Raw genomic sequence first — 202,458 nt, forward strand, 5'->3', positions numbered from 1 at the left:
TGAGGCACGCGTGCGCGCACACACATACACAACACACACACACACACACACGCACCTGGGTTGGAGGCAGGTTGGGGAGAGCCATGGAGGCAGCTGTGGGGAGCCTGGATCCACACACACACACACACACCCCTGGGCTGGAGGCAGGTTGGGGAGAGCCATGGAGGCAGCTGCAGGGAGCCTGGATCCCTCCGCCTGCCTTGAGCAGGGGATCCAGAAGAGGCAGGCAGGGAGCTGCTTTTGGCCCCACCACGGGCGGGAAAGGGGTGTGCTCTCCCCAGCCCTGCTCTGGCTTACGGCTTGGCTGGGGTTGGGACCTCAGGGCTGGCAGGGGCACCACTTTTGGGAAGGCTCCGGCACCCTTGCACTGAGCTAGAAGGATGTGTGAATGGCCTCCTCCAAATATGGTGATGCTCTGAGACTGGCTGGCAAAAGTCAAAACGAGCCCCAAAGCACCCTGTCAGAAACACCCTACTGTAGATGACCTCTCCTGACCTCATGATCAAGCGTCTCAAGACCCCTCCAGATCCATTTTTGCTCCCTGTGAATCCCATCCAGTCATACCCCTTTCCGCTGTGCGCCACTGCCTGTTGTCTGAGCTCCACTTAGCTGCCCTCAGAAGTAGGTGAGAATTTTTTTCTTCTCCAATACTCCCCTAGGTGGTGCTATAGCTCTAACCGTACCTTCTACAGGATGGGAAATAGCTCAGGGGCAGGTGAGGCACAGCCCTGCAGGTGGGAAGCCAGTTTTGTGGAGGGATGCACAGGAGACAGAGAAAGAAAGGGGAGGAGGTGGAGGAAACTTTTGACAAAGAACATTTGTACCATAAAAAGTAAAGACCAGGATGGAATTTAGGCCTCTTGTGCTTGGGTAGAGGAAGCATGTGCTTTTACAGACATTTTCAGCAGCTCTTTCACTGGGGAAATTTGTGCAGTTAAGAAAAAATATGAACGTTTCCTGAAAATACACAAACTTTAATGCCAGCTAAACCCTGGCAGCCTCCTCTGTTTAACCACAAGAGGGTGAGCTTGCAAAATCTCTGAATCTCTGGAAAAAAACAGGCCCTCAGGGTACATCTACACTGCAAAAAAAATAAAACAAACAAACAAACAATAAACGTGTGGCATGAAGTCTGACAGTCTGACTCTGGCTTGCACCTGTGGGGTTAAAAACAACAATATAAACATTCGAAATCAGGCTGGAGCCCAGGCTCTGAGACCCCACCCCTTTCAGTCTGAGCCAGAATGTCTACACTGCAGTTTTTAGTCCCACAAACCAAGCCCTGTGAGCCTGAGTCAGCTGACCCAAACCAGCCATGGCCATGCTGCAGGTCTTTTACTGCAGCGTAGACAAACCCTCAGATGCTGGATAGCAGATAAAGATGATGTTGTGACAGCCCCAGTCCAGCAAAACTCTCTGCAGCCCTTCAAGTAGCTGCATCTCCTGGGGAGTGAGAGGGAAAGTACACTCACCAGTGCTGACTCTCCAAGCATAGAAGGGGTACAATTCACAACTGCCATGCCTTCTGGGTTTAATGCTTTGTTGCAGCTGTACTATCCTTGGCACAAAAAGAGGGTGTAAGAGAATAAATATGGCTTTAAACTACCTTTCCCCATTTCTCAGGTTGGCCAGGGGCCTGCTTAGTTCCCTTTGTAATTAGAGCCTTCAGACTGCTCTACTTTACATTTGACTACCTAGAGCCATAAGGTCATGCCCCATTTTTCCTAAGCAGGCCCTCAACGCTTGTGGGCTTGTGGCTGCAAGGGGGTGTGACAGAGAGGCATTATGCCAGCTGTATGCTACCTAGAGATTTGCCCTACCTAGGGAAATTCTCCAGTGGCCAGGTCCGCTGGAGTGGTGTAAAAGGGTTGAAACACAAGAGAAAAGGTGGTCCCTTGTGCAGTCATTTACACCTTTGCAAAGTGAGCTACCATTCTGATTTGGTGGTGCTGTACACCTACTTTGCACGGGTGCGACTGATGCTATAAGATGCAAGGTGAAGGTGCTCAAGAATGAGGCCCACAATATGCAGCAGATATGGAAGAGATGATGGAATGTAGCACCCACAAGGAGATTCATGAATTGGGAAGTACTAAATGGGAAAAAAGGTAACACATAGAAAAGGGGCAGAGGGAAAAGGCAGAAATTCTCAAGTGAAATTTAGTGGCAGTCTAATCAAGTGTGGTTAGAGCAGGGGACAGGGAGTTAGGATGCCCATGTTCTATTCCCAGCTCTAATACTTGCTGTGTGACGCTGGTCAGCTTATGTCCCAGTGACCTGGTTTACCTAGCTGTAAAACAGAGATCATTCTTATTTCATCCCCAGGAGAGTTCTGAGGAATTATTGATGCTTATGAAGTACTTTGAGATCTTTGGAAGAATGGAAGCATGGTAATAAAAATTAATACTTGTACCCTCAAAGGGCTGGATCAGACATTAACCAAATAATCTTCACAACATCCCTGTGAGGTTGCTCTTATTATCCCCCCTTTACAGCTGAGGAAACTGTCATACAGAAGGGAAGAGAATGTCCCAGCATCACACATCAAGACCCAGGGTGAGAAATCAGCATTCCCTGAGGTCCATCACTGCGCGCACACCTCCAGACCATGCTCTCTATAGAAATGCAAAAATCTGCTATTACATGCTTTACCCCTATTCATCCTTGCCTTGCAGCTCCTTCCGGTTGGCACAAAAGTGCTACAGAGCAGGTGTCAGGGACCACCTAGAAATGCCAATTCTACCAGCACCATGCTGTCTTCACAACAGCCCGTGGGCTAAGGGGCATTCTGGGGCAAGGATGGACTGGAGGAAGCAGACTGGGGGCAGGAGTGTGTGGTGGGGCATTTTTACACCCCAAGAATTCTGTGCCCCTACAAAGCCGTATAGGGGCCATTGAAGCAGGGATACAAATTAGCACAGCCTGGCAAGCTGCCCTAACTTGCACTGTGGGCCACCCCAGCCCCTCCTGCCACTGAACAGGGAAGGAGTAAACTGCCTCTCCTCCGTGTTGGGGCTGGTGCTTGCACCAGTGCCAAGATGAATCCAGCTGTTTACGAGGGCTGCTCTGGGAAAAGCAGTATTTCAACAGTAAAAGTGCTAGCTCTGAGTTTGCTTTAAACACCACAGAGCTGCTGGCCCATAAAATTAAACTGCCATCTGTATTCCAAGCGCAATGAGACAGGGTTCTGGAACATTACCTATGAAGGCATTATTGAAATATAAGCATTTGTCATTACCGTTGCCTTGTGGTCCCTCCCCGTCGTATACAGGATGAAAGGTTTGTAAAATGCTTAGAGGCCATTAGTGAAATCATTGTGGTCCTTCACCCAGCATTTCCCAAGCAGGAGAGGGGGAAAATATATGATGCGAAAGCAGAACATTCCACTGCTGCTTCAAAGACATTTCCTGCATTGTATTGACGTTTCTATAGAGCTTTTCATAAGCAGCATCTCAGAGGATTTTACAGGTCCTTTAGTGGGCCTCGTGGGTCAGTTTGTGCTCTCAGAGGCACACATCTGATTCCCACTACCTTTGTTGGAAATTACACGGACGTTTCCAAGGACTGAATTTAACCACCTAGTTACAAGTAAAAGAAAATACAGAACGTTCTTTCTCCTTGCTAGCTCACATGCATCTGTGACCAGGTGCATCACAACAGGTTAAGCTGCAACTGTTATAGAGTGGAGCAGTTTAACCACAATATTTAAGGTTAATCACTACCTTTATCTTGAGGCCTTCCACAGCTGTTGGTAAAGTCATCAGGGAGTGCATATCTCAAAAGAACATCAGCACAATTATTTGCTCAGGAATTCAGAAAGTATTCTCAACAAAGGCCCTGTGAAGGCTGAAATACTGGATTACTAGTTTTCCTTCCCATAAAGAAGTTTCTGATACTTTGCCTATGTAAGGCCTGGAAGGGTTCTTTTGGTGTTTTATTTTTGATTATTCCTGTGGCCATGCACAGACCCAGATTCTTGGAACTTCTATGATGTTATTTACCTGAAGAAATCTAATTATTCAAATCATGATATTACAGAATTCATAGGATTAACATTTTTTCATTTTACTACAGAAAACAAAGGCCAACTCATGCAGCAATGGCCAAATGTCCTGGCCAAATTCCACACCGGAGCCCATACCTACTTAAATTCTCTCTCTAGTTTCAATTGGCTAAATTATTTTTTACCTTCCCACATAACCCCTTCTTCCTCCCATGCACACAACACACATTTTTCCATTATAGACATGTGCTTTTAATCATGCTCACTGATCTGCTTGGTACTCAACAGAATTCTGGATCTTAGAGGTAAAAAAGCTAAAAGAATAATGGAGACCCTCTAGGCACAGTATTTGTCTTTGTCTAAATCCCTGAATCAGAAAACTGAGTTAGTGAGCCAAGTATTTCTTCAATATAATAACTGTAAAGTATCTAAAATGGCACAACCATTGTATTTAGGGCTCTTAATAGTCTATTGTGAATTCTAGTTTATGCCCTAGAGGCACTGACAGAGCTTCGGAGGAAGAATGGCAGCAGTTGTGTTTTGCAAATTCTTTTGTTAAGAAAATTGAGCCTCTCAAAGATCAGATGCTGTTTCAGATCAAAGTCTTGAGAGTCCAACCTGAGGGCATTGTTATGGCCTTCTGGTTTTCCTTTCAGTACATTTAAGGCAGAGATGGCAGTCTTGGAGACAGATGGGCCATATCCTGCTCATACACATCACACCATGAATCCTGACTAAGGGCTTGGCTACACTGGTGCTTTACAGCGCTGCAACTTTCACGCTCAGGGGTGTGAAAAAACACCCCCGAGCGCTGCAAGATCCAGCGCTATAAAGCGTCATTGGGTATGTCTACATCTAAAATTTTGCAGCGCTGGTTGTTACAGCTGTATTAGTACAGCTGTATAGGGCCAGCGCTGCAGAGTGGCCACACTTACAGCAACCAGCGCTGCAAGTGGTGTTAGATGTGGCCATACTGCAGCGCTGTTGGGCGGCTTCAAGGGGGGTTCGGGGAACGCGAGAGCAAACCGGGGAAGGAGACCAGCTTCGCCGCGGTTTGCTCTCGCGTTCCCCGAGCCCCCCTGCAAACCGCAGGGAAGGAGACCTGCTTGCACGGAGGTTCGGGGAACGCGAGAGCAAACCGGGGAAGGAGACCAGCTTTGCCGCGGTTTGCTCTCGCGTTCCCCGAACCCCCCTGCAAACCGCAGGGAAGGAGACCTGCTTGCACGGAGGTTCGGGGAACGCGAGAGCAAACCGGGGAAGGAGACCAGCTTTGCCGCGGTTTGCTCTCGCGTTCCCCGAACCACCCTGCAAACCGCAGGAAGGAGACCTGCTTGTTCGGGGAACGCGAGAGCAAACCGGGGAAGGAGACCAGCTTCGCCGCGGTTTGCTCTCGCGTTCCCCGAACCATCCTGCAAACCGCAGGGAAGGAGACCTGCTTGCACGGAGGTTCGGGGAACGCGAGAGCAAACCGGGGAAGGAGACCAGCTTTGCCGCGGTTTGCTCTCACGTTCCCCGAACCACCCTGCAAACCGCAGGGAAGGAGACCTGCTTGCTCGGGGTTCGGGGAACGCGAGAGCAAACCGGGGAAGGAGACCAGCTTGATTACCAGAGGCTTCCTCAGGTATGCTGGGATACCTGCTTATTCCACGGAGGTCAAGAAAAGCGCTGGTAAGTGTCTACACTTGATTACCAGCGCTGGATCACCAGCGCTGGATCCTCTACACCCGAGACAAAACGGGAGTACGGCCAGCGCTGCAAACAGGGAGTTGCAGCGCTGGTGATGCCCTGCAGATGTGTACACCTCCTAAGTTGCAGCGCTGTAACCCCCTCACCAGCGCTGCAACTTTGTGATGTAGACAAGCCCATTGTAATCAGTGCTGCAGTGCTGGGAGTGAGCTACACCCGTAGAGGATGTGGTTTATGTGCAGCGCTGGGAGAGCTCTGCACTGGCGCTCCAACCACACTCACACGTCAAAGCGCTGCCGCTTCAAGTGTAGCCATACCCTGACTCTGGTGAGTCACTGAAGTAACTGAGAGCAGAATCTGATCCTGTTGTATAGAGACCATCCCCATGTGGTCCCAACCAGAAGAGACCTATCTCTCTAGGGGTGAAGGGCAGTTCTCTCTCCAGATCTACTCTTTCCCAGGCCCACTGACGAAGAGACCCATTGCACCTCCCTCCCTTAGGCCTTGCTCAGCTTTGTCACCCCTGCTCCCCTGGGGCAGCCAGATCTGTGGGTTCAGTCCTTCCACCCCATCAGAAGGTGCAGCTCCTAGCATTCCCAGCTGGGAAGGAGCCACTGCAATCCCTCAGAGCTAGGATCCTAGTAGGAAACACCCCTTCTCCCCTGCTCCTCCACTCCCTCTCTCTTGAGTGTGGGTGCAGCAGACGGCTGCTAGCTCCACCCCTTTCCCTGACTAGCCCCACCCCACTTGGAGGCACCTCCCCTCAGTGTAATAGGCATCTCCTTTCTAGGTAGCCTCGCCCCGGGGTGGGTGTGACTCCCTGAAGGACCGCCCCCTCCCGTATTAACCCGCCCCCCAGTGGGTGTGACTCCCCAGAGCCCCGCTCCCCTCATGGCGATGGGGGGAGGTGGGGCTTAGTGCGCCTGCGCGGCAGGTGGGGACGTAGGGGCTGGTTGTTGTCGGGCTCGGTGCGCCGAGCGCGGACTCGGGCTTTGCCTGAGAAGCGGGGGGCGGGTCAGCGCCTCCTGGAGCCCCGGCCCGGGGTGGGGCCCGGAGCCGGACATGGCGCGGTAGCCGTCAGCGGGAGCGGCCGGGCGGACGGGGCAGCCCCCGCGGCACCGAGCGGATCCCCCCAGGGGTGGGGGGGCTGCGAGTCTGAGGGGGCTCCTGACGCGAGGGGGGAGGGGCTGCGAGCTCCCGACGGAGTCCGAAGCGCGCGGGGAGGAGAGCGGCCGCCCCGGGGGGCTCCCGCCGCGCGCCCAGCCCGGTGCCCCGCGGCTGGGGCCACTGGCTGCCGCCCGCGCTCCGTAGCAGCGGGCACAGAGCGGGGCTCTCCGCCCGGGGGGAGGGGGCGCCGCTTCGAGCCGCGCCAGCCCTGCGCTGACCCCCGAGGCCGGGCTGTGAGTCCAGTGTCGGGGGGGTTCGTCGGTAGCTCACTGGGGCCCCCTGCAGTGCCGCTGGCCCGTGGATGGACAGCCTGGGGCGCGAGGGCTTCCCTGCCGCCTCCCGTGCCGAGAGTCCGCGGGCCGGGGATAAACGCGCTGGGCTGGGGGAGGCGCCTTGGCCTGTGAAGACACTTGACATCTGTGCTGGCTCGACCTGGCTGAAGATGATGCTCGCGAAGCGGACTTGCCAGTGTTGGAAGCGTCTCTCTTCCTTGCCAGTCTTGGTCCTGGTTAACTGTTGTGTCTTGCTGGCGAGCGCGGATAACACCAGCCAGGCGTATTACACAGCCCTCATCAACGTGACTGTGCTGAACCCCGACCGAGTCAGCCCTACCTTACTCAGGATCGATCGTGGACGCTACGGGCAGGATTCCCCCAAAGTGGAGGTCAAAGGCCTGCTGCTGGCCCCAGTGCCTATCAACGGAGGTAGATATCCTTGACCACTTCCTTTCCTTTATGGTGAATGGAGGGGCTGTGCCTTGAAAGTGTCCCAGATCTTTTTATGGGTTTTGGATGGTATGCTTGATTATTGAGGAAGATTGTGTTGGGTAGCACACACAAAATAAACCCAGCTACGAACAAAATAAACTTGGCCGATGCTGTCTTGTGCTGTGGTGACTAGTAAACAATCTAATCTGATCTCAAGAGTAAATCATTCACTTGCTATCTGGTAACTGCTCTGTCAACAAGATATCTCTGTGTGTCAGGCTTGCAGATTTTCATTGTTATCTCTGGCAAAGAAGAGGAGGGAGGACTTTCCCTTGCTAGAATATTCATAATCTGTTTCTGAGTGTGTTAGTACTGAGCAATTGTACAGGGTTCAGCAAGTGTTAGTCATGTCGAGACTCATGCATTCTTTCTGAATTAATGGCAGTGTTTAGATATTAGGTATTTTTGATACATAACTTTGTTTAATGCACTATCTCCAATGTCAAAATTGCTAAACTGTCCCTTTTCAGAACTTCCATACTAGATATTTATCAGGAGAATTTGATGTGTCTAACTGCATGAAACTACTTGATAGCATAGTCAGTTATACATTTTACCTTATTTCTATGTATTTGCAGTTACAGGATGGTTGAAGTCACTAAGCTTGCATCCTGGTGTGTGTCAGACACGCACAATATGCTTGCATCTGATACAAGCAATACACCACATATGTGGCTCTGTAATTACGCCTTACCCAGATTTCCTCTCTTATTAATCTGTGCACTGTTTTTGTAACTAGTATGATATTAGCATTTTAAATAAAATGTGAATATAATAGCTTTAACTTTTTTGTTGGTTGCATTCTGATAAATAAAATGTGAGATTCTTCGAGAGATTATTAACCTATTCATGTTGTTCTTTTAATGATACTAATCTTGTCAGGGCTGGAATTAAAGCCATTAACTAGGAGTACTTAAGCAAGTCAAAATAGTAAAAATTTTAAATGGTATTTCTTGAATTAAATAATGTATCACGGGGTATGCAGGCTGCTACCTTTCTTGGATAATGAGCTTACTTGATGGATCATAGCTGGCTCCTAGCATGTCTTCTGGATGCTGTACTTCTGCAGAGAGAGAGGAGAATATAAAATAAATCAATCTTCTACTGCTTGTAATGTAAACCCAGAAACTAATATCTGGTATTTTGGGGTGGGAGGGGCAAAGTGTACATTTTTTAAAGAATTGAAAACATCTTTTGAATTGTCATAATTACCTGTCACAAATCCTAACATCACAATATTATGTTTTGATGTTGAAGGCCACTTATAGGATTTGCCTTGACTAGGCAAAAATATGAGTGGAATTTTTGTCTGTTTTTTGGGATATGGTAATATGTTAAAACTCTAGTGTAGTGTCAAGGCAAGTTGTATTTTAGCACATGCTTGCTGGTCTAGTTGAAGCCCTGAGCTTAACCAGAGTTTTTAGAAGTGTTACTTAGACCATGCTAGAATAACACATTCTGAAAAACACATTTTTTTTATCATAATCAAATAAAACCATAGAATGATTGTTCCCTAAGGGCACTTGGGAGGGATGGATTTGGAATTCAAATAAAGGCCCTCCAGTGGCAGTTGACCTTATTTTTTTTGAGTCTCTATTCTCTCCCACTTCCCCCCTCCTTCCTGACCCCCCGAAAACTTGACATGAAATGAAGATGCTGTCTTGGTGAAGTGGAAGGAGATGCAAAACAATGTCTTATAGATGATAGGTATCTCTTTAACATATATTGTTTTTAGTATATGAAAGAGTCTAACATCTGGATTTCCTTTACCGCAAAGTGCTGCATTTTTTATCAATAAGAATTATTGATGAAACAATCCTTAAGTTTATTTTAGCAGTCTTTTCCTTTCTATTCTGATAGTCATCTCCAAAGAGTTAGTGGAAGTATTTGTCAAAGGATGATGGTATTTTCACTGGAATAACAAGAGAAAAGCTAAATAAACCCTTAGCAAGTCCATAAACAGCCTTAAAAGTATAACACAACAAATAATTTCAGCTAGGCAACATGGTGAATCATGAAATTGCAGATCTGAATTATTGTGGTTTTGACATGCTGTAATCACTAATGTTTGATATGTCATCGCTTGCTGAACAAGTTCAGTTCTGTCCTTCAGCTTGTCAAGAGAAGCCTGTAAAGGTAGACCTAACTGTCTTCCACTCTTCCTTTAATCCCTTTTATGAAGTGCTTTGTACTGCTCTGTTTAAAACCTTGCATATTTTGCTTTATTTGTGCAAAGACAATTTTCCCACAGGTAAAAATAATAGTATCACACAATTCATTTAGTGTAGAGAATATTGAAATATTTATTTCACAAGCTATAACTAACATACTTGTTTGCACACTTATAAATAGTCTTAAGGGTTTTCTGTTGGTTGTATTGCTGTATTTGATAAGTGAGCCTTAATACCTTCCTGCTACTAGCAGTTGCCCTAATACCTTTATCATTGTCTGTTTAACTTGCTGCAAGAGTTTTAGAAGATAATAACTCTTAAACCAGAATAACTAGTGCAGTCCTTTGCTGTACATCGACTCTTTACCTGTCACTTAGGCTGAGCAGAAAAGACCTTGTATTGTGATATTATATATGCAGATTTACTGATAGTGAAGTTAGGGCTTGGTAGCAGCCCACTCAATCACTATCTTGCATGGAATTTTCGTGAACCTGGGTGCTCAGCATAATGACTCTGCTTATGCATATACTGAGAGCATCCATGTTTTGAGGACCTGAAATACCCTTCTTTGTGTGCAAATGTTACTTCAGTGCACTGTACTCTCGTTCATTGCATATAGAGAAGTAAATTACTTTCACACATTAGTGGCATTAGGACCAATCCTGAAGATGCTTAACTGCCATAATGGGACAACTCTTGGTACTAGGTAGTTTTCATGACGTGGCTCTTCGTTTGCTCAATATTTTTATATGCTATTAAAACAAATTTTTAAGATACTGTAGTCCCCTGCAATTATGTGGTGGTTTTCCCAGATGTTAAAGATGTGATTGCATCATGCTACAGTTTTTTTACACTTGTGCATTTTTCCCTTCTCTCCTGTCCACATATGTAGCTGAAATACTTCCGGTTTATTACTCTGTCCTGTTAGTATGCACATTAAGACAATTTGATTTCTCTATGCCTTGCTAAAACTTGTGTGAACTCAATATCAGGTTTCAAAAGCTGTATTCCACCCAAAGAAACTGTACTTGATTAGATGGTAATTCGCAAAAGTGATTCTGTGAATATAAATTGCTAGTGTAACTTGAATGGTATGGCTATGGCACAGTTACCCTAAAATGGAAATATAGCATAAATAAATGTATACCTTTTACAAGTATGATAATATAAAGGCTGAATAGCTCATCTATTCTTGTGTTCTCCACTTACATATGTTTTGGTTCCTTTTCTCATTACCCCAAAAACTATAGGTTTTTTTTTAATTATTCAAAACCAAGTACTTAATTTTTATCCTGAGAATATGTAATTTCTAAATATAGAGATGATCATAAAATAAGTACTAATGGGGAAACGACAGATTACTTTGACATCAGTACTGAATAATTATGATGAAAGAATTTTTTTATAGGTCTGTTACCAGCTTCTCTAGGACTATAGGTACAGTTGGTAGTTACCATTTTTAAAGATTATTCTGTCACTTTAAATGAGCAAAATTAACTCCTTATTTCAATATCGGTAAGACTCTGACAATATAGTTTTCTAAGGGATCTTTTTGTAATGATCCCAGTGATCATTACTGTGTTTAGAGTGGATTCTTATTGCTTGCTCTACCTTTGAAATTTTCTCTGGAAGATGTTTTTTAAAAAGGAACTAGTATTTTATGGAGTATATATTTTTTCCAAAGTGAAAAATCTTGAATTGGGAACTTGTAGTGATCAGTATTTAACCCATGATCACTTGTGTATGTGTACAATCCAGGGATTTAAAACAGACTTATAAAATCAACCAAGGTAATTAAACCATAGGAATTTGGCTATTGTAACTTGTTTTTCCCAGAGATGCTTAGCATCAGTGTTAGAAATGGTGTACTCCCATCCTGTAATTTCCTTGGCTTAATATGTGAACACCTTGAAACCTCTTGTTTTTCAGCCATTTTCTGTTGGAGGCAGATGGGTGAGACTTTTCTGAATACTTGTTCCTTCTTTGTGTGAAAAAGAAACTATTGAGCAAAATAAGGCATGTCCTTCTCTAGGGGCTGAATATGCTATTTTTGCAAATCCCAGTCAACCACATACTGTTGCATAGTACTGTTTTATTATTTTTTATTATGACAGCACCTATGGAGCCTGTTTGGGCTGCGCTATACTAGGAGTGTGCAAATAAAACATAATGCCTGCCCCAGATTATTCACAATCTTGAGATTTAGACAATATGTGACTGGTGACTAAACCAACAAACAGGAGCAGGGAGAGCATTGTGAGGAAAGGGTTGTGGCAGAGATGGGTGTGGATGCATATAGCCTATATCATGTCGGACAATAGGGATTAGGAGATATAGCTAGACTAAAACTGTACTGGGGTTTACAGTTGTAATTAAATTTTTCTATTGAGCCACCAAGAAAAAAAAACAGATTAATTCTCATTTCAAAGTGCCTTTCCTAATCAATTTAGTTAATTCCAAAACACTACCTTTTGTAGCTAAAATGCTCTTTTATATAAACTCTGATAGTTTTTTAAAACTGTTGACTATGTCAGATTTTGTACAAGCACTGCTTTTTAAAAGACTATCACACACATGACAGAACCAATACTGCCTCTTTAAAATAGGAGGAAGTAAGGTGACTGCTGCTTTTTTACCATTAATTCTTCCAGCTGGAGTTCTATCCTCTCAATTCTAATGCATAAGTCTTTTGCTGCACAAACCTGCATGTTTGAATGTTACTTAAATTAGACAACTTTTGGAAGAGCTGCCAGGCATTGATGGCCCCGTGGCACAGCTTGTTTTGAACTTGCTCATGTTAACAAATCCATATTTCTGTAGCCCTGCAAATAGCGGGTATCCGCGGAGGTCCACTTCCAGGGATGAGGATATCTGTAGGCCATTTATGAGGATACCAGCATGGATACGGTTCAAATTTTGTATCTATCACAGCCCTGCATGGAAAGAGTGGGTGAGCAGCTGTGAGGAACCGTGGCGTGGATCCTCCACCTGCCCTGGGCGGAGGGCCTGACGGGCAGGGACAGGAGCCAGGGGTTGCTCGAGTCCCACACCCAGGGCAGGTGGAGGGTCCGCCATGGCTCCCCCCAGCTGTCTGTCAGCTCCTACTGTAGCTGGGCTGCGGCTCTGAGCCACCCCCTTCCCCGGCCGGAGCTGGGTCAGGGAGAGCCGCACTAGGAGCTGTGGGGAACCTGAGTATCTCCACCTGCCCTGAGTGAGCGGGCTAAGGGACAGGGATGCTGGGCAGGGAGTCGGGGGGCAAAGGCTGTGGGCTGCTCGGGCACCGTGCCCAGGGCAAGTGGAGGGTCCATTGTGGCTCCCAACAGCTGCCAGCACATCTCTCCCCGACCGGCTGCAGAGGCGGGGGGTGCCTCAGTTTCAATCCAGCCCCCAGTGTAGAGCCCTTCAAATCCACGAATATACACATCCGCAGATAATTTCTGCAGATTAGATGTGGATACACATTTGTGTATCCATGCAGGACTCTACATATTTCTTCAAAGCAGATCCTTTTTCTTCTAGGTTGTTCAGTTTTCTACAGCTTTCATAAAAGTTCTTGCATTCCTAGTAGCAGCCCTCAGACAGCAAAAGACCCCTATCTCTCCCTGGACAACTTGTTAATGAGGGTCCCATTTACAGACAAAGCAACAATGGATACCCAGCATGCAACCTGGTTTCTGGAGTATTATGTCTTCATGTTGCATCTAAAGAGACAAATATTGATTGTGATTAAAAATTGAGACACCACCTACAGTATAAAGTGTTAGTGTCATAGGAGAGGCAAGGTAAGTTAAGGGCACTCACATGAGAAGTCTACAACTTCAGAGACCTCAGTCTCTGTCTCTCAAGAATGTCATGCATAGATATGCCAGTAAGGGCCTGAGTCTACATGAGGCTTCTTCAGAGGTTCTGTCTTTTCCATACACTCTGCTGTCTTGTTTAGTAATGAATCTCTCTCTCCCCAAACTGCTACCATGTTCATCTTCTGGTGATTGAAGGACAGACTTACAAAAGGATTCCTTGTACATGAGGAAGATGGAGCAGTCATAATGACCAGTGCCAATCTAGGAGAGTGGAGTACTCACTGAAGAACAAAGATCAGAGACCTGATCCCAGGAAGAGAAGAGGCACAATATAAACTGGCTAGAGGTCAGGGCCATCCAGTAAGGGTTCACAGCATAGATTCCTTCTGTGCATTTTCCATAGTCTTGTAATGACAGACCACATCTCTGTCATGGCCTATGTAGACAAAATGAAGTATTACCACATCTTCATCTTTCCAGAAAGACACAACTGTTGATGTCTTGGGCAGAGCAAACCTGTTACCAGTATGTGTCATACATAATAAGGGAAAGCTGAATACCACCACAGTGAGGCTGGGCACTGGGAAGAAAAACAAAGACCCACAACACCAAGGCAATGGACCTGTTAGCTTTTTCTTGCAACCACACAGTGTCTAGCTAGTGTCTAGCTTTTCCGGAGGAGGGTTCATGAACTTGGCCAGCAACCACTCCTCAAATGGTTAAGAGATTGGAAGGAGAACACACTTCCAGCACCACTACTTGTTGAGGAGAACTATTCAACATGGCAAGTAGATCTACCCATATTTCTACTACAAAGGGACCTGCCTGTTGTCACAAGGGCCAGTCTTGCACCGAGAGCTAGACAGGCTTGAACTAGCTGCCTGATGTGAGAAGAATTGACTGTAAGAGGATAATCTGATATGGTCATTGTGTTTGATCTCAAGGAAGACATCCAATATGGCTTATTTCATGATGTGGTCAAGCACTGGTTTAGGGATCTGTGACGCTCTGTACCCCAGAGCAACACCCTGGCACCTCCATATTCACCACTGTCAATATAATTGATATATTTTGTACAAAGTATGCCTTGTTAGGTATCATTTTAAGTCTTGATCTGTTTAATATACAATCCAACAGGATAGTAATGTGCTATCATTATATGTGAAGTTATGAAGTTTGCTCTGTGTGTGTTACTAAAATATGTTGTGACGTTGGAAACACCCACAACCAGTCTTTCAGATACAGAAATGGTGCAGCCAGACACTGATAATGGCCCATTAAGGGGAATCATTCACACGAGGAATAACCCAGGAACTGTATACAATGGAGACCTCTCAGAGAAAGCACATAGACAACTGCTTGACTCTTATCATAACAAAAGATCTTTCCAGCAAGCTGGAGGAACCTATAAAGGAGGGGAAGTGATATCATCATTTGGCCGTATTTCTTCTCCCCCCCCCCCCCTCCAAACTCAACGTCTGGAAACACGTCTGGAGGACAAACAGTGAACTGGGGAAGTGGTTCCAGGCTAGAAAGAAGAATCCCAGCCTGTGTATTAAGGAATTATACCATCAGGGTGAGACACTGTTTGATTTAAATCCTGTCTAGTTTATAGAACTCAGATTTACTTTTATTTCTTAGGTAGTCAACTTTGATCTGCATGCTTATTACTTATCACTTTAAATCTACATCTTTCTGTAGTTAATAAACCTATTTTTATATCTAAAATTGTGTTTTGCTTGAAGAGCTTGAGAAATCTGATCAAGAACAAAAACTGGTGCATGTCCATTGAGGGAGGGGCAGACTGGGCAGTAAACTTACATTGGTCAGGCTTCTGACCAGGGCAGGACAGTACAACTCTGAGGCCCTAAGCCGGGGAGCTGTGGGGAATCGGCTCGAGCCTCTGAATTGTTGGTTCATGAGTGGCTGGTGAAAGTATTCACGCAACTCAGCTGGGAGTGTCCTTGCGTGTGGATGGCTGTGTAAGTGCAGTACTTGGAGTGGTTTGCAGCTTGTTACAGCATCACAATGTGAGAGGGAGCCCAGGTTGGTGAGACAAAGGGCTCAGCAGTTCCCCAGTCCCAGATTGCACCTTAGGGATCCCATCATAGGATCAAGGCATCATTTCATCAGAATTAGCCAAGGTTAGGGGAACTTGAAGGTGCTGGCCATGTAATTGCCTTTTCACACATTTCTAATTCTGTAACCAGGACATTGAAATGTTGTCTGATCTTCCTTTTGAGAGGAGCTGTACTGTGACCTTGTGTGCATGTAAAAGTGTACATAATTGTAATATATCTGCTTTTAACTGGGTTCACATTGCTAATAAAAGACCATTATAACCGATGTAGACCTTAGACAATGAAAAGGAATATTTCTTATCTGTACTTACTGGAAAAGTCCTTTTGTACATATAGTAAGTTCAGACTGGCCATTCCTTGGTAGAGTATTTTCTGTTGTGAACTGGGATCAGAATTGATCTTTATGTTGAAGGAAGTTTTGTTTTTATTATGTTCTGCATAAGGAGACAGAAGTGCCCATAGTTACTTTCTTGAATTAAGTGTAATTTCCTTAATGAGGTAGTGAAGATTCTTATTTTTGGCTATGGAAATTGCTTATGGATAGTGATGCACCCCTTTGTGCCAGTGGCTGATGATCACTTCAGTCAATAGACTTGTTATATGCAGATTAATTGAAACAGAAGTTGAGATGTTTTGTGGCTAAACATTAGATCCCACTAGTTATTAAATGGTAGTTTGCTAAATTGGCTGTGCTATAATCTGTGAGAAGAATGTCCAAACTGCATCACCCAACAAGTTCACAGTACAGCAGAAAATGTAGGGAAGGGGATTTGGGCCAAATACTGACTGTGCCAGTCCTAAGATGGATCTATATGCTTGTAACAGATCACTTTGAGTTAGCCCACATAATTGCACTTGCATCTATAGTGAAAAGTACAAAAATAGCTTTCTGTTTATTGATACATTTTCTACAATAATGAAATGACATAAATGACTTCTGATCAGATCTCTTCATATGTAAGTGATTTGTATTAGCAATCATTTAAATTACTCTTAAATTGCTTTTCATTATGTCATGGAGACCATCCAGCTGATATATTCAAGTCCTAGGCTTGTGAAAAATATTGTACATTCCAAAGGCATCTGAATAATGAGCATAGATGACGGATGATAATGGACAACTATTGACAGTTAAACTTGCTGACTTAGTTCGGTTATCTGTCCCTTACAGTGCTGATTGATATGCTCAGTACTGGTGTATAGTAGATATTTTATAAATTCTATAAGGAGGAGTGATTCACTGTTAGACTTAGATCCTCTGGAGTGTATTAAAAAACATATTAAAACAAAAAACCCACTAAAAAGTACTGACTTTCCATTAGTGTTCCCTGTACACTGTGCAGTTGTCAGCAATAACAGACTTTATGGAACTTATGCTACGTACATAGGATGGTGAATTTAAAGATGTTATAATGAGTAGTGGTACTGTATCTCAAACAAGGATATACCTATAATAAAATTCTATTATTCTCATTTCTTAAATTTTTCAGACCCTGTCTTCTCATGATCAGTTTGAATACTATTCCTTAATATGTTTTGACTGCTACAGGAGACTGTGCACCTTAGTATAGTTTTTTTAATTTTTACCACTTGTAGTTTCTGGTTTTGGTCATTAAGTGTTTCCTACAGGATTGCTGTGCTACATTTTGTCCCCCTCCTCTTCTGTATTTTGGATATTCTTGTACCTCTAAGTTTCATGACTTCAAAATTAATTTTTTGCTAGAGATTATAACTTGTCTAATATTTGTAGGATATATATTGTCTAGGGCATAAGTAGTGTTTAAATAAATCAAGTTTCTGGTTAAACTACAAGTGGAATTTTTCTGCTGGTTTTAGGTCTTTTTCTTCAGGCTCCCTTTAATAGAGAATTTGGCTATAATCTTCCCACAGTTGCTTAGTAGGGGTTGGTAAAGGCTTTCACTCAGTCTACTGTCCTTACCAACACAGCTGGATCTGATGTGGATGATTATATCCTCTCTACTTGATCAGAGCTTTTGTCAGATTTATTACAACTGACATGCCTGAAGTACAGTCTCAGATATCTGACTTAGATGTTTCCAATATTGGCCAAAAAAACTTTTTTCAGGCTTGTTGCCTCTTCTGTAGGAAGGCCACCTAACTGAATCAGTAAGTTGCAGCAGTTTATTCCAAGCTTCTAGCGAGAAATGCTACAACAGCTTTTTGTAGTACTTAGTTGTCCCTCACATGGACTGCTGCATTTATTGTGCTGTCATACCTTAGGTTCTCAGTTCTGGGAACTTTTGTATTTTTCCCCCTGCTTCTCCAGATTTCTGTGTTGCTGAAGTACAAAGTCTAGAATAAAGCAACAAAGAGTCCTGTGGCACCTTATAGGCTAACAGATGTATTGGAGCATGAGCTTTCGTGGGTGAATACCCGCTTCGTCAGATGCATGGGACAGATCCAGACTAACACGGCTAGCACCCCTCTGATACATAAAGTCTAGAATGTCTCAGAAGCACTGGTTTGCACAATTGGGTTTCTGCTTCTAACGTGCTCTTTCTTTTTGGAAAAAGTAGAGCTATCTAGATTTCTTAAGGACACTGCATCAAGACCACGTAATATTGTTTGACATTAAATAAATCAGTACTGCCTTTTAGATGAATTCAAGACTTTGCTTATAGTTTGGCTCACTTGTGAATGAACACACAGCTGCCTGCCATTTCCTATTCATTGTGAAAATCGGGAAAAATCTAGAAAGAATCTTTTTGTTCTGTATGTGAATAGCAAACTGTTGTCTTTCACTGCTAGTGATCATAGCTAAACATAGTTTAAAAATCATAAGTGATACAAACATACTGAGACTACTGCATAATTTCCTTTTTATGAAACTGGGATATTTCTTAACTCCACCATAATGTCAGACCTTTTATTATTCTAGTTACTCCATTATTCTAGTTACTCCATTTTTAGCTCTTAATTTGTTTTATTTTGCCTTAAGTGCTCGAAGGCATCGGACCACTCTCTAAATTAGAGAGCTACTTTGAAAAGTAAAATTTTTTTATGTTGTATACGTGAAGTCATGACCTGTTAAGGGTCAGATTTTTGTCATGGATATTTTCAGTAAAAATCACGGACAGGTCATGGCAAAAAACAAAAATTCACGGAAGCCTGTGACCTGTTCATGATTTTTACTAAAACTATCCCTGGCAAAATGGAGAGGGGATAGGGTCCAGCATCCACAGTGGCTGGGAGCTTTGGGGTCCCCTCACTCCCCGCAGTGGCAGGGAGCTCTGGGGTCCCTGCCACGGCTGAGCTGCCGTGAGGGGTACCTCCCCTTTAGCTGGCCTGCCACAAGGGGTCCGCCTGCTGCAACTGGGCGACTGCAGGGAGCCCCATGTCAAGTGGGAGCTCCAGGGGATCTCCGCCATCTGCCACAGCTGGGCTGCTGCGGGGAGGGGTTTGCCACCTGCCGCGGCTGGGATGCTGCGGGGAGTCCTGCTGACCATAGCTAAGTGGGAGCTCTGGGGTCCCCCTGCTGCTAGGAGATGGTTGGGGTCTGCCAGCAGTGTCTGAGAGCTGCGGGGCTGCCTGCTGACAACTCCAGCCCCAGGGCAGAAAATGTCAGAGGTCTCCGGAACTCACGGATTCTGTGACTTCAGTGACCTCCATGAAATAATCGAACCTTATCTATTAAGCATACTAACAAACATACCTTTACTAGACTAGTACACTTGCATTTCTTACTGTAAAAAGACTTTGTGGTAGTTACAATGGATGATACATTTTTATGCTGCATCCCATTAAAACTTTCTGCAGCTGGAAGAGGATGATGATGGAAATGTGCACTAACCTTTGCTCTTATTTGAACATGTCATCAATATGACTAAATCTGTGTCCATTTCAGTTTTCATTCTGATTTGAGACCAAACATTACTGCATACTCCAGGTTTCCTTTTGCTCTTTAGGAAGTTTAACAAAGATAACCTTATCATTTAATATGAGTTAGTCATTCTAATTCTTTCAGTGTAGTACTTTAAAACAAAACTAAAATTTTGGGGGAATATTTTCTCTCGAGTCCCAGTAGTTCCTCTCATAGAATATCAGGGTTGGAAGGGACCTCAGGAGGTCATCTAGTCCAACCCCTTGCTCAAAGCAGGACCAATTCCCAACTAAATCATCCCAGCCAGGGCTTTGTCAAGCCTGACCTTAAAAACCTCCAAGGAAGGAGATTCCACCACCTCCCTAGGTAACCCATTCCAGTACTTCACCACTTTCTGAGTGAAAAAGTTTTTCCTAATATCCAACCTAAGCCTCCCCCACTGCAACTTGAGACCATTACTCCTTGTTCTGTCATCAGGTACCACTGAGAACAGTCTAGATCCCTCCTCTTTGGAACCCCCTTTCAGGTAGTTGAAAGCAGCTATCAAATCCCCCCTCATTCTTCTCTTCATAAAGCTTAGTCAGAAGCATCTAGTGTGTGAGAGAGATCCTTTTCTTTCTCTCTTACATAGCTCCGGTACTGGCAATAGATCCTGCATGAGTTACTCCTAGGGGAATTATGCACCAAAAAATATAAATTCTGCGCACAATATTTTAAAATAAATACCTGTCAACAAATTTGTAACAATAAAGACAACACAGATTCAGGAAATATTTTTTGACAAATAGATTCCTTATTAGGCATATTGATACAGAACTTTGAGTGATAATTCATTTAAACCAGGGGTTCTCAACCTTTTTCCTTCTGGAAACCCCCCCATGCTATAAAAACTCCGTGGCCCACCTGTGCCACAACTAGTTTTCTGCATGTGAAAGCTAGGGCCGGCGCTAAGGGTAGCAAGCAGGGCGATTGCCCGGGGGCCCACACCACGAGGGCACACCGCAAAGCTAAATTGCTAATATGTTGGCTGAATTTCCTTTCTGAATATTCTATAATTACTGAGGGAATAACAAAATACAGTGATCCCATCAAACCATTAATAAAGCGACATACAAATCAAATTTTATGACTTTTTTTTTCTTATCCTTATCTGAACAAAAGATAAAACTAGCCCTGAAGTGGTAACTAACAACAGATAGTATTTTCTATTGCTGTAGGCACTAGTTCTATTCCATTATAAAATAGTTTAAGGTTATAATACCTTTTTTTTATTATTTTTTGCTAAATTTGAGTGATATGTGAAGGGATAGTGATTTGACTTAATGTAAAAGATGTATGGCTACAATTTTCACACAGTTTCAAAATTCTGGAATGAGAGTCTAACTATAAAATTTCTTGTAGTAAGAAGACTTTTAGGCTTCCATTCTAGTTTCAGTGGGCCTGGCAGCACTGGGTGATCTTCACATCCTAGATAGTATAGTATCTAGTTACAATGGAATGCATTAAAAATGGAGCAATTGTCAAACTTTCTTACCTCATCTGTTTAATGTTAATCTTCTGATGTCTTTGTTTCCTGTCATAATTACTTTGTCTTGCCTCTTGCATATTGCCCATCTTTGCTCCCAATACTTCTTAGTCTTGATAATGATTGCAATGAAAAAAGTAATCTCATAATCTGATTAAACTATTATCCCAGGATAAAATTTGCATGCATTTGCTTTTAGAAGAAAATGCAAACTTAATAATATTGGATATAACTATTGCAGCTCAAAGCAGAAGCTAAGTTAAAAATAGGAAATTAGAGATAGTAAAATATCCTGTGAGTTCTCATTGTTAAGCCAAGGAGTTTGTGTGAAATTCTGGTTTTACACTGAGCTTCATCTTTGGATGTATGTATGCTATGCCACAGTTATTGGAATCTGATTTTGCTGAAGAAAAATATATATGCCTTTGGCCCTGGGAATTTGGATGTTTTTTTGCCCTGCTTATGATATTCTGTGTTTTTTCCAGTTCATAGACTACTGCTCTGAACAAGTGGGAAGTATTTATTAAATAGTAAACAGCTTTATCTAAATGTAGATAGTCAAGGTTGGTATGTCCAAAGCTTGACATACTTTTTTGTCCCTTTTGCAGAGTGCAATGTAATTTGAGGGATTTTTAAAACAAATACATGTGCTACTTCTGCTTTTGTAACTGGTTTGTTGTACTTTAAATAAAAACACACACAATACACAAAGTACTCTTATGACTATCATAACCTGATACAGTATCAGTGCTCCTAAAATACTTTTTTGTGACTCAGTGCCAGTGATTAATGGTTACCATAAATCTTAAAATAGAGGGGTTGTCTGTCAATGTAATGGAAGAAAACACCTGATTTTAAAGCAAGAGATTCCAGTTTCACACTTCTAGATTTCAGAGTTTTGTTGTATACAGAGTTCAGAAAAGAAATGAAAATCAGATTTAAGAATTCAGGTAAATAGCTTTTATAACAATGCCTGAAGTATTCTAATCTAACCTTGCAGAACCACCATGAAGATGCATATAACTTACTTAGCTAATTCTTACAATGTTGATGGGAAAACTTAATTTCCTGTCAAATTACTTGTCCCAGGCAAGTGATCAAACACTTTTTTTTTTTTTTTTGTAAAGATGTCCCTAATACAGGCTCGTCCACCCAAATGAAAGGAGGATGGATGGTAATCTTTAAAATTTCAGAAGAGATCTTTTAACCATTTGAAAGCCCCATTTGTCACATTCTCCTGCTCCTGGATAGAGTCACTTCACTGCATGTTAAACAATGGGGACCTTTGTCTGGCTTGTTGAAGGTTGTATTGCCCCTTAAATGGCAGCTAGAGTGTTACCTGCTGTGTGGAGACAACTTCATACCAGGTCAGCGTGGGGACGCTAGGTTACCAGAAGAGAAGAGAACTGTTTATGCCCACGTCTATGCAGTAAAAGCCTTCTTTTTCTCACCTGGACCAGGCTAAGCAGTGCCCACTTTCCCACTCACCGAAGTAATTGAAATGCCAGATTTCATCATGATCAGCTGTGAGCATTATGCTAGTCTCCCCTTTTCTTGGGGGTTAGGAAGGATCTTTTCCCTTACCATCAGATTGACCAAGACAAGGTGGATTTGCTTGCCTTCCCCATAGCAGGCTGAGGGCTTAATGGGGGACAAAGAACAAAAAGGACAGGAGTTAGACTGTGATTATGTACGCTTGAGATGGATGTCCAATACAAGTGCTTCATAGGGAATGGATATGGTGATCAGATAAAATGGATTGGGAAAGCAGCTCCCTGGGTATGTGTAGATGAGTATGGAATTACCTGCACTGAACAATTTTATCTGCCAGATTCTACTAGTCATGTAGAAATAAAGTTTCAGCATAATTAAAGCATATCCAGTGTCTGCTGTCCTTCCAGCATAGCCGGACAATGCTTATAAAGGCCTTCTGTTCGGATTCTTTGTTACATGTAGTAGGCTAGATGGTAGTGTAGTAAATATCACAAATAGACTTGTCCAGAAAATGCAGGTTGCCATGGAGAAGCACATTTTATTACCCTTTTAAAGGGCACAAAGTTATAGCATACTTGACTTAATTTTTTTTTATTAAGTGCTATCTGAAAGCTTTCGGAAGCCTTACTGCGTTTAAACAAAACCACTGTTTAAACCTTATTGGTAGCTAGTGATGTTTTTACTTTTTGGCAGTTGAAGGGCATAACATTGACTCTTTTTTAAATACTATAAATTGTTACCACTTTGCTCTCTTGTAAGTTACAATTTAATAATGCTACAGTTTCTTGAATGAAACAAGCATTAGTTTCTCTAAGAAGTAAGTTTCCAGCCATGTGCAAACAGAGCCATTTTTCACTGGTGTCAGCTGTTGTACCACAAATGATGTATTGTACCTTGTTTTTTGTCCCTTTTGTATGGTGGGTTGGTTTCTCAGTGTCCCAGGAGAAATTGTATGACACTTGCACTTTAACTATAGGCTGAGTGAGGGGTACTACAGGAAGGCTCTGACAGAGGTCTTGAAATTAAGTATAACTGATTTTTTTATTCTGACAGTATATTAATTCTTTAGTAGAAACCTGTTAACATGGTTAATTAGTTGCACCACAATGTTCTTAAGATAGACCAGTGACAATTATTAACACTAGTATGTACTTGACTGAACTGGTTTAAAATCTTGTTTTCACATCCTCCTTTGTTTAGCCATACTTCACACTGGAATGATATTTATAACTGCATTAAAAGGGAGAAAACCCTATGTGGCTGAGAAATAGATGCTTGGTAATGCCTATGGCACGTAAACCATATTTTAATGTTGTTTTTCCCCCTGAGTAAGTATTGATTCAAATATTAATTCATTGTGGAGTTACAAATATCATTGTGGTCATTAAATTAATTCTCAGACATATATATTCACAGCTCCTAATGAGTATGAGGTTTTAAAACTATTTTTGAAGGGGACTTTCCCTTTAAGCATGCAACTTGTTTTAGGCTTTGGTAGCCAGAGAGTAATAACTATCAAGTATAAGACAACTGAATTCTTTGGCAAATGTTTCTTTTTGTTTTCCTTCTAACTTTTTTGCCAGTTTGAACAAATCCCTGATGTATAAATTTCTCCTTTTTAGTGGTGGATCGTCTGGGCTGTGATCCTCGAACACGTTTCCATGTTCCTCCGAATACTAAGCAGTGGATTGCCTTGCTGCAACGAGGAAACTGTACATTTAGAGAGAAAATATTGCGAGCAGCTTCACATAATGCCACAGCTGTGGTCATTTACAACAATATATCCAGTGAGGAACCTGTCACTATGACTCATCAAGGTAAATAGTATGAAGTCTGTTTCTCTTTTGTCCGCTTTGCCCTCTGGATATTTTTCTGCCATATAAACTATTTTTAAAGCACTGTTGACCAGGCTTTGGAACTGTGCTCCGGCTTCGCTCCAGCTCCAGGCAAAAACCTGCAGCTCCATTGCTCTGGAGCTGCTCTGCGCTCCAGCTCTGGGCTCCGCTCCAAAGCCCTGTTGTTGACATAGATAGTATACAACTACTTCTTAAGTGTTTGTACCCTTGGTTCTTTGCAAATATGAGCAAGTACACAATATAGTGAAATACAATGAATACATCTGGAACTTTTTTTTTTTTAAACCTCCAGAGGAATACTCTTATCCACTGAGTAACTTCTTTTCTTTCCCTTTTTTGGGATCTTAGAGCTATCACTTTTGTTTCAAATCTTAGAGCTATTGCTTATTGGAGAGGCAGAAAACAAAACAGTGTATAACAGTGAAGAGCTGTAACTTTATACGAAACATCTGAGAGTGAAGAATTTTTATAGTAATGGGACTTATAGTGGAGTTTTGAAGGCTGGGGGTGTGCCCCTGTTTTTTGTTTTTTTGGCACAAGCATTCCTAGGTTGGTGTTGGGACCCCATACCACCATGAGATCATGCATATGGCCCACAGAAGCACTTCATCCTGGGCAGCTTCTGTTTTCCTTGCTGTGCTTCCCTGGCAAAACAGAATACACTGCTACCTGGTAAGCAATAGGAAGAAGACCCACTGATCCATATTAACATGTGGAATTGGGACAACATTGGCGAAATAGATACTGCACATCAAAAAGACAAGGTTCGGGTCAAAATAAAACGCATAGGTTTATTCATGCTGTATATCTCAGGTTGTCAGCATTGTTTGTGTAGCTATGTAACTTTATTAAAATACACCTCTGCCTCGATATAACGCTGTCCTCAGGGGCCAAAAAATCTTACTGCATTATAGGTGAAACTGTATTACATCAAACTTGCCTTGATCCACCGGAGTGCGCAGCCCCGCCCCTCCAGAGCGCTGCTTTACCTCATTATATCCAAATTTGTCTTATATTGGGTTGTGTTATATCAGGGTAGAGGTGTATTGTCCCATGTCCCATAGGGGTGCCACTTCAGATTTTGGGATGAGGAGGTAACTTCCAACCAGGGGTTGAATCACTTGGATTTTTTGAAAGAGAAAATGTCTATTTTGGAGCATTTGTTTTGATTAGTTCCTGTATTTTTAACAGTACATGTAGATTTATTACAACAAAATTAACAACATAGGGCAATAGGCAACTTTTAAAGCTAAGCTAAAACCTTTGCATGCAAACCCAATACCAAATAAAACCTAATTTTCAAGTCTCTAAAGCAAAGTTCAGAACACCCAAGAGAAATACAGTAAAATATTACTGATCCCACAGCCTTGATGTATAAATCTTTTAGCCTTTACACAAGTGGCAGTGCAGGCATACAGTATGATACATTACTATTACGAAGCAAACTTGGACAAATTGGTAAGGAGTACAAAAGAGTAGCACAGCCGTGTAGGGGCAAAATCAGAAAGACTAAGGCATAAAATGAGTTAAGTGTATCAGGGAACATAAAAGGTGGTAAGAAGGTCTTTAATACATTAAGAACAAGAGACAGACAAAGGAAGTATAGGTCCTCTACTTAGCAGGGAAGGAGAGCTAATAACTGGTGACATGAAGAAGGCCGTGGTGTTTAATGCCTATTTTGTTTCAGGTTCACTAGAAAGGTTAATGGTGACTAGATACTCAACTCAATTAATAGTAATAACAAGGGGGAAGGAATGCAAGGCAAAATAGGGAAAGAACAGATTTAAAGACTATTTAGATGTATGCACTTCAGCAGGACCTGATGAAATTCATTCTAGGGTACTTAAAGAACTAATTGAAGCAATCTTGCAACTGTTAGCCCTTTTTTTTGAGAACTCATTGAAGTTGGGTAAGGTCTCAAAGGACTGGAAAAGGGCAAACACAGTACCTATAGTTAAAAAGGGGAACAAAGAAAACCCAGGGAACAGTAGTCCGGTCAGCTTAACTTCAATACCTGGAAAGATAGTGGAACAGATTGTTAAACAATCAGTTTGTAAGCACTTAGAGGAAATAGGGTTATAAGGAATATCCAGTATGGATTTGCAAAAACAAATCATGTCAAACCAATCTAATTTACTACTTTGACAGGATTACTGGCCTACTGGATTTGCAGGGAAGGAACCAGTAGATGTAAGATATCAAAAGCAGTACTAAAAAATCAAGATGATTCTTGGGGTACCAAGTACTGTGAATCACGTCATTACCCCCTGCCTTCGTCATGAGGGAGTCTTGCCTATGCCTTGTTGGATGTCAGCTCCTTTACACCACCAGCCTTTCTCAGGCTCTCGCTCGGACTCTCTCCTCTAGGGGAGGCCAGCCCTGTTTTCATCTTGCAGGCTAACAATAGATGCGCCCCTCTCCCTAAGTCCTTTGAAGTGTTCCACTGAGATATCCAGCCCGTTAATTGGCAACGTACAGAAATTCCAGATCCTCTGCCCCTGGAGGAGCAGTGTGCCCCAGTTTTACTAGTTTACCTTAAACCACCACTCCTGTAAACCAGTGGTTCTCAGCAAGGGGTACGCAGAGGTCTTCCAGGGGGGTACATCAACTCATCTAGATATTTGCTTAGTTTTACCACAGGGTACATAAAATGCACTGGTGAAGTCAGTACAAACTAAAATTTCATACAGGCAATGACTTGTTTATGCTGCTCTGTATACTGAAATGCATGTACAGTATAAAATAAATCATCAGAATATAAATTATGTGGTAAAAATGAGAGAGTAAGCAATTTTTCAGTATAGTGCTGCAACACATCTGTATTTTTGACACTTTTGTAAGCAAATAGTTTTTAAGTGAGATGTACCTTGGAGATATGCAAGACAAATCAGACTCCTGAAAGGGGTGCTGTAGTTTGGAAAGATTGAGAACCACTGCTGTAAATCACACAGCACTGGTAAGCCCTTATAATAAAACAAAAGTAGATTTATTTAAGAAAGACTAAAGATTTAACTAGAAATGAGAGTGGTGGCAACAATGGTACAATACAAAACAAAATAAAATCATAAAATGCAAAACGCTGTCTACACTTAATAGTTACTTTCCCTATCTAATAAAGTACATCCCCTTCCCCTGCCCCATGGTCTGGCAGTTGCAGAACTGGCTGGCTTCACAAGAACCAGGATCTAGTTTTTCATGAGATCACAGTGTTCCTCCAGGTGTCTCCTGAGTGAAAGGATCCACAGGACCTCACTCCTCTGTTACATTGAAAATCATTTGATTCTATGCACTGGCAGAGTGAACCCCTGTCTTGTTGTAATGGTGTTTTTTGTTGTGGTTTTTTGTTTTTTTTTAACCATTAAGTTCAGTTGTTTGAAGTTGCTACTCATGGCTCTCCACTGAAAGTCTTAGTATTGCACAAAACGATACAACTGAGCCTTGCATTGTGTCACATCCCCTGGTGACTACTTTCTACTCCAAGTCCATAAAGCATACTTTCAATATAAATAGATTATTCCTTAAATATTACCCATGCATACAGCTTGAAACATTTATAAATCTTGAAAAGTTATGAGCTTTCTGTAGATATTTTACATGTTACTCCTTATAGCTAAATATCCTGTAAGATGTGTTTGGTGTAGTGAATTCTTTGCAAAGGAGCATATGTGTCATGGGGCAGCTCATTTGACCTAAATGGTACCCCTGATTCTCCAACTAGGCCCACAGACCAGTATCTTTCTAACTCATAATGGCAACTCTGAGTCCAGTTTGCCCTGTAGCCTCAATTGTTACCTTCTCCCTATCAACTCTTTCCAAAGAAAAGCCTTGACAAATATGTATAAAGAGACTAAATATGTAGGTCTAATAGCATGTACTGAAAATAGCCACATCCAGTCACTGAAACAAATTCCACAGCAGCCAGGGGACCCGTTGCATTTCCCACCTCAGAGTATCTCAGCTACTGTGGTATCTTGTGAGGAGAGGTAGTTTCTTGGGTACTTGGGAACCAAACCATTTGAGGCTTAGATACACAAATCTTGCACATAAAAACAGAGTCCATAAAGATTTACCTTGAATGTTTTGGTGCTTTTTGAAGGGTACCTATCCCCTTGTGGATTTCAGCAAACAATCCTCCCTTAGGTCAGTTTTTTTTGGCATGGTGAAAAATATTTCATCCAACTCATTCTTTCTTTCCATTTCATAGTTGAATATAGATTTAAACGTTTGAAATCTATGGAAATGCATGTATATGCACTTTCTCAATATACTTCTCCAACAAAGTACAAATCTTTTTTGATGGCCAGATATCAATTGTCACTCTCCAATCAATATTTTCTTCATATTAAATTAAAACAATTGACATCTTTTACAGCAAAAGCTGTTTGATTTTATATGCTCTGGTAGTATATTAAGTCTCTGACGTTCAGGTTTTAATGCTACACTGTCTCCCAGAGCCAACTAGCGAAAGAGGTATTGACCTCAGTGAGCTTGTATCCACTAACGAAAAACTGCTAAGCTTAGTTACAATAGGTGTTTTTGTTGTCTCTTCCATATCTATATCCCTCTGGTAATATGTTTTTATATATATATCTCCACATATCCTGGTAAATGACCTCTCTTGGGTAAATGAAGGACATCTTTCCCAGAGCAGTTTATATTAGAAAGGTTGGGACATTACTGGCAGGAAGGCAGCTTTATCAGTGGTTTTGCTTGCTGCTTTTATTCAAGCAGAACAAATAATATCTAATGCACAGAGAGAATATGTGGCAGGGGAAAATATTTAGTAGCTGTCTCTTTATAGTCAGTAATGGGAATAGGAAGGAAATGCAGGTAGAATAAAAGTAGTGTTAATATTATTATTTTTAAATGTGCTTGTGTTGTAGAAACTTAAATTTAAGTGTTACTAAATCACTGATTTATTCTCAAGTTCAGGTAAATCTTGAATTTTTTTTGTAATTTTAAATCTATGTAGAAGTGCTGTAATCTTAAATTTGAGATTAGCACAGCTTCTGTCCTTTTCATCTACTTTATCGTCTTCGCCTTGTTAGTTGGGAAGTTGGCTCTTCGTCTTGACAGGAACTCTTGAAGACCAAGTGTTTCTTCCAAGCTGACATCGACATTATTCATGTCGTCCTTCAGCAACTTGAAGCACGTTTTTCTGGGTCTCTGTCATGGTCTCTGTCCTGTGACTACTAGATCTTGTACTCTGACCACCACCTCCTACATATCATTGTCTCATATGACCCAGCCATCTCAGTTGATGCTCCCTCAGCTTTTTCATGATGAGGGCTACCTGCAGCATGGCTCTTACTGTTTTGCGTCTTAAAATAAAATTTATTTAAATGAGAACTAAAGCACCAAAATAAAATTACTAAATTCCATTGATTACTGATTCATTGTTGCCAAAGTTACGGAAATTTTTTCCTTAAGTCTTAACACTAAATCTAGCATTACATCTTTACATCCAATGTAGACTTTGGATTAAGCCTTTAAAGAAATCAGAACAAGCTCACTGCTTCATTGCACCCTTGGATAAGTAATGCCTTCCTTCTTGAGAGAGAGAATATCCATTCAGTGATATACGATTGACTCTTTTCATTATGCTTTTAGAATTAAGACTGTAGCTTTTTAGAGGATGAATCTTACACCCCACCCCATCCCTCCCAAACCAGGAAAGTGTAAATTACAGATAAAGGGGAAAATATATAAAAATCAGATTCTGTTCTCTGATAAAAGAATGATGGCTGATGGAGGAAAATTCATGTTTGTTTTGAAATGTGCTCAGAGAAGATGGGTGTGTTCTTGGTTACTGGTTCAAAGGCAAAACGGGCAGTGGATGACAATGACTTCAGGTCACTAATGGCTGTTGAGGGATCTCAGTCAAGTTCAGAGGTGACAGGTCTCTAAAGTTCATGCTGCCACTGTAGTTGCCATGGTAATGCTTGTTGGCAGGCACTTGGACATCAAGAAGGGGAATGGATATAGAAGGAGAACTATCCTCTCTCCAAAAAAGTGGTGATTTCAAGTCAGGATTCAGGGACATTGGTGCAACAATTAAGAGAAGCTTGAACCAGATCTGTTCTTGCTATACTATAGTTTATTATTCCACTCAGGCATCAAAATTTATTCTTAAAAGGATGTGCAAACATGTTGGTAGAAAGCTGCATAGGTCTTAAGCACTCCAATTTATCTTATTGTAGATCTGGAGTATCCAAAGCCAGTAGAATAATGGCAGATCAACAAGAAAAATAAGTTTGGGGGTTGCTAATGCCCATTAAACCCACTTGAGCATAAACAGTCCATTGACTCAGACCAAAACCTTCCCCCCTCACCCCCCCCCCCCCCCGGATCAGTGAGACTTCCACCCATGCATTCCCAAATTCAAAGTGAATTTTACTCTAGCCTGCCAGGCTTATGCAAAAATCAAACAAAAACCTAGTGGTTCAGATTGTGTCATCTTAAATTTAGCTCGCATCAATGTGTTTTACTTGAAGTTAGATAACATGATTTAAGGCCATGCGGTTGGTCTGACTTTCTTTATATATAATCGTGTGAGTCTTAAATGATGCAGGATGACAGTCAGAGATGTGGCTGGCTTTTCAGGCTGCCAGTGGAATATGAAGAATGGGATTGGCGTTAAGCAGTCTTCTCACTGTATCTCTTGGACGCACATAATCAAAATCTATCATGCAGTAGATGGAGTTGTCTGACCAGATAATGGGTCCCAAACAGGAGTGTGTTTGAAGCACACACCTTGGAGCATAAAGGAGCTATTGTCTCATTCTAAGACAAGCGAGAATGTCTGTTCCATAGTATTAAGGAGACTGGGAAAGCAATCTGGGACACTGCCAAAGTGCTTTTCATGTGCCGTGTATTTCAGCCAACACTGAAATACCTGTAGCCACTGGTAGAACTGGTTTGTTTTCAGAGGATGGAGAAATTACATCCTCTTACCGTTGTGAAAAGACCCAGGAGATGGTTAATAACCATAAGCAGTCTAATATTGTTTCTTATCCACAGACTAAACCTCCAGCAGTAGAGTGCCCCCCAGTTCCTTGGGTTTGTTTGTCACATGGTTTTGTAGCAATTTCAGATTCAGATAAGGTTGTTCTCTTGCCATTCCTATTGTAGACTTAGCTATATTTATTTGAGAGGACTCTTAGATTGAAGTTTCTCTGTGGGGATATATTGCCTACAAGAAAAAAAAATATCTCCAATAGGAATCCATTATTTTCTGGCTCCAAAATAATTTGGAGAAAATCGAACCCGCTATCCAGAAGTAGCAAAGATGGTGTTGGCTGCTAGCATCACCTCACTGTTATGGGATGAATTAAATTAAATATTTGGTTATCAAATTAAAAACATCTTGGTAAGAATCTGTTCTCATATGTCCTGCATTAAGCGAATATTTTGATTTATCAAGATTATAGATTTTTTTTAAAGCAAATTTTAGATGTAACAATAATTATAGGCCCCAAGGCTATAACTTTTGGACACTGTTCTATTGACAATTCTACCAAAAAAAAAAAAGCTTTAATATGAATATGAACTTTCTATGAAATAGGAAAAAATGTTTCACATAAAATAGTGAAGTTAGTTGATGAGGACAGAGGCATGAGTTTAATTGATAGTGATAACTGCCTTATTTAGCTTCCTTATTCTGCCGAATGACAAGGTTATCTTCCTCCTTGGTTCAAAACTAAAGATCTTAACACTTTGTACTACCCTATGTCTGAACACAGATCCAGTTTTTAGAGTTCATGGTACATTTAAAAAGTTTGTCTATTAATCTTGTCGTATCACTCTTCCTGCCCTTTGGCATTTCTTTAAAGACTGGTAAACTTTTTACGACACAGAAGTGGGGATTATTAAGAAACAGAATGCAAGTATTCATTGTGGTTTTATTTTTAAGATCTGTTTTTCTCCCCCGTGCCTTACTTTCTGTGTTCATTATATTCTACCCTGGCTAAGCTACATTAGGTCAGAATGTAGATTGTGATAAGCACAATACTGAAATCACTGTTAGAAGACATCCAGAAAATGCTGTTGAACTAGTAAATACTTAACACTTTAAACGTATAAAGCACTTTACAAATCTTATAACTAATCCTTGCATTGCTCCTGTTCGGCAGGTATGCAAGTATTATCTTTCTTTAACATATGTGGTTAAATGACTTGTCCAAGGCCACACATGCTCAATGGCAGTTCTAGGACTAGATCCCAGCTCTCCTGATTTGATCTTGTGCCATAAACTCAAGACACTCCACTTCTTGTCTGGTGAGCACTGGATTGGCTGGAAAATTCAACTATGTAAGCAAGGGATGTTGCTGTTAGTCACAGAGATGAAAGCTGAACAAGAAGTAATGCTAATGTAACAGAAAATGAAGAAGTGTGTGGGCTAGTGTGAGGAGACCCACTGATTATTCTCAATCTTTTGAAATGAGTTTTTGTAGTTGCTAGTGAACTGCAGAGAGCATATGAAGCAAATATTGAAGATGTTCCTTGCAGGGGTGGCCTGCTATTGTAACTTATCTCCAGATGTGTTCTACTGTGCTGAAGATAAAATTGTTTGTTTGAAATATTTGCTAATAACCTTTCAATTGAAGTCTTCTCTTGTGTTAGCTCATTTCTGTATCCGTAACCTTGTGGATCCAGACTACCATCTGTTTGCTCTAAATGCAAAATCTTAAGTGACCTCATACTCTCTTGTAATAACAGACTGTCATATCTGACTGGCACAAATTCTAGTCAGTCAGTGAACGGTGCCTTCACATTGCTGAGGTTATGGTTATAATTTTGTGTTTTTGAAATTGGGAGCTTATTTTCAGTATCTGTAGGAGATGGAGTTGTAACATTATAACTAAGTATAATGAGTATGTCATGGAGGTCACAGAAGTAACGAAATCCGTGACTTCTAGAGATCTCAGTGACATTGGAGTGCTGCAGCAGCCCAGCCCCCACCGGCAGCAGGGGGGCCACAGCTCCCTGACGCTGCATGCAGTGGGGCAGGGTGCAGGACCCTCCTCCCTCTCCATTTTGTCAGGGATATTTTTACTAAAAGTAAGGGACAGGTCACAGCTTCAATGAATTTTTGTTCATTGCCCGTGACCTGTCCATGACTTTTACTAAAAATGTCCATGACCAAATCGTAGCCTTAATTATAACTTTTCCATTAACTTGTGTGCAAAAGGAAGTATGGTTGCTCACATTTGAGTGCTTTCTTGTATAGGGGATTTCAGCCTTGATCAACAGAGATCGTAAAATGCCTAGAAATATAACCAGTAATCACTAGAAGTGAGATATGAACACAGGGTTTCCTCTTTTTCAACTCATGTAACTTGCTCTAGGATACGGGCTCTTTGATCGATAGCTTTCTCTCTCCCCTCCCTCCCATCATGTTGATGTATTTATATGCAGTAACTTAACTGCAGGAACCACCCCCAAAAAAGAATGGGGACACGCTTCAAAGCGATATTGTCCTAATCAACATATACAGAAGCAAAAATCAGGTCCCAGATGTCAAAATGCATGCCAAAAAGGTGACTTCCCTTTCAAATATTTTTAAGTAGACATGTCTGACATCTTATTATTCTATGTATAATTAACCCCATCTATACCATATCATACCAAATCAACATGAAAAATTCAACTCGGTGAATTTTAATTTGTTTGCCATTCTTGCAACACTTCTTAAAAATAAGGTATAAAATTCTTGTTGGATTGACTGCAACCTTAACTTTGGCATTGCTACTGTTCCTCTTTATCTAGGGAAGTGGAAGAGAGCTGTTTGTCCACTGAAGATAGACTGGTGAGCTGGACTGGTTAACCTACCATACTGTTGTATGATATAAATACCTAGATAATTAGAAACATAATATTGAATGTGGTGGTCAGCTTGAAGAATATCTGTTTCTATTGTAGGTTCCTTGCTCCTTGAAGGCATTATATAGAAATGTCCTGAGTACTAGTGTTTTTCCTCAGGACCACTGAATCCCAAAATATTTTGATTTGCATATCAATCAGTTAGGGCACACCACTTTTTTATTTAGTTTACTTTGTTGAGTTTTAAATAGGATTTAGTAGTGAGTAGATTTTTAGCATTGATCATTTTTCCATTTTCATTTGTAGCTGACCGAAATGCATTCATTCTTAATAAGCTATTCTGACATCATAATTTATATTTGCTCAGGGTTTTCTGTGTCATTAACATTTTTCATTCCCTGATTGTTAGCTTTGCTTACTTTCCAGCAGTAGAAACTACATTTTCAGTCCTAATGCAAGTTCATTCCAAATGTTTTTGCTATGAAATATCCAATAAAATTTGTGCAAACAAAGGTGGTAAATATAGATGCAAAATGGGGGGAGGGAAAAAGAAAGATCTGTCATGGTTTTTTTTTTCCCTCTGAATAAGAGAGCAAAGTGAGAGCTTCTGCTTCTCCCAAGGCCAACCAGCTATTCATCATTCATGATGGCTCATGTAGTGCCTTGTTTGTAAATAAACATGTAAACTAGATCTCCTGAACAATTTCTTTTAGATTTATTAACCTCTTTTCCTTTATCAGTTGCTTTAGTTAAGAAATGGGAAGTGTTCCTTTAACTTATACTTTTGTCATGGTAACCATGTTAACTCACTTGATAAACCATGGTGTGCTACAATGCAAAAGTTCTTTAAATATTTTTCTTAAAAGGTGACCACTAGCTAAGATGCAAATACTTAGAGGCAAGCTTTCAAATCAGTACATGGACATGACTCTTATTGATGAGAGCTACATGATAAAATGGCATTGTCCTCCTATGAAACTTCTCTTTTAGTTCCTTGTCCCCGGATGCATTTTCTTCTGAACACACCCGAGTTTGAGTTCCTTTTTATTCTGGAGGCAACCAGAGCTATCATTCAGACATGCTTGAAATGTTGATAGGGATGTTAGTGGTACTAGGGGAAACAAGCATGGAAAGGGGCTGTCAAAGCAGCTTTAGCTGTCTTCATATAAACATATATTAAAATCCACTTTGGAAGATCACAGGAAGTGAGTATATCTCCAGGGCTACAAAATTCCTAGGCAAAAGAGGTTTGAGCAACAGATAGGAAAAGAAATGCTTCCTCTAAGAACTCTCCTCCATCTTCTATAGAGCACTCTCAGCAATCTGTTTCAAACTTTTTTAAATGTATGTTCTTCTCAGAGAGACCTCATTCACTGTAAAAGTGATCTGCCTGACTTAAACTGGTTCTCAAAAAGGAATGCATCACTTGAAAGTCAGATGTTAACAGACTACTGTATATGTTTCAGAAAAAGAGCAATCACATAAGATGAATGCTGTGGTAAAGTCAAAATCAGAGGTTCTCAAACTTTCTGTATTGATGACCCCTTTCGAACACTGAACCTCTGGGTGCGACATCCCCCTTAAAAATTAAAAACACATTTTTGATATTTAACACTGTTAAATACTAAATATAAACCCTATTGCTTAAAATGAATTTACCTTTTCTCACTGCTTTTAAATTAAGACCAAAACACTGTGGGTGGCAGGGCCAGGACCCCTTGTGTACAGGGGTCGGGGCTCACAGCATCCTGCCTGGGACTTAACTATCTTGAGTAGTTTTGTATCATCTGCAAATTTTGCCACCTCACTGTTGATGCCTGACTGGAATAATAAACTATGGTATCCAGCTTATGATTTCATGAGCCTGTGAAATGCAGATGGTTAATTAATATTTCCTAAATGTTCTTAGAACGGCAGCCCTGAAAACACACCTTATGGGGTAAAACCCATTAGTCTGTACCCTTTTGACTGAGAATACTAAATGTGGTAGATGCCAACAAGTTTCTTCAACGATCTTATGGAAATGTAGGATTTTTTCCTTCTCTTTCAGGATGTTTTGCAGGAAGTAAACCCCTGTTTAAACAAAATTTAGCAATAGAATGTTTTTAAAAATAGTATGCACAATATATCTACTCTTCAATTGCACAAAAGGTAACTAAATGGGTACATCTGTCAGACCTAGACATTAGTGTCAAAGTATGACCAATCTACTAGAATTCTTTGAGGACGTCAATAAGCGTGCAGACAAAGGAGATCCAGTGGATATAGTGTATTCAAATTTTCAGAAAGCCTTTGGCAAGGTCCCTCACCAAAGGCTCTTAAGCAAAATAAGCAGTCATGGGATAAGAGGGAAAGTTCTCTCATGGATTGGTTTCTGGTTAAAAGATAGGAAACAAAAGGTAGGAAGAAATGGTCTGTTCTTAGAATGGAGAGGTAAATAGTGATGTCCCTCAGGGATCTATACTGGGCCCAGTCCTATTTAACATTCATAAATGATCTGGAAAAAGGGGTTAACGGTGAGGTGGCAAAATTTGCAGATGATACAAAACTACTCAAGATAGTTAAGTCCCAGGCAAGCCTTCATGCTTGTGCAAATAAGATTTACTTTGCATGTTTAAAGCATCTGTGATTGCTCTCTCTAAATCTGTAATACCCTTTCATATTACCTGAACAAATTCATTTTCTACCCCCTCAGCTCAACAGCTGTGTTTGTGCTGAGTGGTATAATGCTAGTTCAGAAATCTGTCCTTCACAATAAAGAATTGATCCTCCCACAGACAGTGCATAGTGTTTGTCATTATTTTCATATGTATTGAAATGCTTTCAGAAGTACTCACATGACCGTGTAAGTGTGGGATTTTTTGCTGTTGTAATGCAAGAATGGAGAAATCTGGCTTCTGTAAAGACTGTCCATCTCATTCCAAAGCTCACTGTTTCCTAGTATTGAAAACTTCATTATGACAATTACATCTGCTACTATATGTTGTCAGATGGCCACTAGTGTGGTGCTCTGCTCTTGTTCGATAAGTCAGCTGTGTGCGTGTGTTCCATCTGTAGGCTGCCCCAGCTCTGCGCAGATAGCTGACACAGCAGACCCCTGAGAGAACCCCCAATGACCACAGATTCTAATAAGGTATGAAGGCACCCAGCCAGGTTTATTGTCAAATGAAGCACAGTAATCGTTCCCCGCAGATTGTACAGGACATGCTACGAATATTTGCCCCCTAGGCCAGACAAAGAGACTGCCTCAGGGATGTATTCTTATACACAGGTACAAGTTACACATCGCTCCTGATGTATTGAGGTGCAATCCCCCTATGTAGTATGGTACAACTCTTCTACTCAGTAAGTTTCCACCTCTCACCTTGTACACGTTGGTTCGAACAAAACAACTCTATCCATCATATTACCCTTTTGACCCTGTCTTTAGGATGGGTCAGCTTGTTCCTTGTTGTCCGTGTGGAATGTGCAAGTATCCAAATGTTCTGATATCTAGTGTCCAGTAACTCTTAGGTATGTATCTTTTCGCAGCATCAGCCCTTTCCTTGCCAGCTTCTGTGAGCAGGGCCTGCCTCTGGCTCACAGCTTAACTTTGCTTTATGTTAGCAAAGTCTTCACCATTACGTCATGCCTTAGGCCTCATACCAGGTCTCGGATGTAAGGGTTTATGTTTCAGGGCCTCATTTTTCTACACTATATATGTTTTCCTACTCTGATAATTGAAATAAACTCTGCCCATTTTACAGTGGTATAAGTAGGGTGGGATCGGGAGGGAAGCTGTGTCAGGAGGTTTTCGGTGCAAATGCCCTGATGACAAATTGCCACCAGGTAGTTAGGGTGGCAAGTAATGGCCACTCTTTAAAACTGTACAATGCTTATTTCAAAGAACAAGACTGAATAGATGAATGTTCCCCTTTTAAAATCCATTGTAACACACACTAACTTTACAGCTTGTTTTTATTAAGTTACTGCCATAGAAGGACTGTTGTCAGCCTACTCTTTTTTTCAAATGGGTTTTGCAAGAGTCAGATACTCACAAAACATTTATGTGCCTCTCATCATGTCCTCACCAGACACCGACTTGTTCAATCAGATGCTTGTGGACACTCCGGGATGTTAGCTGAGAATTTGTCAGACAGTAGACGTCTACTAGCTCTCCTTTGGTGTCAGAACTCTAATGTTATTGCTAGCACTAACATAGGGACATAAAAATTGCAATACTGGATTAAATCTGACCCATGGTCTGTCTAATACAGTAGCCTGATTCCTGCAGTGGCCAATCCAATAAATTTTGGAAGAAGATTCAGTAGCCTTAGAAGAAAGTAAAAGTAGAAGGGAATAAACCTGAGACTGCTACTGGAGCAGTGGAATATATGAGAGAAAATGAGGATTCTTTTTTGAATAGCTGTCTCCCATTTTCTTAATCTTGTTTAGATTTAACTAGGAGTGAACACAGTCACTCTGTGATAATCCAAGGAGCTAGCAAAATATAAAATTTTGGTAGTTGACAAAACTTAATCTCACATAATTTAGTATGGGGGGGGGGAATTCTTGGTCTGAGTTCCACTATTTCTTCACTATCTTCCTTATCGCTTTTTCCTTCCTCCTCACCCCATTGCTTTCCAGTTCTTCCCTTTCTTTAGTTCCTTTTATCACCTTTTGATTTGTTTCCCCTCTATCAAATAATAATTAAAAATTGTGTAATGATATTCAGCAAAGCATTAACCCCATACATTTACAGCCAGGCCTGCTGACTTGTATTTAATATAGGAAAAGCTACACTAATAGGAAATATGAGAATCATTTAAATTAAATGTTAGCCTCTGTGAGTGTTGCATCCTAGATCTAGTGTCTGTCCTTAGTTCACAGCCTGTGGCTGATTTTAGTGAAAATCTAGTTGTCTTTTTCCTGGAGAATAGCTTTGTTCTTGGCTGACTGAAATGTTGGCTCTCATTAGCATTTTGGGATGTGACTTCACTGTTAATGCTGTCGTGGAAAATGACCACCACCGTGTTGAGTTGATCAGACAGCCTGAGGCTCCTTTATTGATTAATCAGAGAATACATGTGTACACACGGAGAGACGACAAGTCCCCTAGCAAGGGGCAAGTCGCTCTGCCTTACAGCAGTGATACCTGTGCTTTTAAAATTTAAAACCGCAAATTATCATATGAGCTTATACAACCGTCATTACCTTATTTGGCTAATACATGACATTTGCTAAAACATTAGTTGAAAACAATTGCTATTAATATAGCTAAAGTTGCAAGCCTGTTTCCTTTTACTTCCCCATACAAAGGTTTTGAAATTGTTAAGTCATTGACACCTGGTGTTTTTTCCTACTTGCAATAAAGCTATGGCGCGTTACTTAAGCTTTTTTTTTAGGAACCTGTGTTCAAAAACACATATTGTTTATACCTTTTGTTAAGTCATCATGAGTTATTGATGCTTGCACAAGCAGTTTAATGAACTATAATGAACTAAAAGCTATTAGTACATTCTGGCAGTGTTGGACTGGTTACTTCCCTTTTTCTTAAGTAACATTATTTAGAGTCTGTGTATAATAAAATCAGAGAGTTGGCCTCAGGGTGTTAGTAATGATGATTTTTTTTATTTTCTATATGTTAGTACGATTGAGGCCTATGGCCTTGATGTAATCATTAGCAGCTTAATCAAGACCTGGCTTTGGGCCCTGGGGTTTATTTTCCTTATCAATGCATACTCTTATTTCTATAGATACTTTCAAAATTTTATGTTCAGTATTTCAGAGGTTTTTCTTCCTCTCTTTTGTAAGATGTGAAGCATTTGATAGACTTTTTCTCCCCTTCTCCATGGGTATTTGGTTAATCGGCTTTGTTAGTGTTAGCATACTAAAGAACTTTCCATCTTACAATTTCCACCAATTAAACATACAGAAAACTTTCACTCATAGGTACACAATCTGTGTTCCTTTTTTTCCTTAGGTTTTTTTGGGGGGCTTTGTAGAGTCAGAAGCAGTAGAAGTGGTTTCTGTCTGTTTACTTTTGAATCCTTCCAGGTTAAAATTATATTGCAGTAGTGGCAAGGAATCCCAGTTATGGACCAGACCCCTTGTGCTAGGCATTGTACAAACACATGACCAAGACAGATGGTCTTTGCCCCAAAATTATGACAAAGTAAAGGCTTCTGCAGTTGATTGAGAAAGAAATGGGCTAAGCTACTGAGATCTTAGTCACTTGTGCTTTGCCGATGGCTCCATAAATAACTTTTGTATTGGAACACTGATTTGGCTATTGCTGGCTGATATTCTGATGCACTAGAGCAGTGGTCCCCAACCTTTTCATCTGGCGGGTGCCAGACAAAGGACCGTGGCGGTGGTGAAGCATCCGCTGAAATGCCACCAAATTTCTGCAGCATTTCGGCGGCGACGCCTCTCAATGACGCCGCTTGCTGCCGACAAGTGACGTCATCGAGAGGCATCACTGCCAAAATGCCGCAGAAATTCAGCGGCATTTCGGCAGATGCTCCACCGCAGGCCAGGATGCGGGCGCATTTAGATGCCCCCGCGGGTGCCATGGCACCCGCAGGCACAGTGTTGGGGACCCCTGCACTAAAGGGATTCAAGGATGGCAGTATGTAACTAATTGGGATTCATAGCAAGACAGGGTACTCGGGCCAGGGTTCCCAAATTGTGGTACATGAGTTTAATGTTCCATCAACTCTCTTCACAACAACTCTTTCAGAAGGTAGTTTATGAACCAATAAAATATGAGACCTGCTGTTCTAGGGAAAACACTGAGCATAAATAAATGGTCTGCTCTTGATCATCACGTGTCACCTATGAGCCATACTGTTCAGGGTTTCAGAAATGCTTAGTATATGCAGCACTGATGTGTTAACAGAGGTTTCCTCCGCCAAGGGACAGATGGCTCTTGTCTTGTACTCCTCTCAGCTGCAGGTACTGGGCCACTCCTGTACAGAGTAGGAAGCCAACTAATGCCCTGTTCATAGAATTATGGCGTTAAGGTGCTGACTGAGAATGGAGATACTGAAATAGAGGGTTTGGGCTTTCTGATCTCAATTTCTTCAACTCCTATCATCTAGTAAATATCACAGCAAATAGTTCCTACATTTTCATGTGAAACTGAAACACCCAATCTTCCTCAAGCATTGAGGGAATGCCTGTACATCAACAATCTACAGTGGATCTTCTGTGAATCTCTGGTGCTCTACTATTCAAATTAATTTTCTGTAACTTACGTTGGTTTCTGTTTGTTTAAAGCTTCAGATGAGTTATGTCTACTTTTCTTTAAAAATACTCCGTTCCGAATGAAATACTGGATTTTGCTTATTTTACACTTGCTCTTTTAAATGTGATGGTTTGATTACATTCCTTCCACCCTACTCATTTAAAATACTATAAACTGTTAAGCAATTAGGTCTTGTGGGTATATGGGGCGGTTTTTTGTTTTTGGTGGGGAACCTCTCTTGTTTGTTCTTGATGGGCTACGGAATTTGTTTTCAAGTAATTACCATGTATATCAATTCTGATGGTAGGGCTTTTCTTCTCTTCTGAAACTGGGGACAGGTACCATTCTGTCAACTATGCTTATGACACTGAGGAGCTCATTAGGACAATTTATTTGAGAGCTGTACATAGTGAGTCTAAGCATGAGCCATCATTACACTTCCCTGTTCAATGGCTGGTTTTCATAATAGGGAGTTCAGGGTTTAGGAGAGTTGTTAAATGTGTTCTCTGTGCTCCATTCTATAGAGAAACATTACATGTTCTCTCTTCCAACCAGAAAGCAGGAGGTAAAAAGATTGCACTTTTCTTATCTAAGGCAAGCCCTTCCTCCTTCATACTGGTATAAAAAAATGTTCCCCTGCTTTTCTCCTTTTCTACAAGAAGAAAGGGAGACAAAAAAGATATGGGTGAAGAGAAGCTGTTCAGAACATAAGAATGACCGTACTTGGTCAGACCAAAGGTCCATCCAGCCCAGTATCCTGTCTACCAACAGTGGCCAATGCCAGGTTCCCCGAGGGAGTGAACCTAACAGGTAATGATCAAGTGATCTCTCTCCTTCCATCCATCTCCACCCTCTGACAAACAGAGGCTAAGGACAGTATTCCTTACCCATCCTGGCTAATAGTCATTAATGCACGTACCTCTGTGAATTTATCTAGTTCTCTTTTAAACACATGGCTCTCTCCATCTGAGCCATGTATTCTCTCAATTTGTAGAGGTTCTTGACAGGTAAGTGTACTTCCCTCATGCTGTCCCTCTGGGCTCTCTAACATTCCTCCCTCCCCCCGCCTCTTCCATCCTTTACACAGCTTCCCAGACTGTTGTTGGGGACGCAATTTTGAGCCTCCTAATTTACTTGCTCTGACCCCCACCACCTTTTCTGCTGGGCTTTTTTCTTTATAGGAGCTCTGTTTCCTGCTCTTTCTTTAGCTGCTTCCACCACATCTAGGGGCTCTGTCTAATCTGAGCCAGCAGCTCTGATTGTACAGCTGACAGGCCCTGCATTCAATCCTCTGCTTTCTGCTGAATCTTGACATTTGTTCTCCCCCCCCTCCCCCCCCATCCAAACTTATTCCTTGCTTTCCCTTACTCCAGAGTGACCTGGCCAGAAACTTACTTTTGCTGCTTCACTAGTGGAGTCCCCGCCTTCCATAGCTCTCTGTCCTTCCTCTTGCAGTGGCTTACCTAGGGTCACCAAAGAAGTCAAACCATTTTAGGGGAACCCTGCATCTTTCAAAGCAGCTGCCACTCAACTCTGTGTACACTAACGCAATCTCTATCAGGACTAATTCCTTAGCAGTCAACAGAAACCTCATGGTACTGGATTCCCTAGGCTAGTCAGAGTGATCCTAAAACTATTTCCAAAGGGCACACAGAGAAAAGGACTTGGTACCTCGAGGCAGTCAAGGCCATTAAAGGGTAATTCTTTATTCCTTAGCTACTCCTTCAGATGGACCACACCAAGAATAATCCATCATTCCTAAAGATTCTCACCCCTCTTCTAAGGTCCCTTTTATGCAGATCACCAAACTGTTCCACACATTATGAAGTTTGAAAGGTCATGGCTGATTTCCTAGGCTTTCTACCTTATGCTGTAACATGGCAAAAAGATAAAGCAGATGATGAGAAAATTACTTATTGGTAATCTTGGTCTGTCTTTCTCTTCACTCCATGGCTTCTCCTGGTCTAGAAATATTCAGTCAGATTACAAAGAGACAGTGCTCTCTTTATGGGCGGTGGCGAATTGTGTAATTGTTTACCTCCTGGTTGCTTAATTGTGAAAATCACTGTAATGGGTTATTCTGGGAAGAGATTGGAGACAATGTTTTCATTAGTAGCCATGTGAGGTAGAACTTATGCACTAGCTACTGCAATAGCATTTTTTATTTGCATGGATAGAATTGTTTCATAGTTTTTGGTTCCTCTGTAGATAGAGATACAGGGGCAGAATTGTGGTTGTCCGAGTAACTTCAGTTACAAAATATGAAAATACACAATATTTGGGTTGATTAACTATGACCTTAAATTTGAATTTCTAGGCTTTCTGACCTTTATCTTTTGATAACTATAGTAGTCTACTAAAGGCTTTCCCATGAGGTAACAGAACAACAGCTTCATATCTAGATTTAGTTCTTTGACTGGAAACTTGTTGTTCATTTGAGCTGGGAGCTTGTCTACTTCAGTCATTTAATCTGATTCATTGACACTGCAGGGGGAGTTTACCATATTCTCTGTGTTAGTTAAATTTTACAGGGCTACAACTTGGTAATTAATTGCATGTACTTGTAGAAACCTATGCTGCTTCCCTCCTTCTTCAGATAGTTTATAGGCCCCCATCAGATTGCTGCCCCACTTGACACTGTGGTGCCTCCTGAGGGGGAAAACGGAGAATAACTTTTTCTCCCTTAATTACTTGGCTTCCTAAGAGATGTAATTATTCCTTAAAACACATTGCACTGTACATGGATGAGACCTATGAAGTTCTATAACAAAACAACAATCCTAATAAATGCCATTTATTTCCTGTAGAAGTGAAAATTTCTAGTGGGATTTCTGTGGAATGGTATTTAAGTTTCAGGAGAATAAATATCTGCCCTGGTCTCATGGCTGAAGTTTTCAGGGTATCATACATAGATAAGAAATGTACCTTTTTTACACTAGTTCAGTACACACACAGTTTAAAAAAACAGCACCCATTGACAATCTATAAATTGGTAGCATTCAAATACATGGTAGCACTGTGGAAACCTAATATCACAATTCAGAGATCTGTCTTCAGTACAAGCCATGAATGCTAAACAGCCACAAGGTGTTGAGGAGGGCTAGGTGCATCCTTTGAGACAAGTCATCAAACATCTGTGTAATAAAATTTTGGTGTGAACGGCGTGCCATGTAAATTGTAGATGTAAAGTGAGTGGATTTTTCTTTTATCTGTCTTTTTTGTAGGAACTGGAGACATTGTTGCTGTCATGATTACAGAGTCCAAGGTAAAGGAGATCCTAAATTACTTGGAAAAGAACATCTCTGTCCTGATGGCAATAGCAGTTGGAGCCCGTGTTCCTCCAAAGAATTTTAGTCGTGGCTCTCTAGTTTTTGTGTCAATATCATTCATCGTTTTGATGATAATTTCATCAGCATGGTTAATATTTTACTTCATCCAGAAGATCAGATACACAAATGCACGTGACAGGAACCAGGTGAGATGCCCCTTGCTTCTCTCTATTTTAGATGTTTTTATTTTTATATATTGCTGTAGTTAACTGTCAGATCATATATGAAGTAATTATACTATGCTATTAACAATGAACCCTGTATTCCGAAAGACTGTATACCAATGGAGGAAAATTTTATCTAGCGGATGCTTGCTATGATGAGTAACAGTCATAGAAAATCTCCATACAAATAACAGGAAGGAATACTATTTGATGCTATAAGTTATTCTAGTTAATTGTCGTAGCATGTTCTTTATTAATGGGGCACAGAGTGAAGTGTGATTGACTTTTTTTCAAATTATTAGTCTGAACAAGTAGATCCTGTGTTTTTAGATATCCATCACTCCTAGCCTGAGAAATTTAAAGTTAACTGCTCAAGTGCTGTGTGTAACAGGATATAATGAAAATCCTGAAGAAAGAATGTATCTCCTTATGATTGTTCTTTAGTTTTTTTGAATCTGCTCATTAATGTATATGGGGTTATTTAAAGTGAGAAATTCCTTCCTTAAGAACTCTAAACAAAAATGACCCAGTGTTATAAACTGTTGTGCAATGCAATAAAATATTTTCTGCTGTATCTTCAAGTAGTGTCCCTATGGGTGCTCTACTGTAGTTGTATCTGCGACCTGCACTGCTGATCGGAGAACTTTGGTAGCAGTGTCCATTCAGCCTGGGCAAGTGCTGCCCCCGCCCCACGAGGCAAACCAGCACTGTGCAGGCAAATCCGCCTCTGTTCCTTTTCAACTGCCCCTGGCTAGAGATGGAGCTTTAGCTATTTGTTAGTGGATCATTAATCTCTTTAGAATTGCTAATCTTTTAGCTTTTTTTTAAGCTTCTTTTCTTTCTTTACTCCATTTATCTTTTATTTGGCTGTTGCCCAAAACAAAAAAGACTTAATTTTTTCCTCAACCCCCTGTCTGGGGACCCCGCCTTGGACAGGGTATTTCCTGCTCTCCAGGCTTCAAGAAGTGTCTCAGGTGCAAGGAATCTATTCCAGTGACTGATGGACACTCTCAGGGCATCTGCTGCCTGGGAGAGGAGCACATCCTACAGAAGTGTGGCTTGTGCCAGCAACTGAAGCCCAGATCCAGAAAGGATGGAGAACTGAGGCTGAAACTCCTGCTCACAGAGGCAGCCCTTCAATCATCCGAGTACCCCAGATGCCTGAAAACCTCACCACAACTTTCTACTTCTAAGGGAGGTGAGCCCAAAGAGATGTCCAGGAGCCATTCACAGAAGGCCTCTAAGAAAAGGGCCATGAGTCCCCACAGTGACCCCTGATTGAGGCACAGACTATCTCTGGCTTGATTGTCTGTCTGTACTGACTGCACCAAAGCTTTCTAAATTCAGTACCCAGGGCTCTCATGGTACTGCCCCAACAGAGCATGTGGGGTTGCCTAAGAACACAATGGGCACAAGCAAGGAACCATCGATACTGTCTGGTGTGACAAACACAGAAAATCCAGCCTGGGGAAGGCTCCTGTGGTATGGACATAAACATCATACTGCCTGTAGCATGCCAGGCATGAACAGACTATACTACCAGGTCCACATTACTGACTCCTTTGGTGCAGGCATCTCAGTACCGACAACCACCACTGGTTACCGATGCCTTCGGCAATACCAGGCTTCTGCTGTGCGATGGACCTCTTGGTGTCGCATGTGCTGGATTCGCCTCCGGTCAGTACTGGGGGCCCGCTACTAAGTTCACCCAGAGCTCCTGACTCACTGACAACCTCATGTCATGCATTACCCTTCTCATCCACTGAGTCAGAAAGTGAGCAAGAGGACTTGATCTCCCATTGCTCCTCTCACCCTCCATATTGTGCCCAATTCCACCATGGACACAACCATACCATCCATCTGATCCACAGCCTCCCTTGTATGGACAGCCTTGGTACCAACCACCTGGCTCCTCCCTGACAGGCTCAAAGACATGTCTCCCATAGCTCTAGTGTGGCCTATCAGCAACTGAGGAAACATCCTTCTTCAGCTTCTGCATTGAGGGCATCTGAGCCCCTGAACTAACGAGGGAGGAACAAGAGGCTGAAGCCAAGGAGGAAGTTACCCCTCAGGCTAATTTCTCACTGTCATCACAGGTGAGATGATGGTGATCCCTCCACCATCGATGGCAGATGACTTTAAACTATTTCAGGACCTGGCCCAGCGGGTGGCAGAGGCACTACAGAAGGTGACCGAGTCACACCACAAACTATTGGACATCTTACATTCTTCTGCCTTGTCCAGAGTAGTCCTTCGTATTAATGAGGCACTCTTGGACCCTGCCAAAATCATATGGCAGACCCCCACATCCGTCCTACCAACATGTAAGCAGGCCAACAAAAAAATTTCCTTCCCAGCAAAAGACAGTTTCTCTTTTCCTACCCACCTCCCAATTCAAATATTGTGCATGTGGTTAACTCAGAAGGCCCCAGCACCATTTCATATCCAGCCCTACATTTGAGTCACCCTCTTGAAAGTGTGTGGCAATAGTAATGGTCTAATAATGTGGTCACAGTCCAAAAAGAGAATTAAAAATATTTGGCATGCTCTAAATAGGCCTCAGAATCATAGAAAGAAATATAGGACTGAAAGGGACCTAGAGAGATCGTTGTCTAGTCCCCTACACTGAGACAGAACCAAGTATACCTAGACCATCCCAGACAGTTGTTTGTCTAACCTGTTCCTAAAAGTTTCCAGTGATAGGGATTCAACAGTCTCCCTTTGCGTATGTCTACTTCACATTGTAAGCCCAGGGTTAGTGGGACTGGAATCCGCTGACCTGTGTTAGAAAACCCAGGACTTGAGCATCTATGCTAATTGTTAACCCTGTGTTCAGTGTTTTCTAACCCAGGCTCGAACCTGGGACTCTCGCATCCACACAGCAGCATGCAGGCCTGAGTCAAACCAACCATATTCCAGACTCCCAAACACTCTCCTGAAATGTGGCCATTCAAGCCCTTTGACCATGGTGCATAGTGTGAAACTTTACTGCCCATGCTGCATGTTTCAGGAAATTTGAACAGCCTGCCAGCACATACTGCTGAGCAATCACTTTGCAGTGTGTGCTTCCAGCTACCAGAGCGAGCAACATAGAGGAGGTGCCTCTTGAAGAATTTTCCTTGATTTGAGCTTTCACCCTTGTGTCATGAAACAGGCAGAGCTTCTGTGACGTGCTGGTGGATATTTCCACAGTGTTTTCTGACCCACTGAAGGCACTTGACATACCTTATGATGGAGGAGGAGGAGGAGGCGTACCGAGGCATGGTAGACCCAAACTGCCTGATGCTGTTCATGACACACTATAGCTGCTGATGCCCCCTTTGTAGACTAGCACTTCTGGAACAGGGCCACAAGCACAGACTGGTGGGATCACATCATCATGCACTTGGATGAAATGTGATCTAATCTAAGACACTAAAGGGTTAATTTTCATCAGATAGTCTCCATATATGCTTGAGCTCTTCTCGTGCACTAGGACCTGTGTATACCCAGGATGGATTTTTCTCCTCCAGTATGTGTACCTGCAGTTACACATGCTTAAGCAGAAAATGAGTTGAGGTTCAATTGAAAATCAAGACCCGATACTTCCCTAAGAGCACTAGCTAATTTCATCTGATTTCAGTGCATCTCATCAAGTTAGTGTGGTGGTCTAATACACATATGCTACATTTGACTGAAATAGAAGTTCCCAAGAAGTTCCTTGGTTCTAAGGATTGCTGGTCATCTGCTGAGCTATTGTAGGGTCATTTCAGGCCTGATAGTCACATAGCACACTCTCCTCATTTGCAACTGCTAAATAGCTTTTTTAAAAAATAGCAAAACAGTATTGCTTTTCTAATATTCTTCCCTGTAAGCAATTGCTGGTGATGCCACAGAGCTGTTATGAGATTGCAAATAGAGTGGTCAGTAATTCATGAGACACTGTAAGATGTTATCCTTCTTATGAAAAAGTTTTGAGACTATAGTTCTACTGGACTTAAAAGTACAGTATCTTTGTGTGGGAAGGCAGAGATGCAGCTGGCAAGAATTTTCTACATTAACCGCTACAGAGTGACTTGAAGAATGATGGCAATTGGTAAATTAAAAACAGAATTTACTGCCCCCTTCATTGAGAGATGCGATTATGTAGGCTCAGTGTCTGGCTTGACATTCTGAAAGCTGCCTGAGGACATTCAGACCGAGAAATGAGTCATTAAAGGTCCAATCCACTGGGGAGTTGAGTGCCTTCAGCTTTTACTAACTTCATTGGGCCCTGTACTCAGCACCTGACAGTGATTTTCTGTAGTTCCAAAAAGCTGATCCTGAAACAGACCATTATTTTTAAGAAAACGTAGCCCTTATTTACTATCCTAGTTAGTGGACTGAGAACTGATTAAACTTCTACAGAGTTCTCCTATATAGATTGTCAAAGTGCACTCCAAACACTAAGGAATTAATCCTGTAATGCTCCTGTGAGTTAAATAAATATCCCCATTTTCTAGATTAAGAAACTGAAGCACAGAGAGACTAAGTGATTTGCAGTAATTTCTTGTGTGACCTTCGGGAAAGCCTGAAGTAGTACACAAACATCCTGACTCTCCCAGTCCTATGCTTTAACCACTATATTGTGCTGTCTGTTAGGGCTTCCTAATAGTGATGGGGATTCTAAAGAACCAAGGAAAATATTGCAAACCTGACTGATGTCAATGCAGAGAAGGATTCTCATGTAGATTTCATGCCATTTAACGGTGCAGAATGCCTCTGACTCTTGGTACTACAAAACAACAACTTAGCCAGTCTTTGAACTTTATTGTGCTATCACTTTCTCTTTCACCAATATTTTGTCTATAGTTGTCTGTCTAAATATGGCTCCACTGTAAAAAAATTCTTTAGTCACTCATGACACTTACTCAGATATTAATTGGACTCTGAAAGTGACAGCTTTGTTAAATGGACATGGGTCTAATGGCCTAATTTTTCTTCATTCTCTTCCTGCTTCTGTTCCCATATACTGTGCCATTTCTTTTATGGGGAAGGATTAACAAGCCTCAACAAATCCTGGGTGCATTCTTCTCGACATTCTCTTATTCTCCAAGCTGAGGATAGAATTTGCAATCTCTGTAGGTCCTCAGTTTGTTCTGAAACTCAAATTTGTTGGCTATAATCACTGCTTAATTATTTTCAAGAGTCATTAAAGTCCATCTGTGGTAACTTGCTCTGTGATGCCCCTTTGGATATGTTCCGTTAAAAAAATGAGTACGTATGGCTCCTTTTGAAGCTCTAACAGCTCTGCTAAATGCTACTTGAACAGTGCCTAACGCATGCAAAGCTTTTTAAAGCTTCAAAAGTGAGGCTGTCTACACTACACATCTTTTAGGGACATGGTTGTGTCACTACAGCCGTGCCGCTATAAGGCGCACCGAGTAGCTGCTGTTTGTTGGCAGGAAAGAGCTCTCCTGCTGACACACATCTTCCACACCCGCCAAGTGGCGTTAGCATTGTCGGCAGGAGAGCTCAAAGCGCTATTCACACTGGCAGTTGTCGTCAACAAAACTTTTGTTTGCGGGGGGGGGGAGGGGTTGAGGTGTTTTTAACATCTCTGAACTTGCAAGTGTAGACAAGTCTGACTAAAGATTTCCTTCTCAGTTGTTCCCAGTAATAGTGGTTGGGGTGTGGTAGGTCCTATGCAGACCCTGCAAGTTTTCCTGGGATACATCATATTTAGGTGCCCACATTGTAACTGCTACTCATCATGGTCTCTTTGGATGTTAAAAGGTTAAATATAATTAGGACTCCTTGGATATTCCTTGAGTGACAAATTATTCCCCCTGCAACCCATATATTGCTGTAGGCGTCTTCCCAATGCAGATGCTTTAAAACAGCGGCTCTGTGAGGAAAGTGCTCTTATGACCTTTTTTACTTTATTTAGATTTTTTTTCAAAGGTCAGGAGAAACTTGATGAAATTTTTATGTGGTTTAAAAAGCGCAGCTTATTAAAGTTTAATAAGGAGGTGACAGCAGCTAGAACTGATGTATTGTAAAGGAGAAGCCAGAGCTTTTAGTGATGCAGTAACAGCTAATTTCCGAACGGTGCAGGTTTTAAGCTATTGTGTGTAGAAGCACGCTAGCCTTTCTACAGAAATCATTGAAAACAGATGCTGTGTTTCTTAAATAAAAAATCAGTAGAACTGTATGTTACAGGTGCCTTACCGTTAACCTCGTGCACTTCCACTAGGCCAAAATCATTAAACACTTTTTGTGGTTATTCAGTTTGCCAGTTAGTGATGTCTTTTTCCTTAAGTTAGTATCAGTCATAAGTCTAAAAGCAAAAATTCCATCTACCCACGGTACAAATAGCAAGACTGGGACACACAGGATATTGGTTCATCAGAGGGCTTGTCTACATTAGGAATTTTTGCATCAGTGTAAGTACATGAGTGAAAATCAAAAGTGTAGATACTCTGCACTGGTACTGTTTACACTGGTTTCAAACTGGAGTAAGTCCCACTAGTGCAGCACATCTATGCTGTTTGTTTTCACATTGGTATAAACCCTAAAGGATACAACCCCTGAAACTTAATGAGATCTCCAAACAGCTATTAGAGTTACAAGATAGTTAAATGATCAAGCTTGCTCTGTTAATTTTGTAGGTGTCCAAGTTAAATATTAACGTTTCCAAAAGAAAATAAACTCTTATACATACAATATAACTTTCAGCACAGGCACATATGTTATTGTCACACAGTTTGAAGATCCAATACACATCAGTGAGAGGTTGTCACTGCCTGCCCTGTAACCTTGGGTGCCTGAAATGCCCCACTGTTGTAGCTCACAACCTGGCACCAGCTGACAAGCCTTCAGGTCACATCCAAAGTGTCTGTGCACTAGACAGCCCTGTTTCAACAGCTTTGATCTACAGCCCCTCTCTGGCTTCCACCAATCTTGGTTACAACCGGCAAGGTGACTCCAACACACTCCAGAAATTTCCCAAAACTCTGTGCTCTGCAATGTCCAGCCCTTTCCTAGACAGTTCAGAGAAAAAATAAGGTTGCTTCTTCCTTTAAAGAGACAAAAGCACATCAATGTTTATTAACTTACCAGGGGTAAATACACCCTACCCAGAAAACACAGTACTGAGTTGGTTTATAGTAAAAATAAAACACATTTATTAACAGTATATAGGTTAAGTGATGCCAAGTAAAAGGAATAGGGTTAGAAAGGGAACACAAGTGAAACCACTCATCTAAAACTTCATCTAGTAAGGTACAGGCTTTGTTCAAGATGCTTTCTCCCACCATTCATTCTTCTTTCCAGCCCTAGCTGACTTTCCCTTTCAGGACCTTCTACAGAAGTACAAGATGCTGACTTCCTTTGTCTTCCTAAGTGAAAAATCTTTGTGTAGGCAGGTTTCTCACCATATTTAGTTTCCAAAGACTTCAAACCTTTCTGTGGTTGAAGGACCCATCTTTCTCAGCTAGCAAGAGCTCTGGCCTCTTGTCTGTCCAGTGATGGTTGCCAAATATGTCTTCTGCCCTTGCTGCTTTCCTCCAAAATGCAATGACTTTGTTTCAAGAATAGGATGGCCTCATGTTCTTCTCTTCCTGTGGACTTTCCATCCATCTGTATATAAATAGGGCTTCCATTGTTTTGATTTCACCATGCTTAATTTACATAGGAGTTAGGTACATAGCTGCTTTCTCTCCTTGTTGGGAGGGAACATGATTGGCCACAGATTTTAAAGCATAATATTTCCTCACTGTGTTAATACACCTCTGCCTCGATATAATACTGTCCTCAGGAGCCAAAAAATCTTTCTGCATTATATCGAACTTGCTTTGATCCACTGGAGTGCGCAGCCCTGCGCCCCCCCCCCTCCCGGAGCACTGCTTTACCGCATTATATCCGAATTTGTTATATCAGGTTGTGTTATATCAAGGTAGAGGTGTACATACATTTCGCAATATTAATCACCAGTGTCATTAGCTTTCAGAAAAGGCCTCACTCTGTACAATTCTATAATACAGTAATATTGTACACAATCAGTTGATTGTTATTTATTACTTGAGGTTCAGCCCTGCTTCTTTATAGACTGGTAACCCTTTGAAATTGATTCTTTTCAGGATCAACTCTCAAAGTTTCTTTTTCAAGCTCTGAGGAAGGTGACATGGAGTCTGGTGGTGAAGGAAACTCCATGCTCTTTCATCCCTAGCTGGTATTTGCTAAAATGCAAATCATTCTGTTTCCTGCAATCTACCCACTCCTTGTTAGCGTGATAACCCCGTTTATTGCTTTATATGTAAACGTACCTTCTTTGTCTCTGCCTCCTGACCAGGCTGGGTAGAGCAGCAAACACATTCCTTTGTCCAGAGCAGACCTATTTACCAATTCCCCTTGACATGCCTGGTTTAAACACATTCTAGTTACAATCCTAGTATATATCCATAACTCTTAATACACACTGTGTACGCATCTCATACAAGAATATTAATCAGTGAATTCATTTTCAAATGATACAAGGCATATTTTATACAAAGGTTACAGTAGTGTGTAAGGTGTGAATACAGGGGTGCTTAGTGTCACAGTAATACCATAACATATAATTACATACAAAAGTCTAGATTCAAAGAAAGTTATTTAGGACGCAAAGTTACATGCATAATGGGACTGGACAAAGGTTCCCAGGGCAATATTAATTCTGGCACTTCCTAACTTTTGAGTGCTTGACTCTGCAATCTTAATGTCCTTTTAATATAATTTTTTGGTGTATTGCCCAGTTAAAATAAATTCAGAACCATATGGATCTCCAACTCCAAACATGGGTCATAAAGTTGGCATTGGACCTTAAGGTTTATAGCACAAGCTCTACCACTTGAGCTGATCAAAGTCATAAGCTGTTATCCTCTATATTGACCAGTCATTAGAAGGAAGATTGGGACACACACTCTGCCAGTGGGCTTCATAGTTATTTGCTGATAGCAAAGTAATGTGGAGACCCAGGACTTCTGGGTTCATTTCCAGGTTCTGAAGGAGAGTGTGCTCTAGAGGAAAGACCCTTCTGCCCCTACCTCCCTGTGCCTCTGTCTGCAACACCCTTCCTCCTGCCTCTTCTGGGTCAATCCTCACCCCAGATCCTATCCCCACCATATCTGACCTCTCTGCATTCCAGTCAGGTTACTTTCTACTCCTCTTCCCTGCCTGGTTTCCAGCAAGGGGGAGCATTGAAAATGGGGGAGTTCTCTCTGTTCAGTGTCAGAGCAGCAGCCAGGAGAAACAGCTGCAGCAAAGTCCTGCTCAGACCCTACCCCTGAGAGGAGCATGCTCAGTACGTATTCAACAACTACTTTTGCTGTAAACAAGTCTCTCCTGAGCATGTGCAAACAGCAATTTTTCTAAGGTTTATAAACTGGCCAAATTTGGGTGGATTTTCACGGGAGTGGCTTAAGACACATCCCCAACACCAGTAGTAAAGGAAAGCTTGAAAATAAAATCTTTCCTTACAAGTTGTCCTTACAAGGGGTAACGGTAGAATGTTCACAGTAATTGTATGTGGGACTACAGAATTTTTAAACGAAAAAATAAAGTAACTTTTTTCCTCTCAATCCAATGTAAACCTCATCCTGTTTCTGTGGGGCGTTGTGGTTACTGAAACAAGGAAACGTGAGCTTTGTTCAGCTCAAAGTGACCTGGCCCTGAAATCTGTGAACTGACTGGCAACTTGCCATTCTTAATTGGCTTGGATCAGAGCATTGCAGTTGGAATCAGCACTTTAAGCATAGAAATGTCTGTTTCCAACTAACGCTGATGCCCATTAAAAACAACTTGATCCTTTGCAACCAAACAGGTTTGTCTTGGAATCAGTATTCATGTGAGCTTTATTCAAGTATAGTCTGTATTGACTGAATTTTGATTTTATGGCCATTAAATTATTTTCTGGCATGTGTAGATACTGGTTGGTTTTATGTTGTATTGAGATAAATATTCGGCTTGGGTGTGAGTTGTCTGCCTTTAGAGGTAATTTCAGGTTTATTCCCTACTCAAGGAAGCCCCAAATAGAAAACTTATGAAGAGAACAAGTGATGATATACAGCTCATTGAATAAAAAGTAATTAGAGCAGAGTACAGTGGGAATTAATGGAAGGGCATGAGCCTCTATTTATATCCCAGTGTATGTGTTTTAATGGCTTGTAGATGTGGCTTTAAAAAAACAGCTCAGACAGCCTATGAGACTTCGGCCATAGTAGATGATTACCTTGACTGCATGTACATGGTCTGCAGTTGAATTTTCTCTCCGATCTTATGTGCAGGTTATCTGATTGTCGTTGCTACATCCTCTGTACTTTGAATATTAGCCAATTATAGCAGAGTATTGTAGCATTAATATTTAGTCAAACTAAGTCATTTTAAAAGAAAAATTGTTAGACTCTAAGCATTAATCCCTGTGTTCTTTTCTCTGTAAATTTAATAGCGTCGTCTTGGAGATGCTGCGAAGAAAGCCATCAGCAAATTGACAACCAGGACAGTAAAGAAGGGTGATAAGGTATAGTAAGACTTCAGGAAAGTATACTTGAATCTCATGGCTTGTTTTGGTAGGAAAAACAATTCACTTATCTGATTTGTTTTTCTTTCTCCTCTCATCTTTGATGCTGGTTTACTTGTTGAGGAGTTCATCTTTTGCTACAGTATTTCAGTGCGACATCTAGAGCTTTTCTGTATACTGGAGCCTTTGCTCCCCTGAAGGATAATTTCTCTTGCTTAGGGACTAGTTGAGCTCCATCTGGTAACTCTGATTGTGAGTGCTGTTCTGTGCTAAGTGGTTGAGTATTTCTGCAGGCAGGAGTGCAGAAGGCTTTGTATTGAGCCTTCATGACATTTCATTTGCTATGCTCCTAATAACTCTGTATAAATTGTCATTACTAGAGAAAGCCAAGGTTAATGTTAGTTAAGTGGAACACTGTAAACTTGGAATGTTGCGTATATGTTTTGCAAAATAAAAATAGAGGGGCTAAGCAGAAGAGTTCTTGTGAGAATTCACTTTTATAAATTAGTCTCTTGGGTTAGGGGAGGGGTATTTCATTTGAGTTGAAATACCTGAGTTTGAAATCTTGAGCTGTATTTGGCTGTCAGAGAATAATTGATCATGAACTGTGAATTAAAAAGCTGCAAGTACTCATCAGTTCTTTATCAGTGCTGTAACATTTATTTATAGCCTTGCTCACTTTTCCCTTTCCTTTTGCAAAATGCACAGACCCGATTATAATTAAATGGTATTCTGATTATGGTTTTTCTTTTTAAAAAGAAAAACATTTCCCTTTGGTTCTTCCACTGACTCCCTCTCATCATCTTTCCTACCAATGCAACAGAAGTACAATAAGCCACCTGAATTTGCTTCTCTGAAGAGAAATATGAGAAAAATGCTTTTCCAAAGCCTTTGCTTTTTTGTTTCTAGGCAATTTTGTTACAAGAATCTTCTGCAGTAGATCTTTACTGATGTGTGTATATTTAGAACTTAATACTACAAGGGAAGATGCCGCTTTCTTCACAATATGGACACAAGATTAAGTGATATGGAGGTTGCAGAACAGGCAGTGGGGACGTGTATGTAGTTGAAAGGAATACAGGAATAAACCTGCCATTCATCAGTGCAGCCATCAGGGTTCTCTGCATGAAATATTGACTGCCTGTTTCCAACAGTGGAGTTGTTAATTTTGTCTTGCTGTGATTTTTGATGTCCTTGTCTCAGTACTTTGCTAGTGTTGAAAAGAATTGTATGATTTTTGGAAGAAAGCACAGCCTGTGTGTCTGTGTAGCCCACAGATTTTAGTGTATACTACCAATGCCATGGCTTTATCTACATGAAATCTGCCTTCCTCCAAAGGGAAACTTAAAATATGTGAAGTTATTTTTACCCCTTTAGAAACAGTAATCAGACTGTAACCTTTATAACAAAGTATAGCCAGCAAGTGATCCTGAGCTGCATGTCTGTATAGGAATGACATCAGTAATTCTTGGGTCTGAGGAGTAGGAAATACTGGACTTTCTGAAGTGTGAAATAAAGCAGTTTTTTAGCTCTGATTATAGGAAGAGATGAAAGAATTCTGCTTTATTATAATATAAATTATATTTTATGAAGTAATGATGATGTAGACTAGATCATAACTGAAATAAAGTCCTGTGGAAATATCATATTTTGAGTCAATATGAAAAGTACTATTTATACAAATGAATTGTAGCTGTCTTATTCTAGTTTAAATTTAAGATATACACAAATATTAGTTTTAAATGAGATGGTGACTTTGATATGCATGTGAAGTGTGTGTTGTATCTTCTTTGTGAGGCATATTTGAATTCATTTAATAACCTTTTCATCCTTTTCTGCCTCTTCCTGTTCATAGCCACAGGATCCTCACTGCCCTAGTAGAATTCCTGTTTACTAATCATGTCTACTTTGCCTTTAATTTAGTCTTAACTCGAGTTTTCATGCTCTTCATTTTAGGAAACAGACCCAGACTTTGATCATTGTGCTGTCTGTATCGAGTGTTACAAGCAGAATGATGTTGTCCGTATTCTGCCATGCAAGTAAGCTAGCAATTTCTCTTCCTTTGGTAATGGATTTTTTTCCTAAGAAATGTTTATGCTGATTCTTGTTTACATCCCTTTGTTTCATTTTATCTAGCATTTGCTCTTTCCTTTTATATGCCAACATAGGTGTGCATAATATTTTACACATACCTAGTTTAGGCAAGTCTCTTGTCCTAGGAGCATGCAGTCTAAATAAGGTTAATACAATACAATTAGGTGTGGAGGTGGGAGCTGGCAGAGTTATTGACAATGGAGACTATGCAAGAAGAAGAGGGTCTGGAGGAATGGCAGGTGATTGGCGTATGGGAAGTAGGAAGTAATTTTTTAAGGGATGTGAAGACCGTGAAAAAGGCACAAAATTGGGAAAGAGTGAGTGAGAGCTTTAAGGATTGAAGATTGGACAGATCCAGTACTTGCATTAATTATAGTAAACTAAAGTATAGATGCAAAATTCCACACAGTGGATACTGCAGCCTGGTATCCTGCTATGCCTGTGGGTCTCAACCAAAAATTATGCTGCCAGAATGTGTCAAAGGGTTAGATGGGAGACCTATGGGTTAGGGCGGGGGGGTTTCTGCCCACTGAGGTAAGGGGAGTTGGCAGGGGTTGCAGAGCCCACCCTGCATTCTGTGGTTCCAGTGCCATGAGGCTGGCTGGGCTTGGCTTGTCTGCTCCAGGTGTTGCAACATGATGTACAGGGTCACAGCACTGCTTAGATTTGGCCCAGCCACCTCTCCGTCATGATGATGAGGGACCAGACAGGCCAGATTTGACTGGCTCAGTGGCAGCATGCACCAGGTTACACCACCACTCTCACAAATTTGACCTGTCTGGCCTCCACCAAACATGAGCAGTACTGCAACCCCAGAGATCACAATTCCCAGAGCATGGAGCACTGTGGGACAGAAGCTGCAGGACCTGCCTTTATGGTACTCATGGTGTAAGTGATGAGAACCAGAGGTCTAAGCAATTCCACCTTGCTCAAGCATTTCCCAGTTACTAAAAATGCTGCCATCCCTCATCTCCACCTTAGTGTTGACATCAAGGACTATGTAAGAAAATCGTTTTGGCTATCCTGTACTGGCACTTAAAGTGTAGCAACCAAACTCTATCCTTGCGCTCTTGCCTTGGTCTTCCCATTTCTCCTCCATCCCAAAAATCTTGATTTAGAGCTATGTGACATTATATCTGTAGCAGATTTTCAGTTTAACTGCTTTTTTAGTGTGGTGAATATTTTTGGAAGAATTATCTAATAATCTGTGGTAGCTTTGACTGTTACCAAGGATATCTTTCCCTTTCATTTTATAACACATTTCTCTTCTCCTCTTCCCCCCTCCAAAAGAGAGATACTTACATTACTATGCATACATGCAGCCAAGATCCAGCAACTTGGCCTATGTTTGGTATATAAATAGCTATATGCATGATACACTAAGAAACAACTAAGTCACAGTGCTGGAACCAGGCATCAGTCCCATGTTCCTGAGAGGCATATTGCATATCATTATCAGTCTTCTAAATCCTCCTGCAAGCTGTTCTAGATAGCTGGAAATTTTTTCTTCTAACGCATAATGAATTTTTGCTATTATAAGATTAAAGAAACAATCTCAAATTATAATTTGTATATAGTAAATAAAAACATCTTTACCGTGGATGATTCTGTTAACACCTTTCTTTACTGGGGCAGGAAGACTTTATAAATCAATTCACTTTCCCTGTATTCTTCATTTACTTGCTTTTTTGTGTGTGTCTTGGACATTGAAAATCAATGAAATGTCTCATTTTTAGGTTTTCGGTGCTGCAGTGCTTAGGTAACAAACACTGCAGAGCCATGTTTGTTTAGAAACTATTTCCATTGAAATGTGGTGTTTAAAAAAACACCACTTGGGGGCATTTTTCTTGGTCTTTGATGTTGTAAAGGTTTGTTTTTACAAAATTTAATTTTTTTACCCAAATTTTAATTACACTAGTTTTTATTTATTCTTATGCAACAATATTCTGTGCTCAAGGACCCTACAAATTATTATTAGCTGCTGGATAGAGATTTCAGAGACTGTTTGATTCTCTGTAATTTCAGGGTATAGTTCAAGAACCTTCAGTTACATCACAGAAACACTAATTTTGGGTCCAGGTTAGAGAAGATTATCTAGAGACTCCAGACTCTCCCACTTCTTTCCCTCCTGTCATTAAAACTTTTATTTAGCTGTTCTTTGAGTGATTCATGCTCATCTTCACATGTATGCCATTATCCTAGAAAGTTTGTGTTCTAACAATTTTTCATGTGTAATTACCTTGATCTAAAGTCATCAAAGTTTGAGTACAAGTATTTTCAGATTTCTTTTATATCAGTTTGCAATAATTAGATTATGGCTTAATACTGAGAGCCAAACGGTGTCAGATGATCTGTCCATGAAATGTGTTCTCTTATTTCACTGTAGAAGCAGGGATTTTATTTGAGGTGTGCTTTTCTGAGACTTGTTTCTAGCTAGTCTTGAAAACCAACAGATTTCAACACATGGAATGTAAAGGGCATCTGAAGGGAATAAGGAGTACATCTAATTCTGAGAAGAACTTGGTTTTATTTATTGGGTTTCAAAATATAGGGTCTGTAAACTTAAACAAGTGTTAATGTGTTGAAATGAATATCAACCAATTTAGGCTTAACCCCTAACCTCTTAAATGGTGATAAATTGTCTATGAATTTCCTAAATCTGCTTTGATCCCAGATAGGGGCAGCTCCAGGTTTTTTGCCGCCCCAAGCACGGCAGTCAGGCAGCCTTCAGCGGCATCCCTGCGGGCGGTTCGCTGGGGACGCAGATTCAGCGGCATTTCTGCTGGTGATCTGCCAGTCTCGCGCCTTCAGCATACCTGCCGCCAAAGCCCAGGACCGGCAGACCTCCCACAGGCGTGCTGCCGAACCTGCCTGACTGCCACCCTCACAGCAACCAGCAGCTTGCCACCGCAGGCATGCACTTGCTTTGCTGATGCCTGGAGCCACCCCTGGTCCCAGAGAGAAATAAAAAGGTATCCACAGTATTATTCACCTTAAGCAACTAATGAATCAATAATGTATTTCATCTTGCTGCAGAAGGGATACAATGAATGAAGTGGATGGCAGTTGTTTGATACTGTGCAGGTTCAATTCCCAGAACTATTCCTGCTGACATTAACACTTAGAGCCCTAAGAAAAGTAAACTTGACTTAGTTGGAGGGAGCAGAACAAAGTAAAATAGATTGCTTTCCCTCAGCTTTGCTCTGCATCTCGAACTAAGTGCTTCCCAGTCTCCTTAGTCCTTCCCATCCCCAAACAATAAAGCAGGCATAGAGTATCATGCCCCAAAAGCCTGATAGAGCTTCTGCTGGCTCCATGCCCGTTCCTCCCAGATTGATCTCCTCTCATAATTCATGTTTTCCTACTTCTGGATCCCAGCCTAACTGTGTGTATCAAGGATTATAGTAGTAGACAGAAGAAAGGCCAGACAAGCTAAACTCTCTTTCACCAGTTTGGACTGCCTCTTTCAGGAGTCCCCAACTAGTTCTGCATCCCTGCCAGAATCCTACCCTCCTTTTCAGCAGAACACTGCACACGCATATACACGCTGAGTGAAACTCCCTCAAAATTGCTTCTAAAGTGTTAAAATAGCTACAGGTCAGCATAAAATCCTAGTGCACAGACAGAAGTAAATCATCGGTTACCATGTTGGCCTCTAAGGCACTAACAAAAAGATAACTCATGTTTATCAGATGGCAGAAGAAAAAATGATCATGGAAAAATTTATTTCTGAGCTTATAAGACAACATTTAACAATGGAGGGTAAAATATAATGTATTGTGGACATTTGGTAGTGACTCTTAATTAGAATCATATCAACTTCAACAAAATATTACTTTACTTCACCCATCATTGGTCCCCCTACAAATTTTTGTTGTCTTGCAACCCTAGCTTCTGTTTTTAAACTCTTTTCTTCTCTGGAGCTATATGAAAACCTTAAATCCACACAAATGATACTATGAAACTGCTGTCGAATACACAAAGCAATCTGAAAGAATGTTTCACTTCCTTTTTCATCTACAGTAATATAGATATAATAATAGATACAAAAATTAGACTGGTTTCAGAGTAGCAGCCGTGTTAGTCTGTATCCGCAAAAAGAACAGGAGGTGCACAAGTACTCCTGTTCTTTTTGCAAAAATTAGCTGAATGTTTCTAGTTTTTTTGCCTGGGAATATTTTGTATATAAATAGAGTATAAAATTGCCTGCTGATCAGCCAAACACAATTAGGATTCTCTGCAATTAAGTGGTTATCTTTGGAGGTCAGACTAAATGACCATAATGGTCCCTTCTCGCCTTATCTTTAAATCTTGCTTGTGCAGCTCTCAGATCACTTAAGTATCTTGACTCGCTCATTTTTAATTTTTTCCTGATGGAACATTGTTATAGTAAAAGATTGATCTCATATTAATCAGCTACATGTAGTAACAAAAAATTTTTACTGATCTCTGAAAAAAGAAAGCATTACAAAGAATGGTATGTCAGTGGCATAGTAATATTATTAGGGTGCAGTTTTGTTTGCATTTTCCCCCTCATATCACTAACAAGATGGCATATTCTTTACATAGTACGTTCAAAAATTGTATTAAATTACAAAAGCACTGAACAGAATTCTTTAGATAATAGGCTTTTCTAGACTTGTTTGATTTGAACAGGTAAGGAACTGGGTGTACTAATAAATACCTTTATAGGATCTTAATCTCTTCCTTTCCACTCTCTTCTCCCTGCCACTCCACCTTCTAATTTTCATACCATATTTGTCATTGGTAAGAAAGCAATAAAAGCAGTACAGTCAATAAGCCAGACATGAAGAAATGTCTTGCAAGAGAATGTTGAGAAAAATGGATAGAGCTGTATTTTGACCAAGAAATACCAAATGAAAGAGTTGGCCTCCGTCTTTTAAGGAAGCTGTAAGCATTGGACAGTGGGTTTCAGTGACACATGACACCAATGCAGTTTGCTTCTTATAGCCCATTGTGAATGTAGCATTTCCTTTTGCTAGCTGCTAGAATTGTGCTCTGCTGTTTAAAGTAGCAAGTTGGACCTAAATTCTGTGGCAAGACTCTAGGTTTCTGGTGCACATTGGTGTTGAGCTTTGTGGCAGATGAGGAGAATTTTACTGAATGTACTTTTTTTAATTAAATATGAAAATGACTAATATAAACAATATAGTATTACTTGTGCATATTGTAGTTAAAGCCATGGTCTCCTACACAACCACCTCCGTGCTCCAGGAGCTGAAATGTTTTCAATACTCAGAGCCTGTAAACATGGCTGTTGGAATTTTGCGCTAAGAGGACATAAGAGCCTCCATTTCTACCCAACCTCCCTCAACACAGAGTGACATCATTTTTAGACTTGTGAGCATTTATTTAACATTTTTCTATTGTATTATCTTATTATATAAGTTTTAAAAACAAGCAATGAAACAAATGCATCAAAAAGACACTAACAAAAGACAAATCTCTTAAATAACTTTTCCACTCTGATTCCTCTTCACTTTTACATCACAGCATTGAGGCAAGGAAAAAGAAGGGAGACCAGAGTGGGGATAGGGTGATGAGGAAGTAGCGAGTTGTTGGTGTAATGAGTGGTGTGGAAAAAAAGGAAGGAGAAGCTAAGGAGATGGCTTTAGAAGTGAGGAGAGAGGAGTTTGGGGAAATCAGATTGGAAAAGAAAATGAGAAAGGAAGACGGGAATTGAAAATAAGTCAGGAAGAGGGGAAGGAGGGAGACACCAGAGGCAGGGAAAGAGTGAACAGAGGGAGAGAGGGAACAGATACTGAGAAACAGAGCAAAAAGAGAGGAAGGAAAGGAAGAACAAAAGCAACACAGCAAATTTTTAAAATATATTATTATAAGGTTGAATGCCAAACAGATATAGTAAAATACAGCATACATCCGACGAACTGGGTATTCACCCACGAAAGCTCATGCTCCAATATGTCTGTTAGTCTATAAGGTGCCACAGGACTCTTTGCTGCTAAAATAAAGTACGTACACATTTTGGGCCAGCTTCTTAATTTTCCTTTGCGCTAGGTGATGCCAATGATAGAACAAGAAGCAATGGGCTTAAACTGCAGCAAGGGAGATTTAGGTTGGACATTGGGAAAAAGTTCCTAACTGTCAGGGTAGTTAAACACTGGAATAGATTGCCTAGGGAAGTTGTGGAATCTCCATCTCTGGAGATATTTAAGAGTAGGTTAGATAAATGTCTATTAGGGATGGTCTAGACAGTATTTGGTCCTGCCATGAGGGCAGGAGACCGGACTCGATGACCTCTCAAGGTCCCTTCCAGTCCTGGAGTCTATGAGTCTATGAGGTACAGGAATGGAGAGGGTGACAAAGATGACTAGCCATATCTGTGCCTGCCTTATTCTGGTGCTACTATAAATTGAGATGGTTTGTACCAACCATCTATGGACTGTTATGCTGGAGCAACATAATTTGGAGTATACTGCATTCCACCCAAGCTCCCTTTACTAGGGAATGGTAGGGAACCATTACACCAGCCAAAGAATCTCCCTATAATGAGGCTATTTTGTGGGGGATGTTTAGGCCTACTTCCTCTTTCTGGAATGGCATAAAGGGTATGTCTATACAGCCTGTGGCAGAAAGCCTCCCAGCCCAAGTCAACAGTACAATCCTTTGAAGTTACAGATCAGCCTGGAGCCCAGGGCTTCAAAGCCTGAACTCTAGCCCAAACAGCAGCTTCAAATGCTGTCCATACAGCTATTTTTAGAGTGCTAACCAGAGCCCCACTAGCCTGAATCTGTCAACCAAGGCTGTGAGGCTTGCTGCCCCTCAAAGAGATCACATTGTACAGTAGAATCCAGTCACTGTTTACATACCCACATGCAGAGGCTGACTTGCTCAGGCATTCTACAGAAAACAAAACTAATTAAAAGTCACTTGCTTGAAATTCTGCCAGCATTGGGGCGTCCTTTGCTGCCACAGAGCTGACTTCTGTGCCTCCTTTCCTGCAGCACCCTGCACAGTAGGAGGAACGGGACTGGAGCACACTGCACCCAGTTATCCCCTGCTGGTATAAGGTTTCTAGGAGACCATAGTAAGCTAATGTGAGTTAGAGCAGCTCCCTCAGAACTACTCAGGTTTGCCCCCTTTGGAATGCTCCGTATTGGACTAATTCACATGTATTTTGGGGGGAGGAAAAGGTCTCTAGTGTGGATACAAGGATTTCCTCTTTCAAGCTCAACTTTATAAATTACTCATACTTGTGCATTATCGTCTTATTAGTTTGTATCTGCTGTTCAACCCCTGGAAATACAGAAAAACCTGGACAGATCAAGAGCCCCCATATCAAGGCCAGTAGGATATTTAGGAGTGGGAGAAATAGCAGGCAAAAATATGTTGATTAAAATTAAAATTTCGGGGGGGGGGGGAGTTGTAAATTTTGGAAAACATTTACAAGGTTTCCCAGAGTTCAAGAGGTTTAAGAACCAATAGCAAAGAAGGAAAATATCAGAAAAGTTATTAGGTTTTAAATGCACAGAAACACCTGATCAGACTGCTAATATCCCTTTAAAATAATCTCATAATATTTACTAGGTACACACTGGAATCCATATCATTCAGTGCCTGATTTGATCTGAGTGGTTTTATAGCACTGAGCTCTGATTAGCTGATAACAGCATATTAAAGCTGTTTTCATACTTATGTGGAGTCTTGATGTCTGCTGTTTCACAAAATATTAGATTGTTGTAAATGCATGTCCCACTCTAAAATCTAGACTGTGGAGTTTTAAAAAGAAATACGAGTGACTAAAAGCATTAAAATGTGTAACACAACACAGTAACATAATTATATAGACCATGGGATTGCAAGCTAACTTCTGCCTCAGAGGACAGCTGAATAATCTTTTCTGTGCTCTCATGAGTGATACAAATAAAAAGTTAATAACTACTGACAGCAGAAATAAGGAAATAGGGAGTGGAGGGGAGTTTTTTATGTAGTTGCTCAGGAAGGATGAGCAGAGTACCTATCCCATTTTTCACACTTATGTTTGTCCCACATTCATTGCCTTAATAAAGATTCTAGAATGAAGGAAGGACATCAGCAAGCTGGTTAATGGAGATTCTTACATTTTCTTGATTAAACAATCCAGCATATTCAGCAGTACATTTGTAGCTTGATTAATACAGTTCTCTGTGCCAGATAGCCATGCCGTGCCATGCCATGCCATGTCAAACCAGCCCATGAATGCAGGAGAGTATAGTTCTGATGTCAAAAGTGGCTGTAAAAATATGATCATAGAAGATTAGGGTTGGAAGAGACCTCAGGAGATCAACTAGTTCAACCCCCTGCTCTAAGCAGGACCAACACCAACTAAATTATCCCAGCCAGGGCTTTGTCAAGCCGGGCCTTAAAAACCTCTAAGGATGATGTGATGCAGTAGGGAGCGGAGCAGATTGACCTGGGAATGTCATCTGGTTTTGCTGGGACTGTCTGCACTCTGGATGGGATAGCAGGGGATGATTTTACTTGAGTTACCCGAGCTTGTAACCGGAGCCAGGACGGGGTTGGTGCCAGGTGACACCTTTGCCCGGGAAACTGGACAAAGGGAGGGGAGGAGCTGGGGAAAGGGAGAGAGAGATGGGTAGAGGGGTTTTTTTTCTTTCAGTTTTGTGCTGGGTGGTGAAATGCAGGGAATCCCAAAGCTGGGGTCTAAGCTCCTTAACCCCCCCCCCCCCCCAAGAAAGATTTGACTGAGGGGTCCTGGTTGTACCTACTGTTAGGTAATAAAGCAAGTCCTCACTCACCTCTCCAACACCCGAGGTTGTGCGGAGTTGGAATATGGGCCCACAATTCTGTCAGAGACCAGACACAAATGCGTTGATCAACGGGCACACACTACCCCAAAAGCTTTAGAATAAGTGTGGCCCCTTTATTAGGGGTGGGCATCAATATTTATACACAGAAGTAAACAAAGTGATTAACAAAAGATAATGGTCATGCATAATCAATCAAGATTTTACAGGAAGAGCAAGTTTAACAAGTAAATGCATAGAGATAAGGCTAATGGCTACTTGAGGAAGGGGGTGTCATGAGTAGTTTGCAGGTCAGTGCTTTGTTCAAAAAAGGTTCAGAAAGGATTATGCAGAGACGGCCAGTCTGGGTGTTTTTTGGCTCCAAAGTTCACCAAAAGTTTAGACCCAACATTCCTCCATTTGTAGCTTTGAGATAACTATTAATCAAAAAGCTACACCCTATTTCAAGATCTCAAGGGCCGCTTGGCAATTTCAGCCTGGGCCAATTCGAAGAGAGTAAGGCTTTTAGCTGAAGTGGGAAAAGAATAAACTGACTTACATGAGTTTATGAGGGAGGGGACACACTGAATACAGCAACACAGTATTATAAGGACTACCATGGCCCCAACAACACCCACCAAGAGGTTTTTAACCCACCCAAATCCGGGCAGCCAATTCCATAAGGCTCCCCACCAATCATAAGGTGGCTGGCCAGAGGAGTAGTTTTTAGCCATTTCCCTTAGGTGTTTGGTACGTTGAAAAGTGTCAGAGTAGGTGTCATTTACAAAAACACAACATTCTTCATTTATGAGGGCGCAAGTTCCTCCCTGGGCTGCTAACATCATATCTAAAGCCATTCTGTTTTGCAAAGCCAACTGGCGCAGCTGGGACATTTCCCCGGCCTGGTTCTCAAATAGGGTTGCAGTTTCATTGGTCAAAGATTCTAATAGTCCCTGTAGACGGATGATAGCACCCTTCAAGCTAGTGTGACCAGCCCACCGCTGCCAGGACAAACCATCACGGAGATTAATATCTCTGTCAGTTTCACGGATGTTACGAACGTGGGGAAAATGAGGGGGGGTGAGGGAGATCCGAGAAGGCGGTGCTAGCCATGCCAAATAACATGACCCTGCCCAATCAGGGGAGAGGAAATAATAAGCCTTGGGCCCGCACACCCAGTATGTTCCATATAATGCGTTTTGGGTATTCCATTTCTCAAAGTAGGAGGTAACCCACCGCCCGTTGTACCACTGTTCCCCTGGTAACGCAGAGGGGTCGTTGTGTGAACTGCAGAGGCACAATTTGGTAGTGTTGTCCTCAAAGGGCAGTGTAGTACTGCTTGAGCAGTTGTAGAAGGCAATTGTGTATCCTTTAACAATTAGTTGGACACCCTCGAGCTCTGAGCAGGGCTTTTTAAAAACTGACTCTGAAAACCTGCCCCTCCATGAAAAAGTTGAAAAGGTTGGATCGGGGTGAGGGATCCACATATGGGATAAGTGGGATGCGCAAGGCTTGAAGCCAAGATTTTTACTAAAGGCGGTGCCATTAAAATATATGTTGCATTTACTTGTTCCCACAAAAGTTGACCCTTTTTCTTTAACAAAACACAGTGATCCTGTTTGATTGGTTACCCTGAGATATTTGTTAATTGGCACTTCTGTTTTGTCCCATGTAAGATTGGGTTGGACTGGATCTTTTATTCTAGTCGGTGGCATCCAAGTCATATTAGCAGTGGTTAGGGGAATGGGTGTGAAGGGGAGTCCCTGTGCTGCATTTACTGGAAATTGAGTACATACCCAGCAATCACTTCTATTTCCTAAAATACGAGTTTTAACCTCATGGGAATATCTAATAAAAGCATTATCTTCATAAGCAGAAAATAAACTGAAAAAGCATAAAAAACATACAGTTGTCAGAATAAAGGGTCCTCTCATTTTTTTCGAGTTAATTTAAGTCTAATGTCTGAGAGAGGTAAGCTGGTCCACTGGTCGAAGGCAGTGTCCTCAGTGGTGACAAGAGCTGCTGGTCCGTCACTGTGGTCCACTACGGCTGGCTTGACGTGGGAGTGGTGGATCCAAGATTTGCGTCCTTCCAGGAACACTGCAGTCTGGGTTGTCAAAAGAACCTGGTGGGGTCCAGTAAACCTTGGCTGGAGGGTGTCGTCACGAACGAACTTTTTGGCCCAGACGAAGTCCCCTGGTTGGAACGGGTGGATTTGTTCCTCCAGCGGCACGGTCTGGGAAAACTGCGAGGCTTTCCAAAGGGTACAGAGGCGAGCCTGTAGGGAGAGAAACTGACACGCAGTCATATGATCCCCTCCCAATAGTGAAACATCAGCACGTGGTAGCGCCCCGCCTTTGAAAGGGGGGTGTCCATAGAGCAGTTCAAAGGGGGATAATCCCAATGCGCGGGTTGGGCGAGTACGAAGGTGAAACAGGACCAAGGGAAGTACCTGAGGCCACTTTAATCCTGTTTCCTGACAGTATTTAGCCAATGTAAACTTAAGTTCCCTATTCATACGCTCAACTTTCCCGCTAGACTGGGGGTGGTAGGGTGTATGAAAGGAGTGTGAAATGCCCAGTCCTTGTTCTAAATGGCCAAGGACATGACCAGTAAAGTGAGGTCCGCGATCTGAGTCGAGCACAAGAGGGATGCCAAAACGGGGTACAATATTTCTAAGGAGAATCTTCGCCACTGTGGCAGCAGTACAATTAGCAGTAGGAAAAGCTTCGACCCAGGAAGTCAGAGGGCAAACCAAAACAAGGAGGTGCTTTTTTCCAAAAGCCTTTGGCATATCTGCAAAATCAATTTGAAGATGTTGAAATGGAGCAGCAGGCGGAGGTCTTCCACCCTTAATTTTGTTAAGAGGTGGAGCAGGTCCATTACGCTGACATGTGCTGCATGCTTTCACTATTGATAGGCAATAGGGTTGAATGCCTGGAGCATACCAAAAGCGAGCGATAGTGTCCACGAGGGCGTGCGTGCCGTAGTGACCCCCTTTATCATGGTGCCAGCGAACTGCCACAGGGTATGTGGAGCGAGGGAGGCAGGCTCGGCCATCTGGCATAAGCCAGGTCCCTTTGACCAGAGTGGCCCCGAGGCTTTCCCATGATTTTAGTTCAGCAGCGGGTACTGGTACGGGGTGCGGTGGAGTAAAGGAGGAGGTTGCAATAGCCAATGTGGGCATGGCTAAAGGTAAGGTGGCAGCCTTCTTGGCGGAGGCGTCAGCCAGGGCATTCCCACGGGTAACGGGGCTGCTATCTTTAGTATGGGCCCGGCAGTGAACTACAGCCAGGACGGAGGGTTTTTGGAGGGCGTCCAAAAGCTTGTGGATGAGGGGGAGGTGCTGAATGGGTTTACCGGCAGCTGTCTGGAAACCTCGAAACTTCCAGAGGTGGATATGACAATGCACAACTCCAAAAGCATATTTGCTATCAGTAAAAATGGTAACGGTCTTACCAGCGGCCAACTGGCAAGCTCGGGCCAGGGCATAGAGTTCAGCGGCTTGGGCTCCCCAGTTGCCTGGCAGTGAGGCGGCCTCTTGAATGTCCCATTCAGAGGTGACAGCATAACCAGTGAAACGCTTGCCATCAACATAGAAGGAGCTTCCGTCCGAGAAGAGGATGCAATCGGGGTTGTCCAGTGGCACGTCAAACAGGTTGTCTCTTATCTGTAAGATGCTGGAAACTACTTCCACACAGTCGTGCTGGTCCTGGGGGACTGGCAGGTCAGGAAGCAAGGTAGCTGGATTAAGGGGTCCACACCTTTCAAAAATTAGGTTAGTGTCTTCTAAGAGTTCGGCCTCTAGCTGTTGCTGACGATGGGCCGAAAAGACTTGGGTTGTGCCCCTACGCAGAAGGGCTGACAAGGCATGAGAGGTCCAAACCGTGGTAAAATGACCCAGGGTTAGGCTCTTTGCCTTTGTGATCAGCAGGGCAGCTGCTGCCAGAGTCCGGGTGCAGGATGGGGTTCCCTGAGCGACAGGGTCGATTTGCTGAGAGTAAAAAGCAAGCGGGAAATGGTGGGGGCCCGCTCAGCTGGGTAAGGACACCACTAGCAATTCCGCCCCTCTCGTGGACAAAAAGGTGAAAGGGTTTGCTGTAATTGGGGGGGCGGAGAGACATGGAGGAGGCCACACTGTCCTTGAGTAACTGAAAGGCTTGAATAGTGTCCGGGGACCACTGCAAAGGGTCAGGAGCAAGGTTAGCAGTGAGTCGGTGGAGCGGTTTGCTTAACTCCCCGCAGGACGGCAACCAGGGGCGACAGAAGCCAATTAATCCTAAGAAACCTCGAAGTTGTTTCTTGGTGTTCGGTAGAGGGCAGTTTTGAATAGTCTTTATGCGGGCTGGGTCCATCTGTCTTCCTTCTGGGGTTAACAGGAAGCCCAGATATCGGACCTTCTGTGAGACCCACTGAATCTTTTTAGGGTCTACCTTGTGGCCTCTGGTGTGTAGGTATAATAAAAGTGCCTTACCATCGATGCGGAGGGCAGCTTCTTCGCGATTACCTAATAGGATGTCATCTACGTATAGGACCAATGTGGATCCCTGCGGACTGGTGAAACCTTCCAAGTCGTGGCGGAGGCACTGGCTGAAAATCGTGGGGCTGTCTCTGTAGCCTTGAGGAAGTCGTTGCCAGACATAACTTTGTCCCTCCCAGGTGAAACCAAAGAGATACTGAGAGTCTGGGTGCACAGGAATGCTGAAAAAAGCTGATTTTAAGTCAATAACAGTGAACCACTCAGCATCCCAGGGGATTTGGCTGATGATAGTAGCTGGGTCAGGAACTACTGCATGAAGAGGGACCACATACTGATTAACAACTCGTAGATCCTGTACAAAGCGCCAACGAACAGGGTCTCCGTCCTTTTTAGGAGGCTTTTTGACAGGCAGTATAGGGGTGTTACAGGGAGTGCGCTGAGGGCGGACTAGCTTTTGTGCAATGAATCCCTCAATAATGGGGCGGATGCCCTCCCGGGCTTCCAGCGACAGGGGGTATTGAGGGACTGACGGGGGGGTTAAGGAAGGCTTTACCTGAATCCTTACGGGCTCTGCCGAAAGGAGCAGGCCAACATCAGTGTCAGAAATTCCCCAGAGGGTTGAAGGCAAGTCAGTGAGGTCAGGGGAGAGAGAGGGGGGTGTTTCCCAATTACCCTGAGTAGGGGCCGAATCTCCTAACACTGTCATCAATAATCCTACCCCTTCAGGAGTGCAGGTTAAAGTAGCCTCAAGCTTACAGAGTAAATCCCGGCCCATCAAAGGGATCGGACAAGCTGGGGAAAAAAGAAAACGGTGAGAAAAACATTTATCAGCATAAATAACATTCAAAGGCAAAGTGAGTCCCAGAGACTGTGGGTTGCCCTCCACCCCAGTCGCAGTTTTAACCTCAGAGGATAGCCAGGGAGAGGGGGCATGATTTAAAAGAGAGAAAGTAGCCCCAGTATCAATGAGGAAAGAGACAGGCAGTCCCTGGACTGAAAGGGTTAAACGAGGCTCTTCGCTGGGAGGAGAGAAAGTGAGAAAGGAGCCGGCTAAAGACATTAAGGAAATAAGACCATCACATTGTTTGCCTTCGCCCCCGGGGTACCGTCATTGAGGAGGCTGAGTTTGCTGCGGCTGCTGCTGTTTTCCATAGTTGATCCAGGCCTGGGGGATGGGCTGAGCTGGTGGTGCAGGGGTGTATTCCTCACTTGTGTAAGCATCTGCGGATGCAGCCAGACCTTCTGGGCGTCCCCAGGGGCATTCACGTTTAAAGTGACCAGGCTGTCCGCACTGAAAACAATTTCCTGATGGCTGGGGTCGCCAGGACCCTCTTCCCCGGGCACCCTGGAATCCCCTGCCACGGCCACGGCCTTTGCCTCGAACACCACCGTGAAAAGCTAAAGCCATCAGCTTATATTCTTCCTTTTTCTCTTTCTTTTTACTACTTTCCCTTTCTTTCTCCCAGGCAAAATCAGCTACTTCCAACACTGAAGTGACTGACTCACCTCCCCAACCAGGGCGAAACTTTAAGAAGTAATCCCTTACAGGGGGCACCGACTGATTCACAAAAAATGAAATAAGAGTAGGGTGGTCTGCTTCTCTCTCAGGATCCATCTGAGTGAACATTCGGGCCCCCTCCAATAGCCTCGACCAGAACTTTCTGGGCGGCTCATCAGATTCCTGCCGAATCTGCATGAACTTAGCCTGATTAGGCGAGCGGCGAGCCATTTCCTTGAGTCTCTCTAACAATCGCTCTCTATCTGTTCGCAGCTGAGTCAGCCTTAGCTGAGTCCAGTCTAGGGGATTCCAGCCAGCGGCCAGATCCCGCCTATCCATCCAAGTAACATTAGCTGCATTGCTATCTCCCCATGTCCTTTCTGCCATCCACAATCTACTACGTTCTTCTCCAGTCAAAACTCTACTTAACAACTGATCCACATCCGTATAAGTAGGATTATAACTTAAAAACAATCTTTCTAGAAGTTCTATGATCTTTCGGGGATTTTCCCCAAAAGACCCTGACAACTGTCCCCACTCTTTCAAATCCCATTCTAGCCATCCTTTATATTCCACAATACTAGCATGTTGCAATCGTCCATCATTGCTCATATAAGGTTGATCGTGCACCTGTAAAGGCATCTCTATAACCATACTTTTATTATTCGCAAGAGATTTGACAGAGACATCCTCTAGGCTATCCTCAGGGGGGGGGCATGCACCCTGCTGTACCTGCTTGGACCTAAGCCTAGTAACTACTCCTCCCGAGGTTGGCCCCTCCAATTCCTCCTCATCCTTCTGCACAAATTCCAATCTGGGATCCTGCAGATTCCCCTCTGCTACAAGGAGAGAGTTCCCCTGCGGAGGAATAGGGGCAGGTGCAGAGGGGACCAGCTGACGAGTCAAAACACGCCGTGGTCTACACCCTTCATCGAAATAACCTGGAGGGGGTTCACTCTCGGGAGAGTACCTGACTGCCATAATTTTTAAAGATTTCCACAGCTCTGCTGCTGTGTCCCAACAAAACCAGTAACATAACTGTCCCGGATGGTCTTTTTCGATCTGGCTCTTTACTCCTCTTAAGGCAGCCTGCTCGAAAGAGCCATACGAAGGCCACCTCATCTCCGAGTCGGCCAATACCGCGGTATACCCAGTCCAATTCCTTACACATAGTGTGTACAACTTCTTCCTAGACATTCCTGTCTGTACTGGGAGTTTCCCTTCATTCCATAACTTATTTACAATCCCCAACGGACTCTCAAGAGGCACGCTAGTCCCTTGACCCATGGTGTCTGACAGGAGCCCTCCAACTGGCGTTTACCCTGCTGTCCAATACACGACCCCTCAATATTGAATTGGCTAGGAGAAATCTCCTGTGGCGCCTTGCCAATTCATATATGAGTGGTCTGACCACTGGACAGAGGTACCGCACCAGAAGGAATCCCGGACGAGCCCCCAAATTGTTAGGTAATAAAGCAAGTCCTCACTCACCTCTCCAACACCCGAGGTTGTGCGGAGTTGGAATATGGGCCCACAATTCTGTCAGAGACCAGACACAAATGCGTTGATCAACGGGCACACACTACCCCAAAAGCTTTAGAATAAGTGTGGCCCCTTTATTAGGGGTGGGCATCAATATTTATACACAGAAGTAAACAAAGTGATTAACAAAAGATAATGGTCATGCATAATCAATCAAGATTTTACAGGAAGAGCAAGTTTAACAAGTAAATGCATAGAGATAAAGGCTAATGGCTACTTGAGGAAGGGGGTGTCATGAGTAGTTTGCAGGTCAGTGCTTTGTTCAAAAAAGGTTCAGAAAGGATTATGCAGAGACGGCCAGTCTGGGTGTTTTTTGGCTCCAAAGTTCACCAAAAGTTTAGACCCAACACTACAAGTTCTGCTTGGGACTGTGTTCCTGTTGTCTAATAAACCTTCTGTTTTACTGGCTGGCTGAGAGTCACGGTGAATCGCAGGAAGAGGGGTGCAGGGCCCTGATTTCCCCCACTCCGTGACGGATGGAGATTCCACCACCTCACTAGGTAACCCATTCCAGTGCTTCACCAACCTCCTAGTGAAATAGTGTTTCCTAATATCCAGCCGAGACCTCCCCCACTGCAACTTGAGACCATTGCTCCTTGTTCTGTCATCTGCCACCACTGAGAACAGCCAGCTCCATCCTCTTTGGAACCCCCCTTCAGATAGTTGAAGGCTGCTATCAAACCCCCCCCCCACCACTCTTCTCTTGTGCAGACTAAACAAGCCCGGTTCCCTCAGCCTCTCCTCTTAAGTCATGTGCCCAGCCCCTAATCATTTCTGTTGCCCTCCACTGGACTCTCCAATTTGTCCACATCCTTTCTGTAGTAACGGGACCAAAACTGGATGCAATACTCCATATGTGGCCTCACCAGTGCTGAATAGAAGGGAATAATTGCTTCCCTCTATCTGCTGGCAATGCTCCGACTAATGCAGCCCAATATGCCACTAGCCATCTTGGCAACAAGGGCACACTGCTGACTCATATCCAGCTTCTCATCCACTGTAATCCCCAGGTCCTTTTCTGCAGAATTGCTGCCTAGCCAGTCGGTCCCGAGCCTTTAGCAGTGGATGGGATTCTTCTGTCCTAAGTGAAGGACTCTGCACTTGCCCTTGTTGAACCTCACCAGATTTCTTTTGGCCCAATCCTTCAATTTGTCTAGTCACTCTGGATCCTATCCCTACCCTCCAGCGTATCTACCTCTCCCCCCAGCTTACTGGAGTTCCATATTTCTCTTCATTTTTAAATGGCTTCCATTCCAGTGGTGTATAAAATTATGTTGTTGTTTCTTTAGGGTGGCAATTTATTGCTTTTCGTCTCTTAAATTTCTTTTTAAAACTCTAATCTGGCTTTTAGAGTGAGACACTTTCACAATCTAATATTTTGGAAAATTGCAGATATCAGATGTACTCCTATTGCCAATAAAATTATTTTTTCCTAACTGCCACCTGTGCAAACTCAACCTTGATTATTAATGTCAAGCTGAAATCTTTCCTTGTGCATCATCACCAGTAGTAAAGGTTCTGCAGACCAGAGTAGACTCTTAATTACACCTGTACATCCCCACTCACCTTAGTTGGTTTGAACAAGTACTACTGATTAAACATAATTACATTGATGCACTTGAGTATTGCCACCAGCTTAATACCAGTGGACATAAAATTTTTATTGTACATGCACTGCTTTCCATTTTTACTAACAAACCTTTTCAGGAGCTGTTCTCCAGGAAGTCAACCTGGAGACTTAGTAACTTCCTGGCAACGTTTCCTCTGTTCTGCTTTTAATGTCTCATATGGTAGAGAAGGAAGAATGAGCAGTATTACTTTGATTTTTAGAACTCAGGGACACGTGCCATGCTCAGCATCTCAGGGGGCACAGAATAGAAGGCAGAAGTAAAGGCAGCTATACAGTGTCACTGCATTTCCCTGATTCTGAGCTGCTCTGATGGCCAGCTGTGGGTTGCTCGGTAGCCTGGAATAGATGGTGCACTTTACATTCTCTCAGATATGTCAGAACAAAGCTGTTTCTCAGCTAGCTATACCCACCTAGCCACACAGCCTACATCAAGAGGAGTTTTTCTTCTCATGTAGGACCATCACCTTCCTGAACGATGTTAGCTACATCAGTGGAGGATCTATTCCATCAACATAGCTGCATCTACATTGGAGATTTTGTTGGCATAACTGTTGGTTGAGGTGTGTGGTTTTTTTCACCCCTGACTGACGTAGTTTATGCCAATACAACTTTTCAGTGTAGACTAAGTATATTAGTGCATGGCTGTGTTGTATTAAGATAGATAATCTACTGATACCATTACCTTCCCTGACTACTCATTGTCAAAAATGTTCTACAGGTAAAGTGGCCTTTCTTGACCTGTCAGTCATCTTCCTTTCCTGAGTGTGGTGTTACTATCCTTGTATAGTCCTTTACTGTTGTTAAGTTTATATCAAAATCAGTGTTAATTACCTCTATATTAATCAATCTGTCTGAAAGCATGTCTTTGCATGCCACATGGGTGGCGATACAAATCTCTTGTCTAATTCAAATTAACATGCTGTGCAAGTAGAAGCTCATTGTGCTTTCTCATCTTGAGATTTGTTTTTACGATATAAGATGATTAACCTGTTTTTCCAGTTCTCACAAGGTGTGTATGATAGGGTAAAGCTTCTAAATGTTTCTCCTCCCTTTGACATATCTTTGCCAATTATAAAAGCCTGCAAAGAATTAATCCATAATAGGTTTGGTTTGCTTTTAATTGTAATATGGCAATTGATTTTTAGTTCAAACTTGACTTCTAATGGGACTGTGCTCTTGCCACTTAATTGAGAATAAGTCCTGGATGGAGCTTAGTGACATGGAAGGAGGAGGAGGAAAGCAGCTGCTGCAGAGAGGTGCTGCTGCTGCTCAGGGTTGTATTTCAGAGACCCAGCTGTATTTAGGGGAGTCTCTCCCCTATCCCAAGAATCCAGCATGGAGAAGCCACAAAGTGTCCCAGCAGCTACAACTGCATGGGGAGGGAGACAGCCAATGTAGTTCAACCAGGAAAGGGAAGACACTGATGCTGCTGCAAGTTGTCATCTTCTGAACCTGCAAGAGAAAGCTCCCTCAAGGTGTCAGTGTCAGCAGGTTGGCCAGTGCCCACACAAGCCATTTAAACTGATGGAAAGTAGAGAGGTGGCAGCTATCCCTCTTGACGAGCACAGAAGCAGTAAAAAGACTAGCCCTCTGCTTGGGAGAGGCAGCAGCAAAATCACCAAAGCTGATTACAGCACTATTATGTCAAGGTAGAGGAGATGGACACTCTCATTCCAGCTTCCACCATTATTAGTTATTCTCTGTTGTAATGTTTCTGGCCCTGTTTTGACTACTTAATAACCCAGCTAGCATATTTAACCAATTTTAATGGGGCAGGTCCCTATTTGAGATCGAGCCAGTGCCTAAATGCTGTTGCAAAGGTACTTTTATAAATTGTTATACATATCTCCTTTTAAAATGTTTAAAATTAAGGATTATCATCTGACACAGATACAGGACCTTAACTAGCACCATGTACTAAAAGAAAACATACATGTAAATTTTACCCTGCAGTTTGTACTGTGGTTACATCCAGAAGAACCGAACTTAATATGCAGAAAATAATCCTGCAATGATCCAATTGTGGGATTAGGATCTTCATTTGTATACCTGATATTTAGCTAAATGATGTATTACCAGTAATAAAAAATATATAAGTATTGCAAAAATCTGAAGTATACTTAAAAGGCATCACAGGTTATTTATTGCTACAGGTGGGTGTGTAAAGTTATTAGCACTGTTATTTGGTGGAATGCCTACATAGTCAGTATGTCACAGTTTTACATCCATTAAAGACAAAGTTGTGGATCTATATAGATTCTGTAATTCACATTATAAACTGATCCTGTTACTGAGGCTTCAGCAGGTGCCAAGGGTCTGCGTGTGCAGGCCCAAGTGCAGAGTCAGGGCTTTAAATCTTGTTTTTCCTAAGTGAATCATAATTAACTGATAGCAAAGGAAAGCAGAACTTTAGATTTCCTTGGTCCAGACAGCACAGAACACTAAGAAGGATGAATTCTGCAGTTAGGTCCATGATGTTATTTTCTTTGTCTCTTTTAGTTTGTGTTGCAAGCTTCTAAATTGTTTTATTGAAAGTTTCATTTCTGAAATCTCATCTGAGTGTGAGACTGTTCATGCTGTATACTGTGAAACTCTCTGTGCAGGTTTATAAATTGTGTGCGCCCGTGTATTCTTTTTTAGGCACGTTTTCCACAAAGCCTGTGTGGATCCTTGGCTTAGTGAACACTGTACCTGTCCTATGTGTAAACTGAACATTTTGAAGGCTCTGGGAATTGTAGTAAGTTGCATATTTGTGACCTTTATTACATAACTGATACGACAGTTCAAGTAACTTCTTCACACAAAGTATCTCATAATAAGAAATCCATCACAGCAGGCATGGTGGGTTGGCAAGAGCATATTGCCCAGCCATGTTGGAGCCCTTCTTCATGTGGTTTGAGTGTGACCTCTGATCTGTGTCTTTTCAGCCATAGGACCTCAAATGCATATAGAGAGGTTGAGTGCTCAGAGAATCCATTCTGCAAATACCAGCTGCTAGCTGATTAACAAAGAGACATTAGAGGATGGTCTCAAAGGAGATATTTGTCCCATTTTCCTGTCTGGGGAGAAATTCTGAGTGCACGGTGATTCTCAGACAGATTATGTCCTCCATATGAAGGGGAATGAAAAGCTTATGCCACATCTATAGTAACCATCAGGCCAAGCACAGCAAGGGAGAAATCAGGCCCACATTCCTAGCTGTGTCAAACTGCACAAACTTTCTAGAAATAACAGCAGATAACATACTGTGGGCAAGCTACTTTTGTAATTAACATACCTGAGTTGGTAAAGGAGGAATCAATGTAATTTGACATGCCTTGTCTAATACCTCTCACTATTGATGTAGAGTACAAAGAAATCAGCTTTTATGGCCCATGGTAACAAATTTCTTTACTGTTGTGTATAGGACACCAACATATTCAATTCCCTCTCCTGAATCATAATGATATTTTCTGATCTATGTACAGAAGGGTTTTTAGCCTTGTTGTTGTAGCCTTATTGGTCCCAGGATATTAGAGAGACAAGGTAGGTGAGGTAAGTCATAAGCTTTTGAGCCACACACAGTGACCTAAAGAGCCAAACATTTATTTTCACCAACAGAAGTTAGTTAAATAAGATATTACCTCACCCACCCTGTCTCTCTGATAGAGATAGTTTTGTACATATTCAGTGTCTTTTATTTAAAAAAAAAAAAAAAAACTTAAGCAAGGGAGACTTTTGCAGGTTGTCTGTGTATAGAATAATTAACATTTTAATATGGAAACAATGTTTTTCCAGCCAAGTGTGCCATGTACAGATAACGTAGCCTTTGATATGGAAAGGCTCACCAGAGGCCAGCCAGCCAATAGACGATCGGCACTTGGTGACTTTGCCAATGACAACTCACTCAGCCTGGAGCCCCTACGCACTTCTGGGATGTCACAGCTTCCACAGGACGGGGAAATAACTCCAAGGACAGGGGAGATCAACATTGCCGTAACAAGTAAGCATTATTTGTTTTTTATTATAGTTTCATGGTTTCCCTGTTGTGTGGTGTCTGTTTTGCTGTGATTCTGCACAGCAGGGCAACAGTGAAAGCTTTCCCTATAGAGATAAAGGTGACTTCTCTCAATGTAAGAAACTTACATGTTTTTTATTGAAACTGATAACTTCAGGGACTGTTGCAAATACTTCCTTTATTAATGGTAAATTCATTTAGAACTGCATACAATTATTAGGTGAACTTCAAGAAGAAAATTAATTTGGTAACCAATGTGGGAAGCATGGTTGGCAAAAAGGCACCTACTATTTTTACACAGCAAAAATATACTGCAAGACTATTATTTAACTGATTAGTAGTTACTAAGTTGGTTATAGGTATTATCATGGTTACTTAGACGCTTTCTCAATTAGTGTATTGCATTTGGAACCCCAAGGCCCAGGAGCAGAGATCTAAGGGATTAGCCCTAGTATTTGTCATGTCTGCCTTTATAACATACAATTTTTGTGTTTGATGTGAAGGTCTTGGAACCCAGCGTAATCTGGATGTTTTGTGGTGGTATGATATTGTAGGACAGTGTTAGCAAACTATTTGCAAGGCTCTCTTCAAAGGAAAAACGGGAGGAAATTCCACTGAGTAGATTCCACCTGGGGTTTCTGGTGTATAAAGAGAGACCCTGAGAATACAGTATGCATAGCATTGCATCATTTTCTTAATGTTTTAGGGTAATGATTTGATGTATGGATAAGTGTTTGTTTCCCACTGCATTACAGAACTCAAATCCATGCTGGAAGCAGTCGATTTTCTCATACTTTCTTCATTCATATCTATTCACTCAATCTCATAAACTCAAGGGATACTGCTTGTATTCTTACCTATGTTAATAGGCAGAGTTACTAAAAAAAAAGCTTCTAAATACAGTGCATTATGGAACATTTCTTACGATGCCACAACAAAGCAAACTTGTGATAGAAAACTTTCCTTTTTCCACTTTTCCCACTTTCCTCCAAATTTACCAATATCCATTAGTGTGCTAGCCTGAGAAAGGCAAATCCAAACTTCAAATCTAGTTCGTTCACAAAACCAAGTCATCACTTTGTCCAGCATCTGTCATTACTAATCCACCCCTTGTTTAGCTCTCCCAAACACAGACTAAACCTGGTAACAATTTTTAAAGTTCAAAGTGTTCCCGTCCAGGAGAGAGAAGTTTGCAGTTAAACCAGGCTAACTGCTCAACTTCCTTGAAGGCAGGTGTGTTGACTGTCTATTCCATCTTTGAAAGGCAGGTACTACAACAGGGAACACCATGGTAAAGAAAAGAGAAATATAAGCACAAGTTCATACTGATAGTGGTTATAAAATAAAGTTTCTTTAAAAAAGCTTTTCAGGTTTTAACTTTCTGTATAACACACGTCTCTGGCACACTCAAGTAAAGCCTAAAATACATCTCAGTAAACCAGAATATTTGTAATTAAACCTATTTGCAAATGCAGAACTTCTCAGGAGAAGAGAGAGCATATTGTCTGTTTAATAATGCCTTTGATATTGAATGCCTTTTTAAAAAGATCATAGCAAAATATTTCTTATTTTAAAGCATTTGTACATTTTTATAATTAATTGAAACTGAAATCTGTTTCTTTTCCAAATATCACATCCTTCCGTTATGTGGAAAAATTGTTAGAGTTGTGGCTTAGTGCCAGTTGCCAAGCACAAACTTTGTTTAAATAAAAATAGCACTAAAGTATTTGCTTTTAAAAAATAATTTAATTTTTTTATAAATATTTGTCTATATACACATGTATATGAAGTCACATTTTGGGCTACAAACCAACCCTGACAATATCCATATTAACCAGGAGGAGAAGAGAGCCTTCATTTACATTTTTCCTTGACTTGCATTTCACTTTACTTTGTTAAATGCTCCTTCTTTATTGCTAACCCTGGGGCTCAGCCAGGAGATATTGTTGTGCCAGGCTTCTTTTCCACACCTTCTCTCCACTTCTTCTTTGCTAGCCTTCTCCAACCAGTAACTCTGTGGCTAACTTCCTTCTGCTTTACTTCCTGGTGCCAGTCATGGCTTAGAACCCTGTCGCCTTCTGCCAGAGGCGTTTGAGGGAAATGTTCACATCGATTTGACATAAGCCTTCTCCCACGAGTGATTTCCTCCCTTTCCTTTATCAACAGAAGAATGGTTTATTATTGCCAGTTTTGGCCTCCTCAGCGCCCTCACACTCTGCTACATGATCATCAAAGCTACAGCTAGCTTGAATGCTGATGAGTAAGTAAATATTTAGATATGCGTCTATATATTTGTTTTTGGTGCTTGTGTCACAGGCAACACTGTGAAGAAGTGGTAGGAGGGGAAGAATGGGAGAAATGAGGAGGTTTTTTCAAAGTGTGAGTGCCTTCTCTGTGTAAAAGTCTTTACTAGAAATTGTTAATGCACATGTAGCTAGATTTGCCTAAAATAACTCCCCACAAAGGGGAAGTGCAAAAGAAAGAGTGGGGTATCATAGAGCCTGGTTAGACCCTGCAGTTTTTGAATTAGCATTTAATCAACTGATACATTTAAATAGTAAGATTATACCTTTAGTCCACCAGGCCGGACTCTGCCTGTTGGGGACCAGTAGTTGTTACCATCTGGTGGCTTTCTGGCAGCTTCAGTCTGTTTATTTCTCAGATTTCACCTCAGAAAGCACATTTTCACTGTTGGAACTCCTTTTCCCAGAGGAGGAAGGATATGAATGTTACATCACTAGAGGAGCTCCTTTCAGAGCAGTAATGGGAAGCTTGCACTGCTGCTTCTTGCTTTGTAGCTATCAAATTGCAGCTAGTTATCAGGGAGTTGGCAAAATTAGAGATGGTGACCTCCATACTTAAGACAGTCAGCGGCTGTGAAAAATAGCCAGAGGAACTGGCTAGGGAGTGAAGTTGTTAGGAGTTGTGTACATGTGCCTGTGAAAAGCAATTTCTACATTTCTTGGCACTGCCACATGCATTAGGAAGAGGCTAGAGAAAACTCAGTCAATGTACACTCAGAAGCAGAACTAGTTAAATTTCTGGCATTTCCCCTTCAGTTCCTCATCTTGTCTTCCTGTTGATGCTCTGTTGGTTGCGGTTCTTTCTTTTAGTAAGCAGCAGGAAGTATTGCGTTAAATTTCACACCAACTCTGCATCCAGCTACTGCATTCAGGGAATTTCTTCAGGAAAGTATTTAAGTGACACTGGCAAGGACTGCATCATTGTCATGTGAACTATCAGCAACAGTGGTAGAACTGAAAGCTTAGTCAGTATATTAAAAACACTATTTTTTTTAAAAGAAAGTGAAATAGACTAGTGAAAATGGAAAGAGTACAGAAAGAGAAGTGGTAAAAATTTGCCCCTTTCTCTCTTCACGGAACTTCAGTACCTGCTGCAGCCTCCCAACCTCCATTGCTTCCCCATTGGATTTCACTGGAGTCTAAGCAACCTCTGACTCTGCTGCTAAGTTAGGCTACCTGGTTTAGGCCTGCCCCCTGTGTATGCATTCAACTATTTTTTGATTGATTGCTTCACTGCTGCCTAATGTGCAAAGTATGTCAGGCAAAAAGTTTTCTCTTATGTTGGTCAATGTGCCAGATACGTCATGACTGTGTTGTGATTTCCATGAAATGCCACACTAGTATAGATGCAAGAAAGGAGGAAAAGCAGAAAAGCTTTTTACTTCCCAGTTCTCCCTATAAAAATGAATGTTGACAGTGTCCATGCAATCAGTGAACAGTAATTAAACATGAAGGTAGGGATTTCATTTTCCTTTTGGAAGATGAAACAAGCAGGAAGGAGAAGTAGTAGTAAACCAAGCAAGTGGAAGATGCTAAGCATTTTGTGATGGAATTCTCGGAGAGCATTTCTCAGTCAGTGAAACCCTTCCAGGGAACATTCTCTGCTGCTTGCTTCCTCTTTTGTCTCCCCCACTGTTCAAACAGATTGATTTAAGGCATTAGTTGCTGTGTTCCTGTGCATATACAAAAGATAAACAGCTCCAGACAACTATGACCATTTTTATGATAATAAGAAGGGAATAACGATAAGGGGCACTTCATTAAATGGCTGTTTTCACTTGGCCTTAAAACATCTCATGATATTCCCAGGCTGGGGGGAGACTTCCAGGAACTGGTCTGACTTCACAACTGCCTTGTCTGTTAATTATTTAGATAATAAGCAAATTTTGCTCTATATCACCAGAAATAACCTGAGACTGGCCTCCCAAAAGCAACTGCACAACCACATTGCATAGTCCAGAGGCTCCTGGCATTGGGCAGTAATTTCCCAGTGGTTTAGAAGCAAGACTCAAACCTACGGCAGTGTTGTGAGGAATTCTAGTAACAGATATTCTTCGCTCATTATAGTAAGCAATGATGTGGGAAACACAGACCGCATTCACCATTTTTAGCCCTGTATAATTTTCTCACTGACTTTTGACAGTTTTTAGTTAAACATTCAGTATTAACTTTAACTAATATAAATATTTTGTCCTCTTTCTTACCCCACAGAGCAGAATGGTATTGAAGAAACACTCTCTGACAGATTTGCCTTGGAGAGACACCTATTTTTTTGCATCATTTCTTGATCATGCAGCATACGCAGTTATATTTAGTACATTTATTTTTCATTAAAGTTTGCTAATGCCAAAGCTTTGTATTAAGAAAAAAAGAAGAAATAAACTTTAATTATGAAAAAATTTTCTGTAGTTGAATTTTATTTTCCATGAACCTTCTGCATTGAGTACTCTCTATCTCTAGTGTTTTGTGTGTGAGATATTATTGCACTGTGTTTATTGTCTAACCTCCTGTCACAAATGGCTTCATCTTTGCTAGATTTTTATGCTTCTCTTTTTACTCTGGGACAGAAATAAGCATGACACCCACCACTTGCATAGTGATTAATGACAGCATTCCTGGAAACTGCACTTTGTTATAGTTAGTCACATAACTGGTCCCAATGTTTGTAAATATCAGACTTTCTTCTTGACCTTTTTACACAGACGTTTTGAACTAAAATATTCTTTTGTGTTTCCTTGGGACACATTACCTGTGATCTCTTGTCTTCAGTCCAGTCCCCACAGAAAGTTTGCAGTTCTGTTTTCCTTCTTCATAATGCATTGGAAGATTAATCTTCCTTGTCATTCCCCCACCACCTCTTCCTACCTAATGCTGCATGAAGAGGTGGTTTTTCCCTCCTCTTTCTGTTGCTGACTCTCCTCACAGATCAGTGAGCTTACTGAATAATGGTGCTGGTTAATGTCACCTCATAGGTGATTATGCAAGATGGAAAGATTGATAATGATCTTTACTGTAATATGGTAACTCTGATTGTGTCCTTTCCTGCCATTCTTAGCTGGGGATTTTCATTTTCACACAGGCTTATTTATCCAACTAGACAGTAAGAAATAACCTAACATTCACTTCAAAAATGCATACAGTCTTTGGTATTGTCTGTACAGCTGCTGAGCTCTGATTCCCAGCCAAAGGCTAATGTCTGAGTTAATGAGATTGGATGGTGAAGTGGGCAGATCAGTTGAAGAGGGGGAAAAAAAGTTATAAGCTGATCAGAGTTAAAATCTGTTGTGGGTTTTCTCTGGTATCAAGATTTAACAGACATCCAAAATCTAACATTATAATTAAAATATACCAGTTATTTCCAGCTATCAAAGAGAACCATTTTATTAAACTATGATAGGATTTAGATTTTCAAATGTACTTGGAGTAGGGAATTTTTTTTAGGTATAGGCACTTTTGGAATTCAGGAAGGCAGCCAAAATCTGCATTAAAATACTTACTTAATTTGTAGCTGTCAAGGAGCCTTCAGCTGAGAAGGCAGCTTTTAGAAATGAAATGTATGTATGATAGTTTCAATAATGTTAATAGGGTTTTTTTAAGTGTCTTTGTGAAATTTTGTAAAAACATGAATGCAGTCAATGAAGAGAGCAGTGAATCTGTTTTGAAAAATCTGGGAAATCTTGTTGGATGGATTTGTGGAGGAAAAAACTCCTACTTGTGCTCCAGGATTGGCTCATTTTAGAATCAATGTTGTTGCCAAGATGGATGAATGATGTGCAGTATGATGTAAAGCACAGACTACACAGTAAGGGGATTACATTTTTCACCAACTTCCTAAAAGCATAAGGCAATTGAAATGGCTTTAAATCAAATAACACCTATACCTGCTGGGATCATGGTCTTAAACCTCTTTTCAAAGATACTGTGGAGAGCTACGTGGGGAAAACCTGTGTGGCTCTAGAAAGCAGATTCTTCTTTGAGTGCTTGTTCACATCAATTCCAATCAGGTATGCGCGTGCCGCATGCACCATCGTCGGAAACTTTTTCCCTTAGCAGCTCCCGTTGGGTTGGCTGGGGAGCCCCCTGGAGTTTCACCTTCATGGCACTCAGTGTATGACCCTGCTGACCCAACCCTTCCCCCCCTTCAATTCCTTCAGTTTCCTTCCGTTGAAACTGCATCTTGTTTGCCTTGCAAGTGCTCTCCTAGCTTAGTTATCTAGTTCTCTCTTTGTTTCTTGTATAGTAGTTGTCATTAGTGTAGTTTAGTATAGTCAGCATAGATGTTGGTGAGCAGGATTGTCCCTATCCCCTCACCCCTTCTTGGGCTCCGGGGCATGCTGCAAGCGCATGGCTTTAAGTCATGCAATGTATGCCACAAGCCCATGCCAAATAGCAACCCCCACGACTCTTACCTCAAGTGTCTGGGGAATGTATATCAGTCCGAGTGCTGCAAGATCAGCAAGGCTTTCAACCCCAGGACTAAAAAGAAGGGGTTTCCATTTAAAGCAGCTGCTCAGGGAAGCTGCACTCCATCCAGCGGCCCCGACCACCAAGGCCCAGGCTTGAGCATTGGTGCAGAGCGCTCCTGCATGGGTCCGTGAATTGGTGCCAAGGAAGGACACTAGTGCAAGAGATCCTCGGCACTAGCGATGCCTGGCGCTACTCTACTTCTCCGGTGCCCCACAAATGCAAAAGGGCTGACAGAGGGCAGCTCTCCTCAGAGAGCTACGGGACTGCCGGGAATACCTTGCTACACCAGAGGAAGGACCCAGCTCCCAGGCAACAAGAGTCCATGCCGTTGACTCTGGTGCCCCACAAGACACCATCGAATCCAGCTCACAGTGACTCTCCATCCGGGCAGTGCCAGATGGAGGTGTTGGAGCCAGCCTCCACTCCAGACACTTTTGAGGCCACAGGAAATCTCATTGAGATGACTATTAGAGACAAGCCTTCATACTGTCAAGATTGGTACTGTCCCAAGGCAAGCTCACCATGATGCAGAGCTCCCAGTCTCCGCATCACCACACCACCATTCCCTGGCACTGGCTTCACCGAGAACGTGCATGGCACCAGGGACATGGCGATCTATCTCCCTAGCAACGAGGGGTCAGCACTGTTCCATAATACCCTCACAGGACTGGCACCACACCTACGGCACCGGTCTCTGTCACGAGATAGCTGCACTGATTCATGACACCAGTCCCCTACCTCCTCTATGCAGCACTGGGCACCCGCACAGGCGTCTTCGACACTGCTGTGGTCATCGCCCTCGGGATCCTCGGAGTCTGATGTAGACTCATGCTGTTCACGGCACAGTCAGCATAGGCCTGGTAGGTGCTGAAGGGATGTGCAGGTGGCCTGGCAGCCATAGTGGCCACCCTCCACACGATGGCCCTTTTGGACCCCCTGGGCTTACCATCCAGCCCAGGGTACCCCTTCTAGAGTTTCTAGGTCTGTGACCTCAGGATGCCATTTTTTCCCGGTCACCTAAAGATAGACGTGCCCCTCAGGGAATGGAAGCTGCCCTCTCCAGACCGCCTTCTCAGACTACAGAGGTGTCGACGGTACCCGCCCGGGACTTACCCATAGCCCAGGAGACATCTGCCCCTGATGAGCTAGTAGAGGAGCCTAGTTCAGTCCAGGAGCAACTTGGGCAGCTAGAGGGCCATGAGGACCCTGTGCCTCCACTTGCCAAGTCATTGTCCTTGCCCAATGAGGAGATGGCAAGAGTGTCAGTTTCAGATCCCCCACCCATCAACCACAGGATGTGCCAAGACCTGCTCTGCTGTATTGCCTGCAACATGGGCCTGCAGGCGGAGGATCCAATGATAGATATTCTTGCGCCAGAAAGTCCTTCCTGGGTGGTATTACCACTGATAAAGACCATACAAAATAATAAAACCCTGTGGCAGACTCCCTCAGATCTGCCCACCACCAGGGGCATGGAGAGGAAATACTTTGTCCCATCTCAGGGATACGAGAACTTATTCTCTCACGCACACCTTTGCTCCCTGATGGTCTCAGCAGTGAATGAAAAGGAGCATTGGGGCAACAGGCAATGGCCCCCAAGGCTAAGGAGGCCAAATGCATGGCAGGAAAATCTATGCTGTAGGAGGCCTCCAGCTGAGGATAGCCAACCAGAAGGCTATCCTCAGCAGGTGTAACTTTAATTCTTGGGACTCTGTGTCCAAGGACAAGGAGTTGCTCCCCATAGAATCAAGGGTGGAATTTTCCATCATGGTTGAGGAAGGGAAGGCAGTAGCGAGGACCTCCCTCGACTTACCTGATTTCAGTGGCCCATACCATCTCCTCGGGGGTGGTCACGAGGAGAACTTCTAATCCTCTGGGTTACCTCTGGAAGTTCAGCAGACCTTGCAGGACCTTCCCTTCAAGGGCGCAGGAATGTTCTCAGACCAGACTGACTCTAGGCTGCACAACCTGAAAGACTTGACGGCAACTCTGAAGTCACTGGGGATGCACATGATGGCTACTCAGTGCAAGCATTTCAAAACTCATCCCCACCCAAGGCAGGACTCCTGCTGCCATAGCAACAGAAATAACTTGGGCGGGCTTTCAGCCCTGCCTTCAGGGCAGGGACAGGGCCCGACCAAGCCACCATTGGGCTCCAAACAAGGCTTTTGAAGGGACGCCCGAGGACAGTGTACCTGCCACTATCCCGGATTCTTCCCCCTGCTTCCTGAACCATCTGTCCCACTTCTATTGTGCTTGATCACAAATAACATCAGGCTGCTAGATGGCTTCACACGGTAGAAGTGGGATATTCTCTCCAGTTCTGCTCCTCCCTCCCTCCCCCCCCTTCCCTGTGCATCTCCAGGGACCCTTCTCACGAGCAACTCCTTATACAGGATGTGCAATCGCTCCTCACCCTAGGGGCAGTGGAGGAGGTTCCTCCACTTGCTATGGGGCAAGGGATTCTACTCCTGATACTTCCTTATCCCTGAGGCAAAGGGAGGAGGAGGGGTCTCAAACCCATTCTAGACCTGCGAAGACTCAACCAGTTCATGGTGAAGTTGAAGTTCCACGTGGTCTCCCTGAGCATGATCATTCTTCCTTGGATCCAGGAGACTGTTACGCTGCCCTCGACATGAAAGATACGTATTTCCACATAGCCATTCGTCCAGCCCACAGACATTTCCTGAGACTTGTGGTCGCCAACAAACACTATCAGTTCACAGTGCTCCCATTCAGTCTATTGACAGCCCCCTGAGTGTTCACCAAGTGCATGTCGGTTGTTGCAGCTTTTCTCTGCAAGAGGAAGGTACAGCTGGCTGCTGTGGGGGCACTCCAGGGAGCAGGTGGAGTCCCAGGTCTGGTCGGTCAGAGCCACCGTTGAGAGACTAGGACTCATCCTCAGTGTTAACAAGTTGATGCTGTCCCCGACCCAAAGAATATAATTCACTGGGGCAGTGCTGGGCTCTGTGTTTGCCAACCCCATGATAGGGCATTTCCTGAAGGGCTTGGAAATTGCACCAACTGTTTGTATCAGCTACAGACCAGATGAAAGGGCTTCCTGTCTCCTCACAATGCATTTCTTCCTGGATCATGGCCTGCATCTGTACCTGCTACGAGCTGGTCAAGGTCCCAGCCACAGCTATTACGGCCCACTCAACAAGAGCGCAAACCTTATCAGCCACCTTCCTGGCCCAGGTGCCTATCCAGGAGATCTGCAAACCAGTAATCTGGTCTTCCGTGCACATGTTTACCACTAACTATGCCATCACGCAGCATGCTAGAGAGGATGCAGCTTTCAGCAGATTGGTTCACCAGTCAGTGATTCCTTAACTCCGACCCCACCTCCGCGGGAGAGCTTGGGAGTCACCTGATTGGAACTGACGTGAACAAGCACTTGAAATAAAACCGGTTACTCACCTTCTCATAACTAACTGTTCTTCGAGATGTGTTCTCGTCCATTTCAATACCCACCCACCTTCCCCTCTGTCAGAGTAGCCAGCAAGAAGGAACTGAAGGGGGGTGGTCAGCAGGGTCATATATTGAGCACCACTCCAAGAGGCTCCCCAGACGACGCGATAGGAGCTGCTAAGGGAAAAAATTTCCAACAACCGTGCACACTGTGCACTCACACCTGATTGGAATGGACATGAACAACACGTCTCAAAGAACAACAGTTACAAGAAGGTGAGTAACCTTTTTCCCCAAAACAAGTCTGTTTCATGTCTCTTATACAGAGCAACAGCACAGTGGTGAGAAGTAACCTTTTAACTGTTAACAGGAGCAGTTTCTAGTTCCTGCCCCTCTGTTGGGAACTTTGACCACCCAGGGTCCAGTTTCCTCCACACTTTGCATTGTTTTTCTCTCTCTTAACAATTGCATCCATTAAAAAATAGAGAAACTAGCTGACAGATGTCAATCAGAAATTACAGGGGCCTCAACCCCAAGCTGAAACGAAAGATAAAAATATCTTACTATTATCCCCTCAAATGAACTTTACACCATCTTGTGAATGTCAACACATTTGTTTACTCTGAACAAACAGGAGAAGCAAATTCCAGAGTTGTTTGCCGCCTTTTCCGGTGTAAGTGTTTGGAGCAAGAGCACATCAGCTAATTTCATTGTTGGGACTGTGCACAGTTAAATAAAGAAGCAGGCCCTTCAACAGCCTTTTTTCCAAATGTTGCTGCAGCAACTGGGAGACATCATGCTGTAATACCGTACTGCTCAGATGGGAGCAACAACATGGTGTTAAACAGCATGCTTTGTGTAAAGGACCCTTTATGAAATAAGTTCACTATTTAGAGTGGTTTTTTCCTCCGCTATGCTAGATTTGGCTCTCATACTGCTTTACACCGTCCCAGTATCCAAATAGATTACACAGTGGAAACAGCCTAGGGAGTACCTGACCTTATCTCAGTGTCAAGAGAAAAGTCTCAGAAGGGATTGTAGAGTAGGCTCTTCAGAGCAGAGACTATGTATCCATGTGTGCTTGCAGAGCACCCAGCACAAGGAAGCACTGATTAGTATCTCCGAGTGCTACTGTAGTATAAATATTAAAAAGGGACTGCAGGGTAGCACTTGTTCTTTGTGCAACTAGTTTGTCAAAGCAACGCAGAGACTTTTCAATTGACTGTTTTGTACTGTACCCATTCCTGCAGCATACCCATAATGGTGGGGATATTTTAGACTTCAGGCTGAGGTTTATGTCCTAGCTTAATGTAATTAGGTTAGTAGAGTGGTTCAGTCTAATGAAATATAATGGCAAGTATGACTTGTATACGTGTTTTTGATCTGTTGAACCTGAAGTGTGTTTCTCCAGTTTGTTTTCCAAACTGAAAGTGCGGAAACCTCATTTCAGCCCATCTCCCTGATTTCATCAATAGCTGCAGAATAGGGGGAGCAAGCTCATAAGATTTCATTGGTGTGTGTCTGTAACTGTGCATGTTGCTGCTTGCTGCCAAGACATATTCATGCCTGACATGGTAATGGGTTTACAAAGAGTGTTTATGCCACGGTTGTAAACAAAGCTGGAAGTTTTCTGCATTGGGGGGAAGAAACACGTCTGTCAAGGTGCCGGTAATTCTTTTAAACCTTTAACACAACTAAGTATTCCTACAAACCAAAACAAGCCTGAGCTTTGCTTTTCAAGCTCTGGTATCCTTACAGTATGTAAACGTAGCTTGTCAAATTGAAGCCTCCAAAATAGCTTCTGACCGGAAGAAGATGCATTGCGGCATAGTGGACAGAGACCGGACTGGCACTCAGAAGACTGGGGTCCTACTTCTGGCTCTGCTACTAGCCTGCTGAGGGACCTGGGCAAGTCATTCACCTCTCTGTGCTTCTGTTCCCCATCTGGAAAATGGAGATAATGATACTGACCTCCTTTCTGTAAAGCACTTTCAGACCTACTGATGAAAGCACTATGTGAGAGCTGGGTGATGTAAGACTGTTTGAGTATCTCCTCTGATATGACTTAGTGCAGAGTCTCTCTTTTAAGCTCTCTTTATGTGTGTACTCTTTTGAACATTCCTTAGGCTCGTCTGTCCAGGTGGAATGCTGCATAGTGCTGTGTGAAAACACAGAGTTCAGTTCTGAGACAAGATTAACAATGACTGGTGTGCTGTTTTTGGGGGGGTTGTGAATGTGGTAAACTTCCAGCTTAAGGGACTAGTGAAAAGAGAAGGAAGGGAGCTCCCATCTAGTTGTGTGCATCTGGGGGAGAGAGTTTGCAATATCTGGTCTTTCAAAATAATGATATCCTTAGGGGCTGTATCTGGTGAACAAACAATCCCTCTAAGCAGGGAAGAATTTGAAAAATACTGTTTGGTGTAACTGATATTTGAATAGGAAGCATTAGAAAGAGAATGAATTATGAGTTCCAGGAGCGCTATTGAAGCTGAGCAGTCGGCTGTACCTGTATATAAACACACCACTTCTTTGGAGGAGGGCAGGTTAAATGTCTTATCAAGAAGCAAGGAAACACAGAAAGTAGCAAAGAATTTTAGAGATGCTGAATGCAGTGTCTGCTTTCAGTTTACTGGTAATTAAAAAAGAAATCTGTTAGGTGAAACGTTTATGGTCTTATGCCTGTTGAAAATTTCTCCATCAAATTTTGTATTGAAAAGGTTCGTTCTCTCTCTCTCTCTCTCGCAGACTGATTGCCTAGGGTGTCTGTTTCCTAATTCCTTTTTTGATTTGGTGCAATAAAAACAAATAGGAGCAGCATTCAGTCTTTAGAGTCCCTTTGTGTTGCTTCTGTGTTGCTTGTACAATATGTAACACTTCAGTGGGAGGAGAGAGGAAATGAAGCATTCATTACTCATTGCTCATTTCAGCAGCAGGGTAACATGGGATGCAGCATTCTCAAGATCTAAATGCACCTGATGCATAGTGACATTGGGCCAGGCACATAATGCAGGAGACTTCGGATATCAAATTTATCCCTAGTGGTTCCTAAGCAGGCATTTCATAGTGGAGTTCAGGTTTGTTTGGAGAGTGATCTCTTTGGGATTTGTCAGCCTATGCAGATCCATGTAAATAAATACATCTGTCTTTTTACTACAGCATTGCACAGTTCCAGGAAGCTTAAGTCTGGGATAGAATTCAAATCCACAAACTGAGCACTAATAATTCAATTATCATATTGACTGGTCTGTCCCTATTCCAGCACAGTGTGGGGGCCGTTTTGTGTGTGTTTATGGGTATATTCTTTATTGGCAGAGTCAGCAACTTGACCCTGTGGAATTTAACAGTTTTTCACACTCACTGCCGCAGATTGAGGTATTAGATTATTCACAAACACTTTTTCCCCCGTTTATCAGGAGCATTCACCTTCAAATTGAATGGATTAGTATACTAGCAAGTGAAGACCTGGGACTGACTGTGATTTAAGTCAGAAGTGGAGGGGAATGTTCGACAGTCTCAATCTGCTGTATTCCTTAGTAGATGTTTGTCTTTGTCACAAAACCACAGAGCAGTTCAGCACCATGGTCTCAGGACTAGAACTAGCAAGGCTGCTGCAGATCAAGATCGTGGTGTATTGTCAGAGCTGTGCAAGAGGAAGCTCCCATGGCGCCAGTCCACTTATTTCTGGCTCCAGCCAATACTGTTATTAGGCCTTCATTTTGATAAGCACACAATTCTTGTTCATTTCAGCTCTTAAAGAAAATGTCTTCCCAGATGAGCTTGCAAAACTAGCCTTTTCTTTTTAATACCAAAAGGGATGGGGGGGACTTGTTAAGAGGCGTGTTTGGTCCGTTATCTCCTAATGGAGAAAATTAGTTTGGCCATAGGCCAGTCCTCAATGGACAGCTGTTTACCTTCATACACACAGCATAGACCATGGTCCTGAGCAGAAGGAAAGTAGCATGAGAGCACTTGAATTACAAGAGGACCACACCTGCAGCTCTGACACTGAGGTATAAATATTTCCCTCCCTATCCACATGCATCCCTAAAATAATGATGACGCAGCAAAGGTTGGGTTTCCTCACACTTGTCTCCTCTGCCACTTCATACTACAAACTGTAACAGGTTTACTTTAAAAGGAAAGTTAATTTTTAGAAATATGTATGTTTTTATTAGAACTGGGGCAGGTGCAAGAGAATAGGTAACCACAAACAAGACCTTGCATGCTCAATCTCCCCGTTTTATAGCCATATGTACAAATTCCTAACGGAGTTGTTTCTTTGTTCTGCCTCTTGTAGGTGGTCACTTCTTTCACCACAATTCTTTGTCTCCTCGGAGCCTGGTCTATGAGAGTGAATTCTCAACAATCCAACCTGCCTTGGACATGTACGATGAGAACAAAACCTGAAAGGAATGTGCGTTGTGGTGTTGGTTTCTTCCTTTTTCGTTTCTCATTCCTGTTGTTGTGTACCCCTTCCATGGGTGTCCTTTTGTCTAAAGAAGAGCTGCTTTTCCCAGAATACAAGCCTGGCTTCCAAGTGACAAAGGTGAAGCTCAACTATGGTTGTCTCCAAGGATGCCATCTCTGGGACAACAATGTGCATACACAAAATGGGCCGTTATAAGTTGCAGAATTGGAGTGCAAGTTAGGTTTGTCAGTCCAGCCGACTCTGTACAAAAGAGGGCTTGCCCTGATCCAGAGTACTTTTGTATTGAAAAGGTGCATCTTAAATAAGCAGGTGATCTTCCCACTGTTTTAATCATGCACATGTTTGCTGGACTATCAGACAAGATACCTGGTGGTAGAGGCGATTCCAATTTCCAGTGGGGTAAAGGAACCCCATTTTTTTTTCAGTCTCCTCATGAGCTTATTGTGACATGTCCCCGTTCTGAGGGGAACCTGTAGAAATGCACTGATTTTTCCTATTGCCCATTTAACTCTGGGTAATGGCAAAACAGGTTGGCATTACAGCTTCAGACAGGAGCTGTGTCTGGAGTATCCAGGAAAGGTTTCAAGTAACCCAGTGCTTCAATTTTTCAGTTTACACTGAAGCTGGATAAAGGTTTCCTATACAGAATGCAACTTCAGCCATTCCTAGCCCTCCTCCCAAGTGAATCTCTTGACAACAGGGATGCTGCTGATGTTCATGGGCGCACCATTTGATCTTCCTTAAAATCATTAGACTTCTTGAGAAATGTGCAGGTATCTAGCTAGCTAGCTATCTTTTGATTTTTATTTTTTTTTTAAATCCACCAGTTTTTTTTACCAAGATTTTTGAGAAGCCAACATGTTGGTATTGTACACAGAACAAAATGTAAATTTCCTACCCTGTTCTCCCAATGAAACCTGCAACAGTTAAGTGACAAACACTTTCTCAATGCTGTGCCCTTTCCTGCTGCCATCAGTAATGTGAATGCAGAAAGCAGAAGAATTAAGGAAAGCACCCATGCTTTGACACTTGGAGAAAAAAAAAACAGTTTTTTGTGACAAAAAGTGGCTGGGAAATGAATATTGTTCTAAAGCTTCTAAAAGGGTAAGGTCGAAATAGAAAACAAGATTTTTTTAAGGACTCAGTAGCGTTCCTTTAAAAAGCAGCTCTGGAGAGTAAGTCAGTGTCTCTAATGCACCTTTTCCTACTGAATGCTGTGTAATTGTTTAACAAATGTCAATATTTTCTCCATTGCAGTCTGAGTAACTGTAGATGTAGAAATGCATTTGTGTCCTTTGTAATGTGAGCAAAATCTTCACTCTATATAGAAATTGTGATTTAGAACAAATGGCAAACTGAAAAGAAACATAAATGTCCTGCTAACTTTGAATCTAAACAGCTTCTGCTGCAGATGGGGAAACTTGCCTTCTTTTTACAAAGCAGTCAGTCATCTTGGCATGTATTCTGACTTGAAGTATGTGCAGCTGCGACATTAACGCAGATGTTAAAAACAAAAGAGAACTCTAAAGTGAGGAAGTGAGCTTCTAGCAGAGCAAACTTTGGCTGTTGCTGAGTTGAATTTAATCTGATAATTCTAGACTGGGTGGTGCAGAGTTTAAAGTGTTTTACCTTTTACAGCACTTTGTTTATATTTGACAGATTTTACTGTAGTCAGCTAACTTGAGAAACATTTTTTAAAAACTTTTTAAGAAGCACAGTTTTAACACACACAGCATTGAGGATATGAAACTGAAGGTTGGTGGAAGATGTCACCACTGTTACTCAAGTAAAAGAGGCCCACAATCAGCATTTGTTCCTCTTTTAAATCTGAGAAGTAGAGCAGTTATTTAGTGTGTGAACAGTCCTGAAGCTGGTCACCTGAGCCCCAAACTCCTTGAACTAAGGGTACGTCTACACTACCCGCCAGATCGGCGGGCAGCGATCGATCCAGTGGGGGTTGATTTATTGCGTCTGGACTAGACGCAATAAATCAACCCCCGAACGCTCTCCCATCGACTCCTGTACTCCAGTGCTATGAGAGGCGCAGGCAGAGTCAATGGGAGCAGCAGCAGTTGACTCACGGCAGTGAAGACCCCACGGTGAGTAGGCCTAAGTACATCGGCTTCAGCTACGTTATTCATGTAGCTGAAGTTGCATAACTTATCGATTTCATCCCCTACCCTCCCAGTGTAGACCAGGCCTAAGACTCTTTCGAGTCTGACTGAGTTCAGGCACAGTGGAGCGAGAAGGGCTGATTGGGCAATCCCAGTTTTCATCATTGTAGCTGAGTGATCATTACATGCAGATCTGCAAAAACAGCGAGCTTCCCAAACCAGGCAAAGAAATCAAGGACAGAGTGACTTTTAGCAGGGCTTGTAATAGCAAGGCAGGGCAGGCAGGTTACAGTTGGCTCTAACTAGGCACTCTCACAAGCTGTAATATTCTTTACCTGCATCTAAGGTCTTGACTATGCAGGAGAGTCCAGCCCAGTGTAGCTGCAGCAATACAAAACGTAGGCAGCCAAAGCTGCTATGAACTATTATTTGCACTGGTACAATTTACTCTGATTTTAAGCAGGATTAAAATCCACTGTGCAAATCCTAGTTTATACAGCATCTTTGCCTGTCTTGCTCTAGGGGTTGCCTCAGTGCGGCTGTATCAGAGCTGGTCACTGACAGCTGTAACCGGGGCAAATTTCCTGTGTAGACAAGGCAGCCTGAGCAACACTCAAGAGAGAGAACTCCATAGGTTTGAAAACAATTCTATTTCCAATTCTAGCTTTTAAAACCCAGTGCTCCAGAGAACAATAAAGCAAGAGGCAAATTCATCAGCACTCACAGGAACAGGTTTTTTTTCAAAGTAATATTGATCCTCTGAGCCCAGTGATCACTAATTCTGAATTCCAATCAGTGCTCTCTTTCCTTCTGCTAAGTCAGATTCTTTGCTCTGATTCCATAGATTAATTAAAACTTGCACTAACTTTTTATGTTTTGGATAAATTTGACAATGTTGCCAACTCTTGTGATATTTTCTGCTTTTTCTTAAAGCTCCAGCTGCTGGAGTCATGTGAATATGTGAAAAATCTCAGCTTACTCTTTTTTTTTTTAAATGAAGGAAGCAGATCTTTTGCTCCAGCTATGACCATTTAAATCAGCCAAGGATCTGCTTCTAATGTTTCTAAGCCTCATGGTTGTGGACAAAATCTGGCAAAAATAAATCCTAAAGGCTCAAGGGGCAAATAAAAACTTCAGTACAATTTTAAAGATTATATTATTAAATCTCTTGATTTTTTTAAGCCAATCATGACTTTTGGGGGCCTGGTGCATGATTTTTGAAAACTTGGGGATGGCAATACTACTGTAAGAATCTACTGGTGCTGTAGCTAGTAAAATAAGTGAGTTGAGGGATGTGTTGAAGTTTAACACTTGTAAATGACACTCCCTCATTTGGAAACTCCAGTGCTGTGAGGAAAGCTAAATGTCAGTTCAAACTGATCCATGAATGCATGCTCTGACATGTGGTATTGGGAGTCCTTATACTTGGTCGTATTAAGGATGTGAAAGAGACAGTGTAGGGAACATGGCTGATTTTTCAGAGAAGCATTCTTAGTTTTGGGGTTTCCTTTTTAATATTAAAAGGAACTAGATGCCAGCATCATTGTCCTTTTTCTACTGTAGTGACACCGCAGGTGGTTGTCACTTTGCAGAAGTAAAATGTAGCACTGTGAGTGCCAGTTACTTGAAGTAATATTTTTAGAGCAAATAAAGGCCTGATAGCTACTCCACCAATTTTATGAATTTTATTTAAATCCTTTTTATCCCAAATCCTACATTCCCCAGTTAGTCTATAGTATTTCCCTCAATTTTTACCCAGCTCCTAATTATATGGAAGTTTTGCATCCCCCAAGATGTTTGTAAAATTAGGATTTACTTGTGTTCTCCAAGGGATATTCTCAAGATAAAAACAACCTCTCAACATGTTTCTTACGTATGTTACCAACAATAAAATAAATTATTACAACTGAAAACACCTTAAAATCTAATGTACTTTGCAACATCCGTGTTTATTTGCTTCATTAAGCTTGGACAATGAAAACTTTAACATTTATATTGTGGTAGCTCCTAAAAGCCACAATCAGGTTGGATCATACTGTGTTAGGTGCTTTATGAACACAATATATGACAGTTTCTGCCCTAAAGAGCTGATTTGTCAGTTTCACTTTTACCTCCCCTTCTAGCATAATGTTACAATGTTTACATTCAAATAGAAAACTGAAAAGAAATCATTAAAATAATGGGTTTTATAAATGTGTATTAAAAAACAAATCCTGAGTTTAGGCCGAAACTACTGGACAATGTCACTCTTATAAAAATATAATCAGCATGCCTAGGAAATAATTACAAACATTCTTTCAAAGGACAAGTGGCAGGAATCAAATTCTTCATGTACAAGATTCTGTATATGGAAAATAATATCAACCCTTGCTAAAGAAGTCTATAAAGACACCAGGTAAATAGAACAACTTTATGGTGTGTTCTTTCCCTTGACGTGCTGGGCTTAAACAACTACTTGTTACTCTTCCTAAGGAGAGCTTTGTGGCTGAGTCATTGTCTATACAATTGAGAATATGCCCCTCAAATTCTCCCCCTAGGGTATTCAATCACTTTAATGCTACAGCAGGACTAGGGTAGAAAAGACAAGTAGGAAGTGCTTATGCAGTGAGTTCTGACTGGAGCCTAAAATTGAATACACTGAGTCAGTGGTAATAAAAGGGTGCAAAGCATCTCATAGGATCAGACCCTAGGAGAGGGTACATTTTACTACTTTAGGGTAGAATTATAGCAGGCAAAATATTTCATAGTTTTATTACCATTGTAAGAAACGCAATGATCAGAAGCCTTTTCAACAACGCTTTTGCAAGCTTTCAGTGCAAAGCTGCACAAGTGCCAAGAAGAGAATATTACAGATAAAGCAAGCTAATGCATTACTGATCATCAATAAATAGACTCCACTGGTGTGGCCTTTCCCCACCAAGATTTTTAGAGCCTCACTGATAAGGGAATATGAGGTTACCAGACTAGGATTTGTATGCATAAAACCTGTTGTGAGGGGAAAAAAGAGCCTTTGAATTTTAATATCTGACCTCACAATATTTCTTGCTTTTAAAAAGGAGTGTCATAGTGTTAGTATAATACGTGTGGGTTAATTGTGACCAGCTACTTAACACAATATTAACAACAAAGTAAAAGAATCACAAGTCAAAATAGGGAAATAAAAGGTTAAAAAAAATTTAGGAGGGTTGTCAAGCGATTAAAAAAACTAATTGCGATGAATCGCATGATTAATTGCAGTGTCAATAATAGAATACCATTTATTTAAATATTTTAGATATTTTATACATTTTCAAATATACTGATTTCAATTACAACAGAATAAAAAGTGTACAGTGCTCACTTCATATTTATTTTTGATTACAAGTATTTGCACTGTAAAAAACCAAAATAAATAATATTTTTCAATTCACCTAATACAAGTAATGTAGTGCAATCTCTTTATCATGAAAGTTGAACTTGCAAATGTAGAATTAGGTACCAAAAAACTGCATTCAAAAACAAAACAAAAAACAAAATTGTAGAGCCTGCAAGTCCACTCAGTCCTACTTCTTATTCAGCCAATTGCTAAGACAAACAAGTTTAACATTTGCAGGAGATACTGCTGCCCACTTCTTGTTTACAATGTCACCTGAAAGTGAGAACAACTGTTCGCATGGCACTGTTGTAGCCGGCATCGCAAGGTTTTTATGTGCCAGATGCGCTAAAGATTCAGATGTCCCTTCATGCTTCAACCACCATTCCAGGGAACGTGTGTCCATGCTGATGACTGGTTCTACTCAATAACAATCCAAAGCAATGTGAACCGAAGCACATTCATTTTGAGTTGAATGCCACCAGCAGAAGGTTGGTTTTCTTTTTTGGTGGTTCGGGTTCTGTAGTTTCCGCATCAGAGTGTTGCTCTTTTAAGACTTCTGAAAGCATGCTCCACACCTCGTCCCTCTCAGATTTTGGATGGCACTTCAGATTCTTAAACCTTGGGTCCGTTAGCAATCTCACATTGGTACCTTTTTTTCATTTTGTCAAATCTGCTTTGAAAGTGTTCTTAAAACAAACATGAGCTGGGTCATAATCCAAGACTGCTATAACATGAAATATATTGCAGAACGTGGGTAAAACAGAGCAGGGGACATACAATTATCCCCCAAGAATTCAGTGACATATTTAATTAATGCATCATTTTTTTTAACAAGCATCATCAGCATGGAAGCATGTCCTTTCGAATGGTGGCCGAAGCGTAAAAGGCCATACGATTGTTTAGCATATCTGGCACCTAAATGTCTTGCAACACCTGCTACAAAAGTGCCATGCAAATGCGTGTTCTTAGTTTCTGGTGACATTGTAAATAAGAAGAGGGCAGCATTATCTCCTGTCAGTGTAAACAAACTTGTTTGTCTTATTTCAGAGTAGCAGCCGTGTTAGTCTGTGTCCGCAAAAAGAACAGGAGTACTTGTGGCACCTTAGAGACTAACAAGTTTATTTCAGCATGAGCTTTCATGAGCTACAGCTCACTTCTTCAGACGCATAGAACGGAACACACAGGAGATATTTATACATACAGAGAACATGAAAAGGTGGAAGTATGCATACCAACAGGGAGAGTCTAATCAATTGAGATGAGCTATCATCAGCAAGAGAAAAAAAACTTTTGAAGTGATAATTAAGATGACCCATAGAAGGTGTGAGGAGAACTTAACATAGGGAAATAGATTCAATTAGTGTAATGACCCAACCATTCCCAGTCTCTGTGTAGGCCTGAGTTAATTGTATCTAATTTGCATATTCGAGTTCAGCAGTCTCTCTTTGAAGTCTGTTTTTGAAGTTTTTTTGTTGTAAAATTGCCACCTTCGAGTCTGTCACTGAGTGGTTAGAGAGGTTGAAGTGTTCTCCCACTGGTTTTTGAATGTACATTGGCCAAACCGGACAGTCTCTATGCGAAAGAATAAATGGACACAGATCTGACATCAGGAATCATAACATTCAAAAACCAGTGGGAGAACACTTCAACTTCTCTAACCACTCAGTGACAGACTCGAAGGTGGCAATTTTACAACAAAAAAACTTCAAAAACAGACTCCAAAGAGAGACTGCTGAACTCGAATTACTATGCAAATTAGATACAATTAACTCAGGCCTACACAGAGACTGGGAATGGTTGGGTCATTACACTAATTTAATCTATTTCCCTATGTTAAGTTCTCACACCTTCTATGGGTCATCTTAATTATCATTTCAAAAGTTTTTTTTCTCTTGCTGATGATAGCTCATCTCAATTGATTAGACTCTTCCTGTTGGTATGCATACTTCCACCTTTTCATGTTCTCTGTATGTATAAAAATCTCCTGTCTGTGTGTTCCGTTCTATGCGTCCGAAGAAGTGAGCTGTAGCTCAGGAAAGCTCATGCTGACATAAAATTTGGTTTTGTCTTAGTGATTGGCTGAATAAGAAGAAGGACTGAGTGGATTTGTAGGCTCTGAAGTTTTATATTGTTTTGTTTTTGAGTGCAGTTATGTAACAAAAAATCTACGTATGTAAATTGCACTTTCACGACAAAGAAAATTTGGGTTTGTTTAACATCATTTTACTTAAATGCATTTTTCAGGAACATAACTACGTTAAGTGAGGAGTTACTGTAGTTATCAATGGCTTTCTGTTAAACAGGGAATTTATCTAGTGCGATCCTGCAGGGGTCTGTCCTGGGTTTGGTAGTACTCAATATTTCCGTTAATGACTTGGATAGTGCAGTGGAGAGTATGCTTATAAAATTTGCAGATGACCCCAAGTTGGGAGGGGTTGCAAGCACTGTGGAGAACAGGATTAGAATTTAAAACTATCTCGACAAATTCGAGAATTAGTTTGAAATCAACAAGATGAAATTCACTAAAGCCAAGTGCAAAGTACTACACCTAGGAAGCAAAAATCAAATGCACAATTACAAAATGGGGAATAACTGACTGTATGGCAGTACTGCTGAAAAGGATCTGAGGATTATAGTGGATCACAAACTGAGAATGAGTCACCTGTGTGCTGCATTTACGAAAAAGGCTAATACCATGGGATATATTAACAGGAGTGTTATATATAAAGACGGGGAGCTAATTGTCCTGCTCTACTTGGCACTGGTGTGAGGCCAGTATTATGTCCAGTTTGGGCACCACACTTTTAAAAAACTGTAAATAAATTTAAGTGTCTCCAGAGGACAGCAACAAAAATTATAAAAGGTTTAGAAAACGTGTACTATGAGGAAAAACTAAAAACTGGGCAGGTTTCATCTTAAGAGAAGACGACTGTTATCAGTCGTCAAATATGTTAAGGGCTCTTACAAAGAGAATGGGGATTGATTGTTCTGCACATCCACTCAAGGGTAGGACAAGTAGTAATGGGCTTAATCTGCAGCAAGGGGGATTTAGGTTAGATGTTAGGAAAAACTTCAGAACTGTAAGGGAAGTTCAGCTCTGGAATAGGCTTCCAAGGGAGGTTGTGGAATCCCCATCACTGGAGGTTTCTAAGAACAGGTTGAACAAACGCTTATCAGGGATGGTCTAGGTTTACTTGGTCCTTCCTCAGAGCAGGAGGCTGGACTTGATGACCTTTCGAAGTCCCTTCCAGCCCTACATTTCTATGATTCTGTAATGTCAGAAGACTGCACCGCCTTGGCTAAGTGGAAACTGAAACAATTGTGTAATAGTGAAAGAAATGCACGCTGTGCTTATGAATATATTATGAAACACTTATGTGTTTTCTTCCTTGTTTAAACAACCCTGGAGTAGTCTGACCCACTTCATTGGGCAAGTCAACATCTCTCTTCAGTACCAAAGACTTAGCTAAGTGATCTGACTGGCTGTCTGAGCATCCCCATGTGCTTTACAAAAAAAATGGATGTAACCTAACTTCTGCAAGAAGCATCTGATAAAATGAGGTGATCAAAACAGCAGTGCTCATTGAAACCATATCAAAAGCCTGGGAGAACAAATGTCTTTAACCACAAAGTTTAGACACAGGGACAGCTACTCTAATATGCTGCAGCAAGAGTGCTCCAGGGGCAAAGTTAACGCTCTGGTATGCCCTTAACCACAATCTGTGTTTGAGGCTATATCACCACTCTGTGCCTGAGGATGGAGTTGGGGTGCAAGGGCAGAGAAATCTAGCTGGAGTTTCCCTAAGGCAGCTCTGTGCGATCTGCTTGCTGGTGAGTGGGTACAGTTAATGGTGGGACCTGTGAATTTTTTGCTTAGAGAGTACTTTGTGTGCTTTTAAAACCAAAGAAGTCATGTGGCATCTCAGAAATCAAGTCATTTGGTGCCAAGTAATTAATGTATATGCTAGGCTCTAATCCACTGTGGGTGGGGTTCTCTGCCCCTGCTGATGTGTTTACAGAAAGAGAGGAAAGCATTTAGAGCTAGGGAGGCAAGAAAACTACTTTCCCACAGAAAAGTGGAGTGGGGAATGTGTTCTGTCAAAACTTTCCTTTAGATGTTACTTATTCATACAGTCAATCAGCTTACGGGGCAGTGTGTAGCCTTAGAACTTGAGTAAATAAACGATGTGTTCCTCTGAACTACACATCCTGGTAAAATGGAAATTAAACATACCAGGTGAAGCTTTAACTGTAGGTTTTTACCCTCTCTTGTTATAACTCCCATGTGTTTCTTAATTTCCAACCTATTAGTACAGAAGAATTGGTGGTATCTGAAAAGAGAGTTTACACACACACATTTTTTTTTAAATAACCTTGCCATTTTTCTTCAATGCTGGGTTTAGTAAAGTGGGGACTACTATTGTATGAGAGAGGATTGAGGAAATACAGCTTTTAAATACATTCAGGGTGAAACCTTGGCCCCATGGGCTTTGATCACCATACACCAGATGTTATTTTTTCACTGCAAGTGTTTTAAAGAGGAATATAAAAGATTAAGCTTTGTGCATATGTATAATGCTCCTTTTTAATAAATGCAGAAAATGTCAGATTATAAAGAAAAAATGTTTGTAGGGTGGGGAGTGAGTGTGATGCAGAGTCAGTATGTCTTGTAAAATCAAAAGAAAACGAAGTATCCAACTCCTCTCTCATACTTATTAATGGCTAGATGAGGGGCCAGGGACTGGATTTGTCCTTAGTTCTGCTGCTGTGTCTCCATGGGAAGAATCAAGAATGCATAAGCTCTCTGTCAGTTGCCACTTGCTGCTTCCTCCTCCTCTTCAGAGAAATTGGTAAAGTTTTTAAAAAGTGCCAAAGAAACTAGACTTGCAATGGGACTTAAGCCTTCTTATACACTTCTGAAAATGTTACCCATAGTCTCTTTTCTCCTGCAAAATGGAGAAGTCTGTAATGAAGCTGTGACAAGTAGAAGAACTAATAAGGGACTGGACTTCACTTCCTGGCCCCCGTCATCTGTCATGGGTTAAGGTTACAAAAGATGACTACCCCATCACATGGCAGTGGTCAATATCAACTGATTCCAGTGACTGCTGTTTCACTGTGTTTTGTCAGAAGGAAATAAAACCAAATACAACTAAAAATAACCCCAAACTAAAGAGACAATAGAGTGGGGAAAGATCCAAGATGGAAGTCTGGAGAGGAAACCTGACCTCTCTGACAGATGAGAGGATCATTCTGCCTCCTTTTGGACATATGTCAGCTACTACAATCTCTGACCCTCAATGACTTTCTGATGACAGAGCCACTTCTTGTGCTCAGAACATGTGCTGCCTATTTGGCAGCTGAAGTGGGTCTGGATCTGGCTCCTGGAGCCTGTGCTTGCTGCTCCTGGGGTATTTCCTTGTCAGTGACTGGACAAGCATGTTACTTCTGCCATGTCTGCAGTAACAAAGGCTGCTAGGTCTGGATACCTGAGTTCCCATCGTCATTCGGAGAAACCCTTTACTGTCCGCAAGGCTGTTTTCTTTTACTGCTATCTGAGCAGCCTGCAGGATGATTCAAAAGGAGAGAAAAGACAACTGCAGCCTCTTCCTGACCTGTGGGGTCTGGCTCACCAAATGAAGCTGTAGTGAATTTTCAGTTGCGTGCAGTGACATCTAGTGGGGAGGGCAGAGTGGGTCAACTCCCAAGGTCCGATAAGAAGCTTCTCTATTTATATTTCCCCCTGCTTGTTAGGACAATAAAGGCACCATTCACTCGGTTCTCTGTCAGTCTGATGCCAGGACTGTTCAGATCTGACAAACAGATTTAGCCATGTCTGCCATTGGGTATTTAGTGAAACAATCCATATGCATTCCTCCCAATCAGCTATTTTATCTAACAAGCTTTGTCAGGTTTCTCTCAGCCTGGCTTATCCCCTGCTGGCTCCCTTCCCCGCACTGCCTGCTCTCTCTAAAGAAAATTAACCCTCCATGTGGAAACAGCAATACTGGTGCAGTGGAAGGTAGAGTGATCCCTTGTCATTCTCTGTTGTTATTAAATGGATAATGTGACCCAGATTTGCAAGACACTCATTTATGCAGATTATTACCCTTTCACTTTTCCTTCTGATCTCAGAGGAACCCAAAATGAATACTACAATAGAATGGGATTTGAAGTTTAAGATTGCAAAATTTTCAAACGTATTATTTGTATTGTGGTAGTACCTGCCAGCCCTACTCCTGGAGCAGGACCCTATTTTGCTAGGCACTATACAAACACAGAGCAGAAAGGTAGTCTCTGCCCCAAAGAGTTTACAATGTAAGAATGAACTTTTAATTTTGATGTATTCAATTGTGACTGTTTAGAGACTGCAGAGGAGTTTTGTTGCATAGCTGAGTTAACATTTTATTTGTATTATTGTAGTATCCGGAATAGTACCCAGCTGTGACAGGGGCTCCATTGTGCTAGGTACTGGACATGGATATAATACAAGAGAGTTCCTGCCCCCAGAAGATTATAATCTAAATAGAGTAGGCATGGTTCTTGTGCAGAAACTTTCCCTAGTGGCAGGCACAGTTGAGGGCTCTGTAGTGAAACATTAGATAGCATCTGGAACCTTGCAACTAAAAAAAAAGGCTTCTCAAACCAAAGTTTAATAATAATCCACCTGGAATAGAACTTCCTGTGTACTGAGACTGCTAATGTTGGCACGATTTGTATTGGCACGTTGCCCTGCAGTACAGCCAGTCTGGCTGTAAGGTGTGAGGTATGATAGGGACCTAGATTCTTTTCATCAATGAGAAGCAAGAAGATAGTCATATGATTAGGGCATCAGCCTAGAAGCCAACAGTTGTGTAAGCAGAAATTCCTGACTCTCTCAGACTTCGGGGGCAAATCAGACTCTGTATCTCAGTTTCCCTATCTGTAAAATGGGGGTGATAGCTACCTCACGGGACGGTGTGAGGCTTATTTCAGTAATATCTGTAAAGTGCATTGAACTCCTTGCATGGAAGGTGCTGTATAAGTGCATAGACTTATTTGTCATTTGCGCTTGGTGGAGCAGGTCAAAACCTATTTATCTTTTTTCATCTGTCCTCAGCCTACTTTACACTTTGGCCACTCAGGAGCCGTGGTCAATTTTAGCTATGACTTGTGATCTGTTTTATCTGTTTACTCTGATGTACAGTTTGCCTTTCTTTGCTGCTTTCTGCGTGTTCTGTCACTTTTGTTGCTTGGCTCTGGTTGTTCTAGACTAACTCTTTTGGAATATTCACAACACTGGACGCAGTAGAACCTCACCCAAGACTGGAAGCCAGTTTGCTAATTACTGAACTTTGTCAACAGTTGAATGATGCTAAATGTAATTAATTAATTGCCAAAAAAAAATTCCTCTTCTGTATCCTGAGGATGAACCAGGGACAATGCCAGGATGTGTCAGACAGTAAACGGTGCATTGATCCAAAGTCATTGCAGACTGTCAAGTTTGCAAATGACCAGCATGTGAATTAATGAGGTTGCACTGTGTTAGGGAATATAGACTCCGCTTAGCCAGCTGAGTGTCTTAGCAACTACTTCATACTCCAGCACTGGAAAGTGGGGTTTGGAAATGACCTTGGCTCACTTGCTTCCAAGGCCAGTAAAGGTTAGCACAGTACATATGGGGAACAGCATCCCTGCAGTTCTGGGAAAGAGAGGCTTGATATGTGCAGATTCTTGGAATACTCTAATAGCATCTGCTTCAGAGATGGCTGGCTAGATGATAATAGCCAATGGAAGAAGTGCTCTCCCCATCCTTCCCTGACAAATGATCCAGATCCTTGTGTGTATGCACACTGGAAGGAACATGTGGAAAGCCCGTGCTTGGATGCCAAAAGAGAAATGTCACAACCAAAACAGAAGCATCCAACCTGGTGATTATCTTATGCATTTATACATAAGTCACAATGGTGATGAGACCCGTCATGTTAGCCATGTACACAAGTGAAGTGAAATGATTTCTAATCTGATTGTCTAGTCAAACCTGCAGCAGTTAGAATAATAAAAAATAATTAATAACTTTTGTGTCCCTGTCTCTATGGGGATCACCTGTTATAGGCCAGGGCTAACTATGCACAGAACCAGCTGAGTGGGAATTATTTCATTGTACCAACAGAGAGGAAAACTCTTTTGGATCTGGGGACTGAAAGTAGTAAGAAAAAAATTAATGATTTGTGTATGCGTGAAATAAAAAGGCAGGTTCTATGCATTTCAATTTGTTTGCCACAGGATGGTCTGTATCGGTATGAATATATATTCTAAAACTGCAAGCAAACTACCACAGGTTTTGCGAAGTGAAATGGACCATGGCCTTGTTTAGAACCTTGGCATGATGAGGAGGTATGTTAGCCTCTTGACAATCAGATCCTTCAAGCCCTTGTGAAAGTGTAGCTCAACAGCAGCAAAACCTTTTGGTCTACATATTTTGATGCAAATATAATACTGTATTGTAGCTGTGTGGTATATGCCAATATGTTAATAGTGTATATCTATAATTTAGGATTTGCTAATGTAATACATTTCAATAAAAAGCTATTTAAAATACAAATGGTGTCAGCTTAGTGTCTTTCAGAAAGGTGTGTACATATGCATGTTAGGAGGATGAGATCGTTACCCTTGGACAGGAGTCCCAGAAGTTTATGGACAGTCTGACACATCTTTGTTGAAGATCCACTAGCAGAATTGGTTTTATTCTCTGTATAGGAAATTATTGTTTTGTTATATTGTGATTATGCTATAAATCTCAAGCTCCACTGGTCTAAGTGAAGTATGAATATATAGAAATGGTAGTCCCTATCCCCAAAGAGTTTACAATCTAAAAGACTAGACATTACAGGTTGATGAGGCAAATAAGCAGGCAGTGAGGGGGAAGCTGAAGGTAACAAAGATGGGATGTTTTAGCACAGACTAGCTGTGCATGCAATTTTAAGCTAATCAGTGCCAGTAATGACAGCTCAGCACTTGTCTAGTCATTATCAGACCACATAGAGCCCCTGCACAAAATTGCTCTGTGATTGAAATTAGCTGATCCAGAGTGCAAGGAAAGTTTCTCTGCCCATTGTGGGCAGCACTGTGTTAGTCGTATGATGTTAATAGTCTGTATCACAGCAATTGGCTCCCAAGGCAATAGGTGCTGTAAAGGTAATAACATGTCACTGTCAAACAACTGATGGTTTCACATTTTTTCTAGTAAATTTTACTTGGTCCCTGTGAAACAAGTTAAAAACCCTGGCACATCTGCTAATGTAGGGCTTGTTTTGGTTTTCACCATTTTGTCTGCATTGTTGTTGTTTCTCCCTGTTCTCCCCCCCCCCCCGCTTCTTGTTCATCAACGTTTTCAGTTAGAGCGGGAAAATTGTGTCATGTGGCTTAGGGATAATCTGCCTAGTAACAGGAGAGTATAAAATCCCTGCGTGCCATGAAGATCGCTATCCGCCCCAGTGGCAGCCCAGTGCCTGCCATATCATTAAGAAGATTGACTTATCTGTTCCCGAATGTGGTCCTGATTCTGTTCCTGGTTGTTCCTGATCCTCGTAATCCTGTCTGTGGTATTCCCGATCAGTGTCTTCTCCTGTTTCTGGTCCAGTCGTGATCCCAGTCCTGTTGGTGCCTCTGTTCCCTTGTGTCTTTGTGAACATGGTGATGTACAGTTTTATCTTTTTAATCCACTTATAGTTTGGGGCTCTGAGTTCATGCCGAATTTGTGTTAACTACCGAGTCATTCTAATAAATCCTACTGTTGTTTACACCCCATTTATTTCTCCATTCTTTACTTGGTGGGGGATCATTACTGGTGATTGAGATACAGATCAAGAGGTACCTGTAGTAAGGAGGGAAGGGGAATTAGTTCTTGCTTTCATTTCCAAAACCTCTCAGTTGCATGTTGGAAGTTTAACAGCACAGTTGAATCAGCATAGTCATTTGTATCTTTCCCCATTTTTAAAAGGAACATAACTCTTGCTGATGGTGCTTCCTTCCCTCTCAGGTGCCAAGCTCCTAAAACTAGCAGTCTCCACTGCATAGCAGCTTGGACTGTGTCATTTTAAAAAGCATCTTCCTGACTGTTCTCTGTAGCTAAATGGCAGAGTATAAAATTGGCACTACTGGTTCTAGATTAGTTAGGGCTTCTGTAAATACTGTTATATATTCTGCCAGTGAATACAGCTACCATTACCATTGGCTGTCCAGCATGAAACGTGGATTACAATGCAATGTTCCAAGAAAAGCAAACATTCTTTATAAATGGAGGTCCTTTTTCCTCTTGCGGGGGAGGGGGAGGAGGTTACCTTGAGCAACTTTAAAAGTAAATCAAACCTTTACAGTCTCATGTTTGACCACATTTTTGGCAGTTCTGATCCAAAGCCAACACAAGACAATGGAAAGACTCCCATTGACTTGCATGGGCTTTGGATCAGGCCCTTATAGTCCAAACTTTCCTAAGACTTACAGGCAAAGTGGGTTTTTTAAATATATTTAATATATCCATATACCTAAATATATAATATTTTAGTATCAGAACAGTTTAAACTTGGCCTAACCAAAATCACCTGCTTTAAGGGCCAGTGAAGTCTCAGTCTCTCTGGGCAATGGGGCAAGGCACTAAACTTCTCCTATGAAACACTGAGTGGCCCCAGCTTGCAAAATCTACACATGTTCTGCTAGGTGTTTGGGACCTTAAATCTTGTGTTTGTTTAAATGTCAGCAGAATGTTTCCTTTGAAAGGGCTCTCCTGAACTGCCTGTTAGCTTCTATTTTATTTTAATCCTTTCATGGCTTCTGTAAATCCTGCTCCAATACAAAAATCTCTATGGGGTTGACTGTGAAACAGGCTGCTGATCCCTAGCCACTTCACAAAGCCATTTCATTTGTCACAAATTGCTGACATTTTAAGTAGAGGCTAAGGACTAAAGGAGAGAATGAACCCTCCATTCACACTGTTGGGATTTTGTGGTTCCCAGTGAGTCTGATGCTGGGTAGAATCAAGGGACTTCGATTCGATACAATTCAGTTCAATAAGGCTTTATTCAATATGTGCACAAGGAGAGCCCCTGGTAGGAAAAATCAGGCAGAGTCCCTCCAGCAAGGAGCCCCTCCCCTTGCTATGTTATAGCACATGGCACTTACATAACAAGTTACATAACTGAACCTCTAACCAATCGGAGCTAACCTTTCCATATATGGGTTTGTTTATCACATGCTCATAGTTCTCCATTCCACGTGCTGAGCTCACCCCTCTCCCCCTGGCCTTCTCTAGAATGTTCCTAGGCTGGCGAGCCACAGCATGCTTCCCTATGCATAAGCACCCTGCAAACCACATTTGATCCGAAATGAACACAAGCGTACCCTTCAACACCAAGATTTCAATCTGCTTTTTTGGCCAGAAATTTCCCTCTATTGCTATGACAGGTTCAGCTCTGTTAGTAACAGCAGCAGTGAGAGCACTAGTGTAAAAAGGTGCCAGAGCAGGTGGTTAGAAGTGTTATCAATAAGCAGGGTTAGAAGATGTGGTGGTTAAATGCTGGCTGCAAGACTACCCATTCCACTATTGCTTGCACTGGTGGAACTGCATCAGTATTAACCCAAGAGCTTATCCTTCTAGGTCAGGGTTGAAGCAGTTTGGTGGGGCAGGATGGGAGAAGCCTGCACTGATCTTGTAGATGCTGTACCAGTGCTGTGAATAGAGGATTTTGGTTTCCAGCACCATCGATTTGGCACCTTTCACCCAAAAATAAAGGAATTGAGGCAAAACAGGTTACTTAATGTACTCATGCGCATGCCAACATCCAGAATCCTCTTCATTCTATTCCAGTGCAATACTAGGGTCTAGGCTTAGGCTAGCTTATTTCTAATATTAATAAATATTTTTTGTCCTGGGTAGCTATATGAACACAGAAAATAAATGATCCCTGCCTTAAAGACTTAACATTGCCTAAAGAAGGTATGCCACTGCCTTCTTCCTGTGTGTTTTGCTAGTGAGAATGTGAGAAAGTGATTGCCAATGTTTTTCCTTCATGCCACTTTTGGAATCTGAAGAAATTCTCTCAAGTAACAGTTATAAAAATATGAAGGGAAACTCAGCTGAACATGAAAGTTCTCTGCAGATAACAGAGGGGAAATATCAATCTATCCTAATCACCTTTCCTGCTTTGAAACAAAGATTGTCCTTCACGGTGTTGTTGCCAGAAATGCCTTAACACATGAAAACGGTTGGAGTTAGGATGAAAGCTCCACAGGCCTGACCAGGTGCGTAACAGTTCTAAAAAGGTTGGCATGTCAAAGTTGAAGGGCTAGAGTGGAGGTGGTATGTGTACCTTTCAGATAGAAGTATAAAATATCTTCCTAAATGCTCAGTGGGGCAGATAAAGGCTGATACAGGAATAATCTAGACCTGTATAATAAATTCTAAGAAAGACCCACACAATGTGAACACTGAGTTTCTGGGTTAGATACTGCAATGGGAAAGCTGGCTGCCCTAGAGTCCAGGTTTTGCAGTGGCTCTGAACCCATTCCACACAGCCAAGAAGAAACTGAACATGCTCCTGTTTACGAGGGACTGTAGCTGCTCTATGAAAACAAGAGAAGGGACCAGAATAAATGCTGGGAGTGGGAGTTTGACAGAAGGCCTTTGCCACTTACAACACTGCTTTTGATGTTCCCTACCATTAAGTAGCAGTGCGGACAACGGGAAAGAGCATTTAAACCAGTGGTAGTTAATGTCAGCTTCAGTGGACCCCAAGGGGGCTGCCGGAAATTTTACCATAGAAGTGCATTTCTCTGGCAAATTATAGTTCTGCTGGAAAGGACATTCAAGTGCAAAAGAGGAAATCTGCATGAGCTCAGCAAATGCCTTTTGTAAAGTAACTTGCTGCAACCATATTGTGTAGGCTGACTCCACAAATGAAAGGAACAAGACTGAGGGGGGGAAGGGCACCCATGTTTTCAGAATTAGCTTGCCAAAATATGAATATAAAATAACCTCACTCTAGCTATAAAGCTGCTGTTGGCTCCTTCCCTGAGGGCTGTAGCTGATAGCTTTGGGGGTCAACTGAGCAAAGAGGCTGATCCTGGTTGCTCCAGGGGAGACATGACTGGAAAGAAGAATTAGGGCAATGATTCCTGTTCCTCTGGGCTGAAGGGCTTATTGGTCCTATCCCTGTTCTTCCAGCTAGTGAATGAGGGAGCTATAATAGGAGACAATCCTTGCTCTAGATGGTAGATGGGAAGGAGGCCAGGAACCAGGGACACTGAGTGATGAAAAACCTTCCCTCTGTCCCTCTTGTCTCTACCTCAGCAGATGTCAGCCTTTTGGTCTCCACACTGCCCCACCAAGTTGTCCCTCTAGTCCATGGTAACTGTGCTTTATCAATCCTGGGCCTCCTTCCAGGCACTCAGTTAAATCATCTCAAACCAGTTTGGGGCTGCTCTCTCCTATCCCACACAACCTGTCTGGCCATCTCCTCTTTGACCCCTTCCTTCAAATGCACATCACCATCTTTGTGCCTCTCTAAGCATCATCCTTAGACTACCCTCACGACCCATTAGCCTGAGAACAGAAGTCCAAAATAGAATCATAGCACTGGAAGGGACCTTGAGAGGTCATCTAGTCCAGTCCCGTGCACTCGTGGCAGAGCTAAGTATTATCTAGACCAGGGGTCGGCAACCTTTCAGAAGTGGTGTGCCGAGTCTTTATTTATTCACTCTAATTTAAGGTTTTGTGTGCCAGTAATACATTTTAATGTTTTTAGAAGGTCTCTTTCTATAAGTCTATAATACATAACTAAACTATTGTTGTATGTAAAATAAATAAGTTTTTTAAAATGTTTAAGAAGCTTCATTTAAAATTAAATTAAAATGCAGAGTCTCCTGGACTGGTGGCCAGGACCCAGGCAATGTGAGTGCCACTGAAAATCAGCTTGAGTGCCGCCTTTGGCATGCGTGCCATAGGTTTCCTACCCCGATCTAGACCATTCCTGACAGGCGTTTGTCTAATCTGCTCTTAAAAATCTCCAATGATGGAGATACCACAACCTCATTAGGGGGGACAGGGAAGAGATGCTTCCTGTTTTCTCAGGGGCACAGGAGATGTTTGGGCAAATACTGTTTCATGTTCCTAAGGGCCTTCATGGGGGAAGATGCATACTTTCCATAATCTGGCAAATACGGGAAGGAACACCACTACCTGTTCTCACAGGAAGATGAGACTTTTGTTTGTTTTGGAGGGAAGCACACTTTCTGTGGACCATCTGGGTGAAGACAGCATGAGGAGGAGCCCTCCCTAATCCCTTTGTAGGGGTAGGTGGAACGCAGAGGGTTCCCTTCCAAGCTACGTTCTCAGGGGTTCCTTTACCAAAGAGGGCTGGGACATGGGAACTGTTTCTTGTTGCCCAGAGGCTGCAGGTGGCACAAAAGTGATGCTCCTTGTCTGTGGTAGGCAGCATTACCCCCATTCCCAGAGGGTCATTTCCTGGGAGTAGGGTTATATTTGGTCCAGAGCATACTCCCGTTTCCCCAGGAGGAGGGAAAGGATCTCCCTGCTCTTTGGCAGGGGGAGTGGAGGAGCACTGGGAAGGAGGGTGTGTCCTATTCCAGTGGTGCCAACTCTCATGTTGGCATGAGTCTCACAATATTTGGTGTTTTGCTTGAAGCCCTAGCTCCAGGTTCAGGCACCAGAATGTAAATACTGTATAAAGGACCCTGATTATTTTATGAACAACATTAATGATTTGGGGGGAGGGGCTAAATCATAATATTTGAGTGCTTAGGCAACATTAAGCAGGGGAGGAAGGAGGGGGCTTAGGAGCTGGAGGCTGTGGGGGGGACTCCCTATTCTCGCGCGGGAGGGGAAGGTGGAGCTGGCACAACCATGGGTGACCTCTGTTGTGGCACTGGGGGAAGGGATATTCCCCTGTAAGGGGATGGAGGCAGGAGGGCGCAATCTCTGTGTGGCACTTTGGAGGCTATTCCTCTGAGGGTGATCTCCGTCTTGGCATTAGGGACGGGTCATTCCCCCTAAGGGGTGGGAGGGTGTTGTCTGTGTCACAGGGCACAAGGGCTGTTCCCTGCAGGAGGGTCTCTGTGCAGGACTGGGGCTAGGGTTTTGAGCGCCCTAGGCGGACAGCAATTTTGCCGCCCTGCCCGTTGGTCCCGCGGCTCCGGTGGAGCTGCCGCAGTGGTGTCTGCGGGCGGTCCACCAGAGCCGCACGAGCAGCCGACTGTCCGCAGGCACGACTGCGGCAGCTCCCTGGCGGCGCCCTGACCCAGGGGACACCCTGGACTGCGGGCTGCCGCGGAGGCGCCCTGACCCAGGGGACACCCTGGACTGCGGGCTGCCGCGGAGGCGCCCTGACCCGGGGGACCCCCTGGACTGCGGGCTGCCGCGGAGGCGCCCTGACCCAGGGGACACCCTGGACTGCGGGCTGCCGCGGAGGCGCCCTGACCCGGGGCGGGGGGAAGGTCTCTGCGGCACTGGAGGGTCCATTCCCGGGGTGGGGGTCTCTGCGGCACGAGGCAGAGGCGCTGTTCCCCGGGGCTCGGGGATGGAGGCGGCCCTGAGGGGGGCATCTCCCTTCCCGTCCCCGGCGGAGACGTGGTGGCGGCCACTGTCATGAGCCGGCCGGGCCGCCAGAGGGCGCCGCCCCCTCGGTTGCCCGGGCTGAGCCGAGTCGTCTCGGGCCGCGCGCGGCCCCCGTGACTCGCCCGTGCGCGGCCCGGCCCGGCCCAGCCCGCTCCCCCTGCCCGCAGCCGGCGGCCCAGCGCGGCGCGGAGCCGGCACCATGTGGCTGGGCCCCGAGGAGGTGCTGCTGGCCAACGCGCTCTGGGTCACCGAGCGGGCCAACCCCTTCTTCCTGCTGCAGCGGCGGCGGGGCCACGGCAAGGGCGGCGGCCTGACGGGTGAGGGGCCGGGCGGGACCGGGACCGAGGCCGGGGCGGCCCTACGGTTGCTTGTAGCTGAGGGGGCGGGGCGGGAGCCGGGCCCGGGCCTGGCCTGAGAGGGGAAGGGAACCCAGGGCGCCCCCAGGCGGGGTGAGGGGCCCCTTCTTCGCCCCTTTCCTGCCCATAAGGATCCTAGGCAGGGCGAGAGTCCCCATGGGGAGGGTCCCCGCTGCCTTACTGGTGGCCATAAGCATCCCAGGTCTGGCTCCCCTCGCCTGCCAGGTGCGTGTGTTTGGTGAGCGACAAGGCTGACGTGCAAGTAGTGACAGGAGCTGAGCTCAGCAGTGATCCCCAGTGTGCATTTAGGGGCTGCTCCCCATCCCCAGTTAGGCCAAGGTGCATGGATAGCTTGTTACATTTCTAAAAGGCACCTTCCTGCATTCTCTTTTGCTGCCCTGCCTCAGCCTGCGAGACCTGACCTTAGAGCTCACTCCGTCCCCCGCTTTGCAGCACATTGGGCTACCCGCATTTCCCATCCTTGCTTGTCAACTGCCCTTCTCTCCAAATTTTCCCATTTCGTGTTGAGGTGCTTGATATCATTCAGAACTGTTCGTTTCCATGTTATTCGCCATCTTTTTCTCTTTCTTCTTGCATTTTCTGGCTTCCATTCAAGGGTGGTATTTGGTAAGTGCGCTTTTTCCATGCTCAGTACATGTCCCAGCCACGGATGTCTTCTTTTGTAGATTATTTGTGAGAAGGTACCTTGTTCAGTAATTTTTCCGACTTTTTCATTTGACTTCTCATCCCTATATGTTATTCCCAGTATTCTTCTCAGACATTTGTGATGAAATGCATCCAGCTTTTGCATATCTTTTTGGTAAGTTGTGAGGGCGATAACGCTTGGGAGAAGATCCTTGTAAAGATCTGCAAAGCCATTTCATTTCCCTTCCTCCTCCTTAAAACTCTCCTTTGCACTAACACCTACAAAAATCATGATAAAGGTTAGGCCACTGCTTTGCTGTGACCACTGCCAGTCATGCTGACCAATATTGTCTCATTGTTTCCTTGTGCTGCTCTGTGGTATCCACGCATTGTCTCTTGTACTTAGATTAGAAGCTCTCTGGGGCAGGGACCATCCTTTTGTTTTGTTTGTACATGGCCTTAGTGCAATGTGGTCATGACTGGGGCTTCCAGATGCTACCACACTATAAATAATAATAGAAGTAGATGGAATTATTTTTTTCTGTATGGGAAAAGATAGTTGTTTGTATAATATTCATATAGTCTTGACTTGCTAAAGTATCTTCCTTTTTGTGGGTTTGTATAATTGGCAACCTTTGTATGAGTTTGAGAAAGGTATTATAGTTTTAATGTGCACGTATGAGAGAGTGTTTTGTGATGGATGCAGTTGGTTTAGACTTTATAGTTATGAATATTTTGTTACAGTGGCAAAATTGAAGTTGTTTGCTGGTCAGTGAGAATTATTCACTTTATTTATGTGTGCCAGATTTAGGTATAAAGCATAGTGAGGGAAGTGATCATAAAGGGTTTAACTGTGATCAAAAACCAGTGTTTGCAATCACTTTCAAAACATCTCTCAGTAGAATACATACAACTTTCATTGTGTGAAACACAGAATTAGTTATGTAAATATTGTAAAATGTATAGGTCACATTTAAGCTAGTTTGTGAAATGTACAGTATAGTCAGTTTTTATATGTCAACACTTGTTAATAAAATGTACTCAATATATGATGATGTAATATTTACATAAATTGCTGTAGTTGTGCATTTTTCAACAATTTTGAAAGGCAAGGGGTTTTTATTCTGTTTATATAGTGTATATCAGTTATTTGAAGAATCTTAATTATAATTTTTTTATGCTGGAATTTCCTGTTTTCAGAAAGAAGGTATAAGAAGAGATGATTCTCTGGTGCTGTAGATCTCCTGAAAGTTTTAAACATTTAAATTAGAGAAATTAAGTGACTGAACCTAAAAGCCAATTTGGTTCCAGTGCAAACTTTTTTTTTAACATCTGAAAAGGATAGTGGCTGTCTGTGAAGTCCTAGGCCTCTAGAAGGTACAGATAGGCATTGTCCTTGTTCAGTGTGTCTTAATGTTTTGGGGGAGTAGAAGAACATAGGGTTATGACTGAGTCAGTTAAGTACTTTCACCCTTAAAAGTTTGAGCACAATAGCATTTAATGTTTTCAATCCAATATGCCATGTGTAAATTGTACACACTTGGCACTCAATCATGGCAGGTATATAGAGAAAGTAGTCTTTTATTTTAAAAACTAATATTCTGTTAACCAATTTGTACAAATATATGCAAAGCATCTACACCAAAATCAGGCACCCATTGTGCTAGGTACTGTATGTATGCACTGTAAGAAACTGTGCATGCCCCAAAGAGCTTATAGGATAAGGCTCTAATCTTGCAGTTGATAGCAAGTGTGAACCTAATGGTCTACTCTTTCCTGTCACTTGCAGGATCAGGGCCTCAATAGATAAGACAGACAAAGGGTAGGAGAAGGGAAGTATTGTTATCTACATTTTACAGATGGGGAACTGAGAGAAGAGATTAAACAACGAGAAGTCCTTGTGACACCTTAGAGACTAACAAATTTATTTGGGCATAAGCTTTTGTGGGCTAAAACTCACTTCAGCAGATGCACAGAGTGAAAAATACAGTAAGCAGTATATATATGAAAAGATGGGAGTTGCCATACCAGTTGGGGGGTGATTGCTAACGAGGCCAATTCAGTTAAGGTGGAAGTGGCCTATTCTCAACAGTTGATTACTTTTGTAGTGCTGACAAGGCCAATGCAGTCAAGGTGGACATCACCCATTTCCAGCAGTTGACACGAAGATGTGAGTATCAGCAGAGGGAAAATTACTTTTTGTAGTGATCCATCCACTCCCAGTAGATGCACTGCCATGTACATTGGCCAAACCGAATAGTCTCTACACAAAAGAATAAATGGACACACATCAGACATCAAGAATTGTAACATTCAAAAACCAGTAGGACAGCATTTCAATCTCCCTGGACACTCAATAACAGACTTAAGAATTGCCACTTTTCAACAAAAAAACTCCAAAAACAGACATCAACGAGAAACTACAGAACTGGAATTAATTTGCAAACTGGACACCATCAAATTAGGCCTGAATAAAGACTGGAAGTGGATGGGTCATTACAAAAAGTAATTTTTCCTCTGCCAATATTCACATCTTGTCAACTGTTGGAAATGGGTGACGTCCACCTTGATTCCATTGGCCTCGTTAGCACTACAAATTTGTATCTAGTGATCAGCAGATTAAAAAAATTACCCAAAACAATTTCCATTAACTATATTTTCAAATACAGAGCTTGTGGGCGCTAATTTAGAATTTGTGTTTAAATGAGCCTTCTCTCTAGTTTTTTGGGGTTTTTTTATATTTCTTTCTGTACTCTTGTAGTACACCTCTACCTCGATGTAATACTGTCCTCGGGAGCCAAAAAATCTTACCACGTTATAGGTGAAACTACGTTATATTGAACTTGATTTGATCCGCCGGAGCATGCAGCCCCACCCCCCCAGAGTGCTGCTTTACCGCATTATATCCGAATTTGTGTTATATCAGGTGGTATTATAATGGGGTAGAGGTGTATATATTGCTTGGGAGACTGACAGCTATCAAAAATGAATAGTATAAAAATACAAACTCTGAAGCCTCTTGTACTGGTTATATGTAATAGAATAAGTGATAAACCAGCTTAGTGATATTTAGTATCTTTGAAGGAGATGAAATTTAACCATTATCCAATCTTTTGAATCAGTATCAAAGTTCTCAGAGTTTCAATGTATCCTCTTCAGTCATTTTCAGAAAAAAGGATTTGCTGATTTTTATATCCCAGAAGATAAATGTTTTGGCTTGAAATTTCACTCTAAGTTAGGAGGAAATGAAAATTCCATAAAATCTCTTTTGATCAGCATAAAGTCACCAATTCAGGAAAGCATCCATATTCAGGACAACACTGCAGCAAGAACTTAACTTTAAACATGTGCTTAAGTGTCCTAAATAGGGATGGAACTAAGCATGTGCTTATGTGCTTTTTTAAATTGTGGCAAAGTCCTTCCACATCCTTTGGGTGGGAGACTGTAAGTCAAGAAAAGGAAGTTTTCTTTTGCCTTGCAGCCTGAGGATTCATTATTTTTTTGTGATAGGGGAGAGGGAAGTTGTTAGGCTCCTGATCCCTCTGTAACCTGCAAGGGAATTCTGTAACATCTTCTGATAGAAAGAGAATTACCCTTAACATTTAGATTTAGGATCAGTTTAACAAACAACCAAACCACAAAAACAAACAGGTTTCATTTCCCTCCCTCCCTCCCCCCCTTTATGGCCACTATCTCCACTATTATCAATATTTAGTTCCAAAAGTACTTTCCTTATTTTAGTACAGTTTCATACTGTTCAGACCAAAGACTTCTCTGCTTGTGGATCTGATCCCATTCCCATCTAAATTGCTAATTTAAGAAGTGATTAAATCAAATTTGCCTTCTAGAAATGTCACTGAGAGCTGCGAACATCAGCTTTTGCTAGTATTTGCTCAGATATTTCTCTCTATTTGGTTCTACTCTGGTTGAGTATATCATCTTACCTGCTCTTTGCAAAGGTGGCACTGAAAGCTGTGGCCTACAAAAATCCTCTGCTGTATTATTTTTGATTTTGTCATAGTTAAAATCTCTCCTGATTTTATAAGAATATGAAATCTGTAGGGTCTATAACTTTCGGTTCTTCTAATAATGTTTTAGGTACATCAATGAAAACTCCCCGGAACTACCCAAAAGCATTATCTGTGTTGGGAACTGGTCTCTATCCCTAAAAACTTTATTTATATTTTTCAAAGAGGGCTTATGATTTGAGTGCTTGCCATTTGAACAGTATTTATCTTAGACTTGAATATCTCCAGAAAAACTCTTTCCTATGTGTTCATTACAAACACTTTCATAGGAACATCTCCTTCCAAAGAAAGTTTAAAGGGAGAGTGTCACCTCAAGGCTTATAATGGACATCTGATTGCAGCCTTAACAATGAAGTTATTAACAGTGAGCTGTAGCTGTTCAGTACAGATAGTTTGTTTGCTCCTATGACTGGATGTTCGCCACACCCTCTTCCAAAGTTCCAAGACTGAGACACCATTGCTCACCTGTCCCCTAGGAATGCCAAGGGGCTATGCATATTGCTTCCACCATCCGTTTGAGGCTACATTTCTCCTTATCCCAAGTCTCTTAAACAAAGTGAGCCATTGATATCTTCAAATCTTTTGTTTCCTAGGTCTGCTTGTGGGAACCCTTGATGTGGTTTTGGATTCCAGTGCTAGAGTTGCCCCTTACCGGATCTTGCACCAGACTCAGGACTCGCAAATCTATTGGGCAGTGGCATGTGGTAGGTACTACTGTGATTACTGGCAGGTGGCTACATGTATATTATTGCACCATTCAAATGGTCAGTTATACTAAGGCTGAATGTTACAACTCTCACAGGAGTTATGGATTTTTAGTGTGTCCACAACTTTTTTGTGATGATAATAGGTGAAGCAATTTCATTAAGAACCTTGACAGCTCTTAAATCAAACTTCCAAGCAATATGGGTTGCTAAAACTGTCTGAGCTCCAAAATCTGAGGTCCAGTGAACTGTCAGCAAGAGCTTTATTTTCTGCAGGGGTTGTGTGGATTTTCCCTCCTCTGAGGTGTGCGTGTATGTATGCAGGAGCAATAATTTGGAGAATTTAACTGGGTTTACTAAGGACTCCTGTGGCAGAGCAACTGCTGTGCTCTGATATACTCATTGGTAGCAAAGCACAAAATGGGAACGTATAAAAATGGGAAAATGAAGGTTATTCAGGATGCTGATCAATACCCATGATTATCTCTTTACTGTATTATCATGGCTTAGTCCTTTCCAGCCTAATTAGTGCCTGATTTTTCCTTTAACAAAATGTAATGAGAACTCCAGCCCCACATATCCTTTGCATCCCTTGTATTTGTAAAGCACCATTGCTGTACTGGAATCTTACCATTCCTTACTGCACAAGGCCAGGTGTGAGTTGGGTAATATGCCCTTTTAATATCTGATAGAGAAGTTTGATCATTGGGAGGATTTCGGTCCTACCCACTCATGAGGAGAAAATTGTATTCAACTCAACCTTATGGGTCAGAGTGACCAGTGTATGATGGGAAATCTTTGCTGAAGGGAAGTAAAATGTGAGCCTAAAAATAATCTCCCTCTGATCCCACAAATATCAGTTTCTGCCCCTGTTCCCCTCCTTCCTCCAGATGGCCACGCAGTCTCTCCTGTAGAGCCGCTTAAAGCCTACAGGAGAGGAGAAGCTTAGAACTGCTGCATTCCTCCACAGAAACCCATCAACTCCCATTTGTGGGGAAGAAGACACAGGAAGAAAGCAGGAAAGCAGAATGGTGGGTGAGAAACTCAGACCAGAAGGAAGCAGCATTTTTATGGATGTACATGATGCAAATTAGGATTTATATAGCAATGTGACAACAGTAAATGGTGCAACTAGCCTCAGAATCTCTTTATGCATGGAGCCCTGCATCTAAGGAAGAATGTAAAGTGCATGGGCAACAACATTAGTATCACGCTGTCTGGAGTGCCTAACCACTGTGAGTGACTATCTCAGGGCAGACTGTCAGAAAACAAGGGCAGACACCCCAACCTGGGTGGTATGTTCTAGAATTAGATTTCACCAAGCTAAAAAATGTGAACTCCTGGATCATTGTAGCAGTCTTACAGTGGAGTCACAGTCAGTCCCCTTAGCCTCTCCAGCCTATCTTGCCATGCAGGCAAACTGAACTTTGTGATAAAAGGTTATTAAAACCAAAAATCACACCACATCGGGTTTCTCCTAGTCCCAAAGTCGCTTACCCCTAGATCAATTGGTAGTCTGGATCTTACACCAGAGACGACACTGGCAACCAATTCCTTAATAAACTAACTGAAGGTTTATTGGCTAAGAAAAGGAATTAGAGTTATTGAGAGCTTAAAGCAGGTAAACCATAGTTTGTAACTCCAAATGGTGGCAGTGATGTAATAGACTGCCAGTTTCCCAAAAGTCGTTTCCAGGGCTACCCAGAATAATTCTGGGGATCTCAGTCTTCTCGTTCAGTTATTCTGCCCTGTTCTGCCTAAATATATACTAATCCATTTAACTCCTTTGATATTCACGCATAAGTGATTGGCCTAGGGCTCTGGCCTGAGGTGGTCTGTCAGGGTCAAAATTAGCTTCTTAGTTAACTACTTTAATCCTTGAATTACGTCTGAGGCAGTGTTTCCCAAACTTGGGACGCCGCTTGTGTAGGGAAAGCCCCTGGCTGGCCGGGCCAGTTTGTGTACCTGCCGCATCCGCAGGTCCAGCCATTCGCGGCTCCCACTGGCCGCGGTTCGCTGCTCCAGGCCAATGGGAGCTACTGGAAGTGGTGGCCAGTATGTCCCTCGGCCAACACACTTCCAGCAGCTCCCATTGGCCTGGAGCAGTGAACCGCAGCCAGTGGGAGCCATGATCAGCCGAACCTGCAGAGGCGACGGGTAGACAAACCGGCCCGACTCGCCAGGGGCTTTCCCTACATAAGCGACATTCCAAGTTTGGGAAACACTGCTCTAAGGAGTGCAGTTTTGTGCACTAAAAGGAAATATATAGCAAGTATTTGCTTGTGTCAAGGTTTTTTCCCCACTTTGAACTTTAGAGTACAAAAAGTGGGGACCTGCATGAACACTTCTAAGCTTAATTACTAGCTTAGGTCTGGTACGCTGCCGGCAGCCAGAATTTATTGTCTGCCACACTTTCTGTTCCCCCAAAACCTTCCCTGGGGAACCCAGATCCAAACCCCTTGGGTCTTAAAACAAGGAGAAATTAACCATCCCCCTCTTTTCCCCCCACCAGTCCCTGGTGAGTTCAGACCCAATCCCTTGGATCTTAAAACAAGGAAAAATCAAACAGGTTCTTAAAAAGAAAGCTTTTAATTAAAGAAAGAAAAGGTAAAAATTATCTCTGTAAAATCAGGATGGAAAATGCTTTACAGGGTACTCAGATTCATATAGACCAGAGGGACAACCCCCCCCCCAGCCTTAAATTCAAAGTTACAGCAAACAGAGGTAAAAATCCTTCCAGCAAAAGAATCATTTACAAGTTGAGAAAACAAACATAAGACTAATCTGCCTTGCCTGACTATTACTTACAATTTTGAAACATGAGAGACTGATTCAGAAAGATTTGGAGAGCCTGGAATGATGTCCCGTCCTTCTCAGTCCCGAGAGCGAACAACACAAAAAGCACAAACACAGACCTCCTTCCACCAAGATTTGAAAGTATCTTGTCCCCCTATTGGTCCTCTGGTCAGGTGTCAGCCAGGTTTACTGAGCTTCTTAACCCTTTACAGATAAAAGAGACATTAACCCTTAACCATCTATTTATGACAAGTTGCTTATAAAATTATTAAAATATATACTTTAGAGAGAACACTTATCTTTATTAATGGGTTTTTATATTGATTTAAGAAAGAAGAATGAACAAAATTACAAAATGTTATTACATATGTGTATTTAAGGTTGTACAAAATTGTATGTATAAGGTGCTCTAGTTGTGATTGAAATACCATGTGACTGTGCATTTACAGCTTGTATTATATTGTATAAATATGAGTGGATAGAGTTATAGTTGTATATGCAGCCTCAACTTTTGTCCTTCTTGACTATTGAGCGATTAACTGTAAAGTCCTAACATTCTTGTAACATAGTGGTGCATATGGAACAATAATACTCTGCATGACTCTAGTGTCTTTTATAGAAAGATCTCAAACAATAATTAAGGGAAAAAAACAGAATTCCAGATTCATTCCCATGCTATAAAACACTATGCTTCCTCCAAGTCCAAAGCACCAAGCAGATACTTAGGTGCCTTTAGAATAAGTCATTTAAGATTATCTGATCCTTGTAGTTTGAAAACATGTATCAATGGCTAAAGTTAGGCTACAGGTAAACTACTTCTTTCCTCCTGACTTTGAGTATATTTGTCTATACTCCATTGACCTAGTGAAGACACAATTCATGGTCCCCTGAGGCAGAAATATTTATTGCTGATTCTAGTTTCTAGTTTCAGATCTTGGGGTTATTTTGGTTTGTGTAACCACAGACGAGCTGGGGTAGTTTCGTTGTTAGGTGTCAACTATAGACCTTTCAACTGTGACTCATTTGTTGCCAAGGTTGCCTCTTAACAAGGTAAGAAATAAGCCTTGTGTAGAGTAAGAGCTTCAAGGAGCTTTGTATCTTCCCTTGTCTCCCCTTCTCCTCCTTTCTTTCATCAGCAGGGGCTTCTATGCCTGCATAGAAATTGCTTGGTAGGATGGATGCTATGTCATTAAAGCAATTGAAATGTTCACCTACACATTTTTAGGAAGCCCATTTCTATACTATTTTCAATTGGGAGTGAGTCCTGTACATAGTTGAAGTAGGATTTTAGAACTTACTGGAATTTAATTGAGGAGGAAGTTTACAACATTTTAGACTTAAACATAAATGGATTCATCTTTCAGTTGCATTTCATTATATTTCTTACTTTATCTGCTAACTACCAAAATTCTTAGTTTTTCGGTAAAGGTTTTTGTCTATCTTCTGTGCTTTCATCCTGCTCTGAAGTTATAACACTGAATATCTGATATAACCATTTCCATTACTCCATGGTTCTGACTTGAATGCAAAGTTGAGCCTGGATGAAAAGGGAGAAATCTCTTAATAAAATGTAAATTTCTGAAATAAATAGCTAAAGGAACAAAACCACAGGCCAGCTACCCTTTCTGTAGAAATGTCCCCTCCTAATTTGCTCCAGCATGAAAGGGGATTTTAAGACTTGAAACTTGCTGAGGTAGTATTAAAGTGGTTGACAAATAAGCTTCTTTTGAAAGAAATAAATTGTGCCAAACATCCCAAATAAATAGCACAGCAGCATTTCAAATGTGAATGTTTCACATTTGCCTTGTTTGTTTATTTCAGGTCCATCTGCTCTCTCCTGGCAGTCATGCACAGTATTGGAGAATAGCATCAAACTGCAGGGATCCAGCAAGTCCTATTTTTCTGAAATTAGTTTGTAGAAAGTTTTCCTAATATTCTATAGGGTGTAAAATAATAATAAAGAATTAAGAAAACCTTTCCAAGCTGTGTGATTAAGGCGGGAGGGATAGCTTAGTGGTTTGAGCATTGGCCTGTTAAACCCAGAGTTGTGAGTTCAATCCTTGAGGGGGCCATTTAGGGATCTGGGGTAAAAAAAAATTTGTCTGGGGATTATTCATGCTTTGAGCAGGGGGTTGGACTAGATGACCTCTTGAGGTCCCTTCCATCCCTGATATTCTATGATTTGGGGAAAAATAGGACTTATTGTACATTTGCAGGCAGGCTGACCTATAGTGTGCATGGCTGTCAATAGAAAGTGCTGCTTGTTGCCACTAGGAGGACCTGGCAGTGTCAACAACAGTTTGATTTTCAATATATATATATTTTTAAATGACTCCATAGCATGGGTGTAGTTGACTGGTTACAGATGCCCTGCCCGCTGTTTTCTGCAGTGATGGTTTTATTGATTTTCTACTGTGAACTTGCAAGAAGAATGGTGTTCTGACTATTTCCTGTTTGTCCCTCTGTTAGGCTCATCTCGTAAGGAGATCACAAAGCATTGGGAATGGCTAGAGAATAACTTGCTGCAGACTCTCTCCATCTTTGATAATGAGGACGACATCACCACTTTTGTCAAGGGCAAGATACATGTAAGGGGCACATGTTTCCCTGCAGGTCATGGGGAGGTGGTGTTGAGATTTTTTACCTTTTGGAGGGGGGAAAAAATTTTCCTGTAGATATTTCCATCTTCATTCTCCTTTGGACATAGGTATGCTTCAGATCTTCATACAACTTACGCTATTTTTATCAGTACTGTATTGTTGCTGGAATAGCTCAGGATTAATACATACTGCAGTAGAAATCATGTGAAAAGAGCAGATCTCAAAGAACAACCTGCCTTTGAGAATTCTCCTGGTGCAATAACTCACGAAAACCTTCTTCCCGTCTGATATCATCCCAATGAGCTGTATCTTTGGCAGAAAGAAACAAGAGGACCACATTGCACTGCTCTGACCCCCCCCCGCCATGTTTGTCACCAGATAATTTAGCCTGTAAACAATGCATTTTCTCCTGCTAGGACTATCCAGAATCTGTCTCTGGTGTAAGGTGACTGTTTCCTAATTCCCACGATGCTCTGTTTCAAACAAACACTAGCAACTCTGCTGGTTGAGGGGTTAAATAAGAAAGAATCAGTCTGAAATGTAAGTGGGTGGGGACTTGGATTTTTTTGGGGACACTGAGTAAGTAATCTTGCCCCCCTGGTGTGATGAGGGTAGAGTCAGCTGTTGCCCAGTTAGTAGAGATAGTGAAGGAGGTGGATGGACCAGGTCTCTGAATGCTTGACAGTTTCTCACTAGGAATATTATAGTAGTAAAGACAGCCTGAGAATGTCAGAAACAGTGCTTTTGTCTCAGCATGTTGATATAGATTATTAATTCCCTAGATGATCTGGATGTTCATTTTCTGATACTTGCTCTTCTCTTGTGTTTTATAGCAACAGTTGAACTTGGCTGATGTACCTTCACTGTCAGTCCCTAGATCCAAATGACCATGAGTTGCTGGCATTTTTGGTGAAGGGCCTTTAACTCTGGATTTTGCTGTCCTGGTAGTGCCCAAAGCTAAGATTTGGAAATGGTGCAAAGCTCCCCTGACATATTTCGGCCTTTGCCTGAAGTCTAGGCTGGAATATGTTATTCATACTTTGGTTCGGTAGATGGAGGCACAGTTGTAGATGCAGCCATATAGATACAGTTGTGTCCACACTACTAAAAATTGAAAATCAAGCTGTTTATAAACTAGACTGTAGATTTGACAATGATGCTAGGAGCTAATGTGATGATCCATGCTCTGGAGAGATGGAGGTGATAAGAGCAAGAAATAACTAAAGTGGGCATCTTGGAAACAGTAGTACTACCCACGCAGTGGCTCTGCCATCAAGGCTGCTGTCTCTAACAGAGAAGGGCATCTGTGCTTGCTGAAAAGAACACTCTACGCTTTGATAAGCTAAGAAGCTGATCTATTTTTAAAATCCTCCTATCCTTAAAATAGATCTGTGAATGTTCCAGAAAAAATCCTTCTAATAGAAATATAATAATAGCATACATTTTGAGTCACAAATTGATGTGTGCTCCTGGATATTGGTAACACAGAGGCAGCTTCTTTTTCAGCATCTTAGCTGTTGAATTTGAATTTTTTAAAGGGGGAGAAATACTTGATTTTCAGGGTAGGAAGTGCAAGTTGTGGACCATTGTCAAGGAGAACTCTTTATATTTTAACCCATCAAGGCTGATAGGGTCTATTTTACTGAGGTCCTGAGGACATGTAACTCCCATTGAAGTTGTGTAAGTTGTAGTTGCTTGTTGTCTCTGAAAATCAGACCCACGGTGTCACTGTAAATCAATGGTAGTTTTTTAGATGGTATTGAAAGGGGAGATAAAAATCTCGATAAAGTAGGAGTGACTTGTTACTGTAATCTAGAAAACAAAACATTAATACATCATTGTGAGTTGTGACTGTGAAAAATTGTTTTTCTTGAGACTCCTTTGTATCGCCATCAGGTTCCTTGCCTGTTTCCCGCAACTCTTGGGTTACTGGCAGTCCTTTGCTTCTGGTTAAACAGAATAGGACAGAGCTCTCTCTCTCTAGTGTCCATTGGTGCTGTCTGCAGAACTCCAAGCCCTCTAGGGAGCATGGTCACTCTTCAGCAGTACCAGGAATTGACCTCCGATCTCCTGCATGGCAGCATAGAGTGCTAACTCTGAGTTACCAGGCCAGTCAGGAGAAGGTCACTGCAATGTAATTTATGGACACTAGCTTTAAGTGTGTGTTCAGGCATAGGTTCACCTTTAACAGGATTCCAAGCTGTCTGATTTGTTGTTCTTATTAACCGTCTCTGTTATGCCTTTAACCTGGATCTGGTGTGGAGTCCCTTGCCATGTTCTTCCTCCCTATCTCTGAGACTGTGCTACTTTAACACTGTAAGTGAATGCAGCACTAATGTTTCCACTTTCTATCGTCCTCTCCTTTCCCTTCAGGGCATTATTGCTGAAGAGAACAAGAATCAGCAGCCCCAGGGTGAAGAGGACCCAGGTAAATTTAAGGAGGCTGAACTCAAGATGCGGAAACAGTTTGGAATGCCTGAGGTGGAGAAGCTAGTCAATTACTATTCTTGCAGCTATTGGAAAGGGCGTGTTCCAAGGCAGGGCTGGCTATATCTGACTGTCAATCACCTCTGTTTTTACTCCTTTCTGCTGGGCAAAGAAGGTAAGTTATCGCTTGCTATGTGCTCTTGTCTGCCACTTCTCCCTTGATATAGTTGATCGTTGGTGTGGGCTTTTTGGCTGTTTTAATTTTTTTTTCCCCATGGAAATCCTCTTTTTAGCCCCAGCACACAGCCTTCAGGTTCCACTTACACTTGTCATCTAGCTTTCTCGTGACTTTATGGGTAGAATTCTCAGAAGCACCTAAAGTGATATAGAAGCCTGTGGCTAAGTCTGCACTGCCCTGCAGTTCAGAATATGGGGGTGTGAACAGTGCACATAGAAGTGCTGCACTGTAACTCCCCCAAGTGGATGCTGAGAGCGAAAACTGAAAGGTTCCTCATTCGCATTAATGTAGTCCTGTTTGGGGTTCTTTATTGGAGGTTTCAGATCTTGATGGCATTTGTCTCAGGAGTTATTCCATTGTCCATAGTTATCTGCTATGGATGAGATATGAAAACCTGAGGATTTAATTAGGAGTATGCACTGATTCAGCAATATTCAGGTGGGATCCAGTATTGTTTCATAGACCAGTTATTCTCAGACGGTGCTTCCTTTATGGTGAAGCACTTGGGAAGAAAAATAAATTGCCCAACAATAGGAAAAGAAATAGCAAGTCTTGCTTGCTACTTTGACTCTTTTCCTATTGGCTGTGTGTGTTTTGCATCACATTGTAATTGGTGGGTTTACTTTGGGTGCTTCCTTAGTGACCCTGGTAGTCCAGTGGGTGGACGTGACACAGCTGGAAAAAAACGCCACACTGCTGTTCCCTGAGTGCATTAAAGTGAGTACCAGGGATAGCGAACTTTACTTCTCCATGTTCCTCAACATCAATGAGACCTTCAAGCTGATGGAACAGCTGGCTAATATCGCCATGCGACAGCTATTGGACAACGAGGGCTTCCTGGAGGACAAGTCCCTTCCCAAGCCCAGCAAGCCTCTAAAGAACATCTCTGCACTCAAAAGGTGTGTGTCTCTTCCAGCAGTGGAAATGGGGACAAGGGAAGTCGGGGGAGCAGGAAAGTCAAAGAATAGGTGTACATTATTTGGTAATATTGATATTGATTAGCACCTAGGCCCAAATCTGAATCAAGGCTTGATTACTTTAGGTGCTAGATAATCTCTGACATTCCCCCCTTGTACTTATGCTTGTTTTTGTCCTGAGTACCATTCATCTATTTTTTAGACAAGTTCAGTTTTCCCCATGTGCATGAAGGCATAGACTGAACTTTCAATGATCCCTATCTGAAAATAATCATGTAAGCAGAATTTGTTTCTGTTGGAGATGACTTAATCTACAATACCTTCTGCTTTGGTACAGTAATGCATGCCTTCCCCAAGTGCAACTATTTAGAAGCATGCTTTCAGGATCCCTATATTTCCCCCCAATCCTCTGCTTTGATCTCCTTTTATTAAAAGGTGAGGGTCTTTTAAAAAATCATAATACACTTCTAGCATTTTACATCTTCAAAATATTATGCAAATTTTAATAGTACCACTGTTTTGGGATGGAAGGTTGCACAGTCATTTAAATCCATCTGTTTCAACCTTGTGGTGATTTCCCTCAAAGTATTTATCTGCGAGAGTAAGGTATATTTTATGTTTATGAGATGCACGCGAGAGAAACCTTGTTTTATCTTTTAAGTACTTGTGCTCCAGAGAATGTGTGGGTGTTGTGATATATCTCAGTTTGAAAAGTGAACAGTGAGAAGATGAGAGGCATTCCTGCACGCTGTGGCTGGAATGAACCTTTGGTTGTGGTGTTTCCTTCTTAGGATTTTGAGGATGGAGGGTGAGGCCATTCATGCCTCTCAGTGTGGGGATTACCTTTCTCTCTTTTTTCCCCCCAGAGATCTGGATGCTCGAGCCAAAAGTGATTGGTACCGTGCCACCTTCCGGCTGCCCAAGGATGAACGCCTGGATGGACATACAGACTGCACCTTGTGGACTCCATTTAACAAGATGCACATCCCTGGCCAGATGTTTGTTTCCAGCAATTACATCTGTTTTGCCAGCAAGGCAGAGGAGGCCTGTCACCTCATCATTCCACTCAGGGAGGTGGGAACCTGTTAGAATGAAAAGCCACTTATCCATCAGGACTTCAAGCTTTTGGTCTTTAGCTTTTGGGTGTTTCTGGTGCTTACATGTTGTGAATCCTGACTCTTGACCACAGTAGGTTAATCCATAGGCTAAGAACATAAGAAAAGCCATACTGGGTCAGACCAAAGGTCCATCTAGCCCAGTATCCTGTCTTCCAACAGTGGCCAATGACAGGTGCTTCAAAGGGAATGAACAGAAAAGGGAATCATCAAGTGATCCATCCCCTGTCGCTCATTCCCAGCGTCTGGCAAACAGAGGCTAAGGACACCTCAGAGCATGTTTTGCATCCCTGGTCATCTTGGCTCATAGCCATTGATGGAGCTATCCTCCATGAATTTAACTAGTTCTTTTTTTAAACCCTATTATAGTCTTGGCCTTCACAACATCCTCTGGCAAAGAGCTCCACAGGTCGACTGCGAGAGACTTGTGAAGAAATACTTCATTTTGTTTGTTTTAAACCTGCTGCCTATAAATTTAATTTGGTGACCCCTGATTCTTGTGTTATGAGGAGTAAATAACACTTCCTTATTTACTTTCTCCATACCAGTCATAATTTTATAGACCTCAATCATATCCCCTCTTAGTTATCTCTTTTCCAAGCTGAAAAGTCCCATTCTTATTAGTATCTCCACATATGGAAGCAGTTCCATAACCCTAATATTTTTTGTTGCCCTTTTCTGTACCTTTTCTAATTCCAGTTTATCTCTTTTGAGATGAGGTGATCACATCTGCACACAGTATTCAAGATGTGGGCATTCCATGGATTTAGAGAGAGGCAATATGATGTATTTTGTCTTCTTATCTATCTACCTAATGATTCCCAAACGGGTTCAAAAGAAATGGCAGTTTATTTAGGTATTGGGGGATTCTTTCGTAATGGGCAATGATTCTAGCAAAAGACTGAAATCTATTCCTATTGAAAGAGAAATCTGTCTCCAAAACCTGAGTAACAGGGAAGGAAGCAAAGGTAGAAAACAAAGAGAGACAAGTCAAACTTTCAGTGTTTAACAAAGTCTGTGGAGGGGATAGCTCAGTGGTTTGAGCATCAGCCTCCTAAACCCAGGGTTGTGGGTTCAGTCCTTGAGGAGGCCATTTAGGGAACGGAGGTAAAATTCTGTGTGAGGATTGGTCCTGCTTGGAGCAGAGGGTTGGACTGGATGACCTCCTGAGGTCCCTTCCAACCCTATGATTCTATGACATTGTGACTGTTGGCTTTCTGGTGCTTTGGGTTTTGGTTTTTTTACATTTTAGATTTTGTTTTTTGTCTCCTGCTTGTAAAAGAAAGACCTCTTAGCAGCTTGAATGTAACATTTTCCCCTGTGCTACCTTGTCCATTCCCATTTGGCAAACAGATTTTTTTTCTTCTATTTTTAATTAAGCTGAAATGCATTTTGCTTGTGTGCCATCATTAATTAAATCTGGTCAGCTCCTTCAATAGCACTTGTTAACTACCTGTACCAGAAGGAAGGGGGAACAACAACAAAATATTTATTGTGTAGCTCTTCTGAAAAAAAAAAGCTTTCAGGGTGTCTTGCTCTGTTCTGTAGTAGTGGAGATAGGCTACTGTTAGAGAATCAGGCACAGCTGTCTGCACACAGTGCAGGTGAGCACACCTTTCTGCCTTGGCATTTTCTCTCCTATTCTAGAAAAATAGCATCTTTTTAAACAAGCTCTTGTATTTTCTTATTTTGTTTATACGCTCAATTTTGTGAATAGGAAAAAAGGTAAAATCTTATTCACATTGCTTATGTTTTTATTCTTTCAATTTAAAAGGGGACTCAGCATCTTGATGGAGGGCAGTGAAAAGTCTGTCCTTCAGCTGAGGAAAGCCCTCTGATCTTTCTGTATAAACCAGAGCACATGGCAGGCATGAGGAAGCAGGTGTTTAAAAAGCAAAGTAAATTCCTCTTTGTGGGGGTACTCCATCAGTTTTCTCCCCCTTCTTTCCACACCAGCCACCACTATCATTCCTGTAAAAACCACATCAGCTACAGCAGAGGCTGCTGGCTGCGACCAGCTTGCATGTGTCTCATTAAATGTCTTGATGATGGAATTGATGTGTTGGCAAAAATTAATACCGGAAGGATAATCCAGGTTATAAATGTTTTATAGTAAGTTAAATTTGGCCCTGCATCTCGGAGTCCCTTTTAATGATCACATGGAAATGATGGAATCCTGCTATATTCAAATTGCCTGTGACTGTCTTTTCCAGGTGGCAGTTGTTGAGAAAGCAGACAGCTCCAGTGTCTTGCCCCGCCCTCTCTCCATCAGCACCAAAAGTAAAATGACCTTCCTCTTCGCCAACCTGAAGGACCGAGATTTCCTGGTACAGAGAATCTCTGACTTTTTGCAGAGAACGCCATCAAAGAAATCGGATGGCTCTGGCAGAAAGTGGAAGGGGAGCTTCAATGACACTGGATGTGAGGTACTAGGGCAGAGTTCTGGAGGGGGCTTTCCACCTTTCCAAAGAGATGTTTGTTGCATTGTCTACTCCAGCAAATGGCGTCTTCCTATCAGACTGCTACTCTGAAAGCTGGAGGCTGACTAAGCTCAGACATTTCAGGTCTTTATAAAGAGGAACAGTAGGAATAAGACCTATTTACATCAATTTCTCATTTGTGTCACCATTCTCTGCAGAGTAGGGAAGTTACTCATTTCATTGGTTAGAGTTGAATTATAATTTCTCAGGATAAAGAAAGCTAGTTCCTGCAAGCCTGAGCCTCACAGAGAAAATGGTGTTTATACTGGGGGAGTGCTGTTGGCAAGGGGAAAGGAAGTAGGCAGCATCTATTGCTTTGAAAGGCAGGGGAAGAGAGAGAGAGGCTGAAATATCAGACTAGATTCTCTGGTCCCCTGTGCCCTTCTGCACAGTCAATCAGTGTAAAGCGAGCAGAAACCTAAATCCCGTGCCAGGGATACCTTCAGCAAGTCCCCAGGAACTGTAAAGCGTCCCTTTCCACAACCCCTGATGTGGGGGACATGTCAGGGTGGGCAAGGGAAGTGGCCAGTGCTAAATATGCTCTGGTAATCCCCAGCTGGCAGAGTTTGGAGCAGCCTCTAGTGACTCCTATTTGTTACAGTCAGTGAGATCTGGATACAGCAGAGGATCAGAGGGGTAGCCGTGTTAGTCCGTATCCACGCAAACAATGAGGAGTCTGGTGACACCTTAAAGACTACCCGATCTGTTAGTCTTTAAGGTGCTGCCGGACTCCTCATTGTTACAGCAGAGGATGTGGCCCAATAGGTCTCCTAAGGATGCACAAGACAATAAATCTTAATACATTCATGGATTATGGGTAAAGATCATAGAATAGTTCTTAAAGCTAAGTAATGGATAGCTCTAGGGACTAGTAATGAGATACAGAAGTTTTTACTTTTAGGTTAGTGGCCAGAAGTGGCATTACTACTGTTCGGTAGCCTGTTGGCCATCTCCATCTAATCTTTGTTGGCAGGTGTCCACATCACAGCTGGCACCTTTGTTAGTCTGGGTAGAAAGCGGAAATATAGAGTGGGCTTGGAGACTGAGCTCCTTTTTAGTCTAGGCAGCAATTCTGCAAGGGCTGGGTTGCAGTGTATTGGTTAGGCCACAGGGAGAAGTCAGCATGTATTGTAGAGAGGTCTTCAGTGTAGTATTTGACCACACAGAATGCGCTTGCAAAATAAACAGTAGAAGCTTTTTATGCTTTTTTTCAGATTATATATTTTTGTTCTTCAGGAGTTTCCAGAGCTCTCTTCCTGCAGTCCACCTACAGTCAGTCCAACCTCTACTCTCACCAACCAGTTTGTCAGCTTCTGTGCAGGGGAGGTGCCAACGGCCTCCCAGGGGCTACTCAAACTCTTCAGGAGAGACTCCGAGGAGCTCTTGGGACCCAAAGGGGTATGCAAGCTGCTTACATATAATGTAAAACAACTATTGCAATGAGTTTGGTGTTAAAGTGAAGTGCTGACTAGAACAGGCAGGGATAGCGAAAGCTTCCTCGTTCTTCATTCTATACTCCAAAGCTCCATCAGTGCATCTCCCCACTGACCTGTGTCACCAGCCGCAGTTCCATTGCTAGGCTCCCATACAGCTCTGGAAATGCATCTTAGCTGTAACCCAAGCACTATCTTGATTTTCCAGTCGTGGGCCACTTGAGCAAAGACTACCAATTGTGCTAAATTCTTGTGCTTTTGCGATATTGACAAGTACACATTGAGTCAGTTTCGCTTTCACTTGAGATTTCCAAGAGCTTTAGCCTGGGTACGGGGACGTGGTAATTTTAACCATGTAGTAAGAGAACGCCCTGAGTTGGTTACATTTGTGTTGTAGATGAGACATTAAATGTTGATTGAGGCCACCAAACTCATTTCACTTGTGATCTTTTTAAAATCAGATCTTTGAGATGAAGGGTGATGTGTCATGACTGCAGTGCCATCCATCACCTCCTCAACTGGTGCCTCTTTTTATTCAAGTAAAAGCTGTGTCAATGTCACGTTTCAACCTACTTGCTTGCACATTTTGGCAGTGGATACTTAGAAACTTGATACAGATGATCAATTGTTCATAAATTATGTACATAGTGAATGTAGCACATCATAGAGTAAGAAAGAAGGAACAGTTTAAATGTGGCACTGTATTTCCTTTGTCAAGTACAGGCTTGAGTATTATGAAACCTCCCATTCTTTAGGTGAACTTGATGAAAATGCTTTAATCCATCCAAATGGCTCTGTTTGTTTTTCCCTTTTAGGCAAAGGAGAAAATGAAGGAAGAGTCATGGAATATTCATTTCTTTGAGTATGGGCGAGGAATGTGTATGTATCGCACAGCCAAGACCCGTGAACTGGTACTAAAAGGGATCCCAGAGAATCTTCGTGGAGAGTTGTGGCTCTTGTTCTCAGGTAAAAGGCTCTACTGTACATTTAAGACAGTTCCCAGTTAACGGGTAGCCCTTCTGCAGTTAACAAATATCAGGCCCTCTGCAAATTTCCGAAGTTAGGAGAGTTAAATGGTCATATCTAAATGGATCACATTTATTTCTAAGTTAATCATGTACTCCCAGGTGTACTCCATCTGCATGAAGCTTTAGAGAGACCCAATTTCTCTCACAATTTGTATGCAATATACCAGCAGGTGCTTTCTGAAGAGATTATGATCTGTTGCCTGTTAGGATTGAATGACAGTATAGTGACAGGATATTCTAAATTCCCTCTTCTCCCAGGTGATACATAGTAATCTTTGTCAGGATTGTGACTCTCAGAAGCTGGGGAATTATCTGATTTAACTGCAGATTTGTTTCTGAACCTTGAGATCTGCTTGTATTCATTTGAGTCTGTGTACCATCCCCTATCTGCCCCTTCACTGAAACTTTGGGAACAAGCGAGTGAAGCAATGCCTTTGTCATTGTAGGGGCCTGGAATGAGATGGTGACGCTTCCTGGGTACTATGCAGAGCTGGTGGAAAAGTCAATGGGGAAATACAGCCTTGCCACAGAGGAAATTGAGCGAGACCTGCACCGTTCCATGCCAGAGCACCCTGCCTTTCAGAATGAGTTGGGGATCGCTGCCCTTCGGAGGGTCCTGACAGCTTACGCATTCCGAAACCCCACAATCGGCTACTGTCAGGTAAGAGGGGAGTATAAATTAGCCACCCCACATTTTGGACATTACTGAGAGCCAACCCCCCATTTTAAAGACATTTCATACTGCAATTTGGGATCCTCCTTGATGATGCCCTTGTACTCTAACAATAAGGCAGAGGCTGCTGCATTGTAAAACTGTAAGTGTCCTTTGGATGTGATGATAAATCACTTTGTTCAGCCTATCTCTAGTGACTGTGAGCCACAGAATATTTTATTAGACTGGGGAGAGGCCCAGTGTCCTGGCTAACTTTTCCTTACTCAGTAAAAGCACCTTCTAGTTTCCTAAGTAGTGCATGAGAACTGGCTGAGATTATGAAGACAGCTGTATTGACCGTGCACAGCCTGCATCAAATTCATTAATTTGTAAACTGCTATAGAATATCCAGAGTATGTAGAAACTGAGTAGTTTCGTGTATCTTTTGGATATTTACAGCCCCCTTCACACTGCTCTATTCTCTGCATTTTCAGTATAAATACCATTTTCAAGGTTTTTAGTAGCCTGGTTAATTAATACTAATACTTTGCATCCATGGATCAGAGTGCTTTACAAGGATGCGTGGAGTTATCCCCATTTCACAGCTGCAGGAGCTGAGGCCTAGAGTGCTTAGCTGGAAACAGAAATAGATCTTCTGACTCCCAGTCCCCTACCTTATCCATAGGAGCATAGTATTTTAACCACATTTATCTCACATTTATAGTGTCCCATTACCTTCCTGAACATCCTCAGCTAATGTGGTATTTTCCTCTCCATGCATGTTTGTGTCACTCTATCTGCTTGTAGGCCATGAACATCGTGACATCGGTACTGTTGCTGTACTGCAATGAGGAAGAGGCTTTCTGGCTCCTGGTGGCCTTGTGTGAGCGGATGCTGCCAGATTACTACAATTCCAGGGTAGTGGGTGAGTCTATCAAATTCATCATGGGGGCTGGCATTTCCTTCTACTATACAATCAGCAGGAAAGAAGGACAGTCGTATTTATTAACAGACCATTAACCACAGCGCATTTGAAAGAGTGTGGGACTTGAGCCGATGAAAGCTTTGTCCTCATTAGTGATGTGTAAAGAATTTCCTGCAAATTCTAAATATCCAGTTATTCTCCCTGGGATAATTCAGTTCTTAACCCTTCAGGACCAGACAGCTATTAATTGGAGGGAAGACAGAAAAGAGAATCAGAAATGGGAGGGAGCTGGAGGGCTAGACTTACAGGGAAAGATTTAAAAGAGCTATATGTGTACATGGCTAGAGGGTGGGGAAGGCCATAACAGTCTACCAAGTATTTGAAGAGTGTAAACACAAAGGAATGGTGGCAGGAGTTATTTAGGTTGGTACACGGGGGTATAAATAGGAATGATGGGATGAAATTAGAAAAAAAAATTAGGCTATCAAATACTTCCTCATTGTGAGATCAGTTCAGTTGTAGAATAATCTCCCAAGGGAAGTTGTGGAACCCCATTGCTTGGCACTTCTAAAATTAGACTGGATAAAAGCACTAAAGTATGTGCTGTAAGCGACTGTCCCACCCAGTTCTTCAATTTTAATCTCTCTGCTTCCATGACGTTATTTTTTAGAATAATAATCATTCACCCCACCGCTCTTTTGTCTGGTGGGGTGTACAGATGAATTAATGACTTGCTCACCCAGGCTCTACAGTAGCAGATCACATGATATTCACATGTGTATGCAGAATTCTTCAGTTATATTAAAGAGGGAACCAGGAAATACATATGACCAAACCTTACTTGATTTCAGTTCTGTTGAAAACTGGCTGGTTTGTGACTAGAATCAATATTTATCCAACTAGCATAGATTTACATTACCTTGTGCTCAGTCCTGTGATACCTAATTGTCACTTCCCCCTTGTCTTTTCAGGTGCATTAGTGGACCAAGGCATTTTTGAGGAGCTCACACGAGACTACCTTCCACAGCTGTCAGAGAAGATGCAGGAGCTGGGAGTGATTTCCACCATTTCTCTCTCCTGGTTCCTCACCCTCTTCCTCAGCGTCATGCCCTTTGAGAGTGCTGTGGTCATTGTTGACTGCTTCTTCTACGAGGGTATCAAGCTTATCTTGCAGGTGTCTCTGGCCATCCTGGATGCCAACATGGAGAAGCTGCTAAACTGCTGTGATGAAGGCGAAGCCATGACTGTCCTGGGCAGGTAGCCCTCGTTACTCTTCTTTATAATTAAATGAACGGCGGGTACTCGCCCTTCCACTCTGGTGTAAAATCCTTAATATTTTTCATGCTCTCACAATCTTCATTGCTTAGCAGTTCGAACTGTCTTTACTAGATGTCACTGTGTCTCAGTGGGTCACAGCTGAGGATGCCAAATTCAGGACAAACTGAGAAATAAGGCAGACTCACCCCAAACTGCTGTTTATTCTAACATTAGATTATAAAAATCCAGAATAAAAGTAAACTTCTGTCTCACCACACTCGTTAACAGGAAGTCAAAAATTCAACCTCCTTAGGCATTCCATCTCTTGTCTCCCCTCCCAGACACTGTCTGATGAGTAGTTACTGAAAACCAATTTAATCAAATACAGGATTCTTCTAATCCCGAGAAATCAGCCATTTAGGCAGGTCAATATATAACTCAGATCTTTCAACTCAATAATCACACTGATGCCAATCCTTTATTAAATAAAACTAAAGGTTTAATAATAAAAGAGAAAAAGAAGAAAGTTTTTAATATTAATTGATCTTGTACATACAAATAATTGCAAAATCCTTATATCAGGTTTGTAGCAGTGATGGAATAGACTGCTGGTTTGTAAAATTTCTCTGATAACTTCTGAAAGATTGGAAGGTCTTCAGTCCATAGTTCAAAATGCTCCTTTTAGTTGTAAATCCACAGTCCAGAGAATCAAGGCAGGAAAGAGGCAAAATGGAAATAGCTCAGGGGTCTTTGATCTCCTTTGCCATGTGCCTGGAAATTTACTCTCTCTGTGGAAAGTTACTGGCCGAAGATGGAGTCCAGGGTCACATGAGCATATCATATGTCATTACATGTCTTGATGACTCTTGAGGTAACCATTGCCTGTATTCTTGCTGAGGTGTCCACAGAAAGAGCTACCTGGGCAGAGTGAGTTTCTTCTATGGCCCATTGGGAGAGCTACATGTCCTTGATGGGCCATTAATACATGGCTGTTTGGCCTTAATGTAAGTTTTACCTGGTGGGTGTTACCCAGGAATACAACACATATGTATGATGCCAATGCATAGCCAATATTCATAACTTCAGATACAAAAATGATACTCGCATGTAAACAGGATAATCATAACTTAGCAAATCATAATTTTTCCATTGATACCTTACATGACATACTTTGTAAAAGATTTGTTGCAATTGTATAACAATGGCAATAGCAATTATATAAATAGTCATATTCAATCATACAGCATCACACTACAAAGAGAGACCCATTCTGTCCTACCCTCAGGAATCCAAAAGTGTTCAGTTGACTTTCTTCTAGTGCATCCAAAAAATTGGGTCTCACGATAGAAAGCTAAAGTCTGAAGAGTTCCATCATATTTCCCAAAGCCCATCCTGTCTTGATGCATCCCTGCTGTCTAGCTTGAATTTGAAATCTGAAGGGTTTCTGGTACCAAATCTAGGGAGAATTCTGATTCACTGTCAGTAGCAGCTTCTAATGGAAGGAGTCTCCTAAAACCTGGTGAGGCAAATCTTTCTGTAATGTAGCAAATGTAAGAAGGCTTCCTGTAGCAAAGTGAAATGTTGATCAATTCAAACATGCCACCACCTGCACCTTATTTTTCTGAAACTTCATTAAAAACATGTGCTCTGAAGAATGAAATGAAAACTGATTGTACTAGAGTTAAAGAGACATTAGTGGAGCTAGGCAGGCTCGCTGGAAAGAAATAAATTATTCCAGCCAATGAGATTGACTGTCCAAAGGAAATGGAAATAGTATGTTTAAGATCTTACTTGCTTTTTTGTTAATTCTTGAGATTGTGTTAACCCAGAGCCCTGCCTTTGTTCTCTGTTTATCCCCACAGGTACCTAGACAATGTAATTAATCGACAAAGTATTTCCCCACCTATTCCACACCTGCATGCTTTACTCACAAGTGGAGATGAGCCACCGCTTGAAATTGACATCTTTGAACTCATCAGAACATCTTATGAGGTCAGTGACGAGATTAATATTTACTTGAGTGATCTTTGCCGCATAAGGCCCAGTCCTGAATTCCTTGTGCAGCCAAGACTCATTGGCTTTACTAGGGGCTTGTCTACACTTAACAGAGGATTGATGCTACAGCGATCGATGCGTTGGCGGTCAATTTAGCGGGTCCAATGAAGACCCACTAAATCAACCACAGATTGCACTCCCGGTGACTCCTGTACTCCACTGGATCAAGAAGAGCAGGGGGAGTCGACGGGAGACGCTCTCCTGTTGACATCACTTAGTGTGGACCCTACACTAGGTAGATCTAAGCTATGTTGATTTAAATTACGCTATTCACATAGCTCAAATTGCGGAGCTTAGATCGAATTTTCCCTGTGGTGTAGACAAAGCCTAGGAATATGGATTATGCAAGGAATGCAGGAGAGGGCTACTAGTCTTCATGTTAAATATGAGGGGACTTCAACTCTGTTGTTCTTCTTTTCAGATTCCATGAAATTTCACCCACCATGCTAACTAAAATTGAAAATTGATTCTCAGTGCCTACTAAAGCTGATAGGTCAGAGATTCCCTCCACTCTGTGGAGAAAAGCTTTAGACTGTTATTTTGCATATGTGGTTAGCCAATGCCAGGGAATTGTGGAGGTAACGTAATTACTGAATATTGGAATGAAAAAGGAATATTTGGGGGATAAACTTTTGGAGAGTTGTAAGTAATGTATCTGCACCAAACTCACAGTGCCAGGTTTGGCATGCCCATGAATCCTATTCTGCGGTGTCTGTGTTGTGATGAAAGCTGGATGACTTGAAGTCTCCTAACCTGGGAGTGGTGGCAGCAGCAGCCATGAATACTGTCATGGTATAATTCCCCACTCTGAACCTTAGCATCCAAACGATGGGGTACCAGCATGAATTCCTCTAAGCTCAATTACCAGCTTAGTACTTGTAACGCTGCCACCAAGCGGAATTCCAGTGTCTGGTACACTCTGGTCCCCCCCAAAACCTTGCCCGGGGACCCCCAAGACCCAGACCCTCTGGATCTTAACACAAGGAAAGTAAACCCTTTTCCTCAGCGTTGCCTCTCCCAGGCTTCCCCTCCCTGGGTTATCCTGGAAGATCACTGTGATTCAAACTCCTTGAATCTTAAACAGAGAGGAAAATTCACCTTCCCCCCCTCCTTCTCTCTCTTCCCCTCCCAGACTGTCCCTGAGAGAGAAAGTAATCCTAACACAGAGAGAAATGAACCTCTCTCTCCCCCTTCCCTCCTTTCTCTCCACCAGTTCCCTGGTGAATCCAGATCGTGTCCCCTGGGGTCTCACACCAGAATAAAAAAACAATCAGGTTCTTAAAACAAGAAACTTTTAATTAAAGAGAAAAAAACAGTAAAAATTATCTTTGTAAATGTAAAATGGAATAGGTACAGGGTCTTTCAGCTATAGACACTGGGAATACCCTCCCAGCCTAAGTATACAAGTACAGATTAAAATCCTTTCAGCAAAATACAAATTTGAACTCCTTCCAGCCAAATACACATTTGCAAATAAAGAAAACAAACATAAGCCTAACTTGCCTTATCTACCTACTACTCACTATTCTGGACATATAAGAGACTGTATCAAAAAGATTGGAGAGAAATCTGATTGCACGTCTGGTCACTCTCAGAACCCAGAGAGAACAACCAAAATCTAACAGCACACACAAAAACTTCCCTCCCTCAAGACTTGAAAGTATCCTGTCCCCTGATTGGTCCTCTGGTCAGGTGACAGCCAGGCTCACTGATCTTGTTAACCCTTTACAGGCAAAAGAGATATGAAGTACTTCTGTTTTATTAACTCTTACTTATCTGTTTATGACAAATACAATATGCCATATTACAGAAATAGGAGGAGTTCTCCCTGGTTCCCAACTACACTTTCCAGAAGTAACTGTTCATGGATGATGACAACAGTATATTTGCATGGGAGAAAATAGCTTATTTTTATGTTTAATTACCAGGGCAATCATCAGTGCACACTTGACACATCTTCTCCCTCAATGCAATGAGGAAAATTGGGAAAAGACTTAGTTATTCAGGTGGATTTCTTTTCTCTGCTACTCTCTTTCTCTCTGTCTTCTGTCATTATCCTTTCCCTCTCCCTTCAGCTCATCCTTATGCTATTCTTCCCATGCACCTTACATTGCTTTCTAATCTCGGTTTCTCACTAATTTGTGTCTGTTTGTCTGCTCAAAGAAATTCTGTTTCTGTCATTGCACTCTCTTTCTTCAAAGCACTACTCTTTCTGACTGTTCATTCCTTCTTTTTCCTTCCTTGTTAAAACAGCATCATCCAAATCATTTTACTTGTCTGATTAGTTCTGTTGAGAAAAAGCCCAGCCTCCTTATAGGTACATCACTCAATTTGAACGTGGATTCCTAATGAGTGCTAGCACATCTCATCACATGTTCTTATACTTCCCACCCACCACTAACAAAAGAGTCTTAGCAGACCATCTTTATTGACAAAAAGGCATTTTTTCCCTTTCAGGCCACTTCTAAGGTGATTCCTGATTTGCTGAACAATATGTCATAAGAACATAAGAACGGCCGTACCAGGTCAGACCAAAGGTCCATCTAGCCCAGTATCTGTCTACCGACAGTAGCCAACGTCAGGTGCCCCAGAGGGAGTGGAGCTAACAGGCAAGGATCAAGTGATCTCTCTCCTGCCATCCATCTCCATCCTCTGATGAACAGAGGCCAGGGACACCATTCTTTACCCTTCCTGGCTAATAGCCATTTATGGACTTAGCCACCACGAATTTATCCACTTCCCTTTTAAACATTGTTATAGTCCCAGCCTTCACAACCTCCTCAGGTAAGGAGTTCCACAAGTTGACTGTGCGCTGTGTGAAGAAGAACTTCCTTTTATTTGTTTTAAACCTGCTACCTATTAATTTCATTTGGTGACCCCTAGTTCTTATATTATGGGAATAAGTAAATAACTTTTCCTTATCCACTTTCTCTACATCACTCATGATTTTATATACTTCTATCACATCCCCCTTTAGTCTCCTCTTTTCCAAGCTGAAGAGTCCTAGCCTCTTTAATCTTTCCTCATATGCGACCCTCTCCAAACCCCTCATCATTTTAGTTGCCCTTTTCTGAACCTTTTCTAGCGCTAGAATATCTTTTTTGAGGTGAGGAGACCACATCTGTACACAGTATTCGAGATGTGGGTGTACCATGGATTTATATAAGGGCAATAAGATATTCTCTGTCATATTCTCTATCCCCTTTTTAATGATTCCTAACATCTTGTTTGCTTTTTTGACCGCCTCTGCACGCTGCGTGGACATCTTCAGAGAACTATCCACGATGATGCCAAGATCTTTTTCCTGACTCGTTGTAGCTAAATTAGCCCCCATATTATTGTATGTATAGTTGGGGTTATTTTTTCCAATGTGCATCACTTTACATTTATCCACATTAAATTTCATTTGCCATTTTGTTGCCCAATCACTTAGTTTTGTGAGATCTTTTTGAAGTTCTTCACAATCTGCTTTGGTCTTCACTATCTTGAATAGTTTAGTATCATCTGCAGACTTTGCCACCTCACTGTTTACCCCTTTCTCCAGATCATTTACCAATAAATTGAATAGGATTGGTCCTAGGACTGACCCCAGGGGAACACCACTAGTTACCCCTCCCCATTCTGAGAATTTACCATTTATTCCTACCCTTTGTTCCCTGTCTTTTAACCAGTTCTCAATCCATGAAAGGACCTTCCCTTTTATCCCATGACAGCTTAATTTACATAAGAGCCTTTGGTGAGGGACCTTGTCAAAGGCTTTCTGGAAATCTAAGTACACTATGTCCACTGGATCCCCCTTGTCCACATGTTTGTTGACCCCTTCAGAGAACTCTGATAGATTAGTAAGACATGATTTCCCTTTACAGAAACCATGTTGACTATTGCTCAACAGTTTGTTTTTCTATGTGTCTGACTATTTTATTCTTAACTATTGTTTCTACTGATTTGCCCGGTACCGACATTAGACTTACCGGTCTGTAATTGCTGGGATCACCTCTAGAGCCCTTTTTAAATATTGGCGTTACATTAGCTAACTTCCAGTCATTGGGTACTGAAGCCGATTTAAAGGACAGGTTACAAACCTTAGTTATAGTTCTGCAACTTCATATTTGAGTTCTTTCAGAACTCTTGGGTGAATGCCATCTGGTCTCGGTGACTTGTTAATGTTGAGTTTATCAATTAATTCCAAAACCTCCTCTAGTGACACTTCAATCTGTGACAGTTCCTCAGATTTGTCACCTACAGATGCCGGCTCAGGTTTGGGAATCTCCCTAACATCCTCAGCCGTGAAGACTGACGCAAAGAATCCATTTAGTTTCTCCGCAATGACTTTATCATCTTTAAGCACTCCTTTTGTATTTTAATTGTCAACGGGCCCCACTGTTTGCTTAGCAGGCTTCCTGCTTCTGATGTACTTAAAAAACATTTTGTTATTACCTTTGGAGTTTTTGGCTAGCCGTTCTTCAAACTCCTCTTTGGCTTTTCTTATTACACTCTTGCACTTAAGCTGGCAGTGTTTGTGCTCCTTTCTATTTACCTCACTAGGATTCGACTTCCACTTTTTAAAGGAAGTCTTTTTATCTCTCACTTCTTCTTTTACATGGTTGTTAAGCCACGGTGGCTCTTATTTAGTCCTTTTACTGTGTTTCTTAATTTGGGGTATACATTGAAGTTGGGCCTCTATTATGGTGTCTTTGAAAAGGGCCCATGCAACTTGCAGGGGTTTCACTTTAGTCACTGTACCTTTTAACTTTTGTTTAAGTAACCCCCTCATTTTTGTTTAGTTCCCTCTTTTGAAATTAAATGCCACAGTGTTGGGCTGTTGAGGTGTTCTTTCCCCCCACATGGATGTTGAATGCTATTGTATTATGGTCAATATTTCCAAGCGGTTCTGCTATAGCTACCTCTTGGACCAGCTCCTGCGCTCCACTCAGGATTAAATCCAGCGTTGCCTCTCCCCTTGTGGTTTCCCGTACCAGCTGCTCCATGAAGCAGTCATTTAAAGTATCGAGAAATTTTATCTCTGCATTTCGTCCTGAAGTGAAATGTTCCCAGTCAATATGGGGATAATTGAAATCGCCTGCTATTATTGAGTTCTTAATTTTGATAGCCTCTCTAATTTCCTTTAGCATTTCATCATCACTATTACTGTCCTGGTCAGGTGGTCGATAATAGATCCCTAATGTTATATTTTTATTAGAGCATGAAATTTCTATCCATAGCGATTCTATGGAATATGTGGATTCGCTTACGATTTTTACTTCAATTGAATCTACATTTTCTTTGACATATAGTGCCACTCCTCCCCCTGCACGACCTGTTCTGTCCTTCCGATATATTTTGTACCCCAGAATGATTGTGTCCCATTGATTGTCCTCAGTCCACCAGGTTTCTGTGATGCCTATTATATCAATATCCTCCTTTATCACAAGGCACTCTAGTTCACCCATCTTATTATTTAGTCTTCTAGCATTTGTGTACAAGCACTTTAAAAACTTGTCCCTGTTTATTTGCCTGCCCGTATCTGATGTGCCAGATTCTTTTTTATGTGACTTTTTATCATCTGATCCGGCCCTTACATTATTCTCTTCCGTCGTCTGCTCCTGACTATAACCTGGAGATTCCCTATCATCAGACTCTCCCCTAAGAGAAGTTTGTGTCCGATCCACATGCTCCTCTGCAGCAGTCAGCTTTCCCCCATCTCCTAGTTTAAAAACTGCTCTACAACTTTTTTAATGTTTAGTACCAGCAGTCTGGTTCCACCTTGGTTTAGGTGGAGCCCATCTCTCCTGTATAGGCTCCCCCATCCCAAAAGTTTCCCCAGTTCCTAATGAACGTAACCTCTCCTCTCTACACCATCATCTCATCCACACATTGAGTCTCTGAAGCTCTGCCTGCCTACCTGGCCCTTAGCATGGAACTGGGAGCATTTCTGAGAATGCAACCATAGAGGTCCTGGATTTCAGTCTCTTCCCTAGCAGCCTAAATTTGGCTTCCAGGACATCTCTCCTACCCTTCCCTATGTCATTGGTACCTACATGTACCATGACCACCGGCTCCTCCCCAGCACTACACATAAGTCTGTCTAGATGCCTCGAGAGATCCGCAACCTTTGCACCAGGCAGGCAAGTCACCATACGGTTCTCCCGGTCGTCACAAACCCAGCTATCTATGTTTCTAATGATCGAATCTCCCATTACTAACACCTGCCTTTTCCTAGCAACTGGAGTTCCCTCCCCCGGAGAGGTAACCTCAGTGCGAGAGGCAACCCCAGCACCATCTGGAAGGAAGGTCCCAACTATGGGAAGGTTTCCCTCTGCTCCCATTGACTGCTTTGTTCCCTGGGCCTTTCTTCCTCCTCAACAGCACAGAGGCTGTCTATTAATATGTCAGTGAATGTGGGACTTGTCTCATGGGTAGATGGGGGTAACCCAATTGCTTTTCTTCCTTACTATAGAAATTCAGCAACTTGAGGGCAGATGACATTGAGCAGATGCGCTTTAAGCAAAGATTGAAGGTGATCCAGTCCCTGGAGGACACAGCCAAGAGGAGCGTGGTATGTAACACCCAGATTAAATGAGCTACGAGTTGGCATGTTAATGCAGCACATTTTGCTTTGAGTCCTCTGAAAATCTGCTCTGTAGCAAACCCAGGATGTGGTGACTAAAGGGATGATGGTTAATGTGGAAAATGTATCTGGTGACTTGAATAACTTCAGTTTAGCTCTCATTGATCTAGTCTAACAAGTTGGGTTGAAAAGCAGAGGAAACAGTTGAAGTGCTAAGACATGATCCTGGTAGAATTATAGGCAAATCATTGCCAGTGTGAACCACAACAGGCCTTGTAACACTTTCCACTGGTTAGAGCTGCCTGTATTTGTTACTTTTCATCTTGGTTCTTTGAGGGTTGCAAGATACTAATGTCCTTCCCACCCAGAGTGTGTGCTATGATGTTGGGAACCCGCAGAGGACTGGGGCAGAGGAGAAGCATCTGCATCTTAATGCCACTTTACTCTTCTATTTGTGCCAGTTGTGAAACCTGTTCCCTTTGCCCCTCTCACTGTAGCACCCGATATAGATGTCTGATAATAGGTGCATTGGAAAGCCACAAAGTGAAACAAAGGCACTGAGGTGATGTTACTTGTTTTCACTTCCAATTACAGTGCAGTCAGAGCAGGAAACATTTAAAACTTTGAATAGCTTTTTATTGTGTTTACCCTCCTTATTCAAGGCAGGTACAGCTCTTCTCTGTGTTAGCAGTTGCTGGCATCTTCCTGTCCTAGCAACTCAGAGATGTGAGACTGTTTTCCTTCAGTTCAAAATCACAACACTCTTTCCTCCCCTATACTTTAGTCAAATCTCTTCGCCTTTTTCATGGTATGTAAAATATTGTTTCATATAATAAGTGAATAAATTTTACAGTTTAGGATTGATAAATAAATGTTCATTCTGTTTCTCTCTCTTACTTTAGGTCCGAGCTATATCTGGTGACATTGGTTTTTCTATGGAAGAACTAGAAGAGCTTTATATGGTGTTCAAGGTAGGAACCTGGCATGGGGAAGAATGTGTCCTAGTCACTCTGCCTCTGATACACGGAAAGATATTCAAGATTGCTATTACTTCCCCATCCACTCATTGTGTTTCTATCCAGAATCTGATCTGTCAGAAGCAGAAGTGGGGCTCTGGCTACTGGCTCTAGTATGTCTGATTATTTTTTTACAAAGATGATGGAAGACTGTTGACAGCATTTAAATGATATTCCTCAGGGAGAGATGCTGACAATGTTGGAAAGGAATGTTTAGTGGCTAGAGTAGGGGACTGGGATTCAGACATCCTTGGTTTGATTCCTAGCTCTGCCACTGACTTGCTCTGATATCTTGGGCAAGTCAGTTAACCCTTCTGTGCCTCAGTTTGCCCATATTTAAAAATGGGATGATAGTTCCCTACCTTAGAGAGCAATCAGACTCAATGTTTGTGATGCCTTTGAAATACTCAGTTGCGAGATGTAGACTTACCAAAGTAAGATGGTATGACTTATTCATAAAACTTTCATTCTTGCATTGTGACAAGTCTTGTGTACTCAAATCTCTGCCTGAGTCTTCATCCAAATCTGATAATGCCTTTTGTTCTCCTTGAAATTAGTCTTTTTCTAGTTTGATCAAATCCTCTTCCTTCATTTCTCAGAGTTCAGTCATGATCACACATGACCTTAGGAATAAATAAGGGGAGGAGAAAAATAGATGTATGAGCAAAAGTTTCTTCTCTGGCTATGCAGTGTCTTTGTCTGTGCGGTACAACTGAGTCTCTAAGCATGAAGGTTTGTGTAACTATTAATGGTTTGACCTATTAACCCTTTCCCCTTAAAGGCAAAACACTTGACGAGCTGTTATTGGGGGAGCAGCCGCACTGCAGCCGCCCACCGAGATCAGAACTTGCCCTACCTGGAGCAGTATCGCATTGACCTGGAGCAGTTCAGAGAGCTGTTTGACAGTCTAACCCTCTGGTCCTGTGGCCTCCACACACCTGTGCTGGCAGGGCGAATGTTCCGGCTTCTAGATGAGAACAGGGACTCTCTCATTAACTTCAAGGAGTTTGTTACAGGGATGAGTAAGTGTCTTTTCTAGAGATGCTGTGGAATGTTTTAGCAATGTTTTCCACTGTTCCAAGCACATAGCCGTAGAGAGACAGTGGAATTCATCCAGGAAGGAGGGCAATGTCATTACAGAATGAGAAATGCCTTTTTGCTAAACACAGCACAGGTTTCATTCTGTACAGGAGCTGTAGCTGCAGAACTTTTCAGCTTCTCCTTGCTTGTATGGGAACTCTAGGGGTCTGTTTGATGGATCCTGTCAGCTGTCGATGACTCTTAACACTAAGGGCTGTTTATCTCATCCTTTCCCACACAGGTGGGATGTACCATGGTGACCTGACTGAGAAGCTTAAACTACTTTACAAATTGCACCTGCCTCCGGGTGAGTGATCTCTTCTCCCTCCTTCTCTCAGACAGGGCTGGCTTTAGGAAGTGCGGGGCCCAGTTCAAACTGTTTCGACGGGGCCCCAGCAGGGATAACTTAAAAAAAAACAAAAAAAACACGCATGTAAAAAAACACATGGGACTTGCACTCACCAGGCGGTGTTCTGAGTCTTCGGCGGCGAGTCCTTCACTCCCTCCAGGCCTTCAGAGGCGCCGAAGACCCAGAGCAAGTGAAGGACCCGCTGCCAAAGACCTGGAGCGAGCAAAGGACCCGCCACCGAAGTGCCGCTGAAGACCCGAAGCGCCGCCAGGTGAGTAAAAATTAAAAAGGCACCTCTAGCCAGGGAAGGGATTCTCACTGGGTGCAGGGCCCTCTTAGGCGCGAGGCCTGATTCGGGGAAATTGGTGGAATAGGCCTAAAGCCAGCCCAGCTCTCAGACGCCCAATGGTAGCTATCACACTGGCTGAGGAGGATCCTTATGTGTTTTGCTAGATATTTCAATAAAGCTTTTTTGTTTATTCTCACCTACTGAGGAGAATGAGTGGATATCCCACCTCCGTAGTTCTCAAACTGATCTATGAAGAATTTGCGGATGATCTGCAGAAAGCTGGTTACATAACCAGCCTCATTTCCAGCTACTAAATTGTATTGAAAGACAGCTAAATATTAAAAAAAACCCAAAACATTGATATATCTAAATTATCAATGTAAGTAATTGCTGCAGTTTCCACAGGGATGTTACATGATGGCAGATGGGAAGCGGAAGGTGCCTCAGTAACCTGATCCTCCCTCTCTCTCTCTCTCTCTCTCTCTTTCTCTCTCTCTCTGCATGTACAGCTCTGATCTCAGAAGAGGCTGAGTCTGCTCTGGAGGCCACAAGTTATTTCACAGAGGATATCTCGACAGAAGGTAACATAACACCTGCTCTAACCTAAGAGATGAAGGCTGCAAGTGTTGCACAAGTCTGTGCAGTTTGAATGGTGACCTTCCAAAGCAGGGTTGATCAGTAGAAGTGTTTTAGGGTTGCTTCTCATTGTTGCGTGGGGGAGATGAGTCAGTTGATGTGCTGTTTAATCTCTGCTTTTCTAGAAGAGAATTCAGCATGCTGTGAAACACTCTCACAGAGACTGCTGAGTAGGAACATTAATGATGCTGTCTGCTTTTACCAACCCGTCTTTCCTGTTTCCAAGTTCAGGGAGTCTCACTGTGTCTTTTTGTTTGTTTTTTTCCCTCCTTTATGGGTGTCTCTGTGTCTGGCCCACTCTCTCTGTTTTCCCTTGGATTTACCCTGCCCTCAAACCCTCTCTCTGCTGCTCCAGTATCTCCTTTTGTCTCAGAGCTGGATTTCTTCTTGCACTGTGAGTCTCAAGGTCAGTCTCTAGGGTTTGTGCACACACTGAGCTCTTTGTTATTATGCTAAAATAATCTGCCAGCAGTGAAGCTCCATTTAAAATACCATGAAATTATTTTGTTGCTACTTTCCACTTGCACTCCCTCTATACATGCAATGCTATACTAGCACTTTGTTTGTTGGCCTCAAGTGCATTTTAGATGCCTTTCAGTACCTGTGTTTATTCTGTCTACTGTGTTATTACATCTCTGTTATAACCAAAGATGATTAATTTTAATTAGAGGCTTTGGCCTTGAGAAAAAGTTTGACCTATAGTTCCTCCAGTGGAATTTGGTAATGGCTATTCCCAGACATTGAAAAATTTACTTGACACCTACTAGACTGAGAATGAAGTCTACTAGCCAATGTAAAGATAGCAGTACCTTCACCAGGGCTTCTCCAGAGCCTTTCAGCTTAAAGGAAAGAAGATTTGCTACTATTTAATGTGTACTATAGTATTGTCAATCAACTTTCTATTTAATACACTTTTTAAAATTAACTTACTACTATGGCTGATCAAATAGCAGAATAAAAGGATTAAGTATATTATTTGATAAATTTCACTAACTTATTAGCCAAATAAGGTATGACCCTCTACAGAGCTGGTTGAATAACCATGTCAAATAAATTACTCAAATAATATTGCTGACATTTGAATAATACATTTATCTAATAATGTTCCATCATCTTTGTGTATTTAATTTCTCTTTCTTTTGTTGTATCTTCTTTCCTTTCCCAGGGCTCATTCCACTTTCTCTTTCCTATAATAGATCATGGGGCTTAGTTAACTTCCATGTCTATTTCATCTCATTCTTTCATTCTTATCTCTCTCTCTCTCTCTCCCTTTCCCCATATTGTGCTCTTTTCTTACCTATCCCTTTGTACCATATTTCTCTTTGCCCACTTATCCCATCAGTCTCTCCTTCTCCCTCTTTCCTTTTCTGCCCCTGCTCACCCCTATTCATTCACAGGCTGTGTATATGCTAACACTTTTCATCAAACTTCTACCATTGCTAATGTCAAGCTGTCCTGTGTAGCTCAAGCACATGAATAACAAGCTCAGGGCAGACTGTTAAGAAGCAGGGCACAAACCCCAAATTGGTTGTGAGTTCTGCACTTAGATTTCACTAACCTATTATCAAGTGTGAACTCCTCAAGCACTATACAGCCTTAACCTGGAGTCACAGACAGTCCCCTTGGGTTCCCCACTCTATCTTGCCACCCAGGTAAGCTTACCTTTGTGATCGATGGTCCCTTACACCAAGTACTACGGCAATATTCAGGTTATTCCCAGTCCCAAGGGACCAGTCAGTTACTCCAGGTCAATTGCACCTTAGATCTCACACCAAAGACAACACTTGTAGCCAATCCTATAATAAACCATCTAAGGATTTATTAACTAGGAAAAGGAAACGAGAGTTATTTACAAGGTTAAAGCAGGTAAACACATTCACACAAATGAGTTCCACTGTTTCAGAAGATAACTGAAGCTTCTATAATATGCAAATTCTATGTCCCATAGGGCTAACCCAGGCCAAGCACTGGGGATCTTTTGCTTATGCTTACTAGTACTTGCTCCCTCAGAGTCTAAGCAGCATAAAAGATACAGTTGCTCCTTGTTACCGCCTTTTATTGCTTCCCCGCCTTCTGCTTCACATTGCAAGTTTAGCTGTTGGGAGGAATTCAATTGCATGTGTACTCTTCAGCTGGGGATGAGGAGAGCAATCAACAGTTTTTTGTCCTCTGATGTTCCACAGTGGTTTGTCTAGTGTTTAGGGGCCTTCTTTTTTTGGACGGGAGATAACACCTCCTGTGGCAAACTTGTATTTCACACTTGGTATTGCTTCTCTCCTGTCTGGTAATTTACAGTTACATATATATTATCTTATGACATAGGATATAGATATTATAAGTGAGATTAATGCATGCAGCAGTTTACAAGCATTCCATAAAGTCTAAACACATTTTTATAACTAAGGCCTATTTTAACTCACTAACACATGGGTGAGCCAGACTGGTTCCAGTCATGTATTTGTCAGTGTTCAGTAACCTAGGGACCTTGGCATGAACTGGCACCACATCTACCACCTGTTGAGCTGCACCAGTGGAAAAAATTAAGAAAACTGCTATTTTAGACAGTGTCATAAGGCTTGGAAATTTTAGGAGATATCTCTCACAACCCAAGGACTTCACTTTCCAAATATGAGTAACAAGTAACCTTTGGAACCACCGGGCTTATGAACTTTTTAAAATGTAAACTCACATTCTGCAAACTTGATACTCACCTGGAAAAGCTTCTTACTTATTGTGTGCAAGTAGATTTTTCAAGTTGTGGCTCTTTCAGTTCTGCTGTAGGGGAATGGTATAGGAAAACTAGCCCTAATTTTATTAAAAATACTCAGTCGAGTACCATAGTGGACATGTAAGTTGTCTTGTATTCATTGCACACTGTGCAGTAAATAGGATATTCGCTGAGTCACTTTTTTTCTAATATCAATGTTTGTTTAGAAGCAGCTACTCAGGAAGACAGAGGAGAGAGAAATGAGGATTCCAAAGAAAAAGGTAGCTAACTAACTATTCCCTTATATGGACAAGTAGTAGCCTCCCTGGCATTTCCCAGTTTTGTCATTCATGTAATGTCAAGTTTTTTAACTCCTACCCCTTTACCCTAGCATGGGAAACCTCTCAAGACTTCGCTCATGGAAAGAGGCACAATGTAATGTGGTCAAGGGAATTTTTATGCCTTGCTGATTCTGGTATTGTAACATCCTCCCTGAAAGGGTCTTGATGTGCTAGGGAGGCCTTAACTCACCAGCCATCAACTGCAGAACTGCAAAATTTACAGAAGAGCAGAGTTTATTTCATAACTGCCAAGCTGATTGCAGCAGTGTTAGTTGTGCTTCTCTGCATCACATCAGAAAAACTGTCTAAAAGCAGAGTGCCCTTTCCTGTAGGTCTCATCTCCCGAGTCCTGTCAGTGAAACCCTCTAAAACAGTATTCTTGCCAACACAGAGGGTATGTATACACTACAGTATTATTCCGATTTTACAGAAACCAGTTTTGTAAAACAGATTGTATAAAGTCGAGTGCACGCGGCCACACTAAGCACATTAATTCGGCGGTGTGACTCCATGTACCAAGGCTGGCATCGATTTCCGGAGCGTTGCACTGTGGGTAGTTATCCTGTAGCTATCCCATAGTTCCTGCAGTCTCCCCCGCCCATTGGAATTCTGGGTTGAGATCCCAATGCATGATAGTGCAGAAACAGTGTCATGGGTGATTATGGGTAAATGTCGTCACTCAATCCTTCCTCCGTGAAAGCAATGGCAGACAATCATTTCGCGCCCTTTTTCCCCTGGATTGCCCTGGCAGACGCCATAGCATGGCAACCATGGAGCCTGTTTTGCCTTTTGTCACTGTCACCGTATGTGTACCGGATGCTGCTGACAGGCGGAACTGCAGTGCTACACAGCAGCATTCATTTGCCTTTGCAAGGTAGCAAAGATGGTTATTGCACCATCTGTCATTGTAAATTGGCGATGAGATGATGGTTATCATTTTGCACTGTTTGCAATTGGAAATTGATGATGATGGTTATCAATCCTTTTGTACCGTCTGCTGCTGTCATGGGTGCTCCTGGCTGGCCTCGCTGAGGTCGGCTGGGGACACATGGACAAATATGGGAATGACTCCCCGGGTCATTCCTTTCTTTCTATTTTTAGACAAAATATAGTCAGTCCTGCCTAGAATATGGGGCAAGTGTACTAGAGAACCAGAGAGCACAGCCGCTCCGTGTCAGAGCCCCAGAGATCCCGCAGAAATGATGAGCTGCATGCCATTCTAGGAGGTGCCCCTGCAACAACCCCACCCATTGCTTCCCTTCTCCCCCAACCCTCCTGGGCTACCCTGGCAGTGTCCCCCCATTTGTGTGATGAAGTAATGAACAATGAAGGAATAAGAAACACTGCCTTTTTAGCGAGATAAATTGAGGAGAAGGCAGCCTCCCGCTGCTATGATAGTCCAGGGAGTACAGAATCTTTTCTTTAGACATGAATGAATTCTCAGAATGGAGAGGGGTAACTAGTGGTGTTCCCCAGGGGTCAGTCCCAGGACCAATCCTATTCAATGTATTGGTAAATGATCTGGCGAAAGGGGTAAATAGTGAGGTGGCAAAGTTTGCAGATGATACTAAACTATTCAAGATAGTGAAGACCAAAGCAGATTGTGAAGAACTTCAAAAAGATCTCACAAAACTAAGTGATTGGGCAACAAAATGGCAAATGAAATTTAATGTGGATAAATGTAAAGTGATGCACATTGGAAAAAATAACCCCAACTATACATACAATAATATGGGGGCTAATTTAGCTACAACGAGTCAGGAAAAAGATCTTGGCGTCATCGTGGATAGTTCTCTGAAGATGTCCACGCAGTGTGCAGAGGCGGTCAAAAAAGCAAACAAGATGTTAGGAATCATTAAAAAGGGGATAGAGAATAAGACAGAGAATATCTTATTGCCCTTATATAAATCCATGGTACACCCACATCTCGAATACTGTGTACAGATGTGGTCTCCTCACCTCAAAAAAGATATTCTAGCGCTAGAAAAGATTCAGAAAAGGGCAACTAAAATGATGAGGGGTTTGGAGAGGGTCGCATATGAGGAAAGATTAAAGAGGCTAGGCCTCTTCAGCTTGGAAAAGAGGAGACTAAGGGGGGATATGATAGAGGTATATAAAATCATGAGTGATGTAGAGAAAGTGAATAAGGAAAAGTTATTTACTTATTCCCATAATACAAGAACTAGGGGTCACCAAATGAAATTAATAGGTAGCAGGTTTAAAACAAATAAAAGGAAGTTCTTCTTCACACAACGCACAGTCAACTTGTGGAACTCCTTACCTGAGGAGGTTGTGAAGGCTGGGACTATAACAATGTTTAAAAGGGAAGTGGATAAATTCATGGTGCCTAAGTCCATAAATGGCTATTAGCCAGGAAGAGTAAAGAATGGTGTCCCTGGCCTCTGTTCATCAGAGGATGGAGATGGATGGCAGGAGAGAGATCACTTGATCATTGCCTGTTAGCTTCACTCCCTCTGGGGCACCTGGCATTGGCCACTGTCAGTAGACGGATACTGGGCTAGATGGACCTTTGGTCTGACCTGGTATGGCCCTTCTTATGAAAGGGAGTGGGGTGGGGGGCTGATGGAGCTCAGCCTCCAGCTGCTATGATGAGGACGGTTACCAAGCCTTTTTTACCATCTGCTGGGAATGACCAGAAGTCATTCCCATTTTTACCCAGGCACCCCTGGCCAACCTCTCTGAGGCCAGCCAGGAGCACTCACAGGATGATGAGGACGGTTTTCCACCATTTTGCACCGTCTGCCATCAGGAAAGGAAGGGGAGGGGATGCTGCTGTTCAGCACCGCGTCTACCAGCAGCATGCACTAGACATATGGTGACATTGAAAAAAGGCGACAAACTATTTTTTTTCCCTTTTCTTTCACGGGGGGGAGGGGAGGTAAATTGACGAGATATACCCTGAACCATCCCGGACAATGTTTTTGACCTTTCAGGCATTGGGAGCTCAGCCAAGAATGCAAATACTTTTTGGAGACTGCGGGGACTGTGGAATAGCTGGAGTCCTCAGTCCCCGCTCCCACCCTCCATGAGCGTCCATTTGACTCTTTGGCTTTCTGTTACGCTTGTCACGCAGCACTGTGCTGAGTCCCTGCTGTGGCCTCTGCCTATCATAGCCTGGAGATTTTTTCAAATGCTTTGTCATTTCGTCTTCTGTAACGGAGCTCTGATAGAACAGATTTGTCTCCCCATACAGCAATCAGATCCAGTATCTCCCGTATGGTCCATGCTGGAGCTCTTTTTGGATTTGGGACTGCATCGCCACCCGTGTTGATCAGAGCTCCACACTAGGCAAACAGGAAATGAAATTCAAAAGTTCGCGGGGCTTTTCCTGTCAACCTGGCCAGTGCATCTGAGTTCAGATGCTTTCCAGAGCGGTCACAATGGTGCACTGTGGGATACTGTTCGGAGGCCAATACCGTCGAATTGCGGCCACACTAACCCTAATCTGACATGGCAATACCGATTTCAGCGCTACTCCCCTCGTCGGGGAGGAGTACAGAAATCGGTTTAAAGAGCCCTTTATATCGATATAAAGGGCTTTGTTGTGTGGACGGGTGCAGGGTTAATTCGGTTTAACGTTGCTAAATTTGGTTTAAACACGTAGTGTAGACCAGGCCAGAATCATGGAAATGTAGGGCTGGAAGGGACGTCAAGAGGTCATCGAGTTCAGCCCCCTTGCACTGAGGCACGACCAAGTAAACCGAGACAGTGCCTGACACGTGTGTGTCCAGCCTGTTCTTAAAAACTTCCAGTGATTCTACAACGTCCCTTAGAAGCCTTTTCCAGTGCTTAACTACCCTTATAATTAGAACATTTTTCCTAACCTCTAACCTAAATCTCCCTTGCTGCAGATTAAACTGATTACTTTTTGTCCATCCTTCAGTGAACATGGAGAATAATTGGTCAATGTTTTTTTAGGCCTTAACATATTTGAAAATGGTTACCAGGGCTCCACTCAGTCTTCTTTTTTCAAACGCTCTGTTTTTTTAACCTTTCCTCGTAAATCAGGTTTTCTAAACTTTTTATCATGTTTGTCCTCTCTCCAGTTTGTCCACATCTTTAGTGCAGCCCCCAGAATTGGACACAGTATTCCAGCTGAGGCTACCAGTGCCAAATAGAGCAGGACAGTTATCTCCTGTCTTACATATGACACTCCTGTTGTCTGCAAGAATGATGTCCGCCTTTTCCACAACTGCATCACATTATTTACTCTCATTCAATTTGCAATCCACTATAACCCCCAGATCCTTTTCAGCAGGACTATCACCTACTCAATTATTCCCCATTTTGTATTTGGATGCTTTGTTTTTCTTTGCTAAGTGTAGTACTTTGCACTTGGCTGCTTTAAATTTTATCTTGTTGATTTTGGACCAATTCTCCAATTTGTCAAGGTTGTTTTGAATTGTAATCCTATCCTGTAAAGTGTTTGCAAGCTTGATGTCATAAGCAAATTTGATAAACATACGCTCCACACCATTATCCACGACCGTCATGAAAATATTGAATAGTACTGGGCCAACCTGTGGGACTGAACTAGATATGTCTTGCCAGTTTGACAGGAAACCATTGAGAGCTACTCTCTGAGTACAGTATTACAACCAGTTGTGCCCCCACCTTATAGTCATTTCATCTAGACTGCATTTCCCTACTTTGCTTATGAGAATGTCACGTGGAATAGTGTCAAAAGCCTTACTAAAATCAAGGTATATCATGTCTGCTGCTTCTCCCCCATCCACTAGGTCAGTAACCTTGTCAGAGGAGGAAACTAGGTTGGTTTGGCATCTCGATCCATTAAACCCCTGACTCTAATGATCTGGCTTTGCCTTGCAGAGGAGAAGGGTACCAGCCCCCAGGATTACAGATACTACCTGCGAATGTGGGCCAAGGAAAAATACTCCAAGAAAGAAACCATCAAGGATCTCCCCAAAATGAACCAGGTAGGAAGTGAACTGAGAATGTGTTTCCAGTTGAGCGATTTACAGCAGGGATGGAGTAAGGCAGGATATACAGCAGGCTCGGAGTTCTGCCAATACACTTTAATCCTTACTTGCAGCATTGCTTTTTGTTTCAATATTTAGAGTTCTAATAATGTCAGACTCTAGTGGCTCTATTATATGGACATGCATCCAATGGGGGACTAGTTTGAGATTTTACTTATAAACTAAACTAATTTTGTTTCAAACTTAAGACATATTTCCAGTGGTGAAAATCAGGTGCCTTTAACCCTCCTCCTCCTATTAGAACTCTAAACAAAGGCTCCCCTCTAGTGCGGTGTGTTTCAAACATCCCCTCAGTGCCTATCCCCTGATTTATGCACTGCCTAGGGTTTCCACTCCCTTTAGAAGATGGAGCACTATGCAAAATATTGGACTACGTATTAGTAAGTGTCGCGCCTCATGAAAACATAAGCTGCTACTTGGAGGGCATGATCTAATACAGGATGATCTCTAATAGGTGGCTCATAGTTTCATCCACTATTGTAGATTTAGTGGAGGTTTCATAGTCTAACCTGTGGTTTCATTTTCTGTTTTTAAAGGAGCAGTTTATAGAGTTATGCAAGACCCTTTACAACATGTTCAGTGAGGACCCAGTGGAACAAGAGCTGTACCATGCCATTGCCACTGTAGCCAGCCTCCTCCTTCGAATTGGGGAGGTTGGAAAAAAGTTCTCCAACCGACCCGTGAAGAAGACTGATGACTGCAAAGCAAATAATAGCCAGGATGATGTGAGTGAGGAGGAGTCACCAATATCTGAACACAGTCAAAATTCAGCAGTGGAGCAGCAACCCCAAGCTGAACCAGGAGACCCAGCTTCTGGCAATATTCAGGCTGGAAAAACCCAGCTGGAAAAACAAACTCCAGGAGATGGGGATGGTGGAGAAGGACCAGGATCTCCTATACAGCTCTTGTCAGATGATGAAACCAAAGACGATATGTCCATGTCTTCCTACTCCATGGTCAGCACGGGTTCCTTGCAGTGTGAAGATATTGCAGATGACACAGTCCTGGTTGGTTGTGAAGCTAGCAGTTCAGCTGCAAGGTATGGCAGCACCATTGACACTGACTGGTCTATCTCCTTTGAGCAGGTCTTGGCTTCCATGCTTACAGAGACAGCCCTGGTAAACTACTTTGAGAAGAAGGTTGACATTGGCCTGAAGATAAAGGAGCAGAAGAAAGTAGAGAGGCAGTTCAGCTCATCCAGTGACTATGATCTCTCCTCCTCAGTGTCAGGCTGAACTCAAGGAAAGCAGTAATGTCTCAGGTGATAAAGGGTGAGGCTATAGATATTGGGCAGATGGCAGGAGTTTTTTACCAAGGCCAATAACTACACAACAACTACAGTAGATTCTGCTGAATAAGTGGCTTGTCACAGTGGCTGTTTAATATAGACACCTCTCTGGAGACCCTGCTTGGTGGAATTAAGTTACATTCTCAAGAGCATGAAAGCTATTAGAACCTAATAGCCCCTAAGGCTTGCAATTACCACTGTAAATTATGCATGTCTGCCTCTGGGTATCTTTTTTTAATTAAGTTTTATTTCAAAAATATCCACTCCATGCCCTGCCCCCATTTGCTGTAGGTTCCTGGGTAGTTTTGTACAAAAGATGCAGCCCAGCTTGAAACTCTGTACGTCTTTGGCTGCCACTCTGTGATCTAAGCAGTATGTCTAAGTGCTCTAGGTCCTTGGCCTACAAAATAGTCTTATTAGGTTCTTAGATACTGTGCTGTACCTTGTATTGCAATTGTATCCCATTGATCCCAGCATCCGGAGATTTGAATGCAGTAGTTTCTCAGATCTGGAGGCTTCTATTGGATGTTATTTGCCATCCTAGTAGCATGTGGTTTTTCAGCATTTTACAAGAAAGTTTCATGTAAACACTGTTTTCTAAGTCTCTGTTTTTAACACTTTGATGTAAGAAATTGGTGGTTTTGAATTGTATCTGAAGCCACAAGCTCCTTGACATTGATGCATAAGAAGCAGTAGCGCTGTAATAGATATTGGGTCTGCCAAGGGGTTTAGATCATAGATACAAAGAGGAGGGAAGTCCTGAACTGGAAAACAACTTATTGGAGCCTAGTTGTTACAAGCTGTTGGTAGACAGATCCGTTTTTCTTACTCTTGTTTCTTCTGCCATTAGTTTGTTCACAACCTTTCTGTCATCACAGCCATTAGCTTTTAAAAGAAAAATATCTATGTAATTATATTGCCAGGAAATTATTTACTTCATTTTAATATACTAGTGATGGATCCAATTTTTAACAAGATCCATAGTAAATTTGTCATAAATCAGTCGAATATCAGTGTATGACCCAGGTTTACAGAGCCCATGTCAATCACTCAATTATCACAGAGCAAATGTATCCCTTAGTAGAACCTTAGCAGATCAGTTTCTCACTATGGACAGGACCACAGCAGATCTGATCTGTATGAGGCAGAAAACTTACATGAGCATCTGGTGTCACTTGTGACTGTTCCTTGTAGCCCCTCTGAAGTACAGTGCTTTCCAGGAGCTTGTGCGTCTCCAGGCTGCCTGTACAACAGGAGTCCAAAGAGCTGTTTACACCTCAGTCCTGCAAAGTAAAGCAGAAGCAGGAGGAAAGTTGTGGTGTTCTCCTCTCAGCCATCACTCTAATAGCTGAATCTGAACAGACTAGCTCACCTGCAAGTTTAAAAGCTTATACAGCTGGAGGGAGTGCAGCTACAGATTACTCTCTGCAAATTAACTGTGGACCAGCGGAAAGTAGGTGCTCCATTTGGGAATGGTAACCACCCTGTGGGAGGGCCTCGCCTCCCAGGAAGCATTATCATTTCTTTTCATACAGACATGTTCATCTCATTACAAAAGCATCTGTATTCCAGTGGCATATGCTTCACTGGCAGAGAGCGAAAAGGTTGGCATGTGGCTGGTGCAGAGCCAGTACTGAGGGTGATCCACATTGGTGCCTCAGGCTGGTGTTCAGAACAGGTGGGGATGGCAAAGACTGGAGCCAGCTGATGGATGTTCCCAAGTAAGGTACCATTTTATGCAATGTTCAGTGTTACTTCCTTTTGTGGTGGTCTCTCTGTATTCACATTCACATGCGTATTTCTTAAGTCTCTCCTCTGTCATGTACCTCTGGAGAGCAGCTCTAGTAAAATTGCTTTTACTAATTCTTCAGTAATTTATTGTAATTTTTTTTAAGTACAGATAATACATGTGATTTTACATGGTCTATGTCTGATCTGTCATGTGCTTAATAAATGAACCAGAATACACACACAGCCCTGGACTGGCTTTCACTTTATCAGCTGAACACTGCTTACCCTCAGTGTGTCTGAGCATATTATTTTTCCTCACTCCATAGCTAGGTTGTATGTCTGTGATTGTTGCCTAAGGCAGTAGACCCAATGGCTGGCCCATGTCAGCTGACTCAGGCTCAGGGGTCTCAGGCTGTGGGCTATAGAATTCCAGTGTAGATGTTCTGACTCAAGGGAGCCTCCTGGGAGTGGGGGGAGAGTCCCAGTGTGAGAAGGGTGTCACTTTTCTATCCCTATCCCTGCCACACAATTCCTATCTCCCTCACAGTATCCGTGCCAGGAGACTGCAGTTGCACACAGATTAATCGCTATGGGGATGCAAAAACATGTCCCTTCTCTCTGGATTGCAGTGGTCACCTTTCATGGTCTGAGGCTTCTGTGGAAAAGCCTTTGCCAATTATTACAGCAGTCCTGGGGCACGGAACAACTTAAACATTTGTTTTTGGTTTTTATTGACTTAGGAATATTAATACATCAGATGTTTCCACATGGAAGCAAGCTTTTTGAGTTAAGCGTACACCAAGAATTTTGGCAAATAATCCAGACGATACAATTTAGGGGGTGATTATTTTACAACTCCAAGGAACCACCATCAAGTATAAGAGATGCACTGTATTGTGCCAGACACTGTACAGACAAGTTACAAACGATGGTCCCTGTCCCAGAAAGCTCACAAGTCTAGGTCTTGGACATACTTCAGAAGGTGAACAGAACAAACAAATAGGATGGGGTGGGTTGGGAGGGCATGATAACATGAACAGCAGAAACACAAAAGTTGCAGATTGCACTTGCCTATGTCAGCCAGCAGTGATTTGTATGTTTTAGGGCAGAAATAGGTTTTAAGGCGGGACTTTAGAGGATAAAGTTCACATGTTTTGATGGGAAGATTTTCAATACACAGCTAGTGGCGGAGAAGAAAGTATGGAGGTGCCTTAAAGATGCATGGGCAATTGATGTTGGCATCAATGCAAGAGCAAAGGTGGGTTAATTGTCAGCTCAGTACTTTAGATCTGATAGGATGGGCTACATGGTAAAGACAAGAATATCTAATACAGTAGAGCTAGCAAGCCAGGAAAGACTGGTCAGAGAGAAGAGCCAGCTGCATTTTGAATGGACTTGGGAAAAATATAACTGGTATCAAGCACAGAGAGGAGGAGATGGCAGCAATCAAGGGATGAGGAAAGGGCCTGACTCAAGACAGACAGAAGAGGCAGCGAGGAGAGATCAAGGCAGATCTTGTTGATTTTCTGTTTGAAAAGGTCAGAGAGATTCTGTGCAGAAAGGTTTTTGGATGCTTTTTGGTATTAGGCAAATTTATGGCTGATTTTTAGAAATAAAAAAAAAGTTTCTCTCTCTCTCCCGCCCCTCATCTCCCTTACATTTAACAAAAACAAAAACAAAACTTCCAAAGTCACATGAAATAAGTTGCCAGCAACTCTGGGTGGCCTTATGTGCCCTCCAGCCCACTTCTGCTGGGTTTTCTCCTAAAACTGGAAATAACTCCTTGTAAGTACTATAGAAAGATTCCTTGTTGCCTATATCTATATTTATGGATTTGATTGGCCAAGGAAGCTATAGTTACCTTGCATGTACTCCTGTGTGATCTGAAATGGGGGAATAGAAGAGCTTAAAATCCTGAATATTTTTTTTCTCATTAAAATCTTTAAGATGTCAGCTGCTTCTATGAAACAAACACACTTTCTGGGTACATAGATTCTGAGCATTTAAACTCCTAGTGTGCTCATGAGTAATAGAGGTCATTATATAGTGAGGAGGGGAAATAGCACTGAAACATCCACAAGTGGTTGTCTTCAAAAAAGCTGGGAGTGAGGAAGAGCTTAGGGGGGAAATTGATTAAAAAAACAGGTCTGGGAATTCTTGAAAAATTTACACCAACCAACCAGCCTGGAGGGGAGAGATGCTGGGATATGAAGGAAATTAATGTTGGTGTGCAGCACCTAGCACAGTGGGGTGCTGCTCTATGATGGGTTTCAAGATGCTGCAGCAGTACAAATTCTAAAAAAATAGCAAATAAACTTACTTTACTACTGATGATTGCATTTGAAAAGTCAAGGAGCTGTGCTAATAGTAAAGAAAAGCAGTTTTAAGAACTGCTTTTAGGAAGAAAATTGTACTGCTTAATCCCATAAAGTAACCAAACATCTAGAGGTCATTGGATCCATCAACACTGAACTGCATGGAATACTGCCTAATTACAAACTAAATCAGAGGTAGGCAACCTATGGCATGCGTGCTGATTTTCAGTGGCACTCACACTGCCCACGTCCTGGCCACTGGTCCGGGGAACTCTGCATTTTAATTTAATTTTAAATGAAGTGTCTTAAATATTTTAAAAAACATATTTACTTTACATACAACAAATAGTTTAGTTCTATATTATAGCCTTATAGAAAGACCTTCTAAAAATGTTAAAATGTTTGACTGGCACACCAAACCTTAAATTAGAGTGAATAAATGAAGACTTGGCACAACACTTCTGAAAGGTTGCCGACCCCAGAACTAAATGGATGAAGAGAGAATCCAGTTAGCCAAGCACTTGATACCCCGTGTCTCACATTATATACCCAAAAGCAAATGAAAGATCTGCTTGCTTGTGAACACTAAAATTTCTGGATGAACCTTGAAGGTGTAATGACTGAGTTGGGGAAAGCTTCTTGTGAGGTACCAAAGGTATCTGATTGATTATAGAATGGTAGAATTTAGGGCTAACCTAGAATAGGACCAGTTCGTGCTAGGCCCTGTACAAAGTTAAACAGTCCCTGCCCCAAAGAGTGTCCAGTGTAAATAGACTAAAGGGACCCAGAGAAAGGGATGCAACCTGCAAGCAGAGCGATGGCAAACGCTGGAGTGGAGTTCAGCTCGGAGGATGTGCTGAGCAGAAAGACACGGCGAGGAAGGGGAGTGGGTCAGAGCCAGGGCAGGGGGAAGGAAGGAAGGAAGGAAGGAGACAGCATGCAGAGCAGCTGGAGCGGGGAAGAGGCGATCAGACACGCGGGACTGGAGCAGGCAGCAGCATCAAGAGGCGGTTTCACACACCGCACGGCCCTCGGCAGTGACAACCACCCTGCTTCCAGGCTGGTGTCTAGCTGCAGTCCCTCCGCCAGCCACTGGGCGGCAGGACAGTCAAGCGGGGAGACGGACGAGTACAAACAAACCAGCGCCGGGGGGCCGAGCTGAGCGCTCCCCTCCGCGCCGCCGCCATTGCCCGGGCGGGGCTCGGCGCTACAGGCGCCTCAGCAGCTCCGCCAGGGGCGGGGTTGGAGGACTGGACGGCAGAGCGCCCGGCTGGCAGGGGGACGCTCTCTCCACCGGAAGTAGTGTCTGTGACCGGAAGTCGGGAGCGGACGGCGGGTGCTGGGGGCGGTTGGGCGCGCGCTGGAGGGGTTCGCGGAGCTCGGCTCGGGGCGGACGCTCCACGGGATGGGGCAACGGTTCCAGGTGCTGAGGTGCTTCTCCTGCGGCACCTTCCAGGTCCACCAGGTGGGGCAGCTTGGGGAGGTCCTGCGGGGGGTTCTAGTCGGGGGGGCGGGCTGAGGTCTGGGGGGGGCTGGCCTGGCCTGGCCTGGCCTGGGGGGGCGGGCTGAGGTCAGGGGGGGCTGGGCTGGCCTGGCCTGGGGGGGCTGGCCTGGCCTGGGGGGGCGGGCTGAGGTCAGGGGGGCTGGCCTGGCCAGGGGGGGCGGGCTGAGGTCAGGGGGGGGCTGGCCTGGCCTGGCCTGGGGGGGCGGGCTGAGGTCAGGGGGGGGCTGGCCTGGCCTGGCCTGGGGGGGCGGGCTGAGGTCTGGGGGGGGCTGGCCTGGCCTGGGGGGGCGGGCTGAGGTCTGGGGGGGGCTGGCCTGGCCTGGGGGGGCGGGCTGAGGTCAGCGGGGCGGTCCTTTCTCCTGGGGAATTCCCCGCCAAAATTTTAAAATTCTGCACGCAACCTTATAAAATTACATGTTTTGTTTGTAAAACTTGTACAGTGAATCACACGAGTTCCAGTTAATTTGGTAAATTTATTTCAAAATACCTGTCAGCAAGTTTGTCCATAACAATACGGACAACAAAATACCTGTTTTTGGACAAACAGGTTCCTCACTACGTATATTAATACTAGGGTTGTCAAACAATTTAAATAATCACGATTAGTCACATGATTAAGAAAATTAATCGTGGTTACCCACCTTGTTAAATAACGATAGAATACCATTGAGTTTAACTTTTTTGATGTTTTCAGATATTGATTTCAATTACAAAACAGAAAACAAAGTGTACAGTGCTCACTTCATCTTTATTTTTTATTACAAATATTTGTGCTATAAGCAAAAGAAATAGTATTTTTCATTTCCGCTCATAGAAGTACTGTAATACAATTTCTTTATCATGAAAGTTGAACTTACAAATGTATGCTTATGTAGAAAAAATAACTATACATAAGTAAAACTTTATAGCCTACAAGTCCACTCAGTGCTACTCCTTGTTCAATCAGTTACTCAGATAAGCATGTTTGTGTAAATATACGTATTCAGAGAACTGGAACGTCATAAAGTCCAGCCCCTTGCCTTCATTAGCAGGACCAATTACTGAATTTTGCCCCAGATCCCTAAGTGGCCCCCTCAAGGAATGAACTCACAATCCTGGGTTTAGCAGGCCAACACTCAAACCACTGAGCTATCCTCTCCCCGTGGCAGGAGATAATGCTGATTGCTTTGTGTTTACAATGTCACCTGAAAGTAAGAACAGATGTTCTCATGGCACTGTTGTAGCCGGCGTCGCAAGATATTTACATGCCAGATGTGTTAAAGATTCATATGTCCCTTCATGCTTCAACCACCATTCTAGAGGACATGCATCCATGCTAATGAGGGGTTTCTATAACGATCCAAAGCAGTGCAGACTGACACGTTCACTTTCATCATCTGAGTCAGATGCCGCCAGCAGAAGGTTGATTTTCTTTTTTGGTGGTTCAGGTTCTGTAGTTTCTGCATCAGAGTGTTGCTCTTTTAAGACTTCTGAAAGCATGCTCCACATCTCGTCCCTCTCAGATTTTGGAAGGCACATCAAATCCTTAAACCTTGGGTCAAGTGCTGTAGCTATCTTTAGAAATCTCACATTGTACCTTCTTTGCATTTTGTCAAATATGCAGTGAAAGTGTTCTTAAAATTAACAGTGTGTGCTGAGTCATCATCCAAGACTACTGTAACTTGAAATATATGGCAGAACGCAGGTAAAATGGAACTGGAGAAATACAACTCCCGCAAGGAGTTCAGTCAGAGATTTAATTAACGCATTATTTTTTTAACGAGCGTCATCAGCATGGAAGCATGTCCTCTGGAACAGTGGCTCAAGCCTGAAGGGGCGTACGAATGTTTAGCATATCTGACACGTAAATACCTTGTGGTGCTGGCTATACAATGCCATGCGAAGGCCTGTTCTCACTTTCATTGTAAATAAGAAACTGGCAGCATTATCGCCCGTAAATATAATAAACTTGTTTGTTTTAGTGATTGATTGAACAAGAAGTAGAACTGAGTAGACTTGTAGGCTATAAAGTTTTACATTGCTTTATTTTTGAGTGCAGTTACCTAACCAAAACATTTGTAAGTTGCATTTTCACGATAAAGAGATTGCATTATGATATTGTCTGAGATTAATTGAAAAATACTATTTCGTTTATCTTTTTTATAGTGCAGATCTTTGTAATAAAATAATATAAAGTGATCACTGTACACTTTGTATTCTGTGTTCTAATTGAAATCAATATATCTTAAAATATAGAAAAACATCTAAAAATATTTAATAAATTTGAATTGATATTCTGTTGTTTAACAGTGCGATTAAAACTGCGATTAATCTCAGTTAATCTTTTTGAGTTAATTGTGTGAGTTAAGTGCAATAATTAGGGTTGTAGATTAAATACAGAATTTGAGTAATTATTTTAAACTACAATACAGTAGCTTGTTTACTGCACCCTCAGAAGCAGTACAAAGGCTTGGGTAAGTCAGGGTAATGGAGGAGCTGAGGGAGAGGGAAGTAATTGCTCGGAAGGATCCTAGGAGTGAACCTGGAGAGTTGTTGGGTGTGGGTGGAAGAAGTATAGAACAGTTGGGATTTTGGGGTAGGGGATTGTTAGGGAGTTGGGAGCCTCCCCCATGCAAACTATGGCTGACCCTAGCCTCTCTTTCAGTCAGGCACATCCGCCCCCATTCCCATGTGTCCCTGCACCCTTACTCAGACGCCCCTTGTGTCACTCAGCTCTGCTCAGCTACCCCCACCCCTTGTGTCCCTGCAACCCCGCTGAGCCACCCCCGTTCCCTTGTGGCCTGCACCTATTCAGCCCCCCACTCCAGTTTGTCCTCCTGCACTAATCCATCTGAACCTCAGTCTGTGACCCTCCCAGCAGCCCTATGTGCCCCTGTCATAAACAGATAGCTAAGGGTTAATGTCTCTTTCACCTGAAGCACCTGACCAGAGGACCAATCAGGAAACCAGATTTTTTCAACTTTGGGTGGAGGGAATTTTGTGTCTGAGGTCTTTGTTTTCTGTCTGCCTGCTTTCTCTGAGCTTTGGAGAAGTAGTTTCTGCTTTCTAATCTTCTGTTTCTAAGTGTAAGGACAAAGAGATCAGATAGTAAGTTATATGGTTTCTTTTCTTTGGTATTTGCATGAATATAAGTGCTGGAGTGCTTTGATTTGTATTCTTTTTGAATAAGGCTGTTTATTCATATTTCTTTTAAGCAATTAACCCTGTATTTTGTCACCTTAATACAGAGAGACCATTTGTATGTATTTTTCTTTCTTTTTTATATAAAGCTTTCTTTTAAGACCTGATGGAGTTTTTCTTTACCAGGGAATTGGTGGGAGGAAGAAATCAGGGGGAGATCTGTGTGTGTTGGATTTGCTAGCCTGATTTTACATTCCCTCTGGGTGAAGAGGAAAGTGCTTTTGTTTCCAGGACTAGGAACGGAGAGGGGGAGTCACTCTGTTTGGATTCCCAGAGCTTGTATCTGTGTATCTCTCCAGGAGCACCTGGAGGGGGGAAGGGAAAAAGGATTATTTCCCTTTGTTGTGAGACTCAAGGGATTTGGGTCTTGGGGTCCCCAGGGAAGGTTTTCCAGGGGGACCAGAGTGCCCCAAAACATTCTAATTTTTTGGGTGGTGGCAGCAAGTACCAGGTCCAAGCTGGTAGCTAAGCTTGGAGGTTTTCATGCTAACCCCCATATTTTGGACGCTAAGGTCCAAATCTGGGACTAAAGATATGATAGCCCCGCTCTGTCTGCCCACCCCATATCCCATGCCTCCTGATCTGGCCTCGCATGCAGAACGCTGTGAGGAACGTAGCCTCTTCTCCCTATTGCCTGCTGGCTGCAATGGCCGGTGAGCCAGCTGCCCTCTGGTCTGGTGCCAGAGCAGCCCCTGGTGGGAGAAAGGCGTAACTGCAGCACCTCTCCAACATAATGTATTTTCTGCAGAGGAAAGAAAAAAATCTGCGGGGAATGTGAATTCTGCGTGTTCGGGGTGCGGAATTCCTCCAGGTGTTGGTGCGTGGTGGTCCTGCATGGCCTGGGGGGTGGTGAGGTCTTGGGTTCCAGGAGCGTTAGGGTGTGGGGTTGAGGTCTTGGGGCTGTCCTGCAGCGGCTCTGGTTCTATAGGGGTGCTCTGGCCTCAGGGGACTGAGGCCTGGGGAGGTCTGTAGAGGGCACTGCAGGGGCTCAGAGCTCTGTCCAGCTGAAGGGAGACAAGCCGCAGCAGCCAGTGTTGGCCTGGAGCAGTACGGGTGGGTGATGTCTCCCTATGTGCTGGGCAGTTGGAGCCTGAAGGCAAATGGCACATCCCTGCTATTACACTCAGTGCTGATTGCTCTCCTCAAATCCTTCTCTTAGGTTAAAAAGAGCAGAAAATGGAGCTGCAAAGTGTGTGGTGAGAAGCAGATGCTGCTAAAGGTGAGTGTGGGGAGACTGTTTCTTTGTGTCATGCTAGAGCTGGCGCGAGGCCTGCTCTCCAGCATCTCAACCCTCATCTCTGTCTTAATTTCCTTTTCAGGCCTATGGCCAAGGCTCTGGGTCTGACTGTAGACGCCATGTCCAAAAATTAAACTTGCTACGGGCTGGGATGGAGGTGGCAGCTGAGGGAACATCTTGGTAGAGTATTGAGTATTTCTTATCTGTTCCTTTATTTTAATATGCAAGTCTCAATGAATGCACTCAACATATCAGACCTCTCAATGGAAACTACCTACGCTGATCTCTGGAGGGAGCGATATTTTTACAGTTACAAAGATGTGGAACACAGTCATGTCAAGCAGATCTTAGGGACAAATTATCCATGGAACATATTGTCCTAACCTTGTTTTTTCACTAGAAGTCCTGTCAGATAAGTTCAGTTGATAAATTGCACAAATTGTGTTTACATAGTTCACATGCAAAAATGCAGTGGATGATCTTTGAAACTGGCCCTTCTTGTTTACTTCCTGACTGACTGTGGGAGTGGGGACCTATTGCCGACACTGTTAAGCAGTGTTGGAATAGTGCAAGGGTGAGTCCCAGTACTGTCAGGTTGGGAGGCTAAATGAAAATCCCTGCCTCATTTGCAGTGTTGGAATTCAAGTAGTTTCCATTAAGAATCAGTGGGCATTCCCCACTGCTAGTGCTGAGAGGTTTGTTTAATGTCAGCAGCTTGGGTGTAATGGCCACTGTGCTGGAAAATCTGACTGGTTTTCTGTTTCCATCACCATAGAATTCAGTTGTGGGAGACTGATCTCAGACTTTCTAGCTGTCCGTAGAACCTTCTGCTTGTTTGCAGTAGTCAAAACTAGCTGAAGGATGTGTAGTGCTTCAGCATTAGGCTTTTCTATATTTTTCTGTGTGGGGAGGAAACGATTTCCGATCTCAATGGGCTTTAAGAAGAATTTGACTTTTTCCCTGATTAGTGCAGAATCTGTGGGGTTAAGCAGGCTGCCCTGAAAGACACACTCCTATAACACTCATGATGATTAAAAATGAATGGGTCATTTGAGCATTGACAGTTGTAAAGGAGTCTTACTACTCTGACTGGGTAGGAGAAAGGCAACCACCCAGTCCGCTTGCAAATATCTGGGAAATAGGCTTTACTGTTTCCACTGGCAAATCCTATCGTTCGCATCTGCTGTTCTGTGGACTTGTTTTCCCACATATTTTTGTTCCTGCTCTCTGTCCCTGGTGCTAATGGTTAGGTGCATATAGATATAAGACAAATATCCTAGGAACCCTAGACTAACTCTTTTATTTTTAGGTGTATAGAGGAACCAGTGAATAATGACAAAGAGAACACAGGAGTTCCACAGGACGAAAATGTGGGCAGGCAGGTAAGACACCATGAGACAAATGGTATCTACAAAGCTAAATCAATTGTAAAGTAGCAGAGAGGGTGCCATGTAGTGCAGTGGCCAGTGTTCCCTCTACATTGTTCTGAAGACTGCGTGCAAGCTATAAAACAAATCGAGAAACTAGCCTGTGAGTGGGGAGGCTCCAGGACAGTGTGTGAATGGAAAAGGATGTGTGGAAACTCTGCTCCATGATGATGATGTTTTGGAACATAACCACTAATACAGCTCAGTTTGGGATCTCTTCCCATGAAGTGCTGAGCACACTCAATTCTTATTGAAGCAAATGAAAGTTAGGGCTTTTAGTATCTCTGTGGTGACTCCACCTGTGGGGGCTCCTTGGAGGAATCATTCTAAGTCATCTACAACATTGTAGGAAGAAGACGTGGAATTCAGTCCCTTGGTCAGCCGGTGGAATAAGTATCTGCACAAGGACAGTGAAGATCAGGAGGAGGTGTATACAGACAGAGAGCAGATGTACTCCCATAAAAGGAACATTGTGGAAGAACAAAGGTGCAAAAATATCTTCCATAATGCTTATTTTAGCTTGATGGTGAGGATTTGTTGGGCGGTATTTTGGGCATGTTCACTGAACTTAGCTGAGGCTGCAGTGACCAATCCAAACTGACCTGAGGAGTGTGGGGTACTTGGGGATAAAACCTCACCTCTTGGCAGATCTGCACTTTTTTAATCTATGAAATTTCCCATCTGAGCTAATCCAACATCTCTATAAATTCCCATCTCCTGCTCCCCCACCAGGAAACGCAAAACCAGCTTCCGCCACAACGATGCTCAGGAGTGCTTTGAGGAAAAGAGAATTTATGGGCTCACTGGCCAAGCCAAGAAAGTCAAAACCTTTGAGGTATTTTGTTGCAGCAAATGCTTCCTACATCTAAACTATTTTCTTTGGCCTTGTGTGTGTGCTTCATTCAAAGGTTGTTATAAGTCATTTCCTGTCCTTTCCCTCGCTCTTCCTTGTAACCATCTGTTTGGGGGGGGAGGGGGGAGAAGCAAGAGGACTAAATCTGCATAACAGTAGTTTATCTTTGAAGGTTATAGTTAGTCAAACATAGTGCTGTTTCTGTGTAAACTAACCCCCTCTGCCTGACTCTCCCATCAGTATGGCATGCAGTGATTGCATGCTCCTCACCAGTAAGTTGGCTGTAGCGTAGGGCTGCTGTCAAAATCTCCTGTTAGCTCAGCTACTCTACTGACTTTACCCTATTGACCTTGTATATTATGGTAATGGGGAGGACATGTAAGTATCCTAGCACTTCACAACCTTATGTATTTATCCCTTGTTCGGAATGGGGATGTGCTAACCATCCCCAGTTTAGATGGGGAACTGAGACGCTGAGAGACTAGGTGACTTGCCCAAGGTTACACAGGAAGTCTGTGGTGGAGCATGGAATTGAATCTGGGTCTCCAACTTCCCAGGCTAGCACTGGACTTGGCTGGCCTTCCTCACTGCTCCTGGTATCATGCTTTCCTTGCTCTTGCCACAAGTGGGCAGTGACTGCTTGTTGTATCAAGCAGTAACAGTGTAGTGGGTGACTCTGGCCCTGTTGGGAAGGAGTCAGTCAGAGAGAGGGTGGTCGTAACGAATATCAAGTTTGCCGAATATGCAGTCAGTGAAGAGATTTCACAAATAATTCTTTACTCTGCCCCTTTCTTAGTTCAGTTTCATTTGTCCTCTGGTTGAGAGAAGTGAAGTCCAACTTCAGTAAATAAAGGGCCAACCTCCAGCCCATAATTCTTAGAAGCAGGCCTCCTTTTTCAAACCAACTGCACCCTGGACAGCTGACTAAAGAAGAGATGCTGAGCTACACCCAAACACCAGATGTCCTGGTTTTCTGAGCTTTCCCAGTCTGAGCCCTGGTGGTAAACAATTTTATACCAGTATATTTTAGTTAGTGATGTGAATTTTTTTAACCAAAATAATGAAATCAGCCTAACTGCTAGTGTAGACCCCCCAGTTTAACAGGTGCAGCTTATTCCCTCGTTGAGGGGAGGAGAAAGAGGCTGGACATGGGAGACCAAGGTTCAGTGTCCTGCTCCGCTAGACTTCCTGTGGTACCTTGGGGTAAGTCACTTAGTGTCCATGTTCTCCAGCTGTAAAATGGGGTAATAGCAGTGCCCTGACCCTGGGGGTATTGTGAGGGTAAATACATTAAAGATTGTGAGGCACTCAGATACTACAGTGATGGGGCAAGATGAATACCTAGAAAGATAATGTAGAGACAGCCCAATAGAGGTCAGGAAATCAAACCAGCAGGGTTCCCCTTTCATCTGCATATTTAGGATTATATGCTGGTGACTAATTAAGTGATGTGTGTTTTTATGATCTTTGTGTAAGTGAAATGAAACATTTGGATATACTCAACCTCTAGCGAAATACAATTTCAAAACACCTCCTATTCTTTGGACAGTAGAGCTGACCTGGGCAGAGTGGGTTCTGCTTCATGACTGTTCTTTTTCACCACACGTCAGAATAGCTGGCTCTGTACCAATTTCACCTCACTGGAAAGCGAAGTGATGAGGAATAGTAGTGAGGCTGGTTGGAAGAACAGGATTACTACTTGTCAGTTCTGTGTTCACCAGGCTCACTGTAGTTAGGCTGTAGCACCAGCAAGCACAGCCCTTTTGTTTTCTTGTTACAGAGCAGGAAAGATTCAACGGTAGCTGACCAGGACGGTGGAGATTATATATGTAACAGCGTTGTGGTTCCTGCTATCAGTGAGTTTTGGGTACCTGAGAATACACAAGCTCCAGAGTCAGCTAATGTCACCATGTCCAAGTGGGAAAAATTTCTCCTGTCTCCCAGCAGCTGTAATAATGGTAACATAACCCCCGCAGCACACAAGAGCAGTTGGAAGTTAGATACACAGAGGGCCTCTGCAGGAAACTTTCTAATGCCGGATGGATATCCACAGCAGGAGGAAGATTCTGAATCTCCAGGCCAAGGTGCCCAAACTGAAAAGAGCTTCACCAACAGTAAACAAACAGCACAGAAATATGCCTCAAAGCTTCATAGCACCACACTGGCTGCCAGGGGGCAGACTGCCTTTGATGTCAGCCATGCAGTTACTGAGAGTGCGCTTTCTGGAAAATATAAGGACTGCCTGAGTAGGGCAGGGTCGGGTATTGCAGAGAACAATGAAGGCAGCTTATGCTTGGCAGGCACTGTGATGCCAGCAAACTATTTATCCAAGGATGCTGTGACCTTTACTTCTACAGATCCTTTTGCTGGCTCTAGTGGGGTGTCTCAGCGTCTTACTGCTCCAAGTAGCAGCTTCTTTTGCACAGATGATGATTTTGATGATAATCTTTGAAAAGTTCCAGGCTCTGCATTTTGACTTTCTTGCCTGCCCCCCGGTGCCTGTTGGTGTCCCTAGTTTAACAACTATAGCTGCCTATTGAAATATTACTAGGAAGGACAGAATCTCTCTTCCTCACCTTCTTCCAAAGTTAAATTAACATGGAATGAATTGCTTGAGGGAAATATCCATGATCTTTCTCTAACATTTCTGTTTGAAGAAGAAAAACTGACCTGAGATTTTTTCCTTTCAGGTAACTGATTGTTCAGAGCAATTATTGTGGGGTTTTACTGTTCACAGTAACAAACAGATTTTGTTTTCAGTATAATAGGTTCCTCTGGTAGTGCCTTGTATGCTCCTAGCAGGTGTGTTTGAGGAAGAAGTTGAAAGGTGGGCTCTTCCCTGGCCATAAACATTAGCTGTGCTTTTCCCCATACCGCCAGAGGCAAAGCCCTGCTGCTGCATAACTGTCACTGGCTGTAGTGTTGCTTAGGAGAGCCAGTACTTCACTAAGTGCACTGCTAGTCCCTGCTCAGGGAGGCCTGGGTGCTTCTCCCCTCTTGTACAGGCGATCTAATGTTTTGAAAAGTTAGTTCATTTGTCTCTGGAATTAAGTGCTTCTGTGTCATTACCCCAATTGCTGCTCTTCCATTACAAATTAAGAAAGAGAACATGTGTGCAGAAACAGCCTCAGCTTCTACCACACTTTACAACTCAACTAGGAGCCCTCACTCCTGCACTGACTGTTCTAATTGTAGGGCAGACATGATTCAAGCTAGTCATTCCTCCTAGGGGGAGTGAGGAATTTACTAAGTGAGTGGGAAGTGTAGCTATTCTCTCCAAGGGCTTGGAATTTGCTTTGGGACTAGTAGGTGCTATTGCGTTGCTGGCAAAATAAGGCAAGAACCCTCCTGTGATACTTGTGTAAACAGATATGCTAAGGTAGAGGGTTGCTAGAGCCCTGAGAGCTGAAGCTAGATCGTCCAGGGATCTCTGTGTAGGAGACAGCCTCCTGAGTGTAAGTTTCTGCCAGCCAAGGGCTGCTGTGTGTTCTGGAGTAGGTGCCACCACATTTGTCTACTCTCTACAGAGAAGTTAATCCTACTCTCTTCTAGAACTCTTGTCCACCACTCCTTATCTAGCATTAGATCATGCACCCAGCACTGCTGTAGGTATAGAATAGTTGCTGTAGCATGAGAAGCAGTTCATGTCTTAGCAACAGTCACAGCTTGTAGAGACCATTGATTAACTTTTTTACTTTGCCCAAGACATGGAGTTGTTCTAGGTTAGGTATTCTTCCTAAACTAAATTCCAGCCAAGATGTATTAGTGTGTTGCAGTTTATCCCTGGAGTGGCTAGGTTACCATGCAGATTTTAAAGTCAAGTAATCTGATATTTCACAAACAAATAAGACAGGAAATATTTATTTCCCCCCCCAACATGGAAAGAGACAGACAGTGACACCTCTGATAGGGAGACATGCATCAGTGTAGAATTGCTGTTCAGTTTTTCATCAGTTCACAGAAGAGTGCTCTAGCCTACACAAATGCTATTAGGAACGAGGTGGTTGCTTGGAATACTGGATGGTATCCAGTGCTGCCCCAATGTCATATTTCTTTGCCTGTAGGAGACGGGTCAACCATCCACCATCATCAGAGAAACCCATAGAGAGCATCTGAGACAGAGATTCAATCAGGCGGGGGTCTGCTTCTGTTAAATCAAGAGTTATGAGAACAAAGTGGGATTACATCTACAGTTTAACAACACACAGCAAGAAGCTGATGGAACTTGTTCTGTCCCCCTATAAACAGCAATCATACTGTGTTGTACAGCTAGTTACTTATCAAGGCTATATCCTGTGACCTGGTTTCTTAAAGAACTTAATTCTTGATGCCATATAGTTCAACAGCACATGCCTTATTGTAAATGCATGATCAAACTTGACTCTAGCCATTCTTCATGTAAAGATGTTGGAAATCAGGCAGTAGTTATTATGGCCCAGTATTCCATTACTGGCTCACCCCAGAAAGGGTCATCTTACTCTTCTGAGCTGCTCCTTAATGTCTCTGCCCCTAAGAAATACTGTCCTTGCTTTCTGTTAATTGACTGCCTTTTTCAAGTTGGCTGAATGAACCATAGTTTAACTGCTTATAGTTAGTGGTGGAATATCCTTCTTAAGAGTCTCTTACTTGCAGCGCTCCCCCCCCCCTGAATTTAATTGACTACTTCCCCATAAATCTTGGGTGTTTTCCAATTTTACTTAGTACATCTGGCAGTAGTGGTCAGTGTGTCTAGCAATTTTTCATACCAACTGAAGTGAGGTGAAAGTGACAAGCTACATGGTCATCCAGGGCAAGACAAAAAACACTCACCCTGAAGTTAACTAGCTTCTACCACCCCTCCAATGAAATGCTGCAAGAGGTGGCAACAAAAGTAGTCTTAGATGTAGTTTAGCCATAGACAAGGTTTTCTGCTCTGTTCTTACAACCCATATGATGGACACTTTTAAAAGGTCCTTCTGCTAGCAACCCAAGAAATATTAGACTTCATTGGAAAGGGACAAGTGGTTGACCAAAATACAGCTACTCACCTGGTGGGAGATGTGGATAGAGTGCAGCTTCTCGCAGTCCTGTAGGTCCTGGTCTAGGGGGAACCTGAAATGGGTCTAAAGAGCTGGGACCCTGTGTCTCTGGAATTTGGAGAGACTGCAGTTCACCTGTGGAGGGATCCACTTCTTTTGAAGTTAAGTGGGTCCAATCCTCATCACCCCCTGCAGAACTACTGGATTCACCCTGTTCCTGTAAGTATAAACAAAAAAGGAGCCAATGTCTTGCACAGTTCTCCAGAGTAGGATGCAGGCTCTGCTATTATCTACCATTGACATGAAACAGGTTCATTCCTTTCCCTTAGTGAGAGGAGTTTATGGGATTGAATGCTAAGATCTCAACAGAAGTAGCTACTCACAGGTCTATCTATACTGTGATTTGTGCTATTAAAATCCATTCCAATGATGCTACTTAGTTTATAGTAGCAAGAACCAGTTATGGCTGTGCCTAACAGCAAAAAGGAACTTGTCATGTCTCATCTAGTAAAGGAATTCACATACCTGCAACAAGAAATTGCTGTCTTCCATATCTGTGGAAGGAGGGTCTATCACCATCTCCTGCATCTGCTCGGTAATAGAACCTTCTCTCTCAGGGACAGGTTCTTTACTACTCCCTTCTGGTTTAGTCTGGCCACTCTGGCTAGTGGGACTGCCTCCAGGCTCAGAATCACTCTTCTGTGAACTTGAACAAGGGGGAGTCACTTTGCTTTTTTGTCCCCCATGTTCCACATCAATATCTACTTCAATGCCTAGGAAAACAGTTGAGGGGGGAGAAGAGTCAGTACACTTGTCCTCAAAGTACAGTCCTGGAAGTTCCTTCAGTGATCTCACATTTATCCTAGTTATTTTAAATGGGGGAGTGGAGACCGTTCTGTTTTCATCTACAGCTTCTCATCCCCTCAGGGATACTTCAAGGTAGAAGTCTAGCACTTGGTGCCAAATTGAGCACCAACTTGAAGCACATGTACAACAGTATACACGAAAATGTGCACCATCTCCATGTCAGAGCACTGCTCACTACATTTAGAGCAGGGGTTGGCCACCTTTCAGAGAGGGTGTGCCGAGTCTTCATTTATTCACTTTAATTTAATGTTTTGCATGCCAGTAATACATTAATGTTTAGAAGGTCTCTTTTGAAAAGATCTAATAAACTATTGTAAATAAATAAGGTTTTTAAAATGTTTAAGAAGCTTCAATTAAGTTAAAATGCCGAGCTCCCTGGACCAGTGGCCAGGACCTGGGCAGCGAGAGGGCCAGTGAAAATCAGCTCATGTGCCACCAATTGTCTGCCCCCAATTTAGAGGATGACGGAGGGAACTATTTACACTCACAGGAGCCAGATGAGTCACTTGAGTCACCACTGATTCTTCCCAGTTAAATACTGACATTACACAGTAAAGTAGCATATGCCTCATCTTTTGCTTCAGTCTGAAGAATGACATTCAATGTCTCTAGTATGTTTGTTGGAGAACAGACCACATCTCAGTGAAGGAGGAGTGGCCAGAAATGGCTCAGGTCTCCTATGAGGCAGAAGTCGGCCACTGTTCCTGTTGATACAAGCTATGGTAAAATGCTGGATTTGGGATAGCAGATTAAAAAAAAAGTCACTTACCAAGAGGACTCAGCATAGCTGCAACACTCTCCCCAACATTCTTTAAGAAGGTGACGTGGTCCTGCGGCTGACTGTTAAAGGCGTCTTTAAAAGAAAAATAAATTATCACTACATGTTAACAAAAGTTAGAGTACACTGTGCATCTATTCTTTCCTCAAGTTCAAAGAGGGGTTTTGGGAATTCTATCACACACACACCTTCCAGAGTCATTATGTTCCAGCAAATCTAGTTTAAAAATACATAAAGTATTAAAAAAAACTTAAATCTAAAGACTCCATACTACTATGCAAAAGTGATCATTTACTGTACCTTGAATACTTGATTGACTAAGTCATTCTATCCTTACCTTGCTCAGGGTTTGGATTTTCGGGTGCAGCACTGCCTTGTGCCTGCCCAGAGTCCTGCTCAGAGTTTCCACATGGAGTGGCAGGGCCAGGGTGCCCCCAGCCATGTATCCATGCAAAGGGTGGAACCCCATGTCTCATCTTACGAAGCCAGCGACCTCTAGGAAACCACTGGGGGGTGGGGGAAAAGAAGAAAGTTACATGAGTCCGCATATTTAGAATATTCTGAGTATAAGCCACACGATACAGGTGCCTGTTATCTACAGTTTTACATTTAGCTGTCCTCTACAGGTTCCCCTCTAGACCAGTCTTTCCCCATGCTAGAAGTTAGTTTTGCTCACCTCAAATGGATTAAGCAGTGGGCTTTGAAACATGATCATGTTGTGCTCCTTGTGGATGCCTTTCCCCTCACAGGTGCTGCATAAGTCATAGTCTGGGCAAATAGTGCATTTGAATCGAGCACCTACCACTGGTCCTTCACAGCCATCACAGATCACATTGGGGTGCACCACATTGGGGGGACGCTCCTGGTTGCATTGTGAACGGTGCTCACGTCTGCACTCCTTTTTCTCTAAAAAGAAAATGCCTTTATAGTGCAAAGGAAACAGATTGCCATTTTAAGTATTTAAAGGAATATGATCGGTTGAAAGTTTCTATCCATGTATTTTAGTACATAAATGTGCACACTCCAGCTTTTGTCACTGAAGCCCTACTAATCAGAGGTGCCCATGCCTACTCATGCACAGGAATCATATTGAATAGGATTATAAGTGGAAAGTGCAGACAGCTCCTTCCATCACTATGCTAGTTTAAGAATCCCTGCATTAGTGTGTATGTATGTATGTAACTTACAATACTGTTTAGATGTTACAGAAACCACTGGATTTTAGGGGATTACTACCTCTGAAATAGATGAGCATTTGTTTGAGTCACATTCCCAATTATTTTAATTGGAGGTATAAGGCATCAATCTTCAAGCTGTTATTTTTAGAGCAGTGGAAAGTTCTCCATTTGCTTTAATCTTTCCATTAGCTTATCTGCAGTCAGGCAAGAGTGCTGCTTTTAAACTTTAAGTGCAATCCTAGTTTTAGCAAGTTATGCGATTCCCTCCTGAGTCTGGCAAATTTTTAGAGCTCTTAGACTTCTGCATTGGAGGTTTGGCTTAGACAAGAATTGATGCTCTTGCCCTCAACTTTTGCTGCATACCACAACCTCTAGTCTGTAAGAGCAATTTTTTTTTTGTATTTTTCCTCTTCCTTCATTAGTCAAGATACTGCCTCTAAAGTCATATGCAGGAAAAAGCCAGCATAAATCTGGATCAGAGTATGATATTGAGACTAGTCTAGTCAATAGCTCCTAACTAGTTCTCATGTGAATGGGTATTAAAAAACAAACACGCAAGAGTCCTAGAATAAGAGGCCTGCCTTGAATATATTGCAATTGCTAGTGTCCCAGTCTTAAAATCAGAGCCAAATGTCAGCAATGCCCCTCAAGTGTTATGGGCCAGCATTTCCAGATTGGATTTTTACAGTGTTGCTCATATCACTCCAGTGCAAGAATCATTAGAGGACTGGTCCTCAGAACTAAGTTGTGCATTAAGGAAGTAGTTTCACACCCCATACCTATGCTTGAGAAACAGATTGTGTTTACATGAAGTGGAGAAAAAAGTAATCCATTCTCAGCCTTAATCAGCCTTATAACTTCCACAGTCTATTCCATTCCTTAACTTGTACCATTGCCAGTACAAAGATCTATCAAGTTTGTGCCCCATTGTTGCAGGCATCATGCAAACATCAATATAAAAACTTTTCAGAAAAGTTAAGAGAAAACAAGCAGGTTTAACAGATAGGATGGGAGGGACCAGGAGCAGTGATCTGTAAATCTGCAAACTGCACGTGTCAACTCTTTGAAGCTATGTGAGCACTGACTCCAACCATCAGAGTGCTACTATGAGGTATGTTAAAATGCTAGTAAAAACCAGAGGAGTACTGAATGAGTCATGATTAAGAATGAAACTGCACACCCTTTCTCACTGGTGGATAGTGCTAGTTAAGGTCCAGCCATGTTATTTTTTTCCTTAAAGTAACTATCCAATAGTGTGAATTTTGTAGTAGAGTAGAATCTGACAGTGGATTTGCTAGTTTATTCCCTGCTCAGCAAAATGGAATAGAGTTCCTCCAAGCCCATAGACACCCTTTATACTTTGTTAACCTTACCCTCAAGGGACCCATATCACTGTGCCATCCTTGCAGCAAAGGAGAACAAGTGTGGTTCCTTGCCTATTGCTCCTGAAGCAGCCAGTGTGTGATACAGAGTACCCGAGGAAGGGTGAAGCTCTGAGTACCACCTCTGCCCTACTCAGTAACTCATGACAGAAGCACAAGGCCAACCATGTGTCTCTTTGTGGTGGTATAGAGGCTGTCAAGACCAAAAAGTTACCTTTGATGTAAATACGAAAAATGCCATCCTTCACATATGGCAATGCCATCTTGAGTTCTTCATCACTGGAGAAGGCAATCATGTCCCCATCTTCATCTGGAGAAGACAGATTAATAAACTGGATAGAAGTGATAATCAGGAAGAGATACAAGTAAATCCTTGTTTTCATACAGTGACTTACACTCAGTCATCTTAAGTATTTTGCTAAGAATGGATACTAACAATCACGCAACACCTCACTGCTTTGAATGTTAGAATCTGTTAAAGTAAAGAGTGAATAAAAGTGTTGATTTATCCTCACTTCACCAATGGCCCTTGGTTCTTACTCTCAGAACCCAGATTAGACAAAAGAGGACAGTAAAACCAGTTCCAGTAAAAGCTTTGTTATCTGTCATGTTGGGGAAATGCGGGGGTGCTGGTAAATCAAAAATTCCAGTTAACTAAGAGGGAGGGAGTTTGGGGGCAGGAGGCAGGAGAAACTTTGGGGTGCTGGATCCAGGCCACACTCACCTTGGGGGGCTACACACAAGCAGCAGCCTATTCTGTCTGCTCCTAGGCAGAGGCACAGTAGGCAGCTCTGTGTGCTGCCTCTGCTCACAGGTGCCACCCCACAACTCTCATGGGCCATGGTTCCCAGATAATGGGCATTGCGGAGCCACAGCTCAGGGCAGGGGCTGTGCGCAGGACTGCCTAGCCCCACCTCCGCCTAGGAGCAGCCAGGACATGTCACCACTTATGGGCAACCACCCAAGGTGAGCACTGCCTGGATCCAGCACCCCTTCCTATACCCCAACCTCTTGCCCCCAAGCCCCTTTCCTGCACTCAAACTCCCTCTCAGAGCCTGTGCTCCCTCCTGCATTCCAAACCCCTTGTGGCCGTTCCTCTGTCTAGGAGCAGCAGAGATATGTCACTGCTTCTGTGGCACCACGTGGAGCCAGGTACGGAGTCAACCAGACTATAAACTAGACTTTCAATGAAGATCAGAAATGATGGTTATAGAGCTTTCCGGTGATAAAGTGCCAAATAAAACAGCTTTTACTGTGCTTAGACCTCAAGTTTGACCTACTTGACCATATAGTGTCGTAGCCAAGTCAGTCCCAGGATATCAGGACCAACTTCTGTTGGTGAGACACACAAGCTTCCAAGAGCTCTGTCACCAACAGAAGTTGGTCCAATAAAAGGTATTACCTCACCCACCCTGCCTCCCTACTTGAGAGTACTGTAGTTCGTTTGGTACAGAAGTATCTTCTGTTTACACACCCACCACACTGGTATCGTTTTAAAGACACACGCACTGCAGCAATAGTTGTTTTCAAGTAAGTCTCATTGTGTCTGCAGTACTACACTGCCACAGCAGCAACTCTCAGGAAGAAGCTAGGCTGCAGAACTGTAGGTGTTCTTAAGAACTGGCAGTGGTGGGAACCGAGAAAAATCTTACAAGGAAGCAATTTCACAATAAACAAGTTAATCATCTTAAGAAAACAGGCTTCTGAGTGTAAGATACTTAAGAACTAAGTAGTTAGCACTGAAATATATGTTGCTCTTTGATCAGCATAAAGTCACTGTATGAATACTACTTGAACGGCAGTTTGATATATCTCACAGAGAGAAGTGGGCAAGTCTCCTCAATGTTTTGCCAACTTGCTAAGAGCTGGTCTAGAGACTAAAGACACTGAAAGTGTGAGATGGATACTGTGTGAACTGAACTTCAATTCACGTTAGTGAAGGTTGGCAGAACAGCAGCAAGATCTTTTCCTTCTGTATTTGAGCTAAGGCAAGTCTCATTTTACGTACTTTCCTTCTAAGGCTGGTCTTCACTCACAGTGCTATAACTGTGCGGCTATGCCATTGCAGCGCTTTAGTGAAGATGCTACTATACTCCCGGCAGCATGGTTAAGCCACCTCCCTGAGAAATGGTAGCTATGTCAACAGTCCACATAAGGCTGTCCCTGCATGGGGGAGGGATGGGGTGTTAGATCAGTATAACCAAGTGGCTCGGGGTGGAAAATCCACACCCCTGAGCGATGCAGTTATATGGACATACGTTTGTAGTGTAGACCAAGCAAGTGAGAAAAATCAGGGCAGAGGGTGGGAGGGAACAGGAGTCTATCTAAGAAAGACCCCCCAAAAAATTAGGATTGTCCCTATAAAATCAGGGCATCTAGCCACCATACCAAGCCTTAAGCATTTACAGAGGTACAAAAAAAAAAAAAAAAAAAAAAAAAAAAGCGCAGCTTATGGAACTTGTGTAAGGAAGTTAAGCTCTTAAGGCAAAACTGTGGCACAAAGCACTGTTCCAAGAGCTGTTTGGTGTGCCTGTTTTCCTTCGGGGGGCAGCCAGGTCCCCTCTGGGGCATATCGTATCAGACAGAAGTTATATCAGGCTCCTAGTGACATACAGTGGTGTTCTCCCTTCCTCTTTGAGGCATAAAAAACGCTCATTTATCAAGAAGCCTGTGAAGTTTCGTTACTGCGTGTCTGATGGCTGCTGAGAACAGCCAGCCAAGCCACGCCCCAGGCCTACGATCAGCTGAGTGCAGACATACCCGAGGTCTCGCCACCGGGTCAGCTCAGCCCGCGGGGTTACTGTTCAGTCACAAGCACTCGCTAAGGTGCCACCAAACGGGGGGGGGGGGGGGTATAAAGGCTTTTCTGCCCCCATCGGAGACCCCGGCGGTCTCGGGACAAGCCTCCCGCGCAGGGCTGGCGCCCAGCGGGTCAGGGTGGTTCGCGGGGCCCAGCCCGCTCCGGGCAGCGGCGGCCCCCAGGCGAACCCTCCAGGTGTCCCTCCGTCGCCTCCTGTCACCACACCGGGGACCTGGGCCTCGGTCATTAGGACCCTCCCCCAGCGCCGGTCACCCCCGCGGGGCGCTCACCCTTGTAATTCATCTGGAAGGCGCCGGGGGCCGCGCCGGCCCGCAGCAGCCCCGGGAAGATCTCGCAGATCTTGTCGCGCACGGCCTGGTAGCGGGCAGGCGGCTCGAGGGCGAAGCGGCGGATCTCGCGGACCGTCTCCTCCTTGCCCAGCAGGTAGGCCTTCACCGTCAGCGCGGCCATGGCGGGGCTGTGGCGCAGCGCGAATTGGCGGCGGAGAGGCGGCAGCGGCCGAAGCTGTGGCGAGAGCGCGGCTCGGACCCGTCAGCTCCCTCCGGCCGCCTTATACCCCGGGGCCGGGAGGCCGGGCCTGAGCCGGGAAAGTCCCCACCCCTCGGCGCCCCGCTAGGGGGAAGGCAGGGCGGGACCCAGCGCGACTCGGGCACCTTCTCAGCGCCCGGGCCCGGCTCCAGGGCTTGAACCTGAGGAGCCCGCCCTGGGGGGGGTCTAGATTCGGGGGAGGGGACTGGCGCCTGAGGAGACGGGGGTCTGGACTCTGGAGACTGGGGCGGGGGAGGGGGCTGGAGCCTGAGGAGACGGGGGTCTGGATCGGAGGGGTCTGGACTCTGGAGCCTGAGGAAACGGGGGGTCTGGATCGGAGGGGTCTGGACTCTGGAGATTGGGGAGGGGGAGGGGGCTGGAGCCTGAGGAGACGGGGGTCTGGATCGGAGGGGGCTGGACTCTGGAGCCTGAGGAGACGGCGGTCTGGATCGGAGGGGTCTGGACTCTGGAGATTGGGGAGGGGGCTGGAGCCTGAGGAGAGGGCGGTCTGGATTGGAGGGGTCTAGACTCTGGAGCCTGAGGAGACGGCAGTCTGGATCGGAGGGGGCTGGACTCTGGAGCCTGAGGAGACTGGGGAGGGGCTGGAGCCTGAGGAGACGGGGGTCTGGATCGGAGGGGTCTGGACTCTGGAGCCTGAGGAGAGGGCGGTCTGGATCGGAGGGGGCTGGATTCTGGAGACTGGGGCGGGGGAGGGGGCTGGCGAGTGAAAAGACGGGTAGGGGAGGACAGGCAGCTAGAGCCTGGCATGGGGGCTGGGGAGAGGGAGGTATTTCGCTCTTGGTACTGGGAGGAAGTGATACCCGATCCCGAGTGGGTGGCGACAGCTCACAGGGAACTCGCCTTGTCAAAGCCATAGATAACCGTGACTCTGCACTTTCCGCTCTGCTCCACTCAGAGAAGATGAGGTGAGGAAGGCCTGCCTGGCACTAGCTGCCCAAGCCCACCTGATGTTTTGGGTGGGGTTCAGCCCCCGCCCCCAAGAGCAATAGGTAACACAGAAGGTCTTGCTCGCAAGTGGCTCCATAGGTGGTCAGAAAGACCACAGGACTTGGGACTGAATTAAACTGATGTTCACACTAAGGCCAATAGTTTATCCTTACTGTAAAACCACTGAAGGTAATACAGGTATAGTGGGGAGGAATTTGGCCCATTGAGTCTAAAGCACAATTTAGAAAGATGCAATTAGATTTAAAAGAATATTTTAGAAAAAGAAGTTTTTATCTACAACATCAATAACAAGAGTTAATACAGTATTTGTGTTCTGGCAGCATCCAAAGAATCGGGTCAGGACTGGGGCCCCATTGTGCTAGGTAATATACAAATACATTTTTTCAGAGCAGTACCATGTCTATGTTGTATTTTAAACACCTATTGTATGCCTCACTCTTTACACTATTCTTTTACCTTTTGTGACGCTATCTTATTGTTTTACTTGTATTAGTACAAATTACTAACCATCCATCCTAAGTCTATTGTTGATGAAACAGGAGACAGTTATAATGAAGGACAGTTTGTGTTTACTATTTAATCCACTGTGCTCACCCCAAAAAGTAATATAATACTGATTCTGCTGTGTGTTGGACTCTTGCCCCTCCCTGAAGTGTTTTGAATACCAAGAGGGAGTGAGGCAAGTTGCAAGATACAGAAATCTGTACATTAGAACTGTATTCATATTATTCTTCCTCCAGTGCCTTTTTATCCTTGTACGCCTCTTGTGTGTTCTCCTCTTTCTGGTTGTCTCTTACCTTTCTTCCTTTTATTCTCTTTCCAGATCCCAGTCTTTTTTGTCTCTTCTCAACAAAGCCAGCAGTTTCTTTTTACTTGACTCTGCTTTAACAGGGCTATTTAACTCCATGCTACCTTCAGATTTCAACTAGTCCACTTTTGGCAATAGATGTGCTGAGGAAATCTGTCTCCCAGCACAAAAGAATGAATGGTTCCAAGTGTAGGAGACAAGCAAGGGAGTGTTGGGTTCTTTTAATCAAAATATAAAACTCTAAAGCTCTATATAAGAGCTTCAAATGAATGAGTGACTACAGATAATATTTAATGTCTTCAGGTCTCAGTGTAATGGAAATATGATTCAGTTCACCTGAAAGTGATTTAACAAATCTTCAGCACCCTCCAGTAGCTGCCAGTTGGTTTTGATACCTGAGGCTTGTCAGTGGTTTTAAGCTTGGTTAGTTAAATACAACAACATCTGTGCATCATTCAAGAACCTAACAACACTGAGGAATGAAAATGAAATTGATGCTTCTGTCATTTTACAACACAGCATCCAAGAACCTCTGGTGTGGAAACATGACTGCCTGCATAACTTCTGGTATGCCACAGTATGATATCCCAGGACTTTCAGCACTGAGACACAGTAGTGTTACTGTATCTCACTCTATGGTAGACGTGGCATCTGAGACCCTTTAGCCCTGACTGGTTGTGTTGCTTCCATAATGTTATTGAGCAATGATAGGCAGGATGGAGTGGTTGGCGGAATGGGGCTCCAAAATCCATACTCTTTGATAATCAGAAGGTGAATGTGTTAATAAACAAGATCTGCCTCAGATTCAATAGGTAGCATATACCTGCTCTCCTCTTAGTAAGTGTAGCTAAGTAATTGTTCTAATCATCTCTCCTGGATCTGGATTTTTGGGAACTAAAAATAGCTGCTTGCTGACATCAGGAAGGATGTTTGCAAGCTTTCCAAGTTTGTTGGCAGCAATATTTGCAGATCAGATACAGTTGACAGGATCTTTAATCAGGTCAGATAAGAGTCCAGCTGGCAGAAGAAGCTGTCTGAACCTTCCAAGTATAATTAAAGATGGATCAATGAGTATTAGGCACCCAGTTGGTGTTAATTTTGTTTCGCCTTAAGGGCCTGCTTCCCTGATTTTTAGTGACACGTACTTAACCTAAGGGGAAATCTTGAGTGGCCTTGTCATTAATTAAATGCTCTTTAAAGTTAAGAGAAAGATTTTTTTCTTTTTTAAAATGAAGAAATTAAAAAAAAAAGACATATTTTAGACTCAGCAGTATATTCAGCCTCCCCAATTAATCAATGAAATGTTTGAAGACACAAGTTGATTTTAAATTAATTATGACTTTTTTAAGTATATTTATTTTTATAGTAGACAGATTTGCTCCTTTTTGCCTTAGGAAGAACCACTTGAGTTGCTTGGTAATAATGTTTTATGGCCATTGATCTGGCTTGAAGTGATAAGTTACTGTTTAAACACAAGAGCAAGTAAATAGTGCTGTGTCTGTAATAAAATATTTTACCAGGTTTGGAAACACAGGTACATGGGGCTAATGATCCTAAACATGAAAGGGTTTATGGTCAAAACAGAGACATAATTCACTAGCCCTCCCTTTTTTTCATCTCATTTAAATTTGGGATTATTTCAAAATGTTAGTGAAAGTTATTGAGTTGACATTACAGAAGACTGATCTTCTGTTTATCCACAAAATAGAAACAGCATATCCACCAGCAATTCAAAGATCCCCCTCCCCACACTGTCTTTGCGAGCATACCTCAGTCATGTCCTGGCAGGCTCACCTCTAGGCCTATATGTACTTTCTGTCCTTTGTCTCTGTGCTGACATTGCCAGTGGCACCAATTAGCATTATTTGTGAAGGTGGACCTTTGCCCCTACTAGAAAATGATCTTAGAACATCAATTCACTTTCTATTGGCATTAACCTGGCCTCAGACACAGAAACACTAACAATGTTTGGTATTAAAAACATGGGTAGTATTTAGAGAAGTGAAAGAGAGGTGTATTCCATTCCTATTCACCCTCCACAAATATTTGTCCTATAGAGTTCTTTTGGGATGTAAGGACTTCTCCATCCCTCTCACAGATGTGCTAAATACTGTTGCTCCAGTCTCCCAGATTAATTTATACATCCATAAAAAGCAAGAGCTGCACCAAATTAAAAACAGAAGCAAATCTAAAATTTGGCTAGCGTGAACTTTAACTCAGCAAATATGAAAGGTGGCCAAAAGCCAGAGGAAGTTTGCCTATCCTGATTGGTGTGTATTGAGTCATGCTAGGTCTTCTGTTTATGACATCATGCTCCTTCCAGAAGTTTCCTAGCTGAAACATAACAAAGGCAAGTATTTAGAATTTGCACTCTGGGGCCTCCTAAAGGGTACTGTTATTTGCCTATCTTATCTGTCTGTAATTCACCTGTGTCCTATATCACTGTCCTTTCTCCTCAAAGCCTACAGAGCTCTCATAGGGAAACTGATCCAGCTAAAGCTCCCTTTCCCTGCACTTAATTGTTGCCACAGGAACAGAAGTGTATGTGTGGAGAACTTCACAGCTAACAAGATGACATCTAAGAATCTAAACTGAGTTTGACACATTCACTTATTACTGTGAATAATCCTCATGTTCTCTATAATAGAAGGTCCTCTCTCCCTCTAGACTATTCTCACCTTTTTGGAGAACGAAAGAGTGTTTCAGAAAAATAGGTGGATGTGAGAGAGATTAAATCTTTTTGGAAGTTAATCTGGGCTTCATCTAACATTCGTCTTGTTCTGCCTGGCCACTTCATATAGTTATTTAACTGAACAACTTCCGAAGAGCTTTTAAAGTAGTGACCCTTCTAGGGTCTTTTTCATGTTTGGCCAGAGACAAGAAAATGTTAAGGTTTGGGCACTTTTTGATTGTATCTCTGAAATATGGGGACTCATTTAGAAGGTATTTTGTAGGGAACAATCCTGCATTGGGACTAGACTGAATTATGATAAAAATGGAAAAGGTCTTATGTCTATGCATCTATGATTAACCTTGGCCTTACATTTCTGGCTTCACAGCTTGCATATTTTTTCCTTGAGCTTTTGGGGTAACACACGGCTAAAGTTGGCCTGGAGATCTTAGGGCTCATATGAACTTTGACACTTTTTCTTATGTTTGCTTATGGATGCTATTTTTGGCATTTCTATCATGAAAGCTTTCAGTGGGGAAGCCCAGGAAGAAAGTGTAATTAAATAAGGTTGACACCTACCCTGAAAATTGCTGCAGTTTTAATTTTTGAACAAGCATTAACTCTAATAGAAAACAATAAAAGAGACAGAGGGAGCTTTTAAAAGTCTTAAAGAGGTTACAGTCAATCAGATGATGAGTAAAGTACAGTATATATGTGTACAAGACTGGGCTTAATAGGACAGAATTTTGTGATAGACTTGTTTTGTGTAGAAGCCTTTGTAAAAGACTGCTCTGACTACTGATATCCCATTCGAAGAGGATCACTGTCTGATTCCACGAAAATCTACAATTCTGGAGCTATGCGAAGGAGAGAAGGGGCTCAGCATTTCAAAAAAAGTGTTTCAGCTTTCCTACAGTCTTCCTCTTTTCTTCCCTCAAATGCTGCTTAAAAACTGCCTTCTGCTGGGAAGCCTTTTTTAAAGTGACCAGTCAATTTCTATACCACAGGCTCATTCGCCATGTACTGTGTGTGTCCAGACTGTTTTGTTTATGTCTGTACAAAACTATAAACTCCTTGGCTCAGGTACTATCTCTTCTTTGCAAAGCACTAGGCAGAATGCTTGTCCTCATGAAATAATGATACTTTTCCAGCTGAGCAGGGACTCTTGTATCAAAACAATTCTGCCCCAAAGGATTTATGTGCACAAACGGATGATGACATGATGTATGGTGTTGAGCTAGTGTTTGGGGTACCAGTTCCACCTACATTAGTTTAATGGGGGTAGGGGGGTCTTCAAATGTGGGAACTGCAAGTAGCTTGGAAGTAGAGTTAGATCAGTGATAGCAGGGACTATGCATAAAGCCAAAAAGTACCTAGGCTGAGTCACTGTCTTCTTTATGTCAATATGCTCCTCTAGAGTTTTCCTAACCTTGAAGTATATACACATAAAATCTTCCCACAATTTTCTGTCGGCCTTCTGGAACCTCCCCCGAGGGACCCTCTTGGACTACTTAAAGGAACCCAGTCAGATGCCTGTGACTCAGCTGAGTCCCGTGATGATCACTTTCCTTTCTCCCCAAGGTTGGGGAGGGAGATGTAGACTGGGGATTAGATAATGTTTGGGATCAGTGATCTAACATTCCCCTCCCACAGACATATACACAGACATTTTGCTTCGTCATTGGCACAAGAGCAGGTCGGTATAGGGTGATTTGCAGCCTGCAGAATCCAGGCTCGAATCAGAGTTCTTCAGCTCCTGTGTCTAAGAAATAATTACTGTGCTCCCTGGAGGGAGGCAGTCCTTTCTCCTTACCCTAGAGTATTCAGAATTTCACAGAGAATATTTCAGGCTGGGATAGCAGGGAGTTTAGATCTGAAACGTTTATGCATTGCTGTGTTAGGTTGGGTTGTGTCAGAGCTCTTCTTCCTGCTTTCTTATCAGTGTCTGCTCTCATGCAGTGATCTCCTGCTTCTGCGTGCCTTCTGGGGTCCTACAGGTAAATGGCCATAATCAGAAAAAAATCTTTATGTAAGACTGGATGTAGAAGGATTTTCTCTCTCAAGGTCACAGGCAGGAGAGAAAGCAGCAGCCAGCCTTATTTTCATATTTTGAGGTTAACCTATCCTGAAGGTTAGCTGTGAAATGTCAGGATTCTTGCATGGGACATGTCATCAGTCAACACCAATTTTAATTGGAGTATCATAAAATGTTTTTAAGCACAAAGCTTCTGGGAGATATTTTTGTCACACTACATAGAAGATACAAAAGCATGTTCATGAGGGGGGACACCACACACCTAGCACACTCTTAGTGTTATACAAATATAAGAACTTAAGAACCAGAGAGAGAGAAAAAGATATATATATTTACATATACAGCAAAGTGTGTTCTTCAGGAAATGTTACCTGTGGTCATCTCCTTAATTTAAAGAATTCAAATGTGGCTAGTTTTAAGTGCCTTATTTACAATATTGTTTTTGCTTTTCTAAAGATCATTCAAGAACCTTTATACTGTGATAAAACAGTCTGTGGAACCTGCCTCTCAAGCACACTGACATGCAAAATAAACAGGAAGTGAGGTCACTTGTCATGGGAAAGTTATACAACTGCAAATAAACTGGCTGGAACAGCCCTGAACTGGAACGGGGGATGGGCCAAAGCAAAACCAGGGAGGGACCCAAAAGCCTCTGAGGTTTGAGGAAGTTAAACTCTGGATATAAATTGCTGCTCAGATCTATCTCTAGATTTAATAGATCTTTTCCATCTCTAATTTGCATGATACCTTTATAACAGCCTCTAGATTTAAACCTCTCTTGGCTGCTGACAATAGGGTTGCCAGCTTTCTAATCACAAAACTGAACACCCTTGCCCTGCCCCAAGGCCCCACCGCTGCTCACTCCACCCCCTCCCTCCATTGCTCTCTCCTGCACCCTCACTTTCACCGGGCTGGGGCGGGGGTTGAGGTGGGGTCCGGCTGGGGGTGCAGGAACTGGGGTTGGGCCAGAAATGAGTGGTTTGGGATAGCGGAGGGGGGGTTTGGACTGCAGGAGGGGACTCGGCTGGTTCAGGGCGGTGGGATTCGGGAGCAGGTGTGGTGTGCAGCCTCTGGGAGGGAGTTTCAATGTGGGAGGGGGTTCAGGGCTGAGGCAGGGGGTTGGGATGAGGGAGCGGGTTCGGGGTGCAGGCTCCAGGTGGGTGGTGCTTACCTCAGGCGGATTCAGGAAGCAGCCAGCATGTCTGGCTCCTAGGCAGAGGGGCAGGCCATGGGGCTCTGCATGCTGCCTGCACCCGCCCTGCAGGTGCCACCCTTGCAGCTCCCATTGGCCACAGTTCAGGAGTTGCAGAGCTGGTGCTTGGAGCGAGGGCAGCACACAGAGCCCCTGTGCCTGGAAGCCAGACATGCTGGCTGTTTCCAAGAGCCAGGGCAGGCAGGGTAGGGAGGCTGCCTTAACCCTGCTGCACCACCAATCAGACTTTTAGCAGCCTGGTTAGCACACACCAGGGTCCCTTTTCGACTGAGCGTTCCGGTCGAAAACTGGACGCCTGGCAACCTACCTGACAAGGTGTTTTCAGTTGCAGACTTGGGTCTGAAATGTATTCTGTATTGCCAACCCCAAGTGTTCAGAAATCATGAGACTGGCTTAAAAATCATGCTGATTTAAAAAAAAATATTATTTTTATTTGCCTTTAGGAGTTTGAGCCTTTGCAGTTCATATTTTCAAGCTTTTATCTTAATTCACGAGAGTTAGAATCTTCCTTTTAAGAAAAATTAAAGCTGATTGTCTCATATAATCACATGACTTCAGGAGCATGAGGGGAAAGGGCTTTAAGAAAAACACCAAATATTGGAAGACTCATGATAAAATTGCAAGAGTTGGCAACACTGCTTTACTCCTCCTGTTTTTTTGACAGGCTAAAGCCTGGTCTACACTACGCGTTTAAACCAAATTTAGCAGCGTTAAACCGATTTAACCCTGCATCCGTCCACACAACGAGGCCCTTTATATCGATATAAAGGGCTCTTTAAACCGGTTTCTGAACTCCTTCCCGACGAGAGGAGTAGTGCTGAAATCAGTATTGCCATGTCAGATTAGGGTTAGTGTGGCCGCAAATTGACGGTATTGGCCTCCAGGCGGTATCCCACAGTGCACCATTGTGACCGCTCTGGAAAGCAATCTGAACTTGGATGCACTGGCCAGGTAGACAGGAGAAGCCCCGCGAACTTTTGAATTTCATTTCCTGTTTGCCCAGCGTGGAGCTCTGATCAGCACGGGTGGCAATGCAGTCCCAAATCCAAAAAGAGCTCCAGCATGGACCGTACGGGAGATACTGGATCTGATCGCTGTATGGGGAGACAAATCTGTTCTATCAGAGCTCCGTTACAGAAGACGAAATGACAAAGCATTTGAAAAAATCTCCAGGCTATGATACAGAGTCCACAGCACAGTGCTGTGTGACAAGTGTAACGGAAAGCCAAAGAATCAAATGGACGGTCATGGAGGGAGGGAGTGGGGACTGAGGACTCCAGCTATCCCACAGTTCCCGCAGTCTCTGAAAAGTATTTGCATTCTTGGCTGAGCTCCCAGTACCTGAAGAGTCAAAAACATTGTTGCCAGTAGTTCAGGGAATATGTCGTCAATTTACCCTCCCTCCCCTCTTCAAAGAAAAGGGAAAAAAATCATTTCTCGCCACTTTTCAAAGTCACCCTATGTCTACTGCATGCTGCTGGTAGATGGGGTGCTGCAGGGCCAAACAGCAGCATGTTCTCCCCTCCCTTCCCCGGTGGCAGACGGTACAGTGCAAAATGACTGATCATCTTCATTGTCCCGTGAGTGCTCCTGGCTGGCCTTGGTGAGGTCAGCTGAGGGCGCCTGGGTAAAAATGGGAATGACTCCCTGTTATTCCTGGCAGACGGTACAAAATGCTGGGTAACCGTCCTCATCATAGCAGCTGGAGCCTGAGCTCCATCGGCCCCCCCGCCCCTTTCGTGTCTAAAAAAAAGATTCTGTACTCCCTGGACTATCATAGCAGTGGGAGGCTGCATTCCTCTCCCCTCCACTCTTTAATGTCCTGCCTGGACTATCATAGCAGCTGGAGGCTGCCTCCACCTCACTTTATCTTGCTAAAAAGTCAGTGTTCCTTATTCCTGCATTCTTTATTACTTCATCACACAAATAGGGGGACACTGCCATGGTAGCCCAGGAGGGGTGTGGGAGGAGGGAAGCAGCGGGTGGGGTTGTTGCAGGGGCACCCCCTAGAATGCCATGCAGCTCATCATTTCTGCAGGATCTCTGGGGCTCTGACCCGGAGCGGCTGTGCTCTCTGGCTCTCTAGTAGACTTGCCCCATATTCTAGGCAGGACTGACTATTTTTAGACAAAACGTAAAGAAGAGAATGACCGGGGGAGTCATTCCCATTTTCATCTATGCGCCCCTGGCCGACCTCAGCGAGGCCAGCCAGGAGCACCCATGACAGCAGCAGATACAAAATGCTTGATAACCGTCATCACCATTTCCCAATTGCAAACGGTACAAAATGATTGAAAACCGTCATCTCATCGCCAGATTTTATGGCAGACAGTACAGTAGGGATAGTAACCATCTCTGCTACCTTGCATAGGCAAATGAATGCTGCTGTGTAGCACTGCAGTACTGCCTCTGTCAGCAGCATCCAGTACACATTCGGTGACAGTGACAAAAGGCAAAACAGGCTCCATGGTTGCCATGCTGTGGCGTCTGCCAGGGCAATCCAGGGGAAAAGGGCGCAAAATGATTGTCTGCCGTTGCTTTCACAGAGGAGTGACGACATTTACCCAGTATTACCCGCGACACTGTTTTTGCACCATCATGCATTGGGATCCCAACCCAGAATTCCAGTGGGTGGGGGAGACTGCGGGAACTATGGGATAGCTATGGGATAGCTACCCACAGTGCAACACTCCAGAAATTGACGCTAGCCTCGGCACATGGACGCATACCGCCGAATTATTGTGCTTTGTGTGGCCATGTGCACTCAACTTTATACAATCTGTTTATGTAAAATCGGAATAATCCTGTGGTGTAGACATACCCTAAGTGTTGTTGACCTGCATTGTATGGTATAAATCCCATCTACTTATTCAGGCCTTTATGAGGGAAAAGTGTGATTATGGAAATTATAAAGACCTATATCCTGGGGTGAGACCCTAATTAATTTGTCTGTTAGTAATGTTTGTATATATACCCACAAAACAGGTAATAGGTGGATTTTACAAAAGTAAAAATAAACAGATTAGATATGATGCACTAAATAGTATTACGTATTTTTTCTTGATCTCTCAGATGGCAACAAAATCTCAAGTGACGTGCACAAGCAGACCTTACCTGCTTTCTTCCCATCAACTGTTCCCCCTTGGCCCTAGCTAAACATATTTACTGCTTCCTGTTTACCAGGTTTAACATGTATATTTAAATACAGGAGACAGGACCTGGTATGGCTTATGGTTTCAACTATTTTCTGAAGGTGAAAATGCTGCTGCTGGTGTATGGTTGCTGGCTATACCAGCTGTTATGATTTCACATGATAGGTTGAAGGTATCTGCATGGCATTGTTGTCTCGCAGAACAGAACAAGCCAAAAATTGTAGGTATTTGGTATGAAATTAGCTCTTATCACATTCCTGTAAAGCACATTCACTAAATGGCAATGTGGACTGGATTTGAACTTGCAACACAGAGATGACAGAATTCAGGGGTTAATGTCTCAATTGTCTTACAAGAGCAATCTTTATTCACTAGAATAGTACCAATGAAGTCAATGGAATGACTCAGGTAAGTAAGCATTATGTGTGTGAATAAGGTATTCAGGATCAGGCTTCTTTTTTTTAGCCCTGTTTACAAACACAAAATCAGTTTCAATATATTCATTTGCTCATCGGCAGTAAAGAAAATGGGACAAATTAATTCTTTGTGTAACTCTCCTGGCTGATTTAAATATAATAAAAATGACCATATGAACAGACAAAAACAGACCAGATCATTTAAAAATCTGATTACTATTGGTCAACAGCTTGGCAAACAACTTGAGGTTATAACCTTCTAGTTTCAAGTCCTTTACAAATTATGTTGCTTTTCCAGGCAATAGCTTCCCTTTGCCATGTTCATCCATCATTGATTTACTCTCAGTAGACATTAGATGCCATTTTCTTTAACTAAGATTAAATGCCTTTGCTAAAATGACATCAAATGTGCACTGCAAAGCCACATTGATCAGGACATATTTACACATTAAAATTTTCATAAAACTCTGCCAAGCACACCTGCAGGGACTTCAGTGGCTACATATATCTGGGCTGCTTGCTTTACATAGAATGGTTATTCTATTAACTTACCTATTCTTAGAACCCACTAAATCAGTGGTTCTCAAACTTTTGTACTGGTGACCCCTTTCATATAGCAAGCCTCTGAGTGTGACCCTCTTATAAATTAAAAACAGCTTTTTATATACTTAACACCATTATAAATGCTGGAGGCAAAGTGGGGTTTGGAGTGGAGGCTCACGGAATCAGGCTGGGGGAATCAGGTAAGTTTTAAACTAGGGTAAACTGCACCAGTCCAAAACACACTGACTCAGTCATATCTACACAAAGGTGTTTGGCTAGAAATGCAGAGTAGACAAGGCCTCAGTAAGGACTATGGAATGGTAGTTTTATCACTGTGTAAACAAACACATCACAGAGTACCTGTTGAGGAATCAGTAGTTTAGAAATAGGAAAGTTCCATTTACACAGAAATATCTTGTTAAAAGTCAATGTTGGGAAAGGAAATATGGGGGAAAACCAGTACATAACCATCTCATAAAATTTTAATCAAATATATTTTTTGAGAATCTGTCCAAGTGTAGCAATGCTCCCATGATGAAAATTTCATGACCATATTGTGTACCATGGGGAATTACTGTGACTGAGCACTAGCTTCTTGTGACATAATTCCAATTCCAGTTATGGAACAACTATAAACCAGTGCAGAATGTCATGAATGAGTGCAGATATTCCAGCATGCTCCATAACAAAGACAGCCAATCTACTCCCCCTCCCCCACTTTGTTGTCAAACACTGCCTTCTTAAATCCTTGGCATATTTATTTATAATGATTTAGTTATTCTTCCTGTAATAAAACATATTTCTGGTGTGCAGGGCCTTTGTCAATGACAGGCTGTTTTGTTCTGCACTGCTGCAGCATATTTTCAGTTTCATACTAAGTGCAATGAGCTATGGAGAAAGCTGGAGAAAGCACTCAGAAATGTGCTTTGGATGATAAGGGTGACATCGTGTGGGTGGGAGGGGTGATAAATTAGGTTGTGACACAGAGGGTTTAATCCTACTTCTCTGGAATATTTAGTGTTTCCTATGCTGGAAAATAACATTAAAAAATTAGAACATTAGAACTGAGAACTAACCTGTTGGAAAACACAGGATTGAACCGTTATATATTGTGCTGTCTTTATTGCGCATTGTTCCTCTATTTCCTCTCCTTCATCCCGGTGGAGACAAATGTGTGTTGTGTCACCAGTGCTTTGTGAATATAAATCTAGAGAAGGACCAGAGAGAGATACACAATTCAGGTCTGAAATCTGTATTTTGATACCCCCTTTCTCTGACAAAGTTTGGGGCTGTCTGGATCCAGGGTTTTGGTTTGGCCCATTACAGAGGTGGGGATCAGCAGCAAAATTCAATTTTAGATCTGGATTTAGATTTCAAATCCCTTAAGTGTCGGGAATGTTTGATTATGGAGTTTTAGTTGAAAGCCACTTCCTTACAAAAGAGCCCACAGGCATTCTCTCTTTCTCGTCCTCACACTCCATCCATCAGCATAGCCAGGTAGCGCAAGGCCACCTCTTAACTTCCGTTTCCAAAATAGAATAGTCAATGACTCCACAAACACCACTCAGGGTACGTCTACACTACGGGATTATTCCGATTTTACATAAACCGGTTTTATAAAACAGATTGTATAAAGTCGAGTGCACGCGGCCATACTAAGCACATTAATTCGGCGTTGTGCGTCCATGGTCCGAGGCTAGCGTTGATTTCCGGAGCGTTGCACTGTGGGTAGCTATTCCATAGCTATCCCATAGTTCCCGCAGTTTCCCCCACCCCTTAGAATTCTGAGTTGAGAGCCCAGTGGCTGATGGGGCAAAAATCATTGTCGCGGGTGGTTCTGGGTAAATGTCATCAGTCATTCCTTCCTCCGGGAAAGCAACAGCAGACAATCATTTCGTGCCCTTTTCCCCTGGATTGCCCTGGCAGACGCCATAGCACGACAACCATGGAGCCCGTTCAGCTTTTTTTTTTTACAGTCACCATATGTGTACTGGATGCCACTAACAGAGGCGATACTCCAGTGCTACACAGCAGCATTCATTTGCTTTTGCATGATAGCAGAGACGGTTATCAGTTGTTCTGTACCATCTGCTGCCGGTGTAAATTGGCAATGAGATGACGGTTACCTGTCCTTCTGTGCTGTCTGCTGCTATCATGGGTGCCTCTGGCTGAGATCAGCCAGGGGCGCAAAGGCAAAACTGGGAATGACGACTCGAGTCAATCCCTCCTTTACGGTTTCTAAAACAGAGTCAGTCCTGCCTAGAATATGGGGCACTAGAGAACCAGTGTATCAGAGAGCACAGCTGCTCTGTGTCAGATCCCACAGAAATGATGAGCTACATGCCATTCACGGGGGGTGCCCCTGCAACAACCCCCCCCTTTGCTTCCCTCCCCCAACTTTCCTAGGCTACCGTGGCAGTGTCCCCCCCATTTGTGTGATGAAGTTATAAAGAATGCAGGAATAACAAACAGTGACTTATTAGTGAGATAAAATGAGGGGGAGGCAGCCTCCCAGTGCTATGACAGTCCAGGCAGGACATTAAGCGGTGCGGGGGAGAGGAGCCCAGCATGCCGCTGCTATGATAGTCCAGGCAGGACAGAATCTTTTCTTTACACAGGAAAGGGAGGGGGCTGATGGAGCTCAGCCCCCAGTTGCTAAGATGAGGGCAGTTACCAGCCATTCTGTACCATCTACTGGGAATGACCAAGAATCATTCCTATTTTCACCCAGGGGCCCCCAGCCAGCCTCACCTGAAGCCAGCCAGGAGCACTCACGGGTTGATAAGAAGGACGGTTACCAGTCCTACTGCACCGTCTGCCACCAGGCAGGGGAGAGAAGTGGATACTGCTCTTCACTGCTGCAGCATCGCGTCTACAAGCAGCATTCAGTAGACATAGGGTGACACTGAAAAAATTCAAGAAATGATTTCTTTCCTTTTTCTTTCACGTGAGAAGGGGAAGTAAATTGATGATCTATTCCCTGAACCACGCCGGACAATGTGTTTGAACCTACAGGCATTGGGAGCTCAGCCAAGAATGCAAATACTTTTCGGAGACTGCTGTGGACTGTGGGAAAGCTGGAGTCCTCAGTACCCCCTCCCTCCCTCCATGACGGTCCATTTGAGTCTCTGGCTTCCCGTTACGCTTGTCACACAGCACTGTGCTGTGGACTCTGTATCATAGCCTGGAGATTTTTTTCAAATGCTTTGTCATTTCGTCTTCTGTAACGGAGCTTTGATAGAACAGATTTGTTTCGCCATACAGCGATCAGATCCAGTATCTCCCGTACAATCCATGCTGGAGCTCTTTTTGGATTTGGGACTGCATTGCCACCCGTGCTGATCAGAGCTCCACGCTGGGCAAACAGGAAATGAAAATCAAAATTTCGCTGGGCTTTTCCTGTTTACCTGGCCACTGCATCGGAGTTCAGATTGCTGTCCAGAGCGGTCACAGTGGTGCACTGTGGGATACTGCTCGGAGGCCAATACCATCAATTTGCGGCCACACTAACCCTAATCCGATATGGTAATACCGATTTTAGCTCTACTCCTCTCGTTGCAGAGGAGTACAGAAATCGGCTTAAAGAGCCCTTTATATCGATATAAAGGACCTCCTAGTGTGGACGGGTACAGCGTTAAATCGCTTTAACACTGCTAAAATCGGTTTAAACGCGTAGTGTAGACCAAGCCTCATTCTCTTCTCTCCCTCCGGTGCTCAAAGCCATGGTGGGAACAGCAGGTGGCGCTGCTGGCTTGGCTGAACCCAGTGCAGGGCGTCCGGACACATCACTTCCATTCCATTGCATTCTGTGTCTTCAGTCAAACTTTAGAAATATCAGGGAGAGGAAAAATCCATGCTGGTTTTTGTGAGGCTGCTTCTTCAGATTAACATAAAATGCAACCAATGATGCAGTGTTTTTACTTTAATGTCTCTTCTTTGCCTTCTGCTAGCAGGTACGAGCCACTATGAGCCTATCAGGTGTATACTAATGATACAGGTGTATCCGCAAAAAGAACAGGAGTCCTTGTGGCACGTTAGAGACTAACAAATCTATTTCAGCGTGAGCTTTCCTGAGCTACAGCTCACTTCATCGGATGCATAGAAGTGAGCTGTAGTCCACGAAAGCTTATGCTGAAATAAATTTGTTAGTCTCTAAGGTGCCACAAGGACTCCTGTTCTTTTTACTAGTGATACAGTATTTTTTCTTGTATAGTGTTGCTTGTTACTAGCGCTATTCCAGCTAAACGTATGTCTGTGTTTGTATTATAAAAATTTCCCGCCTCTAATATGACGTTTTAAATTTTGTCCAGTAAAATGTTTCCACAAAACTTTTAAGTACTACAGAAAAAAATAATCCCCCTCACTCTGAAAGCTTTTCTATCAAGGACATGTTCTCACAGATGAATTGAGGGGGCAATTTATTGTAGATGATACAGTCTTTTCCGTTATACAGTGGGGCTGCAAAAATCTGTAGGATATAACCCTGTCCCCCCCCCAACATGTAGCACGTTTTAGTTGCCACAAAAGTGAGCATGCCTTCGCGTTCTCTAATGAAAAGTAAGGCTACGCTTTTGAATATAATAGCCCCAGCATCTGTGCAGCTTCACACGCTGAAAACTACGTCGATGTTAAAGCTGACACCGAGTACAAATATGGCATCCGACGAAGTGGGTATTCACCCAGGAAAGCTCATGCTCCAAAACCTTTGTTAGTCTATAAGGTGCCACAGGATTCTTTGCTGCTTTTACAAGTACAAATATTGACATACTGAATATACTAATAAAGACGAAGAATGAGGCACTATAAAGTGATTTAAGGCAGTAAATAAGATGCTTGCAACTTAGATTTATGGTTTATTTACCCGCTAGCTGTGAATGTATTTGCTTTCATTGTTTTGGGGGTTTCATAATTTTTCTTTTTATATTTAAATGTAAGTGTTAAAAGGTTATTGCAGAGTGAATATAATTTCATACAGCTATTTAAAAGCCACTATTATATAAATCATCAAAAGGAAAAACAAACAGGACAGCGACTAATAAGAGTTAGCAGTATCATCCAATGTTTCATTACTTAATACAAGAAATCATATTTAGAATTAATCATAAAAGAATGAGAGAGAAAATACCCCAAATGCAGGGGTGGCTCCAGACCCCAGCACGGCAAGCGGGGGGCGCTCTGACGGTCGCCTGAAGGGACCTCCTGCAGGCGGCTCCGGTGGATCTCCCGCAGGCGTGCCTGCGGAGGGTCCGGTGGAGCCGCGGGACCGGCAGACCGCCTGCCGCCCTGCTTGGGGCGGCGAAATGTCTACAGCCGCCCCTGCCCCATTGGGATTATTGCAGGGAAGCTCCCGTTTGCATACGGGAGAAGACGCTGTGTATTTAACATTATTCTTGTTTTCGTTATTCAGACAGTGAAGTAAATCCCCACAGCCGGTCGCCTGCCCCCGTTCATTCACCTGCCTTGCTGTGATTAGGTATCGCAACGGGCAAGGGCTTTTCCTGCCTTTTGTGGGGCAGTGTTAGAAGTTACCATCCCGCTGTTCATTGTGTATTAGTAACGCACACACATCTGCACGAAGATTTCCATGCACACTTATTACACACATCATGCACACGGTTGCCCTCGCATGAGCCCAGGAGCTTGCACAAGCACAGGGCCCCGTTTACACGAGCACGCCCTGGCACACTCACGAGGCCCTGCCTGCGCGTGCACACGTGAATACGCCGCCACCTG

At 42.9% G+C, this 202,458-nt stretch overlaps 4 protein-coding genes and 1 long non-coding RNA gene across 17 annotated transcripts; 3 read left to right on the plus strand and 2 right to left on the minus strand.

Moving 5' to 3' along the window:
* Positions 1-3,850: 3,850 nt before the first annotated feature.
* Positions 3,851-20,356, minus strand: LOC115656111. Its single transcript, XR_004001579.1, has 3 exons — positions 20,274-20,356; positions 15,364-15,368; positions 3,851-3,862 (listed from the first exon to the last, which is right to left on the minus strand). It is a non-coding gene; the product is annotated as an uncharacterized LOC115656111 (long non-coding RNA).
* Positions 7,002-95,117, plus strand: RNF130 (ring finger protein 130). Of its 4 annotated transcripts, none has more exons than XM_030572412.1 (9): positions 7,009-7,560; positions 24,158-24,352; positions 44,666-44,916; positions 55,379-55,450; positions 57,407-57,489; positions 78,103-78,199; positions 79,240-79,444; positions 81,626-81,719; positions 83,666-83,917. In XM_030572412.1, the coding sequence occupies exons 1-9, from the start codon at positions 7,158-7,160 to the stop codon at positions 83,715-83,717; spliced, it is 1,452 nt and encodes a 483-aa protein (XP_030428272.1). In that variant the 5' UTR covers positions 7,009-7,157; the 3' UTR covers positions 83,718-83,917. The 4 variants fall into 4 exon arrangements, with proteins under 4 accessions (XP_030428274.1, XP_030428275.1, XP_030428272.1 ...); XM_030572413.1 differs by lacking the exon at positions 83,666-83,917 and adding an exon at positions 83,974-84,155 and having other exon boundaries at positions 7,018-7,560; XM_030572414.1 differs by lacking the exons at positions 81,626-81,719; positions 83,666-83,917 and adding an exon at positions 93,938-95,117 and having other exon boundaries at positions 7,002-7,560.
* Positions 95,118-115,314: 20,197 nt separating this feature from the next.
* On the plus strand, positions 115,315-162,073 carry TBC1D9B (TBC1 domain family member 9B). Of its 8 annotated transcripts, none has more exons than XM_030571871.1 (23): positions 115,378-115,465; positions 120,771-120,881; positions 121,852-121,912; positions 126,147-126,265; positions 128,651-128,879; positions 129,583-129,841; positions 130,726-130,933; positions 133,188-133,400; positions 134,691-134,852; positions 135,703-135,853; positions 136,362-136,576; positions 137,375-137,492; positions 138,464-138,749; positions 140,612-140,741; positions 147,262-147,360; positions 148,275-148,343; positions 149,170-149,410; positions 149,710-149,775; positions 150,616-150,687; positions 151,098-151,148; positions 153,677-153,730; positions 158,642-158,748; positions 159,348-162,073. In XM_030571871.1, the coding sequence occupies exons 2-23, from the start codon at positions 120,792-120,794 to the stop codon at positions 160,044-160,046; spliced, it is 3,699 nt and encodes a 1,232-aa protein (XP_030427731.1). In that variant the 5' UTR covers positions 115,378-115,465; positions 120,771-120,791; the 3' UTR covers positions 160,047-162,073. The 8 variants fall into 8 exon arrangements, with proteins under 8 accessions (XP_030427728.1, XP_030427730.1, XP_030427734.1 ...); XM_030571867.1 differs by lacking the exon at positions 115,378-115,465 and adding an exon at positions 115,642-115,729; XM_030571868.1 differs by lacking the exon at positions 121,852-121,912 and having other exon boundaries at positions 115,315-115,465.
* A 3,384-nt stretch (positions 162,074-165,457) lies between these two features.
* On the plus strand, positions 165,458-175,414 carry MRNIP (MRN complex interacting protein). Its single transcript, XM_030572850.1, has 7 exons — positions 165,458-165,610; positions 169,989-170,048; positions 170,149-170,246; positions 171,376-171,448; positions 171,843-171,979; positions 172,226-172,328; positions 174,127-175,414. The coding sequence occupies exons 1-7, from the start codon at positions 165,551-165,553 to the stop codon at positions 174,796-174,798; spliced, it is 1,203 nt and encodes a 400-aa protein (XP_030428710.1). The 5' UTR covers positions 165,458-165,550; the 3' UTR covers positions 174,799-175,414.
* Positions 175,415-176,191: 777 nt separating this feature from the next.
* On the minus strand, positions 176,192-184,926 carry SQSTM1 (sequestosome 1). Of its 3 annotated transcripts, none has more exons than XM_030572849.1 (8): positions 184,660-184,926; positions 181,784-181,879; positions 179,812-179,930; positions 179,347-179,515; positions 179,001-179,084; positions 177,890-178,137; positions 177,374-177,581; positions 176,192-176,493 (listed from the first exon to the last, which is right to left on the minus strand). In XM_030572849.1, the coding sequence occupies exons 1-8, from the start codon at positions 184,838-184,840 to the stop codon at positions 176,336-176,338; spliced, it is 1,263 nt and encodes a 420-aa protein (XP_030428709.1). In that variant the 5' UTR covers positions 184,841-184,926; the 3' UTR covers positions 176,192-176,335. The 3 variants fall into 3 exon arrangements, with proteins under 3 accessions (XP_030428709.1, XP_030428707.1, XP_030428708.1); XM_030572847.1 differs by having other exon boundaries at positions 179,686-179,930; XM_030572848.1 differs by having other exon boundaries at positions 179,686-179,915; positions 184,660-184,925.
* Between the last annotated feature and the right edge of the window lie 17,532 nt (positions 184,927-202,458).

This window comes from Gopherus evgoodei, chromosome 8, assembly GCF_007399415.2.
Source record: "Gopherus evgoodei ecotype Sinaloan lineage chromosome 8, rGopEvg1_v1.p, whole genome shotgun sequence".
Lineage (NCBI taxonomy): Eukaryota > Metazoa > Chordata > Testudines > Testudinidae > Gopherus > Gopherus evgoodei.

Coding starts and splice junctions, on each gene's coding strand:
- SQSTM1 (XM_030572847.1), bottom strand. CDS start 184,840: ATGGCCGCGCTGACGGTGAAGGCCTACCTGCTGGGCAAGGAGGAGACG. Junction 181,880..184,659: donor CTTCCAGATGAATTACAAGG/GTGAGCGCCCCG, acceptor TGTCTTCTCCAG/ATGAAGATGGGGACATGATT. Junction 179,085..179,346: donor AAATCCAAACCCTGAGCAAG/GTAAGGATAGAA, acceptor TTTCTTTTAAAG/ACGCCTTTAACAGTCAGCCG.
- MRNIP (XM_030572850.1), top strand. CDS start 165,551: ATGGGGCAACGGTTCCAGGTGCTGAGGTGCTTCTCCTGCGGCACCTTC. Junction 170,049..170,148: donor AGAAGCAGATGCTGCTAAAG/GTGAGTGTGGGG, acceptor TTTCCTTTTCAG/GCCTATGGCCAAGGCTCTGG. Junction 170,247..171,375: donor GCAGCTGAGGGAACATCTTG/GTAGAGTATTGA, acceptor TTTTATTTTTAG/GTGTATAGAGGAACCAGTGA.
- TBC1D9B (XM_030571867.1), top strand. CDS start 115,661: ATGGGGAGGGTCCCCGCTGCCTTACTGGTGGCCATAAGCATCCCAGGT. Junction 138,750..140,611: donor GCCATGACTGTCCTGGGCAG/GTAGCCCTCGTT, acceptor TTATCCCCACAG/GTACCTAGACAATGTAATTA. Junction 153,731..158,641: donor TGAGGATTCCAAAGAAAAAG/GTAGCTAACTAA, acceptor TTTGCCTTGCAG/AGGAGAAGGGTACCAGCCCC.
- RNF130 (XM_030572412.1), top strand. CDS start 7,158: ATGGACAGCCTGGGGCGCGAGGGCTTCCCTGCCGCCTCCCGTGCCGAG. Junction 44,917..55,378: donor ATGCACGTGACAGGAACCAG/GTGAGATGCCCC, acceptor TAAATTTAATAG/CGTCGTCTTGGAGATGCTGC. Junction 57,490..78,102: donor GTCCGTATTCTGCCATGCAA/GTAAGCTAGCAA, acceptor ATTCTTTTTTAG/GCACGTTTTCCACAAAGCCT.